At 45.4% G+C, this 240793-nt stretch overlaps 6 protein-coding genes across 19 annotated transcripts; 2 read left to right on the top strand and 4 right to left on the bottom strand.

Moving 5' to 3' along the window:
* Positions 1–39258: 39258 nt before the first annotated feature.
* Positions 39259–147374, bottom strand: HIRA (histone cell cycle regulator). 4 transcript variants are annotated; one of them, XM_004442348.3, is made up of 25 exons: positions 147221–147374; positions 123915–123977; positions 121947–122057; positions 120634–120724; positions 119137–119231; positions 111811–111906; positions 110368–110528; positions 107977–108144; positions 105716–105829; positions 103614–103684; positions 102962–103067; positions 100642–100857; positions 99637–99722; positions 94744–94941; positions 92363–92524; positions 63974–64178; positions 63529–63633; positions 61806–61954; positions 59570–59731; positions 58917–58975; positions 58397–58502; positions 56735–56857; positions 56082–56245; positions 53871–53959; positions 39259–40142 (listed from the first exon to the last, which is right to left on the bottom strand). In XM_004442348.3, the coding sequence occupies exons 1-25, from the start codon at positions 147255–147257 to the stop codon at positions 40026–40028; spliced, it is 3054 nt and encodes a 1017-aa protein (XP_004442405.1). In that variant the 5' UTR covers positions 147258–147374; the 3' UTR covers positions 39259–40025. The 4 variants fall into 4 exon arrangements, with proteins under 4 accessions (XP_004442405.1, XP_087279862.1, XP_014652204.1 ...); XM_087423736.1 differs by lacking the exon at positions 59570–59731; XM_014796718.2 differs by lacking the exons at positions 123915–123977; positions 147221–147374 and adding an exon at positions 121738–121871.
* Positions 147375–148310: 936 nt separating this feature from the next.
* Positions 148311–151286, top strand: MRPL40 (mitochondrial ribosomal protein L40). The gene is made up of 4 exons (XM_004442353.3): positions 148311–148461; positions 148808–148891; positions 149816–149974; positions 150846–151286. Exons 1-4 carry the CDS (start codon positions 148409–148411, stop codon positions 151168–151170), a joined length of 621 nt encoding a protein of 206 aa, XP_004442410.1. The 5' UTR covers positions 148311–148408; the 3' UTR covers positions 151171–151286.
* A 509-nt stretch (positions 151287–151795) lies between these two features.
* C35H22orf39 (chromosome 35 C22orf39 homolog) lies at positions 151796–158997 on the bottom strand. 6 transcript variants are annotated; one of them, XM_004442354.3, is made up of 4 exons: positions 158874–158929; positions 158562–158729; positions 152623–155982; positions 151796–152299 (listed from the first exon to the last, which is right to left on the bottom strand). In XM_004442354.3, exons 1-3 carry the CDS (start codon positions 158895–158897, stop codon positions 155857–155859), a joined length of 318 nt encoding a protein of 105 aa, XP_004442411.1. In that variant the 5' UTR covers positions 158898–158929; the 3' UTR covers positions 151796–152299; positions 152623–155856. The 6 variants fall into 6 exon arrangements, with proteins under 6 accessions (XP_004442411.1, XP_087279865.1, XP_087279868.1 ...); XM_087423739.1 differs by lacking the exon at positions 158874–158929 and having other exon boundaries at positions 151796–152102; positions 152228–152299; positions 152623–152710; positions 158562–158867; XM_087423742.1 differs by having other exon boundaries at positions 151796–152710; positions 158874–158997.
* Positions 158998–160693: 1696 nt separating this feature from the next.
* On the bottom strand, positions 160694–184853 carry UFD1 (ubiquitin recognition factor in ER associated degradation 1). The gene is made up of 12 exons (XM_004442351.3): positions 184730–184853; positions 181612–181744; positions 181211–181243; positions 178135–178256; positions 175086–175216; positions 172978–173050; positions 168109–168177; positions 167165–167230; positions 166836–166883; positions 165926–166014; positions 164903–164984; positions 160694–161675 (listed from the first exon to the last, which is right to left on the bottom strand). The coding sequence occupies exons 1-12, from the start codon at positions 184730–184732 to the stop codon at positions 161601–161603; spliced, it is 924 nt and encodes a 307-aa protein (XP_004442408.1). The 5' UTR covers positions 184733–184853; the 3' UTR covers positions 160694–161600.
* Positions 184854–185457: 604 nt separating this feature from the next.
* Positions 185458–221877, top strand: CDC45 (cell division cycle 45). Of its 6 annotated transcripts, XM_014796744.2 has the most exons (19): positions 185464–185659; positions 185784–185843; positions 186693–186785; positions 187881–188018; positions 188991–189137; positions 198844–198899; positions 200106–200154; positions 201498–201559; positions 203492–203542; positions 205005–205124; positions 206887–207018; positions 207284–207382; positions 207988–208149; positions 213132–213270; positions 213353–213436; positions 214829–214947; positions 217966–218042; positions 220086–220152; positions 221743–221877. In XM_014796744.2, exons 1-18 carry the CDS (start codon positions 185609–185611, stop codon positions 220148–220150), a joined length of 1704 nt encoding a protein of 567 aa, XP_014652230.1. In that variant the 5' UTR covers positions 185464–185608; the 3' UTR covers positions 220151–220152; positions 221743–221877. The 6 variants fall into 6 exon arrangements, with proteins under 6 accessions (XP_087279859.1, XP_087279857.1, XP_087279858.1 ...); XM_087423733.1 differs by lacking the exon at positions 187881–188018 and having other exon boundaries at positions 185458–185659; XM_087423731.1 differs by lacking the exon at positions 203492–203542 and having other exon boundaries at positions 185458–185659.
* A 1785-nt stretch (positions 221878–223662) lies between these two features.
* CLDN5 (claudin 5) lies at positions 223663–226182 on the bottom strand. The gene has a single exon (XM_004442345.3). It carries the CDS (start codon positions 225875–225877, stop codon positions 225221–225223), a length of 657 nt encoding a protein of 218 aa, XP_004442402.1. The 5' UTR covers positions 225878–226182; the 3' UTR covers positions 223663–225220.
* Positions 226183–240793: the final 14611 nt, after the last annotated feature.

Raw genomic sequence — 240793 nt, 5'->3', positions numbered from 1 at the left:
AACAAACAAAACCCACTCAGGGAAACAAGGCACCACCAGAAGAACCAGGAGGACCAAGAGGCAGATACAGACTCACAGAGATTGAGAAAATGAGATCATCACAAGTAGACTTTAAGTTAATTTATTAAATGTGTTTAAAGAGCTAAATGACAAACTTAAAAATACATTCGGGAAAAAAAGTACTTGCAGGAAACCTGAAACTATAAAGAATGACCAAGCAGATTTGAAAAAGAACCAAATAGAAATTCTAGAAATGCAAAATAGAGTACAGTTAAGCCTTGGCATAACATTCTGAGTGAGTTCAAAATATCTAAATGTGTTGTGAGGTAAATAAAATGAGAAGAGAGGAAGGACCAGGATGGGAACTGCATCAGTCAGAATCCACACCAGTTATTGAACAGAGGGAATTCAAAATAGACCATAGTTAACATGAAATAAGAATCACAAGTTATCATGGAGATCCAAGTGTAGGAAGAAGCTACCGCCCCTAGAGCTCAGGGATGGATAGGAAGAAACTGGAAATATTCCAATTTAGAGGAAGGGTTCTGCAGAGCTGGAACTCAGGCCTCTGGGGAGAGGAGTTGGCCACGTGGGACTAGGGTCTCAGCCTAGAGGAAGGGTCCTCTGGGGCCGGGACACAGACCTCTGAGAAGGGTCCCTAAGGGACTTGGATGCACACTGCTGATGAGGAGTTATGGAGCTGGGACCAGGACCTCTGAGGAGGAGGTACGTTGATGCTGGTTCTGCAAGTCTTGAAAAAACTTCAGACTGGATTCAGCCTCTTCTGTGGGAAGAATCTGCTCTGCTTTGTTGAAGAAATGTAGCTGGGGTGATGCTCACAGGAGCAGACCCTGCAGTTGCCCTCCAGTGTCCATATGGGCAGAGTCTAATAGGGAATATCTGCCAGCACAGAAATGTGGTTTTCAGAGTCTCAGCTCCAGCACCACAAAGCAATTTCTGGAAGGGGGAAGGGAAGATAGAGCTGAAAGACAAAACCTAATAACTGGCACAGGAAACAACATGTTATATCTAAATTCAGATTCTCGTGGGCTTTCTGATAAGTGAAATTAAACAGTCCATGGAGGACTTCTGTTTCCAGAAAGTATTAGAGAACTAACAAGGCAGTGGAATAATTATGGGGTCAATATCCAAGAGAGAGAAGAAATGAGAGAGGTTAGCCTGGCATTTGGGATGCTTTTTCCTGAGGGGCACCTGCCAATTCCAGAGGAGTGGCTGAGAAGCTAGGACTCTGAGCAGCACTTTTAACACCCTCACACCCCTAGGAAGACAAAGTTTCGAGTCTGGGAACCACCAAGGATGTACCTTAATGTATTGTTTGGGGACCACAGATTGTTTGGGACTCCAGTCAAATCATATCAGTCCTTGCCAGCAGCAAACATAAATTTTCTCTGGAGAGAGATGACCTCATAGACCTCAAATTATTTCTACATTTATTCATGGGCAGTGATAAGCACTCAATCAGAAATAAGCAGGCATCCAAGGAGATAAGACAACTGATTGTAAACCAAGAGAAATAACAGACACACAGACCTATAGCAGATCCAGATAGTGGCGTTTTCCCAAAGACTTTTAAAGGACTATGCTTAATATGGTCAAGAGGATGAAAGACAAGATTGAGAATTTTATCACTGACCCGCAAACTATAAAAAAAGAACCAAATGGAAATCCTAGAACTGAAAAATAAAATTCAATGGATAGTGTTTGTTAGCAGGTTAGATACAGCCAAAAAGAGGAAACTAATGAAGTTGGAGTTAGGTCAGAAGAATATATCTAAATTAAAGCACAGAGAGAAAAGGATAGAAAATACAGAATATAGACAAATATAAAGGATACAGTAAGAAGGTCTAGCATACATGCAGCTAGAGTCCTGGAAGTGGAGAGAAGGAGGCAGCACCAATGGCTAAAGAGATAATGGCGTGGAGTTGTTTTTGGAAACTAATGAAATAGGTCAATCCTCAGGTTCCAGAAGACTTCAGTCTGAATTCATAAAAAGCAAACCACACTTAGGCATATCATAGTAAAACTGCTGAAAGCTAAAAAAAAAAAAAACTTAAAAGCAGCCAGAGGGAAAAAACAGATTACTTTCTAAGGAACAGTAGTTAAGCTGAGAACTGACCTCTCAGACAACAGAAGCCAGAACACAGAAGAATCATGTCTTCAAAGTGTGAAAAGAAAATAACTGCTAACCTAGATTTTATATCCAGCAAAAAAAATTCCTTTACAAATGAAACAGAATGATGACATTTGCAGACAAACAAGATCTAAGGAAATTCATTACCAGTAGACTGGAACCGAAGGAAATACTAATGGATTTTCTTCAGGCAAAAATAAAATAATCTCAAATGGAAGATCAGAGATGGAGGAAAAATAAAATTCAACGAGAAGAATGTGTTGATAAATCTAAAAGAAAGTTGACTGTGTAACAAAAACAATAATAATGCCTTCTGAAATTAAAAATATATCAGAATTAAAATATATGAAAATTGGGCCGGCCCTGTGGCTTAGTGGTTGGGTGCACGCGCTCTGCTGCTGGCGGCCCAGGTTCGGATCCCGGGCGCACACCGGCGCACTGCTTGTCTGGCCATGCTGAGGCCACGTCCCACATACAGCAACTAGAAGGATATGCAGCTATGACATACAACTATCTACTGGAGCTTTGGGGGAAAAATAAATAAAATTATTTAAAATATATATATATGAAAATTTATTTATAGTATGTAAGTAAGGAGTGGAATAAATGGATTTAAAGATTTTGGATTCTAAAATCAAAATCCAAGCATCATCTGAGAATGGAGTACAACAAGGTTAGGTTTGTAGCAGATCGAATTACTGATCCTATGTCTTAATCCCCTGTAGTAGTTTTGTTCATCCATACTTTTGCTGTGGTTTTGTGATGTACTGAGGGTACCTCTTCACCCCTTGGTTTCAAGCTTGGTCCTGTGACTTTGGCTGATTGGATGTTAGCAGGCATGACACGAGCAAGGGTTTAAATGTCCTGCATTGTTTGGCTTGCACCCTTGTGCTTCTGCTGTGTCCGTGAGTACAACATGTCCCCAGTAGCCACTGCCTTTTCAGTTGGGAGCTCAGATTGGAGCATGTAGAGAAGATCTGAGCCCAGTGTGAAGCCTGAATGCAGGATTAGCCAAGTTCATCCAAACCTCAACTGACCCACAAACCTGTGAGTGAGAAAATAAAGTAAATGTGGTTATAAGCCACTGAGATGTTGAAGCTGTTTGTTATGTAGCATTATTGTGGTAGTACTGACTGACACAGCAATTGGTACCTACAAATGATATACTTTCATAACAAAAAACAGAAATATATGGCATTGCTTTGGGACCAGGTGGTGGGTAGTAAGAAACTATTATACAAAGCTGAGAAAATGGAAATCTATATTATTAGGTCACAAAATTGCCTGCAGTAAATATTATGGGTTGATTGTATCCCCCCCAAATTTATATGTTGAAGTCCTAACCTCCAATATCTCAGAATGCAACCATATTTGATTATAGGGTTAAGGAGGTGATTAAGTTAAAATAAGGTCATTAGGGTGGGCCCTAATCCAATATGACAAGTGTGCTTATTAGAAGAGGAGATTAGGACACAGACAGGGAGAGAAGACCATATGAGGACACAGGGAGAAGATGATCATCTACAAACAAAGGAGAGAGTCCTCGGGAAAGAGAACATTGCTTGGAATTCTACCCTCCAGAATTGTGAGAAAATAAATTTCTGCTGTTTAAGCCACCCAGTCTGTGGTACTTTGTTGTGGCAGCCCTAGTAAACTACCTAGGTTTACTACAGTAAACCTATAGTAACTTATAAGAGAGAAATTATCTAATGAACTTTTCATCATTGAGTGAGAAGAATGAGGCCAATGTTGAAAACATGAGCTGCTGGCTTCTAGCTTCACTCAATAAGCTTCCACCAAAAAAAAAGACATGCACTCAGAAAAGAACTGACCAATTTGCAAGCTGAATTTAGAAGCAATGGAAAGAGTGCAAAAGTTGCAGCATTGGAAAATGAAACGCTCAGTTAATCAAATGTGAGGTCATTACCCACACAACCTCAGGAAGAAGTCCGTATCAAAACCTGGCTAGTAAGACCTGGACTCAGCGTCAATATCAATTCAAGGTGTAGCTGTAACGTGCTTTGTTAGGGTGGCACCTGGTGGATCCTTTCAGCTGCGTAAGAGTGCTCCTGAAAGATTACGAAGATGGTTCTGTAGAAGCCTAATGGACTTAAAGTAAATTCAGAGACATGTCTTGAAAATAATTTGGGCTGTGGTTTTTGGCACAGGGAATGAAATACATGGAAAACCCACTGCTATGGTCTGAATGTTTGTGTCCCCTTCCAAATTCGTATGTTGAAATGACTTCAGTGTGCCTCTCATTCTTCCACCTTGACACTCTCCTTCTTTGCTCCTTCTTTGGAGTATTTATTGCAATTTTCCTGTCCCTTTTCCACCACTGTATGTTGGGTGGTTGGGACAGGGGGAGGGGGCAAATAACTTGTATTTTTAGTGTGTAGATTTCCAGGTCAAGAAAAGTTCCACCCCAGCTGATGTAGATCAAGAGATCCTGGACTTCAAGCCTAATGCTGTGGTTAATGGGAATTGTGAGGTCTCAGGATGGGATGAGCATATTTTTCATGTAGAAGTACAATGAATATTTGTGAACAAAAGTGTGGGTAGAGATAGTTTGGATTATTATTAAAGTAACTTTTATTTTCTACCCCATCCCACTATTGAGATGAAGTATACTTTCTCATGACATTTTTTAGGCTTATCCATATGACTTGTTTTGGCTAATGGCGTGTAGATGGAAATAATGTGGCATGAGTTTTGTAACTAGCCCTTCCAAGGCATCGCTTGCTCTTCTGGAAGCTTCCTGTTCCATCAGGAGCAAAACATGCCCCAGGTAGCCAATGTCCCTCCTGTCTGAGTCACAAAAAGAGGTGCATGGAGAGAAGACAAAGCACAGAGCCTGCCCAAGGTTAGGCATCGAACAGGAGATCTTCCTTGCATAAAGGTGGGACCCCAAACATCATTACCCTCAGGGTAGGGATGACTCAGCAGTAAGCCAGCCCCACCCCTGAGGGGACATCAAGGAAAGTTGCTTGGGTGGTTAACAGAGCAAGGTGGGGAGGGCAGACCTCTCTCTAAGAAGATGTAACCATAAGGCAGGCCCTGTATATACTGGCAAGCCAAATTTGTACCTTTTAGCTTGTCCATAACACCCAAGCCGTGAACAGTTTGCAGTGCTCCTAGACTGTTCTGCCACCTAGGGGCCTGGCTGAAGCAATCCTAATGATTTTTGGAGAGAGGCACTTTCATCCTACACCTCAAAAATGTTTCATCAGTAGTATTCCAAGGAAATTAGTAGCTCACAATCAAGTAATTGCACAAGGAAATAAGGCATAATAGGGTAGAACAAGAAGAAATAAAGACAGCAGAAACAGACCCACAAATAATTCAGGTATCAGAATGATCATTCAGGTCTCAAAGAAACAATTTACCATATCTCAAGAATGTCTTGACATGAGTACAGCCATGTTTGGCCGCTCCATTGACCTAAAGCCACCAGCACAAAAAGAAATAAAAAGCTGCTTTCTGCGTGGTGGGAACTGGCCCTTCTCCCATGGAGATAGCTGCAATGTGTACAAATTTCAAGGCTCTTTGGGCGCCGCAGCCTGGGACAGACTGGCCATCTGTGCCGGGCTGAGACGATAACCAGGGTAAAAAATGCGTGTACACAAGTACTGGGCTGGGACGATAGCCAGGGGGCTCAGTGCACGTACGCCACTGATAACCATTTGTGCATGGGAACACTGGATGCTTGCTCTGAAAAAGCTCTGTAACTGCTTACTCTGGGAATTACTGATGCTATAAAAAACTGCTGGAGACTGAGACCCGGTGAGAGTTCCACCTGTGGAAGGGACGCCTTGCCCAGGACGTGTGATTCCCGCCCAGCCGTGTTGATTGACAGGGCTCTCCCGGCAGTGGGGCATGGAGGTTGTGAGTAATTGATTTATTGTGAAGTAATCGATCTGACGTGTTCTCTTTTCAGTCAACCTGGTGTTTCTCTTTCCAGTTGATTTGTGTCATTTGCCTTCAGTCGATCTGGTGTTTCCCTTTCTGATCGATCTGATGTTTTTCCCTCTTATTATATGACCTATTCGAGTCTGCCGCTATCTCAGCCGATGTGGATGTTTTCCCTTTCCAGTTGAGCTGGTGTTTTTCCCCTCTTATTATTTGACCTATTCGGATCTGTTTGTGGACTATCGCCTTTACTATCCTCTATCTAATAAAATATACCTTCAGTCCACTTGTGTGGAGTGGAAAGTTTCTTTTACATCTCCGATAGAATCCCCGAACCTCTCATAACAAAGAATTAAAAAGATATAGAGGAATACTCTATGACAGTAATTCTACTTCCAGGTACATGCCCAACAAAAATACATAGATATGTTCACCAGAAGGTGTGTATTAAAACTAGCATTCAGGGGCTGGCCCCGTGGCTTAGCGGTTGAGTGCGTGCGCTCTGCTACTGGAGGCCCGGGTTCATATCCCGGGCGCGCACCGATGCACCGCTTGTCCGGCCATGCTGAGGCCATGTCCCACATACAGCAACTAGAAGGATGTGCAACTATGACATAAAACTATCTACTGGAGCTTTGGGGAGAAAAAGGGAAAAAAAGGAGGAGGATTGGCAATAGATGTTAGCTCAGGTCTGATCTTCCTCAAAAAAAAAAAAAAAACTAGCAGTCATAGTAGCACTATTTATAATACCCCCACAAATTGAAACTACCCAAATGCCCATTGACAGCAGAATGGATGAATAAATTGTAGTGTGATCACACAATGGAATACTTTATAGTATTGAGAATAAACTGAGAATAAATGATCAAAAACTATAATATTATAGAGGAATCTCACAGACATGACGTTGAATAAAAGGAATAAGACACAAAAGAATACATACTGTATGATGCCATTCATTTAAAGTACAAAAATAGGCAAAACTAATTTATGTGTAAAAAGATAGGTTGGTTCTTGTACTTGGTGGGTTTTATTGACTAGAAAGGAGCAGGGGTCGGGGGGTGCTTCAAGGATGTTGTTAATATTCTGTTTCTTGGTCTGTATTCGTTATGAGTGTGTTTGGTTTGTGAAAAGTCATTGAGTTATTCAATTGTGTTATTTATGGCTGTGTAACAAGTTTCCCCAAAACTTAGCACCTTAAAACAAAAAATATTTATTAACTCACACAGTTTTGAGAACAGCTTAGCTAGGTGAGTCTGCTTCAGGATCTCTCATGAGCCTGTAGTCAAACTGTCAGCAGGGGCTGCAGTCGTGTGAAGGCTCAACAGGAGCCAAAGGCTTCACTTCCAGGTTAATTCACGTGGTTGTTGGCAGGCCTCAGTTCCTCACTGCCTGTTCGCTGAAAGCCTCAGTTTCTCCACATGGGCCCTCCATAGAGTGACTGAGTGTCCCCATGACATGGCAGCTGTCTTCCCTCAGAGCGAGTGATGAGAGGGAGAGGAAGGAGAATATCGCAATGTCTTTTATAATCGGGTGTCAGAGTGACACATCATTTCTTCTGCCTTATTATATTCACAAAAAATGAGTTACTAAGTCTAGTAATTTGGATTTAAGTTACTAGTCTTGTGCTGGGAAATTAAGCTCCCATTCCTGAAGAGAGGAGTATTGTATCAGTCAGCTCCAGCTGCTATAACAAAATACCGTAGACTGGATAGGTGGCTTAAACAACAGAAATTTATTTCTCATTGTTCTGGAGGCTGGGAAGTCCAAGATCAAAGTACCGGCTGATTCAGTTCTTGATGCAGACACTTCCTGGCTTGCAGTTGGCTGTTTTCTTACGGTGTCCTCACATGGCAGAGAGATTGAGAGAGAACTTTGTGCTGCTCTCTGGTCTCTTCTTTTTTTTTTTTAAAGATTTTATTTATTTATTTTATTTTTTTTCCCCCCAAAGCCCCAGTAGATAGTTGTATGTCATAGCTGCACATCCTTCTAGTTGCTCTGGTCTCTTCTTATAAAGGCATCAATCCCATCATAAGAATCTGACCCTCATGACCTCGTCTAAACCTAATCACCTCCCAAGGGCTCCCACCACCAAGTACCATCACACTTTAGGTAGGTAGGTAGGTAGGTAGGTAGGTAGATAGATAGATAGATAGATAGATAGATCTGTAGTCTGAAGGCCTGAGAACCAGGAGAGCCAATGGTGTAAGTTCCAATCCGGGTCCAAAGGCAAGAGGAGGCTGATGTCCCAGTTCAAGACCATCAGGCAGAGGAAACAAATTCTCTCTTGCTCAGCCTTTTGTTCTATTCAATGGTTTGGATGAGGCCCACCCACATTGCGTAGGGCAGTCTGCTTTACTCAGTCTATTGATTCAAATGTTAATCTCAGCTAGAAACACCCTCACAGACACACAGAATAATATTTAATCAGATATCTGGGCACCTTGTGACCCAGTCAAGTTGACACACAAAATTAGCCATCACAAGTATCAAGGAATTTGTGGACATGTTTTTAAAACTACTACAATGTGTATATATGTACCTTTCCGTATATATTTTATATTTCACTAAAAAGTGTTTTAATGAAAGAGGCTGGAAAATATCTGCATGGAACATTTAGCCATAAGAAATAACCCAACAAATTTTTTTACAGCTTTATTGAAATTTCTCAAAATGAACATATTGAAAGTATAATTTGATAAGTTTAGACACATAAATATACCCATGAAGCCAGCACCAGAATCGAAATGATGAATCTCTCCATCACCCCTGGAAGTTTCCTTGTGACTGTTATGATCTTTGCCACTCCCTGTCTCATCCCCAGATGATCTGATTTCTCTTAGTGTAGTTTAGCCCGCATTTTCTAGGATTTTATATAACTGGAAGCATACGCCATATACTCTTTTTTGTCTGGCTTCTTTCACTCAGCGTAATTATTTTGAGATTCACCCAATTTGATTCATGTATCAATAGTGTGTTATTTTTATTGCTGAACTACATTCCATTGTATGGACAGACCACAATTTGTTTATCCATTCATCTGTTGAAGGACATTGTGGTTGTTTCCAGTTTTTGACTATTACAAATGAACCTGCTGTGAACATTTGTGTACAGATGTCTGTTTGGACATTTGCTTTCATCTCTCTTGTGTAAAAACTTAGAAGTGGAATAGATGGGTCATATGGTAGTTGTATCTTCAACATTTTAAGAAACTTCCAACCCAAGCTGGTTTCCAAAGGAGTTTCATCGTTAACACCCCGAGAGCAGTATATGAGATCCACTCTCCCTACATGCCCATAGACACTTGGTATATTCAGTCTTTTTAATTTTAACCATTCTAAGAGGTGTGTGAAGGTATCTCATTGTGGTTTAATTTTAATAATTTGCATTTCCATAATAATAAATGATGCTAAACATCTTTTCAGATACTTATTTACCATCTGTATATGTTCTTTGGTGAAGTATCTGCTCAACTCTTTTGCCTTTTTTAATTGGGTTGTCTTCTTATTGACTAGGAAAATATCTTTTTATATTCTAGATACAAGTCTTTGCTGAATATATGTTTTACAAATATTTTTTTCCAAACTGGAGCTTGCCTTTTCATTTTCTTTATGATGTCTTGAAGGACAAAATGTTTTAATTTTTTTTGCTGTGGTAAAATATACATAGCATAATATTTATCATTTAACCATATGGCATTAAATACATTCACAATGTTGTGTAACATGACTTTGTATCACAACTATGTATACCCAGAAATTTCCATCTTCCCCAACATAAACTCTGTACCTATTAAAATATAACTCTCCATTCTCTCTTCCTTCAGCGCTCAGTAACCACTATTCCACATTCTGTCTCTATGAATTTGCCAATTATGGTACCTCATACAAGTGGAATAATATAGTATTTGTCCTTCAGTGTCTGGCTTTTCTCACTTAGCACAATGTTTTGAAGGTCCATCCATGTTGTAGCATATTTCAAAGTCTTATTCCTTTTATGGCTGAATAATATTCCATTGTATCCAAAATGGAAAGGAAGAAATAAAATTAGCTCTGTTTGTAGATGACATGATATTATACGTAGAAAACCCTAAAGATTGGACAAAAACTATTATAATTAATAAATGAATTCAGCAAAGTAGCAGGATACAAAATCAACAAACAAAAATCAGTTGCATTTCTATACACTAACAATGAACAATCTGAAAACGAAATTAAGAAAACAATTCCATTTACAACAGCATCAAAAAGAAAAAAAAATACTGAGGAATTAACTTAACCAAGGAGGTAAAAAACTTATCATTTTGACTTTTGTGTAGACTGCATTGTGTCCACCATCAATAGTCTAATTTCCATCTGTCACTGTACACATGTACTCCTTTAGCCCTCTCCCCTCTTGCCTCCCCCACTGGTAACCACTGATATATTATTTGTGTCTATGTGTTTGTTTGTTGTTGTTGTTGTTGTTTTATCTTCCACATATGAGTGAACTCATACAGTATTTGGCTTTCTCCATCTGACTTATTTCACTTAGCATAATACCTTCCAGGTCCATCCATGTTGTCACAAATGGCAAGATTTCATCATTTTTATGGCTGAGTAGTATTCTGCTGTATATATATACCACATCTTCTTTATCCGTTTATCCGTTGATCGGCAGTTAGTTGTTTCCAAGTCTTGGCTATTGTGAATAATGCTGCAAAGAACGTAGGGGTACATACGTCTTGTCGAATTAGTGTTTTTATGTTCTTTGAATAAATACCCAGAAGTGGAATAGCTGGATCATATGGTAGTTCTATTTTTAATTTTTTGAGAAATCTCCATACTGTTTTCCATAGTGGCTGCACCAGTTTACATTCCTACCAGTAGTGTATGAGTGTTCCCTGTTCTCCACATCCTCTCCAACACCTGTTATTTCTTGTCTTTGTTTATTTATTTATTTAGTGAGGAAGATTGGCCCTGAGCTAACATTTGTGCCAATCTACCTCTATTTTGTATGTGGGTTGCCGCCACAGCATAGCTTGATGAGCAGTGTGTAGGTTTGCACCTGGGATTCAAACCTGTGAACCCTGGGCCCCCAAAGTGGAGCACGCGAATGTAACCACTACACCACTGGGCCGGACCCTCTTGTCTTTTTAATAATAGCCATTCTGATGGGCTATTGATATCTCATTGTGGTTTTGATTTGCATTTCTCTAATAATTAGTGATGTTGAACATCTTTTCATGTGCCTGTTGGCCATCTGTATATCTTCTTTGGAAAAATGTCTGTTTATGTCCTCCACCCATTTTTTAACCAGTTCTTTGTGTTTTTTTGTTCTTGAGTTGTATGTTATTTATATATTTTGGATATTAACCCCTTATCAGATATATGATTTGCAAATATCTTCTTTCAATTGGTAGGTTGACTTTTCATTTTGTTGATGGTTTCCTTTGTCATGCAGAAGCTTTTTAGTTTGATCTAGTCCAATTTGTTTATTTTTTCTTTCGTTTCCCATGCCTGAGGAGACATGATATTCAAAAAGACCAATGTCAAAGAGTGTACTGCCTAGGTTTTCTTCTAGGAGTTTTATGGTTTCAGGTCTTAAATTCAAGTCTTTAATCCATTTTGAGTTAATTTTTGTGTATGGTGTAAGATAATGGTCTACGTTCATTCTTATGTATGTGGCTGTCCAGTTTTGCTGACACCTTATTGAAGAGACTTTCCTTTCTCCATCGTATGTCTTTGGATCCTTTGTTGGAAATTAGCTGTCTATAGATGTGTAGGTTTTTTTCTGGGCTCTCAATTCTGTTCCATTGATCTGTGTGTCTGTCTTTTTTTACCAGTATCATGCTGTTTTGATTACTATAGTTTTGTAGTATATTTTGAAATCAGAGGCTGTGATACCTCCAGCTTTGTTCTTTTTTCTCAGAATTGCTTTGCTATTCAGGGTCTTTTGTTCAATATAAATTTTAGGATTCTTTCTTTTATTTTGACAAAAGATGTCATTGGGACTTTGACAGAGATTTCATTGAATCTGTAGGTTGTTTTAGAAAGTATGGACATTTTAACTATGTTAATTCTTCCAATCCAAGAGCACAGAATATCTTTCTATTTCTTTGTGTCTTCTTTGATTTCTTTCAACAATGTTTTATAGTTTTCAGTGTACAGACCTTTCACCTCTTTGGTTAAGTTTATTCCTAGGTATTTTATTCTTTTTGTTGTGATTGTATATAGGATTGTATTCTTGATTTCTCTTTCTGCTATTTTGTTGTTAGTGTATAGAAATGCAATTGATTTTTGTATGTTGATTTTGTCCCCTGCAACTTTACTGTATTGGTTTATTATTTCTAATAGTTTTTTAGATTCTTTGGGGTTTCTATATATAAAATCATTCAAATAGTGACAGTTTTATTTTGTCCTTTCCAATTTGTATCCCTTTTATTTCTTTTTCTTCCCTAATTGCTCTGGTTAGGACTTCCGATACTACGCTGAATAAGAGTGGCAGAAGTGGGCATCCTTGTCTGGTTCCTGTTCTTAGAGGGATAGTTTTCAGTTTTTCACCATTGAGTATGGTGTTAGCTGTGGGTTTTTCATATATGGCCTTTATTATGTTGAGGTACTTTCCTTCTATAGCCATTTTAATCAGAGGTTTTATCATAAATGAATGCTGTATCTTGTCGAATGCTTTCTCTGCATCTATTGAATGGATCATGTGATTTTATTCTTTTTTTTTTTTTTTGGTGAGGAAGATCAGCCCTGAGCTAGCATCCATGCCAATCCTCCTCTTTTTGCTGAGGAAGACCAGCTCTGGGCTAACATCTATTGCCAAGCCTCCTCCGTCTTTTTTTCCCCTTTTCTCCCCAAAGCCCCAGTAGATAGTTGTATGTCATGGTTGTGCCTCCCTCTGGTTGCTGTATCTGGGACGCCGCCTCAGCATGGCCGGACAAGGTGTCTCAGTGCACGCCCAGATCCAAACCCAGGCCACTAGTAGCGGAGCATGCACACCCAACCGCTAAGCCATGGGGCTGGCCACTATTCCTCATTTTTTTGATGTGGTGTATCATATTGATTGATTTGTGTACATTGAACCTTCCCTGCATCCCTGGAATAAATCCCACTTGATCATGGTGTATGATCCTTTTAATGTATTGTATTCAATTTGCTAATATTTTGTTGAGGATTTTTGCATCTATATTCATCAGTGATATTGACCTGTAATTTCCTTTTTTTGTCTTGTCCTTGTCTGGTTTTGGTATCAGGGTAATGTTGGCCTTGTAGAATGAGGATTGCCTATATACAGGCTAATGTCATTTGTAAATAGAGGTAGTTTTACCCCTTCCTTTCCAATTTGGATGCTTTTAATTTATTTTTCTTATCTAATTGCTCTGGCTAGAACTTCCAGTAAAATATTTGATAGCAGTGGTGAAAGCAGGCATCCTTGTCTTCTTCTTGGTCTTAGGGGGAAAGCTTTCAGTCTTTAACCATTGAGTGTGATGTGAGCCATGGATTTTTCATAAATACTCTTTATCATATTGAGTAATTTTCCTTGTGTTCTTAGTTTTCTGAGAGTTTTTATCATGAAACTGTGTTGGATTTTGTCAAATGCCTTTTCTGCATCAATTGGGATTTGGTTTTTTTCCTTCATTCTATTAAGATGATGTATTACATTGATTGATTTTCTTATCTTGACCCACACTTGCTTTCCTTGGATAAATTCCATTTGATCATGGTGAATAGTCCTTTTAACATGCTGTTGGATTTGATCTGGTAATTTTTTGTTGAGGATTTTTATTTACATCTATATTCATAAGGGATATTGGTCTATAATTTTCTTTTCTTGTGATGTCTTTATCTGGTTTTGGTATCAGGGTAATGCTGGTCTCATAGAATGAGTCAGTAAGTATTACCCCCTCTTCAGTTTTTTGGAAGAGTTTGAGAAAGATTTTTGTTAATTCTTCTTCAAACGTTTGGTAGAATTCACCAGTAAAGCCATCTGGTCCAAGACTTTTCTTTTTTGGGAGGTTTTTCATTATTAATTAAATCTCTTTACTTGTTATAGGTCTGTTGAGATTGTTTCTTCTTGAGTCAGTTTAGGTAATTGTGTGTTTCAAGGAATTTGTCCATTTTTTGTTATCTAATTTGTTGACATGCAATTGCATATAGTATACTTTTATAATTCTTTTTGTCTTTGTAAGGTTGGTAGTAATGTAGCCACTTTCATTTATGATTTTAGTTATTTGCATCTTTTCTCTTTTTTTCTTTCTCTATCTAAAATGTTGTCAATTTTGTTGATCTTTTAAAAATCCAATTTTTGGTTTCATTTATTTTCCCCATTATTTTTCAGTTCTCTATTTTGTTTAACTCCACTCTAGTCTTTATTATTTCTCTCCTTCTGCTAGCTTTGGGTTCAGTTTGTTCTTCTTTTTCTAGTTCCTTAAATTGAAAAGTTAGGTTATTCGGGCTGGGCCTGTGGCTTAGCGGTTGACTGTGCGTGCTCCACTACTGGCGGCCCGGGTTTGGATTCCTGGCACGCACTGACGCACCGCTTCTCCGGCCATGCTGAGGCCGCATCCCACATACAGCAACTAGAAGGATGTGCAACTATGACATACAACTATCTACTGGGGTTTTGGGGAAAAAATAAAAAAAAAGGAGGAGCTTTGGCAATAGATGTTAGCTCAGAGCTGGTCTTCCTCAGCAAAAAGAAGAGGATTAGCATGGATGTTAGCTCAGGGCTGATCTTCCTCAGCAAAATAAATAAAGAAAGAAATAAATAAAACTGTTTAAAAAAAAGAAAAGTTAAGTTATGGATCTGAGATCTTTCTTCCTTGTTAATGTAGGCATTTATAGCTATAAATTTTCCTTGAGCTCTGTTTTTGTGGCATCCCACAAGTTTTGGTATGTTGTGTTTTCTTTTTCATTTGACTCTAAGTATTTTTTTATTTCACTTGTGATTTCTTCTTTGGCCTATTTGTTGTTTGAGCATGTTGTTTAATTTCCCATATATGTGAATTTTCCACTTTTCCTTCTGTCATTGATTTTTAACTTCATCCTCTTGTTATAAGCGAAAATACATTGTATGAATCTTTTAAAATCTATTGAGACCTGTTTTGTAGCCTAACTTTTGGTCTATCCTAGAGAATTTCCCATGTGCTCTTGAGAAGAATGTGTATTCTGTTGTTTGGGTGGAGTGTTCTGTTTATATCTGTTAGGTCTAGTCAGTTTATTGTGCTGTTTGACTCCTCTATTTCCCTACTTATCATCTGTCTGGTTGTTCTATCCATTACTGAAAGTTATTGAAGTCTCCAACCATTATTGTAGAACTATCTATTTCCCCCTTCGATCTTGTCAATTTTTGCTACCTATGTTTTGAGGATCTGTTATTGAATACATAAATGGTATATCTTCTTGCTGTATTGAACTTTTTATTAACATATGATATCTTTCTTAGTCTCTTGTAACCTTTTTTGATTGAAAGTCTATTTTGTCTGATATTAGTATAGTCACTCCAGCTCTCTTTTATTCACTATTTGCATGGAATATCTTTTTCCATTCTTTCACTTTCAATGTATTCATGTCTTTGGATTGAAAGCGCGTCTCTTATAGGAAGCATGTAGTTGGATCATGTGTTTTAATCCATTCTGCTAATCTCTGTCATTTGACTGGAAAGTTTAATTCACTTACATAAAGTAGCAACTGTTGTGTCAGTGGAGGGAAGAAGGGGCACAACGTTCAGACTGACTTATGGAATGGACTCTTTTGGCCCAATAAGACACCAATACACTGGCTTTAGAGAGCAATAGTGTATATATTTATTAGGAAGACAATAAACTATATATATATACAGGTATGCTACAGCATAAGCATAAGAAGATAATAATTCAATAACAATGGAAAGAAATAGGGGGGAGAGAGAGAGACATCAGATTGGCACTCATGATATCCGCAACCCTATGCGGGGGGAGAGTCCCTTTGACTGACATGGCTAGGCGGGAATGTGGATCAAAAAAGGAAAAACATCAAATCGATTGAAAAAGAGAAACATCAGATCAACCGAGAGAGGAAAACATCAGATTGATTGAAAAAGAGAAACATTGGATTGATCAAGGGAGAGAATATCAGATCAGGTACTTACAACATCCACGCCCTTATGACAGGGAGAGTGCCTTTAATTGACATGGCTAGGCGGGAATGCAGATCGAAAGAGGTCCTGGGCAAGGCATGCCCCCCACAGGCAAGACTCTATCAGGTTTCAGTTTCCAGCAGTTTATATAGCATGAGCAAGTTTCAGAGTAAGCATTTGTAAAGTAAGCATTTGGTGTTCCCATGCACAAAAAATTATCAGTTGTGTACATGCATTGAGCCCCTTGGCTATCTTCCCAGCCTGGCACTGATGGCCAGTCCATTCCAGGCTGTGACTCCCACAGAGTCTTGCAGTCTTACAAACTGCAACTATCTCTGTGGGAGAAGGGCCAGTTCCCACCACACAGAAAACCACTTTATATTTCTATGTGTGCTGGTGGTTGTAGGTTCATGGACTGGCCAAACATAGCTGTACTCACATCAAGACAACAACTGATAAGGAAGGAATTCTGCTATTTGCTTTCTAAATGCTTTATAGTTTTTTTGTACATCATTTCCTCTATTACTGTCTTCTTTCGGGTTTAGTTGATTTTTTTTTTGTAGTGAAATGTTTTGATTTCTTTCTCATTTCATTTTGTGTATATTGTATAAGTACCTTTTTGTTGTTACCATGGGGATTAAATTTAATAGCCGAATGTTATAGCAACCTAATTTGAATTTATACTAACTTCAATATTGTACAAAAACTCTGCTCCTATACAGCTCATTACCCCTACTTTCTGTTATTGATGCCACAAATTACATATTTATATAGTTTGTGCTTAATAATGTAGATTAATAATTCTTTTTATGTACTTATCTTTTAAATCATGTAGGAAATAAAAAATGGAGTTACAAGGCAAAATTGCAATCACACTAGCTTTTATAATCACCACATTTACCAGAGATCTTTATTTCTTCATACAGCTTCAAGTTACTGTCTAACGTCTTTTCATTTCAACCTGAAGGATTCTCTTTAGCAGTTCTTGCAGGATGGCTGTAGTGTAACAAACTCCCTCAGCTTTTGTTTATCTGGGAATGTCCTAATTTCTCCCTCATTTTTGAAGGATAGTATTGCTGGACATAAAATTCATAGTGGACATTTTTCTTTTTCTTTCAGCACTTAGAAATATCACCCCACTGCACTGTGGCCTCCAAGATTTCTCATGAGAAATCAGCTAATAATCTTACTGAGGATCCCTTCTCATGATGAGCTGCTTCTCTCTTGCTGCTTTCAAGATTCTTTCATAGGTTGACTATAATGTGTCTTGATATGAGGTTTTTGTTTTTGTTTTAGTTTATCCTACTTGAAATTTGTTGAGTTTCTTGAATTTGTAGATTGACATCTAACATCAAATTTGAGAGGTTCTAAGCCATTATTTCCTCCTGTATTCTTTCTGCTCCTTTCTTGCTCTTTGCTCCTTATGTGATTCCCACAATGCATATGTTGGACTGTTTGATAGTATCTCACAGATCACTTAGGCTCTATTTGCTTTTCTGCATTCTTTTTTCTTTCTGTTCCTCAGACTCAATAATTTCAAGTTTGCTGATTTTAAATATTTTAAAGTTTGCTGATTCTTTCTTCTGCCTGGCCAAATCTGTTTTTGAATACTTCTAGTGAATTTTTCATTTCAGTTATTGTATTTTTCAGTTCCATAGCTTCTTATTGCTTCCTTTTTTATAATTTCTACTTCTTTATTGGTATTCTCATCTTGTTCATACATCATTTTCCTCTTTTTCCATGCCTTTCTTTAGCTCTTTGAGCACCTTTAAGAAAGTTGTTTTTAAAATTTTGTCTAGGAAGTCTGAAGTCTGGGGTTCTTCAGGGATAGCTCATGGCAATTTGTTTTGTACCTTTAATGAGCCAAACTTTCGTGTTTCTTTGTATGCTTGTGATTTTTGTTGTTGTTGTTGTGGAAATCTGGACATTTGCATTTCATAACGTGGTAACTCTGGACCTCAGATTATTCCCCTTCCCCAGAATCTGCTCTTTTTTTAATTGTTAAAGGGTGTCTCTGTGCTGAAGATCAGCCTGAGGTGAAAGCTTGAGATCTTCTCATGTAATTTCTGAGTCTTTATGATTCCCTGGGCTTGCCTGGTGGCTTTCTAAGTTCCCCTATATACACATTTGATTTTGAATGTCCTAATCCTTAAATGTCTGATTCTCAAAAGGGAGAAAAGGGTAAAAAGAAAAAAAATGCCTCAGGGACTATTCCTTTAAATCCTCTGGAAGTCAATTCAGCTGGTGGAGTTTAAAACAATAGTGGCCAGCCCCTATGCCTGCACCTCAGTGATCCAAAGCAGCAGTCAGCAATCAGAAAACCAAACACCATTATTTGGAGGACAAGGTCTTTATTGCCCAGCATGGTTTCAGAAAGCCACACCAGGAATGTGGACATGGCTGCTTGCCATAGGCTTGGTGGGTAGAAGATGAGTAGCCATTGCTGTGCTAAAACTGAAATTAAAATAGAAATTAACCAAAATTAACTGCAATTTACCAGCCAAGCTTTCCCCAGGAAGCTGAAACCATTCAAATAGACTCTAGAGTTCAAAAATACTTACATCAGATAGTTTCTGCCAGTACAATGTTTTGTCTAGGTGGAGAGACAGATCCCTGGTATTTTCTACTTTTCCATCTTCCTTGACATCACTCTAATGTTTTAATTTTGATGACATGTTTTAAATTTGTCTTCATATTTAATGCTTTTTATGTTATCATTAAGAAAACTTTGTAAAACTCCATGTCACTAAGATTTCCTCATATGTTTTCTTTTAGAAGGGTTATAGTTTTAGATCTTACACTATAGGTCTTTACTCCATCTTGAAATTTTTTAAAAATATGGTGTGGTAAGGACTGAAGTTTATTATTTAATCGTATGGATGGCAAATTGTTCTAGCATCATTTTTTGAAAATATTATACTTTCCCTCATTGAATTACCTTGACAGCTTTGTTGAAAATAAATTTACTATATATCTTTGGGTCTATTTCTGGATACTTTATTCTATTCCGTTCATCTCTTTACCTGTTTTTTTTTTTTTAAATAAATATCATACTGTCTTAATAACTGAGCTTTAAAATAACTCAAAATCAAGTAGTGTAGGTCTTCCAACTATGTTCTTTGTTTCAAAATTCTTTTGGTTATGCTAGTTCCTTTGTATTTTCATATAAATTACAGAATCACTTTGGCAGTTTCTCAAAAAGAGCTTATTGAAGTTTGGTTAGGAATGCATTTAATCCATAAATCAAATGCATGGAGTAAAGTTCAGGGGAAACTAGATGTAAATTTCTAGAGTCCTTTCCCAGTGGAGTCACACAGGACATGCTTAATTCCCCAACAACAAGTTGTGACAACCTCCGTGAAATGTTGTCTATGAAAGGAGGTCATTAGAGACTCAATGCCCAGGGTTTTTACTGGGGGATGATCACATAGGCACTGCTGCCTGGCACATAACCAAATCCCAGGCTTCCAGAAGGAACGCAAGTGTTCAGAATAAACCATATTGTTTATACAAAAAGTCGAGGCATAATAAGCAACTATTATCACTTAATTGTAGAAACTGTCCTGAAATCTAATTTTCCAGACACCAGCCAAGGGCCAACCTTGTAAGATGCTATCAAAGCATAGCAGTCAGGCATGCTATATTAATTCTTTTCTGTGCTGTTAGCGTGGTTTATTTTCCCATCTTTCATTTTTTAACTTTACTATTTGTTTTATTGTGTTAAAATACATATAAATTTTACCCATTTTTTAGTGCACAATTCAGTGGTGTTAATTACCTTCACAATATTGTGCACCATCCTTTCACTTTTGGCCTATTTGTTTTACATAGAGAGTAGGTTTCTTTATTTATTTTTTTATTTTTTTTAGCAGGAGAAAATAATACCACATTTAATAACATGTATACATGGGAGAGACCAGGGAAACTGAGTTTCTCAACAAAATGGCAGAGATTCTCGTCTTAAATACTGTCTTCCTCTAAAGACAAAAGAGAGTAGGTTTCTTTAGGCAGTATATAGTTGGTTGTTGCTTTTATATCCAATCTGAAAATCTATGCCTTTTAATTGGGGTGTTTAGACCATTTATATTTAATGTGATTATGAGTTACCTTGAATTTAAATCTACCACCTTGCTATTTATTTTCATTTGTCACATCTGCATTTCATACTTTTTCCTATTTCTTTCTGTCTTGCTTTTCTTTCTTTTTTTAAAGAGTTAAATGTTTTTTTTGAGGAAGATTAGCCCTGTGCTAAGATTTGTTGCCAATCTTCCTCTTTTTCTTTTTTCTCCTCAAAGCCCCAGTACACAGTTGTGTATCATAGTTGCAGAGTTATAGCTCTTCTATATGGGATGCCACCTCAGCATGGCTTGATGTGTGGTGAGTAGGTCCACGCCCAGGACGGGAACTGGCAGACCCTGGACTGCCAAAGTGGAACACATGAAATTAACCACTATGCCACTGGGCCAGCCTCTGCCCTGCTTTTCTATTTTGTTCTGCCTTGTTTTAGATTAATGGTATATTTTTTATAATACCATTTAAAGGGTAACTTTAACCCTTTGTTTTGTTTTCTTTTTAGTGGTTCATTAAGAGTTTACAGTATACATATTTAAATTAGCACTGTCTACCTTCAACTTGTATAATAGCATTTCACACATAGCATAAGAATCTTAAAACATACTTCAGTTTTCCCCCTTGCAGTCTTGGTGCTATTGTTGTCATATATTTTACTTCTACATATGTTGTTAGACCTCACAACATATTATTATTTTGCTGTTGCCCAGGAGCCAGCAAATTTTGACCCTTTATCCAGTTGTCCCAATACCATTTCTTGAAAACACTATTCTTTTCTCCATTCAGTTGTCTTGGCACTCTTGTTGAAATCTTGTGATATCTTTGTCTGGTTTTGACATCAGAATGATACTGGCCTCATATTCTATTGTATGCATACACCACATTTAAAAAAATCTATTGATCCCGAAACAACAACTTGGGTTGTTTCCACCTTTTGGCTACTGTGAACAGTATGTTGCTATGAACACTGCACACAGATATTTTGCTTGAGTCCCTGTTTTCAGTCATTTTGAGTATATACCTTGGATTAGAATTAGTGGGTTATATGGCAGTTCTAGGTTTAACTTTTTGATGAAAATCTTCAATGATTTTTAATTATATATATTGTTGCTAGTGCTGTTGAGTTGATTCTGACTCCTAGAGACCCCGTGTACAGCAGAGTGGAACCCTGCCTGGTCCTTTTGTGCCATCATCTCACCTTCTAGCACTCTATCAGACAATACTCTGCTGCTATTCATAGGGCTTTTATGGCCAGTGTTTTTGGAAGTGGGTGACCTGGTCCTTCTTCCTAATATATATATTTGAGTTATATCATTAGTGGTTGCTGTAGGGCTTACTATAATCATCTTAACTTATAAGAAGCAGGTTCAGATTTATACTAACTTAATTCCAGGGAGATACAGAGACAGTACTTCTATATAGCTCTACTCCTCCCCTCCCTTTTCCAGGTATTACTGTTATACATATTACACCTATAAATGCCACAAACTCAAAATGCATTGTTGTAATTATTACTTTATATAATTTAATGGATTTTAAAGAAGAGAGAACTAAGGAGAGGAGGTATATGTGTATAGCTTTTAAAAATATTAACCTCTTGCTTATCATTTCTGATTTGTTTTATTAGTTCCTGTGTATTTAAGTTGCTATCTGGAGTAATTTCCTTAGCCCAGTACAGCTTTGCTCTACTCCCCTCTTTTGTGTTGTTATTGGCGAGTATTTTACATTTCTATGAGTTATGTGCCCAAGAACACATTATATGCATATTGTTTTATACAACTGCTTTAAAAATCAGCTTAGTAGAAGAAAAGAGAAGCCAACAGGCTCTCATAGAATTGTATAGGATACTCCACTCAATAACAGCAAAATGCACATTCTTTTCAAGCACCTATTGAACACAAACCAAGATGGGCCATATCCTGGGTCATAAAACAACCTCAACAAATTTAAAATGTATTGAGAACTCTAGAAATTAATAATACAAAGATAACAGGGAAATCTCCAAACACTTGGAAACTAAACAACACACTCCTAAATAATCCATATGTGAAAGATGAAGTCTCAAGGGAAATTTTAAAAATATATTGAACTGAACAAAAATGAAAACAAAACATAAAATTTGTGGGATGCAGCCAAAGCAGTGTTGAAAGGGAAATTTATAGCAGTAAATTCTTATATTAGAAAAAAGGGAATGACATCACCAACATGGCTGAATAAAATATCCCTCATTTGTGTCCCCTCCCCTCAACAGCAACAATTTGATATCAATCCATGGACAAATGAGACTTTGTGGGAAGCTTGGGATCCAGCACCATATGCCAATGAACCCAGAAGGTCTCTTGCTTACGCGTGTGTCAGGTAATAGGAATACAGATCTTGGTCCTGGCTGTAGATCCTGCAGTGGTTCAAGAACTAGCTTCAGCCCATCTTGGCCATGGTGCAGGAGCCCCTGGAGAACATTGCCTTAGACGGTCACTCACAGACTAGAGAGCCTTTGTGGAAGTCCTGGTTTCCAGCAGAGAAGTTCTAGCACACCACAGGACCAAAAAAATATAAGTTCAGACACATTGGAGAGGATAAGAGAAACAGTTTGACTTATGCACATTATCTGTTCCACAAGGTGGCACAGCTCAGGACCAAGAGAGATCTTCTCAGTGATTTCTCCTGCAGGGGAAAGTGAGAGTGTTGAGTGAGCACCTGGCTTCTCCAGCTGTGCAGGATGATGCCAAAAAGTCTCTTTTTCCCTTGCACCATCCAGAGTACTGAGTTGTGAGCTGCATGACTGGGGAGCAGGAAGAGGCTGGGAGAGCTGTAGGTAGGACTCTTGGAAGGCATTAAAGGGATGTAAATCCTACTAATTGCATTGAAGACTACATCAAGAAGCCAGCCCACGAGCTTCCAGGTATGCCTCACCTGTAGATGCCCCCAACTGGTCAATGGGCACTCCCAGCACTCTGCATGTCTCACTCACACACACCCCCACCCTGTGGCTGGCTCCCTGTGTGCACTCCTGATTGCGTTGGTGAGGGTGAACTTTGGCAGATGGCTAGTGAACATGCACAGAAAACCAGCTTGAATCTGCAGGCCAGGGAGAGACAACAAATATGAGCTTTACCATCACCCTTGGGAAAGCAAAAGGGAGGCTGTCAGCACCCAGCCTGTTGCGCAAGATTGAGAGAAGGCATATATGCTTAAGAATTCTTCCACAAGAGGGAGCAAGAAGTGTGGAGCAGGTGTATCCACAGAAGGTCTGAGAAAGCCTCAAAATCCCTAGTAGGGCTGATGGAGGATACTTCACTCCTAAAGGCAGTTAGTAAAAATGGGAAGAGGTGACTGGTACCTCAAATGCAAAAACCTCAGTGCAAAACTTCAAGGAATATGAAAAATCAAGGAAATGTGACACCACCAAAGGATTACAATAATCTGCCAGTAACCAATCCCAAAGACATAGAGATCTGAGATTTACCCAATAAAGAATTCAAAATAGCTATTTTAAAGGAAGTTCAGGGCCGGCCCCGTGGCTTAGCGGTTAAGTGCGTGCGCTTCGCTGCCGGCGGCCCGGGTTCGGATCCCGGGTGCGCACTGAGGCACCACCCCTCCAGCCATGCTGAGGCCGCGTCCCACATACAGCAACTAGAAGGATGTGCAGCTATGACAGACAACTATGTACTGGGGCTTTGGGGGAAAAATAAATAAATAAAATCTTTAAAGGAAGTTCAATGATCTACAAGAAAACACAGAAAGACAGTTCAATGAAATCAGGAAGACTATACACAAACAAAATGAGAAGTTTAACAAACAGATAAAAAGCATAAAAAGTAATGAAATAGAAATTCTGGAGCTGAAGAATACAATGAATGAAATGAAAAATGAAATAGAGAACACCAACAGTAGAATGGATCAAGAAGAAGAAAGAATCTGTGAATCAGAAGATAGGAACTTTGAAATTGTCCAGTCAGAGGAGAACAAATGAAAAAGAGTAAAGAAAGCCTACGTGATATATGAGATACCATCAAAAGAAACAATGTGTGAATTATTGGAGTCCCAGAAGGAGAAAAAAAGAGGAGAACAGAAAGTTTATTTAAAGAAATAATGGCTGAGAACTTCCCAAATCTGGGGAGAGATTTAGATATGCAAGTTAATGAAGCTCATAGTTCACCAAACAAACTCAAAGAGATCTTCTCCAAGACACATTATTATAAAACTGTCAAAAATCAAAGACGAAGAGAGAATCTTAAAAGCAACAAGAGAAAAGAAGCTTGTAACTTATAAAGGAACCCCCAGAGGGCTATCAGAGGATTTCTCAGCAGAAACCTTACAGATCAGGAGAGAGTGGGATGATATATTCAAAGTGCTGAAAGGAAAAAAATGCCATCCAAGAATACTATATCTGGCAAAGTTGTCCTTCATATGGTGGAAAGATAAAGAAGTTCCTAGAAAAACAAAAGTTGAGGGAGCTCATCACCACCAGAGCTGCCTTACAAGAAATGCTGACAGGAGTTCTTCAAGCTGAAATGAAAGGAGACTAAGCAGTAACATGGAAACATTTGAAAATATGCCACACACTAGTAAAAGTAAGTATATAGTCAAATTCAGAATGCTTTAATACTGTAATATAGTGTTGTGTTAACCAGTTAACTCTAGTTTAAAGGTTAAAGCACAAGAGTATTTAAAATAACTATAGCTAAAATAATTTGTTAATGAACACACAATATAAAAAGAGGTAAATTGTGACATCAAAAATATAAAAGGAGGACAGTAAAAGGGTAGAGTTTTCATGTGTGATTGAAGTTAAGTTGTTTTCAGCATCAAAATAGACTGTTGTATCTATCAAATGTTTTATGTAAGTCTCATGGTGACCACAATGTAAAAACCTACAGTAGGTTCACGAAAGATATATCTATAAATGTTTTATGTAAGTCTTCAAAACAGAAAAGCCTACAGTAGATTCACAAAAGATAAAGAGAAGGAAATCAAAGGGAATTTGACTAGGGAAAATCATCAATTTACAAAGGAAGGCAGCAAGAGAGGGAGAAAGGAACAAAGGAACTACAAAACAGCCAGAAAATAATTAATAAGATGGCATTACCTATAATTACCTAAAAACTCTTATTACCTAATAAGTCCTTACCTATCAATAATTACTCTAAATGTAAATAGATTAAATTCTCCAATCAAAAAGATTAGAGTGGCTAGATGGATTGAAAAAAAAAAAAAAACAAGATCCAGATATATGTTGCCTACAAGAGACTCACTTCAGCTTTAAAGGCACACATAGGCTAAAAGTGAAGGGATGGGAAAAGATATTCCATGCAACTGGAAACCAAAAAGAGCAGGGGTAGCGATACTTATATCAGAAATATATTTTAAGCCAAAAACTGTAACAAAAGAAAAAGTAGGTCATTGTATAATAATAAAGGAGTCAATTCATCAAGAGGATATAATAATCAAAAATATATAGGCACCCAACATCAGAGCACCTAAATATATTCAGCAAATACTAACAGATATTCAGGGAAAAATAGACAACAATACAATAGTAGTAGGAGAGTTCAATACCCTACTTTCAACAATGGATAGATCATCCAGACAGAAATCAATAAGGAAACATAGGACTTGAAATATAGTTTAACCAAATGGACAGAATAGACATATACAGAACATTCCATCAAATAGCAGGAGAACACACATACGTCTCAAGTGCACACAGAACATTCTCCAGGATAGATCATATAATAGGTCACAAAACAAGTCTTAGCAAAGTTAGGATGATTGAAATCATACCAACTATCTTTTCTGATCACAATGGTATGAAACTAGAAATCAACAGTAGGAGGAAAGCTGGAAAATTCACGAATCTGTGGAAATTAAACAACACACACCTGAAAACCAATGGGTCAAAGAAGAAATCAAAAGGGAAATAAAAAATATGGTGATAAATGAAAATGGAAAGACAACATATCAAAACTAATGGGATGCAGCAAAAATAATTCTAAGAGGGAAGTGTATAGTGATAAACTCCTACATTAAGAAAAAAATCTCAAATAAACAATCTAACTTTACACCTCAAGGAACTAGATAAAGAAGTACAAACCAAGCCCAGAGTTAGCAGAAGGAAGGAAATAAAGATCAGAGCAGAAATAAATGAAATAGAGACCAGAAAAATAATAGAAAAGATCAATAAAACTAAGAGCTGGTTTTTTGAAAAGATAAACAAAAATGACAAACCTTTAGGTAGACTAGCTAAGAAAAAAAGAGAGAAGACTCAAATAAAATCAGAAATGAAAGAGGAGACATTACAACTGATACCACAGAAATACAAAGGATCATAAAAGACTACTATGAACAATTATATACCAACAAATTCAATAACCTATAAGAAATTGTTTATTCCTAGTAATATACAACTTACCAAGACTAAATCATGAAGAAAGAGAAAATATGAACAGAACAATATGAGTAAGGAGATTGAACAAGTAATGAGAAAATCTCCCAACAAAGAAAAGCCCAGGACCAGACAGTTTCCTGGTGAATTCTACCAAATATTTAAGGAAGAATTAATGCAATCCTTCTCAAACTCTTTCAAAAAATTGAAGAGGAAGGAACACTCCCAAACTCATTTTATGAGGCCAGCATTACCAAAGCCAGATAAGGACACTACAAGAAAAGAAAACTACAGGTTAATATCTCTGATGAATATAGATGGAAAAATTCTCAACAAAATATTAGAAAACTGAATTCAACAATACCTTAAAAAGATCGTCCATCATGATTAAGTAAGATTTATCTCTGGAATGCAAGGAGGGTTCAATACACACAAATCAATAAATGTAGTACACCACATTAATAGAATGAAAGATAAAAATCATATGATCATCTCAATAGATGCAGAAAAAGCATTTGACAAAATACATCACTTCATGATAAAAACTCTCAACAAACTGGGTATAAAAGGAATATACCTTAACATAATAAAGGCCGTATATGAAAGCCCACAGCTAACATGCTCAACAGTGAAAGATTGAAAGCTTTTTCTCTAAGATCAGGAACAAGACAAGGGTGCCCACTCTCATCACTCCTATTTAACATAGTACTGGAAGTCCTAGCCAGAGCAATCAGTCAAGAAAAAGAAAGAAAAGGCCTCCAAATCAGAAAGGAAGGGGGCTGGCCCAGTGGCATAGTGATTAAGTTCAAGCACTCCGCTTCGGTGGCCTGGGGTTCGCAGGTTCAGATCCTGGGGGCGGACCTACCCACTGCTTATCAAGCCATGCTGTGGCAGGCATCCTGCATATAAAGTAAAGGAAGATGGGCACAGATGTTAGCCCAGGGCCAATCTTCCTCAGCAAAAAGAAGACGGTTGGCAACAGATGTTAGCTCAGGGCTAATCTTCCTCACCAAAAAAAAAAAAAAAGGAAGAAGTAAAATTGTTTGCAGATGATATGATCTTATATAGGGAAAATCATAGACTCCACCAAAAATGTTAGAACTAATCAGCAAATTCAGTGAAGTTGCAGGATACAAAATCAGCATACATAAATTGGTTGTGTTTCTATACACTAACAACAAAATATCTGAAAAAGAAATAAAGAAAACCATCCCATTCATAATAGCATCAAATACAATAAAGTATTTAGGAATAAATTTAACCAAAAAGGTGAAAGATATGTACACTGAAAACTATAAGACTTTGATGAAACAAATTGAAGATACAAATAAATGGAAAGATATCCATGTTCATGAATTGGAAGAATGGATATCATTAAAATGTACATACTACCCAAAGCCAGTTACATACTTGAAAGTGTCTGAGAGAGTAGATCTTAAATATTTTTACCACAAAAAGAAATAGTAATTATGTGAAGTGATGGAGGTGTTAAGCAACCCTACTCTGATAATCATTTTGCAGTTTTTAAGTGTTTCAAATCATCATGTTGTACACCTTAAACTTACACATTGTTATATGTCAATTATATCTCAATAAATCTGGAAAAAAGGAAGAAATGTCTCAAATCAATAATCTAAGCTCTACTTCACAAACCTAGAAAAAGAAAAGCAAAATAAAACTAAAACATGCAGAAGTAAGGAAATAAATATAAGAGCATGAATCAATAAAATTGAAAGCAGAAAAATAGAGAAATCAATTAAACTAAAAATTCTGAAAGATCAATGAAATTGGCAAACCTCTAGCAATATGGACAAAAAAAAAAAAAGAGTGAAGCCACAAATTACCAATATTAGGAATAAAATAGGGGATAAAATACAGATTATCAGTACAAACCTGCAGACATCAAAAGGATAAGGGAATAGTAGGTACAGCTCCACAAACAAAATTTGACAACTTAGATGAAATAGACTAATTCCTCAAAAACCACAAACTCCCAACACTGACCTAATATGAAATAGATTACCTGAATAGTCATATAACTATTAAAGATATTGAATTTGTAGTTCAAGAATTCTCAAAATAGAAATCTCCATTGCCAGGTGGTTTCATGAAGAATTCTACTAATTTGTTTAGAGTATCAACACCAATTCTATACAATCTCTTCCATAAAATAGAAGAGGAGAGAACACGTCCAAAATTTGCTTTATGAAGTTAGTATTACCCTGATACAAAAGCAAAATAGTACAAAAAAGGAAACTACAGGTCAACTACAAATAGTACAAAAAGAAAATTACAGGCATGAATATACGTGCAAAAATTCTTAAGAAGATATTATCAAATGGAATTAAGCAATGTACAAAAAGAACTAAGTACTATGCCGAAGTGGGGTTTATTCCAGGCATGTAAGGCTGGTTCAATGTTCAAATATCAATCAATGTAATCCACCATACTAACAGTCTAAGTAAGAAAAATCACATCATCTTATCAATCGAATTGATGCAGAAAAAGCATTTGATAAAGTCCAACAGTTATTCATGATTAAAAACTCTCAGAAAACTAGGACTAGGGGGATTTCCTCAACCTGATAAAGAACATCTCCACAAAACCTACAGCTAACATTATACTTAAGAGTCAAAGATTGAATGTTTTGCCCCTAAGATTAAGAAAAGGGACCTATCCTCCTGTTATCAGATGGCTCTTTGTTCAGAGACGTTGTAGAATCCACAGGGCACAGGACTGTAAGACATGTTGATTTTAAAACAGTGGCTGCTGTGATTGCCTTAACAGTCTTTGTGGCAACTCTAGGCTTCATCAGTTACCTGTGCAAGACAAGAATCATGATGTTAAATCACTAACTGAATTTTCAAATAAAGTGGTTGAAGTAAAAAAAAAAAAAAAAAGAAAGAAAGAAAAGAGAAAAAAAAGAACACCCCAATCCAAAGCAAACAAAAATCACTCAAGAAAATACTGGAAGTTCCAGCCAGTGCAATAAGGAAGATGAAATAAAAGGCATACCAATCAGAAAAGAAGAAATAAAATTGTCCCTCTATTCAGATGACATGATTTTCTATGTGGATAATCCCAAGGAATCTACAGAAAAGTCTTGGAACTAATAAGTGAATTTAGCAAGATTGCAGGATATAAGATCAACATATAAAAGTCAATTGGATTTATATATACTAAAAATAAACATGTGGACACTGAAATTAAAATACAACACTATTTGTAATTGCTTCAAAAAATTCTTTGTGTAAATCTGACAATACAGTTACAGGACTTGTCTGATGAAAAGTTACATGATGTGGATGAAAGAAATCAAAGAAGATCTAAATAAATGGAGAGGCATACTATGTTCATAGATTGGAAGATGCAACATAGTAAGGACATCAATATCCCCCCAAATTGTATACAGTTTTAACATGATTACTATCAAAATCCAAGTCCATTTTTTTTGTAGATGCAGACAAGCTTATATTACAATATATATGGAAAGACACAGGCCCTAGAATAGCTAAAACAGTTTTGAAACAGAAGAACACAGTTGGAAAAATCACTCTACCCAATGTCAAGGCTTTCTATACAGCTACAATAATTAAGACAGTGTGATACTGACAGAGAGATAGACACACAAGGAACAGAGTAGAGAGCCCAGAAAAAGACCCATACAAATATGTCCAATAGATTTTCAAAAATTAATAGACTTAATTATTTCCAGGGCAGTTTTAGGTTTACAAAAAAGAAATTGAGTAGTTAGTACAGAGTTCCCATATACCCCATTTCCCCTGTTATTAACATCTTGCATTAGTGTGGTACTTTTTTTTTTTTTACAATTTATGAACCAATATTAATACATTGTTATTAACTAAAGACTATGAAGTCTATAGTTTACATTAGGGTTTATTCATTTTTTAAAAATAATTTTATTTATTTTTCCCCCAAAGCCCCAGCAGATAGTTGTATGTCACAGTTGCACATCCCTCCAGTTGCTGTATGCGGGACGCGGCCCCAGCATGGCAGGAGAAGCGGTGCGTTGGTGCGCGCCCGGGGTTCCGAACCCGTGCCGCCAGCAGCGGAGCGTGCGCACCTAACCGCTAAGCCACGGGGCCGGCCCAGGGTTTATTCTTTGTGTTGTACATTCTATAAATTTTGACAAATACATAATGTCATGTATCCACCACTACAGTATCATACAGAACAGTTTCGCCACTGTAAAAATCCCCTGTGCTTCACCTGTTCATCTATTCCCTTCTGTCCAAACCCCATCTCCCGAGCCACAGAATCTCTGGCAACCACGGGTCTTTTTACTGTATAGTTTTGCCTTTTACAGAATGTCATTTAGTCGGAATCATACTGTATGTAGCCTTTTCAGATTGGCTTCTTTCACTTAGCAATATTCAAGGTTTCTCTATATCTTTTCATGGCTTCATAGTTCATTCTTTTTATTGATGAGCAGTATTCCAATGCATAGATTGGAACAATCATTGATTGGAACTGTTGGTACAAGTTTGTTCATTCACCTATTGAAGGACATTTTGGTTGCTTCCGAAAGTCTTTGGCATCTGTGAATAAAGCTACCAAAACATTTGTGTGCAGGTTTTTGTATGAATATAAGTTTTCAACTCATTTCAGTAAATACCTAGGAGTGCAATTGTTGGATCATATGTAAGGCTATGTTTAGCTTAGAATCTGCCAGAACTGTATTCCAAAGTGGCTGTACTATTTTGCATTCCCACCAGCAATGAATGAGAGTTTCTGTTGCTCCACATCCTTGTCATCATTTGGTATTGTCAGTTTTGTGGATTTTAGCCAATCAAATAGGTGTGTAGTGGTGTTTCATTGTTTCTTGAATTTTTTTTGTGTGTGTGTGAAGAAGATTAGCCCTGAGCTAACATCCGTTGCCAATCCTCCTCTCTTTTTTGCTGAGGAAGATTGGCCCTGGGCTAACATCTGTGCCCATCTTCCCCTACTTTATATGGGATGCCACCACAGCATGGCTTCACACGCAGTGCATCAGTCCGCGCCCTGGATCCCAATCCGTAAACCCTGGGCCGCTGAAGCGGAGCGCATGTACTTAACCGCTATGCCACCGGGCCGGCCACCGTTTCTTGAATTTTTAAATTTCCTAATGACTTTTGATGTTGAGCATCTTTTCATATACTTATAGCCATCTGTACATCTTCTTTGGTGAAGTGTCTGTTCAGATCTTCTCTCCACTTTTTTTTATTGTACATCTTGTTTTCTTATTGTTGAATTTTAAGAGTTCTTTAAAGAGTTTGTATATATTGTATGAGTCCTCTATCAGATAAGATATTTGCAAATGTTTTCTCCAAATCTAAGGCTTGTATTTTCATTCTCTTAACATTGACTTTCTTAGAGCAGCACTTTTAAAGTCTAGATTCACTTTTTTTTTGCATGTGTATGTTAGTACTTCCAGTAGCATTTGTTGAAAAGACTATTCTTTCTCCACTGAATTGCCTTGGTCAGTTTATTGAAAAAACTACACGTGAATCTACCATAAGACCCAGCAATTGTCCAGAAAAACAAAGATTTAGGTTTATACAAAAACTTTAACAGCAGCTTTAACTGTAATAGCACAAAACTGGAATCAGCCCTAATGTCCTTCAACAGGTGAATGGTTAAATAAACTGTGTAGCAAAACCATGAAATAGTATTCAGCAATAGAAAGGAATGAAGTATTGATACGTACAACTTGAATTAATCTCCACTTATCCTGAGTGAAAAAAGCCAATCACAATAGGTTACATACTGTATGGTTCCATTTATTTAACATTCTTGAAATGACAAAATTGCAGAAGTAGACAACAGATTAGTGGTTGCTATGGGTTAAGGAGATGATGGGGTGAAAGGGAAGTGGTGTGGCTATACAAGAGCAACATGACTCCACTTAACAACAGTAGAATAACCAGTCTTCTCAAGTGCACATGGGACATTCTCTGGGATAAACCATTAAACACACCTCAATAAATTGAGAAGATAGAAATAATACAAAGTATGTTTTTTGACCACAATGGAAGCAAATTACAATAAGAGAAAAAAAATTGAGAAACTCACAATTATGTGGAAATTGAACAACATGCTCTAAATGATCAATGGGTTAAAGAAGAAATCAAAGGGAAATTAGAAGATAATTTGAGATGAATCAAAACAAGGACACAACATTCCAAAACTCATAGGATTCTCCTAAGGCAGTGCTTAGAGGGAAATTTTATAGCTTTAATCACATAACCTTCCCCCTTAAGACGCTGGAAAAAGAGGAATAAACTAAACCTAAAGTAAGCAGAAGGTAGGAAATAATACAGATTAGAGCACAAATTTATGAAATAGAGAATAGGAAAACAACAGAGAAAATAAAGGAAACCAAAAGCTAGTTCTTTGTAAAGACTAACAAAACTGATGAACTTTTAGCTAGATTGACCAAGAAAACAAGAGGGAAAACTCAGATTACTAGGATCAGAAATGAAAGAGGGGATGTTACCAATCTTACAGAAATAAAAAGAATTATAAAGGAATACTAATCATATGCCAATAAATTAGATAACTTAGATAAAATGAACACAATTCTGGAAAGACAAACTATTGTAACTGACTCAAGTAGAAATAGACAATCTGAGTAGACTTATATCAATTGAGTAAAAAGATTGAATTAGCAATCGAAAACTACCCATAAAGAAAGCACAGGCCCAGATGGCTTTAGTGCTGAATTCTACCAAACATTAAAAAAATTAATACCAATTCTTCACAAATTCTTCAAAGAAACAGAAATATTGGGAATACAACTCATTCACTCATTCTGTGACACCCTGACACCAAAACCAGAAAAGCCCTCATAAATAAACTGCAAACCAACATATCTTTGAATATGGACACAAAAATCCTCAAAAATACAGTGACACATAAGGAGAATTATATACCATGACCAAGTGGGATTTAATTTAGGAATGCAAGGATGGTTCAACATTCAAAAATCAATTAATTAGAATTAGAAGGGAACTTCCTCAACCTGATAAAGGGTATCTGTGGAAAACCCATAATTAGTATAATACTTAATGGTGAGAGACTGAATGCATTCCCCCTAAGACCAGTAACAAGACAAGGATATCCATTCTTGCTACTTCTATTCAACATTGTACTAGAGGTTCTGGCCACAGAAATTAGGCAATAAAAATAAATAAAAGTCATCTAGATAGAAGAAGAAGTAAAACTATCTCAAACTATCTCTGTTCACAGATGATATCATCCTGTATATAGAAAATCCTAAGGAGTCCAGTAAAAAGTATTAAAACTAATAAATGAGTTCAGCAAGGTTGCAGGATACAAGATTCATATACAAAAATCAATGTATTTCTATACACTTGCAATGAGCAGTCTGAAAGTGAAATTTTGAAAACACTTTCGTTTATAACAGCATCAAAAAGAATAACATCTTGGGAACAAATGTTATTAAAGAACTGTAAAATTTATATGCTGGAACCTACAAAACATTATTGAAAGAAATTAGAGAAGACCTAAATAAATGGAAAGATGTTTGTGTTCATTGATTGGAAGACTTGATATTGTTAAGATGGCAATATTCCCCAAATTGATCTACAGATTCATTGTAATCTCTATCAGAATTGCAGCTAACTTTGTAGAAACTGACAAGCTGACTCTAAAATTAATATGGAAACTCAAAGGCCCCAGAATAGCCAAAACAATCTTGAAAAAGAACAATTAAGTTGGAGGAGTCACACTTCCTGATTTCAAAACTTAACGTAAAGCAATATCAAGACACCGTGGTATTGGCATAAGGAAAGATATATAAATCAGTGGAATAGAAATGAGAGTCCAGAAACAACCCGTGTGTCTATGGTCAACTGATTTTTCAATAAGAGTTCTAAGACTATTCCTTGGGGGAAAGAACAGTTTTTTCAATAAATGGTGCTGGGATATTGGATAGCCACATGCAAAATATTGAAGTTGGATTCTTACCTCACATCATATACAAAAATTTACTCAAAATGGATCAAAGTCCTGAATGTAAAAACTAAAACTATAAAACTCTTAGTAGAAAACATAGGGGTAAATTTGCATGACCTCAGATTTGGCAATGGTTTCTTAGATATGAGACCAGAAGCACAAGCAATAAAACAAAGAATAGATAAATCACACTTCATCAAAACTGAAAACTTCTTGCTTCAATGACACTATCAAGAAAGTAAATACACAACCTACAGAATGGGAGTAAATATTTGTAAATCATATATCTGATAAGGAAATTGTATCTAAAATGTATAAAAAACTCTTACAACTCAGTAGTAGATACACTGATTTAAAAATTGGCAAAGGATCTGAATAGACATTTCTCGAAATAAGACATTCAAATGGCTAATAAGCAGGTTAAAAAATGCTCAACATAGTCACTAGAGAAATGCAAATCAAGACCACAATGAGATATCTTTTCACATCCCATGGCTAGAATTTATAAAAGTCAGATATGGGGCTGGCCCGGTGGCATAGCAGTTAAATTTGCGTGCTCCACTTTGGTGGCCTGGGGTTTGTGGGTTTGGATCCTGGGCGCTGACCTATGCACTGCTCATCAAGCCATGCTGAGGCGGCGTCCCACATAGAGCAACTAGAAGGATGTACAGCTATAACATACAACTATCTACTAGGGCTTTGGGGAGAAAAAAGGGAAAAAGGAGGAAGATTGGCAACAGATGTTAGCTCAGGGCCAATGTTCCTCAAAAAAAAAAAAAGTCAAACAATAAGAATTGTTGGTGAGGATGTGGAGAAATCAGAACCCTCATACACTGCTGCTGTGAATATAAAATGGTGCAGCCACTTGGAAGGCAGTCTGGCAGTTCTTCAGTTAATTATAGAGTCACCATAAGACCTAGTAATTCTACTCCTGCATATATATCCATAAGAAATAAAAATATGTCCACACAACAACTTGTACACAAATGTTTATAGCAGTACTATGCATAATCACCAAAAGGTGGAAACAACCCAAATGTCCATCAGTTGATGACTGGATAAGGAAAATGTGGTATATCTATACAATGGAATATTATTTGACCATAAAAAGGAGTGAAGTACTGATACATGGTACATGATTGAACCTTGAAAAAATTATGCTAAAGAAGGAAGCTAGTTACAAAATACCACATATTCTGTGATTCCATTTATATGAAATATCCAGAATAGGTAAATATATATAGAAAGTAGATGAGTGGTTACTTGGGGATGATGGGGATGGCGAGGGGGCATAAAAGGTATGGGGTTTCTTTTTAAGATGATGAAAATGTTCTAATAGTGACTATACTAAAAGACATTGAATTGTCCACTTGAAATAAGTGAATTGCATGTTATGTGAATTATATCTCAGTAAAGCTGTTTTTTTTAAAGGGCAACATGAGGCATCCTTGTGGTGATGAAAATGTTCTGTATCTTTAAAAACGAAACAAAACCAAAAACCTAGGAGTGGAATACCTGGGTCCTATGGTAAGTGTGTGTTTAAACTCTGCAAGGAACTGTCAAACTGTTTATCAAAGTGACTATACTATTTTGCCTTCCTGCTAGCAATGTATGAAAGTTCCATTTGCTCCACATTCTCATCCATAGTCAGTATTGTATGTTTTTTAAAATTTAAGCCATTCTAATAGGTATGTGTTGTTATGTCATTGTGGTTTTACTTTGCATTTTCTGAATGGCTTATGATGTTGAGCATCTTTTCATGTGCTTTTTTATTTGCCATCCATGTGTCTTTAGCTTAAAATAATTAAAGAAGTTACAAAAGGACAATTAAATTTCACAAAAATTAGAAACTTAACACAGAAATACAATTTAATGATGAAGAACAATCTGGAGAAAACATTTGCCATGTATGTGAGAGGACAGGGATAATAGATCTAACATGGGAGAGACGAAGCATTTACTCTTTCTCTTGAGTGGACCTGCTGCATGTATAAACAACCTCCCACTGCACTAACCTAATTTTTAAAGGGCTCTGACTCCTCACAGCTTTCATCTGAAAGCTGAAATTGGGAGGTAACCAAGGTAATCAGGTCAGAACTTTGAGAAGAGAGAGGCAGGGAGTCCCAGCCCAGGAAAATACAGGCCCCCAATGTTCTGCTTGCAAACAAGTTCAGCAGGCAGAGGTAGTGGGACGGTGTGGGGCATCAGAGGACAGGGGTAAGGACGTCAGCAGGCATGGGCATTAGGGGTAGGGGTGAGGGGGAAATGGACAGTGGCACGGGGGCACTTACAGGGGCACAAGGGACAGCAGGGAGGGGTGGAGCAAGTTTTTGACCATTATTTCTTCAAATACTTTTTCCTGTCACCTACTTCTCTCTCCTCTCCTTGGAAGACTTCAATCTTGTATATTACACTACTTGACATTATCCCCTGGCTTACTAATACTATTTTCTTTTCGTTCCTCTTTTGAATTTTTTCTGTTTTGGAGCATTTTTATTGCTATGCCTTCAAGTTCACTAATCTTTTCTTCTGCAACGTCTAATCTGCCATTAATCATACCCCACGTACTTTTTCATCTCCGTGTTATAGTTTTCATCACTAGAAGGTTGATTGTGACTTTCTTGTTCTGGTCTTCTATGTCTCCACTTAACTTTTTGAACATAAGGAATAGTGTTATAACCATTTTAATGTCTTTCTCTGCTAATTCTAGTATCTGTGTAAGTTCAGGTCAGTTTTAACTGATCAGATTGATTGTATTCCTCATTTTGGATCGTGTTGCTGCTTCTTTGTGTGCCTGGTCATCTTTGTTTGGGTGCCAGACATTGTGAACTTTACCTTGTTGGATGTTGTATACTTTTGTATTCTTATAAATCCTCTTGAACTTTGCTTTGCAATGTACTTACTTGGAAACAGTTTGATCCTTTTGGGTCTTGCTTTTATTTTTTTGTTAGATGGATCTGGAGCAGTGCTCTAATTATTCTCTAATACTGAGGCAAGACTTCCTGAGTACTCTATCCTAAGCCTGTGAGTTATGACTTTTTATAGTCTGGTTGGTAGGACCAGGCATTATTCCTAGCCCTGGGTGATAACTAGTAATTTTCACGCTAATCCTTTCAGATGGTTCTTTGCCTGGCCTTGGCTGTTTCCTCAAGTGTATGCACTGACGAGGCCTCAGCTGAATTTGCAAAGGGCTCCCTCTGCCGAGCTCTAGCATTCTCTCCATGGAGCTCTCTTCTTTCTGGTGTTGTCCTGTGAACTCCAGCTGCCTTGGTCTCCCTGGGTTCTCAGCTTCATTTCTTCAACTCAAGGAGTCTGCTGGGCTCTACCACAGCTTCCTCTCCCTTTGCTGTAGCCTGGAAACTCTCTCTAGGTAGTAAGCTGGGGCAACTGTGGGGCTCATCTTGTTTGTTTTCCGTCTCCCAGGGATCACTGTCCTTTGTTCTCTGATATCCAGCATCTTAAGACCATGGTTTCACGTATTTTGACTGGTTCCTTTGGTTGTTTCAGGCAGGAGGGTCAATTTGGTCCCTGATACTCCATCTTGGTTAGAAGCAGAAGTCCCCGACTAGTCCTGCTTCTTGTCTCTCCCCTCTCTAAACAGTAGTGTAAAAACACTGATTGTGCAAGTTTTCTTCAAGGGAACGTTTGCTAAGTACCAAGACTTTGCCTACATGATCCCAGTTAATCCTCACAACCATGCATGTTTTCTTAACCTCATCTCCATTTGACAGCTGAAAAGCAAGGCCCAGATTTTTTCTAGTTTGGACCCCAGAAAGACCCGTCAGTCCCGAGGCCATGTGCATCCTACAGCTCCAAAGCTCTCAATGCCTCACTGCAGAATTGCCAGGGGTGTTGCCTGGTTCTGCACAGCATCTTTGGCTCCTCGTTTTTTAAAGAAAAGCTCACACTTGCTGCCTGGCTTTTGAGGTGCCCATGCCTACATGCACTCCGTGTGCTGGCTTTGTCAGGCATGCATGTGGGCCTGGGTCTCATTCAGCCACTTGATGTCTGAGTGAGTCAGGCCGTGGGTTGGTCACTAGGCAGGGAAGCATCCAGAGAGGGGATGTCAGTGGCCAGAGTCACCCGGGCCATCTGATTCCAAGTCCAGGCTTCCTTCTGCAGACTCAGGATCACACACAGCTGGCAGGGAGGTGATGGGTCCCAGAACCCAGAGGTAAATGTACTCAGCCCTCACTATGCTTGAAGAATCTGTGATTCTGGCAATCTCCTCTCCTGTGGGTCAGCATCTGGACCACTTTCTAAGAAAATCCCAGCTTCAGGATAATTCTTCAGAAAACCTGAGTCTGTACTTAGTGATTTCCTTCCATGAAATTGGCAAGTCAGCTGCAGCCCTTGGTGTGTAGCATGACTGGGGACTTGGGGCACAGTGCAGCCAGAACCAAGGACCTCAGTGTCTGGCTTGGGAGAAGACACATGCAAGTTTGCTTACCTGTTAGCCCCCACTCGGCCTGAGATGCTGCATGACCAGGGGAGTGACCTCCATGCTGCAAAATGAATATCTGCATGGAGGGGCTGGGGGAGACTAGATGACATCAAAGATCCCTTCTGGCTCTGATGTTGTCAATGCACATTTCAGAAGAGGGATCCACAGACAGGGAGGAAGGTGAAAGTTAGAAGGAAAAGGCAAGGGAAGTCAGGATGATTTGGTATCCAATGTGTGTTCATTTATTTTACACTTACAAAAGAAATTGCCCACCCCTCTGCCCCATCCCCCGAAAAACAGTCTCTTTTTACAAACATTTAAAAATTAAAACCAAATGAAGATAGACAAGTTAATTTCAGTACAATTATTTTCAATGTAGCTGTCATAATTAGAGTTTAAATTTCCTACAAGTGACCAATGTCCAGGTGACTTATAGGGATATCCTGATTATTGGGCAAAAGGAAAATTCCGTATTACAAGTTAGCAAATTCTAGTACAAAAATAGTCCGTGTGTTGGAATAGCCTTTCCTTGTACATAGGTCTCGGGTCAGTCTACTGACTGCATAATATACTAACGTTTCAGGGTTCTCTTTCACAAATGGCTCATTCATCATAGCTGAAGCAGCACAGCGCCTGCAGTGGCAGAGGCTAGTGTCCACCTCGGGACCACGCTGGAGATGGCAGGCCTGGGAGTGCCTCACTGAGCCCAGGGCAGCAGGGCAGAGCCCCAGCCCCAGCTCTGCACAGGGGTCCTGGAGGGAGGGATGAGTTGCAGGCAGAGCTTCTCCCTTCCAAGGGAGCAACAGGCCCAGGACAGAGAGGAAGTCCACCCAGGGAGCTGGGCTGGTGCTGGTGCAGGACAGCCCACCTCCTGCCAGTGTCTCATCCTACGGTAGCCCGACAAGGTGTGAGGCGGCACTGCATGTCATCAGCGGCGAGAGTGTGGCCTTGTCCTTGCTGCAGCGAGGGCAGGCCTGGGCAGGCTACTTGTCCTTCAGGATGTCAAGCTGTTCCTGACACTCGGTGAAGAGGCGCTGGAAGCGGAGGTTCTGCCCAATGACTGGCAGCAACTCCTTCAGCAGTTCCCTCTTCCGCAGGCCCTGTGGACACAGGAGTAACAGCTGAGTGCAAGTGTCAGTGAGGAGACCTAGACTGTGGGGGAGCTTCCCTGGCCTGGAAGAGACACTTGTGTCTGCCCATCTGACCCAGGAGCCCCCTGGAGAAACCACAGATGGATGAGAGCAATTTCTCTGCACACTGGGAAGCCCAGGGGGAGCTGAAAGGCTGCGCTGGAACGTATAGGGAGGAGAGACAGGGCGCAGGGGAGGGACAAAGTGCAAAAACACAGCAGAGAGAACCGGGTAGGTCCTGCTCTTCCAGGTCCCCTAAGTCTGGTGGCACAGTCAGCGCTGGCCTTCAAGTGCACTGGTCAGTGGCCACAGTAGCTTGGCCTTCCAGAGTAGGATGGAAGTAGGATATCAGGGCAGAGGGACACGTGGATGGCCATCCAGGAGGGGCCACTCCCTTACAGAGATGCTCCTCAGGGGCCTGAGGTCAAGCTCAGGCACAGGGAGGCCCCCAGCGGGCAGTGACTAGCCTTGGTTTTACAGTCTTGGTGTCTCTGCCCTTGGCTCCAGCCCACACCTCCTTCACCCCTGGGTGCACTAGCTCCATGGTCTGCCTGGACCCTTCTGCAACATGCACTGCCAGGTGGGGTCTCTACTGCACAGACCCCTGAGAAGCACAGCTAATGCAAAGGGAAAACCACCAACCAACAACACTGACCATTGGAAGAGAAGGCCCAAGTTGTTAGAATAAGTGTGGTAACAAGACAAGGAATTATAGAAAAGAACCAAGTGTCGATATTAAGTTTGAGCAGCACAGTGGTTGAAGGAGATGGGATTAGCGGAGAATGGACACTGCTGAAGACCCAGTTGGAGCGAGTTAGATGGAGCAGCAGCCCAGGCTCAAGCAGGGAGGCACACAGAGGGGAAGCTGCAGAGAGGAAACTGCAGAGGAAAAGTAAAAGTCGATGGAGGACAGGAGATGGGCCCACCCTACATAATGGGTCCCAAAGAAGTGAGAGAAAGAAAAGAGGAAATATTTAAAGAAATAATATAGGTAGACTTTACATAATTAAAGAAAAAAAATGTCCTTAGGTTGAAAGGTTCCAATGAGTGCTGATCAAGTAAGATGTGGATATAGACACGTTAGAATGAAATATACAGAATTTGCAGATATCAAAGACAGAAAAAATCTGAAAATTTCTAAAGAAGAAGAGCATATCACCTACAAAGGAAGAGATACTAAGATTCACAATAAAATAGTATTTTTAGTATACTGGAAAAAACATTATAACCTGCTTTTTTATCCAGCCAAATAGTTATTCATATAAAGGGTGCAATAAAACATATTCTTAGGTTTGCAAGACCTCAGAAGGTTTGCTGCAGGAAAGATCCACCCTGAAAATGTTTTAGAGGAAAATGTTTTGGAGGAAATACTCTAAGAGATAAATCCAGGCGATGCTAAAAGAGGTGTGGAAAGCAATGTGATCAACTTTTGCTAAAGTTTATGTTGGTCTTAAAAAAAGCAAGGAAACAAAAAATGTAAATGGTTTAAACTTGGTGATGAAAAAACAGCTTGTCAGATTAGATAAAACAAAAGCCAGCCACATGATCTTGGCAAAAACACATAAACACGGATATACAAAGGTTGCAAGTTAAAGATGGAGAAAGATATGTTAGTAAATAATAAAATAAAGCTAATATTTTACAATTATCAGACAAAGTAGACTTTGAGACAAAAAACATCATTGGGGAAAGAGAGAATCAAAAGAGGGACAGGGGTCGGCCCTGTGGCTTAGTGGTTAGGTGCGCGCGCTCTGCTACTGGCGGCCCGGGTTCGGATCCCGGGCACGCACCGACGCACCGCTTCTCCGGCCATGCTGAGGCTGCGTCCCACATACAGCAACTAGAAGGATGTGCAGCTATGACATACACCTATCTACTGGGGCTTTGGGGAAGAAAAAAAGGAGGAGGATTGGCAACAGATGTTAGCTCAGGGCTGATCTTCCTCACAAAAAAAAAAAAAAAAAAAGAGGGACAAAACCACGCTCACAGGAAGATTTTAATACACATTCAATTAGGGATGGGTCAGAAAGCCAAAAATCTGCAGATTCAGGTAACTCAAACTGAACATTTAGTAAACACGACCCAATGGATAGATACAGAATGAGGCACTCACAACTAGAGAACACATATTCTTCTTTGGCACACATGGAAATATGAAAAATTGCTCTAAAAACAAACCTCAACAAAATAACAGGTATCATGTAGATTGTGGGTTTGGTATGGGCCAAATCCAGCCTACTGTCTATTTTTTGTAAGTAATTTCATTGAAATGCAGCTACACCGGCCTATTTGCTTATATACCATACTACAATGGCAGAGGTGAGCAGCTGCAACAGAAATCATCAAGGTTTGCAAAGCCTGAAATGCTTACTCTCTGGTCCTTACAGAAAAACCCTGCCAACCCCAGAGGTGGGGCAAGGCCTGCACCTGCCCCTGAGACAGATAATGTTCTCTGACTAGAGCACAAGTGAGTAAAACTCATGGATCAAATTAATCAGTAAATTTAATTAATTAATTAACCTAATGTTAGCTAATTGAAATTAAAAATGACTTACAAGTGAATGGTAATAAAAAAACCAAATACTGCAAAACTAGTGTGATGCAGCAAAAGTGGGGTTATACAGGGACAATTACAACCATAAAACAGGTTATATTAGAGAACATGAAAGTACGACAACCGGTGACCCGAGAGTCCAACCCAAGGCATCAGGAAAAAAAAAAAAGAAAGAAAAAGACATCAGAAAAAACATTTTTAAAAAGCAGAAGGAAGATAACAATAAGGAATTGAAATCGATGAAATTGAAAACAAACATTCAATAGAATAGATGAATAAAGACAAAAGTCATTTTTTTCGAAAAGACTACAAAGACAAACCTCTTGTAAGATTAATCAAAAAAGAGGGAGAAAGCTCAAAGAAATAATATTAGAAATAAAAAAGGGACGTTAACTACAGATATAGAAGACATAAGAAGGTATCAGTACTATCAACTTTATGCCAACAAATTTGAACATTTAGAGATAACGGACTAATTCCTAGAAAAATATAATTTATCTAAACTGACTCAAAAAGAAATAGAAAATAGGAGTTAAATCTTACCACAAAGAAAACATCAGGTATACTAGATTTTTAAACTGATGTCTAAGAAACTTCCAAGCAACAGATTTTTTCAATGTTATACAAACTGAGAGAATAAAAAAGGAGGAACTACTTCCAAACACATTCTATGAGGCAAATATAATCTTGATTCTAAACAAGGACAGCATGAGAGTAAAAAATCCGGGCCGGCCCCGTGGCTTAGCGGTTAAGTGCGCGCGCTCCGCTACTGGCGGCCTGGGTTTGGATCCTGGGCGCGCACCGACGCACCGCTTCTCCAGCCATGCTGAGGCTGTGTCCCACATACAGCAACTAGAAGGATGTGCAACTATGACATACAACTATCTACTGGGGCTTTGGGGAGAAAAAAGGAGGAGGACTGGCAATAGATGTTAGCTCAGAGCCGGTCTTCCTCAGCAAAAAGAGGAGGATTAGCATGGATGTTAGCTCACAAAAAAAAAAAAAAAAAAAAAAAAAAAAAGAGTAAAAAAATCCCAGGCCAGTTTCACCCACAAAATCCTCTATAAATTAGCAATCAATTCTAACAGTGAATAAAAAAAAAGAATAACTATGACCAAGTTGGGTTTATCCAGCGAAACAAGAATTTAATATTAGAAACTTATAATTTACTATATTAATAGATTTAAATATTATTTAAAAAAGCATAATTGGAAAATAGGAAATAAAATAGTTACTTGATATGACTTGATTGCTTAATCCACACAGAAAACAAAACTACTGACAGACCAATTAATAAAAAATAATAGAAATGCTGTGGAAAGATGGCTGGTGACTAATGTACCAAAGTCAAATGCATATATATACCACAGCAATGAATAATTAGAAAACACAAATAAAGCAACATATCATTTGGAATAGCCACAATTATAACGTCTAAGAATAAATCTAACAAAAGATGTGCATGGCTTATGTGCTGAAAATTACAAAACTTTATTCAAAGGCATTCAAGAAAACATAACTGAATGGAAAGTGCTGATGGGAGTAGTGGCATAGTTTGGATATCAGGATAGAGGCTACAATAGGCAGTGGTGGACACTGTGGCGTGTGAGAGCTGCAGAGGAATTGCGTACCCATGGGTGCCTGGGGGCAAGAGATTATAGGTAGAATATAATAGAAAATTTAAGCTTGTGGAAAGAAGCAGCAGTGAGACTTTTAGGGGAAATTAAAACATTTAAAAGTTTTAGCCATGTATATGAGGCAATGGAAAAAAAGCACGTGCGGACCCAGCCCTGATGGCTTACTGGTTAAAGTTTGGCGTGCTCTGCTTTGGCGGTCTGGGTTCTGTTCCTGGGTGTGGAACCACACCACCCATCTGTCAGTAGCCATGCTGTGGTGGCAGCTCACATAGAAGAACTAGAAGGACTTAGAACTAAAATATACAACTGTCTATTGGGCTTTGGGGAGGAAAAAAAAGAGGAAAACTGGCAACAGATGTTAGCTAAGAGCGAGTCTTTCCCAGCAAAAAAAAAAAAAAAAAAAAAGGCACATGCAAAGGCCTGTGAAAGATGGAAAGATGTATCCCCAGAAAAGGCTTGAGAGGACCATGAACCTTCATGATGGGCTGGGTGGCAGAGCCAGTTTGCAAAGACTGTGAAAGGTGGCTACTTTATTCAAATGTCTAATATTCAACAAAAGATCACATGGCATACAAAGAAACAGGGAAACATGGTCCATTCAAAAGAACAAAATAAATCCAGAAACTGACCCTAAAGAAACATAAGCTTGGAACTTAACACGACAAAGACTTTAAAACAACTATCTTAAATATGCTCAAAGAAAACACAGACAGACAACAACAGACAACTAAAGGAAATCAGAAAAACAATAGGTGAACAAAATGAGAATATCAACAAAGAGAAATTATAAAAAAGAACCAAACTGAAATTCTGGAGCTTAAAAACAATAACTGAATAGAAAAATTCTCTAGAGGGGATCAACAGCAGACTCGCACAGACAAAAGAAAGAATCAGTGAACTTGAACTCATGTTATTTGAAATTAGTGAGTCTGAAGAGCAAAAAGAAAATAGAGTGAAGAAAAGTGAAAATAGCCTAAGGGACTTATAGGATGCCGTTAAGCAGACCAATATATACATTATGCAAATCCCAGAAGGATAAGAGGGAGAGAAAGGGGAAGAGAGCTTATTTGGAGAAAAAATGGCTGAAAACTTCCCAAATTTGAGGAAAGACATGGACCTACAAATCCAACAAGTTCAACAAACACTCCATGTAGGAAAAACCCAAAGGAACCCATACTGTGACACATTATAATCAAACTGTGGAAAGTCAAAGACAAAGAGAGAATCTTGAAAGCAGACAAGTGACTCATTATGTAAAAGAGATCGTCAATAAGATAATGAATGGATTTCTAAGCAGAAACATTGAAGGCCAGAAGGCAGTGGGATGACATATTTAAAGTCCTGAAAGAAAAACTGATACCTGAGAATAGTATATCCAGTAAAACTGTCCTTCAAAAACAAGGGAGAATTTAAGACACTCCCAGATAAATAAAAATTGATAGAGTTCATTACTATTAGACTTACCCTACAAGAAATGCTAAAGGGAGTCCTTCAAGTTGAAATGAAAGGACACTACACAATAAAATATAAAGTTCTCTGGTAAAGGTAAATATATGGACAAATATAAAACCCCATATTGCGTAATTTTGTTTGGTAACTCCATTTTTTATTCCTTTACAGAATTTAAAAGACAAAAGCATAAGAAATTATAAATCCCTGTTAATGATTACATAATATATAAAGACATAATTTGTGATTTCGATAACATAAAGTAGGGGGAGAGGACTTGTGAAGGGGTATGCAATTTTTTTTGTATGTAGTTAAAATTAAATTGTTATTTGTTTAAAATAGATTGCTATAACTTTAGAATGGTTTTGTTATCCCCATGGTTACCAAAAAGAAAATATCTATAGAATACACACAGAAAGAAATGAGGAAGGAATCGAAACATGCCACTAAAAAAATCAATTAAACACAAAGGAAGATAGTAAGGGAGGAATCAAGGACAAAAAAGCAATAAAACATACAGAAAATAAATAACAAAATGGCAATATTAAGTCTTTACCTGTCAGTAATTACTTTAAATGTAAATGGATTAAACTCCCCAATCAAAAAATGGATTAAAAAACCCAGATCCAACTATATGCTGCCTACAGGGAACTCATTTTAGAGCTAAGGACACACATAGGTTGAAAGTGAAAGGACAGAAAAAGATATCCCTTGGAAATAGTAACCAAAATAGAGACGGGATGGCTAAACTAATATCAGACAAAATAGATTTTACGTCAAAAATTGTTACAACAAGGGGCTGGCCTGGTGGCATAGTGGTTGGGTTTGCGCGCTCCGCTTCGGTGGCCCAGGGTTCACAGGTTCAGATACCAGCTGCGGACCTACACACCGCTCATCAAGCCACGCTGTGGTGGCTTCCCATATGCAAAAGTGGAGGAGGATGGGCACAGATGTTGGCTCAGGGCTAATCTTCCTCAGCAGAAAAGAGGAAGACTGGCAATGGATATTAGCTCAGGGCGGATCTTCCTTACCAAAAAGAAAAAGAAATTGTTACAAGAGACAAAGAAGGACATTGTACAATGATAAAAAGATCAATTCACCAAGAAGACATAGCAGTTATAAACATATGTGCACCAAACATCAGAGCTCCTAAATATATGAAGCAAACACTGTCTGAATTGAAAGGAGAAATAAACAGTTCTGCAATAATTGTAGGAGACTTCAATATCCCATTTTCAATAATGGATAGAACAACCAGACAGAAGATCAATAAGGAAACAGAAGACCTAAAAAACAGTATAGACCTACCGAGCCTAATGGACACATAGAGAACATTCCACCCTACAACAGCAGAATACACATTTTTCTCAAGTGCACATGGAACATTCTCCAGGAGTGATCAAATGTTAGGCCACAAAACAAGTCTCAATAAGTTTAAAAAGACTGAAATCAAAAAAGTACCTTTTCCATTCGCAATGGAATGAAACTAGAAATCAACAGCAGAAGGAAAACTGAAAAATCCAAAAATATGTGAAAATTAAACAACACACTGCTAAATAACCAGTGATTTAAAGAAGAAATCACAAAGCAAATTAGAAAATATCTTGAGACAAATGAAAATGAAAACACAACATACCAAAAATTATGGGATGTAGCAAAAGCATTGGTTAGAAATTTACAGTTGTAAGAATCTACAAAGAAGAAAGATCTCAAATCAATAATACAACCTTCCATCTTACGAAACTTGAAAAATAAAAGCAAACTAAATCCAAAGCAAGAAGAAGCAAGAAAATCATACATAGTAGTGAAAATAAATAAAATGGAGAATAGAAATCAATAGAGAAAATAATGAAACCAAAAATGAATCCTTTGAAAAGATCATCAAAACTGACAAACTTTTAGCTAGACTGACTAAGAAAAAAGGAGAGAAGACTCAAATAATGACAATCAGCAGTGAAACAGGGACATTACAAATGATGCCACAAAAATAAAAAGGATTATAAATAAGAGAATACTATGAACAATTCTACACCAACAAATTGGATAACCTAGATAAAATGAACTAATTCTTAGAAACACACAGCCTATCAAAACTGAATCATGAAGAAATAGAAAATCTGAACAGACCTATAACTAGTAAGTAGACTGAATCAGTAGTCAAAAACCTCGCAACAAAGAAAGCCTAGGACCAACTAGATGGCTTCACTGGTGAATTCTGCCATACATTTAAAGAACTAACAATCCTCCACATACTTTTTCAAAAAAATTGAAGAAGAGTGAACACTTCCTAATTCATTCTATGAGGTCAGCATTACCCTGACATCAAAGCCAGACAAAGACACTACAAAAAAACTACAGACCAATATCCCTGTGAAAATTGATGCAAAAATCCTGAACAAAATACCAGGAAACAGAATTCAACAGCAAATTGAATGGATTACACAGTATGACCAAGTGAGATTTATTCATGGAATGCAAGGATGATTCAATAAACTAAAATCAATCAATGTAATATACCACATTAACAGAATGAAGGGAAAAAAATCCCAGATCATCTCAATTGATGCAGAAAAAACATTTGACAAAATTCAACACCCTTTCATTATAAAAACACTCAACAAAATAGTAATAGACTAAACTATCTCAATATAATAAAGGCCATCTATGAAAAGCCCGCAGCTAACATCATACTCAATCTTAAAAGACTGAAAGCTTTTGCTCTAAGGTTAGGAATAAGGCAAGGATGCCCACTTTCACTTCTTCTATTCAACACAGTACTGGAAGTGCTAGCCAGACCCCTGAGGCAAGAAAAAGAAATAAAAGGCATCCAAATTGAAAAGGAAGAAGTAAATTTACCTCTGTTTGCAGACAACATGATCTTACACGTAGAAAACCCTAAAGATTCCACAAAAAACCTGTTAGAACTAATAAATGAATTCAGCAAATTTGTACATAATGAAATCAGCACACAAAAATCAGCTGCATTTTTATACACTAACAAAAAACAATCTGAAAAGGAAATTAAGAAAATAATTCCATTTACACTAGCCTCCAAAAGAATAAAATACTTAAGAATAAACTTAACCAAGGAGGTGAAAGATTAGTACACCGAGAACTACAAAACATTGCTGAAAGAAATTAAGAAGACACAAATAAATGGAAAGACATCCCATATTTATGGATTGCAAGACTTAATATCATTCAGATGTCAATAACACCAAAAGTGATCTATAGATTTAATGCACTCTGTATCAAAATCCTAATGGCTTTTCACAGAAATAGAAAAATCCATCCTAAAATTCATATGGAATCTCAAGAGACCCTGAACAGCCACAAGAATCTTGAAAAAGAAGATGAAAGTTGGAGGTCTCACACTTCTTGACTTCAAAACTTATTTCAAAACTATTATACCTTTAAATTTTTGAATGTGACTATATTACCATTCAAAATAAATTTTAAAATTAAAAACCTAAAAAACTCGATTTACAAAAATGAAAGGGAATGAAGTAAATTGCTATAAAAAAAGCAAAATATTCTGTCTTCCTGTGGTGCCACAGGCAAGCTGCAAGAGGATCTTCCCACTGGCCTGAACGCTGGTGTCAATACCAACCGCCACCAAGTACTACCACCTCCCATCCTGGGTTCTCAGTAATGGATGATGCTCCCCACTGTTTCAGGCAGCAGCCTGGGACATAGCTCATCACCACCTTTCTGTCCAGTGTCAAGGTCCACAGTGAAGACCTTGGCAGAGGGAGCCTTCCCAAGAGCAGGGTCTGCGTGGGGAGACAGTGGCCAGCACAGGCACCTAAAGGATGGTTGCTTAGTGCCCCAACCCTCTGCTTCTTGTCTCCCTCCTTTGCACACTGAGCTGTGATCCTTGAGGGAAATAAGCCTGGATTTTTGGGGTCCCCTAAGGCACACTGGCAGCTCATATCACACAGAGCAATTTTCCCAATATACAAAGAATTCCTACAAACCAATAAGAAAAACAAATGACAGTAAAATATTTCAACAGACAGTTCAAAAAAGGGAAATACAAGTGGCTCTTAAATACATGAAATGATGTGTTCCTAATAAGCCTCTTGGGAGGGCTGCTGAGTCAGCAATGCTAGTCAAAGTCCACCCTCCACCCACAGGTCCATTTCCCAGCCATCTTGAGGACCAGTTCCACTTGAAGGGCCAATTCTCACTACAAAAGTGTTCATGAAGAAATTCAACAAGAGAGCAGAGGGCTCATACTCAACTCACCTCCTCTGCCCCCAATATCTAGATGAAGAGACAGTAAAATGGTTAAAAAAAAAAAAAAAAGGAATAAATTCAGAAAAGTGCTGAGATTAACAAGGGATGTGGCAGATAGCAGAAGATGGCTACGTCCACACCTGCACCAAGACTTCTCCTCTTACATACTCTTTGCTGCTTGCTTTCCCAGCCTCCCTTGCAATGGGGTGCCCAAGTGATTTGCTGGCTGCCTGTAAGGCATTGGCTGGTTTCTGGGAGAGCTTTTCTTTTTCTGGTAAGAGGGGTGGATGTTGCTGGTACTGGCTTGATCCTGTCCTCCTTCCTTGAACTTGAACATGAAAGCTACCTTGTGACCATGAGGGTAAGGCCAGGAGAATCAAAGAGATATAGGCTGCCACCTATCTCCAGAAGACTTATTTGGAGGAGAAGAAAAAAAACTATTTCAGCTACCATTAGATGGGGGTATCATTTACCAGTAGCTAAAAGCATTTGTCATGGATTTGAGCAGATCAGCAATTTTAGGCAGTTTACAGAAGATGGAAAGCAAGTGGGACCACACTGATGGTGCCCCTGGGAAGGGAGGCACAGACTCTCTTGGGCAAATCCCCAATGAACTGTCCTGCTTAGAGCTGGCAAAAACAACCAGCAGGAAGAAGGGGGAAAGGAGAGCACATGGCCATTAATTGGTGGCCTGCCTGTGCCCCTTTTCCCCTGCACCACATTAGCCTAGAGTGCTTACTTTCAGGCTGCGACAGAGAACTGCTATGTAGAGCTCTGGCTGACCTCTTAGGCTAAGGCTCCCAGAGTGACAACTGGGTCACAGAGTGAAACCCTACAACCTGGCCAGGGGAAGAGGTTGGTTGGGCACGTGCCAACCTGTCTCCCACCCAAGCTGATGGCCCATCAGGCTGCCCTGGAGGTGAGGTCTGCTGGGGGAAATAGCTCTACTTTGCAGGTAATTCAGAACCACCTTTCCCACTGAGGCAGTGGACAAAGCTGGACAAATAGAAACAGACCTCAGAGAGTTAATGTGCTAGTGATGAAGGACTGAGCCAGGGTGTGGGGAAGGTAGAAATCCAGAGAGAGATGCCTTTGCCTTGGGAACATTTATTGATGAGGAGGCTGAGCAGAGCCTCTGCCAGACTTGAGGGCCTATGGCCCATGAAAAGGGGGTCCCTGGTAAATCACCCCTCCTTTGTGCTGACACCCCAAAGGGATGCACCCTAGAATAAGGGTAAACTGGAAGTAAACCAGCCCCTGCACCAACTAGTGTCCAGCTTTCAGTCCCAAGGCAGGCCAGAAAACCTTGATCCTGGAACTGTGTTGAGGGGATCCTGCAGTGCTGGTGCCTCAAGAGCTGGCAGCAGCAAATAAAAGTGCTCTGTGGAAGAAGGTAACATTACCTAAGGCCTCAAACCATTTCTACAAATAATTTTTCAAATATTATGTCCAGCAGCCAGTCAAAAATAACCAGGTACGTAAGGAGATAAAACAACATGAATGAGAACCAGCAGAAACATTTACAGGAACTAGAAACAGATCCACAAGGGCACCCAATGCCAGAACTATCAGACATACAACTTGAAAATAAAATAACGAAGCTTAGTATGCTCAAGTAAGTAAAATACTAAATTGAAAATTTGGGGGAGAACTGAAACTATGAAAAACGATACAGCAGTTTCTAAAAAGAGAAGACATTACATTTCTCTGATGATGGGAAAAAATGGAAGGGAAGGTACAGTCAGAAAGAACCCAGGACCATCCACAGAATGAATGAAAGACAGACTTAGAGCTTTGAAAAACTTCAAAACACCAAGAGAGGATCCCAAAAGAACTTACAAAGCAATCGAAATCAGATTTGCTGCAGTTTTTAGCAATAACAGTAGATGTTAAAAGTCTGTGGCATAATACTTTCAAAGCTCTAAAGGGAACTGATTTTGAAACTAAGATTTTATTAGCCAACTAAATATTTATTGCAACAAAATAAAAATGGAATAAAAAATAGAGGGAGCCAAGTACACATCAAGGCCTTCAGAGCCTTGTAAGGACTGACCCTCCAATCTTTCCCCTCCCATCACCACACTGTTCAGCTGCTCCTTTTACGCTGCAAGCCCTCCCACCTCAGGGCCTTTGTACTTGCTGTTCCTGCTGCCAGGTGATCTTCCCTCAAATATCTGCAGGGCTCCATTCCTCACCGTTTCTGGTCTCTGCTCCATCAGTCAGTCAGGCCTTCCTTGCTCACCCAATATAATAGCATTCTGCCAGTACTCCATATCCCCCTGCCCTCCTTATTTTTGTTCACAGCACCCATCCCCACCCAACACATTATCTGTACTTGCTCATTTGTTTCCAGTCTGCCTCTCTCCACAAGAATGTAGATCCATGGGGTGGGGGCCTGTCAGCCTTGCTCATTGCTGCCTGCCATGTGCCTAAGACCACACCTGGCCAGAGCAGGTACTCTACCAGTATTTGCTCAGTATTTGGAGCTAACTCTTGGATCCACAACTTCTCCTATCCCTCACCAACCTGCTGCTTTCCCAACTCAGTCAATGTACTAGTATCCACCTGTGCAAGCCAAAAAATCTGGAGGTGACCACATGTTCATTCTTTTTTCCTCATCTACTCCACATCCCACTACCCACATACCAAGTCTTGTTGGTTCTGCCTCCAAAATACATCTTGAATCTGTCTCCTGTCCCCTCTCCATGGCCATCTCACTGATCCAAGCCACCTTTATCTTTTGCTGGAACCATTGCAAAAAACAGGCCCTGACTGGCTTTCCATCAGTTCATGTCACCTCTGCTGACTGGTCTTCTATGTCAGTTCATGTCACCTCTGTGCAAACTCTGTCAAGAGCTCCTGCTGCTGAGACTAAAACTCCAGCTCCTCACAAGGTTTCTGTGATCTACTTCCTGCTCATTTCTCTTGCCTCATCTCACACCACCCTCTCCTTTACCCACTATGTTCCAGCCACAGCAGCCTCAACATACCAAGCCCTCTTTGCATTTACTATCACCTCTACCAGGAAACTCTCCCCAGGTCTCTGCAGAGCTGGCTCATTCCTATCCTTGGGTTTCATCCAAAAAGTCCTCTTCTGGGGCCGGCCCGGTGGCGCAAGCGGTTAAATGAGCATGCTCCACTGCAGCGGCCCGGGGTTCGCCGGTTTGGATCCTGGGCACGCACCGACGCACTGCTTGTCAACCCATGCTGTGGCGGTGTCCCATATAAAGTAGAGGAAGATGGGCATGGATGTTAGCCCAGGGCCAGTCTTCCTCGGAAAAAAAAAAAAAAAAAAAAAAAAAAAAAAAAGGAGGATTGGCAGATGTTATCTCAGGGCCGATTTTCCTCACAAAGAAAAAAAAAGTTCTCTTCTGAGGTCTTCCCTGGACACTCTCTCCCAGGCATGCTTGTCTTACTGCTCTGCTTATTTCCTTCTTAGCATAACCCACAGTCTAAAACTATCTTGTTGACTGAATTGCTTACTTGGTTACGTCTGCCTCCCTACCAGACTGTGAGCTCCACAAAGGCAGGGAAGGATCTTGCGTCCTCACTGCTGAACGAACCCAGAGGCCCAGGCAGGCAGGCTTCCTCAGCACGGGGAGTGGCTGAGTGCTCCCTAAGCCTGATACGAAGGGCCCACCTCCTGCCAGGTCGTGCAGTGCTGGCATCTCACCAGCTCACTGATGCTGGGACCCAAGGCAGTGTGCTGCAGGAGTCTAATGAGGATGAATTTCAAAGCACTTGGTCTTATTTTTTAAAAATCTCCACCTTCACTTTTCACGAGAGAACTCTTGCGGCGAGAATGAAAGAAGCACCTACCACTACCGTTGACTCCCACTGGCTTCCAGTGGAGTAGTGAACCGGACCCAGTAAGTCCTTGCATATTTCTCGAAGTCGGTATTCAAACCCTAATTACAGAAAAAAACAACAAAACAAAACAAAACAAAACAAATAGGAACACATTACAAAAAGAAATAAAAAATCAAGAATATGCTAAGTTGTTGTATATCAAAACAGAATGAACAAATGCTTATGTTATTGCCTACTAAGGGCAAAACACGTATTGCCTGTCTCTTGGTTTGGGGCACTGAGACCCATAATGACAGATTCTCACTCATTCACTTGCTCCCTTGACAACATATGTAGCAGCCCCTCTGGGTGCTGGGCCCCCAGGAAAAATGAGATGTGGTCAGCTCTGGGATAAACTCCTCAAGGGGTTAGGAAAACATGGGAAATTGTGGGAGGAGGGGAGCAGGCTAGTCAGATTTGTTTGAGAAGACGCCTTAGCAGCTGAGATCAGCAGGGTCAGGAGGTAGTCTTCAGAGGGTAAGAGATGGCAAGGGTATGAACTTAGACTGAGGAGGTGGTGATTGAGCACAGGAGACGGGAGAAGCAGGCGCAGGCCTGTCAACTCAAGGGTTATGGGCGCAGCCAGGTGGAGTGCCAGAAATGCTGGAGGCAGAATCTGGGGGGCCAGTCAGCACTGGGAGCAGCTGAGGCCATAGGGAATGGATGAAATCACCCAAACATGAGGGTGCAATAAGAGGATGAAGCTGGAATCTGAGGAATTTTAGAAATGAGTGTGGTCTCCCTTGAAAACTTGAGTCCTCCTTTTATGGTCGAGCAAGCAAGAGCTAGAGAGAGAAGATGACTTGTGTATGGACACTGGAACAGATGTGTGAAAGATGGAGAAAGAGAAGCCAGGGGTAGAAGTGATCCCACGAATGGCTGCAGGCCCCAGAGGAGGCAGCAACTTTATGCAGGGCCATCAGGATGAGTCCTAATGAACACCCAGGATGAAGCAAACCAAAGAGAAGCCAGAGGAGGGGTTTCCTCAGGGGAGTGCGATATGAGGCCCAGAGGTGACTGGAGCACCCCGGCAAAAGTGTGAGGGCTTGGGAAGATGAAGTATTTAGAAAAGTCAGTGACCACACGTGCTGGGCGACCACACATGCTGGGCGACCACACAGACTGGGTGGGAAGAGTAAACATCAAACTCATTATTGGAGTCAGCCGGGGAGGGGGAAGGGCTTCGAGTCTGTCAGCCATGTTTGTTGTCCTCAGAGGTGTATGTATACACACAGTTACATCACCAGAAGCAACACGACATGCGAGTTCTGGGAGTTACATTTGTAGGCGTTTGGCATGTTTTTTGCTGTCTTTTCTATAGTTAAGTTTTTTCTCTAAATCATAAACAAAATGGGGAGAGTGATGTGAAAATCAAAGCAAGAAGGTTAGCAGAGGTTGTGGGGGAGGCTGCTCCATAACCAGGCCTGGGGCTGTGTGGTGACACAGGGAGAGCTTTGGGAGGGCCAACCCCCAGGTCACAGCCCTGGAGGCCAAGCTCAAGCGGGAGGAAGGCTGGTAAGGCATGACCTCACACTCGCCTAGCAGAAGGATGAGAGGTCCCTCTGTTGGAGGTCACCCCAAGAACACGATGGCCACCTCTTCAAACACACTTTGCTTTCTGACCAACGAGGGAAGCGGGGTTGGGGGCACATCCTGCGGAGGTGCTGGACAGCAGGCCAGCCCTTCTAGGGCAGGAGGGGCTCAGAGGAGGAAGAGAAATGAAGGCCCACTGGACGCTGCCAGAAGACACCCTTCCACGAGGTGACCGGCTCACTGACCACTGATGCTCCAAGGATGTCAGGGAGTCTGAGCATTGCATCGGCTTCTTTGGAGCATGTATTTCCACACGTCCTCTGCCCCCACGCCCTCCTGCTGCCAATCCTCCTGGCCCTCAGGGTCTACTGCATTCAAGGCCTTGAGCCTTTAATGGAGCTGGACATGTGCTGGGCTGCCCTGATCACAGCTCAGGCTGGGAGATAGGAGGCTGAGGGCCCACCTTGCTGACGGGGAGCTGGAGGCCAGGGCCTCTGGGGATGACCATGGGAGACTAGGAGGAAGGACAGTGCAGAGAGCCTTAGGCCACTGCATCTCTGCCCTGATTCATGGGCTTTCAGCAGGGTCATGTTGGGACAGGGATTGAGCTGGGCCCAGGAGAACAGACAGGCCCCCCAGGAACCTCACCTTCATTCACGAGGTACCGTGTGTAAAGGAGGAGCCAATGGCGGTACTCGTGGCTGGACTGCAGGGTGAGCGCCGCCGCAACCTGACTCTCCAGGTAGGCCAGGGTGGTCTCCTGCTGCACCACGTGAGGCACGGAGAAGAGCCGGGCCGCCTGCCTTCCTGAACTGCAAAGACCAGCACAGCACACATCGTGAGGCAGCGGGCACTGTGTGGGGCAGGAGGCTGCCACCGTGTGCCCCAGGGCACCAGCAGGGAGCCAGCAGCGGGGCACGTGTCAGACTCCATGCTGGCCCACCCATCCCTAGGTCCCAGCCACCGGCCTCCTGGCCCTCTGGCACCCCAAGTGTATCTGACCACTCTGCACCTGCCATCTAGGCCCCTGAGGTGGCAGGCCAGTGGCCCATTCTCCCGACTCAAAATACTGCCCAACATGGGTGTCCATGATCTATAGCACTTTAGACTGCCATCTGGGCCCTGGAGTGACAGGGCTTGCATCCCAGTACCCTGAGATATTACCCGACATGGGCCCACAAACCGTGGCACCCCAAGCCTGCCCGTGCTGAGCAGCAGCTGGCACAGTGGATGGGCAATCAGAGACTGTGGGACTGTGCCTAGACAACCTGGCCACCTCCCCCAGCACTTGGGTCACCTACGTGGAGGCACGGCCCTGGACTATGGCTAATGGTCCTGAGCACAGCATGGCTTCCTGGGGAGGCAGGCTGCTCCTGAAGTCCGCACACTGGGCCAAGGAGTCCTGCTTGTCAGAAACCAGGTTCCTGGGGAGGCAAAGGCAAGAACAGAGCTCAGGAGAACCAGGAGGTCCACTAGAGAAGGCTGGTGGCAAGGTTACCAAGGAGCAAGTGCCACATGACCTGCTGCCAGAACACCAGCAGAGGCGGAGTATCACTGCATTCTCAGAACATGATACATCCCAGACAAGTTTCATAACAAGGGAAAATTGATGACAGTGAAGGTTACTGACAAAGCTCTTGCCGTGAAGATTTCAGCCCTGTGGTCTGGGTTCCTGGGGACGAGGGGCCTGTGTGAAGCATGCCCCAGATGCCCACCTGCCCAGAGGCCCACATGGCCTAGCTCTCAGAAGCTGTGAAGAATGCCAGGGCTCTAGCCTTCCTGTGCTTCCACAGCATCTCAGGCAGTCAGCTCTTAACCTTCTCTGGACCCTTCACATCCCTGTGAAGAAAATATCCTTCACACATTTTTAAAATAGCCAAGTGCCTTTGTAAATGTGTCCAAAATACAAACGGTCAACGTTTCCCTTTTTTTTTTTTTTTTTTTTGCTGAGGAAGATTCACCCTGAGCTAACATCCACGCCAGTCTTCCTCTATTTTGTATGTGGGTCGCTGCCACAGCATTTCTGGTGAGTGGTGTAGGTCCACACCCAGGATCGGAACCTGCGAACCCAGGCCACCGAAGTAGAGCACGCAGAACTTTAACTAATCGGCCACAGGGCTGGCCCCAACATTTCTCTTCTTAAATAACCAGCTTGTTTCCATTATTACAGTAATCACATATAAACACAACATTTTGTAATTTGGAAGAGCAGGGGATGAGGAATTTTGGGCTTGTTTTGTTTTCTTAACTCAAGAAAGAGATCTCAGTGTGAGGATAAACTGCTGCCTGGCAACTCTTAACAGAAAAGGGCTGGAAGGTGGCTAGCTTGGATCTGCAGAACCAAAGGTACAGGCAGAAGAAAAGAATTTCTTGGAGTGGTTGGTACAAAATGTATATGCTTCGTATGTCTAGGTTAAGATCTCTGACATAAAGAGACTTTATAAATACAGAAAAGGGCTCCAAATTTCAAAACGGATAGAGGAAAGGTGCAGACCATCACACGTGGTGAGTGACGGTGCAACGTTACTAATTCACAAAGTCAGTCAAATGCTATTTGGTTCCTCCTAAGCTACAAAAATTGACAAGTGCTGGTGAGGCTGTGAAGCCAACTCACCTATGCTGATGACAGCTTAGGAGGCCAGGCTGGAAATATATATCAACAACTGTAAAAATTTTCAAATGCCTATTCCAAACAAAGTGACCCCAGAGAACAGTGTGGAAGAAGGAAAGCACCCCTGTGCACAGGCTCTGAGCACAGAGAGGCTATGGGCCAGAAGATGCTTATGGGGACAGCCTGCACTGGTGGGTTTGAGCTCCGTCTCCTCCAGCAGAGGCCAGCCTCCACTCCAGGACCCAACACCCAGGAGAAGCAGGCCAGGACTGGGAGCCTTTGCTCACTGCTCTGGGCTCCAGCTCAGACAGACACTCTCACATGGGGCAGGGCTAGGGGGTGGCTTGCTTACCATGTAGAAAGTGACGGATTAAAGCAGTATGCCTTCCCATCGGACAGGTTCATCACTGGGATTCCATGCTGTGTCAGCAAGATCTGTGACACTGTCATATCACTGCCTAGGGAGACACCACAAAAACTGGTTCTGGGTGTGTCCTGATCAGCAAGTGCATGCACGTGCACCGAAGGAGAAATCTGACCCACGGCTCCCACGGTCTCAGGAACAGGCGTCTTAACGCTGCCTCAGCAACCAGGGAGTCACTGCTGTGCTCTGCGCATGCTGTTCTCATTGCCATCTACCAGGTTCTTTGTCACCTTTCAAGGACCCATTTAAATGTGCCCCAGGAGAGGGTGTATCTTCCTGCAATGTAAATGCACCCCCTGCCACAATGAATACCTTGGCCTGACCCAGAGCCTGACTCTCTGTCTAGGCCTAGTGGGGCCCTTCTTCGTGTCAGAGCTGGGACTTGAGTTGCCCTGTCCCACCCAGGGTCCCCACCCAGGGACCAGGGGTGGCCCACTGCTGGGGTTACCTGCCAAGATGGAGTGTAGAGACTCTTCTTTCACCACAACCACCTGTCTGTGAACGTCCCTAGGAGGAAGACAGGGAACAGCTTACTCTCCAGCCCGGGTAAATGCAACAGGGTGTGTCTCGGTGCTCACAGCCCTGCTCCATGGTCCCTGGTACAATCCCAGCCCTGGCCTCCTCTGAGAGGGGCTCTGGGCGCAAGTGGCTTCCACGCCCCACGTACCGCTCCATTCCCTCCACACAAGTCCACAGCAGAGGGCCTAGGTAACAGAGCCATGGGGCTCACCACTAATGCCACACTGACTCTGGGAGAAGTGTGGCCATGCTCAGAGATCCCGTTTCTGATGAACCCACATTAGGACCCTGGCACATGCAACTGTCACGTGGTTTGCTCCCGTAAGGATGACAGCAGGTGTAGGGAGCTTGCTCCACTTCCACTTGCACATCCTCTCTCCCCCTACAACGGGGTGGCTATCACAAGCAATGTGCGACTGCTCAAGGTCTCCTCGGGTGTTAAGACCCCACGCAAGCAGGGCCTGGGGACATGTCTGCTGGGGGGTCTCCTCCACTGCCTTCCCTGTCCCGGCAGTGAGAGGGACCAACACAGCCCCAACCTGCCCTGCCTGGAGCCCGCCCCACCCCGGGCCTGCCTCTCACCAGACGGACAGTGTGGCCGCAGCAGTGAGCGCCATGACGTAGAAGCCTGTGCAGTGCAAAGTGGAGATCGGGGACGGCAGGAGGATGGGAGGGAGGAGGCGGCGACCACAGCTGGAGAACACTGACAGCATCCTCTTTTCACAGGCGACACACACCACATCACTGAGAAGGCAGAGGGGGAAAAGGCATCACGGGGGCCGGGAGCTGTGGCAGAGGCAGCAAGCCCAAGGTGCAGAGCCTTCCCTGTGCCTGATGTGGCCTTCCCTTGAGCAGGTGCAGCAGAGGGAGAGGTGAGGACCAGGTCAGGGCAGGGAAACAGGGCTGAGGGAACCTGAGACCTCTGATTAAAGACTATGCTCTCCTCCCCGACAGAGGCTGCTCAAGCTTTTCTGAGCTCATACTAACGCTGTCCCAGGGGGGCAGGTGCTTCGGAGGATCACCACATCTGACGGTGACCCAGGAAGCACGCTTCACTTGTCAGATAAGGGAATACAGCACCCACTTGACAGTCTCTGGGCTACGACTAGCCAAGCTAGTCCTGAGAAGGTCTCTGCTGAGACAGGCCAGCGGAAGTGTGGGAATGATGGAGTGTGCCTCCACAGGGGACACCAGCTGTGCCCTTGAAGGCCTTTACAGCTGGGGTGAGAGAGGCCTGTCACTCCCTGAGTAAGGAATGCTTCACAGGCAAGTGTTTGGGTGCTGTCAAGCATCTCCCCTCTGAGTGGCCACTAGACCCCTTGGGCCAGCCCAGCACAAGCAGGCTGCCACCTTCCTTGCGAGGGCCCTGGTGAGGCCCGAGCCACGGGCCTAGGATGAGACTGGAGCCTCAGATCCCAGGTGGAGGGAGCAGGTGTGCAGCCAGCATAGTGAGATCCTGGCCCCAGAAGACCACCTGGAGCCCCCCTCCATGTCACTTCTCTTCTGCTCAGCTGGTGCCTGAGGCCCACATGAGCAGCAGGCTCACAGCAAGAAGGTCAGCTAAGGAAGCAGCTCTGCCAACTGCCTTTCCAAACCAACCACTTTTGTTACTGGCCGCTGGAAAGGGAGAGGCAGTGAGATGTTTTTGTTTATAAAGGTCTATTGGAGTAGGGCCTGCAGCAGGGGTTCTCTGTAACGGAAGTGTCTGCTCATCTCTCATGGTCAGTCTTCCCAAAGCCAGCCCACTGTGGCGCTGGTGACCAAGTCTGCACGCTGGGCCTGGGTGGTCCTCAGCAGGCCTCTCCAGCAGCTGCCTTGTCACCATGGGAGAGGCTGTGCTGACATCCCTCGGCCCCCAGCTGGGGTGTGTCACCTGCCTCGGGACCAGGGACAGAGAGGGCATGGTGGCACCCAGTGCTCAGACCTCTTTGCACTTCACAGACGCCTGGGATTGGGAGCTCCGTCCTCTTATTTTGAGGGGGAAAAGGAGGGAGGAACAGAATAGAGGTTCCTTCTAGGCCTGACACCATGAACTCTCTCAGGGCCCATGGAAACCCTGACCTAAGACAGAACGCCAAGTGTCTGCAGACACTTGGGAAAGCATTTTACATACAACCTCATGCCAAATGATTAAGGGTCTAATTAAAATGACATATGAAAGCTGATCATCTTTGTAAAACCTCTTAAGAGTATCAAACACATGGTCCTGACTGGGGGCTCTATGCCTCAGCAGGCACCTGAGGAAAACACTGGTCGTCTTTCCAGATCAAGTGCATGCAGGGACAGCTCCAGGGGATCGTGGTCCCGAAGCCCATGGAAGACACTGGGTGACTAACCAATGATTTAAGATCTCCCCTCAAAGTACAGAATCTCAAAAGGGCTGGGGACTCAGGGGACAGTCAGAAATCCATGATTTCTCCTTGGATGAAAATCTGGGGGCCAGAGAAAGAACCAGCCCAAGTCAGAGAGAGCCAGGCAGAACTCAGCCTGGAACCTGAGACTTCAGGAATCTGGCCAGAATCGGAACACCTGAGTGGAAATCCTGGCTTGGGTGACCCCTAGGACTCAGTTTCTCTACCTGTAACAGAGAAATAATGATGCTGACTTCACTGGGCATTGCAGGGACTGAGATGACAGATGCACACGCTCAGCCCAGAGCAAGGCCCAGCATAGGCCCCTGTGGGCGCTGGCATGTGAAGAGCGGTGCATTCTCCCCTCAGAAAGGCCATGTTCTGGGACAGTAACAGTGCTACAGAGCACAGCACAGGGTGCTCGTTTCACGTTAAAAGCCAGGCTGGACGAAGACACTCATCCTTACCAGCTGCCGGCGGCAGTGAGGATCCGGCTGGTGAGCACCGTCTCCCACTCCTTCCCTTCCCGGTTACACTTCAAGCGGCTCAGCTTCACGCCCCCCACGGCTGTCACTTCATTCTCTACCTCAATGTACATGGAGGGGTCAGAGCTCACCTGGATGCAGAAAAGCAAACATACTGTCTTTTCAGGTGACGGCAGGTCCAGTCAGACTTGGCCCATGGGACAGGTGAGATGCTCAGAGGCCTCATGGCCCTGGGCTCTGAGGCAGGGGAAGACCACAGAGGCACACAGAGCTAGCTGGCTGGCTAACTGGAGGGTGGTGGTGGGGGCGATAACAAGGCAAGACAGGAGGGCCTAAGGGCCAGAAGTCCAGGTCCCCTAGTGCAGGGGGAGTGCTGGGAGTTGGTTTCTGCCTTTTCATCCATGTGGCAGAGCAGAGAATCGGTGTCAGAGCTGAAGACCCTAAAGCCTCCTAATTCCACTACTTCCTCTCATAAGGGAGAACACAGAGAAGGCAAGTGACTTGCCCAAGAGCACACTGCAAATGAGGACCACAGCCAGCTGAGGACAGAGCTGGGAGTGAGATGTGGGTCTCCTGCCTCCTAGTTGAAGACTCTTCAAAGATCGCAGTGTTTGGCAATAATAGAGCCTGTGCCAGTGCCTGGAGGAAAAGTCTAGAAAACCCCAAGTCCCACCCCCCAAGTTCCTCTAGTAGTGAGCCTCGGTCTGCTCGTCTGAGACTAACCTCAGAGAGTGTCCCCAGAAGAGCACACAGCCTCAGCTTTCAGGGAGCTGATTACTAGATATTCCATATGGAAAACCAGGCAGAATGGCTGAACAGTTTGCACCTGTGTGGTCTCACAAGTGGGTGAGCTGGGGCAGAGGGTCAGCTGTGGCTGAGAGCCAGGCCCCCTTCATAGGGCCCCAGAAACCAAGAACAGCCCCAAGCAGCACTCAGCGGTAAAGCCCCAGGGGGTGCTGGAGGAGTTTGAGAGGAGGGTTTGTGTGCTCTGCCTCTGCTCACATCAGCAACAAGAACAAACCATGTGGGTCCCTACCCTTAGGCTCAGAAGGACCTGTGGCGGGAAGGGCCACGTGAGGACCCTCTCTGGCACCACACGAGGACCAGCCTGGGCCAGGGCAGTGTGTAGCCAGTGGGAAGTGACCTGCATGTGGGGTCCGAGAAGGTTTCCTGAGGATGTGCGCCTGAGCTAAGGTACAAAGAGTGTGAGGTGACAGCGTATGCAAAGGCCTGGACTACATGACTAGAGAGCCTCTGGGTATAAAGGATTATTCGCTCTAGAACTGTGATTTGAACAAGCACATGGTTACAAATTTTCACTCCACGAGCTCAAACAGAGCCTGGATAACAACTCCATGCCTGGCCCTGGATAGGGCTAGTGGGCTGGCTGAGAGGCCAACAACTAGCCCACAGTCCAGTGAGCACTGAGCACAAGGCTGCCCAGGGCTGTGTGGAGCTCAAGGAGGCTTCCAGGAGAAGGAGCTGGGCATCCAGAAGATGGCAGCAGGGAATCTGAGGTAGGGGGTAGCGGGGAGTGAGGGGGCCCCTGGAGAAGAGGTTAGCAGTCTTGCAAATAAAACTGGGTGGTTGCCCTGATCAATTACAACTTCCCCCAAAAGGTGATGAAGAGTCACTGGAAAACAGCTCTAAGTCTATGACAATTTAGGGTATACAGTGGGGAGGGAGAGGTAGGAGGCCTGCTCACCTGGAGGGTGAATGCTCTCTGGGGGCCCGGCATGGGCAGCTTCAGTGCAGGTGTTGGTACAGACAAACACATGGCGTCCTTCTCTGCAGTCAGGGCAGCTGGGGACTGCAAGAGCAGAAATGTCCCTGAGCCTCGCCCCAACACTGTAGGGCAGTGTCAGGTGAAGTTGAGTCACCTAGAGGTGAAGCAGTTTCCCAGAGAGAATGCTACAGTGACTCCCCACCTGACAGAGGAGGTAGCTGATGCCAGGGAGTTGCTCAAGGAATCTGAGTGGGTTGAGGGCAGGTCAGAGGGGGGAGTGCATGTCTAAGCCAGCTGTTCCCACACTGATGAGGCCCTCCATAGCATGCAGGGCCTCCGTTCTCTCACTTGAGCACATGCAGGCTCCAGCACTGAGCTCAGGAGGTGGGCTAGGGGAGGGGCAGCACGGGTCTGCTGGCCTCACCTGGACAGAGAGAGACACAGGCATGAGCCGGGAATCCTTCCGAGGCCGGCCTTTCTTCTTCTTCTCCACTGTTTCCACCTCGAGCTCCAGTTTTCGCTTGGAGAGTGAGGAGGGCTTGGCCACAGGGACTTTCTCATCACTGTCACTGCTGCTCTCCAGGAGGTCCCGGGGCCTCAGCTCTTTTACAAGGTTCTGCTCTTTCAACCTGCACAAACACAGACACCCATGGCTTTTTCCATATGACTATTAATTTTATAATAATCAATAAAATGCACATACATCCCCAAAAGTTGATAAATAAAAAAAGTAGGAGTGGACTCATAGTTTCTGTTCTAACATGCAAGAGTATGGAAGTCATCGTTCTCATCCTCAAGATAAGAGGAAAGCTGAAAACCTGAAATCCACAACACTTCTTAGATCCCTCAGAGAAGTGAAGTCTGAGAACGGGAGAGACAGGTGAGGACAAAACCACAGCTCAGCTGGAGCAGAAGTCCCTGGAGCCCTAACAGGTAGGAAGACTTAAAGGTAAGATGACTGATCCAATGCTGGAGGCTGAGTGTGGGCTGGCCTGTGAGTTAAAACTCCTGGGACCCCAGTGGTGGAAGAGTACCCACACTTTTGTTAGTATCACCTCCAGGAGCTCCACCAGGTTCTCATGGGCGAAGAGTACTTCCCCTGTGTGCTTTGGGCTGGAGGAGGGGAAAACGAACTATTTTGAAACACAACCGGAAGTTCTGTTCTCCTTAACAAAAGCCTGTCCTCAAGAGAAACTACTTTACTAGAAACTACTTTACTGGGGGAGGGGCAATTAACTAACGCCGGCCTAGCCTTACATACACATCCACTTCTCCCCAATACCTCACCACTCAATCAACAGGGCTCCAGTATAATCACAGTAGATTACAACTAAGAGAGCTGCAAGACAGACTGTATTTAACAAGGAGTTTCTAGGGAAACTCAAAGACAACAAGGAGACAAAAACAAGGGTACCGGAGGAAATTGAAACCTGTGACACCTACAGCTACAGGAAACAGTAAACACAGCCTAACTACTACCCAGATATACAAAATCTCATACTAAAGCTCTTTTTACCTCAGTTCCTAATACTCAGTACATTATGTTCAGTTTTCAAAAAAAAATTACAAGGCATGATAGAAAGCAAAGTAAAATCAAACAAGAAAACAAAATGAAACACAGTCTTGAGGGACAAAGCAAGCATCAGAACCAGAGTCAGATACAGCAGATATTTTGGAATTATTAGGCCAGGATTTCAAATAACTATGATTAATAGTCTAAGGGGTCTAATGGGAAAAGTTGGACAACATACAAGAACAGATGGGTAACATAAGCAGAGAGAATTTAATAATGGTAATAGCTGAGAACTTTTCAAAAATTAATGAAAAATACCAAATCACAGATCTGAGTTGCTCAGAGAACACCAAGGAGGATAAACACCACAAACTCTATACCTACACATAACATACTCCAACTGCAGAAAACAAAAGACAAAGAGAAAATCTTGAAAGAAGCCAGAGGCAAAAAAACACCTTCCCCATAAGGGACAAGAATAAGAATTATATCAGACTTCTCTTCAGAAACCATTCAAGCAAGAAGCCAGTGAAGTGAAATATTTAAAGTGTTTTAAAAAACCCCAAACTGAACAACCCAGATTTCTCTATCCACTGAAATGACACCTCAAGAGTGAAAGAGAAAGACTTTCGCAGACAAAAACAAACTCCAGAGGGAATGTGTCGCCAGCAGACCCGCCCTGCAAGAAATGTTAAAAGAAATTCCTCAGAGAGAAGGAAAATGATATAGTTCATAAACTCAGATCTCCATAAAGAAAGGAAGAGTATCAGAGAAGGAATAAATGAAGATAAAACTTTTAATTTTTCTTATTCTTAATCAAAATTCTTAATTAAAAAAGATAACTTTTTGTTCAAACTAGTAACAGCAACAATGTATTGAATGACTATAGCTTATAATAAGTGAAATAAACAGTAGTGATGTTGTAAGGCATGGAAAGGAAGAATCGGGAATACTTGATTTTAAGGTACCTGTGCTACCTTTAAGTGGTAAATGTTATTTGAAAGGGTATTTAGATTAGTTATAAATGTTTATTGCAAACTGCAGGCAACCACTAAAATAAATTTAAAAGCCAGTATAAGTGATATGCTAAGATAGATAATGTAAGAGATACATTATCTAAGTATCTAAGATACTCTTCGGTAATGCTAAGAGATACTCTTCGGTAATGCTAAGAGATAAAGTAAGAAAGGAGAGAAAATGGAATCATATAAAAACATTCAATTAAAACCAGAGAAAGCAGAAAAAGGAGGGAGATTAAAAAAAAGAAACAAAGAACAAGTGCAATGACTAGAAACAGAAAAACATGGTAGAGATTAATCCAACTATATCAATAATCACTTTAAATGTGAATCTTCTAAATCTACCAATTAAAAGAAAGAGACTGACAAAAAAGATGAAAAAGAAAGCCCAACTATAGATTGTCTACAAGAAACTCAGTTTAAATATAAAGACACACGATTTTTGAAGGAGTGACATCTGCATCATGGAGGAGTGAGTTGGTCCCTCAGTCTCTCCCCTTAAGATACAACTAAATGGACATTCATTAACCAGCAGAAGACTCCCTGCAGAGCACACCAGGACGTCTGAGAGATCCACACAGCTAGATTTATGAAGATAGGTGGACTGGATCCCTGGGAGGCAGTGGAACTAGGTGAGCACTATCCTCCCCCTACTCGGCAGCAGCGAGCCAGGTCAAAGATCCTAACACAGCAGCCAGTGCAACTGTAAGGAGGCAGGGACAGTCCTGCCTGCAAAAATGCTTTCAAAGTTGCAGTCTGGCCCACAGGAGAACCCACCAAGCCATGGTGACCCCACTAGTGGGAATGCTCTACACCAAGTGGTGATGGCTCAGCCCCTGTGAAGGCAGTAGCCTGCAGAGCCTAGCGCAGGTGAGAAGGCACCCACCTGCTCAGAAGACACCCCTGCCTGCGGAGCACAGCAGCCCGTGGAACCCACAGAGTAGCAGCTCAGCACCCACACGGGGGCCCCTCACCTCTAGCAAAGGACAAGGAAGAAGGTGCCCTGCCTGTGGAGCACAGCACCCCAAGGGACCCACCGAGTAGTGCTTTAGGCCCCGCACAGGCAGTCCTCTGAACTAGCATACAGCAGCTCAGCTGGTCCCCTGCTGAGCACAGAGGCCCTGCCTATGGTGCCTGACCTGCCCGCCCAGTACAGAGGCCCTGCCCATGTGAGTGCAACCTGCAGAGTGGCTGAGGCCAGCCCAGGCAAATGCAGACTAGCCCTACAAAGACATCATCCAGCATATGGGGAAGGATCAGAAAACACAGCTATTGCTCCCCACCAGCGGTGGCAGGTGGAATCTAAGACCTCATACTACCAGAGATGCACTGGCAAAGGATCAATTCATCAAACACCATGAAGAACTACAATAACACTTCAGAGCAGAAGGACAATGACAAGTCTCCAGAAAACAATCCTGAACTCACAGAAATTTACAATCTAAATGACAGAGAATTCAAAATAGTTGTCATAAAGAAACTCAGTGAGTTACAAGAAAACTCAGACAAACAGTGCAATGAGCACAGGAATAAAATTAATGAGCAGAAGGAATACTTCACTAAGGAGATTGAAACTCTAAAGAAAAATAACCAAATTCTGGATATGAAGAACACAATGAGATAAAAAATAATCAGGAACCATAAAAAAATAGAGCTGATGTTATGGAGAACAGAATTAATGACTTAGAGGAAAGAAATATAGTAGAGGGGAGAGAGAACTAAGTTTTTAAAAAATTGAAGAAATTCTTTGAGAAATATCTGAATCAATTAGGAAAAGCAACATAAAGATAGGTAGTCCAGAGAGAGAAGAGAGGGAGAAAGGAGCAGAGAGCTTGTTCAAAGAAATAATAGCTGAGAACTTCCCAAACCTGGGGAAGCAGCTGGACTTACAAGTACATGAAGCTAATAGAACTCCTAATTACATCAATGCAAAAAGACCTTCTTCAAGGCATATAATATTGAAACTGGCAAAAAACGACAAAGAAAAAATATTAAGGGCAGCAAGGCAAAAGAAAATAACATACAAAGGAACTCCTATCAGGCTTTCAGCAGATTTCTCAGGAGAAACCTTACCGGCTAGGAGAGAATGGAATGATATATTTGAAATACTAAAGATAAAAACTTCTAGGCAAGAATACTCTATCCAGCAAAACTATCCTTCAGATACGATAGAGAAATAAAAGCTTTCCCAGATAAACAAAAGCTGAGGGAGTTCATTGCCACTAGACCTTCCTTACAAGAAATGATGAAGGAAGCCATCCTCCCTGAAACAAAAAGGTAAAGGTTTACAAAGCGTTCAGCATGGAGATAAAGAGACAAAATAAAAAAATTGGAGCTCTCTATCAGAACAGGTGAGCAAACAATTAATTATAAAAGATGAAGGGAAGCAAAGCATCAAAAATAACTATAAACACTTCAATTTACTCAGAAATTCACAACACACACAAAAAAGAATTTGTCACAATAATAAATCAGAAGGAGAAGAGGAGAGGGATGGAATCTCCTTAGGCTAATGTAGATCTAAGGGGATACCAGAAAATGGACTATCTCATCTATGAGATCTTTTATACAAACCTGTGGTAACCACTAAACAAAGAATTAGAAGAGAGGCACAAAACATAAATAAGGAGAAAACTGAGAAAACCATCACAGAAAACCACCAAAATGAAATGGCAGTCAGAAATACAAGGGAAATAAAGAAAAACCAGAAAACAAGTGATAAAATGGCAGCGTTAAGCCCTCATATATCAATAATCACTCTAAATGTAAATAGATTGAATTCTCCAATCAAAAGATACAGAGCGGTGAGATGGATTAAAAAACAAGATTCCAAAATATGCTGCTTCCAGGAAAACACATCATCAACTATAAAGATAAACATAGGATCAGAATGAAAGGATGGAAGATGACACTCTAAGCAAATGGCAAGCAAAAGAAAGTGGGTGTCGCCATATCTTACATCGACAAAGCAGACTTCAAGATAAAACAGACAATGAGAGACAAAGAAGGGCAGTATATAATGATACAAGGGACATTCCACCAAGAGAAAATAACATTTATGAATATATATGCACCTAACACAGGAGCACAAAAGTACATAAAACAACTGCTAACAGACCTAAAGGGAGAAATTGAGAGCAACACAATAATAGTAGGAGACCTCAACACCTCATTTAAATCAATGGATAGATCATCCAGACAGGGAGTCAACAGGGAACGGTAGCCTTAATTGAAACACCAAACCAGATGGACTTAATAGATACATATATATATATAAAACATTCCATCCCAAAACAGCAGAACACACATTCTTCTCAAGTGCACATGGCATATTCTCAAGGACAGACCATATGTTGGGAAACAAGGCAAGCTTCAACAAATTTAAGAAGACTGAAATCATATCAAGCATCTTTTCTGACCACAATGCTATGAAACTAGAAATCAACTATGAGAAAAAAGTGGGGAAAGTGACAAAGATGTGGAGACTAAACAACATGCTACTGAATAGCCAATGGATCATTGAAGAAATTAAAAAATATCTAGAGACAAATGAAAATGAAAAAACACCATACCAACTCATATGGGATGCAGCAAAAGCGGTCCAGAGAGGGAAATTCATAGCAATACAGGCCCACCTTAACAAACAAGAACAATCTCAAATAAGCAATCTTAAACTACACCTAACAGAATTAGAAAAACAACAAACAAAGCCCAAAGTTAGCAGAAGGAGGGAAAAAATAAAAATTAGAGCAGAAATAAATGAAATTAAAGCCAAAAAAAAAAACACCAGTAGAAAGGATCAATGAAACAAAGAGCTGGTTCTTTGAGAAGATAAACAAAACTGAAAAACCCTTAGGTAGACTCACTAAGAGAAAAACAGAAGGCTTGGAGTGATGTCAGTATCTTGGTGGAGTGAGCGCTTACTTAGACTCTCCCCACTAAAATACAGTGAAAAGGACATTCATATACCAACAGAGGATATTCACAGAACACAAAAGATGCCTGAGAGACCCATGCAGTCATATGTCTGGAGGTGGAGGTGCTGGACCTCCCAGAGGAAGTGGAAGGAGGTAAGGTGATCTCCTGTCCCTCCCAAACGGCAGCGACCCAGGGTGCAGGGCTGTGCACAGCTCTGGGAGGAGGGGGGGAGGGGCGACCTTCTGCAGGAACACCTTCACTCTACAACTTCCCTCACAGCCTGTGGGAAAGCCCCACACAGAGGTGGCTAAGCTGTTGCAGGGGTGTCTTCATCAAGCCAGCATCCCAGGAGAGCAGGGAGCAAAGAAAGAATGAGAACGCCTTTGGGATCGTGAATGAAAGAAAGTGCCCCTCCACCACCCAGCGCTCTGGCTCAGCCAGCTGGCCAAAGCACCCACATATACGGCAGAAAAGCAGCAGCTGTGAGTGAGCCGGGGATCACGGAGGGCTCAGAATACACAGCTCTTGACCCCCACTCAGTGGCAGCAGGTGGAAGTTGCGACCAGATACTATCACTATGCTGAGGCACAAATCCACGCCATCAAACAGTAGGAAAAAATATATAAATACTGCAGACTAGAAGGAAAATGACAAGCACCCAGAAATCAATCCTGAAGGCACATAAGTTTATAATCAAAATGACAGAGAACTCAAAATAGCAAATAAAGATAGACAGTTCAATGTAATCAGGAACAAAATTAATGAACAGAGGGATTCTTCACAAAAGAGATTGAAACTATAAAGAAAAACCAATCAGAAACGTTGGAGATGAAAAACACAATGGATGAGACAAAGAAAAATCTGGATTCCCTGAATAACAGAGCTGATATTACAGAGGAGAGAATCAGCAGTCTAGAGGACAGAAATATAGAAATGCTTTAGATGGAGGTAGGAGAGAGAACTAAGACTAAAAAGAAATGAAGAAATTCTCTGAGAAATATCTGACTAAATTAGGAAATGCAACATATGGATTATAAGTATTCCAGTGGGAGAAGAGAAGGAGCAGAAAACTTGTTCAAAGAAATAATAGCTAAGGACTTCCCAAACCAGGGGAAGGAGCTGGGAATACAAGTGAAAGAAGGTAATAGAACTCCAAATTATATCAATGTAAAAACACCTTCTCCAAGGCATAGTAGTAAAGGTGGCAAAGTCAATAACAAAGAAAAAATATTAAGGACAGCAAGGCAGAAGAACAAAACATACAAGGGAACCCCTATCAGGCTTTTGGTGGATTTCTCAGCAGAAAACTTACAGGTTAGGAGATAGTGGAATGATATATTCAAAATACTGAAAGACAAAAACTTTCAGCCAAGAATACTGTATCCAGCGAAAATATGCTTCAGATATTAGGGAGAAATAAAAACTTTCCCAGATAAACAAAAGCTGAGGGAGTTCATTGCCACAACACACCCCCTACAAGAAATGCTCAAGAAGGCCCTCATACCTTAAAAAAAGGGGGGTGGTTACACAGCCTTGAGCAAGGAAATAAACAGGTAGACAGAATCAGAAAATTGTAGCTCTCTATTAGAACAGGTTAGCAAAAACTTAATTATAACATTAAAGATAAAGGGAAGGAAAACATCAAAAATAAATACAACCTTGTCATTTTAACCACAGAATCACAACACAAGATGGAATAAATTGTGACAATAATAACTTAGGAGGGAAAGAGGAAAGGGATGCAATTGGCTTAATCTAAGGAAACAAGAGGCTATCAGAAAATTGATTATCTACAAGATTTTTTATACAAACCTCATGGTAACCACCAAACAAATAATCAGAACAGACACAGAAATGATAAATAAAGAGAATACTAAGAAAACCATCATAGAGAACTACCAAACTAAATTGGTAGTCCGAAATACATGGGACGAGAATCAAAGGAGATGAAGAAGAACTGGCAAACGAGTGATAAAATGGCAGCATTAAGCACTCATCTATCAATAATCACTCTACATGTAAATGGATTGAATTCTCTAATCAAGAGACATAGAGTGGCAGGATGAATTAAAAAACAAGATGTAACAATATGCTGCCTCCAGGAAACACATTTCAGCTCTAAAGACAGAGGCTCAGAGTAAAGGGATAGAATACGATACTCCAAGCTAATGGCAAACGAAAGCAGGTATTGCAATACTTATATCAGACAAAGTAGACTTCAAGATAAAACAGTTAATGAGTGACAAAGAGGGGCAGTATATAAGGATAAAAGGAACATTCCACCAAGAAGACATATCACTTTTAAATATATATGCACCCAACACAAGAGCACCAAAGTACATAAAGCAACTATTAACAAACCTAAAAGGAGATAGTAACAACAATACACTAACAGTAGGGGACCTTAACACTCCACTTACATCAATGGATAGATCAGCCAGACAGAAAGTCAACAAGGAAATGGTGGATTTAAACGAAAAACTAAGGGGGCTGGCCCAGTGGCACAGTGGTTAAGTGTGTGTGCTCCACTTCGGCAGTCCGAAGGTTCGGATCCTGGGCGTGCACTGACGCACCATTTGTCAAGCCATGCTGTGGCAGTGTCCCATATAAAGTAGAGGAAGATGGGCACGGATGTTAGCCCAGGGCTAATCTTCGTCGGCAAAAAGAGGAGGATTTGCATTGGATGTTAACTCAGGGCTGATCTTGCTCACAAAAACAAAAAAATAAATGAAAAACTAGGGGCCAGCCCAGTGGCATAGTGGTTAAGTTCGTGCCTCTGCTTCGGTGGCCTGGGGTTCACCAGTTCGCCGGTTTGGATCCTGGGCATGCACCTACTCACTGCTCATTGAGCCATGCTGAGGCAGCATCCCATATAGAAGAGCCACAACTCTACAACTATGATACACAACTATGTACTGGGGCTTTGGGGAGAAAAAAAGAAAAAGAGGAAGATTGGCAACAGATGTTAGTGCAGGGCCAATCTTCCTCAAGAAAAAAAAAATGAAAAAAAAAAAGAAAAAATAGACCAGATGAACTAAACAGACATATGTGTGTGTGTATATATACATATATATATAACACTTGATCCCCAAACAGCAAAATACACATTATTCTCAAGTGCACATGGAGTATTCTCAAAGATAGACCATATGTTGGGAAACAAGGCAAGCCTCAATGAATTTAAGAAGACTGAAATCTTATCAAGCATCTTTTCTGACCATAATGCTATGAAACTAGAAATCAAGTAAAAGAAAACAGCTAGGAAAGTGACAAATATATGGAGACTAAACAACATGCTACTGAACAACCCAAAGATCATTGAGGAAATTAAAGGAGAAATCAAAAAATATCAGGAGACAGATGAAAATGAAAATAGACCACACCAACTCATACGAGATGCAGCAAAAGTGGTCCTAAGAGGGAAATTCATAGTAATACAGGCCCACCTAAAGAAGCAAGAAAAATCTCAATTAAGCAATCTTAAACTATACCCAACAGAATTAGAAAAAGAAGAACAAAGTCCAAAGTCAGCAGAAGGAGAGAAATAATAAAAATTAGAGCAGAAATGAAATTGAAACAAACAAACAAAAAAGTAGAAAGGGTCAATGAAACAAAGAGCTGGTTCTTTGAGAAGATAAACACAACTGACAAACCCTTAGCCAGACTCACTCAGAAAAAAACAGAAGGCTCGAATAAATAAAATTAGAAATGAAAGAGGAGAAATTAAACAGATACCACAAAAATACAAAGGATTATAAGAGAATACTATAAAAAACTATATGCCAATAAATTGGACAATCTAGAAGAAATAGATAAATTCTTAGATTCACAAAACCTCCAGAAACAGAATCAAGAAGAAATAGGGAATCTGAATAGACCAATCACAAGTAAAGAGATTGAAACAGTAATCCAAAACCTCCCAAAAACCAGAAGTCCAGGACAAGATGGCTTCTCTGGAAAATTCTACCAAACACTCAAAGAAGATTTAATACCTATCTTTCTCAAACTGTTCCAAAAAAATTGAGGAAGATGGAACAATTCTTAAACACATTCTACGAGGCCAACATCACCCTGATACCAAAGCCAGACAAGGACAACACAAAGAAGGAAAATTACAGGCTAATATCGCTGATGAACATAGATGCAAAAATCCTCGACAAAATATTGGCAAACCGAATAAAGCAATACATTAAAAAGATCATAGACCATGATCAAGTGGGATTTATACCAGGGACACAGCGATGGTTCAACATCCACAAACCAATCAATGTGATACACCACATTAACAAAATCAAGAACAAAAACCACATGACCATCTCAATAGATGCAGAGTAAGCATGTGACAAGATCCAACATCCATTTATGATAAAAACTCTCAATAAAATGGGTACAGAAGGAAAGTACCTCAACACAATAAAGGCCATATATGATAAACCCATAGCCAACATCATACTTAATGTGGAAAAACTGAAAGCCATTCCACTGAGAACAGGAACAAGATAAGAGTAGTATTCCATTGTATATATACACATCTTCTTTATTCATTCATTGTTGACGGGCACTCTACTCTGGTTGCTTCCACTTCTTGGCTACTGTGAATAATGCTGCAATGAACACAGGGGTGCATAAATCTTTTTGAACTGTTGATTTCATATTCTTTGGAAAAATACCCAGTAGTAGGATAGCTGGGTTGTATGGTATTTCTATTTTTAATTTTTTCAGAAAGCTCCATACTGTTTTATAGAGGCTGCACCAGTTTGCATTCCCACCAGCAGTGTATAAGGGTTCCCTTTTTTCCACATCCTCTCCAAAATTTGTTATTTCTCAGCTTGTGAATCATAGCCATTCTGACGGGTCTGAGGTGATATCTCATTGTAGTTTTGATTTGCACTTCCCTACTAATTAGTGATGCTGACTGTCTTTTCAGGTACCTGTTGGCCATCTGTATATCTTCTTTGGAAAAATGTCTGTTCATATCCTCTGCACATTTTTTGATCGGGGTGTTCATTTTTTGTTGTTGAGATGTATGATTTCTTTATATATTTTGGAGATTAAGCCCCTTGTCAGATATATGATTTGCAAATATTTTCTCTGAGTTGGTGGGGTGTATTTTCATTTCATTCATGGTTTCCTTTGCCATGCAGAAGCTTTTTAGTTGGATCTAGTCCCATTTCTGTATTGTTTCTTCCATTTCGCTTGCCTGAGACATGGTATTCAAAAAGATACCATTGAGACCAATATCAAAGAGTATACTGCCTCTATTTTCTTCTAGAAGTTTTACAGTTTCAGGTCTGACATGCAAGTCTTTAATCCATTTTAAGTTAATTTTTGTGTGTAGTGTAAATTAATGGTCTACTTTCATCATTTTGCATGTGGCTGTCCAGTTTTCCCAGCACCATTTATTGAAAAGACATTCCTTTCTCCATTGTATGTTCTTGGCTCCTTTGTCCGAGACTAGCTGTCCATAGACAAGTAGTTTTATTTACGGGCTCTCAATTCTGTTCCATTGATCTGTGTGTCTGTTTTTCTGCCAGTCCCATGCTGTTTTGATTACTATTGATTTGTAGTAAGTTTTGAAGTGTATTTTGCAGTCAGGGATTGTGACACCTCCAGTTTTGTTCTTTCTTCTCAGGATCACTTTGGCTATTTGTTGTTCCATATAAATTTTAGGGTCCTTTGTTCTATTTCCATGAAGAATGTTATTGGGATTCTGATTGAGATTGCATTGACTCTGTAGATTGCTTTAGGTAATATGGACATTTCAACTATGTTAATTCTTTCAATCCATGAGCACAGAATATCTTTCCACTTCTTTGTGTCTCCTTTGATTTCTTTCAACAATGTTTTATAGTTTTCAGTGTGCAGGACTTTCACCTTCTTGGCTAAATTCATTCCTTGGTATTTTATTCTTTTTGTTGCAATTGTAAATGGGGTTGTATTCTTGACTTCTCCTTCTGCTAGTTCGTTATTAGAGTATAGAAATGCAACTGATTTTTCTAAGTTGATTTTGTATCCTGAAACTTTGCTGTAGTTGCTGATTATTTCTAATAGTTTTCTGGTGGATTCCTTAGGGTTTTTCTATATAGAGAATCATGTCATCCACAAAGAGTGAGAGTTTCACTTCTTCCTTTCCAATTTGGATACATTTTATTTCTTTTTCTTGCCTAATTGCTCTGGCTAAAACTTCCAGTACTATGTTGAATAAGAGTTGCAAGACTGGGCACCCTTGTCTTGTTCCTGTTCTCAGAGGGATGACTTTCAGTCTTTCCCTGTTAATTAGGACGTTCACTGTGGATTTGTCATATATGGCCTTTATTATGTTGAAAATATTCTCAATAAAAATTCTCAATAAAATGGGTATAGAAGGAAAGTTGAGGTACTTTCCTTCTATATCTATACCCATTTTATTGAGAATTTTTATCACATATGAATGTTGGATATTGTCACATGCTTTCTCTGTATCTATTGAGATGATCATGTGACTTTTATTCCTCATTTTGCTAATGTGGTGTATTACACTCATTGATTTGCGGATGCTGAACGATCCCTGTGTCCCTGGTATAAATCCCACTTGATCATGGTGTATGATCCTTTTAATGCACTGCTGTATTTGATTTGCCAATATTTTGTCGAGGATTTTTGCATCTATGTTTGTCAGTGATACTGGCCTATAATTTTCCTTTTTTGTGGTGTCCTTGTCTGTTTTTTGTATTAGGGTTATGCTGGCCTTGTAAAATGAGTCAGGAAGCAACTCCTCATCTTCAGTTTTTTGGAATAATTTGAGAAGGAGAGGAATTAAAGCTTCTTGGAGTGTTTGATAGAATTCACCACAGAAGCTATCTGGTCCTGGACTTTTGTTTTTGGGGGAGGTTTTTGATTACTGTTTCAATCTCTTTGTTTGTGACTGTTCTATTCAGATTCTCTATTTCTTCTGGATTCAGTTTTGGGAGGTTGTATCATTCTATGAATTTATCCATTTTTTCTAGGCTATCAAGTTTGTTGGCATATAGCTTTTCATAGTATTCAATTGTAATCCTTTGTATTTCTTTACTATCCATTGTAATTTTTCCTCTTTCATTTCTGATTTTATTAATTTGAGCCATCTCTCTTTTTTTCTTAGTGAGTCTGGCTAAGGGTCTGTCAATTTTATCTTCTCAAAGAACCAGCTCTTAGTTTTGATCCTTTCTATTGTTTTCTTAGTCTCTATTTCATTTCTTCTCTGATTTTTATTATTTCCTTCCTTCTACTGACTTTGGGGTTTGTTCTTCTTTTTCTAGTTCTTTTAGGTATAGGGTAGGCTTGTTTGAGATTTTTCTTGCTTGTTGAGGTAGGCCTGTATTGCTATCAATTTCCCCCTTAGTACCACTTTTGTAGCATCTCATAGGTTTTTGTATGTTGTTTTCATTTTCATTTGTCTCTAGGTATTTTTTTATTTTTCTTTTTATTTCCTCATTGATCCAATATTTGTTCAGTAGCATGTTGTTTAGTCTCCACATATTTGTGATTTTCTCAGCTTTTTTCTTGTAGTTGATTTTCAGTTTCACATCATTGTGGTTGGAAAAGATGCTTGATATGATTTCAATCTTTTAAAATTTATTGAGGCTTGCTTTCTTTCCCAACATATAGTCTATCTTTTAGTATGTTCCATGTGCACTTGAGAAGAATGTGTATTCTACTGTTTTTGGAGAGAATGTTCTATGTATATCTATTAAGTCCCTCTGGTCTAGTGTTTCATTTAAGGTCACTGTTTCCTTGTTGACTTTCTGTCTGGGTGATCTATCCAATGATGTAAGTAGGGTGTTAAGGTCCCCTACTATTATTGTGTTGCTGTCAATTTCTCCATTTGGTTCTGTTATATTTGCTTTACATACTTTAGTGCTCCTGTGTTAGGTGCAGATATATTCATAAGCGTTATGCCTTCTTGGTGCAATGTCCCTTTCATCATTATACAATGCCCGTCTTTGTCTCTTGTTATCTTTTTTATCTTTAAGCCTGCTTTGTCTGATATAAGTATGGCTATACCCACTTTCCTTTGGTTGCCATTTGGTCGGAGTGTCGTTTTCCATCCCTTCACTCTGAGTGTATGTTTGTCTTTAGAGCTGAGATGTGTTTCCTGGAGACAGCATATTGTTGGGTCTTGTTTTTTAATCCGTCCAGCCACTCTGTGTCTTTTGATTGATGAATTCAATCCATTTACATTTAGAGTGATTATTGATATGTGAGGGCTTAATATTGCCATTTTATCTTATTTTCTGGTTGTTTTATATTTCCATTGTTTCTTTTTCTTTGTATTTCTGTCTGCCATTTCAGTTTGATAGTTTTCTTTGATGGTTTCCAGTTTTCTCTTTATTTATAATTTGTGATCTGCTCTGATTTCTTGTTTTGTGGTTACCGTGAGGTTTATATAAAAGATCTCACAGATGAGACAGTCCCTTTTCTGATAGCCTCTTATCTCCATTAGCCTATGCGGGTTCCATCCCTTTCCTCTTCTATGTTTTCGTTTACACAAATTATTCTTTTGTTTGGAATTTATAACCAAATTGAAGTGTTTATAGTTATTTTTCATGCTTTCTTTGCTTTTATCCTTTATAATTGCTCACCTGTTCTGATAGAAAACTGCAATTTTCTGGTTTTTGTCTGTCTATTTATCTCTTTGCTGAAAGCTTTATAAACCTTTGCCTTTTTGTTTCAGGTAGGAGAGCTCTCTTCAACATACCCTGTAAGGCAAGTCTAATGGCAATGAACTCCCTCAACTTTTGTTTGTCTGGGAAAGCTGTTAGTTTTCCATCATATCTGAAGGATAATTTCACTGGATAGAGTATTCTTGGCTGGTAGTTTTTGCCTTTCAGTATTTTGAATATATAATTCCATTCTCTCCTAGCCTGTAAGGTTTTTGCTGAGAAATCTGCTGAAAACCTGACGGGGGTTCCTTCGTAGGTTATTTTCTTCTCTCTTGCTGCCCTTAATATTTTTTCTTTGTCATTGACTTCTGACAATTTTAATATTATATGCCCTGGAGGTCTTTTCGCACTCATCTAATTAGGAGTTCTATTAGCTTCATGTACTTTCACGTCCAGTTCCTTTCCCAGGCTTGGACAGTTCTCAGTTATTGTTTCTTTCAACAAGCTCTGCACTCCTTTCACTCTTCTCTCTCTGGGATATCTATCATTCTTATGTTACTTTTCCTAATTGAGTTGGATATTTCTCAAAGAATTTCTTCATTTTTAAGAAATCTTAGTTCTCTCTCCTCCTCTATCTATTTTTATGTTTCCACCTTTGAGCTCATTAATTCTCTCCTCCATAAAGTCTACTCTATTTTTAATACTTTCTACATCATTTTTTAAATCTCATTAATTGTGGCCTTCTTATCTAGAATTTGCTTGGTTTTTTTTTTTTTAGAGCTTCAATCTCTTTGGGGAAGTGTTCCTTCTGTTCATTAATTTTATTCCTGAGCTCAGTGAAGTGTCTTTCTGAGTTTTCTTGTATCTCACTTAGTTTCTTTATGACAGCTATTTTGAATTCTCTGTCAGTTACATTGTAATCTGTGACTTCAGGTTTGTTTTCTGGAGAGTAGTCATTTCTTTCTGTTCTGCTGTGTTACTCTAGTTCTTCATGGTGGCTGATGAATTGATTCTCTGCTAGAGCACTTGTGGTAGTAATAACCTTTTCTTATTTGGGTATGGCTTTGGTTACTTTGGTTCTGGTCTCCTGGGTCTTCCTCCACTGGCTCTCTGTGGGCTCGGATACTGTTGTCCTGTGCACCACCTGTGCTGCTGCTCCCCAGGTGTCTAGGGGTGCTGGGTTCATGGGTGTCGCTGTCGCTGGTGGGGGTGTGGGGTCCCAGGGACTTGTATGTAGCCCCTGCTGCTGGTGGAGCTGGTGACAGGGGTGCCGCCACTGGGGACTGGGTGCTCCTGCCCCATCTGCTCACAGTTGAGTGAGTCGGGCTGCTGTCGCTGCTGCTCCTCCACCAACTGTTGCATGGTGGGACTGCTGCCACTGCTCTGTGATAGTTCATGTGTACAGGGGTGTGCTGCCGCTGCCCTGGGGGCATTTGCATGTGTGGGTCCAGGTCATCCTCACCTCCACTCACTCAATCACAGGCTGCTGCTTGAGGATTTGTGTCCTGGACTGCTGCTACTGGGGGAGGGGGAGGGGACTGCTCTCCTAGTTCCATTGCTTCCTGGGGGTCCAGTCCCCCTACCTTTGGATGTATAGCTGTCTGATCTCTTAGGCATCCTGTTGTGCTGTGTAGGGAATCCTCTGTTGGTCAAAGGATGTCTGTTGGGTTGTAATTTAGAGGGGAGAGACAAAGAGAACCACTCACTCTGCCATGATGCTGATGTCACTCTCGACCCCACTTTCTTTGTAGAAAATCCCAAAGAATCAACAACAAAAAAACCTGGAACTAACAAGCAATTATAGCAAGGTTGCAGGAGACAAAGTTACCATAGAAAAGTGAATTGTTTTCTATATACCAGCAATGAACAAGTGATATTCGACATTCTAAACACAATACCATTTACAATAGCACCAAAAAATGAAATAACTTAGTAACAAAATATGTACAAATTCTATATGAGGAAACCTATGAAACTGATGAAAGAAATCAAAGAAGATTTAAATAAATCGAGATATTCTATGGTCATGCATAGGAAGACTCAATATTGTTAAGATGTCAGATTTTCCTAACTTGATCTAGAGATTCAGTGGAATCCCAATAAAAATCCAAGGAAGTTATATTGTAGATATTGACAAACTGATTCTAAAGTTTATATGGAAAAGATCCAGAAATACATCCATACAAATATAGTCAACTGATCTTCGATAAAAGCAAAGGCATAGAAATGACAGTCTTTTCAACAAATAGTGCTGGTACAACTGGACATTCACATGCAAAAACTGAATCTAGACACAGACCTTACATCTTTCACAAAAATTAACTCAAAATGGATCATAGATCTAAGTGTAAAATGCAAAACTATAAAATGAGAACTTAGAAGAAAACATAGTAGGAAGTCTAGGTGAGTTTGGATATGGCAATGAGTTTTTGATGTAACACCAAAAGCATGATTCATGACAGAAAAAATGGTTAAGATGGACTTAATTAACATTAAAAATTTCTTCTCTGAGAAAGACATTGTTAAGAGAATGAAAAGACAAGCCAAAGACTGGCAGAAAATATTTGCAAATCACATTATCTGAGTAAGGACTTATATCCAAAATATACAAATAATTCTTAAAACTCAAGAGTAAGAGAGCCGGCCTGGTGGCATAGCAGTTAAGTGTGCTCGCTCTGCTGCAGCGGCCCGGGGTTCACTGGTTTGGATCCTGGGCACGCACCAACACACCACTTGTCAAGCCACGCTGTGGCGGTGTCCCATATAAAGCGGAGGAAGATGGGCACGGATGTTAGCCCAGGGCCAATCTTCCTCAGCAAAAAGAGGATTGACGACGGATGGTAGCTCAGGGCTGATCTTCCTCACAAAAAGAAAACAAAACAAAACAAAACCCCAAAAAACAAAACAAAACAAACCTCAAGAGTAAGAAACAAACAACCCAATTAAAAAAATGAACAAAGGATCTGAACAGGCACCTCATCAAAGAAGATGTAGATGGCTAATAAGCATATGAAAAGATGTTTAACACTATATGTCATTGGAGAATTAAAAATTAAAACGAGATAGCAATAAACACTTATCAGAATGGCTAAAATCCAAAAACCCAACGTTACCAAATGCTGACAAGGACGTGGATCAAAGGAAATCATTCATTGTTGGTGAGAATGCAGTCATTTTGGAAGACAGTCTGACAGTTTCTTACAAAGCTAAAACTGGTCTTACCATACAACTCAGGAATTGCATTCCTAGGTATTTGTCCACGCGAGTTGAAAACATATATTCATTCAGACAAAAACCTATCATGAATGTTTATAGCTGCTTTATACATCATTTATACATAACTGCCAAAGAACGGAAGCAACCAAGATGTTCCTCAATGGGGAAATGGATAAACAAACTGTGGTACAAACAAACTGTATACATCCATACAATGAAATATTTTAAAAGAAATGAGCTAGCAAACCATGAATATGCATGGAAGAACCTTAAATGGATATTGCTAAGTGAAAGACACCCATTTGGAAAGGCTACATACAGTATGATTCCAATTATATGACAGTCTAGAAAAGGCAAAACTTGTACAGACAGTAAAAAGATCAGTGGTTGTCAGGTGTTCAGGGAGAAGGAAGGGAGGGATGAGTACAAGGAATATTTAGGGAGGTAAAATTACTGTGCATGATACTATAATGCTGGATATATGACATTATGCACTTGTCAAAACCCACAGAACTGTACAACACCAAAAGTGAACTCTAATTTAAACTATGGACTTAATAATTTTTTTTTTTAATTTTAAAAGTATGGGACTAAATACCTCCTGAAGTGTGATAATGGAACCATGGCTGTGTAGGACAGCATCCTTGCTTAGGAAGTGCCTATCACAGCAGAAAGGAGCAGTGTCATGTCTTCACCATTTGTGTTGTAGAGTAAAAGCAAAATCAAAACTGGCAAAATGACAAAAACTGGTGAATCTAGGTGAAAGGTACAAAGATGTTCAATGAACTATTCTTTCACATTGCTGAAGGTTTGAAAGTTTCCAAAACAAATGGCTGTGCAAAACTCCACTTACTGTCCTAGGTACTGGTGAAGTAGAAACACTGTCAGTACTGCATGCACTTCTCCATTGCAACTTGTATGTATGTATATATGTATGTACGTGTGTATGTATGTGTTTATTTTTGTTAACAGTTTTACTGAGATGTAATCCACCACCATACAATTCATGCATTTAAAGTGAACAATTCAATGGTTCTTGGTATATTCACAAAGTTGTGCAACAATCACAATTAATTTCGGAACATTTTCATCACCTCTAAAAGAAACCCCACACCCCTTAGCTATCATCCCCCAATTCTCCCATCCACCCCAGCCCTGGGTAACCCCTAATCTACTTTCTGTCTCTAAAGATTTGCCCATTCTGGGCATTTCATATAAATAGAATCACAGAATATGTGATATCTGGGATTGGTTTCTTTCACTTAGCATGTTTTCAAGGTTCATCCATGCTGTAGCATGTTATCAGCACTTCAGTCCTTTTTATGACTGAATAATATTTCAGGGGCTGGCCTGGTGGTGTAGTGGTGAAGTTTGTGTGCTCTGCTTTGGTGGCCTGGGGTTTGCAGGTATAGATCCCAGGCGTGGACCTATGCACCGCTTATCAAGCCACGCTGTGGTAGGTGCCCCACATGTAAAGTAGAGGAAAATGGGCATGGATGTTAGCCCAGGGCCAACCTTCCTCAGCAAACAAAACAAAACAAAACAAAAAAAAACCAGAAAACAAAACAAACAAAAAAACCTAAGACATTCTCATTGTTGGGAAACTTGGGAAAACTTGGGAAATGCCAAAGATAACAAATCTTTATTAAAAAAAAAAAAATTTCATTGTATGGATATACCACACACTGCTTATCCATACTTCAGTTAATGGACATTTGGTTGGTTTCAAGCTTTTGGCTATTGTGAATAATGCTGATATTAACATTCATGTAAAAGTATTTGTGTGGCATGTGTTTTCATTTCTCTTGGGTGTATACTCAGGACTGGAATTTTGAGGTCAAATGGTAAGTCAATGCTGAACTTTTTAAGGAACTGCCAGACTGTTTTCCAAAGTGTCTGTACCATTTTACATATCTGCCAGTAGTGTATGAAAGTCCTGATTTCTCCACATTGTTGCCAATACTTATTATCTGCCTTCTGACTTCCTAGCAGTGTGAAATAGTATCTCATGGATTTGACTTGCACTTCCCTAATGGCTAATAAATGTTGAGTATCTTTTCATTTGCTTATTGGCCATTTGTACATCTTATTTGAGAAATGTCTATTCAAATTCTTTGCCCATTTAAAAATTACTTTATTAGTCTTTCTATTATTGAGTTGTACAAGTTGTTAAGAATACTTGAGGGGCCGGCCCTGTGGCTTGGTGGTTAAGTGCGCGCGCTGCGATGCTGGTGGCCCGGGTTCGGATCCCGGGTGCGCATCGAGGCACCACTTCTCCGTTCATCCTGAGGCCGAGTCCCGCATACAGCAACTAGAAGGATGTGCAGCTACGACACACAACTATCCACTGGGGCTTTGGGGGGAAAAAATAAAATAAATAAAATCTTTAAAAAAAAAAAGAATACTTGTATTCTAGACACAAGTCCTTTATCAGATATATGATTAGCAGATATTTTCTCCAATTCTATAGGTTGTCTTTTCACTTTTTTGATGCTGTCCTTTGAAGCACAAAAGTTTTAAATTTCGATGAAATTCAATTTATCTATTTCTTCTTTGGTTGCTTGTGATTTTGCTGTAATATCTAACAATCCATTGCCAAATCCAAACTCACGAAGATTTATCCTAAATTTCCTTCTAAGAGTTTTGTAGTTTGGCTCTTAACATTTAGTTCTTTGATGTATTTTGAGTTAATTTTTGTATACAGTGTGAAGTAAGGATCCAACTTTATTCTTTTGCATGTGGCTATTCTATTGCCTCAGGAACATTTTTTGAAAAGACTATTCTTTCTCTATCCATTGAATGAATGGTCTTGGCACCCTTGTTGAAACAACTGACCATAGACACATGGGTTTATTTCTGGACTCTCAGTTCCATTCTTTTGAGCTATATGCTTATCCTTATGCCAGTGCCACACTATCTTGATTATTATTGCTTTGTAGTTAGGTTTGAAATTGGAAAGTGTGAGTCCTCCAACTTTGCTCTTTTTTTCCAAGACTATTTTGGGGCTCTTGAGTTTCCACATGAATTTTGGGATCAGCCTGTCAATTCCAAAAAGCCAGTTGGACTTCTGAAAACGATTGTGTTAAATCTGTACATCAATTTGGGGAGTAATACCACCTTAATAATGTTAAGTCTTCCAGTCTATGAACATGGAATGTCTTTCCATTTATTTAAATAAGATCTTCTTTTATTTTTTTGTGAGGAAGATCAGCCCTGAGCTAACATCCATGCCAAACCTCCTCTTTTTGCTGAGCAAGACCGGCCCTGAGCTAACATCTGTTGCCAATCCTCCTCCTTTTTTTCCCCTCTTTCTCCCCAAAGCCCCAGTAGATACCTGTATGTCATAGTTGCACATCTTTCTAGTTGCTGTATGTGGGATGCCATCTCAGCATGGCCGGACAAGTGGTGCGTCAGTGTGTGCCCGGGATCCGAACCCTGGGCTGCCAGTAGCGGAGTGCGTGCAGTTAACCGCTAAGTCACGGGGCCAGCCCCTAAGGTCTTCTTTAATTTCTTTCAATAATGTGTTATAGTTTCCAGAGTATAAGTTTTATACTTACACTTTATTTTTTTTGTTAAATTTACTAAGTATTTTATTCTTTTTTACCCTATTATAAATAGAATTGCCTTAATTTCATTTTTGGATTGTTCTTTGCAAGTGTATAGAAATACAACTGATTTTTGTATATTGACCTTCTATCCTACAACCTTGTTGAAATCATTTAGTCTAGAAATTCTAGTACAACGTTGACTAGAAGTGGCAAGAGCTGACATCCTTGTCTTGCTCCTGATCGTAGGGGAAAAGTATTCAGTCTTTTACCATTAAGTATAATGATAGTTGTGGGTTTTTCAAAGATGTCCTTTACCCAGATTGAGGAAGTTCCTTTCTATTCCTAGTTTGTTGAGTTTTTTCTTTTTAAATCATGAATGGGTGTTGGATTCTGATCAGGTGGTATTTGTTTTTTATTCTAACGATATAGTGTGTTACATGAATTGCTTTTCAAATGTTCAACCAACCCTGAATTCCTGGGATCAATCCTACTCGGTCATTGTGTATGATTCTTTAAATGTGTTGCTATACTTTCGAGGATTTTGTGTCCGTATTTATAAGACATTGGTTTGTCGTTTTCTTGTGATATCTTTGTCTGCTTTTGGTATCCTGATAATACTGGCCTCATAGAATGAGTTGGGAAATGTTCTCTCCTCTTCTATTTTTTGGAAGAGTTTGTGAAGAATTGGTATTAATTCTTTAAATCATTGGTAGAATAAACAAGCAAAGCCACCTGGGCCTGGGCTTTTCTTTGTGGGTAGTGTGATTACTAATTCAAAGTTTTTACTTGTTAATAGGTCTATTCAGATTGTCAAGTCTTCTTGAGTCAGTTTTGGTAGTTTATGTCTTTTTAGGAATTTGTCCATTTCATCTAAGTTATATAATTTATTGGTATACAATTAAATATAATACCTTCATCCTTTTTACTTTTGTAAAGTTGGTAGTAACACCCCCTTTCATTTCTGGTTGTATTTATTTATTTTGTAATTTAATTGAATATAACTTCATGCCCTGCTTTTTTCAAATAATACTCCATCTGAACTACTTTTTCCATAGTACTTCAATCTTCATAAATATTAATGAGAGTCTACATAATCAATAGCTTATTTCCTCAACCTTTCTCTTTTGAGGCAGTCGGGTAAATGTTCTCTATTATAATGCTGCAATAAACATCTCTGGATATGACAGAATCCCTCGGTCAAAGACACCATCACTGAACTCCTTTCCTCAAGGAGTTCACTGTGAATTACACTCCAGCCTGGAGCCCAAGAGCCCTCATCCCTGCCTGCTTTTTCCCTGCTAACCAGCAAGTGTGAGCATAGGCTCTAGGCCTGTTAGCTGCTCCTCTAGGTACTGTCTTCTGCTGTTCTCCCTACTGGTAGCCCAAGACATCGAAATGTGGGCATGTGTGCTAGTGTGTACAATCCTGAACTCTATCCATCTGTATCCATGTAAAAAACTGGGGAAAACCAGAAACCCGACTCTGCTCCATGAAACCAGAGCCTGCTCCCCATTTCTGATGTCCTACAACAGGGCAAAGCATCCACCTCTGCATGTAGCTTGATATTCTGGAAACCCTAAGTGAGTGCTTCCCAAAATCCTTTTAAAAATCCTTTCTAAAATTTTCAGATTTTTGTGTAACTAGTTTTGTAAAATACAATAAGAATGTCACAACAATGTCAAACTGTCATATAAGTTTCTAAATTATTTGATCACTTTCTGAGCTCATCACTGGCCCATCAACCTCACTTGGCTTGGCACTGCCCCAGCTCAGGCTGCCCCACTTTCTATGGCTGGGACCTCTATGAGAGCCCTCGGTAGTCTCCCCACCTCCTGCCTCTGCCTGATACCCTATGAGAACTGCACCTCCCAGCCTATGTGGACCTGTACCAGTAGTCACCCACTACCCCTGGGAGCACCGGACTGTGGATCCACAGCAGTTGTCACCTGAAGCCAGATATCTGCTGAGGAAAAAAAATCACAGCTGGCCAGGGCTGCCTCTCTTGCAACCAGGCTCCATCCTAAGTTCCATCTGATCAGGCCAACTTGGACCCTTCTGTGCCTTTCAATGACACACAGCCTTAAGGCATAGTGGAGTGGAGGACCCACAGGATAACCCAGGACTGCCATCCTGCACCTGGGAGGCTAGCCTTCAGCCTCTAGACTCATCTAAGGCTCTGGGCTAAGAAGTGCCAGTCAGGTCGCAGGGACCTCACTGCCCAGCCATCACGAGGTACAACAAAGGAGCAACAACAGGAGCTGACATGTGCTGCTCACTGTGAAGACCAGGACACAGTGTCCCCTCTTCACTCCTCAAGATACGCCTCCTATGAGATAGGTGCTCCTGGGAGAACCATTTTGCTTGGGAGGAGATGGGCTCAGAAACACTGTGTCTTGCTCATCACTCTACCATGAAGTGGGGAGATGGGACTCAAATCACAGGGTGTATGGCTCTGAGTGCTGTTCCTAACCACCACATGACACTGTGCCCCAAAGGAAAACCTCCACTGATGGGTGTTTTAAAAGGGTTCTTCCTGGCTTTTATTTAGAATCATTGCAAGAAACAGCTGTATCAAAACGTTGCATTTTCTGTAAAGCCTTTCTTTATTAAAGATGTTGTGCTTTGTTCTATTCTATTTTCTTCACAGGAATATCCAACCATAACTTCCTCTTAGAATTTAGCACCAGGCTCTTGGAATCTCACCTGACACTACTGCTGCCTTGGAAGCAGGAAGCTCAGCCCCAAGTGAATGCTCACTCACTGCCACTTACAAGTAAGAAGCTGAGAATGGCAAACTTGATAGCCCCTTATTCCACAGGTATTGCTGGAGCTGTATGTATGGCTGAAAGGTTTCATGAAACCTTGGGGACATAGCTGCTGAGGGACCAACCCTGGTGGCATCAGGGCCCAGGTCATGCAGTCAAGACTGCCTTCTAGCAGCCCAGTTTAAGGGTATCCTCTGTGCTTTTCAAATCAGGGTTTGCTCTCCCCAAGAGACAGGAAATGATGTGACAACAGCCATGGAAACCCACAAGGCAAGCTTGGAGCGGCTTCCTCAAAGAACAGAAGGAATTTCTGTCTATGGTGCTCTGTGGTTTCTCTAAGGTGGAGACTTAGTTTTATTTATTCTGTTCATAACTCACTCCATTTCCAAAACTAAGGTTTCAACACTGGCGTTAAGCCTATAAAACATCAGCCACTCTCTCTTGACAACTGCCCCGCAACATGCCCTCTTTGGGGAACTCTTGCCAGGTGCACATGGACTTCTCTCTGCCTCTCCTTCTTAGGCTCCACCCTTCACGTCTGCAGTACTTGGGCCAGTTCCTCAGATCAAATGCTCTCTTCAGCGGGGTCTCATCTGCTGTCGGATATGCCCGCCGACTTGTTAATTGCAATGACTATTATTTTTCTTTTCTAAAAGTATTTTTTGGTTCTTTCCAAATCTATCTGGTCTTTTTTGATGGTGTATTATTCCTTTTTTTTCATTGAGCTATAATTCACATACCATAAAAGTGACCATTTTAAAGTATAGAATTCAGTAGTTTTTAGCACATTCATAAGGTTATGCAATCATCACCACTATCTAATGCCAGAGCATTTTCGCAGCCCCAAAAAGAAACTCTGTACCCATCAGCAATCGTCCCATCCTCCCCTCCCCTCAGCCCCCAGCAATGACTAATTTACTTTCTGTCTTTATGGATTTGCCTATTCTGGACATTTAATAGAAATGGAATCACACAATATGTGGTCCTTTGTGACTGGCTTCTTTCACTAGCATAACATTTTCAAGATTTGTCCCTGTTGTAGCACAGCTAAGCTCTTCCTTTTTATTGCCAAATAATATATTACATGGATACACCACATTTTAAAAATCCATTCATCAGTTGATGGACATTTGGGTTGTTTCCCCTTTTTGGCTATTATGAGTAATACTGATATGAACATTCATGTACAAATCTTTGCAGGAACATGTTTTCAGTTCTCTTAGGTATAGACCAACGTGCGGAATTGCTGTGTCATATGGTAACTCTATGTTTAACCATTTGAGGAACTGCCAGATTACCTTCTAAAGCAGCTGAACCATTTTACAATTCCACCAGCAATCTATGAAGGTTCCACCATCTCCCCATCCTCACCAACATTTCTTATTATCTGACATTTTTTATCACAGTCATCCTAGTGGGTATGAAGTAGTATCTCATTGTGGTTTTGACTTGCATTTCCCTAATGGCTAATGATGTTCAGTGTCTTTTTATGTGCTTATTGGTCATTTGTATATCTTTTTTGGAGAAATTTCTATTCATATCCTTTGCCCAATTTTAATTAGGTTATTAGTCTTTTTTATTGTTGAGTTGTAAGAGTTCTTTATATATTTTGGATCCTAGATCTTTATCAGATACGATTTGCAAATATTTTCTTCCATTTAGTAGGTTGTCTTTTCACTCTTTTGATAGTACTCTTTGAAGCACAAAAGTTTTAAAGTTTGATAAAGTCCAATTTATCTATTTTCTTATTTTTAGTTGTTTGTGCTTTAGGTGTCATATCTAAGAAACAGTTGCCCAATCCAGATGGCATAGATTTACATCTATGTTTTTTCTAATATTTTTATAGTTTTAGCTTTTACACGTAGTTCCTTAAGCTACTTTGAGTTAGTTTTTATATATGGGATAGCATATTAATCTTTCCTCATGTTTACTTTTTTATTTTTCATGTCTGATTATTTTATGAATATTTATTTTACAGTCTCCATCTAACAATCCTATGATCAGAGGTTTACGGAAGTCTAAACCTCCTGTTCATTACGTCTCCTGACATTTGTGCATCATACAGTTTCTTCATGTGTTTGTTACTTTAGATTCTGAGTCCATCTTAGGCAGTGCTTCATCGTGGGAACACTGTACACTCTGGGGTCAGGGAAATGTCCCTGCAGGGTGGATTTGCCTTTGCTTTGCCAAATGTCTCTGGTTGTTAATTAGACCAGAATCTCCTTTTGTGTCTATTTCTCAGCTTGGTGATTTCTAGATAACACAGGTTGTGTTAAACTGATCCCCAATCCAAGTGAGGGCAGGCCTGTGGCTAAAGTCTCCATGGAAGACTGTTTTTCTAACCCAGAGGACAACAGGTCTTATGCTGCCAGTCAGGTTTTCTGTAGTCCTCTCTCACTGGAGGTGTACTTTTCCAAGCAACTTGACTTTATGATGGTGTCTCAGTTCTTTTTTTTCTTTTTTTGGTAAGGAAGATCAGCCCTGAGCTAACATCCACGCTAATCCTCCTCTTTTTGCTGAGGAAGACCGGCTCTGAGCTAACATCTATTGCCAATCCTCCTCCTTTTTTTCTTCCCCAAAGCCCTGGTAGACAGTTGTATGTCATAGTTGCACATCCTTCTAGTTGCCGTATGTGGGACGCGGCCTCAGCATGGCCGGAGAAGTGGTGCGTCGGTGCGCGCCCGGAATCCGAACCGGGGCCGCCAGCAGCGGAGCGCGCACACTTAACCGCTAAGCCACGGGGCCGGACCTGCTGTCTCAGTTCTAACCTCCTACATGGCTCAGGCCCAAGGCTCTGTCTTGAATCTGTGTAGCGATTAAAACTGAAAGTCCTTGGTCACCAGGTCAGTAACCTCCCAGCCCAACACCCACGGTACGGTCCAGCCCACTGCTCTGGTTGTTTTGTTAACTCTTAGATTTTGGTTCCTGAGGACTTCTCTTACTTTCTTGTGACCTAGTCATGTATTTTAGGGATATGTGTTACATTTTATCCAGTATTTCAAGGTGTTTAGCAGTAGAAAGGTTTTCAGATCCTCCTTACTGCTAGACAGAGAAACTGCTAGATAATAAGATCCCATGGAATATCTGTACACTAACACAAGCATTATCACACTACAGAGTAGCATACAAGCTCTCACACCATGGTCATAGATGCAGCAACAGACTTGAAGGGAGAGTCCTCCCAAGCTGGCTTCCAGGGGCTGTTCTCCAAGGAGAACAAATCCTGCTCAGACAATCAAGGGTGAAACCACAGAGACAGCACACTGGCTTTAGCTCCAAGACACCATCTACTGCAAGGACAGGTCTCATAACAAGTGCTCCCTTCGCTGGGCACCTGCTGGTTGTGTGGCTACTGCAAGAGTCTTTGACCAATGTCCCTGCATGTGGCTGATGGTAGCACAAGCTAGGGTGTGGCTGCCCAAGGCTGCTAAGACTAGTCACCTTGCAGTGGGATGCAGCACTGAGAGAACGGCACTTAAGCCCCTGACGCCTGTGGAGAAAGGTGGCCCAGCCCACCTCTAACTCTCCCAGTCCACACCTCACTGGGCCATGCAGTGAGCTCCGTGCTGAGGCAGGCTCAGAGGGAGGGGCCTTCCCAGGAAGCAGAGAAATTCTGTGCCAATGGCAGAGGCTGATTCACTCTGGCCACCTCAGGAAGACTCCTGCAACCCCAAGAAATAAAGAACTGCATCCCACATGACTTGGCTGCTGTATGCTAAGGGAGGTACAGAGAATGGACAAGCAGCATAGAGCCTGCAAGAGCTCAGAAGCCCATCAGAGTTCACAAAGACCACCCCTCCAACACTTTTATCTCAGCTCTCAACCTCCTGGTTAGTGTCTGAGCAGAAGGCCATTACTTCCACAGTGCCACGGTACCAGAGCCTTCCATTTCTCTGACTAATCTCCTGCTCCTCTTCTTGGCAAACTCCGGGCTCCATTCAAACAATGACATTATTCTCAGCACAGACTGTGCACTGACCAGCCCTCATGTACTTGTGCCTGCTGTGACTTCCCCCATGGCTCCTTCCAGCCATCTTCTCACTTGAAGCAGCAGCTCCTTTCTCCTTGGAGCTGGGGGCTCCTGAGTATAGAGGGACTGAAGTCTGCTCCCCCATGAGAGGGCAGGCTGCCTGGTGGGAAAGTGGACACTGCACTGCTGGCCTGAGGCCGCACCTTCCCTGGTCTCTCAGGGACCCATGTATCCACCACCTACCTTTCCACAGCCGTGGGAGCCACACTGGCCAAGGCAGGAGCAGCCGGTGTGGCTTTGGAACGCTCTGTGAATCGGGAGTCAAACGCTTTCATCGGTTCGATCTTGGACGGGGTTGTTAACACGGAGGGTGATGATGCAGCAGGAGTAGAGGTAGCATTCACACTAGGGGTGGAGTGAAGAAGATGGGAGAGCATATCAAGGATTTGGGGGTCTGTCTGGGATCTGCATTACTTGAGGCCAACTGAAAGGGGCACAAATATCAAACTTCTATAAACAATATCAAGATGTGATCTACTATTCCCAACTATTTCTTTAATATTGCCATGTGTTAAAATCCTGGAAATTTGGCTATCTGAGAAGGTCAAGAGCAAATGCACTCACATATGCCCTACTGCATTGTTCTCAGAGCTTCTAGGGGTAGCATGAGACCAAAAGAGTGCTTTTTACAACCCTTTTTTCTCTCTATATAGCCCCATCTCCACAACCTGAATACAGCAACTCCACCCCAAACCACTCCAATCACCAGCTTTTCCTGCTTCGATAGTGGGGCTGATGAGAAAGCCCCACCTGGGTTCCTGAAGCCACTGTCTATTCCTGGACGTCATCCTCAGCCACGCATCCTCTGGTCTTGGTGGCCCCTCCCACCTCAGCGTGACAACCACACGTTCTTCACACTCTCCTCCAAGTGCTCACCCCACAGCCCTTGCCTTCTACTCTACAGAGAAAGAAGAGGCACAGGCATGAGCTTGCCAGCTTCCTCCCATGCCCAGGTGCATCCCATTTGCTGGGTCCCAAAGCCACCGGGCCTCCTACTGACCACATCCAGGCTAACAGCCCTACCCTCAACCTGGGCCCCATACCCGATACCTGGCAGGCATTCTGGATAGCCCTCTCCTCCTCTCCCACGACCTGCAGGACCAACTGTTGAAACATTTCTCAGATGTGGCTCTCTGTCCTTCCCCAGACACACTTCCTCCCAGAAGGGTTTGCTTCTTAACTGGTCTAGCTGCTCCATCTCGTTCTCATCCACCCTCACACTTCCCTGAAACGTGCCACTTGGCACTTGATGCATGCCTCCACAGCCACGACACCAGAGCCCAGAAGTAGGAGGCTGTGATAACACAAGATCCCTTCCCCGCCAATGGAGAATCACTCTAATAGTATCAGCTGTGTGTACAAGGGTCATGGCTAAATTTGGGCACGACTGCCTGCTGGAGTGATCTTCCTAAGATGCATATCTCAGAGCTTTCTGTATCTCCACTCTAGGGAGAAGCTCAGAAGCGCAGCTTTCTCCCCCTTTTCCACCTTTCCTCAGGGGCTCTGCTTTTGCTGCTGTCTTTATTCCCCATCCCCTTCCACTGGTTGGCTTGTATGGGCCCTGAGCAGGGGACCCTCTGAAAAGCCTTCTTGAGACCTGCCCACCAATCCCCTCGGATGGCTGGCCATTTTTGCCCAGGGGACCCCAGGAGCCATCCCCGCACCCTTGTGGCTGCCTCTTCCCCCACAGCTTACACACTCCCTGAGGACGAGGACCCACCAATAAACCCCCTGAAGATGCTGGGTGTAACCCAGAGCAGTTGCTGGGCAAATACTCACTGAGTGCATGGCTCCTGGCTCTTATTAATGCTCACCTGGTTTCCAGGTAATGGTCAGTGAAAACATGGGCTCCCTGAGTGAATGTAATTCTGAGAGTGTGAGGGGGGTCTGTGGCCCAGCACATGAGCACCCTGCCTGTGGCAATGCTACCAAGAGTTCAGTGAGGGCCTAAGCCACCTCCAGTGTAGACGTGCCGGAAGGTGGTGCTGACCATGCAGCAGGCGATGTGTCACTGGCCAGTTCCCACCCTTAGTAGACTGTTCCTGGGACTGCATCTTCCCCTAGCAGGTGAAGTCCTCATGACCCTGTGAATCAGACTTACCTGAACAAGGCCTCCCTTCTGAGTAGGCCCTCATCTGAAATCAAGCATCTCATTCTTTCTTTTTTCTTTTTTTTTGTGAGGAAGATCAGCCCTGAGCTAACATCCGTGCTAATCCTCCTCTTTTTGCTGAGGAAGACCAGCTCTGAGCTAACATCTATTGCCAATCCTCTACCTTTCCCCTGCCCCCAAAGCCCCAGTAGATAGTGGTATGTCATAGCTGCACATCCTTCTAGTTGCTGTATATGGGACGTGGCCTCAGCATGGCCGGAGAAGCGGTGCGTCGGTGTGCGCCTGGGATCCGAACCCGGGCCGCCAGTAGTGGAGCGCGTGCACTTAACCACTAAGCCACGGGGCCAGCCCATCTTTCTTTCTTTTTTATTGACGGGACCACAAAGCGTCTCTGGAACCGTGCCCAAACCTGAATTTTCTCCAGGGACAGGAGCAAGTCTTGGGGCTCACTCACCTGTCCTTACTGACAGAATCGCCTGCAGGCCTGGCGCCGGCTGCTGCCATAGGTTCTATGGAAGGTTTCGAGGCGCCGAAGGAGTTGGGGGTACTGGAGTCCAGGGGCAGTAGCTGTGGACTGCTATGAGAGGAGAGCATGGTGCCTGCCAGGGAGCCCGAGAGTGGGATGCTGTTAAAGAATGCTGTGGAGAAGTCCCTGCCATCAAGAAGAACAAAAGTCAGCCTCAGAAATCAGATGCCACAACAAGGACTTTATACATTCTAAGTAACTTTTTTCGGGGTCCAAAGGTAAGTTATTTTCATGGAAGAAAATCTGCAAGGTTACAGAAAAGTAAAAAGAAAACTAAAATCACTTCATACATTATGCTTAATTGAATCTGAGACGAACTGGTACTTTATGTACTGCTAAGAAAAAACTGTGAGAAATATAATTGCCAGATGCCACTGATTGTAAGATACACCCCGACCTCAGAGGCGTTAAGATGTCCAAACTTGTGTCTCAGAACGAATGAAACGCAGCATAAAGAGCAGGCCTCCCTTTCATTATGGGCTGTATGGATGTACCATAATTTACCTAACCAGCCTCTACTGAGGAACGACCAGGCTGTCTCCCAGCTTTTTCTGTAACAGACACTGCTGCAACAGGAGGCAAGATACTGCAGTGTTAAGGTTGAGGGCCCTGGGCCAACTCAACCAGGTCTCACTCCTCTGCCATGCACAGGTTCTAGGACCTTAGGCACTTCAACCACTCTGTGCTTCAGGTTCCTATCTGCAAAACAGAAAGTGACAGGACTTTCCCCAGGAGGCTGCTGTCAGGACTAAAGTCGTTAGCATAGCACACACACAGAACACATAGTAGCTGCTCAAAGATGCTTGCTATTATAACTGTCATACCTGTTGCTTCACATATTACATGGGATAAATTCCTAGAAGTGGAATTGCAGCAGCAAACGGAATGTTCACTGATGAGTTATGATAAACAGTTCTAAAGTGCCCTCCTTAGAGGTTTAAATTATAAGCTGAGTATGAGAGTGCCTATTTCCCCAAACCCACACCAACAGCTTTATCAAATTTCTTGATACTTGACAAAATGATAAAAAATGGTATCTTACTATAGTTTTAATTTGCAACTATTTTGATGTGAGGTTCAAATTCTTTCACATAGAAGCATCTGATTTCAATCATTTTTTTTGTGAACTGTCCATATGCTTTGTTTACTATTCTATTTGTTTATTGGTCATTTTTATTGATTGTGAGACCTGCTTACATATTTAAAAATTTCTTATATGAGCAGGAATTATTTTCCCCAGGATGTTGTTGACTTTTTTTTTTAATTTTTTGTTTATTGCAGTAACATTGGTTTATAACATTGTATAAATTTCAGGTGTAATGTTGTTGACTCTTTATGGTGCAATTTTCCTTGCCAAAAAATGTTATTTTTGTGTGGTCTAAATTCTGTGCCATTTGTAGAAGACTTTCTTTACCTCTGAGATCATAAAAATATTCTTCTATGGAATCTTCTAAAATTTTAAACAATGAAAAAGTCAAACATTAAAAAAAAAATCTCTGAGCTGTTCAGAATGTTATCTAATTTTAAGTTGTAAGGTAGGGATCCAACTGTTTCTAGAGGGTACCAGTAGTCCTGACTTCCATTTATTGGATTAGCTAATGTTTCATCACTGATCCAAAATGCTACCTTTAAAATTCCCATAAATGTTTGGGCTTATTTCTGGGTTTTCTATTGTATTCCATTGTTCTGTCTATTCATGTGTCAGTACCTCACTGTTTTAACTATTACAGCTTGTAAGTTTTAATTCTGGTGGGGCTAGTCTTCCCTGATTAATTTTCTTTTTCAGAAATATTTCAGCTATTTCTATTTTTCCACATAAGTTTAGAATCAGCTTGTCTGATTCTGAAAACTCCTGTGGTTATTTGTATTGGCTCATGTTTCATTTATAGGTTGAGAGAGATCTGTCATCTTTGTGATGTTGAGTCATCCTAGCTAAGAAACAGGTGCACTTCTAGTTGTTTCTTTGAATTTTCTTTTAGGTCTCTCAGTAGGGTTTTAAAATTTCTCCAAAGAAAGATTTACATTTCTTGTTACATTCCAGGTATTGCATTCGTGAAAGTGATTTCTTCCTTTATATCTTCTAAAGGTAGTTGGTGCTACTTGATCTCATTATGTCAGTTGTATCCAGTTACCTTATTATCTTCTTTTATTGTCTATGGCAGTTTTTCCAGTTGATTCTCCTGTAGATCATATCATCTTTAAATAATGATACAGCTTACTACCTCTTTTCTAATTTATTCTTCCTTTTAACTATCTGTAGGAGCGAGGACCTCTAGAACAATGTTAGGTTATACTCATGAGAGTAGATATTTGTTTAGTTTTTGAATTTAATTTGAAATAAGATAGTTTGTCAAGTTAAGGAAGCATCTATCTATTCCTTTTTAATTGAGTTTTAAATTAGAACAATGTTGAATTGAATAAAAATGCATCTTAGGCATCTATAGAGATGATCATATATTTCTTTTGATCTATTAACATGCAGAAGTAAATTAAGTTTCCCAAAATTTGAACCACCATGCTTTCCTGAAATAAGCCTTACTCTGTCATAGTGTACTGACATTTTAACACACTGCAAGATTCTGTTACTATTTTATTAGGATTTTGCATTGACATTTGGAATGAGATTGATCAGGAATTTATCACGTTTTATCTTTGTAACATTTTCATGTAAATGTTGTGTTCATTTCAAAAAAGGATTTTGCGGGGCCAGCCCGGTGGCGCAAGTGGTTAAGTGCATGCGTTCTGCTGCGGCGGCCCGGGATTTGCCGGTTCGGATCCTGGGCGCGCACCGATGCACTGCTTGGCAAGCCATGCTGTGGCGGCATCCCATATAAAGTGGAGGAAGATGGGCATGGATGTTAGCCCAGGGCCAGTCTTCCTCAGCAAAAAAAGAGGAGGATTATTGGCAGATGTTAGCACAGGGCTGATCTCCTCACAAAAAAAAAAAAAAAAAAAAGATTTTGCAAGCTTTCCTTCTTTTTCTACAAACTTGAGTATTTCCACTAGTATTAGAATGATCTGTTCCTTAAAAGTTTGTTAGAATTTCTCTGCGACACCTTCTTAGGCTGGTGGCTTTTAGCTCTTTGATAGTGTCCTCTGTTTCCTCTATAGTAATTCATCTGTTCAGATTTTCTTCAGTTTTGGTAATTTTATTTTCCTCAAAATCATCTATTTTCAAGTTTATTTGCATAGAGTTCAGCAAAGAAGTCTTTCCTCCTTTTGATTTATTCTTTATCTGTGATTATTTCCCATTTATTTGTACTTTAAATATTTGTGATTTCTTTTCTTTCTTGATTAGTTAAGCTAATAATTGCCTATTCTGCTGCTACTTGTTTTAATATGGGAATCAGGAGGGCAAAAAAGCCTTTAAGACCAAAAGAATCAAGTTCTGGTGCCAGAAATATGCACCCTGTGGCAGAAATCTGGCTCAAGTCCAGGAAGGAAGCCACCTACCTCTGCCTTCTCACCAGGTGAGGCCTGGAAGGATCCAAAGAACAAAAGTGCCACCATCACTACCACCACCTCCATGACCCTCACTCCTCCCACAAGCCCTGCAGTGTTCAAAGCACAGTCACATACTTCTCTCATTTGGTCCTACTAAAAGGTAGGCAGGTGGCATTATCCTGTAGGTTCACAATGGGAAAAAGGCTTGATCAAAGGAAAACCACTCTCTGGGAGGAGTCAGGAGACCTGGTTCTGGCTCCACCTGGTCAGGTCTCTGCCCTCAAGGGCCTTAGAGCCTGCACACCTAACACAAGGTCAGATCAGCGCATCCTACGACTGAAGGTGACAGACTTCAAGGAAGATTTGGAATAGCTCACGGATGAACAACTGCAAAGTGCAGAGGACTACCGTGTGTGGTGCCCTGAGCAGACTGGCTGAATGAGTATAAAACCCAGAGTGAATCACCTTGACAATGGGGGTCTATTTCTTTCATGCAGGGCCTTATCATCCTTTGAATCAACATATATCCCTTTGGGGAGAATGACCAATACAAAAGCAAGCCTGACTACAGACGTTGAGACAACAGCAAATGGTGACTAAGCCCACTCCTCCCTTTTCCCCTCTCAGGAAAATGTGCCTCAAAGCCCCACCCTCCACCCAGCAATTCTACTTCTGGGAAGTATCCTGAGGGAACAGTCACAGGTGTGCTCAAAAATTCATTTACAATCACAAAACTGGACACAAACTACAAGTCCACAGTTAAAGGGCTAGTTAAGTAAATCATGGTGCACTCATAGGCTGGGAACCTGGACAATCAGCAAGCCATTGCTTCAGAGGACTATTTATTAAAATGGATGCAAGGTCAAGATACAGGAACAAGTAGGGAAAAAAGACTGGAGATACAGATACCAAAATGTTAATAGTTGATTATGTCTGAGAGACTGAAGTATTAGTAACATTTATGTTCTTCTTCAGGCTTTTACTATTTTCAACAACGTGTATATATTCCTTTCAGAATCAGAAAAAGGCTATAAAAAGGAAAAGAAATAGAAAAAAAATCAGTCCGACTTCTCTCTCTGGCGTGTCTTCCAACGCCCTAACAATGAAGCAGGGCAGGCTGTGAGGACACACTAGCCCTGCACAGGCTCCTCCCAGCCTGCCTTCAGCATGAGTGAAGTACGCATAAGGGCTCTGTGGGAAGTGGGGCCTTTGAGGCTGGTGGGAAGCTGGGTGCAACTCCCTCACTTCCAGATTCTGTGGGTCAGACTGGCCCAAAAGCCTGTGAAGGTCCTGATCACAACAGTGCTAACTGGCGAAAGGAGAGAGGAAGACCTCCCCCAGATAAGGCCACAAAAAGGTCGGTGAGTGAACGAGTACCCGGTGTCCAGCTGTGCTATGCAGAGAGGCGTGATTCTCCTCCGACCATCTGCCGTCCGAGTCTCAACTTGTTTCTTTAAAAGATTCTGGCAAAGTAGAGGGATATAAATGAATGGAAGAATTCTGCCAACTATCTCCAAATATCAAGAAATAAAGCTTCTAAGGAAATGTATTCTAACTTCCCTTTCTATAGCCTTTCCGGTCCAACTAAACTAAGCTGCCTAATCAAAGAAAAAGCATTTTTACCACAGTGCATGCTCAACTTCCTACACAGTAAAGTAGCAAGGACAGAAAGCTCCTAGTTCAACCAGCTCCAGCACCTTCCTCTCCATCACCAGTACTGCAGGCCTGGCCAGGTGCCCAAGGCAGTGAGCATGTGCCAGGCTGGCTACCCCTGCCCGGCAGCCATGGGGCTCAACAGGGAAACTAAAAAATGAGACCTGTACCCTACACTTGTCCCTAAGCCATGATTTGCAAACTTTTACTGCAGGCTTATAACCAACCATTCCCAGTCACACATTGTGTCTGAGTCACGTGGGGAGGTTTGTCACCTTGTGCAAGCTCCTGGAGATGGTTTAAGCTCTCCAGGTCTCCAGATCCCAACATTTCCTGCCCCATCTTCACCACCCCCTTCCCAGTGAAACATGAGCTTCCAGAGGAAGAAGCAGGAGCCCACATATGTCTCCTAAGGGCAGAGCCTGAAACCCAATATTCTCAGTTACCTAGAATTTCCTAGAAAGGCTAGAAGTGAGGTTTGGAAGTGCCTATAAGAGATGACCTCCTCCAGAGCTCCCTGGGACAAGGAGGCCTTTGATAAAGGTGCCTTAGGCCTCATTACTACCTCATGCAGCTGATGACAACGGAGCCAAATGGCCCCAAGCTGGCTTACCCCTGGGTCCTCTCCAGACAGAGCACATATGTGCTTCCCCACTACTCATGTCTGTCCCCTTGCCCTGTCCCTGGACACATGCCCAGGTGGCATGAGTGCCACAGCTGAGCCCTCACCTTCCTGATGTCTTCCAGACTCTCTCCATTAACGACACTGGTGACTGAGGCAGCTGAGCCTGTCTCCCTGGCTGTGGCACTCTTCTGGTCCAGCTGCTGCTGTTGCTGCCTCCGCTGGTACTTGAGCATCTCAGGGTTCTCGATGACGGCTGTGGAGAGTTGGGCCTCGGTCATGATGGCCAAGCTCTTGCCATAGGTAGACTGGTGAATGCGGCTCTAGGGAAAGCAGAGAGAAGTGCAACAAACCGGAGATGAGCAGCAACGTAGTGGATATTGCCCACCAGTTGGCAAGCTGTATGTTGACTTTCTTGGCTCTGAAAGCAGAAAGGGCTCTGGGCAGAGGTTCCAGAGCCTGGAAGCTCTGCCTAGAGCCCGGGATGCCAGCTTTCTACCACCTCCCACCCTGTTCTGCCTGCTGCTGATTAGATGACTCTTGAGGTCTTTTACCCTCCCTAGATGTTTACAGCCTCCTGTGTATCTATAGCTGGGGAAGAAAGCAAATGAATAACCAATAAGAAAACACCTACCACAAGGTCTGGTGCAGAACAAATGGCAATAAACATCTGCTGAACTAAAATTAAGACACTCAAATTGCTAACTTGAGGCTCTTAAATCACTCCAAGGATCACAAACACTTTTTTGGAATCAGACACTGAATCCCCCAGTCTACTTGCACTGCTCCTGTCTGCAGCCGTCAGCCCCACGAGGTTGGAGGTTGCCACGGGGCTGCTAACAGTGTCTCTAAGAGTAAGGAAGGCCTGGCACAGAAGACATGGGGGAATCCTTCTCTGCCACTCTTGTCCCCTAACATGTCCTCACCCTTCTGAGCAGGGCCCCTCCCTCTCTATTCCCAGGTCTCATTAGTCCTGTGCCACAACAAGCTGGACAAGACCTTATGTGGGCAGGGACAGTGACCCCAGCAGACCGGAGTGATGGTGTGATGATGAGCAGACTCATACAAGGATGTGCTAACAATCAGCGTGGAGGACATCTGCCTCACAGCAGAGGATGCTAGGCAGGGGAGGCAGGGCCCTGGGACCTGCTCCTGCAGGAGCTCGTGTGCTTGCAGCTGGCCAGGAACTCCCCCACTTGCCACCTTGGCTCCTACTCCCTCTCCCCTGAATCTTTCCCCTGGAATCTCGAGGCAGAATTCAGTTTGGCCCTAGCGTTCCTCAAACACAGGGTCCCTGTCTGTCATCTGGGGAATGGTAAGCTAGACAGGGTTATTATGTAGGCTCCCAGTGCGACTCTCCGGGGAAAGGGGAGTGGACAGTGATCCAAGGTTACATGATGACAGGGACGAGGTGGAAAGAAGACCTGAGGCCACTGAGACACTCATCCTTTCATTGACAACTGACTGCTGGGGTGCCAGGCCCTGTTCTAGGTGCTGCCAATAAGGCAGACCCCAATCCCTGAGGGGTTTACATCATGGTGGGGTGTCACACAGTAGCTTAAGAGGGAGCTTCTACCAGCAATTGCATCACTAAAGGGAGAGCTGCCCACCTGCTCTGGCTTTCATAGTGCTCCTTTCAGATGAATGAATACCTTTCACTAAGTGTTGGCAAAGGCCCATTTGTAGAAATGGCAGATTTCTAAGTCTACGGTAGGTAAAGCAGAGCCTTTCCCAAAGCCCTGAAGAAGGGCACATGGGCCACACTGTCCCGGGCAGAGCACAGAGGAGAGGAGGCCTGGCCCAAGCGCAGTGGGCCTGGCTCATGCTTCCATTCTCATACCTAAGGGTCCTGTGTGGTCTCAGCAAAGGGCTGCACTATTTTCAGAGGCTTAGTCACCGCACTGATGAATTGGAGAAGCCCTACCTTGAAGGGTTTTATATAATTTAAATGAAATAATATATGCAAAACACATGGCCCAAAATCTGGCATACAATAAGCACTAAGAAAGGATCAATATCACTGTTATAGTTGCTGCTCCATGGCAACTATGTCAGTACCAGACAAGGGGAAAATGACATGAGCAGGGACCCTTGGGAGCCACTCCCGCTTTCTCCTAGGGGGGAAGCCTCCCAGGGTGTAGCTAATCATCAGGTCAAGAAGAGATGCCTAAAGTCGTTTTTTTCTTAATTCCAGAACTTATTTCTGACATGAATAGACTCATTTTTAAATTAATCTATTTTGTAAAGAAGATAAGGATTACAATCTATAAAAGGTGAATACCCAATAACACTTTAAGAAACAATGTGTCTATGTCATAAGAAGAGGGTCCGATTGAAGTGGTCTCTTAGAGCTATGGTGGCTATTTCTGTAGTCCCAGAGCATTCGCAGTGTATGGGCCACCAGCCGGCGGTGTGTTGGTCTCCTACCTTCTCCTCCTCGCTCAGGGGGTCTCCAAGCTCATCTTGGGAGAAATCTAGGAATGCCACAGAGCCATCCATGGAGCACACCAGAATGCCCAGCCCATTCAGAGTCCTGAAAGAGATGGCTGTCAGCAGCTTGGAAGCAAGCGCCTGCGGTGGTCACCCATGCTTCAGTGGCAGGGCAGGGCTCTAGGCAGATGCTGGAAACCCCTGGTAGGGGTGGGGATGGGGGGAGACAATCACGTCCCAGAGGGCTCTGGTGCCCTTTAGTTCTAAGCACGTGTACAAAATATCATGTGTTTTGTAAGAATTTCATTTTTATTTATCTTATTTTTGAAACTATTTAAAAAAAATGTGAGGGAGTATACATCTAAATGAGGTCACCGAGAAGCAGAAAATGTGTCTCCACATCTATGCTCATCTGGTTCCTGCAATGCCAGAGAGTGAAGTGGAGCTAGGATCATAGCGCACTCTTTTTCCCAAACACTAGTTTGTCTGCCTTTCCTGAGTCATGTGCAAACAGCACCCTGGGGGTCTGCTCTGGCTGCAACACAGGGGTCTCTGGTCAGCTGACCCTAATCACATCCAGGAGGCCTCGTGTTCCAATACGTGGCTTCTCCTTTCCTAGCCTGTGCGTCGTAACAAGAATCCATCTTACCAGGAGATATCCATGATGGATTTGTCAAACAGCTCATGGATGACAACCAGAGGCCGTTTCAGACAGGTGAGCTGGAAGGAAAAAAGCAGCAAAAGTTAATGAAATAACTGAAAACCACTTTTGGTCCACTCAGCTCAGTTAATACTATCAGTCCTCAGTTAATACTATCAGTCCTAGAAGACTTGGTTGGAGTTTTTGCTGACATACAGGATATATTCACCTCTCTTCACAGAGCAACCACCAAAATCCCAAACTGTGGAAACCAAAGCCTGCCAAAAAATGCAGATGAGAGTGCTCCTGCCTGAAGGCGTCTGGCCGGGGAGATGGCTTTGTACACACAACCAGCAACAAAGAAGGTGTTGCTGGGAGGGCCATGACCTGAGCAGAGAAGGTTTACCAAGCAGGGGATGGGATGCCAAGGCCTGGACAGGGGATGAGGCAGCAAAGGCAGCTCCCAGGACAGGAAAACAGCCTCCAAGAGAACCCAGCACCTCTTCTCTGGGCCCAAGGATTTCTGGTACACATGTATATCCAAGACTCGGTGTAACTAGCTATTATTATGTCACACAGGCTCATTCTATAAGTGTGTGTAGATAATACAGAAACACACAAAAACAGTTTAAGTTGCCCTTAATCCAGACCCAAAGTTAACCACTATTAATGCTTTGATGAGTTATTTTCTTCTGATCTCTCTTGTGCAAATATTTTATTCTTTAAAATAAGGCACACGGTTGTGCCTGCTTTTTCATTTAATACATAATGAGCATGTCATTAAATATCCTGTAAAAACCTGTTTTTGATAACTGCATAACATTCACCACATGCATACTCGTTATCTAGTCATTCTAACATTGGGCCGTGCACTGTCTCCACATTCCCACAGCTAGAGCGAAATTCATCTCTCATATACTAGTGTCTGACCACCTTGCTGACAGGTTCTGGAGCACAGGTGGCCAGCTGGATAGGAACACACTCACTCCTGCAGAGCGACCAGCAGGTGCTGAGGAAGCTTCTGGGAGGCTGGGACTGCATGTGGAGGGGAGGAGGAGCTGTAGCCACTCTAGTGCCGAGGAGAGGGCTGGAGTCTGAATTACCTGGAAACCACAAGAAGAATCTTGCCCTACCCTAATTCCACTTTCAGAAAAAAAATACCCCTGCCCTTCTCCCAGAAATGTGCCTACAGACCCCTCAGAAATCTAGAATGTGTGAATACCTGGATCTTGATGAGTGACGTTTCAGTCAAGGCACCATGAACAGAGCCCCAGGCCAGGAGAAGCCCAGGAAGAATACACCTGGAACTGCCTATGATGGAACTAGGGTTCAGGTTCTGGAATGGGTGCATGAGTATTGGGCCTAAAAAAATTGTAATGTACACAGCAATCGACTTCTCTGCAACAAACAATTCTAATAAATGCAGCCAGAAGATAACCTTCAAATCTACAACTTCAAATCCACTCTGCTTATGGGGAAATCAATAATAAGGAAGAAACTATTGTTAAACACAACATATACGAATCTCATCAACAATATGCCAAGTGAAAACAACATAAGACACAAAAAAGTAAACAGTGCACAACTCCATTTATATGAAGTTCTAAAACAGGCAAAATTCATCAATGTGACAGACATCATTAAGAGTGACTGCCTTGGTCAAGGGTGGGGTCTTGGCTAGGCAGGGACAGGGAGTGTTCTAGGGTGGTGGTTACACTGATATAAACAGGTATGACAATGCACTGAGCTGTATACTTCAGGTGAATACACTTTATGTAGGTTCTATGTTGATACCAAGGTTTTTTTTTTAAAAAGAAGTAAACACAACATGCCAACTATGGCCCTGACCACTGAGAGTGTTCCCTGAGTCTGGACACCAGAGCTGCTCTGGCTGGGGGTCAGGGCGGCCTCTCTTGGCTGGGCCCAGACTCAGTCTTCAGTATTTCCTTCCAGAGTATCAGGAAGGCCTGACCTCAGGTATACGGCAGAAGAACACACTGAGCACCACCGAAAGTGGGAGTCTCTCCTCTTCCAGGCCTCCAGGCTCCACCTCCTTCACCAGCACACCTCTCCCCTCCCCACTGCAGCAAAAGCTCATGGTGGGGGCTCACCCAGACAGACAGAGAACGGTCCTTGCTGCCAACAGCACAGCAGCAGTATGGGCAGCTGGGTTTTGCAGAACTCCCATTCTTCTGCTTCTTTTTGAAGATTTTTGGGTTGAATTTCTAAGCCAAATGACAAATGTTAAAATAATTAATCAAGCATCAAGCATGTACCCCATGGCAAGTATTAGAAACATACCATAATCCCAGCCCACAGGTGGGAGCCCACCCCTGGGCACTCAACACACATTACTTCATTGTCACAACTACCTAAGAGGCAATTTTTTTGGGGGTGAGGAAGAGTGGCTCCGAGCCAACATCTGTTGCCAATCTTCCTCCTTTTGCTTGAGAAAGACCATCCTCGAGCCAACACCTGCACCAAACTTCCTCCACCTTGTACATGGGACACCACCACAGCACTGGCTGATGAGTGGTGTGCAGGTCTGCGCCTGGGACCCAAACCCATGAACCCTGGGCCACCAAAGCGGAGCACGTGAACCCAACCACTACGCCACCAGCCCGGCCCCAGCAGGCATTTTGCTGAGGATGAAACAGAGGTTCAGAAAGGCCAGAAAACATGCGCCAAGTCACCAAATGAGTAAAGGTGAGATGCGGATTTGAAGTTGGCTCTACCAACTGCCCAGTTCTGGGTGTGCAGCCACCTCAATAGCATGGGAGCTACTGAAACTGGCCCTCTGAATCCCTACTGGTCTGGGCAGGGCCAGCTCCAGGACCCGGACTTTAGGGACAAGGTCCTGAGGGAGGACAAAGGGATTGTTAGGAGAGGTCCACTCCATTAATCCCTTCCCCCTCACTGGATTTGTTGCTCAGTCAAAACTGTCTAGCAGAGATTGACCAACCATGCATGATCTCACTGGGCCAGGGATGATGGCTATGTCATGCTAAGCTCAGTCCAGGGGGCTGCCCTCAGCGTAACCTGGGCATCACTGTTGGAAGCACATACTGAGCTCCCTGCTGCCTTCCTAAATTGAAAGGGGTGGGAGCTCTAGACTCAGTGAGAATCCCCAAGCCAGGACAACTGAGCAAGAAGGGTGGTTCCTTAGAGCCTGGCACCAGGTGGCCCAGAGGGGTTCTAATTCTAGAGGGCAGGCAGAAATGGCTAGGAGTGCACAGAGACTGGAGAACATGGAACCCAGAGGCGTGTACCCTGGGCTTGAATCTCCACTACCACCGAGTTGGCTAAGGCCTCAGCACCGTGACCTCACAGAGCCGTGAGCTCAGAGCCGCTCTTAGGGTTGCTGTGAGGATCACATGAAAGAGTCATGTGGAAGCACTGTGCTAACCATGAAGCAGTGCTTTTCAAACATTTTAGCAACAAGGTCTTGGTTTCAAAAAAAATCCTACATGGAATTCAATACAAAAAAAATTAAATAAGCAATATTTTATCTGTATAAAGTTCATATTTTAAGTCACAATATATGATATTTATTATCAATTTACACACGGGAAGGATGAGCCCATTTGGTGGATACAAAAAACTGAGATCAGGGTCCTGGACAATCCTTTACTTTCATCCACCTTAGCCTGCCAATCTATTTACTTTGTTTTGGTTGCCCAGGATTGAGAAAATCCTGGTCTCACAGGTTGTTCACAACTACTCAACAGCTTGCCTTGGGCACTCTCAGGATACTCTTCAATTAAAGTAATCCAGAGCATAAAAGGAATAGCTGGATACTCTTTAGAGCCTGAAAGATTAACAGTAGCCCACATCTTCTGGCACCTCTCACCTTCCACATCAAGATCAGGCGAGCAGCTCCAGACTCAGGGTAAGCACTCCAGTGATCCATAGCATGGCCTTGCAGCTACGACTGGCCGCTGCTGGGGTGCAGGGACAAGCACACGTGCTCGGCACATGCACCAGAACCGAACCTGTGTTTCCTGGAGGCTGACAAGTGGGCCACTTGTCAGGACCACCATGCTTGAGTACCCATGAGCAGACCCAAATGTGTAAAAAGGCTAGTGCAGACCTACAGTATTCCTAATCAAAGTCTGGTTTTGGTGATATTCATCACATTAAAGTCTGTCAATAAAACACATGAGCGTGTATTCTATTTTGTAAAATTAGTTTTTAAATATTGAAACATAAGTATTTAAAATGAAATAAGAATGTGACATGTGCTGAACCTCAGAGCCCACCACCTCAGTCCCAAACGGGACCCAGCCTTGAGGAGCACGGCACCGCCCAGGCTCTGAGGGTACCACTCAGGGTGGTGCTAACAGCTGGCCAACCTGAGACTGAACACACTCACCACAACGGTCACAGCTTTCCGGTGCCCGACAAAGTCCATGTTGGTTTTCCAGCCCTCCCGTTCGATGATCTGGGCAGTGGGGCCGGAGTTGTTCATGGCGTGAGCAGACACTAGGTAGTGCCCATCAGGTGACCAGCTGAGCCGCAACACATGGGTCGTTCCTCCACACTGAAAGAAACATCCGTGCTTGAAAGGAGCTTAAGGTCAACTTTGTGACCAAAACTCTGGCCCCGAGAATATAGTCAAACTCTGACTGACAAATGTAAGATGGAATGTGCACCCAAGAGTCTGGCTACACCGACAGCTGTAACTCCAGTCTCTCCAGATGATTCAACAAGAATGGCTGTCAGATGAGACTGGAAGGTGTGGTATCCTACACTCCCCCACATCACAGTGTGTAGGCCCTGAGGGGATGTGCAGGAGGCCACCTCTTTTAACTATCAACTCTGCATGGGCCAAATCTATCTGGCCACTGACCCCTTTTTTCTGCTAAGCACCTGCTAACTGCACATATGAGGTCTGCAGAGCATTCACTGCAGCAGAGAAAGAGCCCTGCTGACCCTCAGGAGCCTGGGCAGAAGCCTGTCTCTGTGCTGCAGCCGTGACCATGCGTCATCACCTGCTCTCTTGAGCCCATCTCCTCGCCCAAAGCCTGGTGATGCTACCAGATGAGGAGAGGTGTGTAAAGTCTGTATAAACTGTAAAATGCACAGCAAAAAGGCAATGTTCCCCTGACCTAGACAGAGGACTCAGGCAGGGCATCCCTTCACATCATTCCTCCTGCAAAGTGAGATGTATCAACCAAAAGCCAGCCCTCTGAAGCTCAAGGTCGATCCAGGACAGCCCTAAAGACTTAGGGGTTAAGACCTTGGCCTCATGGCCCTAGAGGAGAGCAGGACAAGGCAGGGCCTGAGTGCAGTGACACACGCCTGCCTCAACTTCCAGCTGGGCCCTAGACCCAGGCAGGACAAGCCCACTCCAGAGGCTGAAGAGTGCTGCCAGTTCCCGCCGGAATTCCAAACACTTCTATCCCGTTTCCCACAGCCACTGCCAGGAGCCCAGCCTGCAGGGTCCCCCGCTGGCCGGCAGCCAGGGCCCTAAGGAGCTCCAGAAGCGTGAGGGCCCATGCCCCCTGTACTAGGTAGCTGCAGCCAAGGAGAACAGAACTAAGGAAGGTGAATGCCAGTGCTAACGTGCCCAGTCCAGGAGCTGCTTGCTGTTGGTTTGGGGAGAACTTAACACACAATGTGCACTTTCCTCCTGCAGCTAGCCCTGACCAGTGGGCGAATGTCTAATTCTTCCTGCAAAACTTCGCTCATGTCCCTTCCTCTGAGAAGCCTTCCCTGATGTGATCACACCTCGTGGGCCATTTCTGCATACTTTGGATAACTCCATCACCATGCTCACAAGTGATATGACATGTCTATCTTTCCTACTGGGCTCTAAGCTTCAAGGGAGACTCCCTCATTTTCATTTTCTGTACCCAGAACTGCCTTACACATAGTAGGCACTTAAGAAATGTCTAATGAATAATGGCAACCTTGAGCTCGATCTCATATGAAATGAGAATTCAAATAAAGGGAGAGACGGGGGCCGGCACCGTGGCTCAGCGGTTAAGTGCATGCGCTCCGCTACTGGCAGCCTGGCTTCGGCTCCTGGGCGTGCACCGATGCACCGCTTGTCCGGCCATGCTGAGGCGGCATCCCACATACAGCAACTAGAAGGATGTGCAGCTATGACATACAACTATCTACTGGGGCTTTGGGGAGAAAAAAGGGAAAAAAAGGAGGAGGCTTGGCAATAGATGTTAGCTCAGGGCCGGGCTTCCTCAGCAAAAAGAGGATTGGCATGGATGTTAGCTCAGGGCTGATCTTCCTCATAAAACAAACAAAAAACAAATAAAGGGAGAGACAGTAAAATACTACACAAGCCATGGCAGTCCAACCTTCAGTCATTTTGCAAACCGTACTGCTAACTCTACCCAAGAAAGCAGCAGGCTGGCCTACAGAGTGAAGTCAGCGAGCACAGCCACAGCAAAGTCAGGAAAAATTACAACAGAGAGCCTTTTCCACGGCCCCACGCCCTCGCCCCCACACACCCCGTGGGACAGCACAATGTAAACTCCACATGGTAAAAAACAGTTTCATCCACGTCTGCAGAGGTACAAGGGCATCTCTAAGGTTCTCTTCAGCTTTAAAACCTATACATCTTTTTCACTTCAAACTTGGGCGTTTAATAGCTTCTGAGAAATGAAAGACTTCCACCGTCTGACTCTCTGGGCCCCAGAGAACCCTGACCAGCCTGCTCAAGCCCCCACACTCTGCATTCACCCACGAGGGAGGTCAGGGCCAGCAAGGCTGCTGGGCCGAGCTCTCTGGGCTGTCTCATTACCTCGTCGAAAGGCTTGGTGATGCTAGTCTCCAACTGCCAGTCCAGTGTCCTCCACACCTTTAGGCTGCGGTCGTCAGCTTGAGAAGCAATGTATTTACCTACAGGGTCCCAAGTCAACCCCTTCACCAAACCAGAATGACCTCTCAAGGTAGCTAGAATTTCTATGAAGAAAAATAAGAGAGGTTGGAAGGGCGTTACCCAGGGAAAAATGACTATATAGAAACATGAGCTACAATCTGTGGGTCATGGAATGGCTAGCCAAGAGAAGAGACTTCAGGAGGCTGCCCTGGCCAGCCCCTACCCTGGGCATAAGCAGATGAGCCCCCTAATTTGATCTCCACCAAGGCAAAAGCAACCTGAAGAAACATTTACGCCCTGGGGGTGGGCCTCGTGGATTTCCCTTCAGCCACAGCTGACACTTGAGGATTGAGACTGTCCCTGCCCCCGGAAGGGCAGGCAACCAGGGCCAGAGCCGAACTCTGCTCCCTTGTCCTGTCTGCAGCCGGCGGCCCTGCCTACAGTTTCCCTTTCTGGACAGAAGCCCGTGCCCATATGAGCACTCCTGATGTGAACCTCCCCGACAGCTCCTCGCTAAGGAGCAGGCCTGACAGCTCCAGGACCGGGTCCTGTGCTGAGTGAGTCCTCTGTAAGTCACCACTGACTACAAAGGTGTGGGAGACAGCACCTCATAGAGACCCGTAACCTAAATGCTACCCTGGTCTCTAAATCTACCCCTTCGTGGCCAGGCTGAGCATCCTCACACATGCTGGTGGCTTACAAAGAGAGAAAATGACTTGGATCAACTCCATGGATGATACTTTTTAGCCCATGAGGAAAACATATTCCAGATACTGAGCAGGAATATGAGCAGTATCTTACTAGTTATAAATTGCAGTGCTATGTCAGGTTATGCCATCCGTTGTGACTTGAAATACATGAATAAGAAAAATTCGCCTTGTGTAAAACTGGGCTTGTTAGCCTGCCTCTGCTCATGGGCTTCACAGAGGAAATGGCAACTGAGCTGAGGCCAGAGCCCAGCAGAGGGAGGGCATGCCCTCAAAGGCACATGTGAAGGGAGTGCAGGGTGCCTGGGTGCATGTGGAGGCACAGCACATATGGGGGCGCTGGGGCAAGCTGAACACCAGCTGGGCAAGGTCCCCAATATCAGTTGTCAACCTACCACCCTCATGATCTGTGGCACATCCACACTAGCACTCAGTTACTGTTTTTCTTTAACATAAAGCTCTTTTAAAATCTTAAACAAATACAACTGAAGAAAAAAGAACTGAGTTACTGACAAGACACGCAAATCCCCATCCACTGAGAGACACTTGCTGCCACCAGCCATAGGAGACAGATAGCCCACCCCGCTCCAGACATGGACAGGCAGCACTGCTGACAAGTGGCCCATTTCTGCTGCTACCAGTCAGAGAAGGCCCAGACCTGGGAACTTCACAGCGTTCCAGATGACGACAGTGTTATCCACGCTGCACGAGGCCAGCCAGGCGTCATGGGGTGACCACGCTACATCCATCACATCTGGAAGACAGAGGGCTGGCAGTGAGTCTCTTACCTAGCATGTAGACTTGAGAAAAGGGGCCTTTAGCACCACCCACATCTGCCAGCTGGGCCAACAGTCCCTGGCGTTCTCATATCTGAGGAGATTTGCCCTGGGACCATCATAGATAGACTTTTTCCTCAAACCAATCTGGAAAAATTCCCCACTAAGAGGTTTCTCAATTGGTCATAAAATTTAAAGCATCTAACTGACCCTGCCCTACTCCTTTTACAAAGTAACTGAGGGCACTGCTGAGGGCTTGGCACCATGTGGCATCACACCCACATAACAGAACCCCACCTCTGACACCTACAGGGTCTGTGGCCTCAGGTTTGCTCCTCAACCCTGCTAAGCTTGTCTCTCCCACCCTAACTGGGCTTCCTCAGAGAGCCGCTGGAGCACTGCAGGTCCAGCACTCAGCAGAATGCCTGGCACACAATCAGAGCCCAATAGCTGCTAACTAACTGAATGAGTGGAAAGACATTTTGAGGCCCTTCTCCTCATGAACTGGATCTCATCTCTAAGAACCTGTCAGAGCACTCCTTCCTTACAGAGCCCCCAAACAGAATTAATCACGCTCATTTCTTTGTGACTCAGTTTTCTCATCTGGAAAATGTGGATAAAAAAGAACCTATCCTCAGGGGGTTATTGTGAGGATTAAATGTGAGAAATTGCTGTAGCCAGGTGCCAGCACACACCAAGGCATTGATAAAGGTCAGCTGTGACGGTGACAGTGCCCATCTTGCCATACAGGTCTAATGGGTGCAGTCTTACTGCCTTTTCTAACCTCAGTGCCTGGTGCAGTGCTGGGTGTACAGAAGAATGGCTAGAGAGGTGAAGAAAAAGAAACACAGCAACAAGGTCATAATTATCCAGTCCTTTCCTCACAGGATTTTAAAAAAGAGGTGTAAGGAAAAATTCCTATTGCATTTTTTTCTAGGTTTTTTTTTTTTTACTCTTCAGTGAGAGCTTGATGAACTATGTCCACATTGTGTTTGCGTTTGTATTGCACACTGCATGTGCACTAGCATGCTGATTTAGTATTCTAATAGCCTGTGTGATCTTCAGGGCTTCTCTTGTTTTGCTCTGCGTTCTATATGATTGAAAGCATTCACCGGCATAAAAAGACCTAATCTGGGGCCGGCCCCGTGGCTTAGAGGTTAACTGCGCGCGCTCCGCTACGGGCGGCCTGGGTTCGGATCCCGGGTGCACACCGACGCGCCGCTTGTCCGGCCATGCTGAGGCCGCGTCCCACACACAGCAACTAGAAGGATGTGCAACTATGACATACAACTATCTACTGGGGCTTTGGGGAGAAAAAGGAAAAAAAAGGAGGTGGCTTGGCAATAGATGTTAGCTCAAGGCCAGTCTTCCTCAGCAAAAACAGGAAGATTGGCAGGGATGTTAGCTCAGGGCTGATCTTCCTCACCAAAAAAAAAAAAAAAAAAACAAACCTAATCTAACAATGAACTTTCACTGGGTTCCAGTTTTTCATGCTAATGAGCACATATGTATATGTCACTCTTCACATTCTGGATTATTTCTTTGAGACTGATATCCCAAGTGGGAATCTGGGCAGAATATCTGAATACTTTCATAAGTCTGGATTCTCTTAACACTGTAGACCGCTTTTCAAAGAACTCTATGACTTCACACTTGTACAAGCAGAGTGTCCGTTTCAAAACTCACTTAGCTTGAAGGATTATGATTTTTTCCCTTTTGACTAACTTATTAAGTACATTTTTAAATTTGTCATTTTACTTGATTGGTAGTGAAAGTGAAGATTTTTCATTTCTGCTTGTCTAAAATTGCCTTCTTGGGCTACTTTGCTCCTATCTTGTCTGGTGGGAAGTCTTTTGTGCCATTGGTCTAACAAACACAAATGCAGTACCTAAAAAAATGAAAAACAAGAACCTAGGAGCTTACAGTCTGGGAGGGGCAGATGGGCAAACATCAGAACTTCACTGCGGTACCTAAGTCCTAGAGCAGAGAAGTGCTTAGAAAGGAGATGTGATTTTCTTAGCAATTTTCATGGACTATTAATAACCTAGGCATTACCTGCAAATTCCATCAGTTTTCCTTCCTATATTGTAGATTCATGTAGGAAAGTCTCTTATTCTCCTTTGTGACATCTTTCATTGCCCATTAACCTTGAAAAATACTCCTTCTGCTAGAGGTTTGACAAATATTCGATTCTATTTTCTCCTGATTTAATTATTTAGAATACTCCTCTCTTTAATATCTGGAATGTATTTTTGTGTACACTGTATTCAGTGAGGCTCTAAATTACTTTCCCCTCATCCACAAACTGCTTCATGGTCACTCTTTCAGAAGTGGGGAATAATTCTTTCTTCCCATTATTGATAAGTGATGCTGCCTTCACAATTCACCAAGTTCTCAGGTACACTGTAGCCTACTTGAATGCTGTTAGTTTTGCCCAGAAACCCAGGATGTTCTGATCACTGCAGATTTGAATGATTTCATCTGCAACCTTACTTATCCTTCCAGATGCCCTTTGGAGTCACTGCTGAGTTCTGCAGTAAATCCACATACGTGACATAATTTTTCTCCCTGAACCCAAGTTTTGGAGCTTCCGTCTTCAGGCTATACCACCACCCTTTCCTTCTTACTGCAGATCTACACATACCTGAGACCCTCCCTGCCAAATTTAAGTTTCTGGTCACTGTCATTCCTGCCAACAATCCCATCATCATTCTTGGTGATTCCAAGAGGATAATTTCACATCCAAGACTCTTGGATCCTTAAACGCCTCCTCCTTTTCCAAGGACCTCTGCTTCCACTACCTCAGCCATTCATTCCCATGGTCAGGCCGAGACTCTCCGTGACAGAGCACTGCAATCCCTCCCTGGTCTCAATTCCAACCCTCCACACTCCTACCATCACCTTGGTGCTTCTAGCTCACGTTCAACTCCAACAGTTCTTTCAGGAATATGAGTCACTGATGCTACAGGCCTTCCACTGTTTGTCTCCTTATCCAGTTTAGAGTCCACTATCCACTAGCTCCACCACTCCCCTTTGCTCTTCTCCCATGTCTTCACAGGCTCCTGACAAAACCCAGCCCGGTTCAATTCAGCTCTATCCTCCCCTTGGTCTTTCTTGAGCACCCTCCACTTAGGCTTTCGCCCAACTACACTAACAGGAATTACACTTGCCAAGGCTACTAGTGGCCTCCATGCTATCAAGCACAATGCTGTGAATCTTCAGTCCTCACTTGACCTCAAGGCAACATGTGACAGGCTGCTCACTCCCTTCTCCTTCAAATGCTGTCTCCACTATCTTAACTGGCTTCTCTGTCTCAGCCTCTTTTGCTGGTTCACATTTCCCCCAGCAAACATTTCTGTCCCACCCACAAACCTCCCATCTCAGGTGATAGCAACTGCATCCTTTCTACTGTTCAGGCCCAGTCCAAGAAGCCGTCCTGATTCCTCTGCTTACCTCATACCCCATATCTGATCCACCAGAAAATCTGCATCTGAACACTTCTGACTTCCATGGTTACAACCCAGGTCCGAACTGCTATCGTCTCTTACCTAGATTATGTCAGCACTCTTTTCACTGGTCTCCCCAGTGCTGCCCTTAGCCCCCTACAATATCGACTCTATGCAGCTGCCACAGGCCTCCTCACTCCTCTGCTCAAAATCCTACTGAGCCTTCCCATCTTACTGAGAAAAGAGCCCCTCACCATGGTCTAGAAGCTCCCACCCCTGCTCCTCTCTCCTCTTCACTCTCTCTGCCCTAGCCCCCGGTGATGCCCGGAACACACTAAGCACATGTCCCTACTCTATGGCCATTGCCCTGGCTATTTCCTCTGCTTGGAAAGCTCTCTGGATGTCCACACAGTTGTCTTCTCACCTCCATCTGGTCTCTTCTTAGATGTCACCTTCTCACCCTCTTTGAGAACCATGGGTAAAATGGTGCCCCACCTCACTTTGCTCCCTAGCACTTATCTTCTGGTTTCTTACATGACTAGTTTATTGTCTCTCTTTCACAAGAGAGACTCCCTGAGGGTGAACAGCACCTGGAACACACCAGGAGCTCAAAAAATAGTTGTAAAATGAATAATAAATATTTATTTGGGGGCCGGCCCCGTGGCTTAGCAGTTAAGTGTGAGCGCTCTGCTGCTGGCAGCCCCGGTTCGGATCCCGGGCGCGCACCGACGCACCGCTTCTCCGGCCATGCTGAGGCCGCGTCCCACATATAGCAACTAGAAGGATGTGCAGCTATGACATACAACAATCTACTGGGGCTTTGGGGGGAAAATAAATAAATAAAATCTTAAAAAAAAAAAAATTTATTTGGGAAAAAATAATGTATTTTTAATTAGTCTTTCCATTTATGAAGTGATCATTTTACTTCTCTCAAAAAAGGTTTGTGGTTTAAGTCTTAGAGATATTGTACATTTCTTGGTAAGATTATTCCTGGGTATTTACAATTTTTGATCCTACCCTATGAGAGTTCTCTTTTTGTTATTAGATATTCTAATTGGTTATTACTAGTGAAAGAAATAATTAAAATTTTTCTTATATGAGGCCAATTGAATGAGTCATTTTTATTAGTCCAAAATGCTTTTCAGTGCTTTATAAGTTCAAGGGGCTTTATTGCTTTGGGTTTTCTTGATATGCAATAATGCCATCCCCATATCATTTTTGTCTTATTTTTCAGTATGTCTTTCTCTGATTTCCGTTTAGCTGTACTGCAGAAATTCCAAATTAACAAATTAAGTGATAGCATTCATCCTTATCTTTTCTTAATATAAATGGGAACAAGGCTTAACTGTGAACTGTAATATTTGCCATTGGTTTAAAAAAGACATAGGACTTTATCATGTTAAGGAAATAGCTTTCCATGGCCATTTTTTAAAAACATTTTTATTAGGAATTGATGCCGAATTATCTAACATTCCTTTCAGAACACCTCCTAAGATGACTCTGTGGCTTTTCTTATTTAACCTCCTAGTATGTTAAGTTATATTAGTAGATCCCCTTTACATGAAATTCTTCTATTATAAATCATATTTAGTAAAAATAAGTTAATATTTTCAAATGTTATCAAATTTACAAGTATTCTGGTTTCTGATTTTTCTATCTTTATTCATATTTTTCCATGCTTTTGTTTCATTGTTATTTTTATTAGGTTTTAGAAACCCAGGGTTATAGCTTCCTTCGAAGAATAAATATTTCTATGTTCTGGAATAATTTTTCTGAGTTTCAAACAATACATCAACAAATAATTTAGGATCAGGAATCATTTCTGAAGTAGCTTCCAACTTCTTTATTGGTTACTACTTTGTTCAGGCTTTTCTAACCCTGTAGTATCAATTTTGAAAACTCATATTTTCTAGAAAATTATATTTCTTTTAATATTTTCTTTTTTTTTTTTAGTTTAATAGTATAAACAGTACATTGCACTCTTTGATGATTTTTTTTCCTCTAGGTTAAATGTTTTTTAGGTTTTTTCTTCCTACTCCCTGATTAAATATACAAAGTATATGTTTTTCACATTTTGCTTTCAAAGACCCAGTGCTTTCTATTCCTTTACTTCTGCTTTTTCACTGATTTTTTCTTCTAGAATGGTTCCACCCACAGCTGCACCAGGACCATTGAATAAGGAGTGGCAGACACCTCCGCCAAAGGTTGGCAATCCTACCTGCTTCGTAAAAGAGAGCCCTGGGGTGGTGGGCCAGGACAGAAGTCGAGGTTACAGCTCAGCCTCAGTCTTAGGTTAGGGGCCCCATAAAGGCCTCACTGAGGCCCCACCCCACACTTGATCACCCTCATAGATGCGTGCCAAGTTCCAGGAGCCCAACTAGACTCTACTGTGAGCAGCTGTGAATGAGTAAGGTTAAGTTACACGTTTTTATTGTTAGCAACAATAATACAACGCTATTCTGTCAGCTTTCACAAATGTGGAATCAATCTGTGGTCACCAAGAAGTGGGTTTGTTCAACTTGCAAGTATCTGCAGGGTATTTGCTGAGCGTATACTGCCAACGGATTATAGTCAATGCATTCCAAACCTCTCACTCCTGCCCCACCTTCCCCCAGAGCTCCAGGCTCAATTCCAAAGGCCTCCTGACATTCTCTTCCCCACCCCCTCAAACAAGCACATCCCACACTGAATTGGTATCCATCCCCAGAAGCCTGTTGTCCCTAGCCTGTTGTCCTCATGGCCTCATTAGAGGACACTACTGGCTCTCCAGGTACCCAGGTAGGAATCTCCCTCATCCCTCCTTTTGCTCTGTCCTAAGAATTTCCCAAATTAGTCTCCACCTCTCTATCCCAATTATCACAGGCCTTTTAGGCCCTGAAGTTTTCATCTGAACCATTGAAACACCCTCCTTTTTCCCATAGCTGTCAGAATGATCCCCCCTCTTGCGCTTCAAAGCTTCTAATGGCTCTCTGTGTCTTCCTTGATAAAGGACACTTTCATTAACAAGGAGCATGAGCCTTCCATCACCTGGCCCCTGCACACTCAGCCAGCCCCACTCTGCCTGGCTCCCTGCCTTTTATGTAAAGATCCAGCAGTGGTGAAATGCTGCCAACTCACCATTCACACCAACCCTTTCTCATTTCTGATGTCTCCCTGCCTGGGAAACCCTTCAGGCCATTCCTGGACTAGACCACAGGCTTTCTGAGGTAAGTCTAAATTGTATTCACTCTGGTACCCCTGGCACCTAACCAGGTGTATAGCACATGGCTTTAAACTGCTATTGAGTGGACTTCCTCCTCTTCAGTCCAAATCTGTAAAACGTGTCTCTTTCCATACCAAGTCTATTTAAAACACTTTGCAAACATACTCAAGGTCAAGTAAAAAACTTTTCATTGGGCCCCTGTGTGTGGTTTCTGTGGAATAAATAAAGTGCGCTTACGGACTTAGTGATCCAGTGATGAAGGTAGTGATTCAGTTCACCAGGATAAACAGCAGAACGTGGGGAGTTCTACATTAAAGATATAAACATATACCCCATGAAGGCAGGAGTGGGGGCACTGAATGCAGCTGGAGGCAGGCAGTGGGGACGGTGACTGCACAGACCTTGAGGGACAGGCAGGGTGTGACCAATGGTGATGGGGAGGGATGGCCCAGACACAGGGCTCTTTAAGGACCAAAACAGCCCACAGGTGACATGGAGGTGCTGCTGCTGATCTCAGACACCTGCCGGGGTGGCCCACCCCAACAGGCAGTCCCACTCACCGCCTGAGTGACTCCGGAGGATGGAGACACATCGCCACTGCTCCACGTTGGCAAGCTTACCACTGGAGCCGAACACGGTGCTGGGGCCGATGTACCTGTGTGAAAGAGGAGTCAGCAAGGTACTCCAGGGGTGCTCCAGGCACTGCAAGAAGATGCGTACTGCAGCATGGTTCACGGCAGACGGAACAAAGCAAACACAGACAATGGCTGGGAAGCACCGAATTGCTAAATGACAGGGCTGATAGGTATATTATGATCCATGCACTTGATGAAATACTACACAGCCATCACAAATCTTGCAGTAAAAGACTATCCACTGCATGGGAAAATGTTCACAATATGTGATTAAGTAAAAGCAGCAGGCCACAGGACATCATGTACAATATTATACCACTATGTAAGGAAAAAAATACAGGTAACATGGATAATAACATCTATGCATGGAAAATGGTACAGAAGGATACACACGAAAAATACCAAAATATTAACTGTGGCTTTCTTTAGGTAGCAGGATTGTGATTTTTTTCCTTTTATATTTTTTTCAGTTTTCCAAATTGTATACTAAATACATTACTTATGTTTGTCAAACCAGCAAAATCAACAGTATTTTTTAAGCCCTTCTGTACTGAATTCAACGTCTCTGCCTTAACACCTGAGGTAGAGAAAGTACTCAAACCATGGGTACGAGCTCCCGCCACTTAAGCAATCACATGGTCCCCTGCAGAGATGGCGTTGACACCACCAATGCAGAGCCTCTGTTAACACCGTCTGCTCCCGTAGAACTCGTCACAAATCCACAGAAAGAGCTTGCTAAGGCAGCTGTGTGGGCCGAAGGAGACAGTGCGCCTCTGCTCTCAAAGCCACAGCCATAGGTCCACTCTGGCTGAGCAGTGGGGTAAGGTCTAGTTCCCCAGCTTGACTGTCCTTAGAGTCACTTGGCGGGCTGGTTATGGAACACAGTCCCAGGACCCACCCTGGGAGACTCTGCCTAGGTTTAAAGAAAAATAGTTTTCCAGGTGATAATTAGTTCATTGTGGGTGCAGAACAAGGACTTTCAAGGAGGGGTGGGGGCTCCTTAGAGCCCCGGGTGAGGCTGATAGAGAATGAGGTAAATGGCAAAGAGGGCGGGCTCTGGATCCCCTGCCCTGCATTCCCTCAGAGCACCCTGACTTTTAACCATTTTGTATGTTGGAAATTTCATTTGAAGAACAAAACAAACAAAGCCACCAATGTCAGCACTGGAAGGGATCAGCCCTTCCTTTTCAGGTGGAAATGTTGCAGTTCTGTGAGGGGGCAGCTGAGCAGGTCACTAGGCAGGTGGGTAGCCTCCCAACTGCCTGGTCAGGCCCCAGCTGCTCCTGGCCTATGTGTGCTTTCTGATACTTAAGAAGCCAGAGCTCAGGGGACTTCAGTGCCAGGGCAGGGAAAGGGACTGTGATAAAGACCAGCAAAGAAGCTTCTAAAAATAAAATGTGAAGAAAGGAAAATGATGCTTACGTAGCCCGTTTCCACACCATAATCAGTTTGTCATCTCCCCCAGAAGCTAAATACATCCCACTGTTTGACCACCGCACACAGTTCACACATGCTGGGAAGAAAAAAAAATAGGGTGATGAAAATCCAATAGTCATGCCCATTTGCTTTATGCAGAGTTTGGCAAGATGCAAAGGGTTCATAAAATCTAATCTATCTAATTTATTCAAGGCATCTACTGTGTGAGAGCCCCAGAAGAACAATTCAGTTCAAGCACTAACCTACTTGTACTGTAATGACAAATTACCAGAATAGAGTCTGGAGGGGGAAAGGCTACATAATCTGAGAAGTGTTAGTGCTGGATGAAACAGTCAGTAGGAGGATGCTTATTTCCATGAAAACTGACAAATAACTAAATCTCATTATTTCAAAAGGGCTGTTTAATGATGAGATATATTTCTGAGTAGGGATAATTCTCTAAATGAGAGCATGTGCTAAAAGGCCAAGATGCCTTTTCCAGAACTTTCAAAGGAGCAGCTTGGTAGAGCATGAAACTCTGACTTCATCCCACCTGTCAGCCCTTTTAAATTAAGATTTTTCAGCACTGCAGGTTGATTGATTCTGCACTCATAAACTAAGACCAGCAGAAATCCCCACTGGCCCCTGGTGGACTGGAGCCTCTGAGAGCACTCACAGCTTGGCCTTTGGGAGCCCTGCAATATGAGGGACACTATCCAAGTTGTAGCCCACACACGGCCTGTGAGTGACTTGGGCTCCAGGTCAGAGGACGCTGACAGGCACGTTGGGAGAGCAAAGGAAGGGGACGTAACTGTTGATGGAGCATCTCAGGGGAGGCAGCTAGGCTGGAAACCAGAGCCAGGTACAGTCACCTTGATGCTCAGGGGTGGGAAACTAAGGCACTAACACAGAAAAGGAAACCACAATACTGCCCAATGGCCAAAAGGGTCCTGGCAGAGGGCCTCAGAGTGACACAGTGGCAATCTGGACATTTGGTGAGTTATCTGTTACGCATCCTTCCCCAGAACCCTACTGCTTCCAGGTCGCTGGCCCCAAAGCCCCATGGAATCAGGCAGTAACGACTCATGAGCAGGAAATCACCAGAGGTACCTGCAGACTGTCCAAAGATGGTTCTGTGGGCGGGCCGAGTCTTCTGCCGAATAACTCACCCAGGTGTGAAGCCAACATCTGTGCCTTCAGACAGCAGGCCGAGGGGAGTTATCGCCGCACGGGGCCTTATCTTTCTAATTACAAACACATGTGCTAACCTTGGGCACTCTGCCAACACGCAAAGCCTGCAAAGGGCCACTCTGTAATACCTAAGTGATTGTCCATCTGGCAAAGCATCTTGGGAATATTTTCATCCTTCTCGTCATCCTCCTGGAGGACTGGAGACATATTCCAGATCACAACCTTCCCAGAATCCTGTCCTGGAATGAAGGAGCAGAAATAACTCAGTGTGAAAGGAGTAGAAATGTGATATAAATACGTAACATTAACTATGAGATATAGTCCTCACTTAGCTTTCATAAATCATAAATGACTAGATTGGAGGAGACTGAATTTGAATTACTAATGTAAGTTACAGAAAAGATGATGAAAAACAAGCACTGACGGGGATCACATAGTGTGTGGTTTTAGCAGTATGCTGAGGCCAACCTGACTTTAAGGAACTCTGGACTAGCTACCAGGAGAGGACTGAGCTCTGATCTGGCCTCTAACACAGATCCTCAGGGGCCCCTAGAAAGTCCTCATCCCTGCCCAGGACCCAGACCTCGCATCTGTAAAATGAAGAGGCTGGAAAAGCTGATGTCCCAGGACCCTTTCAGGTCTGTGCATGGGCACCCTAGCAACCAAGGAGAACAGCACAGTCCCTGCCGGGGCTTCCCTCCCCTTTCAGGTACTGCCAGGAGTCCATGGCTGCTCCCATAGCTGATTGGATGCTGTGAGACCCAAGCCTGAAACGTGCCCTGAACACAGGAAAAAGGGCTCATTACCTTCTTACATGCCCTTTGCCGTCACCTACAGATGGGAGATCAACCGAGAGAGGGCATTTAGGGTTCCTGTGGTCATAAGGTGATGCAGTACTCTGCTAAAAAATACATCTATGCATTTTAGTAATGAGTTCTCTTTCTAAGTTTTCCACTACTGATAACTAACACAAGTCCAGCCCCTCATTTAACTTTCTATTATACAGGGGAAAAAACCAATAAATGCCTGGAAATGGACAGGTCAAAATTACCATAAGGCATGCTTGAAATTGCCTCTTGGCCAGTATGTGAAAGTATTCCCTAAATGGCTATCCTAGACCTTACTATGCCAAGTAGGTCAGGAAGGTGTGCCTCTTCTTGTGGATGAGGAAAAAATTCTGTCCTTTCAGCTAAGTCCAACGGTCCTAGGTGACACCTGTGGGCACCTCAGGTACAACCTGCAGCAGGCAGGAAGGAGATCAAGGCTTTTCTGCACGTCCCTGCAGCAGGAAGTCCACAGACAACCCGCCCTGCAGCACCTGGCTGAGGACCTGGAACTTATAGAGGCACTCTCCAGGTGCTGTCCAGGGAGGCCTCGGCCAGAGGGAGACCCTGCTCTGTGGTGAAGCTGCAGGGGACTGGGCTCTGTGGGAATGCTACTTTGTGTGACCATTTATATATCTTAGTGTCCTGGCCTGAAAAATGACTTTATCTTTCCAAACAGAGCTGTGTTATTGCAATATTCCGACAAACACTGGATGAAGTACACTGCCAATACTATGGACTATATTTTTGAATAGTGCAGACATTTTTACTTGCTCACAGTGTATTTGCTTTCTAACCCAGTTGAAGTCCTTTGATTCAAGCCCAGAAAATGGGCCTAGTAACTACAGGACTGACTCTGTAAGTTAACCGCCGAGGCCTCCCCTTTTTCAGATGAGAAAATGCTGCCAGAGCCAAGAAGAGAACCCAGAGCCCTCACCTCTGGGGCTGGGGCTTTGTCCACAGGACCACCTTCCACTCTCCATGCTCAGTAAGCATGGGCTCGGGCATGCAAACTGATTTCAATATTAACCTAATAAATAGGAATTAGAAAGATAAACCTACTACTAAAATATTTATCGAGAGCACACTAGAGCCAAAAAAGGATTTTGATGTGACCTGTTCAGATAACAGATTATAATTGTACATTTTAAACTGAATCACATCCATACTGGAAAACAGCAAGTATTCTCTCCTCAGTTCAGGGTGCGAACAGGTGAAGCAGAGCAAGGCAGCAGGGCTGTGAGCCCTCCCTCTGTTACTCCATTAACGTACCTTGCCCTCCAGTTGCAAACTTGGTCCCGTCAGGGTGAATATCAACTGAAAAAATCGGCTTGCCTGGAAATAAAGAAAAAAACACACACACACAACATCTACCTTGGCTTTTATTCATCGGAGAATAGTAACAGACTCAAAATTTTAAGATATTGGTTATTCAACTAATATTCCTAATCACTGCTCCTAGGAAAAAATAATAGGCTACCAATAATTTACCTCTGAGTAAAGGTGGAGTGATCTTTTAGTTAAAGTATAAACTGATGGAAGACTCGCCAAGTGACCATAAATAGCTGAAAGTGAGACAAAGCATTCTGTCACTGGAATGACTGAGCCCACAGGCCACCTGGGCAGTCACACAGAGGTCCCTTTGACAGGAGCCTGCTGCCTTCTGGGGATGCATGTTTGTAAAGGCTATAAGCTATTCATGACAACAGTTCTGAGTCACAGGGGCTCTACCTCTCGCCATCTCCCCATCCCACAGATCTGCACTTGGTTGGCAGCCTGGACACAGGGAACATGCCCCAGCTTTTCCCCCTGGCTGTCTGACAGCTGGGTAGGACCAGTGGCTAGCTGTAACACACAGCCATTGCTTCCCCCGTCATGCTTCTGCTTCCAAAAAGCCCTCCCGGGCGTTTGTGCTGCATCCAAGTCCACAGAGAGTTGCCCTTCTTGGCATTTCCTCCAGCTGAACACCCTCCACAGTATGTGCCCTATGTTCAACTAGACATTCAGTCCCTCCAAGGGGAAGGACTGTGGTTACTAGCTCTTGGAGTCCCCACAGGGCCCAGTAAGGGCGCAGGCCCACAGCAGGAGCCCATGACGCTAGATGGCTAGCTGGGTGGACCAGACTGGCGAAGGTGCCATAAGAGCTCAAAACTCAGTAGACTGTGGAAGTAATCCTGGGGCCTTTGCTCAGTGGGCATTTGTCTGACTCCCTGGTCTGCTTCCCGGCTAAGAGAGGTACGTCAAGTGCTGCTGAGTTTGTCACCACATCCTCAGCTTCTAGCACCTGCTGAGTAGTGGCTCAGTAATATATATTCAGTGACAAATTAGATGCATGACAACTAACTAAACAGGAGCAATCACTGATAAGACAAAGGGCTGTTGCCAAGGAGTCTCTTAGTTGAGGATGCTCTGCCTCTGTCACCCAAGAGGAGGTGGCATGGACACTAGGACGAGGGTTACCAGCTCTAGTTTCACATGGTGGCAAGTGTGGGCAGGGCAGGGCAGGGGCAGGGGCAGGCAGTGGCTGCCTAAGAGCTGAAAGTCCTGCCAGGGCTCCCATCCAAGTGTGGAAAATCAAATGCTGGTAGTACCCAAAAGGCAATGGCCAGCATGGGCCCCAGGCAGCACCCAGCTCAGCTCACCTTGTTCTGGAGAGCCACACCTCTACAGTCAATCAAGCATGAGCTTCCAAAGACAAGTGGAAATGCGCTCTCCTTCTTATTGGTCATTACATGGTAGTGGGGGAAACAGCTGTGCAAGGCCACTAGCGAGCAGGCGTGCCAAATGCAAATGCCCTATTTTGTCTCAGGGAGCAAGAAGAAACCCTAGGAAAGTTCGGAAATCACACCACGTATTATTTCATCTCTAGTATTTACTGAATTCCAAAAGAACAAAGGCTACCACAACAGGACCCTGTCATGCTGGCAGCTCCAGCCTGGTCCCTGAGCCCCTCGGTCACCTCCAGGCCCATACCCAAGAGCCAGAGCTCTGTAGTGACAGGTCAAGTTCAGCCGAGCAGCTGCTGACCACCTTCCTGGAGCACATGCAGTGTACTTAAAGCTGTCCCAAACACACAGGAAATTCAGCCCTGGTCCACTCTGAGCTTTCATTCCAAGGGTTCACAAGATAAGCCCCAACACAGCTTGGCACTCTATACAGATCTGAAGGAGCCAGACCCAGCAGTGGAGTGCACTCACAGAGCCCTGAGGAGAGAGGGCCTGCAAATAATTCTTCTTCCATAGACTGGACACGACAGACCCTAATTAGTCCCACCTTAATCTTCAAGAGAAGAATCCAGACAACTATACACAGTGGGCTAAAAGACAGGTGCTGAGAACACAGGTGAGAAGGACTGGAAGACCTCAAACTGGTGCTTCCTTGCCTGTGCACTCAGGCCCATGCTGACATGCCCATGCCCCACCTGGGCCAGGTGGCTGCCATGTGTGATAAGTCATAGTGTCCAACACACTACCACTGAGAATGTGCCACACTTTCCCATAGGCCGAGGCGCTGAGAGGAAGCAGTTACGAGAAGGTGGGTTTCTTGCCCATCTGGGCCGCAAGAAGTGGCTCATAGGAAAGCCTCGAGAAATAAGAAAGGACAATTGGGGCTGTGGGTCCAGCCTCAAGCCATATGCAGACAGTGCTGCTCCGATGGCTGTGAGGAATGGTGAGACCAGGACATCTAGTACTAAGACCGAGACTTGGGGTCCTGCCAGACATGAGAGGACAGTGACCAATTAGCACCACTAAAAGCCTTGTGAAATTCAGAAGAGCAGATGTCTCCAAGTATGGTGAGGACAGCAGCGAGGGAGCCTTGACCCCATCAGCACTGCCATCTCCACCTGGAGCCTCCCAGGGAAGCTGCAGCAGGCCAGCCCTTGGAGGTCTCAGCCAGATGCTCCTAGGAGAGCCAGAGCTATGCTGGGATACATCTTATGGAGCTCTGCCTTTCCAAAGCCAGACCCTCTCCTCCCCAGCCTACGACATGCTCTTGAGCATCTGACGTGCCTCTCAAACCCTGCAGGCAGCACAGCCCAGGTCATTCTCTAAATCTCATACCACCCTCTGACATAAATACTTCTGACACCCTCATTTTACCATGGGGGAAACTGAGGCACATAGAGAGGTTAAGAAAGTTGCTCAAGGCCACACAGCTGCCTGGTAGAGTCCAGATACCTGGCTCCAGAGCCCAAGGTGTTAAATACTGTGGGGTGTGCTACCCCTCAGGGTGAAGCTGGCAGGGGGTGTGTCTGGAGCTGCTGTGAGGGTCAGAATGACACTGTCTGGAGGGAAATGAGGCAAAGCCCACAGGTAGAAAGCAAATTAGCGAGAGTGCTCATGCTCGTGCACCGGGTCCTGATAACCTGCTTTGGGCTCTTGGACTTGCTATGGTGACCATCGCCCTGGACACCTCAGTCCCATGGGCCCACGTGATTCCCTCCCCTTGAATGTGGGCTGGCTCTGTGACCCGTTTTAACTAACTGAATGTGACAGAAGTGACGCTGCTCCAGTCCAGGCTTAAGCATAAAGAAGGTCCAGTAGTTCAACATTTACCCTCTGGAGAAAGCCAGCTGCCAAGTAACAAGTCCAACCACTCTCAGACCACTGTGCTGAGAGGAGGCCCAAGCTGGCCAGGTGGAGAGGATCAAAGAACCCAGACAACAGTCAGAATCAAGGCCCCAGACACAGGAGCCAGGTGAGCTGTTCTAGCCACAAGCTGCTTGAGCCATCCAGCAGATTCCATGTGGAGCCGAGATGAGCTGTCCACACGGAGCCCTGCCAAGTTGCAGAATCACAAACAAATAATAAAACAGTTGTCAGCAAATTTTGGAGTAGTTTGTTAAACAAGAGATAACCCAAAATTCCAATTCATTCACTTTTCTGCTTAAGCCAACCTGAGCTGAGTGTTTGTCATTTTAACCAAAAAAGTTCTAGCTGATTCAGCATCAGTCTTGAGTAGGCCACCAGGTGGGAGGTGCATCCACCTGGCCCTCGGAGTGCTTTTCAGTTCCTTAAGTCTGTGAGGCATTGTATTATATGTCCCCTCAAGCACCTCAAAATCACTTACCTGCAAGTCACAGGCCAGCCTGGCTACTCAAGAGCACACATAGCCAAGCCAGGCCGAGTAGAGGGGCCCACCTGCACAGGTACCAAGCACTGCCCAAGTCCTTCCCACCACACCCACTCGCAGCATCAGCGGGATGTTTTCTCATTCATCCACCTTTGTCATTGTCTACTATGAGCCTGATGTTGGGCGAAGTGGTGAGAAAGTAAAGATATAGAAGGCTCAGTCCTGCCCTCAGGAAGTTCCCAGAATGCAGATAATCACATGAACCTCACTGATAAGTCCAGTGATGGACGTCTGTTCAGGTGGAAAGAAACCTAACTCAGCCCGGGGTTTCCTGCAGAAATCACAACTGAGTTGAGTCCCAAAGGTTGACGACGGGTCAGCCAGAAGAGTGTGGGAGGGGAATTTCATGCAGAGGGGACAAGGCGTGGAATCAAGAATGAGCCCAACATGCTGCTGTAGAGTAGAGCGAGGGCAGGGATTGGAGAGAGAGGAGGCTCCAGAGACAGGCAGGGCCCAGCAAAGCAGCACTAAGGAGTGCTACAGCTTCCTCTGGAGCAGGGGAATGCCAAGGTCAGATTTCACACTGGCTCCACACAGCTGTGTGGAGCATGGGCTTTAGTTGTTAAGACTGGAAGGGAATTGTTAAGCTGGAGGAGGCCTCAAGGCTCCAGGGGAAGGCAGAAATGAGGGTTGAGAACAGGCCTCGGTTTTAGCATCAAATGCCCATGGGTTGAATTCTCAGCCCTGCCGCTTACCACTATATACAGCCTTGAGTGGGTTATTTAATCTCTCCAAACACCAGTTTCCTAATCTGCAAAATGTGGAGCACATATTCACCCTCACAAGCACCTTCTAAAACAAACTAAGATCCGTGTCACGTTGCTTCTAAAATTTTTTTTTTTTAATTTATTTTTTTCCTCCAAAGCCCCAGTAGATAGTTGTATGTCATAGCTGCACATCCTTCTAGTTGCTGTATGTGGGACGCGGCCTCAGCATGGCCGGAGAAGCAGTGCATTGGTGTGCGCCCGGGGTCCGAACCCGGGCCGCCAGCAGCGGAGCGCATGCACTTAACCGCTAAGCCACGGGGCCGGCCCTCACGTTGCTTCTAGATGCATACATTTCACATATGAACATTTCTGAGATCAGGATGTGCCTTGGTGCAAGGCATGACTGGTGTAACTGGCAGCATGTTTCCTTTCATATTGATGCACCAAACATTAGATGAAATATGGTGGTGGACCTACGCAAAGCCACCAGCGTGGTCCTGGCTCCCTATCTCCTTACAGCACTACATTTTTCAGTCCCAAGGAAAACAGTAGCTCATATTCCCTCAGTGGGAACGGACCTCCTTTTCCTAAAGGGCTCTTTGAGGTGGAGCTGAGGAAAAGGATCTTCTGGCTTGACTAGCTAGAGAACTTTTCCCGTGGCACAGCATAATCATAAAGATGCATTCCCAACTACTTCCAGTGTTGGGCCTTTCTTTGTACAGAGACAGAGACAAAAGATAAATGAACACACTCCCTGTACCCTAGAGCCACCAGGCAACCTCATCTCCTCTGAACGACCGTGGTCAGCATGCTCTCTGCACACACCCACCACAGCCCATTCTCCTTGGGGCTCTGCCTCCAAGACACCCCTCTCAGACATCTTCCTAGACTCCTCCTCAGTCCACACATAGTACTCTGCTGTCACACTCTCCACAGAGCCACAACAGTTGGCCACTGTCTCCTGTCTGGGGGTTGCTGATCTGATGATTACAGCATGAACGCTCTTCATCTGACAGGAATAAAAAGTAAGTTATGGAAGCTGGGTTTTGACAGGGCACAGTCAGGTAGAATCCTCCTCCTGGAGGAGGCCCAAACGTGGAACTTAAATTCCGAGCAGAGAATGCTGGCAAAAGAGAAGCAGGGAGGAAGCAAATAGGAGTAGCCAGCCCTGGATGTGCAGCTATGACACACAACTATCTACTGGCGCTTTGGGGGAAAAAATAAATAAATAAAATTAAAAAAAAAAAACAACAACAGTAGCCAGCCCTCTCAGTGGCTTGAAGACCTTTGGTTTGGGCTCCTGTCTCTTTTATACTCTGACAGCTCACTGGGCAGATCCGACTGGAACATCCATGAACATGTCCTGCTGGAATGGAAGCCTGGCAAAGTTGAGGCCTTCGCCCACTGCATGTTATTCCTGGGAACATGTCTCCTGTACAGTCCAATAATACTTGGTTTTAACAAATTTTGGTAAATTTGTAATTAAAAATGAAACATGGGAAAATGTTTAAAATATCTATTAAGTGAAAAAAGAAGTTACAAAACAATATTAAAAAATAAGCTGTGCACAAAAGATGATGCAGAAAACTCTTAAGATTCCACAGAATCAAGTAAATTTAGTTAAGTTGAATTTAGTAGTTGAAGGATACAAAATCAACAAATGTCAGTCGTATTTCCATACATTAACAGTGAAAAATCCAAAAACGAAATGAACAATTCAATTTAAAGTAGAATTAAAAAAATACTTAGAAATAGACTTAACCAAGGAGGCCAAAGACTGAAAACTAGAAAACAGTACTGAAAGAAATAAGACACAAATAAATGGAACGACTCCCGTGTTCATGAATTGAAAGACTTAATATCATTAAGATGTCAATAGTACCCAATACAGATTTAATGCAATCCCTATCAAAACTGCAATGACATTTTTTACTAAAATAGAAAAACCCATCTTAAAGTTTATATGGAATCTCAAGAGACCTGGAATAGCCAAAAGAATCTTGAAAAAGAACAAAGTTGAAGGTCTCACACTTCTGATTTCAAAACTTACTACAAAGCTACAATAATCAAAACAGTGTGTTACTGGCATGAAGACAGACATATAGACCAATGGAATAGAATAGAGGGCCCAGAAACAAACCCTTGCATATATGGTCAAATGACTTTTGACAAGGGTGTCAAGACCATTCAATGGGAAAAGGACAGTTTTTTCAACAAACAGGCTAAGAAAACTGAATATCCATATGCAAAAGAATGAAGCTGGACCCTTACCTAACACTACATAAAAAAATTAACTCAAAATGGATCAAAAATCCAAATGTAAAATATAACGCTATAAAACTGTTAGAAGAAAACAGAAAAAAGCTTCACGACATTGGATTTGGCAGTGATTCCTTGGATATGATACCAAAGGTACAGGTGTTAAGAGAAAAAATAGAGCCAGCCCTGATTGCCAAGTGGTTCAAGTTCGGCGTGCTCTGCTTCAGCGGCCCGGGGATCGGTTCCCAGGGGCAGAACCACATCACTTGTCTGTCAGTAGCCATGCTGTGGTGGTGGCTCATATAGAAGAACTAGAAAGACTTACAACTAAAATATATAACTATGTACTGGGGCTTTGGGGAGGGAAAAAAAAAGAGGAAGAATGGCAACAGGTGTTAGTTCAGAGACTCTTTCCCAGCAAAAAAAAAAAAAAAAGAGAGAGAGAAAAAATAGACAAATTGGACTTCCTGAAAATTAAAAACTTTTGCCCATCAAAAGATGCTATCAGGGGCTGGCCCCATGGCTTAGCGGTTAGGTGCACGTGCTCTGCTGCAGGTGGCCTGGGTTCGGATCCCGGGCACGCACCGACGCACTGCTTGTCCGGCCATGCTGAGGCGGCGTCCCACAAACAGCGACTGGAAGGATGTGCAACTATGACATACAACTATCTACTGGGGCTTTGGGGAGAAAAAGGGCAAAAAAAAAAAAAAACCCCAAAAAACAAAAGATACTATCAACAGAATAAAAAGGCAACCCACAGAATGGGAAAAAATATTTGCAAGTCATATATCTGATAAGAGATTAATGCCCAGAATATATAGAGAACTCTTAAAACTCAATGACTAAAAACAAACAACCTGATTCAAAAACGGGCAAAGGACTTGAACAGACATTTCTCAAAAGAAGATATACAAATGACCAAGAAGCACATGAAAAGATGTTCAACATCATTAGCTATCAAGGACATGCAAGTCAAAACAAGAATAAGATATCACCTCACACCCATTAGGATGGCTACTATTGAGAGGAAGGGAAGGGGGAGGGGGGCGAAGGGGCACGGGGGAGGGGGGCGAGAGAAAGAAAGAGAGGGAAAGATGGAAAGAGAGCAAGAAAATAGCTGCTGGTGGGAATATAAAATGGTACAGCCGCTATGGGAAACAGTATGGTGGTTCCTCAAAAAATTAAAAATAGAATTGCCATTTGATCCAGCAATTCCACTTCTGGGTTTATGCACAAAAGAATGGAAAGCAGGGTCTCAGAGAGGTATTTGCACATCCATGTTCATAGCAGCATCACACATGGTAGCTAAGAGGTGGAAGAAACCCAAGTGTCCACCAATGGATGAATAGATAAGAAAACTGTAGTATATCCATAAAATGGAATATCATTCAGCCTTAAAAAGGAAGGAAATTCTGACACATGCTACAACATGCCTCAAAAACATGCTAGTTGACATAAGCTAGTCACAAAAGCATAAATACTGCCTGATTCCACTTATATGAAGTCTCTAGAGTATTCAAATTCATGGAGACAGAAAGTAGACTGGTGGTTGCCAGGGACTGGGGGGAGGGGAATATGGGGAGTTGTTGCTTAATGGATATATAGTTTCAGTTTTGCAAAGATGAAAAAGTTTTGGAGATTGGTTACCCAACAACGTGAATATACTTAACACTACTGAATTAGACACTTAAAAGATGGTTAAGATGGTAAATGTTATTCTACGTGTATTTTACCATAACTTAAAAAAAAATGCTAACCAAAACACAACCCAAAAAACACATATATATTTTTTGGCGGAGGGGGCGTGGGAGGGAGGTGGGTGTAGGAATAAAAGATGTGAGAACTGCTCAGTGTCTTGACTGTGGTGGTGGATATATGAACCTACACAGGTGAAAAACTGTAGAGAACTAAACACAAATGAGTACCAATAAAATCTGGATAACAGAGGTATATTGTATCAATGTCAATATGATATTATACTGTCGTTTTGCAAAATGTTACCACCGGAAGAAATCGAGCAAAGTGTACAAAGGATTTCTCAGTACTATTTCACACAACTGTGTGTGATTCTACAATTATCTCAATAAGAAGTAAACACACATATACACAAGATAGGTTTTCAAACAACTATATGTATATGTCTGTAATAATATAAAGGTAATAAAGATAAATATCAAAACACCAGTGGCTGTCATAATAAAACTGATTCTTTTCTTGTGCAGGTGATAATGTGCATGCTCCACAACCAGCAAACTCTCTGGAGAAACTCTTGCACCTAAGCACTCTACTGTGTAGGCAACTCCTCTATCCAGCTGTCTACCAGACATCTCATCATTAACTTCTCCACAACAGAGAACTCCTGATCTTTCTAGCCAAACCTGCTCCACCTGCTGTTTGCTCATCAGTTAAGGCCATGCCTCAGACAGAACAGGCCTGGCAGAATAGCCACATCCCCCACGACTTTTTCTGGCCTCATCTCCCGGTCCCCCTGACACACTCCACTCACCAGCCCAGGGCCCTGGCCTCCTCTCTGTTCCTAGATGTCCCTAGGTGCACTCCCACCCAGCACCCTGCTCTGGCTCTTTCTTCGGCCGAAGCTCTTCTCCCAGATACACACCATGGCTCCTTCCTTGCCTCCTTCTAGTCTTCACTCAATGTCACCCTCTCATTGAGGCCTACCTTAATCACCCTACTTGGAAGTACTGAAAGCATTACTTCCCCAGCTCAGCACAACCAATCTCCCTAATACTGATCTATTTTTTTCTTAGAAATTTCTAACATATAATTTCTTTTATTGTATGTCTGTCCATCCCACCCAGCAGAATGTAAACACCAAGAGCTCAGCAGTTTTGTCTGTTTTAGTGACAGCGTCACCCCCAGTACCTAGAGCTGTGGCCCGGCACATAGTAGCACTTAATAAATACTTGTTGGGCCAGCCCCGTGGCGTAGCGGTTATTAAGTGCGCATGCTCCGCTGCTGGCGGCTTGGGTTCAGATCCTAGGCGCGCACCAAGGTACCGCTTGTCAGGTCATGCTGTGGCAGTGTCCCATATAAAGTGGAGGAAGACGGGCACAGATGCTGGCCCAGGGCCAGCCTTCCTCAGCAAAAAGAGGAGGATTGGCATGGATGTTAGCTCAGGGCTGATCTTCCTCACAAAATAAATAAATAAATATAAAAATAAATAAATACTTGTTGCTGTTAATGGCTGGAGAAGGCCCACAGCAGAGGTCCCAAATTCAAACATACCTTCAGGGTCACTACCTTCACAATCTTTGAGAGGCAGGATCCTTATCTCCTGAGGTGGGGACTCAGATGTCACCAACTACCTGCAGGGGGAAGTACAGCCTTGGCTGGCTCATAGAACCATCTGCTGCTGTTATCTCTACCACTTTGAACCACAAAAGTGTCTCCAGTCTTTAGTAAGCACTACCACGATGACATCTCATAGGTGTCAGGTAGCTGAGAGACTCAGAACACAGCACAGGAAGGAAGCTGTAGCAATCATACAACTGTGTTTTTTTTTTCTTGGCCACGGACTAAAGTAGAAGAAAGTGACATGTATATCATTTATAGACCGTAATCACTCCTCCTGCAGCATTTGCCAACACATAATCAAGAAAGTTTTGTTAACAGTCACTATCTGTTTCTTCACACTCTTTTCTCCTCTAATTTTGCAGAACAGAGATATTCCTTAAAAGTTATCAGCAAAATGGATTTCTATAAATATAATCATCTCTTCCCTCAGTTCCATTAGAAAATTAAGAGTAATTAAGAACAACATTGCCATAGAGGGTAAAATCTGTTAGCTTAATGACAACCACAATTAAGAAAATAACACCATACAGGCATACCTCTGACATATTGCAGGTTTGGTTCCAGACCACCACAATAAAGGGAAAATTGCAATAAAGCAAGTCACACAAATTGTTTAGTTTCCCAGTGCATATAAAAGTTATTTTGAGGCTATACTGTAGTCTATTAAATGTGCAATAGCATTATGTCTAAAAAAAACATAATTAAAAAATACTTTATTGCTAAAAAATGCTAACAATCATCTGAGCCTTCAGAGAGTTGTAACCTTTTTGCTGGTGGAGGGTCTTGCCTCAGTGTTGACGACTGCTGACCGATCAGGGTGGTGGTTGCTGAAGGTCGGGTGGCTGTGGCAATTTCTTGACATAAGCCAATAATGAAGTTTGCCACACTGATTGACTCTTCCTTTCACCAACGATTTCTCTGTAGCATGCAATGCTGTTTGATAACATTTTACCCACAGAACTTCTTTCAAAATTGGAGTCAATCCTCTCAAACCCTGCCACTACTTCATCAACAAAGTTTATTTAATATTCTAAGTCCTTGTCATTTCAATAGTCTTCACAGCATCTTCACCAGGAGTGGATTCCATCTCAAGAAACCACTTTCTTTGTTCATCCATAAGAAGCAACTCCTCATCAGTTAGTTTTATGATGAGATTGCAGCAATTCAGTCACCTCTTCAGGCTGCACTTCTAATTTTAGTTCTCTTGCTAGTTCTGCCACATCTGCAGTTACTTCCTCCACTGAAGTCTTGAACCCCTCAAAGTTGTCCATAAGGGATGGAATCAACTTCTTCTAAAATCCTCTTAATGTTGATATTTCAACCTCTTCCCATGAATCACAAATGTTCTTAGTGGCATCTAGAATGGTGAATCCTTTCCAGAAGGTTTTCAATTTACTTTGCCCATATCCGTCAGAGGAATCACTATATTTGGCAGCTATACCTTATGAAATGTAATTCTTATATAAGAAGACTTGAAAGTTGAAATTACTCCTTGATTCATGGGCTGCAGAATGGATGTTGTGTTAGCAGACATGAAAACAACATTAATCTCATTAAACATCTCCATCAGGGCTCTTGGGTGACCAAGCGCATTGTCAACGACCAGTAATATTTTGAAAGGAATCTTTTTTTCTGAGCAGAAGGCCTCAACAGTGAGCTTAAAATATTCAGTAAACCACGTTGTAAACAGATGTGCTGTCATCCAGGCTTTGTCATTCCATTTATGGAGCACAGGCAGAGCAGATTTAGCACAATTGTTAAGGGCCCTAGGATTTTCAGAATGGTAAACGAGCACTGGCTTCAACTTCAAGTCACCACCTGCATTACCCCTAACAAGTGAGTCAGCCTGTCCTTTGAAGCTTTGAAGCCAGGCATTGACTTCTCCTCTCTAGCTATGAAAGTCCTAGATGGCATCTTCCAATATAAGGCTGTTTCATCTACATTGAAAATCTGTCGCTTAGTGTAGCCACTTGCATTATGATCTTAGCTAGATCTTCTGGATAACTTGCTGCAGCTTCTACACCAGCACTTGCTGCTTCACCTTGCACTTTTATGTTATGGAGATGGCTTCTTTCCTTAAACCTCATGAACCAACTTCTCCTAGCTTCAACCTCTTCTTCTGCAGCTTCCTCACCTCTCCCAGCCTTCATAGAATTGAAGAGAGTTAGGGCCTTGCTCTGGATTAGGCTTTGGCTTAAGTGAATCTTGTGGCTGGTCTGATCTTCTCCCCAGATCACTAAAACTTTCTCCATATCAGCAATAAGGCTGTTTCACTTTCTTATCATTCATGTGTTCACTGGAGTAGCACTTTTAACTTCCTTTAAGAACTTTTCCTCTGCGTTCACAACTTGGCTAAGTGTTTGATGCAAGAGGCCTAGCTTTTGACCTATCTTGGCTTTTCACATGCCTTCCTCACTGAGCCTAATCATCTCTAGATTTTGATTCAAGTGAGAGACATGTGACTCTTCTTTCACTTGAACAGTTAGAGGCCATTGTAGGTTATTAATTGGCCTAAGTTCAATATTGTTATGTTTCAGGGAGTAGGGAGGCCGGAGGAGAGGGAGAGAGACAGGGGAACGGCGGGTCGGTGGAGCAATCAAAATACATACAATATTTATCCATTAAGTTCGCTGTCTTATATGGGTGCAGTTTGTGGCACCCCAAAACAATTACCATAGTAACATCAAAGATTACTAATCACCATAACAAATAAAATAACAACGAAAAAGTTTGAAATATTGTGAGAAATACCAAAATGTGACAGAAACACAAAGTGAGGAAATGCTGTTGGAAAAATGTCATCGATAGACTTGCTGGACACAGGGTTGCCACAAACCTTCAATTTGTAAAACAACACAGTACCTGTGAAGTGCTTAATAAAGCGAGCATAATAAAATGAGGTGTGCCTGTAGTTAATAAAACTGTATTGTGGGGCCAGCCCAGTGGCGTAGCGGTTAAGTCTGCGCACTTCGCTTCAGTGGCCCAGGGTTAGCGGGTTCGGATCCTGGGCACAGACCAACACATCACTCATCAAACTATGCTGTGGCAGAGTCCCACATACAAAATAGAGGAAGACTGGCACAGATGTTTGCCCAGGGACAATCTTCCTCAAGCAAAAAGAGGAAGATTGGCAATAGATGTTAGCTCAGGGCTGGTCTTCCTCACCAAAAAATAAAAAAATAAAATAAAAATTAAATAAAAACTGTGTATTTGAAAGTCACTAAGAGAGTAAATCTTAAAAGTGCTCATCACCAGAAAAAACAACTCTGTAATTATATATAGTAATGGATGTTAACTACTTACTGTGGTGATCATTTTGCAATATATACAAATATAGAATCATTACGTCGTACACTTGAAATTATATAGTGTTATATGTCAATTATACCTCAATTAAAAAAATGAAAATAACAAATCTATGATTATTATTTAAGTGGAAAATGCACAGCAACATTTTAGCTATTCTAGCTATACGTGCAATGCAAGGTCTGAAGGAGGCTACACAATAAAAACACTGGATTTGGTATGGTATCAGGGATTTGGCTAGGGTCTTAAAAAACTCAGATACTTTTATAATGTGGTATGGACACTAAATAAAATGTGGTGTTTTGTTTTGTTTTGTGAGGAAGATCAGCCCTGAGCTAACATCTGATGCCAATCCTCCTCTTTTTGCTGAGGAAGATTGGCCCTGGGCTAACATCCGTGCCCATCTTCCTCCACTTTATATGGGACGCCGCCACAGCATGGCTTGACAGGTGGAGCGTGGGTGCGAGCCCCTGATCCGAACCTGAGAACCCTTGGGCTGCCGAAGCAGAGTGCGTGCACTTAACCGCCACACCACTGGGCTGGCCCCTAATGTGTGTTTTTTAAAAAAGTATCCAGTCACCCACTTATTTTTTTCCGCAAATGATCTGAAAACCACATTAAAAAAGTTTTAACAATGTGTTTTCCTCACTGCACTTTCTAATTTTTCCTAAATTGAACGGTATTACTTTGATAATAAGAAAAATAATTGTACACTTTACAAATTAAAAGTATCAAATCACAAAATGCTTCATTATCCAGATCTACATACACACCGTAAGTATCCTAGTATAATTATATATGGCAATTGTTACTAGCCAAAAACAAAGGCATTTGTCTTGTTCCTTAACAATAGCTCTAGAATGGAGCTCTAGTATTTTCCAAAGGGAGAAGGCAGAGAGGCCACCCATCCAACAGGTGCTTGGGGAAGGCCTTGTGTGGTGGCTTCACTTTGCCCACCCGGTCTAACTGAATCCTGGCTCTTCCTCTCTATCAGCTCCTTTCACAGTCTCACTGATCTCAGTGGGCACCAACTCTGCTCTTGGCATGGGAGTCACTTCAGCCCTCCCGTATCTCACACCCCACATTCTACCCCCATACTACACACACACAAACACACACTCTCTCTCTCTCAGAATCCAACCATATGTCACCAGCATCATTACCTCCACCGCCACCCTGGTCCAAACCATGGTCTTCTCTTGCCTGGATCATTGTGACAGCCTCTTAACAGGTCTCCCAGGTCCCTCCCTTGCCCCCACACCCAGCCTAGTCCCAATGCAGCCTCCTGGACCACCTCTAAGAACCCAGTCAGATGCTTTGCTCCCATCGCACTGAGAATCAAGGGTTTCCAGCAGCCTACCAGGTCCTCCCAGTCAGTCCATTGTTTTCTCTCTGGCCTTACCTCTCAGTACTCTTGCCCTTGCATTGCTTCAGTCTTGCTCCAATCACAAGGCATTCTTGCTATTTCTCAAACCACCAGGCAAGTTTTGGCTGTTCTCTCTGCCTGGAATGCTTCTCCCTCAGATGGCTGCCTTCTTCACCTTCATCAGGCCTGTCGTGGATGCTGTGGTACCCCGTCCATGTCCCCTCCCTCCAGGAAGGAAGCACACTGCCCCATTTGCGGGAGTGCTGGCCGCCTATAAAGCTCTCAGCTGAGTCCTTCTCCAGGTAGGACTGGCTCTCAGTAAAGAACTGCTTTGACCAAGGTCAGGCCCCCTTCCCAGGACAGCCTGTGCCCAACGACTGTGGACGTGGGAGTATGAAGGCCTGGGCTCCTCACCCCAATTCAGGACAACTCTGATGGGCTATCCCAGCTCCAGAGCCCCCAAGAGGGTTGGCTGTGGTTTTTGAACTTGCAGTGCAGCTCAACTTCTCCCTGTCCAGTCCTGCTTCCCTCACTCCCCTGCAGGTGGGATTTTGAGAGCACTCCCAGATAATTCTCCTGCACACAAAACTCTCCAGCTCAGAGTCTGCTTCCTGCGATGAGGTTTTTGTCACACGTTGCCTTCTCTCTCAAGCTTTCCCAAAGCGCCCTATTCAAAACTCTCCCACCCTCCACCCATACCCCAGTGCTCCTCATCTCTGTCTGCTGTTTCTCCCCACACTCACCCACTTGGCGCTCCCTGTAACTGCTGTTGTTTATGATTTCTGCTGTCTGTCTCCCCAGTAAGCTCCCCTCCTACATCTCCCTTTTAGCATACACAGGAGGTCCCCCAGCAGATACCCCTCCCAGTCTCAGTGGCTAGAACGCATTACAAGCTGCTCCTCAACAGATTCCGGCATGCTGTTTGGTTCACAGCACGTAGCCCTGGCACACAATCAGCACTTGTTATTTGGGGAATGAATGAATTTACTGAGTGCCTCTCTGTGCAGGACCTTCCGTTGGAGGATGCAGCAGACCTGGAGTCTGTTCCTATGAAGGTCTATTCCTGGCCCTCAAATGAGGCTTGCTGCCTCTTCTGTCTGTCTCTCTGGCCAGGGTAGCTTCCTTGTGACTTGGCCTGTCCTAGGTTGGTTAATGCATCAAGGCAGGTATTGCTTTTAAAAGCAACAAGTTTTGACCTAAAAAAAAGTTGTGTTTTTTTGCCAAGAGTGTTCTAAACCATTTGCTATCTATTCTGTTTCATCCATTCCCCTTCCTAAAATGGAAAACTCCAAGACACAATTATGTAATTGGTCTCCTTGAGTAAGGACTTGGGCAGAACGCTTCCTCTGGTCATTGGAATTCCTAGCAGATTCCACCAGAAAGTCTGATCTATTAGAAGAGCCAGCTAGGATGAACAGGAAGTTTTATGAAGCAAGTCAACTCTACCAGCCAAGGGTAGCAGACACTGTGGGCTGCCCGTCCACAGACCACCCCCTGTCAACATTCCTCTAGTATTTAATACTCGTTTGACATTTACTGAGGGCCTACTGTAGTGTGTGCCAGGCACTGTCCTAGGCCCTGGGACTCGAGCATGAGCAAAGACAGAGCCTCTGCCCTCCAAGAGCTTACTTTCAGTGGGGAGGTCTCCAGCGGAACCCCAATTTTATTCTGGTATTTCCCCCTCCCCTATCTAAGCCAGCAGGCAACAGTGATTGGTGTTAAGAGAGGGGACGTAACCTAGCTGGTTCAAGCAGGTCAAAGGGGAAGACTAAAGTCCATGACTGGGGCACAGGCCCCACCCTGCTCCTCCTGAAAGCATTCTGTTGATACTTCACGACCAGAGAACTCTCGAAAACCAAATGCCAGAGAAGGCTCGTCAAGCACACCTCAAGAGAAACGTGCCAGGTTAGAAGCCCCAAGGTCCTCTGAGTGGCTACAGAAGCAGCCATAGGACAACATCCAAGCATGAGTGGACTCCTAATACCAAGCTGTACCACGTGGTTTCTGAAAGCTCTTTCCGAGGAGGAAAAGAGCACTCAAGCTCTCTAGGACAAAGCTGGCCAGCCTCAGCACAGAGACCACCACTTGGTAATTAGAAAGAGTAAGCCTGAGCTCTAACTGGAGTCTGGGTGTGACGCCCAACTCACTCCCTTTACATGTAGTGTAATCCTGGAGAGGTCACCTCATTTCACTCAGCCTCAGTTTCCATCTGCAAACTGTACTGCCAGGGATATTTTCTTTCTGCTGCAAGTCATAGAAAATTTCAAGGGTAAGCTACTAACTCACATAACAAGTCCTGAGATGGGTCAGCTTCAGGGTTCATTAATTTAGCAGCTTAAGGAGCCACATCCTTCCATCTTCCCTTCCTGTCAGTGTGGGCCCCATCCTCATGGTCACAGGCTGGCTGCCACGTGCAGACCTAGTGAAGTCCAGCAGAAGAGACATGGGCCTCTCAAGCATCTCTTCTTACCCGATTCCCTGAGAGCCCCGAGCAGACATCTCCTCCCAGTCTTACTGGCTGGAATAGCATCGCATGGCAGTTCCCCAACAAACCCCAGGCACTCACCCATATACCAGCTTAGGGCTATCAAGACTTTCCCCCTGCAGCTTGGCCTGCAGAAGAGGACAGATACCTGAAAAAAACTGAGGTTCTGCTGGAAATGAATAAGGGAGCAGGCCACCCACAGTATCTGTGACATTCCCCTTCTGCTACTTAACAATGTAGACACTGCTGATGGCTCCATTCACCTCTCTAGGTGTGATTGCTCATCTTGGCAGGATGATAAAATGTGCCTGCATCAATTTTTGGTCCCCAGGGCTCATTCCAGACCTATATTTCACATGCTAGACACCTCTGCAGTCTATAGGCAAACACTCTGGATGAACGGGACAGCCTAGCAGCCTCTAGGGAAAATGAGGGATCAAGGCAGACAGAGCCTCCTCAACCTGGTCACTGACAGGACCCAAGATCAATGCAATGGTAGCAGATCCCCTCAGTAGCCAAGGCCAGACGCTCTCAGAGGTCCCACCCAGCTATATAACTACAATTCTGCTCATACAGTGAAAAAATCTTTTCAACCACTACATAGATTTAAACAAATGTTTAAGAAAACTCCATTTCCTAGCCCTCATCCCTACTCTTTCTCCAACATACTAAAGAAACTCAGAAAGTGACCCAAATCTACACAGTCACTTGCCTCTGCCCTGTCTTCAGTGCCTACCCACTCCTTCTCACCTCCACCACCACTGACCTCCCTGTTTCCCTCATCATCTCTCACCAAGACCTAGGGAACTGCCTCCTAACTCCTCCAGGGCCTTCCAGAGACACAGGTTGGATGTTACATCCAGCTTCCTCAGAAACCGCAATGCTTCCCTCTCCCAACCCCCAGAAAGAAGTCCAAGCTTCTAGCAAGGTGCTCAAGGCTCTGTCTCCCAGCCCCATTCTCCCCTTCACCCATTTAGTCTCACTCCCTAACATCCTCTACCTTCTCCCAAATGCTCTCAACCCTCCCCAGGCCTTTGGTCCTGATGTTCCCAGAGGCAGTGCCTTCTCTGCCATCACAATCCTCCTCCGGTCAAGGCTCAGCCCGAGGGCACACCCACTAACCAGGCCCTCCTCCGTGGGGCTATCTTGGATCACTCATGTAGCTCTCTCTGGTTTCCATGTGCCCTGCACTCTAGAACACGGTCTGCATGTCCTTCTCTCCCACCTACCGCAAAGCTTTCCATACATAGGGATAGCCTTATTTACCTCTAATCCCCACAGAACTTTTCTCCAGAAGGGTTCAATGTTTGGTGCATAAATCAGTAAAAAATTCACATGTGTGTCATCCAAGGCAAAATCCTACCCAGTGTTCTTCCAAATCCCCTTCAGATGTATTCTGGTTATTTTCTTAAATTGGCCTCCTGCCTTCAGGCCAGTGAGACAGCGAGGACAGCGAGGAGAGAGCTTGCATTTCCTGAGCTTTCACAGGTAGCAGGTGAGACAGGTGTTACTGGCTTCATTCAACAGATCAGGAAAAGAGATGAAAAGAATCTTCCATGGCACATATTTGGTAAGCAGCAAAGCACAGAGACTCAAGAACAGGACTATCAGACTCCAAAATAAAAGGCAAAATTCTTGTCCTCAAGATTACAATCTAGTTGGAATGATGAGACAAATACATAAAAAGGCAAATAACAATAAAGATGTCCTCACCTAGAGGAGGGTTTCTCAACCTTGGCACTATTGACAGTTTGGGCCCAATGATTCTCTGTTGTGGGGAAATGTCTTATATGCTGTAGGATATTCAGCAGCAGTCCTGTCCTCTACCCATCAGATACCAGTAGCATTCCCCCATCAGTTGTGAAAACCAAAAATGTCTCCAGACATTGGCCTGTTTGAGAAGCCCTGATCTAGAGCAATGGTGAAGTTTATCTTAATGACCACTGTCATCATAACATAACACCATTAGGATCCCTCCCAGCCTATTCCCAGAGACAGGTCTGTAGTGCCCCTCCAGCAGCTGTGCAGGCCCTGTCCACACCCATCCTGCCCACATTTTCCCTTCAAGCTGACTTATTTATTTTCACCCAGATGCAGTCTATGTCTCAGCAGTATGTCTTAATATCCTTTCTGGAATGAGACAGGATAGGTAAAAAAATAATCTAATCACTGGACAGGAGGAAAAAATACCATAAAGCAATTTGATTAACTGACAAATTATCCCATTACTGAAAATTTGTCAAACACCTTTTTACTACACTGCAATCAAAGTGTGAGCCAGAGGCCAAAGGAGGATGAGACTTCTTTCAGTCCTGGCCCTTCTGGTGAGAATGGGCTTCACCGAAGAGCTGAGCATGAACACTCTCTGCCCAGGAATGAGAATTACAGAAAAAATTCTCAGGAACAAAGGCCCAGGGACGGGAAGAACCATGAACCTCAATGAAATTTTCTAAACCAACTACATTTTCTACAACCAAAACCCCAATCACTTTCACTTTCTGACTAATATATGGTCATAACCTATCTTAGAAATGAGCCTTATTTTGGCCAAGCCTAAAATGAAATTAAATATATAAGAAATACTATATCCAAGAACACAGAGTAAAACGTGTGTGTGTGTGTATGTGTGTGTGAACAGTGCCCTGCACATAACTTCTATGTAAGTGATAAAGATTATTAGTTCTTATTATATGTCTTAATTTAAGATAGTCTTTTATACTTGGGTACAGAGTGAAAGGATAGGAATGAGTCTTTATATTTATTTAACTTGACCAAGGCCACAAGTAGAGACACAAGCCAACTTGTGTCTCTACAGCTAACACACAATGGCATCTTGAACCCAGTCTGATGCCATGTTCAAGGCTCATTTCACTGTGATACGACAAGTTCAAGATTTACGAACTTACTGATCATCTTACAGCAGTGATTCTCAACCAAGTGTGATTTTGGTCAACAGGGCACACTGGCAATGTCTGGAGACATTTTTGCCTGTCACAATTGAGCATGTGTGAGGGTCCTACTGGCATCTGGTGGGTAGAGGCCAGGGATGCTGCTAACATCCTACAACATACAGGACGGTGCCCACCAAAATTACATGACCCAAAATGTCAACCGTGCTGAGGGTGAGAAACCCTACCTTACAGGAAAGGTCTTACTACCATTATCGGCTAGGAAAATGAAGATCAAAAGCATGCCTACACCCCAAGCAATACTTCTCCCTTTGCCTTCAACCTGCCCTATTCTAGCTGCCCTCTCTACCCTGTCTGGATGGATCCCACTACCCTGGGGAAAATGCTGGGCTCTCTGCTCCTTTCCTCTTTGAACTCTCAGACACCAGAAAAAGTATGTTCAAGCTGCATAACCAGTTAGGAGACACGGATGCAGGATCAGGAAGCCAGAAAGTGCAATGATGCACTCTCCAAAGCACCATGGTCTTTTCGGTTTGTTAATCCAAAGTAAGCTCGATTTTACTGGCCACTACCTATCACTCTGGCTCTGGCTAAGTAGCCCCTGCCCCGCACAGCTCCCACCATTCACCCATCTTTAAAGGACTGCTCAGTAGTGATCCAGACCATCATCATGCCCTTCAGGGTAGTGGTAATTTCCCTTGACAGTCCTTCTGAACACTCAATGAGACAGAGGTTGATTTCAGGAGATTTTAAAACAGAGGAAATTTGAAAAGAACAAGTTTAAAAGAAATTAAATCCCATTTGGCCACAGTCTCAATTTCTTTTATTATTATCTCTTAGATTTCTAAAGCACTTTACAGTCTGGGGAGCACTTTTGTGTCTACCTTCCCTACCGAATATCACAATTGTACTGTGAAGAAGGCAGAGCAGATATCATCACTTTCCATTCTAGGATGGTGGAGAGACTGCAGCAACAAGAGGCCCGGGCCCACTGCTCTGCCCACTGTGCCAGGCTGGGATGTTTGGCTGCTGGCCTGGTTACGGATTCTCACTCATTTGTACCTAGATAATTACTTAAGCATCTTGACTGCCTTACACTTATACAGCATAAAACTTGTGTCCTACAAAGGAGCCTATCACAAAGTTAGAAATTATATGGCAGAAAGCAGAAAAAAGGCTGGAGAAGGGTAAACTATACACACAAAATGATCTAGGCAAAGCATTTTAAAATAAAAATTCTTTCGGGGGCCGGCCCCAGGACTTAGCGGTTCAGTGCGCGCGCCCGGTTCGCATGCCGGGCACACACACACGCACCGCTTCTCCGGCCATGCTGAGGCCGTGTCCCACATACCGCAACTAGAAGGATGTGCAATTATGACATACAACTATCTACTGGGGCTTTGGGGGAAAAAAAAAAGGGGGACGAGGACTGGCAATAGATGTTAGCTTAGAGCCGGTCTTCCTCAGCAAAAAGAGGAGGATTAGCATGGATGTTAGCTCATGGCTGATCTTCCTCACAAAAAAAAATTTTTTTCGGACCTTCACTTACACAGCAAACTAGTTCATAATAAAACTTTTCCTACCCTATTTTCCAAGCACCACAATCTATAATTACTGAACGTTTGCTGAGCTCTCCAGGGAAAGATCTGCACACTACACATCATGAAACGCTCTTGGAGATCAACACAGGAGAAACGAAAGTGAAGTTCACCACTTTTGCTTTCATGCACAATAAACTTAGTTGTGTCTTCGTCAATTATGAAAACCTCAGCCTTCTTACCTGTGTTAGCCAACATTTATCATATACCTTTTATGTGGAAGGCATTGCTGAGTGTGGCAGGGAATACAGAGGGGAGTGAGGCAGGCCCTGCCCCTGGGCAGGGGCCATATGGAAAGTACACCCACAGGGACGGAGCACACCTAGTGGAATAACTCAGGAGGGATGGTAACCAAAGGAAACAGTGACCTCACCTGGGCCCTGAAAAATAAGATGTCACACAGGAGGATGGAAGGAGAGACCACTTCTGAGTGAAAGAACACTAACAGATGTTCGGTTTAGTTGCAGTAGTAGAAAGCATCCTGGGATCAAGGTCCAAACTAAAAAGCTACACACACAAAAAAGGCAAAAACATCCACTCTACTTGCTCTTAAGAAAACTGTAGCTCCCTCTAGCTGCAATGCAAAGTAGAAATGAGGAACAACACAGAATCAGGGTGACCCTTTACCTATTAGCTGTCGGAGACAGGCTGGAACCAGGGCTTCAGGCCCTAGGCTGGAGGAGTGCTCCCTGGGCTTCTGTGCTCTCAGCAGGGGGATGGGGGCTCATCTGCCCTCACCTCCTTGGGGAGCAAAGACCAGCCCCTGCAGCAGCTGTGCCAACAGGTCAGAACTATGATAAAACCGCTAGTTACCGCAGGGTTCTCTGAACCCGAGTCTGTTCTCGACCGGAGGACTGGAAGAGTCGACTCCCCCAGGGTGCGCTTTGGGGCCACCCTCACAGAGCTAAGCAAGGCCCACTCCCTGAACACACGTATGCTCTAGAGGCCCCAACCCAAGTCGCCCTGATACCCCAGCTCAGCATCAACGTGGTTCCTTCGGCGGGGGCGCCTCAGCCCTGAGCCACAGCCCCCAAATGGGGGCCCCGTCACCAGATCCAGGCCTCGGCAAGGGCAGTCACAGCCCCTCCGGCACGGCAGAGACGTGCAGGTTTCAGGTCCTCACGCCGCCACCGAAGGGCCACAGGGAGGTTTCCGCCCCGCGTTCACACACTGCACCATCCGAGCACATCCCGGCCGAGGCAGACGAGTGGCAGGAGTTGGCCGGCGCCCAGGGCCGCTCCCCGGAGTCAGGCCGCGGCCCCTCCACGGAGCACGGGGGGCGGCCGGGGGCGAAGGCGGACTTGGCCTCGGCCGGGCGGAGCACGTGCCCGGGCTCGCGGGTCTCCCCGCGCCGAGGGCGAAGTCCGCTCCCGCCGGCCCCGCAGCTCGGGGACCGGGCGTCGGGAGCGAGGCGGGCAGGCCCCGCACGCGGCTCCGACCCGACTGCAGACCCCGACCCGACTCCGGGCTCGGCCTCCCGCGACTCCTGCGCGCACTCACCATTGTGGTTGACCCAGGTCGGCTTCAGGAGCTTCATTGTTCGGCCGCCGCCGCCGCCGCCGCCGCCGCCAGGCTGAGGCGAGAGCCGCGTTCCTCAGCGCGCCCGGGCCATGGAGCCGCCGCCGCCGCTTCCTCCCGCGCCGCCCGCCCTCCGGCCGCCGCCCGCCCCGCGCCCTCAGCGCTGCCGCGCCATAGCAGGCCCTCGCCCCCCACCGCCGCCACAGCCGCCCCCCGCGCTCGGCCGCCGCCGCCACCGCCACAGCCGCATCCCCTGCGCCGCTCCTCCTCTGGCGGCTCCCGGGCAACGCCGGAAGTCACGGCGCGCACCTGCCAAAGCGCCCCGGCGGGAAACCGCTCCCCGCGCGGACGGGGCCGCCCAGCTCCTCCGCGGGCAGGGCAAGGCAGGGCGGCTCCGCTCCGGGTCTGGCCTGGGCGCGGCGCCCGAGGGTGGGCAGGGGAGGCGGCTGGGACCGCAGCGGGCGAGCGGGGCCTTGAGTTGCAGCCCGGGCCGGAGGAGCCAGGCGCAGTCGGGATGGCGTGCACGGCCTCTCGCCAGCTCCACCTCGCGGGGCCCGAGTCCAGCTAATTAACTAGCTTCCGTCATTCATCAACACGCGTTTATTGGGCATCTCGCGACCGCCCGGCCACGTGCCGGCGCCGGGAGGCACCACGGGGGACCGGCCGCGCCCGGGGCTCGCACGAAAGCGGGGGACCGAGCCAGCCCCCAGGAGGGTCACGGGGAGGCCCAGGCGGGCTCGTTTATGGGAATGTCGGGGCCGTTTTCACAGACGTGGACTCTTGGCCCCGGAAGAGAAGAGAGACGCCCCCTCGGCCACTCCGGCCGCATTGCGGGGTCTTGGCCCTCGCAGGCACGCAGGCAAACTAGCGGGAGGAACGGCCGGGCCGGTGGGGCTGGGACCGCTGCAGGGCAGGACTCGCGGCGCCCGGCACCGGCAGAAGGCGGGCCGCAGAGCGGCGCGAGGTGCGACGCGCTCCGAGTGTGCCCGCGCGCCGCCGGGACGCATGGGCGGGGCTACGTCGGGGCGGGGCCAGGCGCGGTTCAGCCTCCTCGAGGCCGGAACGCGGGAGTGCGGAGCGGGGGGCGGCCGGAAGTTTGCGCAGGGCACCGCGGGCCGGACCGCCGAGGGGCGCGCGCCCGGAAGCCGCCGTTCGGCTGCCAGAGGTGCCATGGCCGCCGCGGCGCTGGGAACCTCGGCGCGCGCACTGCGCTCGCCGAGCCGGTGAGTGCGGACCCCAGCCGGGCCGCGGGGTGCCCAGGGCGCGCGGGGGCTCCGCGCTGGCAGGCTGGGCCTCACCTGCTCCCCTCCCCAGCCGCCCGTGTCCACGGATAGTTAGCTGATCGCACCTCCTCCTGCGGATGAACGTCCGAGGGCCTTGGCGAGCAGGGACCCTGCCCAAGTGCCCTCGGGCGTGAATGGGGGATTTTGAAAACTCTCCCACGTTGACCTTGCTGTTACATCCAGCAGTTACACGTGGCTCAGGTTTTGAGGGCATCGTAAATTTTTTTTTCTTTTCCTGTTTATTGGGGGAGAATCAGATGTTTATACATATTCTTGTCTCTTTCAGGCTTCTGGGAACTTGGCAGACACAGATTAGAGACACCCACCAGCGAGCGTCATTGTTATCCTTCTGGGAACTCATTCCCATGAGGTAAACCCAACCGTGGGCCTGGCCTCTGGAGGTGTCAGTGAGACCACTTGACATTTGGTTTGCAAAATTATCGCCTACAAAGTTTCTCAAATTTGGGCAGATGCTTTTCTGTCATTTCAACATTCTCTGTGTGGAGTACTGCTATGTCTGTAATCAGAAAACAAATGTTAAATGTAAAAGGAGTTTAAATAAAAATTAATTAGCTTTGAAGGGATTCTTCTGTGTTTTTAAGGGCACAGCATAAACTTCTCTTTCTCCATGGGCCTTCCATTTCTAACTCCCTAGAAGGATGGGGGTGATGTGAGGATTCGTTTTTCCATCTGGGACTTGGGATGCTTTCTAGGGACTTGATTCCTGAAATTTGGTCTTGATGCTAGAAGATTTGATTCTTCTTAACAGTAAATTATCACGATAGGAGATGTGTTCCTGAGAGTAAATCAGACTTTTGTCAATGCTCTAGGATGGGGAAATTTATTAAGAAATCCCAAAAAGTAAATAGGGACATGCCAGTAACTTTTATCATACTCTTTTAGTCTTACTCAAATCATCTTTATAAATCACAAATCCATTTAAAATGTGAGTAATGAGCTTCTCATTTATCAGTTTGGCATTTTCATTTTTCAGTGCAATCCCAAGGCACACCTCAACCCCAGCACTAAAGATGAGCACTTCCCCTTAATTTATACCCTGACACCCCATGAAACTTTTCCACCCCTCCTGGGTTGACAGTGCCCACACACTTCTCACAAGGACCCAGGGGTGGAGGCTGTCTCACTGCTACATTCAGCTCATGAGGTCAGGCCCATGTAGTTCCTTCCCCAGTGGAGAGGTCAGTACAAGTTTGGGGCACTTCACCTAGCCCCATGTCTCAGCATGTTTGTGAGACTGAAGAGAAAAATGTTTAATATTTGCTTTATCCATTAGAGCAGAACCTCTGCGAAAGAAGAAGAAGGTAGATCCTAAAAAAGATCAAGCAGTAAAGGACCGTTTGAAAAAGAGGATCCGACGACTGGAAAAGGCTAGCCAGGAGCTAATTCCCATTGAAGATTTTATTACGCCTGTGAAGTTCTTGGATGAAGCGCGGTAAGGGTCCTCTAGGGTTGAGGTCCTCAGGGCAGAGGAGGTCTATCATCTTCAGGCAGTTCTGTCTGCAGTTCATGCCTATGATGGGAAGGGGTCGGTAGGCTTGGGCTGACTTGGCCCTGGTCTGAGTCCTTTTCTCCTTGATTGTGTCTTAAGGGAGTTGGAGAAGGCATTCCTGGGTGGTGCTCTTGAATGGCTGAATGTGGGAAAGAAACTCAATAATAGTTTAATAAGCCAGGCCAGATGCTTGAGTTTGTATTGTTGCTCTTTTGCAAGAGGAGTTTTAGCTGTGACTGAGAACTTGGGCCTTGGGTCTGCAGCCCTTGCTCCATCTTGATGGTAGAAAACCCTTAGCCCCTTGCTCTATGATGCAAATGCTCATAGTTGGGATGTGTTGTGTGCAGGGTTGGCAGGGTTGCTGCCTTCTTGTAAAAAATGTGTACCATTTATAAAGTAGCACCTTGCCTTGCAAGTTGGACACGGTGGGTGCTTTTGTGCTACACCAGGGCTGATATGGACTCTTGATTCCTTGAGATTTTGGTGTCCATTTTCATAACACTATTTCACTTTTCTCCAAAGTCCCCTCTCACCAAAGGTAGTCTCTGCCTGGGGCAGAGGAAGTACTACTAGTTTTCTCAGAGCATCACTGTTTCTCATCTCATGTAAAGCAAATGGCACTGGTTCCCAGTATCAGTTGCAGCAGCCGCAACATTCAACTTTCCATTCCTTAATTTGTCCCAAACTTCCTCTTTCTTTCCTAAGTTCCATCTGTGTCTGGCACTGGGGACGCTTGGGTCATATGTAACTACCCAGACTCACTGGTCTGCAAGGTTAGTGTTCCCCAGCTTCCCACCTTTGGATTTGTTCCCAGACATCGGCCTCACATGGAGCTCCTCTTTGAGGAGGGTGAGCGGAGAGCTCTGCTTCTGAAGAAGTGGTCCCTCTATAAGCAGCGAGAGCATGAGATGGAGAGGGACGCCACCAGATCCATGCTTGAGGCCCAGCAGGAAGCTCTGCAGGAGCTACGACTCACGTCCCCAGAGCTCCATGAGGCGGCCACCAAGCGGGACCCCAGTCTGTTCCCCTTTGAGAGAAAAGGGCCAGATTACACACCACCAGTCTCCAACTACCAGCCCCCTGAAGGCAGGTACCACGACATCACCAAGGTGTACACACAGGTGGAGTTCAAGAGATAGAGCTGCAGGCAGCTGTCCGCAGAACACACTGCCTGAGAACCAGGATGACCAGGGCTCAAGCCTGCTTGCCACAGAATCAGGCATGCTGTGAATAAATATAAATTTAATCAAGTGTCTCTTTGTCTTATGTTAGAGTCAAAATTAATTCACCTGAGGATGGATGGGGGTGAGAGATGCTGCCCTTCTTTGCCAGGTACTGGGGAGAGGATGACCAAGATGTCGCCTGCTGCCCCCCAGTAAAAAGAAGATTCCAATTGTATGGGGCAGACACCAACAGCAAGAGGCACAAAGTGACCCAGAGGAGCAGAGGTGAAGGCTGTGTGCTGTGTTGTCTACACAGGTGTGCAGAGGAGAGACAGGGCCTTTCCAGTGGGGCAGACGGAGCACACGAGTTTCCTTGTGTCATTGGCAGGGGCAGCTTTGGGTTTTGAGCTGGGGAGGGAGGCTGAAGAGAGTGGAGCAAGCCAGGGACACAGTAGTTAACAAAGTTGCTGTGTCCCCCAGGAGGGCGTGATGCCTGACTAGGGCAGAGGGCTCTCTGGCTTTTATTCAAGTGCTGCTGGTTTGAAACAGTGAATATGTTAGTGTGTGCTGGGGTTGCCAGAACAAAATACCACAGAATCTGTCACTTAAACAACAGAATTTATTTCTCACAGTTCTGGAGGCTAGAACTCCAAGATCAAGGTGTCAGCTGGGTTGGTTTCTCCTGAGGCCTCTCTCCTTGGCCTGCAGAGGGCCACCTTCTCCCTGTGTCCTCAGGTGGTCATCTTTCTGGGCCTATCTGTGTCCTCACCTCTCTTTTTTTTTTTGCTGAGGAAGATTCGCCCTGAGCTAACATCTGTGCCAGTCTTCCTCTGTTTTGTATGTGGGTTGCCACCACAGCATGGCTTATGAGTGGTGTAGGTCCACGCCTGGGATCCGAACCCACGAACCTGGGTGCCAAAGCAGAGTGCACTGAACTTAACCACTACACCACAGGGCTGGCCCCTCTTTTAATAAAGACACCAGTCATACTGGATTAGGACCCACCCTAATGACCTCATTCTAACTTAATTACCTCTTTAAGCATCCCATCTCCAAATACAGTGACATTCAGAGGTACAGGGGGTTAGAGCTTCAACACAGGAATCTGGGGGGACACAAATCAGCCCAGTGTAAAAACAGAGCCATTTCTACGAGTGACTTGATTACCACTCAGAAGCCTTTGGGTTCTTCACTACCTTAGTGCAGAGAAACCAGGGCGACATTTTATTTCAATAAGAATTCAGATTATCTGTTTTCCTAGTGTGTGGTTCACTTTTGGTTTAAAAACTCTTACCAGATAAATGTCTTTACTGGATAAAATCGTTGCCTAAGGATTCTCAGTCCTTTGGCTCTACTCATGAGACAAATGCTGAACCTGGCCACTCTTGCCAACCTCACTGCCATCTCTGAGGTCCAAGCCAGTGTTACCTTTTGCCTCTTCCACTGCAGCAGCCAACTGATCTGTCCAGGCTGGGAACTCCCACCCCAGCTCCTTCTCTGCAGCAGCCACAGGGCTCTGTAAAACGCAAATTGGGTCAGGCCTTTGGCTACCTCCACCCCGAAAATCCTGTCCATACTTGACTGCAGATCCCCCACTCCATCAGCACATGGCACTTGTTCCTCATGGCCTGCACGGCCCCTTTCTCTGCTTTGCAAGGCTCAAGCCTCCTCATCCAGGTCCGGGCTCAGACACTGAGGCCTCCCCCACCTCCCTACCCAGCGCAGGTGCTTGGTGATAGTGCTTTTGAACCAGTAGATTTTATGCATTAGGTTGTATAACCAATTCAGTGGGCCATGGTCAGCAGTTTTAACTTTTTACTTTGAAGTAATTACAGATTCACAGGAGGTTGGAAATAAACATGCAGGGAGGTAATGTGTGCAGTTCCCCCAGCCTCCCCCAGTGTTAACATCTTACACACCAAGTAGTATGAGTACTGAGACTGACACCGTTACAGCCCAGAGCGTATTCAGATTCCCCATTATGTCTGCACTCACCTGTGTGTCTAGCTCTACATGATTTTATCTAACACAGCAGCCCTGTGTCACCACCACCAGAGTCAAGGTACCATCACCAGAAAATGGCTGTGTACCCCTTTATACCACACCCACACCTTCCTTCCATCCCCAATCCCTGGCAACATTAACTCTCTATGATTACATGATTACACCAATGTTACATCCATTTACAATGTTAAATGGAACCATGCCATATGTATCCTTTTAAGATTTTTTTTTACAACTCAGCAAAATTTTGTTGAGTCTCATCCAAGTTGCACCTACAGCAGTTTATTTTCAATGGTACAGAACTGAAAATGTCAATGTATCAGACACAGGACGGTAAGTATTGTTTTGTGAAGCTTGTTTCAATGAAATATGCTGTATGTAACAGTAGGTACCAGACTTGTTCCTATGAGTTTTGTCTCCAAAGTTTGAAAGACACTGCTCTATCTTATCACTCTGACCATTTTCTTCATAGCACTTACCATCATTTTAGACACTTATTTAATGGTGTTTAGATGTTTATGTCTGTCCCCTAAACTACAACAAGAACCCTTTGAAGCCAACTTGTCCATTTCAGTGCTGTGATCCCAGAACCTCAAACCCCACCTGGCGTGTAGTGGGCGCTCAGGTGTTGTGAACGGGTGAACACAGGTGGGGATTCAGGAATATTCTGTCCAGAGTGATGATTGTCTGTCAATGTGGGAATCGCTGAGCAGCTGAGAAGGTATAAGACTTCCTAACAGAGCACTCAGCTGCAGGCAGCCCACAGCCCTACACAAGCAGATGAAGAGGACTGGCTCCTAGGAGCTGACCCCCTCAGAACTGCTCTGTTGGCTGCTGCTCCCAGGCTTTTCCTGCCTCCTCTAGCCCTGCCCCAGGAACTCCAAGGGAGCTGCTGCAATTCCAGGCATCATATACAGATCAAAATTCAAATGTCCCTGCTCCGTGTTTCAGAGGGAGGAGAATGCCTGTAGATCTCTAGCAGCCTTCCCTCTCTCCTAGCCACAGCCATGATGGAGATACCCTGGTTGGCTTAGACATATCAAGTCTACCCCCTCACCCCTCCCGGGTGAGACCCTGCCTCTTCTTTATACTCACCTCTGCTCCTGGAGTCTTATGTGCACACACCCCTCAGGTACACACAGACACAGGGAGGGACTATTGGAGATCTATGTGCACACTGCCCACCACTCACACACACACATACTGAGGGACTATTAGGGTCCTATGTGCACACCTGCCACCACTCATGGACACACTCATACACACACATACAGGGAATATTAGGGTCCTATGTGCACACCCCCCCCACCACTCATGGACATGCACACACACACAGAAGGACTATAAGGGTCCTATGTGCACACCTCCCACCACTCATGGACACACACACACACACACACACAGAGACTATAAGGGTCCCATGTGCACACCTCCCACCACTCACAGATACACACAGTCACAGGGATTCTGGGGGCACACAGGAGAACATGTACAAGAGGGGAAATTTCATTCTTTAAAGTATGCCCTTCTGAAGTGATGAATTATTTTGCCCCAAAGAATGAGTTAAAAGATGTCTGACACACTGCCTGTGGCCAGGTTGGGGCCCAGTAGTGAGGGAGGTACTAAGAAGCAGTGGGCCCTGCTGGCCAGGAAGAGAGTGGGGAGGGCACCGGGCACGTGGCTGGCCTGGCCCTCAGCAACACACAATGGGGCCTGCTCTGCAGCCACAAGATGCTAAATCATGTTATCAGTAATGGAGACCTCTTCAAGAACTAGAGTTCTTGTTGGTTCATATACATCTATTTTAAAAACATCTACAAGAGTATAAGCATACAAAAGTCTAACACCGTCCGAGCACAACAATGTCAGATGCAAAATCTAACAATTTCAACAATTAAATTGTGGATTTACTTTTCAGCTTCTACTTGGAATCAAACGTGGGAAATGGCTTTTGATATGTTCCACATTTTCTAAAAATGAGCAGGGGAAATTCTGAGGGAAGATCAAAATTCCATGTGTCTTGGGCTTGGGTTTCTTAAGCCAAGAGTCCATGAACCCTTTTTATGCAAGGCTGTGTGTTCTGTAGCTGTGTGCATTTCTTAAACACCACAGTCACCAAGGGGCCTACGTGTGAGCCTGGTCCAGAGGCACGCCCTGCCTGTGTCTGCAGAGGAACTGAACAAGTGGGCCGTAGCTGAGTGTGAGCACCAGTGGCTGGCAATGCATGGTCATCAACAAGCCAGGGCCAGGGAAGGTGTTCACGGCAGCACAACCCTTTAGCTACCTCATTCTGACCCCTCTGTGTCCAGACGGGTCAGGGCTACCACTCAAGATTTACCTGAGGATTCCAAACCCTGGGATGGCCAGCTCCCATGCTGCTGTCCCCAGGGGCGAGCATGAGCCAGACTGACCTGGCTGCTCACAGGGATCTGCGACGGTGCTCGGCTTCCTGGAAGCTCTTTCAGAGGATGGCAGCAGCAGAGCACCCTGGACGCAGGGGAGGGCCGGCCAGGCAGGACTGGAGCTGTCGGGCATCGTGTTCCAAGCCAGGTCGAAGCTCCCAGGAAGCCACTCAACTGTTTGGGCTGGTCACAGTCCTTAGGGTTGTGTGACAGCCCCACTTGAAAGAGACGGGAGGAAGCCATGCAGGGGTGCTCGTCATTCGTCTTTCTCCTGCGGCAGAGGGAGGTGCCAGTCTGCAGGGGGGCTCTGCCTTGGGGCCCACACGAGGGCATGCTTCCGTGCAGCCTGGACTCTCGCACGCTCGCTCTCACAGAGGGACCGCTGTGCAAAGGAGACCCTGGTCACTTCCTGCCTCACATGTGCCCTCACATGGCCCCTGCACCTTTCTCCTCCTCAGCACCCTCCCAAACACAGATGGACAAAGTGTACGGTAGGCACTACTCCGAAACTCGGACGCTTCCACCTGATGAACCTCAGCAATTGTTCCATATTAGCACACAGAGATCTAGCTCGTTCTTTCTCCCACGCTACTGTGAAAAACTGTTGTATAGATCACTATAATTTGAGGAAATTTTAATATGTCTTCTCCTAGGCCTCAGTTGACCTAATCAGATTCACTTGCTAAGACCAGGCTGAGGGCTGAGCTGGGAGGAGAGACAAGAGTCAGAAAGAGTGGCCCGAAGGAGGAAGATGAGGCAAGAGACACAAGCCCAGGGAGCCCTGGACAGGCGAGGAGTCCAGACAGACAACAGGTGCCACTCAGCCTACCAGCTTCTCTCTGTCACTCTCCCCCAAAATAAACACAGGGCACTACAGCACGACCATGACAGGGGCTCCTGGGAGGCGCTATACTGGCCCCTTGATGCATATAATTTCATCTTTTCCAGCTGTCTACTTGTCTGTCTTTGCTCAAGCTCTATTGTTTCAAATAGAATCTTTTTGTTCTTGCTTAAAAAGCAATCAGATGGGGCTGGCCCAGTGGCGAAGTGGTTGGGTTCGCACACTCTGCTTCGGCGGCCTGGAGTTCGCCGGTTCAGATCCCAGGCACAGACCTACGCACTGCTCATCAAGCCATGCTGAGGCCGCGTCCCACATAGAGCAACTAGAAGGATGTACAACTATGACATACAACTATGTACTGGGGCTTTGGGGAGAAAAAAGGAAAAAAGGAGGAAGACTGGCAACAGATGTTAGCTCAGGGCCAATCTTCCTCAAACAAACAAGTTACTGTGACTTAAAAAAAAAAAAAAAAAGCAATCAGAAATGCAATGTAGAATATGAAAGACTCCCAGACCTCCAGCCCTGAGGTGAAGGTAATATCTTCCCAACACAATTCTAGAGCTATCACATGTTTCCCTAAAAATGGAATAATCTTCTACTGGTGTACTTGCTGCTTTTTTTCACTAAGCAATATACTGTAGGCACCCCTCCATGCCTGGATAGATTACTATCTATGCTTTTTAATGGCTATGTAGTACTCCAGTGTGTGGAAGAAGCTATTTGGTCAAATGTCTATTAGTGGAATTTAGGACACTTTCAGTTTTTGCACTATCACAAACAGTGGCACAATGGACATTTTGAACTTTTAACTGTGCACTGTTACCCAATTACTACCCTAGGATAAAATTCCAGAAATAAAACTGTGGGGTCAAAAGTTACACATTTGACTTTCAGATAATCAGAACACCTGACACTCCACCAACACTGCACAAGTACCCCTGACTCTCCAAACTCCATCGACACTTGTGACATTCCACTGGATTGTCGGAAACCACTCATTGTATTTTGAACTTGTATACCAGACCATTTGTTTTTCTTTTTGAATGAATTCCTTCTTCGTGCCCTTTGCCCACTTTTCTATTCTCAAATCATCTCCATTTTTCTCACTGATATATAAGAGCTCTCTTAAAAATACACACACACACACACACACACATATATATAAAGGTTATTAATCTTTTGCCATATAGGCTAGAAACTATTGTTCCCATTTTTTGGACTTCCACTTATTATGGACTTGTCACCATTTTCTTTTATTCAGCAGCCTGGTTTCCATATCAGTTTCTCTGTTTCAATAATCACATACCTATAACTTTGAAGCAGTGGCCAGGCTGCTGGCTCCCCATCCCTTGGCACTCCCTATGAGCTTTGTGCCCTCACAGCTTTTCTCCATCTCCCACCTACCACAGCTCCAATGCACCACTGTAGACTAGACTAGAATGTAGGTGCCAGGAGGGCAAGGGCTCTGTTCTCTTCACTCCTGCATGCCGGAGAGCGCCCAACATGATAAATATCTGCTGGATGAGTGGACTAGAACCACCTCCTTACTGGTTTCCCTGCCCCTCTCCCACCCTGGCAGCCAGACTGATTTTTTAAAGATATAAATCAAATCATGCTTCCCAGCACACGTTCAGGCTAGAATCTAAACCCTTTTTAAAGGCCCACCAGGTCCCTGGTACCTCTCCAACCTCATCCCCTACCCCTCTACAGCGCGCACTCCTCCTGCTCCAAGCACCTGGACCTCCTCTTCGTTCCTCAGTCGTGCCCACTCTCCCCCCGGGGGCGGGTGAAGGCTGCTAGGGCAGGCTCCCAGGCATTCAGGACTCAGTCATATCTCCGCCTCTGCAGGCCAGCTGACGACCCTAACACTGTTAGGGGCCCCTCCTCTCTCTCCAAAACGCTCCACACCCCCTCCTTGCTTTGTCCTTCGCTGTCCTTAATGCCGTCTGAAAGCCCCGCTGAGACACTAATTTTTGATATTTCTCAAAAGAAGGGAAGCACAAGTTGGGGAGGGACCCCGCAGCGTGAATGCCCGGGGCGGGAACGTGGGGAGGCTGTGGCCCGTGCGCTCGGACGCCCCGGCGATGCGCCCCAGCGCCACTCCTGGCCTCCCAGCGCACCTGGGCTTCGGCGCTCCGGCGTTCCTCCCACTCTCGGCAGCTGGCCAGGTCGCGCCGCCATTGCTCGCAGGCCGGCCGCTCGCCGTGGACATAGTAGTGGTGCAGGAAGTGCCCGGCGCTGCGGCAGAGCTCCCACTCCGCGCGGTAGGCCTCGCAGGGGCGCGGCGGCTGCGAGAGAGGCGCGTCTGAGTCGGAGCCTCTGCGCCGCCCGTCCCCGGGCCCCATCCGGCCCCTCCCCAGGAGAGGGCTCCGTTAATCCGGTCACACGGTCCAACCCGGCACCCGCAGGTCCTGGGGGCCCACCACACTTACCCGCCAGCACCCGCCGTCAGCCATGTCCAGGCGACTGCCGAACCCGCCTCCTGAGCCGACTAGCCAATGAAGATTAAAGAAGGCCACTGCGTGACTGACGGATAGAAGAACCAATGAACTCTGAGATATTTGATCTGGCGCTCAAATCCTCGCCCCGCCCCCTTGAGGCGCTCCAAGAAACAGGGCGTCCCAATTGGGCAACCAATAAAGTCAGGGCGGTAGGGCGCTGGGGGCGGGCAGGGCAGTGCGGGTGGGGGCGTGTTCCGAGGGTCTGAAGGCCGCGCGCGCAGCCCGCGTGGCCGCGGCGGCGACAGCTGCCCTCCGCCGGATGCTCGGCGGGCGTCCTGGGTTTGCACGGCCGCGTTCAGTTGGCTGTTTCTGAAACAACGTGGTTCTGGCCAGTTCTTTTCAGCAGCTTTATTTTCATAAATCTCAAAGATCGGGTTCATTTCGCAAGCACATATTGACCATCAACGCCATGCGGCGAAGCTGCCTGAGTATCCCCTCGAGGGCGGTGAACTCACAAAATAACCGGGGTTGGCTGGCGTGACGTGTGTTTTGGGGGTGGGGTCCAGGGGGCGGGATGACCCCCCGAGCGAACTGAGGGTGGAAGTGGAGGCAAGAAGGGCATGCGAGCACAGCGGCAGGCTGGTAAAAGGCATGGAGGCTGTGTGTGGCACGGGGTAGAGAAGGGGGCCTTGCAAGCCCAGGGGCGGCTTGTATGTCTGATTTAGGAATGAAAGCTTTACTCTGAGGCTTGGGCAGCCAGACATGGAACGTTGTAAACAGGAGAGATGCACAAGAGGCAATACAAGCAAAGTAAAAAGGACTCTGGGGGGCCTGCAGAAACGCCCTGCAGTACCAATGCACTGATTTTCCAACTTCTGCGAACCTAATCATCTGCTGGGGAGGCCGTTACAAGGCGGTTGCTGGGCCCACTCTAGGAATGAGACCGGGTCACACTCCCTGGAGGTGGGCTAGAAAGCTGCAATTTTACTGGGGTCCTGCCAAGCTGGCTCACAGACCCGGCTTGGAGAAGGCACTGTCTGAGGAAGGCTGCATCCAGGGTACATCAGTAATGACCAGAAATTTTGCTCCAGGTGGCCCCACTGTGTCACCAGAAGACCCACCAACAGGGTCCACCCCTGGCCCTGGCAGGGGAGTGTGTCTCCAGCAAAGGACCAGGAGTGGTTTCATGGCATACACACTAGGTGTTGCTTAGGGAAGACAAAAACCCAGGGCCAGCATCTTACTGTAACATTTTTCATCATGCATAAATGGCAATGTCTTAGCCAATGTGATCCTGCAAATAGATGTTGCCTACACACCGAGGAGGGCTTCTATGTCTGCTAGTGAAACCAAGACCCCTTAAGTGGAGGGTCCGGTAGGTCACAGCAGTGCTTCATGCCTTCTGAAACCACATCCCTCACCAGCAGTGTTGGCTTGGGCCACAGGGCCCAGCCTGGTCATCATGAAGGTCTTCAACGCTCATTCTTTGAGGACACGTGGGTGGACTCTGGGGCCCCCGTGGTGGGGCATCCTCTCATCTTCTGAGTGTTGGGAGGAGCCTTGGCCAGAAATGGACCCCTCTGCCTGCAGGTGGGAGACCTCGTACAAGGGGAGACCCTGCTGGGCCGGACCATTCCCACCCCACAAGTCAGAGAGCCTTGTTTCTCCCTACATTCTCCAGGAGAAGCCCCCGAGGAGCTCTTCTAATGGTAGGATGGAACACAGGGCACGTGCAAGCAGGCTTTCCTCCAACTCTCGGTCAGTGGACCAACTATCAATCCACGTCCCTAATCAAACATTCAGAGGCAATCCAGGTTTTAGTCACTGCCTGTTTTTATTTGAAATTCTTGATTTAGAATTATTTTCAAGGAATAAAAGAGGTTAAAGTAATTAGATTTACATGTCAAAAGATCTCACATTATAAAAAGTAAAGATCTGAGACCAAATTAATATTAATAAAAAGTAAAGACAGGCCAGCAGAAACTTGGATAACTTAATACATTAAAACTGGGAGTAGGGGGTAGGAAAGGAGAAAGAGGAACGTACCTTTAGCTTTTATTTATTCTAATATTCATCTTTGAGCTTCCCCATGAAGTTGTTTTACTGTAGAACAAGCTAAGGGGCCAGTTATTTCCAAATGAAATCAAAATATAAGTAGAAATGCTTCAGGTTTTCCTTCTGAATGGTTCTTTTGAAAAAAATCAATACATAAAATAAAAATAGAAACACCTTTCCTCAAATACTTAAATTGCAGCCAGGGTAATGGGATAACCACTCTTTATAGAGCACATATCTATTTAAACCCCTTTTTTTCTAAGCCAAAGGCAACATCTAAGCTATAGACCTGGAAAAAGAAAGGATAAATGAAAAAAGAGAGAACACCACAGGTTAGAGCAATTTAATCCCCTCTACCAGTTTTTATCAGGAATTAGGGAACTCTGCGTCCGTTGAGGCAGTGGGAGCGCACCCAGGGCTGAAAGTGAGAGATGGCAAAGAAGAAACCTCAGAGACAGCTTTCTCTTTTCCCAATTCAAGCACACAACTGTGAAGTCCTGCTGTTCCACATCCAGGTCAAACTCAGTAATTCTCAGGAACTCTAAATAAACCTAAAGTGACACAGCATCCTCTGTGATAGTCTCATCTCCGTCACAGCCAGTAACTAAAAGCCATTATGTTGCAATTGATTATTTTATTTTCCAATCAGCCAACAGTCCCAACTTATGGCTTTCTTCCCTTTTTACGCAACGACTGTCCTTCTCCAGAGAAAGCGATGAATCTGCCTCCAGCTTCATCCTAGGTGTGAAGATAAAATACTATTTTCAGAAACCCCTTGGAGGTTTATAAAAAATGCTTTATTCTGGTGACTCATGACCATCCACCCACTTTCCTTACTTCCACATTATTCATAATGTCTTTGAAATATGAATACAAATCATTATCTATTGAATTGAAAACAAAACCACAGAATCACAACTTTGTGTCTACCACAGCTTTTATTCTCAGATTGAATGTATATCCTTTTGCAGAAGCATCACATTTGCAAAGTAAAAAATATAAAATACACCCCAAAAAGAAAAATCACCTATAACTCTACCACCCCAAAAATACATTTCCAGTCACTTTTCTGTATATGCTTCTACAAACTATTTTTGTACTTAATTCCCAAGTCTCAGGTCAATGAATTTCTTACCTAGTACACTCTAAAGGCTACAGAGAATTCCATCACGTGGGAGAGGCAATTTTTCTACCATTGGAGGTTACTTCCAAGTTTGTAGTATTTTAAATTGCTGTGGTGAGCAGATTAATACCTTTGCACACAGCTCTGATTTTTCCTAGAAGTTGAATTCCTTGGTAAAAGGATGCACATATTTTTAAGGCTTTTAATATATAGTGACTAACCAGCCCTCAGACACATTCTACCAAGCTATTGTCCCACCAGCAGAAAGTAGGCTTGTTTTTTCTGAGCCCTCAAAAACAGCAGGTATCTTTTCACATGCTTGTATTGCTAGTCAGTCAGAGGTGTTCTCTACAGAAAGGAAGATTCTGGGCTCCCCAGCAGCTGGTGTACCTCCAGCGGGGCCTGCACATGGTTTCATGAAGGCGACCATCCGGTCTTCCTTTCCTGCAGAGTCTTCCACTTGTCCTGCTGTCAGTAACTGTGCCTGGCTCCTCTCTTCTGCATACCTTCAATCACAGCAGGTCTCCTGCTGATCTCATCTGTTTGAGGAAGTGGCATCTTCTGGGGCCTTCAGGCTGCCCTGCCTTGACTGGCCAGCCTCCTGGGGCTGCACATTGCTGTGGGGACTCCCTGTTTCCTGGATCTAAGGCCTTCTTACTTTTACCTTATTCCATCATCTCAGTGGGGTACATCCTCCAGGAGCTTCCTGAGAAAGGGTGCATGAGGAGTATCTTTTTGTGAGCTCCTAGGTGACTGAAAATACCTTTTTTCTACTCTCACCTGTTTCATTGATAGGTCAGTTGTTGTTAGTTTGCTAGGGCTGCCATAACAAAATACCACAGCCTGGGCGGCTTAAACAACAGAGATTTACTTTCTCACAGTTCTGGAGGCTAGAACTCCCAGATCAAGGTGTCGGCAGGTTTGGTTGCTCTGAGGCCTCTCTCCATGGCTTACAGATGTTTTCATTCACTGTGCTCGATGCTCAGTGGGCCCTTCTGATCTGCAAACTCGTGCCCTTCACTTTGGAGCAATTATTTCCCTGATGGTTTCTGCCCCTTTGGTTTCTCTAAACTCTTTTCAGAACTCTTAGGATTTGGACGTTGGCAGTGGAAACTTTCTGACTGTGGTCTTCACCCTGGGGGAAGCTGGCTAGGATCTTCCCTGGGGCTCGCCAGACTGTCCAGAGAAAGCTCCTCCAACTGCAACGAGCCAGCCTGGCTGCCGGTGCCTGGGAGCCAAGCAGGAAAGAACACCAAGGGTGGTGATATTCAGGATGCAAATTGTCACTCTTTCCTTTTCTTAATTCAGTCCTGCTATCCACTGTGCCGATGGCCCCCAGCTAGGAACCTTCTGTGATGCCCTTTCCAGAAGAAGAGCCTCCAGCCTTCCCCTGGGGTAGGCGAGGAGCAACCCAGTGGGGCAAGGGGAGGGGGTGCTGTGGTTCTCACTGCTTTGTGACAGACATTCCGTCTTTAGCCCCCATTTCCAGAGGGGCCCTTAGAGAGCTCAACCATCTAAACCAAGCTGCCTCTTGACTTTCCCTATAGCAGGCTCAGGATGTAGCTTTCCATGGTCTATTATGTCAGTTACCAATTGTCCTTCTGCTCTGGGGCTTCCAAAGTTCTGTTGCAGTTGCCTCGTCTCCTCCTCACTGTCTTTATGACCTTATTACCTTGTACCACAGCTTTAGTGTGGTTTCAGGATGGAGCAGAGCTAAATAAGCATGTGCCTTTAATCTCACCTTCATACATTTCTTATTAAATATTTATTTATAGATAAAACAGCTCCAGATGTGCCTGCCAGCGTCGCCCTCCCTTTCATACAGTCAGGTCGCAAGTCAGCTTGGAGGATGCCCCCTACTGAGCACTTTAGGCCCAAGTCAGCAAGCCCTGGCCTGTGAATGGCAAAGGCCTGGATGGGACCTCAAGGAGGACTTGGAAGGTGAGGTCTGATCAGGTACCACATTTGCTCCTCTGAGCCTGTAAAGTTCCCAACACTGTGTCAACTTGAGGAACATTAAGACCAGGAGGGGCTGTGATTGGGGGTGGGGTGTGCAGACAGTGCAGTGGTCTCTGTCCCTAACTACCCCAAAGGTAGAGGGGGTTCAGTGGTCAGGAGGGGCCGATGACAGCCCCACAGCTAGGAACCGGCCAGTGACTGGACCCATTTAGCAGCCCATCCTGAACAGGCTCATAGCACATCTGCCCTCTGCCCTCCCCCTACATCCCCAAGAGACCAAGCCTTTGAGAAAAGGAACCAGGAAAGTGGTGGGTCTGAAGTGCTGGTGTTCTAGAAATACAGGCACACACAGCACAGCTGCTGAGTGGGGTGGGCGATCTGCAGCAGGGTGTGCTGGGTTTCTGAGTCAGCTTCCAGCACCTGGACGAAGTGCCTACTAGGCAGAACCTCCCCTCTGCCAACACCTCCTGCCCCCAGCTGCAGCCTTCCCTTCTTGTCACAGAGCAACTCCCAGGCTGAGAGAGGCCGCTCTCCTCAGGTCTCAGTGGAGGCCACTTCTGGAGTGTGCTGGCACGGAGGCAGCCAAGCCGTGGTCAGGAGCTCTGCCCCTGGGCCCTGGGTGCCTTGACCTCCATGCACCTTCACGCTCACATCTGTAAAAATGCAATCACAGCAGCCACCTCACAGCACTGTCCCAGGGGCTAAACAGTTACGTAGAAAGCACTCAGCATGGGGCCTGGCACCTGGCAAGGGCTCTGCGAGCCAGTATCATGCTGATCACTATTGCCAGGTGATGCCAGAAACACCCTTACTCAGAATGGAAAGAATTCCCCCAGTCATCACTAGCAGATGATACTTCTCATTACCCACGAAATATACTCACCTCCTCAACCTTTTTGACCAGTGGACGTGAATTTCTGATGAAAGTGATCTTACCAAGTTTAAATTCATAATTGGGAATGCCTCTGTAAAGAAGAGAGAGGAGGAAAAATGTTAGTTCCAGGAAAAAGGGACTAAAATTCATTTTTGACACTCAAGAGGAAGGCAAGTAGAAGACAAGTGTCCTCTTGGCGACTCTCACTCTGAGGTGCGTGGCTGTGCCCAACCCTGTCCTTGGGCCAGCCATCTGGTGCTTCCCAGCCTCCCTGCAGGAGGGATCCAGAAGGCAACTAGGGCGGGGTCTGCAGACTTGAGGCCTCATCTGTGGTGAGGGGTCACCTGTGGTAAGGCTTGGGGGGCCCTCACCATCTCTGTCCTCCAGCCTCACGGATCACCCTGGAAGAGCTCCACTCACACTAAACTCATTTCACTCCTGAAGAGTCTGGGTAAAAACCCCCTTTCCACCATTCTCCTTCTGCTCTAACACACAGCAGACAGGTGATATATCTCATCCTGCCACCACTGTGATGGCCACCAGAGCAGGGAATCTGCTCCAAGTGTCCCTGGACCAAACAACAGAAACACATCTAAGTGAGGCAGCTCCTGTCTCTTCTTTGAGGAAAGTTGAGATAATGTGACTTATCAATTATTTGAAGCCACAAAACAGGAAAATAGGCAGATTACTAAACAGGAATCAGAAAGGTTTTAAGGAAGTGAGAGATCTGATCAGGTGCCACTTGGGGGCAGTGGAGGCTGAACTGGAGGCACAGAAGGAGGCTGGACAGCCATGTCCTGGGGAGAGGCTTTGTGGATGAGGGGAAAGGCATCGAGATACTTCCCCTGGGAAACACGAACCCACGACATGCTCCAGCCCAAGGAGAGCAGGCGGGGGACGTTCATCCACCTGCCAGCCTCTCTGATCTAGGCTTTGTCTCCAGAGCTGAAGTAACGCTGCCCCACCCCAGGTACAGACCCTCCTTGGATGATGACAAAGCATTGGGTGGGAGCAAAGCCAGGGCAGACCCACCTTTTAATGTCTCCGGGCTTGATTGGGGAGGGACTGGGCTCTACACCTTTCTTCTTCCCATCCAGTCTATTCCCGGAGCCGGAGAAGGCCTAGACAGGCAAGCAAGAGAGTGTGTGTGCGCAGAGCTCCGAGAAGAAGAGCGAACACAGAGGTGCCCTTTGGTCAGAGACTGCTGCAGAGATGTGTGCGGCGGCACCGCCCAGACCTCCTCAGGACTGAAGCCCTTACTCCTAGCCCGAGTGTGGACAGCTGACAGCTCTTTGCCCAACCCCTCAGGGGACTGCTGTGAACTGAAAGGAGACTCCTGACCCAAGAACAGTCGTCCCCCCAGGGGCAGCCAGCAGCCAAGGATGGGTTGAAAGGTCTGGCCCAGGCCTCTGCAGGGCCATCCAGCTCAGGCCCGTGGGTGGGCTGAGACCTCCACTGAGACTGCCTCGCAGCTCAGCTTTGCCTCCTCTGCTGCCTCCCAGTGCCCAGTGCCAGCACACTAGCCACCTCTACCTGTTTCCCAGGGAGGGCAGCAGTGCTGGAGGGGCATGTTGCAACTTACTTTCAAACAGTGCAGGCAAAGAAAAAGAGGACATGTTCTTAGAGATAAAGCAAGTGTGGTCACATTTGGTGAATCTAAGCGAAGAGTGTATGTTCTGTCTGTTGTACTATTTTAACTTTTTGGTGGGCTAGAAATTCTTTAAAAGAAGAAGAAAAAATTGGGGCTGCCTTACAGAGTTGTTGGGAGGATTCAAGTGGATGCAAAAGGGTTTGGTCACTGAGAAAGTGCCAGATACACGTGTGCACGGACACCCAGAGGCCCAATGCCTGCCGAGGTCCCCGGAGTGTTACAGAGCACGGCTGGAAGGAGCAGATGGTATGCCGGGAGCAGAGAAAATCAAACGTGTGGCCTGGTACTTACACGGAAGCCCAGCTCTCCAGCATAGCCGCTGTGGTCAGCTTCGCCTTCCTGACGGGGACAGAAAAACAGGAGATGAGCTACAGAAAAACAGGGACACCTTAGCTTTTCCCTTGGGCCTCTCATTGCTACTGCTGTCCCTGCACCCCAACAGCTGGGTGTCCCCTGGGAGCAGGGCTGGAAGAGAAGCAGGGAACATGGCCACGTCGACACCAGCAGAGGCCAAACACGGGCCGGCTGTCAAACACTCCTAGGACACACTCCCAAAGAACCACTGTTCCAGAGGGCAGAGCATGCTGGGGCTGGGGCGGGACGCTGGGGAAATGACTTACAGTTGACTCCTCGTGCTGGACTTGTCTTTCAGGCTCTTTGTAGCCCAAGGGAGCATCAAAGTCCACCTGTGTTCCCAAGATGAAAATAAAATTTCAGACATGGCCACATTAGGCTTCCTTAGCTTTTCTGCTTTTAATTGAGACAAAGTAGGTTCACATGCAGTATAAGACATGATACAGAAAGATGCCTTGTGCACTTTGCCCATTTCCCCAATGGCCACATTTTACAAAATTACAGTACAGTGTGTTATGTCACCTCCAGAATATCGACATCCACACGATCTAGCCCTTATTCAGATCTCCCCAGTTTTACACATACTTGCTTCTGTGTGTCCATGTTAAGCTCTCACAATTTTATCACCAATGTAGGCCATCATATCCACTCCCACAGTGCAGATACTGCATAGCTCCCACATCACAGGAGCCCCTTGTGTTGTCCTTTTATAACCACACGCACCTCCCTCCCAGCCCTCTCCATCCCTCACTCCTGGCAACCACTACTCGTCCTCCATTTCTCATGTTTTATCATTTCAAGAATATTATAGAAATGGAACCAGACAGCGTGTACCTTTTGGGATTGGCCGTTTTTGCTCAGCACCCTTCCCTGGAGATCCCCCAGGCTGTTGTGTGTACCCAAAGTTCCTTCCTACTCAGGAGTTGACTAGGCTTCCTTAGCTTCCAAGAATATTCACTCCTCCGTAGGTCTGAGATGCTGGTGGGTTTAGCCATTTCAGAACTGGCGGCTACTCTGCCACCCCCACTGGCCCCAAGATGAATCACAAGGTCAGCAGCCCCCTCACAATGTTCTGGCAGCATCTTCCTCCTCTTACAGCCAAATAGTCCCAGGGGCTGAGTGCCACCCTCCTGGGGCATTGGCCTGCAGGGGCCACTGACTACCCATCTTGCCCCGGCCCAAGGGCACTGTAAGCAGCAAAGCCACTCACATTCATGTCACACTCGATGATGGACACGGCCTTGTCAGGCTTGGTCTCCATTACCCGAAGTTCATAGATCTGTGGGAAGAACATAGAACAGTCGGATGGTTTTGTGGCAGCACTGGGGGCTGTCACCATTCATGTTACTGCAGCTCCCTACCTGGCTCCTGCAGACACATCATTCACCTCCACAACACCTTCCCCCAGCCGCACCTCTTGCTGCAACAGTGGGTGTGGGCTGCTGTGGGTGTGGGCTGCTTTGACGCCCATCACTCAACAGAGGCTGTTCCCCACAAGTGGTTGAAATCAGACAAGGTGGTTACACATCAAATTGCCAAAGATACTCACAACCTTTAACCCAGAAAGTTCACTTCTAGGAATTTATTCTAAGTAAATAATTAGCTAAATACCCAAAGAGAAAATTCTAAGAATGCCCACTCCAACATTGCTAATAACAGTGTATACCGAAAATGCCTATCAATAGAGTGAGTAAATGAATGATATTTATTCATATATACATAAAGTATAGTCACCAGTGGAATACTATGCAGCCAACAGGAAAAGAAGTTAAAAAACCAGTCCTGGGGCCGGCCCCATGGCCTACTGGTTAAGTTTGGCGCGCACTGCTTCGGCAGCCTGGGTTCGGTTCCCAGGCGCAGACCACTCGTCAGTGGACATACTGTGGCAGCGACCCACATACAAAATAGAGAAAGATTTGCACAGATGTTAGCTCAGGGCGAATCTTCCTTAGCACAAAAGAAAAACAACCACTCTGTTGCTATGTCTAGGATCGCATGTATGTAAAAAACGTATATAAAAACATCCAAAAGGATAAGAATTAAAAGTGGCAGAATCTACTTTTTCCTGTGTCGTTTAGGTTCTTTCTTTTTACTTAGAGTATGTCTCGCTTTTATAATGAACAGTCTGGATAGTCTCACCATTAAAAAAAACCCTAAACATGAGAGGGAGGGTCACCAAAGTAAAGTGAGAAGGCTCAATGTGCTCAGTCTATTTTTTAAGTTTCCTCATTATTTAATAGAAGATAAATAGAAATGAATGTGTATGTCACTGTGTGGCGGTACCACAAGTTCTCCACTCAACATCTGGATTGTCTCCTTTGGTTTTGCTATCACTAACAATGCCGCTGTGAACATTCAGATATATACATGTCTCTGGGGGCACATGTTCATGTTTCTCTACAGAGTGTTTTCAAACTGTGGATCTCAGTAATTAGTGAGTCATAAAACCAACTGCATTGCAACCAGAACTAGAAGAGAAAAATATTGGAAGACAGTATGTTGTATGTAGTAAGGATAAATACTTTTGTGACATTTTTGTTTTAGGTTTAAGTATTGTCATGCTGTATCTAAAAATGTAATTTTAAACTATTTTTAAACATTCCACATGTATGTAGAGTTTTTAGTTATTTTTATTAACTTTATTGAATTGTAAATAGAGAGCACTTTACTTCTGAACAACTCTCTAGACTTAACTCTTTTCTAGTATTTTTGATGTCATCTTTTAAGCCTCATATATTAAATATTATTACTGCTTTATGTGGTAATGTTTACCATGACTTACTTCATATTTGCCAGTTTATCTGTTTACCATTCCTTTTGGAACCCTAGTCTTCCCTTCTAGGATAATGCTTTTTCCTCAAGTACATGCTTTTGAAGTTCCACTGGTAAATAAACTCTCTCAGATTTCGTTTATCTGAAAACATTTTGATTTTGCCCTCATTCTTTTTTTTGGTAAGGAAGATCAGCCCTGAGCTAACTAACATTCATGCCAATCCTCCTCTTTTTGCTGAGGAAGACCAGCCCTGAGCTAACATCTATTGCCAATCCGCCTCCTTTTTTTTCCCTTTTTCTCCCCAAAGCCCCAGTAGATAGTTGTATGTCAGTCATAGTTGCACATCCTTCTAGTTGCTGTAAGGATGTGGGACGCCACCTCAGCATGGCCAGACAAGCAGTGAGTCGGTGCGTGCCCGGGATCTGAACCGGGGCCACCAGCAGAGGAGTGCGCATACTTAATCGCTAAGCCACGGGGCCCGCCCTGCCCTCCTTCTTTAAAGAAGGTTTAGTGACAGTTACTTTCTCTCAACCTCTGAAGATATTCTGCTATATGGGCCGTAACGGTTGCTACTCAAAGGCCTCCTATGTGCTGTTCTTCCACAAGTAGCATGTTTTCCCTCTGCTTCCCTCTCCATATCTGGTATTTGGTGTCTGTAACTTATCCTGTTTGATGTACATTACACTTCCTGTAACTACGGGCTGACGGCCAGTTCTAAAGCAACCTCACTTGTTCTCTCTCCACCATTCCGCCACTCTTCCATTCTCTCCTGCTTGGATGTCGCTGAGTATGTTTGACTTTCTCAGGATCTCCGGGACCTCACTCTCTCATATGCTCCCTTGCCTTGCTTCTCTGTGCAGAACTCGAAGTCACTTCTCCAGATTTAACTTTCATTTCATTAATTCTTTGTCAGCTGTTGTTTAACACTTTGGTTTTCAAATCCTCCCTTTTTTTTGATAGTCTTTTGTTGCTTGCTAAATTTCATGATTCCGTTTTTTAATTTCTCTGAACACGTTATACATAATCATTTTATATTTGCGCCTGAAAATTCCAACACTGATTTCCTGAAGGGTCTGAATATGCTTTTGTTGCCCCTGCTTTAGGTGTCTGGTGGTTTTATTACGAGTTCCTGTTTGCTTGTGCAATCTATAGCAATCTCGAGGGCTTAACTAAACTGGGGGTGCTTTTCCCAGAGAGAATTTGAGTTCCCTCTCCTGGGATGAGGACAACATCCACCTCTGGGTCTATTTTGGCCCCTTGAAGAGTTCCACTTTAATGTGGAAGTCTGCGATTCAGACCTCCCACCATAGCACTGATAAAGCCATTTGCCCTCAGGTCAACCCTACTGCGTGATTCTTGAAAACTTCCTATATTTCTTGTGAGTCCAACAATGCATTAGTAATCTGGGTTTTATACTGACTTAATGGAGTTTTATCAGAAGGGCCCTTTGGTGTATCTAGTCTTCCACACTTCCAAAACTGGACATCCAAACATGCGTTTCAATCCTGTCTACTCTATGTAACTTACCCTCCCTTCTAGTGTAAAATATCAATGTTATCTTTATCATCAATTTGAGTTATATTTAGCATTACTATCTTAACATTAAGAACAATAACATTAAGTCTTCCTGTAATTAATTATAAAAGCTTAAAGTATTCAGTTTAAGTAGACAATACCTGGGCCGGCCCCGTGGCTTAGCGGTTAGGTGCGCGTGCTCTGCTACTGGCGGCCCGGGTTCAGATCCCGGGCACGCACCGACACACCGCTTCTCTAGCCATGCTGAGGCGGCGTCCCACATACAGCAACTAGAAGGATGTGCAACTATGACATACAACTATCTACTGGGGCTTTGGGGGGCGGGGGGGGAAAAGGAGGAGGATTGGCAATGGATGTTAGCTCAGAGCCAGTCTTCCTCAGCAAAAAGAGGAGGAATGGCATGGATGTTAGCTCAGGGCTGATCTTCCTCACAAAAAAAAAAAAAAAATTAAAAAAAAAAATAAGTAGACAATACCTAAAATGTTCCCCACAAAGCTAAAGGCAAAAAGATTATTTCTTAGTTTATGAAAACATAGAAAGTGTGATTCAAAACCCACAAAACTGAAAAATAAGTGTTCTCAGTATCAGATGCCTCGAATAGAAGGAAACAGAAAACACACTGGATCCCTGCATTGACACTGAGGGAGCAACTGGCTTCCTGATCCTGGAGGGAGGGACAGGCTGAACCTCAGGCTCGTGCTCACGGCTGTGAGGGCCCCAGACCTGGAGGGGACAAGAGAGTGTCTGAAGGAGTCAAGAGCTGGCCTCAGGGAAAGCCAAGCTGGGGATATGGTCACTCCTGAGCACCAGGAGGTCTGCCCTGGCAGCAGCTCTGTAAGGGTCAATCGTCCATGGTCACAATGGACGAGGGTCACCCACATCGCTGCACTCCACGCCTGTGGAGGGATGGGCTATCAGCAGGTTCACCAGCTATTACATCTTCCCTCAGACATGTTGCCACAGATAATAGGGAAGTGGATGCCATCTTGAATTTTGTGGGAACTCATCTGTCAACTATGCATGAAATGAATGAGAAAGGGAGGACCAGACATGGTATTCCACTTTACAGCTCAATTGTCTAGACCCAGACACCACGGAATCAGGGATGAACGTAAGAGGTGTTCAGACCTGAAAGCCTTGTGTCAAGAAAAGGTCAAAAGCAGAGTTGCTAAGGGAAAACCAAAACTCAAGACAACAGAGGGAAGGGGACGTGCACTCTCATGAGAAGGAGAGGTGACCTCAGGTGGCACTGTCCCCAGGTGGACCCAGGCTTTGCTTCCCGGGTGTCCCACAGCACTTGGAGTGCACTGCAGGGCCAGCTCCGAGAGGGCCTATCTGCTTCCAAGGGAGGGAATCACATGACAAGGACCCACGCTGCCTCATTTCTGTGTTCCCACAGCCCAACAAAGGGCTCAGCTCAGATCATAGGTGCAATGAAGACCTTTCTAACTGAGGAGACTGGTAGCCGCGACCATGGTCCACAGAGGTACGATGAATAAGTACAACAACGTTAAGCTTATTCACTCGTAAATGCGATCAATTAGTTCTTGAAACAGAGTTGCTGAATGATTAGTACAGGGCTCTAAATATGAATCCATAAAGATTTAAAAAAGCGAACAGTAGGCAGCAATTAATTGACAAAAGCCAGGCATACCCTGCTTAAAAAGAACCCCATTCAAACACCAGAATGGCATTGCAGGTGGTTCATTAGGCGTGACCTACGTCAAGCTGGGCTCCAGGCCCTACTGGCCCTGTGGCCGAGACACCCACCTTCTCATTGTAGTTAATGGCAATCACATCCCCGGTGGTCAGACAGGCAAAGTTTCTCAATGCATTTTCTAATCTGCAGACACATGCTGTCAAGGCAATATGGCAAGATGGATACCTTGGATCTGAACCAAGTTTCCGAGAGGGGTTTAGATGGTCACTGTCACAGACAAAGTGTACTGGACAGAAGCATACCAGACTGGTACTAAAACCCACAGCTTTGATACCGTGGGACACTACTCAGCAATAAGGAACCAGCTCCTCATAGATAATAACGTGGATGAAGCTCACACTCTGCTAAGGGAAAGAATCAGCCATAGAGTGATAAGATCCCATTCATATGGAACCCTGAGAAAGACAGCTCTCTCAGGGTAGGAAGCCGCCAGGAGGTTGCTGGGACCAAAGGCTGGGCAAGGACAGGCAGGGAAGGCCACAGAGGACCTTTCTTGGGAGATGGAAACGTCTAGTTACACGGGTGTACACATTTGTCAAACTCACCAGAGTGTGCATTTTGTATGTTAATTATACCTCAACGAGTTGATTTAAAAAATCCTATGGGAGCACAGAAGAAAAAAAGATTGAATGAATCAGATAGGTCCCCTCAAAAATTCCTCTAACTCAAAGATGTCTTCATTTACACTTTCATTGTTTCTGTCTTTTGGGCAGTACCCCAACTTTAGGGATATGATCCAAAATAAAAATTAAAAAGGAAAAAATAAACTGTAAGCCCTTTATCTATAATAGCAAATAATAATAAATTCTTAAAAACTGAATAACCCAAATGCCCAAACAAGGGAATAATGCCTAATCACACAGAATATTTTTAATCACATCATCCTGATCGATTTACAGAATTGTTTTCAATGTAAAAGTGGAACATAAAATATGGCTCCAGAATCCGCCACTATGACATGGCACATCTGGGTGAGGATCTCTGAGTCTGACCGAGGGATCTGTCTGTCTTCCCCTCTGTTGGTGAAAGAGCCTTCCAGCTTTGTGCAAAGGGTCTTCTGTGGCACACTGTCTTCGCCCCCTGGCAAGAAATGCCATGCTGCAGGGGCGCCCTTCCCTTGACTCCTCCCAGTGACCCCTGAGACGTCAGACCCAGCCCACTCAGCCTCGGAGGGCAGAGTTGCTCCTGCATCACTGCCCTGCATGCCCCTGACTTCCTCTGCTCTCCGCTAAGACTGCCTTTACCCAGACTGTCAGCCAGACCAGGGAACACCGGGTTGCCTCTCAGTTGATGAAAGTGACACCCCTTCTGCAGGCACTAACAAGTTAACTACACCAACTTGACACGCTCGTCCACAGACATGGTCAGAGGAGGACTCAACACAGCTCACCTGCGTCCAGGACACAGCCAGCAGGTGGCGAGGGTGGAGGCAGTTTTTTTAAAACTGTTTACCTATCTGTTATTCCATCGTTTCTTTCAAGCATGCATTTTTTAAAAATAAATAAGTAGTGGAGTGACCACTCTATAACATGATCTCAATAAGCCAAACTGGGGTTTCCACGCTAGAGATCTCGATCATAGTCCATATACAGCATGCCCCTCGCCCGTACCAGTCAGTCCTTAAATTATAAACACACATGTCTGGCTTAAGCTCAGAGGAGGACACACCAAAAAAAAAAATCACTAGAACCTCAAACCTTTGCTTTCCTCTTGCTGAGAGACAGAAAATATACTAAGTCAATGCTCCCTACTGGTTTGGAGTGAAAAGCCCTAAGCCCAGGTAAAAGGTGAGGTTGAGTGGTGAATTCATGGCTGAGCTGGAGCACCAGGGGCCCACGAGGGGCTGGGAGCTGAGGCAGACTAGCCGGCCCCTCTCCCACCAGAATACACTGGGCTTTGTCCCAGGTGTCACAGTCTACCTGAAGAAAGGGTTCTACTTTGCCCTCCAGAGCACACAGCACGCTTGTCCAGACCCAGGTCCAGGAGCCATGGCAGATGTGCTGGCTGAATGCCATTATTCTCAAAATCACAACTTTAATCACAAACAAATATGTGTGGTCGCCAAAGCAGCCATGTGCTCAACAAAGCACTCACTGTTCACCGACCGCCAGCACCCTCTCCTTTGTCCAGGAGAACACTTCTTATTTCAAAAGGATACACTGCTTTGGGGTTGGTGATGTCCAGGAAGTCAGGGCTCTGAGGCTGGAATTTGGAGTACGTGGCCACTTGAAGGTTGACACTCTCCACCTGAACCAGGCCCCCTTCTTCCAACAGCAAATTCTGCATCATCTAAAGGAAGAAGGCTACATGAAACTCCTGGAAATGAAGTGGCCAGCATGAGCACCACTGACCGGTACACCAAGCAGGCCAAAGTCGGATATCCAGATGGGCTCTTGCTTGTGTCCCCAAAAGAGCAGCCTGAGATGAGGACTTGGCGACAGGTTGTCTAATTATAGTTTGATGTCAGGAAGGAGGAAAAAGCAAGTGAGCAAATGAGACAAGCACGTGGAAGGAAGAAGGCCAATAAGGGGTGCTACCGAGGCTGTCGCAGCTGACATGTGGCATCTCTGCTGGCCTCTGAGAAAGGATCTACTGGGAGAGTGGGGGGTGCAGCATTGCCCACTGGCTCCAGGCCTCCTAGGGGCTGAGTGTTTCCCCAGGGAAGCTCACCCAACAGGCTTTCGAGCTGTCCTGCACCCAACTTACAAGGCCCTGGGGCAATCAGGGCCGCACTTGAGGGAGGATGACAACAGTACAAGGTGGACTGACCGCACATGGAACGGCCGAGGTCGCAGGGTGGTAGCAAGGCCCCAGAGATGTCTGCTACAGGGGTTATATAAAACCCACACAGACACCCCTACGCCTCTATTAAACCACCTGCAAGGTGGACACCCACTGAGGAACGAGATGGAGAGATAAGAACAAAGGGCCAGGAGTACCTGCTGTGCAGGGAGCCGGGACCCTGCAGCAAGGCCGAGACTCGGGGGTCCGAGGCAAGGAGGTTGCGGCAGAAATGAGAAACTCTGCGTGTCCTAGAATGGTTTTTTGCTTTTCTTATTTTAAACCTTCTTAATGGGAAGTTCAAACATACAAAAGTAGAGAGAACCACATGGGTGAGCCTCCACACACCCACCCCCAGCTTCAACAGTAATCAGGTCACGGCTGACCTCGTCTAATCTATCACTGCCCCACTCCCTGGTCCCATCCCACATTGGGCTGCCCTGGAGTGGATCCCAGGCATCACATCCTTTCAAGAAGGCTGCACCCAAGAAGGTGAAGGGAATGCTTCATCTAGGGTGGCACCATTGGACAGGGCTGCTGCTCACAGAGGCTTGACAGCAGTGGTTAGGAGGTGCCTCGAACAGCTGAGGGACGAGGTGCAGGTGCAGGGATGAGGGAGGGAGTCCAGAGCCAAGGCGAGCAGAGGCCATGAGTGAGGCTGGAGGGTGAGCAGGGTCCTGTGGATGAGCCTGCAGAGGCCCCAACACACTCGTGTTGAAGGGTGCTTGCCAGGCTGGGAATGACAGAAATGGAGGAGTGGACGTTCCACCAAATGTCACAGGCAGGCCCAATAGGATGAAGAAGCAATGAACTTGGTAACTAAGAGGTTTGGTGACCTTGGAGAGTGATGCTTTCATAGGAAGTGCTCTAAGGGTTGGAAGTCAGCCTGCTGCAGGCCAAGTTCACAGTCCCTTAGGGTCTTCTTGGGAAATCTGTCAGTGAAGGGAAGGAGCATAACCGATGGCTGGAGGAAGGACACAGCCACAGGCAGCTCGAGGAGGAAAAGGTAAGAGCTCAGGTCACCTGCCTGTGGTTGAACAGCAGATTCAGACAGGACTTGGGGAGAGAAATGGGTAAGAGCCCAAGGGTAGTGAGGAGGCTTGCTCCAGACCTGGCCCACCCCATGTATGCACAGGCCCCTGGAGGGCAGTGGGCACGATGGAGCACACAAAGCATGAGAAGCACATGGCACCATGCAGCCACGTGCTCACAGTGGCCCTGGGCAGGGATCTTGGTCTACGTCAGCAGACGAGGCCCCAGGAGCTCCAGGTGGGATGGAGTCTGCCAATCAGCCAACAGAATGCACCTGCTTGCATCCCCACTGGGGGTCAGGAGACCTTCACACCAGCTCTGTGGCAGCTGCTGGGAAACCCCAGGCAACCACCTACGCTTGCCAAGAGCTGGAAGACCAGCCCAAGAAGAGGTGGGCAGGCAGCTCCGTGCTACCAAAAGAGGCTTCCCAGGGGATGTGTGATGCTTCTCGGCAAAACGGATTCAATGAGTTTTCTGGTCCAAAGTGGTCTGAGAGCCTGGACAAGGGGCCACCCAAACTCCAAGTCTGTGTGTTGGACAGAGAATCTTTGAGGTCAAGTGTATCCCAGTATCACTACCTCCTCTTTCACCTTTACAGATGGGCCATGGAGGGGCCTCTGTGGATCCAGAGTGGCCCTGGGAATTCATCACTGCTCTACACTTCAGCCACCCACAGCGCTCTACTGGATGAGCAGAACAGGCCTTGCACCCGTGAGGGGCACCGTCAGACATACAGGACAATGAGGCATTGAGCAGCAAGCGCTGGGGAGGGCAAGTGAGCAGAGAAGTGAGTTGGGTCTGGGCTTTGAGGTGTGAGTAAGAGCTCCCCGCAGGACGAGACTGGGAAATAGCACAGGAGAGGCCGGGCCATAGGTGTGAGGGAGTCAGGGCTCCTGTGGGGAGACGTGGCCCGTCCTTGCACCCGGGAAGGACCAGGCTCCAAAGAAAGCCTGAGTGCAAAAGAGGGGCTTCGCTTCCAAGGCAATGAAGTGGAATGCTTTGGGAAGACTCAGTTACAGGCAAGTATCTAAACACACACAGGTTGTGATAGAACTGGAGGAGAAACTACTAAAAATGGGGAGAAAATGTATAAAAATCTAAAATTCTGAACTCAGACCATTTCAAAAATACTCCTGTTTCATTATTTGTAAAAAAGCCTGACTCGTGAGATCACAGTTAAACAGCATGGCTGTGGTTTCTAGGCTACCAATCGAGCAACAGTGGAAGTAAAGGCCACCCCCAGCACCTGGCACACTGCTCTGAATCCCTTCCCTCTAGCCCCGTCACTGTCCCGGGGGCAGGACTCGTGCACATGCTGAGGGTGTCCCTGCCTATGAGGCCCCAACCCCAAGACAGGCCCACAGACTCTCCAGAGACGGAGCGGCCCCACTCACCCAGTGTGGGAGGTAGCAGATGCCCTCGTCAGCCACAAACTCCAACACACCGCAGTGCGTCATGCGGTCCGAGTTCTTGTTGGTCAGTTTGAACAGCATGGGGTAGGTAATGTTGAGTCGGCCTAAAAAGGAGAGGCTATGAGGCACGGCTTCTGCCAGGGAGAGAAACCATTCCCCCAACGTCCTCCCCTGGAAAGCAGTCTCCTGGGGTGCCTACCGTGGCCCCATGCAGCCTCGCCCCCCAGAGCAGGCTCTTGGATTCGTGTGGTACTTAGTCCCTGGGTGTCTGCCCACCCACCACACCCCATGCTCCTTGCGAGAGCACAGCACTTGGCCTGGAGGAGCTCAGGAATGTTCAGTGAGTCAGGAACACAGCATCAGCTCATTCTTCTGATTTTCTGAAATCCCAATTTTAAAAAATGCATGTTCACTCATTTATTTGCAAATAATTTAAGTGCCAACCATGTGCTGGACAAAACCCGTCTTCAAAAGTTTCTAGTTAGAAAGGCAAGAAAGAAAACAGGTGCACTCCAATATTGTGGTGCTGAGGGAAGGGCAGGGGGGCATCCTGTAGGATGTCCTCCAGGCAAGTCATAAGCCACAGGCAGCAGGCCAGGGAAGGAATTCCAGGGAGAGAAAGCTGCCTGAGCAAAGGCATGGAGGGAAGAGAAGCCCAGCCAGTTTGGGGCTGGCTGGCAATTAGGTGAGACAGGGGCATGGGGATAGGGTGTGGGAGTGGTCAGGAGGGGAGGGAGGCTGGGCGGGACACAGCAGTGTGGGCTCTCAGCGAGTCATGACACGGTACATCCCCTCACTCTAGTGGTCCCTGAGGTGAGACCAGATGGAGGGCCAGAGGCAGGCAAACAGGACTGCTGATATACTGACTCAGAAGTGCAGGGGCACAGAAAGGAGGGGCTGACGACATGAAGCAGAACCCAGGAGAGTCTGGGACCTGGGAGAAGAGTCTGGGATGGACTGACATAGTGATGGTGTTTGCCACGTGCCAGGCCCTTGCTTAGTCTTCCTGAAACTGTGAGGTATGTACATTATCCCTTTTATCTACAGGGAAGTAAGACATGCAGGTTTCACAACATGCCCAGGATCACACAGCCCAGGAGTGGCGACACCAGGATTCAACCCAGACTGCCAGCCCGGATCTGGGGCTTAACTGCTGAGGCCCACTTTAGCCTGTTGTTTGGGCAAACATGGCAATAGAAGTTCCATTCAGCAGCAGGAGGTATGGCAGACTCCATTTGGGATCTCCCTAAAAATTCTGGTGAAGGAGATGGAGTAACGAGCTTGGGCAGGAAGTCACTGACGGGGAAGAAGAGCTACCGGAAGTGGTGCCTCACCATGGCAGCAGCAGTGGGCAAGGGTGTTGCCCCCATCACCCAAGGTGACTTGGATGCTGGCAGTACAGTGGCCAAGGGCCCAGAGGCCAGGCCCTTTGTCACCAGGGCACCTCCCAGCTGTAGAGCCGTGGAGCTAAACAGCAGTCGCTCAGGGTAAACTGGATCAGACTCCAGCCAAGGGTCCGAGAGTCTTCCCATTGGAAGAGACCCCTGTCTTCCACAGTCTGGTGGTTTTCCAACTGTATTTTGTGATTTAGAAAAGTGCCTTGGGGCTCCTGAGCCCTCTGCACTCCCTCACCTCCTCCAACCCGAGCAGAAACCCTTGTTATAAATTAGAACTCCCTATTTCATTCGGATGAAGTTTCTTCCACAACTTCAAAGGTTTGAACAACACTGATCTAAGCCCCACTCTCCCAATCCCTGAGTCCCTTCTCAGACACCTGTGCCAAGGGTCATAACTGGTGCTTAGCTCCTATGTCAGCTCAATCAGAAAAGCAGGCTCTCTGGGGCCTTGTTCCCTCCCCTGTGCTGACAGGAGCCTGCCTGAGGGCTGTGAACCCCACAGCTCTAACCACCCTCTGGCTGGGCTGAGGCCAGAATTAAAGGCCTACTCTTCCACTGCTGGCATCAGTTAAGCCCTGGGGGCTAAAGGCCACCTCCTGCCTTCTAACTGGTGTCACATGGGCTTGGGCTGTTTATGCACACACCATAGGTCACCAACTAGGAGGAAGTACACCTGCCACACAGGTGCTGTGTGCATCCCCATTTATTGAGGACACTGCAGTTTAGAGAGGCCAAGTCAGTAGTCTAAAGTCAGGCTGGGCAAGGTACAAAGCCTGAGCTGGAGTGACATCAGAACTGGGGCCTTTCCCCACTGTGCTGCCCCACATGCCCCTGACACCAAGTGTGGACCCGCCAGGGGCCTCCACGTCTCCTGCCTCAGACGGGAGGAATTCACACCAGAAATATCACTGAATCTCAAAAGGCAATGACTGCGCCTGTGGTGGCGGTTTTCCGAGTCCAGGTGGAGTGGGGCTGGGGGCGTGAGGTCTTCATGTTGCTCTCAGGGGATGAGGGGTGGGGAAAGAGAGGAAAAGCATGGCCACCCTCATAACCCATGGGCCTTTCTCACTCCTGGTAAGAAGCAGAACCCAGCAAGAGGAGCAGCTTCTGGGGCAGAAGGGAATAGCTCAGTTTTTGACATGCTGTGGATGCAAGGGGAAAGAGGGGGTTAGAAATTTAGGCCAGAGCTGAGGAAAGATATCTGGGGAGGAGATGAGAACCCTGACTTGAAGCACCCTCTTTGGAGCTGACCACTATCTTTTAGGAGAAAACCTAGTGAGCCCAGCCCACTGCATCAGCTGCCCCAGCACTGTGGAAAGCAAGCACTGGGGCTCATACCTTCCTTTAGTCCCGTGGGGATCCAAGACCAGGTGTATGTATGTGTGTGTGTGTCAGGGGAGTGGAACCCCCTTCATAGAGGAGACATCTGAAGGTGAGTACTCACTGGCCCCCGGCCTGGACAGCTGGCTACCACCAGCCACCACCTCACTGGGCCATCTGTGGCCCCAGCTCTCCCAGCCCAGAATGCACCCACCAGGGATGATTCCCAACCAGATGTGACGAAGGTTGCCTGTGTCTGGACATACTGAGGAGCCTGTGCCAAATTCCTGGCATCCGTATTTACATTATCTCAGTTCTCAAGTCACGTGGAAAATACTTACTGAGTTGATCTAAGGCTGAAGGCGGCATAATTACTGTGGAAAGAACACATAAGAAATATAAAGAAAATGAAAATAAAATGGACAGAATAAAAGCCAAAATGCAGTTTCTGTTATATCTAAAGAAAGTATTAAGCGATCCTTGTAGGGTAGCCAGAATTTCCTAATGATCTTTCATAAAGAATTTACTTGCTAGAATTTACTTTGAGGAACCTAATGGCTACTAGCCATAAATCTAATCATAATTAGGATTCCCCCCACCCCCACCAGCAGGCCTGAGGCAAGCAACATTTTCACTGTAACTAGCTCTGGTTATACATGCAAAATAAGGACTGTTGAGGACTATAAGCACTGCAGGCTGAGGGCAGGAAAGGTTACTATTCAAAATAAAAACAAGCACATACTCTTCCCTCCTTTCTCCACATCTGACCTGTCATTAGGCCCCGCAAGCATGGACACGGAGAAGCAGCGGTACTGTGTGGAGAAGCGGTTCTGGAAGACCCGGGGAATCGGGTGGTCAAACATGTTGAAAGAAAACTAGGAGGAGCAAAGAAATGCCGGAGTTAGAACAGAACAAAGGTACATTTCTTCTCGTCAAAGCCCAAACAGGTCAGGGTAGTTAATGCCGCTAAACATCATCAAAGAACAAGATGCCCCCAAATCCTGATCGACCAGAGCAGTTTGCCTGAACACCTCCCAGCAGCACAGTGAATCTCAAATCTCTCTGTTCTACACATTCTTCCATGCCAAGTCTCATCTCTCCGATTTAGTCTCCACTGTTTTCAGATGGTGTGAACATACTAAAATATAAAACTAGCCACATCAAGCCTGTCCTTAATCTCTTTCAGCCCCCAAACACCACAGGATCCAAGCCAGACCTTGCACCCACCTCAGGGACCGGTTACTGATGGCCCCAAAATCTCCTACACCTGCCACGTCCCCACCAGGCTGGTTCCTCCACCTGGAACACTTTTCCTCTTCTCATTAATTTAAAAAACCTCTATTTATTGAGTGCCCACTATCTGCCAGGCTCTGACTTAAGCACTCGGGAAACATCACTCTAGTGATGTCTGCTCACCAACAAAACAGGTACAATCTCTGCCCTGGTGGAGCCAACATTCAAGATGAGAGAAACAAGCAAAAGAAAATGCCTGCATGTCTGGCAGTGATGAAAGCTCTGAGGACAAGAGAGGTAAGGGACAGAGACCTCCTGGGAATGCTATTTTATATGGGTGGTCAGGAAGGGACTCTGCAGAGACCTGAATGCCAGGAAAGGGAGCCAGGCAGAAAGCAGGGAATGGCATTCCAGGCAGCAGCAAGAGCAGGCGCCCAGTGTTTGCACCCCTTCCCGTTCTCCTGGCTTCATGACCACCCTTTCCTTGCTCCAGGAACCTTCCCTGCTCTGCCCAAGGTCTGGGCTGGTGCCCCTCCATTGTGCTCTCATGTGCTACACTGTGGTACTCCCTCCTGTTAATAAGTAAAGCCAAGATGTGGTGTCATCAAAAAGGTAAGATCCCAGCTCTTAAATTGTGGATTACAATGAGGCTTAGAAAACACGTTACACAGCAATCTGGGGTCTTCTCAAAGTACTGCAATTACCTTGATGTTTAAAAAAAAGAATACAAAATTGCACAATAGGGTATATATCCAAAAGAACTGAAAGCAGGCTCTTGAAGAGATATTTGTAGACTCATGTTCACAGCAGCACCATTTACAATAGCCAAGAGGTGGAACAACCTAAGTGTCCATTGAAGCATGAATGGATAAACAAATTGTGGTATATCCATACAATGGAATATTGTTCAGCTTGAAAAATGAAGGAAATCCTGTCACATGCTACATGGAGGATGAACCTTGAGGACATTATGCTAAGTGAAATAAGCCAGCTACAAAAAGACAAATACTATATGATTCCACTTATATGAGGTCCCTAGAGTCATCAAATTCATAGAGACAGAAAGTAGAATGTTGTTGCCAGGGGCTGGGGGAGGGGAAGTGGGAAATTGTTGTTAGATGAGAAAGTTCTGGAGATCCATTACACAGCAATATGAATAAAATTAATACTACTGAACTGTATATTTAAAAATGTTTCAGATGATAAATTTATGCCATGTGTTTTTTACCATAAGTTAAAAAAAACCCTCACAATAGACAAATATTTCTTGACTTGATTCCAAATATAAATGAAGTAGAGAGCAAGCCATCTACTGACAAGGTAGTTTCCTGGCAATTCCAAAATTAGTAAGCTGAATCAGCTATCTTTCTAATATGCAAATACAGCATGCTCCTGATTAAAATCTCAAATGGCTCTTCACTCCCTGGAGCTCCAGCATAGCAGTTTTCAAACCTTTCCCTCTCTTTTTTTAAACAGCATAACTCTGTTCAACAAAATCTTGGCCAGAAGCAGGACAAATGAAACAGGATTTCCAGATGAAAGAAGGGAGAGAAGCAGGCACCTGCCTGAGCCCTGTCACTACACTAACTCATGTAAGCCATTTCTTCTCTTTACAACAGGACAGAGTAAAATACACACAAAGTACTTAATATCCCTAACAATCTGCCTTCAATCTACCCATGAACCTGACCTTCTGCCCCTCTCTGCTGCTCCCAACCCCAAGTTCTACTTCCCTTTACACCCCCAATGCCTAGCATATTACCCAGACCTATCAGGTATTCAATGTCCATTAAGTGCATGGACTTGAGAATAGAAACGTGATTCAACACTGACATACCTGGGATAAAATCTAATAATCATTCCTTGTTTTTATGAAAATAAACAGCTGACACTGAGGCAATGCTGTACAATGGTAATGAGCCTGAGCTTTGCAGCCAAACAGACTTGGCTTCAAATTTCCACTCCTCACTTTTGTGACCTCAAGTAAACTATCTACCTCTTTAAACCTTAGTTTTCTCATGGTTAAAATAATGATCACCCATGCCTCCAAGCGCTTCATAAGGATTAAACGGGATGAGTTGTAATGAGCAACTGTAGGTGTTAAAAAAAAAAGCTGCGTAATGGAAAAAGGGCCAGTAAATATTAGCTACTACTGTTATCTTTACTGAATCGCTTAAATAGCCGAAAGCATCATCACACTCGAGGCATGACCAAGAAGTACTGGGCTCGAGGAACTGGGGTAAGGGGATGACCCCGCGCATTCTCACTGGGAGCCCCTGATTCTGCTCCTCGCCCCCACAACCTTCCAATTAATTTGGTGTTTACGGAAACATGCTACGTGTCTAGCACTTGCAACTAGAAGCTTCCTTTTTCCCCTCAAGAAGTTCAAGTCCAACTGAGGAAATGCGAACCATGCTCCGCACAAGCGGAGAGAGCCGAGGCCGTTAGCAGTGAAGGGTTCGGCTCCTGCCCGAGGCGCCCCGGACGGGCAGACGGGCCGGGCTCCGGCCAGGGTGACTCGACATCTCCGTAGCCGTCACGTCCGCCCCGCCGGGCCCCGGCCTCGGCCCTCAACCCCAGCTCCCGGCCGCAGCCCCAGCTCCGGGCCCCTGCCTGGCCGCGCTTACCATGATGGACACCTCTGCCTCGCTGCCGCCGCTTCGCCCAGGGAACGTAACGATGGCAGCCCGCCGACCGCTCTCCTCACAGCCGCCGCCGCCTCCTCGGCTCCGACCGCGGGGAGGCTCACCGGAAGTACCGGACCTGAGACCCGGGGGGAGGCGCCGAGGGCAGGGGTCGGCTGCAAAAGAGAAAAAGCCAGGCAGAGGCGCTAGGGTCTAAAATTTCCCCGGAAAAAGCACTAAAATACCCTTTCCTAAAGTGTGCTCCACTCTCGAGTAATTTTTATAATTACTTTAAATTACATTTTGATAGTACTCCCCTCTAGAGGAGTTTAGTGGGGCCCATTCTCCTTACTGACTACACTACCCAGAATGCATGTAGACCTTCCGGCCTTTGCCGCAGCCATCCAGGACTCGGGCGGAAATAAGCTACACATCCTCCTTCAAACTAGACCGAGAGCCTAGTGACATCGTAAACTGACGCCCCCGTTCGATGTATAAATTAATTTAATTCATGACGAAAATGTTTCTTTTTCTTGGAGCTCCCAGTGGGAGGCTATAGGCTTCTCTTCCCAAAGTAAAGATGTCCACCGAGCGTCGGGTTTCTGGGTAAACGGGAGTCAGAGGTGAAGTGGACAGGCCTGTTTGCGTCCCGCCTGTTGATGACGCTTTTTTCGGTCAGGGCCGGACTGTTCCAGCGGAATGGCGGAGCGCTACTGCCCGCCTCAAATATGCTCCAATCAAAAAGGAGGAAAAGCTGGGCACTAAGTAGCTATTGGTTGGCCCCTAGGCCAATCGGAAGAGCTCTGATTTGGCGGGAGTCTTGACCGCGGCCGGAGCTCTCCGTGTCTCAGTGAGAGCTCTGGGCGTCCGGCCGCTGTGGCCATGTTCGTGTCCGATTTCCGTAAGGAGTTCTACGAGGTGGTCCAGAGCCAGGTGACCCCCTTTCTTGGACCCTGAAGCCTTGTCGGGGGGAAGGGATAAAGGGGAGCGGCGTGGGAGGGCGGGAGGGGCCCGGGTTCGTGTCGCTGCGCTCAGCTCGCCGCTCTTCCCCCGACAGAGGGTTCTTCTCTTCGTGGCTTGGGACGTGGACGCACTGTGCGCTTGCAAGATCCTTCAAGTGAGCCCTGCGGACCCTGGGAGGGTGGGGCCGGGGCGAGAGGAGAGGGTGCAGGGTGGGCACGGGCGGGTGGTGGGGGCGCAGGGTGGGCAGGGAGTGGGGCGGGAAGTGAAGGCTTAGATTCCGGGAAGTGAAAGCTTAGCGTCCGGGGGGAACAGGGTGGGGTAGGCAGCCGGGCGGGAGGTGAGGAGCGGGGTAAAGAACCCCCTCTGGGGTGAGAACTCAGGCTCCCAGTGAGGCCTCCGGTGAGGGCCGGAGCAACGACAACTGAAAGCCGGGAAGGGGGACTCTGAGAGATCACCTCCCTGGCAGGAGAGTATTGGGCAGGTTTGAGAAGGATTAGGCAAAAGGCAGAGACTAGTTAGTTTTTTTGCAATAACCTAGGCAAAAAATGGCTGCATTCGAGAGACCTATAGACCCATAGTGGCTTCTCAAATGTGGGATTTGAGACAGAGGAATCTGTGACAACTGAGTGCACAGTGGTGTCATAAGCAATACTGGAAATACAGGATGCAAGATCATTGGTTCAGTTTTGAGTGTGGTGCGATGTTTACAAGAGCTTTGGTTAGGCACTTGGGTCAGGAACTACTTTAGGTCTCAGAAGACATAAAAATAAGACCAGCTTTTCTCCCAATATTTTCCTTTGGTAGTTTTTAAAAAAATTCAGCAACGTTGAAAGAATGGTACAGTGAACACTCATATCCCCATTACCTAGTTTCTCCTATTAACATTTCATTAACCTTACTTTATCCATGTCATTTGTCTCTCAGCCACTTGTTTTTAACTGCATTTCAAGGGAAATTGCAGACACCCTAATTAAGATAGGTTTTGAAAATCATCTCTCTCCAGGCCCTGTTCCAGTGTGACCACGTGCAGTATACGCTGATTCCAGTTTCTGGGTGGCAAGAACTTGAAACTGCATTTCTTGAGCATAAAGAACAGGTATGAGAGATATATTTTAGAATGATTAGGCTTTTTTTACTCAATTGCAATTTCTCAACACTTAGCATTCTTTCTATTTCCACAGTAGGTTGCATGTATATGTAAGTATCAACTATATTAGGCAGTACGGAAGAGAAAACTGAGCTGTATGCCCGTGTGACTTACCCTCAAGTTGTGGAGACAAAATGGACAGCGAAAGAAAGAGAGTGAATACGTATAGCCTTTAACTTTGAACTTGTGTTGCTGACATTTCTTTCTAAGCTGCTTGGAATTTAGCAGTTAGTTTTTGATATGGCCTAGTTAAAATTATTTTAGATTAGACCATTATTTTACATTGTCTCTCCAAGAAAATGTATTCCAGTTTCCAACTAGAAATCTGGGAACATATCTTCTCCCTTTGTAATTTAAACAGTAGAGGCCAGTACTCCTACCACCTCTGTATGGGGCTGTAATGAGATGTGGGACATCTTAGAGCCCACTGCCCCACAGCTGCCTGGAGTCTCTGGCCACATCTAGGATTGTCTGGCAGAGATAAATCCTTGCCTGGAGCTCGTGTCATCACAGAAGGGACCTGTGCCAATTCGGTGTTTATAAGGAAAGGATTCTCTATAGTGATAGGATATAATAAAAGACTTAATTTAATATTTAGGTGCCCATTAAGTATAGGCTGCCCAAGATTTGCTGAAAGTGTAAACCTGTACAATGCTATTAGTATGGAGAGGCAGCACAGCAGACTGAGGTCTGGAGAGGCCCAGTTATGCATTTGAAGTTTTGATCTGCTCCACATCAGCTTCTTGCCCCTGTGCATGAGACTTGGCCATGCTGACCCTCTGCATGCTCCTCAGCGAAGTGGAGACAGCCATGGTGCCAGCGTGGAGCCTATCTCACGGTGTCATCATGAACATGAAATAGCATATGGTGTATGTTAAAGCTCTTAACACAGGCCGGCCATGGCCATTTTTGGAGCCTCTTGCTGTCAGGGCCTTGCCAAGTGTCGGAGGCTTGATGTTTCTCAGCAGAAGGATTCAGGCCTAGTATGCTGAGGTAGAGGGCCTCCGCAATGCACTTAGTGCACAATGTCTCTTCTTTTTTCAGTTTCGTTATTTTATCCTCATAAACTGTGGAGCTAACGTAGACCTATTGGATATCCTTCAGCCCGATGAAGACGCCATATTTTTTGTATGTGACACTCACAGGCCAGTCAATGTCGTGAATGTGTACAATGATACCCAGGTAACTAGGGCTTTGGGGCCCACGCCTCCCCCAAGTTCTCCCATTGATCTGACTGTACCTTTTAATGCCACAGACAACATTGCACCTGGTGTTCTTGGCAAGGCACGTATCCACCTCCCATATAGGAGTTGGAGCAGCCTGAGGACAAGAACTTGTCTGTCTTTGATGAGAAGCATGACACTTTACCCTTGGAGGTGCTCAGAATGCATTCGTGGAATTTGCTTGACCTGGGAGGTGTAGATACCGGAAGCCTGCATTGAGTCTGCCCTTGGAGCTCAGGCCAGCCCAGTCTCATTGAATATCGGAATCTCAGAGGAATTTGCTCTATAAATGGGGCTTGGACCTGCCCTGATCATCCAAGGGGTGGTGTAGGGACCAGCAAGATAGCAGTGTGAGAGGCCACCGTGAGCCTAAAATGGCCCTGCTGTGCTTACTCTTTGAACCCCCAGCAGCGAGCATGGAGCCCAGTACAGAGCAGCGACCTAACCATTCTCTGAGTTGACCTTCTCCTACCCATGCTAACAAAGTGTTGGCCCCAGAATTCTCACATGAAGGACCTCTCCAAGAGCAGGCAGCCTGGAATTGCTTTAGAGACAGAAGTTTTACCGACTCAGGGGTTGCACATCTTCATGTCTTCTGTCAGAGGCCAAGTTGTGGTGTGTTCATTTGTTGGCTTAGTGTGTGGCATAAGAGGGAGCTTTTTTCCCGGACTTAAGTGACTGTAGATATTTTCAGATTTTCGTAATTTCTGTATACCATGTGGTGCAACTCCAGCACCTCACTGAGTGGAAATGAAAACAAGAAAATGCCTCAGAAGTCTGAAATTCTTATCAAATGGTGGCTGTTTGTATGTACAGAAAACTTATGAGTCAGCTAATTAGGAAATAAGATTCTACAAGAGAAAAATGTATGATGACTAGTTTTGTGTCAAGGAGAGAAGAGAAACTTGATTGCTTTTTGTTTTAATTTTAGATCAAACTACTCATTAAACAAGATGATGACCTTGAAGTTCCTGCCTATGATGACATCTTTAGGGATGAACAGGAGGATGAAGCGCATTCGGGGAATGAAAGTGACAATGGATCAGAGCCTTCCGAGAAGCGCACACGGTTAGAAGAGGTGGGTTTGCGCCTCTCTCCACAGTCTTAAGGAACTTGTCACTCCCAGAGGTCAGAGGTAAGCCCAGAGCCTGCTGGGCCCAGGCAGAACTAGGAGGCAGCAGGTGTGTGTGCTGCCTCTGGGCTCTGCTATCCCCTGGCTGTGTGGCCTCAGGCAGGTTACTGGACTTCTCTGAGCTGCGGTGTACTTGTCTATACAGTAGAATCTTGTCAGATGAAATGAAACAGGATAGCTCAGCTCTTTGCTTAACTAGCAAACCTTTTTAAAAAGCAGTATGGAGAAACGATAAATAGCACAAGTGTCCCATCCCTTCCCCACTCCCCACCAGAATCGCTCTCGGTGCAGTCACTGTGGAGGAGTGACGTGAGTCTGCTGCCCTTGGCCAGGCTTGGTCCTGATGGTCACTCCAGGGGAAGCATCTTTTGTGCAAAGATATGAGTGGTTTGTGCCTCATGATCCTTGGGTCTAAGCCCTCATGATCTGGGGCCTGGCCAACGCTTGTGGCTTCCGCTAGATGTAGAATTACAGGTGGGAGCCGGCGGTTCCTCAGCATGAGAGCTTTGTTTTATTCTAGTGCTCAGTGTTGTTGAAGAAGCTGATGGCACTGGCTCCTGATCCTTGGTGTGCAAGCTGAAATTTGCCTTTTGAATGTTTTAGGGTCTTCCCTTCATCCTTGGCTTGACAGGGGCCTTTAGTAGAGCCCTTTAGAGCCATGTTTGGAACATTCAGGACACTGTCCATGTGGGGGCTGTGTCCTTCAAAGCTAGGAATGTCCTTACCTTCCTCACCTTCGCCCACTCCTTCCCTAGAGTTTCGGGTAGTCTGATCAGGGACCTCTCAGACTCACTCTGAGATTTTCTTTCCTCTTACTCAGCTCTATCTGTTCTACTTTCCGGCAGACTTTTGGTCTTTATCTTCTGACCTTTGATTTCTAAGAGCTCTCTTTTGTTCTCTGAATGCTCCTTTTTTTATAGCAGTCTTTTAACTATTGATGAACTGCTTTTCATCAGGCCCCAAATATCGATATCTGCTGGGATTTTCCCTGGAAACATTCATGTTCTGCAGATATGAGTCTTGGAATTCTCCACTCTGACTAATAAACAAATATTTTTTCAGCACCTACTGTGTGCCAGGTACCGGTCAGGCTCTGGCGGTACCAGGGGTAGAACAAAGTCCTGCCTTCACGAAGCCTCCTTTCCAGTGGGTGAGACAAATAAGGAACATGTAAATGAGCACAATTAGAGGACTGTTTCAGGTGGAGATACGTATTATGAGTAAAAATAAAACAAGGTGGGGACTAGACAGGCAATGGGTTGCTGATTTATGAAGGTGGCCATGGACACTTGACCAGAGACCTGAATGAGGAAGGAAGGAGCCAGGAGGATTCCCAAGAGGCGTGTCCACTGCAGAGCGTCCACAGACACAGGGCTTTGAGGGGGAAGGACAGTTTCAAAGGCGTGTGGCCAGCAGGCTAGAACTGACCAGCAGTTACGGCAATAAAGAGAAGGTAGGTGGCCTTGATGCAATGTGAGAACATGTTAGACATGCTTAGCACATCTATTTAGAATCTGAGTTTGTAAATGCTTCATATAATATGATCTAGAGTATGCACAATTTCTTACCGACTTTTTATTTTGAATTTTTTTCATACAGATAACAATGGTTAAAAGGATAGTATGATGAATAGCCATAAACCTTCCATCTAGATTCAACAATCATTCACACTTTGCCACGTTTGCCTTCTCTCTATATATGCTTTTTTTTTTTGCTAGATCACTTGAGAATAAGTTGCAGATACCATGACATTGTCCCCTAAATTCTTCCATTATGTTTCTCCTAAGAATAAGGACATTCTCCCCCATAAACAAGATACTTTTATCATACATAAGAAATTAATAATGTCCTATATCATCTAATATTCAAACCATATTCAAATTTCTTTAGTGGTCCCCAAAATAGATTTTGTAGCTGTTTTTGTTTCTGAACCATCATCCAATCAAGTTTGGCACATTTGTATTTAGCTATTTCTCTTTATTGTCTTTTAACCTAAAACAGTACCCCATCTTTTTTTTTTCTTCTTTTGTTTTGTTTTGAATGATGTTGGAGGCCAGTCCAGTTGTCTAGTATTTATCACTTGTTTTTTCATGGAGTAATTTTATTGCTCCTTTATCCCTGCATTTTCTATAATCTGTAAGTTAGGGCTAGAGGCTTGATTTTAATAAGATTTAGCATTTTTGAGAAGAATACTTCATATATCATTAAAATCTGTGCATGATTTATAAATAAATGTACATACATTAAAGGTATATTCTCAGAAATTTATTAATAGGAATGCACACTCGAGGTTTTAGAGACAACAGGCCATAAATAACTGTTTCAAAGAGTTTTGCTATAAAGAGAACAGAGGAGGAGACATAGGGTCAAGAAAAATGTCTTTCTTTAGAGGTGGGACTGTAAAGCTGGGTTCCACAAAGATGAGACTCCTCTAGAAAGGGAACATAGGTACACTTAACTCCACAGGTGCTAGCATGTGCCGGCTCAGCTCACCTGGGTTCAAATTGTGGATCTGCCATTATTAGCTGAGTGACCTTAGGCAAGTAACTTCACCTCTGTACCTCTGTAAAATGAGGATATCGTACTTGACTGTTGCATTACTACTGGTGTTTAACAAATGACTCCAAAACTTACAGCTTAAAACAACCATTTTCTTATGCTCATGTGTTTTGTGGGTCAAGATTTTGAGCCGAGTCTAGCAGGGACGGTCTCTCTTGGGGCTGCAATCTTCGGAAAGCTCATGGGCTCTCACGTCAGGCACCTGGGCTGCGGGGATGGCGCCAAACCAGGACTGCTGCTGCAAGCGCCTGCAGGAGGCCTTCATTGCATGTGGCTTCCTCACAGCATGGCACCTCAGACGCCCATCATGAATATTCCAGCCAACAGGACAGCTGCCAGATGGCCCTCCTGACCAGCCTCAGAGTCCCACAGCGTCCCACAGCCACAAGGGGAGGGGACAGGACTCCAGTGTACACTTTGGGGAGAGTCAAAGAATTCTCGGGTGGTGGAGGTTTTGTTAATCATCGTTTTTGAGTTAGTTTCTGCATAATCAAATTTACCAGATGTAAAATTCATTGAGATTTGACAAATGTATAAAGTCATGTGAGCACCACCACTTCATAATTGAGAACAGTTCCATCACTCCCAAAAAGTTCCCTCATCATGACCATTTTTTTTGGTTTTATAATGAAACTTTTTATTTTGAGATCATTGTAGATTCACATGCAGATGTAAGAAATAAGATGAAGATATATACTTTGCCCACTTTCCCTCAATGGTGACATATTGCAAAATTCTGGTACAACATTACCACCAGGATGTTACCATTGATATAGTCAAGATATAGGACATTTCCATCACCACACGGATCCCTGCTGTGGCCCTTGTATAGCCACACCTACTTCCCTCTGGCCCCACACCCTCCTTAGCCCCTGGCAACCACTAATCTCTTCTCCATTTCTATAATTTTGTCATTTCCAGAATATTACATAAATGAAATCATGCAGTATGTAAGCTTTGGGAATTGGCTTTTTTTCACTTAGCATAATTCTCTGGAGATTCATCGAGGTTTTTGGGTGTATTGATAATTGATTCCCTTTTATTACTGAGTAGGGTTCCACATTATGGATGGACCGTATTTTGTTTAGCCATTCACCCACTGAAGGACATCTGGGTTGTTTCCAGTTTCTGGCTATTATGAATAGAGCTGCTGTAAACATTTGTGTATAGGTTTTTGTGTGTATGTGAACACAAGTCTTCATTTCTCTGGGATAGAGGACCCAGAGTTCACTTGCTGCGTTGTATGATAGTTACATGTTCAGTTTTTTAAGAACTGCCAAACTCTTCCAGAATATCTTACCATCTTACATTCTGACCAACAATCTATGAGTATTCCAGGTTCTCCACATCCTTGCCAGCATTTTGTGATGTCACATTTATTTTAGCCATTCTGATAGGTTGTGGTGATATCTCGTTCTGGTTTTAATTTGCATTTCTCTAATGCAAATGATGTTGAATATCTGTTCATGTGTTTATTTGCCATCTGTCTCTTCATGTCTTTTGCCCAATTTCTAATTAGATTGTTTGTTTTTTTACTGTTAAGTTTCACGTATTCGAGATACTAGTATTTTGTCAGATATGTGGTTTGCAGATATTTTCTCCTGCTCTGTAGCTTGTCTTTTCATCCTCTTAACATGGTCTTATGCAGAACAAATGTTTTTAATCTTGATGACTTCCAATTTATTAATTTTTCCTTTTAAAGATTGTGCTTTTGGTGTCAAGTCTAAAAAGTCTTCCTAGCCCTAGATCCCAAAGATTTTCTCCTGTTTTATACTAAAAGTTTTATAATTTTATGTTTTCCATTTATGTCTGTGGTCCATTTTCAGTTAATTTTTATATAAGGTGTGAGATTTAGGTCAATGTTCATTTATTTGTCTATGGATGTCCAGTTGTTCCAGCACCATTTGTTGAAAAGGCTGTCCTTCTTCCATTGAATTGCTTTTGCACCTTTGTCAAAAATCAGTATGGCACATTTGTACAGATCTATTTATTGATTCTCTGCCCTATTCCATTGATCTATGTGTTTACCTCTCCTCCAATACTACAGTCTTGACTACTGTAGCTATCTAGTAAGCCTTGAAATCAGATAGACTGAGTCCTCCCACTTTATGCTTTTTCAAAATTGTGTTAGCTATTCTACATCCTTTGCCTTTCTATATACTTTTTAGCATAATCTTCTTTATATCTATAAAAAATCTTGATGAGATTTTTGACAGGAATTGTATAAACCTGTATGTGAATTTGGGGCGAATTGATGTCTTTATTATGTTGAGTCTTGTAATCCACCAGCATGGTATGTCTCTCCATTTATTTGGATCCTCTTAGATTTCTTTCATCAGCATTGTGTGCTTCTCAGAATACAAGTCCTATACTTATTTTGTCAGATTCACACCTAAGTATTTCGTTTTTTGGAGTGATTGTAAATGATGTCGTATTTTAATTTTAGTGTCTTTGTGTTCATTGCTAATATATGGAAATACAGTTGATTTCTTTTTGTCTTGTATCCTGTGGCCTTGCTGAACTCACTTATTAGTGCTAGGAGTTTTTCTGTGGATTCTTTGGGATTTGCTATGTAGATAGTTGTGTCATCTACAAATAGAGACAGTTTTATTTCTTCTTTTCTGATTTGTATGCATTTTGTTTCCTTTTCTTGACTTATTACTCTGGCTAGAATTTCCAGCACAATGTTGAATAAGAGTGATGCGAGTGGACACCTTTGCCTTTTTCCTGTTCTTGGTGGAAAGCATCCAGTCTTTGACCATTAAGTATGATGTTAGCTGCGGGGTTTTGTAGATGCTCTTCACCAAATTGAGGAAGTGTCCCTCCATACTCCTTTTTTTTTCCTGAGTTTTATCAAGAATGAGCATTAAATTTTGTTTAATGCTTTTTCTGTATTAATTGATAAGACTGTGATTTGTCTTCTTTAGCCTGTTAATATGGTAGATTATATTAATTGATTTTTTTTTTTTTTTTTTTAGTATTGAACCAACTTTGCATCTCAGGAATAAAACTTACTTGGTCATGGTATATCATTCTTTTTATAAATTGCTAAATTCTATTTGCCTAATATTTTGTTAAGGATTTTGTATTTATATTCATAAGGGATATTGGTCTGCAGTTTTCTTTTTTGTACTGTCTTTGTCTGGTTTTGGTTTCAGGGTAATACTATCTTCATAAAATGAATTGGGAAGTGTTCCCTCTTTATTATTTCCTTTCTTCTGCTTGCTTTGGTTTATTTTGCTCTTCTTCTAGTTCTGGAAGTGGCTTAGATTATTGATTTGAGACTTTTCCTCTTTCTTAATGAGTGTGTTTAGTGCCATAAATTTCCCTATAAGCATTTCTTTTGCTGTGTCCCACACATTTTGATATATTTATTTTCACTTTCATTTCCTTTGATGTATTTTTTTATTTCCCTTGAGACTTCCTCTTTGACCCATGGATTATTTTGAAGTATGTCAGTTTTCAAGTGTTTGGAGATTTTCCTGATTATCTTTTGATTATTAATTTCTAGTTTGATTCTGTTGTGATTGGAGAATACACTCTGTGTGATTTCAGTTCTTTTAAATTTGTTGAGTTTTCTTTATGGCCCAGGATATGATCTATCCTGATATATGTTCTGTGACCATTTGAAAAGAATATGTATTCTGTTATCATAGGCTAGAATGTTCAGTAAATGTTAATTAGATACTGTTGGATGATGGTGGTGTTGAGTTCTCTTTCCTTGCTGCTTTTCCGTCTAGCTGTTCTATCAATTCTGAAGAGAGGGATGGTGAAGTCTCCAACTAGAATTGTAGATTTGTCTTTTTCTCCTTTCAGTTCTATCAATTTTTGCTTCACATATTTTACAGCTCTGTTGTTCAGTGCACAATACATATTTAGAATTGCTGTCTCCTTCTGGTGAACACACCTTTTTATCATTATTTAGTGTTTCTGGTCATTCTCTTAGCTCTGAAGTCTGCTTTATCTGCTAATAATATTAATAATATTGCCACTCCTGTTTCCCTTTGATTAATACTTGCATGCTTTATCTTTTCCCATCTTTTTACTTTCAACCTATCTATATTGTTACATTTGTACTGAGTTTATTTATTTATTTATTTATTTATTTATTTTGAGGAAGATCAGCCCTGAGCTAACATCCATACCAATCCTCCTCTTTTTGCTGAGGAAGACTGGCCTTGGGCTAACATCTGTGCCCATCTTCCTCCACTTTATATGGGATGCCACCACAGCATGGCACAAGCGGTGCATCGCTGTGCACCTGGGATCTGAACCTGGGCCACCAGCAGCAGAGTGCACGCACTTAACCGCAACGCCACCGGGCCGGCCCCATGTACTGAGTTTCTTTAAACAGCATAGAGTTGGGTCATGTTTTTAATCATGTTTTTTAAGCCAATCTCTGTATTTTAATTGATGTTTTTAGACCATTTACATTTATTTTAATTATTGATAGGTTAGGGCTTAAGTCTGACCTTTTTATTTTCATTTTCTATTTTCTGTTTGTTCTCTATTTTTCATTTCTATTGTCTTTTTCTTTTTTTTTTAGAATTCTGTTTCAATTTACCTGCAGTATTTGTGTATCTGCGTGTATAATATTTTTAGTGGTTGCTGCAAATATTATGTTATATATCCATGATTTACCACAGTCTACTGGTATCATCGTTGTACCAGTTTGAGTTAAATGTAGAAACCTTGTCTTCCTTTATGTCCTTTATTCTCACCTGTTTATAATATAGTTCTCTTAAATATTTCCTCCACATACATTTAGAACCGCATCATACAGTGGTATAATTTTTGCTTCAACAATCAAACATAATTATAAAACTCAAGAGGGTAAGGAAAGCCTATTGTATTTATCCAATTTTTGCTTGTCATGTTCTTTCTTCCATCCTGATGTTCCAAAGTGTCTTCTTTTGTCATTTCCTTTCTGTTTACAGAACCTCTGATAACCATTTTTTTTTTAGGGGGGATCTGCTGGCAATAAATTCTCTTAGTTTTCCTTCTGAGAATTTCTTGATTTTCCCTTTATTCCTGAAAGAGATTTTCATTGATTGTAGGATTTGAGATTAACAGTTCTTTTCTTTCATCACTTGAAAAATGTTATTTAACCTCAATTTAAAAAAATTAAATAAAAAAGAAAAATGATGTGCTGCTTCCTCTTGCCACCATGGTTTCTGATGAGAAATCTGTCCTTCAAACTATTTTTCCCCTATAGGTAAGGCATCATTTTTCTTTTGCTGTTTTGAGATTTTTAATTTTTTGACTTCAGTGTTCAGAAGTTTAATTGTAATGTGCCTTAGTGTGAATTTCTTTGTGTTTAGCCTTTTTAGGATTCAGTCAGCTTCTTAAATCTGTAGGTTTATGTCTCTTGCCAAATTTTCAGCCATTATTTCTTCAAGTTCATTTTCAGCCCACCCTCTTTCTCCTCTCTTTCGACGACACTGATGACATGAATGTCAGTTGTTTTGTTGTAGTCCTACATGTCCCTGAGGCTCTGTTTTGTTGGGTTTTTTTTCAGTCTGTTTTTTCTCTGTTGCTCCAACTGGGAAATTTTTATCATTGTATCTGCTGGTTCACTACTGGTTCTTTCCTCTGTCTCTCCATTCTGCTCATGAGCCCGTCCACTGAGTTTATATTTCAGTTGTTGTATTTTTCAGTTCTGAATATTGATTTGGTTCTTCTTTTATCTTCTGTTTCTTTGCTGAGTTTTCCTATTTTTTCATTTGTTTCAAATGTGTTTGTAATTGCTTGTTGAAGCATTTTTATAATGGCTGCTTTAAAATTTTTGTCAGATAATTCTAACTTGTCTGTCATCTTGGTGTTGGCATCTGTGGATCATCATTTTTTATTCATTTTGAGATCTTCCTGGTTCTTGGTATGATGAGTGATTTTCAAATGAAACCTGGACATTTTTGTGTTATAAGACTCTGTATCTTATTTAAACCTTCTGTTTTATCTGCTTTCTCTGACACCACTCTGGCAAAGGAGGGAGTGGGCAGTGTGGCCTCTTTACAGCCAGGTGAAGGTAGAAGTTCAGGTTCTCCACTTGGCCTCCATTAACCCCCAAGAGGAGTGGCTCCTTGTTAGTTGCTGGGCAAGGATGGTCCAGGCTCGCTACTTCATCTCCTCTCACCCTACCCTAGTGGGGGTGTTGGGAGGTATTACAGGTAGAAGGTGGAGATGTTACAGGTGAGAGGTGTTCACAAGGGTGGGAGTCGAGGCTCCCATTCGGCCTTTGCTGGGTGGGTGGGGGTGAGGCCACAGTGTTATTGATGGTGGTGGCTGGAGTAGAGCAGTTATTGTCTAAAAGTTTTCTGTCTTTTGAGTTTGCTCCTTCCTGGTCCTTTGACTTTTGGGGGGATTTTTTTCTCTGTACCTGTTGGTGTTTCCAGGTTGCCAGCTTCTTCATCTCTATGTCTGGGATATATGAGCCAAAAAAGAAAACCCACAAAACTCATTACCATGTAATTTCTCAAGTCCCGGGGTCCCTGGCTGGTCAGCTTTCCTCTCTACCTTTTAGAGTCTTGTTTTGTTTGTTTTATGTATAATGTCAGGGTTCTTAGGTATAGTTAGTGGATGTATAGGGAAAAGTACATCTACCCCATCTTTCTGGAAGAAGTCGTCTTAGGACTATGGATTTTTAAAACTGCCATACTACCTCTTGCCTTTGTTGTAAGAACGAAATGAGATTGTGCCTATAAAATTGGAATAGTTGCTGATAAGTGGTAGGATGTAAGAATCATGAGCTCTCATTAATCTAGTGTAGCTGTGGGCTTATCCTGGATCACACGGTGGTGAGGGCAATGGAGAGCTGGGGTGGATGACATGGAGTGTAGCCCGAGCAGGCGCTGAGGAGCATCTGTTCCTGTCCACGGTGTCTGCAGTTCTGACCAGCCAGAGGGGTCCTGGCCCTCCCCCGCCTCGGCTCCTCCCTTCTCCAGGAGCAGGCCATGCTCAGAGCACAGGAATGACCCACGTTTTCCCTCAGGGATCTGAGCCCAGTGGCTTCTGCCCTATCAGAACCTTCTCAGGCTGTGAGGGTGAATTCCTGGCTCGTTTGCTCAACCTTTTGTTCTCTGTTTCACTATATCAGGAAATAGTGGAGCAAACCATGAAGAGGAGGCAGCGGAGAGAGTGGGAGGCCCGGAGGTGAGTGTGTGCTTCAAGCAGCACCCCATATCACAAAGCCCACTCTCCCTGTGGGACTCTGGGGTCACCGGCACCTGTTTTTTTCCCTGGGGGCTGCATGCATTTTTTTTCCATTTTAGGATAATTCGTTTAGTTTAGAACCTCTGGGCCAGTGGCTGCAGGAGAGATCGTGTAGCTCCTGCATTGGAGAAGAGCTCCAGGTCCCCTCCATATTGCTCTCTGGTCCCATGAGAGACAAGACCAGGTCCAAAGGTCTCCCAAATACGTGCTGTCTGTTAGGCCCCTAGTTCTTTATTTTTATAGTTTTCTAGATCTAGATACTTTTATTTACGAATGCTTACAAATGAGATCAATGCCGGTTGTGTAAAACCTTTCATAGAAAAAAAGTATGAAAATGAAACTAACTTATTTTCCTCTTCATATTGCAAAGTAAAAAATTGAAGTACTTTAAAATGAAAATATTGGCAACATTATTCTAGCTTGAGGTGAACACGCAGCAGAGCGCTTGAACTAGGGATTCCTTGCTGGTTCCAGTCCTTGGAGATCTCCTGGGTGTCCCAGTATCACCCTGTCTCCCCTGCTCCAGCTGAGGGCGTGTGCTCGCTGCCCCCTCTTTGAAGGACAATGTAAAACCATTTCAGGAAGTCTAGGAAAGAAAAGTGAATATAATCCATTTTCACTAATGGGAAGAGATTCTGGCTTTGGGCTGATCTTCCTGGGTTATCCATACTTGTGCATATTTTAAATAATCATGTCTAATTTTGCATTTTTCCACTTAATATAACCATAGTTTTGAGCAACCTTTATAAAGGGCATAGTACTTAATTGGCCATTCCCCTTCTTTTTGAACTGGAGGTTACTTCCAGCATTTTGCCATGACAAATAAGGCTGTGGTGAACAACCTTATGCACATTGCAAGTTTTGTCTCGCTTGTTCCTTTGAATTGTTGTCTTGGGATAATTTCTCAGAAGCAGGATTCAAGGACTATGCCATTGTATGTCTCCTGTTGTCACAAGTGGTTTGTGTCAGTTTCACTCCCTTCCCAGCATTGTGCATACTCTCTCTGTGAAAGAGCCAGTAATTGAAAACAAAGAGTACTATGACTTAATCGAGTTTCTTTGAGTACTGTTGAGTTTTGGCATTTTTCCAAATGTTTGGCTTCCTGTACTGCTTGCTGTTGAAGACCTGTGTTTTGTGTCATTCCAGAAGAGACATCCTCTTTGACTACGAGCAGTATGAATATCATGGGACATCAGTAAGTATGGATAGGTAGAATTCACCACCAAGTTCTAACTCTAGGGGTCAGTGTCCTGAAACATGAGGAGGAATGAGCATAGGTTTTAGTGTCACAAAAGCCTGGTTTGAATCTGAACCCCACCACTTACCCCTGTGTGACCTCGGGCAGGTGGTGCCACCTCTTTGAGCCTTAACCTCCTCTTCCTCTGTAAAAGGAAGAGAACAATCCTCATTTCAGAGGCAGTTGTTAGGATGTTCCCTCGCATCCAATATGTGCTCAAAGAACAGCAGCTATTATTTTTTTTAATCATCAAATATACAGAACAAGTCTATGTTAGTCTCTGTGCAAGAAGCTAAAACTCTAGACTTCTAAAGGCCCGTCAGTGTGTGTGTGTTACAGAACAAGAATGTCATATAGAAAACCTACTATGTTGACTCCGGTAGTGTTGAGCAGAGCCCAGGGCCCTAAGGAAAAAGATAGGTTTCCAGGAAGACACCTCGTATTCAGTCTTAGAATTTGGCCCCGGGGCATTGAACTCTAAGCAGCGTCCCTTTTATGTCAAGGTCCCATTGTCCTTTGAAGGATCATCCTTTTGCCCTCTCTCCTTTGCCCTGGCAAATAGAAAATTCTAAGCAGTGGGTGGGACGGGTAACGCTCACTCTGAGAGGGTGCTGGTGGGACAGCAGATGCCTGACTCCCTCCAGACCATGGATGGTTCCCTTGGAAATCCTCTCTGGTGGGCAGCCCAGCATCTCACAGCTAAGGGGACTTTAGAGTCTTCTGGTCAGACACCGATCCTCCTTCCTCATCTCCTACCAAAACCCAGACTGTCTGCTCACAGGGAGCTAGATCCCCCATCTGTGGACCGTCCTGTTAGGGGGTCCTGAGGCCCCCTCCTTCTTTAACATCCAAGTAACTGGAACCAAGGCCTTGCCTCACCTGGCCTTTCCGGGAATGTGTAAGCAAGGTCATGCAGACGACGGGGTCCCCGACCTCCCAGCTTCAGTGCCTCCCTCAGGCGTCACCCGGGCACCCAGTGAGATGTGTAGAGGCCCCAGCACAGCACCGCACTCGGCTGCCCTCCCTTGCTGCGTGATGAAGTGTGCACATCATAATGACTTGAGTTAGCAGAGGAGACAGTGCGGGTCACTTGGGTTACCCTGTCTTCCTCCCTTGGTTTAGCCTGGAATCCACCCATGGGCCCTTGCCGGGCAGACCCTCAATCTGCAGGGGCTCGGCCAGAGCCCCAAGCAGGTCTGGCCCCGCTGTGTGGCCTGACCCCGCTGTGTGGCCTGGCCCCAGCGTGCACCCTTCCTGTGAGCACAGCTGCCTTTGGGCTCAGGCTTCTCTCTTTCTTGCAGTCGGCCATGGTGATGTTCGACCTGGCGTGGATGATGTCCAAGGACCTGAATGACATGCTGTGGTATGTAGGCCCCAGTCAAGGTTAGGGCCACGTGTGGCTACCTTCTCAGCAGCTCTGTCCTCCCACAGTGAGGGCAGGGTCTGGAGGATAGAAGTCACACGTGCTCCGCACCAGGAACATCAGACACAGCCCCTCTCTGGGAATGTGCACGGCCCTGCTTTTCTTCCTAACTGAGGCTCTTGGCTGCACACAAACTCCCGGGGTGCAGAGGGGGCATTGCAGAGTGCAGAGAGTCAGATGGGGGCTGGTGCACTCCACCCTTCCCACCCTGCCACTCAGCCTTGCTGCCCGGGAAATTTGGGAAACAGAAGGAACGTGAGATTTAAACAAAGCTGCCCTCGCCAGACATCTTTGCAGACCTGGCATGTGGTGAAATCTGATGCAGGAAAAGCCATTCGCCTGCAGGATTTGCTGCATGGGCTGCATTCAGGTGCTGTAAACTCCCAGTGTGCTGTAAGTCGGGTTGGTTTAGGAACTAAACCTGCAGAGTCTTTCTGAGTGAGGAGAGTGTAGATCTGGCCTGCTCCACCCCTTTAGCCCTCTGCTTCAGTTCCTGGTTTTCTCCTCTATAAGATGATGATCTGGCAAGGCCCCTTCTGGCCCTGACAACCCATGGTGGGGATTATAATGGTCTGCACTGATTCAGGGCCTCAGGACAGGCTGGGGCCAGGACAGGGCCAAGGCACTAACCATGCCAAGGCCTGGGGGTGGTTTGTTATTGCCTAAGCCAACGCCTGACTGTGTGTCCACCTGCCGTCCTTGGTCAGCTGGTTCAGCCTTCAGTTTGGGGCCCTCCACCGTGTGGACTGACAGCCCACACCCTGGCACAGAGCCGGCTCCTGCACTGGGGGCTCCCGCAGTAAGGCTGGGGGGAGCCTGCCGTGGGCCCTGTCGTCGTGGGCATGTGACAGCCATGTCAGCATATAGGAGCCTTTAGTGGGTGCCTGCTGTGTGCCCAGTGGTGCCCTCAAAAGCCCACCCACTGCGAGCTCCTCCAGTGTAGAGGTGCTGTCAGAATACACCCCCGTGAAATGCCTCCAGCAACCTCCAGAAATGGCACAAGAACAAATGAAAAATAACCTAGTACAAATCCACATGTGGAATGTGGGGAGGAGGTGGAGTTGGTCAGGGAAGACACCCAGGTGCCTTTTCTGAGGAGGTCCCTCTGAGGCAGGAGGCACACTGCTGGGGGATGTGGTGGGGTGCTCAAGTGCCCTGTCCCCACAGGTGAACCTTCCAGGGCTTCTCCCACCTCACTCTGCACACAGCATCCCTGGCTGTTCCTGGCTGTGGGCCTACAGGAGTGTCTTGAAGGACAGAGATTGATGGAGAGCACAGCTGGGGTGACTGACAACCCCTGGGGTCCTGGTCACTCCTGCCTGGGGAGGTCAGGCCCAGCCTTGGTCTCTGATTTCTCAACCACCAAAGATGAGCTTGGAGGCAGGAGCTTGGAAGGTTCTTAAGTGGCCTAAACGCTGTTACTCTGTGTCCTGCTGTTTTATACTGGAAGGACAGGGAGATGTGGACTTGACTGGGGTCTGCTGTGCTGTGGGCGTATCACAGAGGGGTGGGTGACACGAGGGGCTAAGAGAGGTGGAGGGACATACCAGGGTCTGCCAGCACCTGAGTGTGGGTGTCCACCTCAGTCCCGTGGTGGCAGGATGTGGGCGGAGAGCCAGGACACAGAGTGGAGCCCTGCCCTTGTCGGGCCTGCCATGTCCTAGGAGGTCTCCCTCCTTGTGTACCAAAAGCTCCCACAGTGGTGACACTGCTCTAGGAGCCCTGAGTCACCCCCTGTAACCTATCCACCCTGCAGAAGGAGAGCCCCTGTCTAAGGGCAGGCCTGCGTCTGGCCATGCTGACAGGACACTCCTGTGAGTGTCGCCCATCCTGCCCTGTTCACTGCTCCACTGCCCTTTCCTCTCCTTCCAGGTGGGCCATCGTTGGACTAACGGACCAGTGGGTGCAAGACAAGATCACCCAGTAAGGATGTACTCCTCAGGTGGTCTGAGGTCGGCCTGTGCTCTGATGATGTGCATGGCCCAGCCACAACCCAAGTTTCCAGTGGGGAGATGGGTGGCAGCGTCACTGTAGAGCCCTATGGAGGAAGGGGCTAGCCTTGGGTCTCTGTCTTTGTCACCGAGGAAGGGCTTAGTACTGGCCCTCTGGCAGAGTGGTGTGTGGCCTTGTGTGGATGCTTTGTCCACCCTCGGGGAGCCCAGCAGGTGGAGCTAGAGGTGAGAGGAGGGAACGCAGTCTCCCCAACTCTCTGTACCCTGTGCTGTGGGCAGGGTCGGGCGCAGAGGGTGCGGCCCGTGCACAGCAGACACGGGCCGGTAGGAGGAGGTGAGGGCCCTGAGTGTCCTGCCAGGGAGGGTGAGTGTGATCTCAAGGGCAAGGAGCAGGCTGGAGAGGGCTGCAAGGAGGGCGAGCATGGAGCTGGATCCTGTTTTGCCCCTCCATGGGCAGACGTCGGTGCTCCCTATCTGTCTGACTCCAACGGCAGGCTAAAGGGCTGCCCCAGAACACAGACGCCTGGGAGAGGGTGGAGGGGAAGAGTGCCAGTGCCCTCTCTCATCCCTACTCCTGTGGTGGCTATCCGGTGGGGACTCTAAGGGAATTGACAGGGACCTTGACCCTGAGACACTAACCCTGTCCCAGGGGACCTGAGCCTGGCACCTGGCATGGCCCCAGGCAGAGCCTCCACTTGCACTGGACTCTGTGTCCCCATTTCCTGGCTCCCCCACCCCACCTTGTCTGCCGAAGTTCTGCAATGTGGCCTAGGAACCAGGAAGGTCCTGAGTCTCACAGGCCTGGGGTGCTTTCTGGATGTGTTACCTTGGCCCAGCCTGCTGCCTTCCTGGGCCTTGCTCCCCTTCTCTGTTAAGGATAGCATGGGTTGTGTACAGCGCCAGGCACTGTCCCTGGCCTGTGGCCGCCCGTCAAGTGAGGCCCCACTGTCACCATCCTGAGCAGTGGCCACCTGCAGGTGGACCTGCACTGGGGTCTGCCTTCTCCCACTGTGCTCAGGAACACTTCCTGTGCAGGGTCCAGACCTTCTGCTGTGCATGCCTGTCACTGTGTGGTCCGTCCACTTGGCCATGGCTAGTGGGTGAGGCCATGGCTTCCCACAGTGCCCACCCTTAGGAGGCCTCACATAAGTAATAACTGGGCAGCTGCTGCCCAGAGGAGACTGCAGGCAGGAGGCGGGCGAGGCCAGATGCCACCCCTCCCACCTCCGTCCGCTCACGTTCTCCCAGCCGCCCCGAGCTGCTGCCAGGGCCCTGCTTGGTTTCCATGCAGAGGTGGCAGAGTTTCCTCAGGCCTGGACAAGAGCAGCCGCATGGTGGGCTGGCCCTGGAGCCTGAGGGAGGGCGGGAAGCGCATGGCTGGGCTGCATGTGAGGGCAGGAGGGAGCCGCTGGGGCTGTGTGCTCTCCTTCCAGGATGAAGTACGTGACAGACATCGGCGTCCTGCAGCGCCATGCGTCCCGGCACAACCACCGGAACGAGGACGAGGAGAACGCCCTCTCCGTCGACTGCACGCGGATCTCCTTTGAGTACGAGTATCCTTGCAGCTCGGGCCCGCGGGATGCAGGCAGCACTCCTGCTCTCAGAAGCTTTGCTCAGCAGTGCATCATTTGCTTTGTTACCTCTACAGGCCCCAGCCCATGTCCCTCTGTAGGTGGCATGCTCTCGGCCGGAGAGCTGTGGGTCTGGGCTATGCGGCTGTGGCTGCTGTGCCTCCAGGATGGGCAGCAGATGGGACAAGAGGCTTTGGGGCCCTAGAGGAGCCCTGGCATGCTGCACAGGCTGGGCAAGGTGGTGGGGAGCAGGCTCTGTCCCGGCTTGTCTGCGTGGCTTTGGCTCCTGAATGCCAGCATGCATTTAGAGGCGTCATGTATCTGTTTAGAGTGCATTGTGGGCCCGCTTGTGTGGCACAGGCAGTTTAGCAACATTCGCAGACTTGCCAAGCCATTCAGGAAAGAAGTGAGCCAGCATGTGATTACAGAGTGCGACGTTTCATGAGGAGAATGTGGGTGTCGATGGAGTCATGGGGGCCATCTGACTGCAATGCTCAGGGAAACCTTGGGGAGGCTACATCTCAGGCCAAGACTCAGCCATGCTTGGTGGGAGGGAGAGCAGCTTGGGCAGAGGCTGTGGCTGTGCAAAGGCCCTGAGGTGAGCTCAAGGAAGGGGCTAAAGAGATGGGTGGGGTCTGAAGGTCAGAGAGGCCAGAGCAAGTGACCCTGTAAGCCCAGAGCAGTGACTCAAGTTCCGTTCTTGGTGTTTAAAAGGTCCCTGGACTGGCAACTGGGGACAAGGAGACAGGATGGTGGCTCAGGCCAGACTGGCAGCAGGCATGAGGTGTGGCCAGGGTCGCTGCTTTGGTGGTGGGTAGAGCGAAGGCAGGGACGGTGCTGCCCTGTGCCTGTGCTGAGATGGCTGGGGACGAGTAAACGTGAGTTTGGGCAGGTCAGGTGGGAGGTGCCTGTGACAAGTGGAGGAAGAGGTGCCGGATGTGGACCAGCCAAGCTCTCAGGGATGGGGACTGCGTGCAGTGCACAGGAGCCCACCGGGAGCCAGGTCCTGACACGTGACATCCAGGGACCAGCCTGTGCCCAGGGAGGGGGCAGGGAGGATGGTGGCCGCCCTGTTGGGAGGGGCAGCACTGAGGACAGAACCCACTGTGTGCCCAGAGTCTGGGCCTGGGGCCGGGTGTGTTGGCAGGCGCAGTGGCAGGGCACCAGTGTGACTGCAGGGTGCAGACAGGGCCAGCCAGGTGTCCTGCTGAGACCCTTGGGTGTGTGAGAGGAGAGGCCTGCAGGGGGATAGGACTGTCCTCGTACACAGCCATGCTCATGGCCCCAGTGGTTAAGCGCGTGTTCAAGAAGAGGGGTGAGGATGGGGGCTTCTCTGAGGGGGTCTCAGCAAAGGCATGAGTGGGAGGGAGGGCAGGGCTAGGTGGAGCACACAGGAGCAGATGGGATGACAGCCTGGGCTGGTGACGCCCTGTGGCCACGAAGGCTCTCTGTGACCGCAGTACCTGGGATCTCAGAACCCTTGCACCTCAATTTCCCTGTCTGTCCAATGGGAATAATGGTGTGTGCCCACCACCTCACACGCTCTCTATATGGGTCAAATTAAGCTAAGAAGGTCAGAGAGCTCCAGGTTACTGACGTGACAGCTACTTGTGCAGACAGGCTTCTGCAAGCAGATCAGGCCGTCTGCTTGAGAATCCGCAGGCAGGCGTCACAGGGTGGGGAGCTGTGCACTGCCGAGGCCCTGGTCACCGTGTAGCTGCAGCCTCCTTGACTGCGGGCCCAGCCTCCGCCTGGCGCTCTACCAGCACTGGTCCCTCCACGACAGCCTGTGCAACACGTGCTACACTGCAGCCAGGTTCAAGCTCTGGTCCGTGCACGGGCAGAAGCGGCTCCAGGAGTTCCTCGCCGACATGGGGTAAGCGGCCACCTTGCCCAAGTCCCCAGGGGAAAAGCCCCTCCCCTCATTATGACCCCCTTGGTGGTAACATCCAGTTGCTGCCTGCTTCTGCCGTAAGTTCCTCACTTCGAGATGGCAGAACATCGTCTGAAGGCGCCCACCAGGGTGTCCCTTGTTTGCCCGCAGTGGGACCCTTGCGGGGTTCTCAGAGACCCCCGTCGGTGTCTCTGATCTCAATTTGAAGCCAGGTCGCTTGTGTGACCAGTGCTTGCTGTCCTTCCAGTCTCCCCCTGAAACAGGTGAAGCAGAAGTTTCAGTCCATGGACATCTCCTTGAAGGAGAATTTGCGGGAGATGATTGAAGAGTCTGCGAATAAATTTGGGTAAACACACATTTTTCTGGATTAAGCTTCCTTAAGGCTTCAGCTTTAACCACGTTCCTAAAATAATGCAAAAAAACAAGAATACACAAATGAGCATGACCTGTCTAGCCTCTCCTGAAGTTCTGAGTTCTCTTTGGGTTAAAAATCAGACTTCTTAAAGTGCCTGAAAGGGCTAGAATCCTTAAATCCTGAGGCTGAGGTGTGGACTTTTGAAGTCCACCTAACCTGTCCCTCACTGGACATAGGAAATGGGCCTGAGAAGGGCCTGCTGGGGCCAGGTTCAGGCAAGCTCTGCCCACTCGTGTCCTCCGGCACTGCTGAAGGGACCCATGCCTGGCTGCTCCTGGCATCCCAGGGTGCTGGAGAGGACTGCACACGTCCCAGCCTGACAACTCGTTATACCTCCGTGCCTCTGACCAGCTGAGCAGCTTTGGATGAGGCGCTCGGTGCTCTGGGCTGCAGGGCTGTTGTGTCTGAGCCTTCTGATCCCTCAGTTCTCTGACCAGAGCAGCTGTGCTGTGAGCCTTAGCGGGAGCCTGGCCTGGAGGGGAGAGCTCACTGCCATGCATGCAGGGTGACAGCCACATCGCTTCCTCCCATTGCAGGATGAAGGACATGCGTGTGCAGACTTTCAGCATTCACTTTGGCTTCAAGCATAAGTTCCTGGCCAGTGACGTGGTCTTTGCCACCATGTCGCTGATGGAGAGCCCCGAGAAGGATGGCTCAGGAACAGATAACTTCATCCAGGCTCTGGACAGTCTTTCTAGGTAGTGGGCGTGGCCGTGGACCTCCATCCCCTCTAGCCACCTCTGGCCCTCAGCCTCACACCACCCAGGGAGGCAGGTTGTGGGGACTCCCTGAGCCGTGGGAGTGACTGCGTCCTGTGGAAACTGCTCCAGTGCCAGTTGGAATCTCAGTCCACCAGAGCCAGGGGTGCACATGACACATTTCCTACCCGTCTTCAGTATGTGTCACTTTCTCTTGAGTCCTTTTCATTTCTTTTTCTTTTTGATTTGCAAAATTTTCTTCTTTTCATCTCTTAAGACATTATTTGTGGTATTTGTTCATTCTTTTGTTTCTTTTTTTTTTGTTTTTTGTGAGGAAGATCAGCCCTGAGCTAACATCCATGCTAATCCTCCTCTTTTTGCTGAGAAAGACCGGCTCTGAGCTAACATCTATTGCCAGTCCTCTTCCTTTTTTTCCCCAAAGCCCCAGTAGATAGCTGTATGTCATAGTTGCACATCCTTCTAGTTGCTGTACGTGGGATGCGGCCTCAGCATGGCCGGAGAAGCGGTGCGTCAGTGCACGCCCGGGATCTGAACCTGGGCTGCCAGTAGCAGAGCGCGTGCACTTAACCGCTAAGCCACGGGGCCGGCCCTCTTTTGTTTCTTCTACTTTAGTTTTTGTATCAATTATTTTTCTTTTATTTCTAATTTTTTCTTATCTCTCTTCCTGAGATATATAATGTTTCTAATGTCTTTTAGCTTGTTTTGACATAGAACATGATAGTTTTGGTCTTTGGGGCGTGTCTCTCTAGTGTGCTTTCCTGTCGATGGGGAGCTCTTCTGCTCCTTCCTCTCTTCTTTCTTAGTAGCTTTGAGAAGACTTGATCTTGGTGCTTGTCTGTTGCTCATGTTTTTGTGAATTTAGTTTCCCTGACTTTTTAGGAGGAGGCATGATTCAGACAGCTTTTCTAACTCCAGAGAGCTGCCACTTCTGTCGTTTTTGTGCAGAGTTAAACAATGTAGGGGCCTGCACTCTGAGGTTTCCTGGTCCTGTTCCCTAGCTCGTATTGTTAAACAGCTTTACTGAACTATAACTCACACACGATATAATTCACCTATTTAAAGTGTACCATTCAATGGCTTTTAGTATATTCTGAAAGTTGTGCAAACATCACCACTATCTAATTTTAGAACATTTTCATTGCCCCAAAAAGAAACCCTGCTCCCCTCAGCCATCACCTCCCAAATCTCCCATCTTTCCCAGCCCCAGGCAACCATTAATCTACTTTCTGTCTCCACAGACTTGCTGCTATTCTAGACATTTCATATCAATATGAATCAGACAACATGTAGTCCTTAAGGGACTGAGTTCTTTCACTTAGAATCATGTTTTCAAGGTTCATCCATGTTATGTTAGAATGTATTAGAATTCTAATGATGTTGAGCAGCTTTGCATGTGCTTATTGACAGTTTGTATATCTTGTCTGGAGAATTGTCTATTCAAATCCTTTGTCCATTTTTAAATTGGATGGTGTGTCTTTTTATTATTGAGTTGTAAGAATTATTTTATATATTCTAAATACAAGTCCCTTATCAGATACATAATTTGCAAATATTTTCTTCCATCTTGTGGGTTTTCTTTTTACTCTCTTGATGTTGTTCTTTGAAGTACAGAAGCTTTTAGTTTTGATGATGTCCAGGTTATCTATTTTTTCTTTTGTTTCTTGTGCTTTTGGTGTCATATCTAAGAAACTATTGGCTAATCCAAGGTCATGAAGGTTTACACCTAGGTTTTCTATAATAAGAGTTTTATAGTTTTAATCTTTACGTTAAGTGCATGATTCATTTGGGGTTAATTTTATGTCTGGTGTAAGGTAGGGATCCAGCTTAATCCTTTTGCACGTGGACATCCAATTGTTCTAGCACCATTTGTTACAAAGACTTCTTTCCCTCACTGAATTAATTTGGCATCCATGGTGAAAATCAGTTGACCATAAGTGTGGAAATTTATTTCTGGACTCTCAATTCTGTCCCATCAATCAATGTCTAACCTTATGCCAATACCACATTGTTTTGATTACTGTAGCTTTGTAGCAAGTCTTGGCTATTCTGAGTTCCTTGAATTTCCGTATAAATTTTAGGATCAGCTTGACAATTTCTGCAAAGAAGTCAGATTGTATTGAATCTATAGATAAATTTGGGGAGTATTGCTATCTTAGCAGTATTAAGTCTTCTAATCCATGAACATGGGATGTTTTTCCATTTACTTAGATCCTCTTTAATTTCTTTCAACAACGTTTTATAGTTTTCAGAGAATAAACTTTGCACTTCTTTTGTTAGATTTATTCCTAAATATTTCTGGCCGGTCAGGTGGGACTTCCAGGGGCTAGACTGCCCCGGCTACCTGGTCTTTACCATGCCCTTTGCACTTTACCATGGCCCCTTGCCCTCACCTGCTCTTGAATAGGGCAAAACTCCTCTCAGTTTTGGCCACTGTTCCCCAGTTGCCTGGGGTTTTTCGTCATTCTGGGGTCTCGCTGCTTCTCTGCTCCCTCCCACACTGACACCAACAATATGCCAGTCTGGTGGCCAGTTCGTCTCTTCCCACTTGCTTATATTTTGGAGTCCGTGGTGTTTCCTCATTCCCGTATGGTGTTGTAAATGTGGGTCCTAGGTTTCTGGTTTTGTCATGTCATTACTCTGTCGATTTTTGTCTAAAAATATGGGGAAGTCCAAAAACTATACTACCACTGCTGCCGCCTGTATCCTAGAGTTGATGGGTCAGTTTTAGCCATTGTCTCTGACTTCCTGCTATGACAAAGGAGCATTTATCCCACTTTTGTGCTCTTGCCCCTCCTGTCAGTACAGTTATGCACTATTTTTAGCTCCTTTGTAACTTTAGCATACTTATGCCTTGCTCTATCACCAGTGTCTCTTGTCTCCCTACTATGTAAGAAAAAGATGTTAGCATCCCTACTTTTCTCCTTCCCCACTGAGAACACTTAATCTTGAATTAGAGAATAGAATGCAAGTCGTCTCATCTTTGGCTATAGGTTGATTCTAAAAGATGAAAATCGATAAGTAGTGTTACTTCATTGTCCTAATAAAATGTTCCAGAGTCAGTGATGTGCAGTGATTACATAGTTTCTGGTACAGCTCTTTGTTTTTCCTGGAGCTCTTAACTGCCTTGTTTATCACATCCAGTTTTCTCCCAGCTCTCCTTCCAGCAGGTATTCCCTGAGCCCCTTTTGTCCTGGAGAGCCTAGGCTCTGTCTTCCGACTCCAGCCTGGACCTGCAGCTCTCTAGGCCTGCTGCCCACTGCCACCACTGATGGCCCTGGACTGTGCCCTGGGGTTAGATCCAGCATTTCTTGGGATCCTTGTCTTTGTCTGTTTTTTCACTCTCTTGTTTTGCTAGAGCACAATTTTTGAGTCCCCCCTCCTTTTTTTTTTTTTTTTTGTGAGGAAGATTGGCCCTGAGCTAACATCTGTTGCCAATCTTCCTCTTTTTGCTGGGGAAGATTGTCCCTGAGCTAACATCCCTATGCCTATCCTCCTCTATTTTGTATGCGGGACACTGCCACAGCATGTCTTGATGAGTGGTGCATATATCTGTGCCCAGGACCCGAACCTGTGAACCATGGGCCACTGATGAAGAACACACAAACTTAACCACTATGCCACTGGGCAGACCCTTGAGTCACTTTTAAAGAAAGGGCACATGTGAGATAAATGTTCTGAGTTCTTGCACATCTGACAATGTCTTTATTCTACACTCATCTGAGTGCTGGTTTAGCTCAAATAGAATTCAATGTTGAAGGTAATTTCCTGTTGAATGTGGACTGCATTGCTGCCCTGTCTTCCAGCAGCCAGTGGTGCTAATGAGAAGTTTGAGCCATTTTTGTTCTCGTTTCTTTGTAAATACTCCCCACCCCACCTGAAGAAGCTTTCAGGATCTTGTATTCTCAGTGCCCTCGAATTCCAGACTAATGTGTCTAGGGTGGATCTTGTGTCATGTGTTATACTGAGTTTTCAGGTGACCCCTCTCAGTCCGAGGCCCTGTGTCTTTCAGCTTGGGAGTGCTTTTGTACTACTTCTTTATCGCTTTCGCCCTCAAACATCAGTGTTTTTTGTTCTTTCTAGACTTCCTGGAATGATGCTCTGTCTCTGATTTTTGCCTTATATTTTCTGTGTCTTTGTCTTGTTATTGATGTCAATAACAAGCTTTTCTTGACTTTATCCTCTAGCCTTTGAGGGAACTTTTTATCTTTGCAATCATTTTATCTTCCACAGACACTTCGCAGTTTCTGACTGTTCCTATTCCTGGTTTACGAATATATTAGTTGCCCAAATCTCTCTGAAGTTACTAATCAGAGTTCAATTTAAGTTTTCTTTTGTTCTCCAAATTATCCCTGTTTCCTCTAGGGTCATTTTGTCAGGCCACAGGCATTTCTCAAATGTCTGGTGGTCCTTCACATTCAAGAGGGGGGCTGTGGAAGCCTGGCACGCCCTGGGTCTCTGGGCACAGCCTACTGGCCAGAAGGCATCACTCCATCTTGGCGGGTGGGGACCCAATGTTACACTTTGGGACCCTTAACTGCTAGGTGCAGAGGCTTTGCTTGGGGACCTCTCTTCACCACGGGGTTCATTTTAATGTACTCAGAGGGTAACCCTCCTTTTCATGGGGGTAGGGTAAAATCCACCTGTCAGGCGAGGGGGTTCCTGGTCCTCCCTGCAGCCCTCGTCTAAGCCCCTCCTATGTCAGAGCCCTCCAGGCACCTGCCAGGGCCTGCTGGGCAGGACCTTCCCTCTCTTGGCTTTCAGTCTCCTATCTTCTGGTGCCAGCACCCCTTCCCGCCTCTCATGTCCATTCAGTGTGGGTTTATACATTTTTTATTCCCTTTCATGTGAAAGGGGACTAGGGAGGGAGAGATGAACTTTCATCCCCGCACCCCCTCCTGACCCAGGAACCAAGCATTCTATGTGTGACTCTATGCTGAAGCTCTGTGTCTGCTGTGTTACAGGAGTAACCTGGACAAGTTGTACCACGGCCTGGAACTCGCCAAGAAACAGCTGCGAGCCACACAGCAGACCATCGCCAGCTGCCTCTGCACCAACCTCGTCATCTCCCAAGGGCCCTTCCTCTACTGTTCCCTCATGGAGGTCAGGCTTCTCGCAGACACAAGGGCGCCGGACCATGCCTGCTGGCGGCCCCCTCTAACCATCTCTGTCTCCTCCCCACCAGGGCACTCCGGACGTGGTGTTGTTTTCCAAGCCAGCATCCCTGAGCTTGCTCAGCAGACACCTGCTCAAGTCCTTTGTGTGTTCGGTGAGGAGCTGGATGGGTGGGTGCTGGAAGGCAGATGCTCGGAGCAGAGCTCAGACTGGGCTCTAGAAGCTGGCCTTAGGGTACCAGTGGCCGTTCACATGCTGCAGGCTCTGGCCAAATCCCTCACATTTTCTAAGCTGTGGTTTCCTCAGCTAACCTCTAGGAACCTTCCGGTTCCCATAAGCTCTGATTTTGTCACTCACCACCCAGGTCACTCAGACGAGTAGGGAGGGGCCTCACGGAGTGCATGGGGCTGGGGCTTGCGTTCAGCTGGGGCAGATCAGGGAAAGATGAGGTTGGTTGTGGCACCGACTTGCTTCCGAGCAGAAGTTTGTTTTCTGGGCTGACTTTCTCTTTTCTGTACGTGGTTCTGTCTTCTGTATGGTCTAGCACCCTTCTGCCTTCACCCGTGACACCCCCTAACTCAGCTGGCATTTGGGCAGGGGTCCTACCCAGCTGCATTGGGCTCCTCCCTAGGCGTGATTGCAGAAAGGATGACCCCACACATTTCAACAATCAAATGAGGGTGTACCCTGGGGGCAACTTTAAACAAAATGTTTAATGGGAGGTTGAGATTATCTCATACTGCTGAACTGACCAATAAAATGCTTATCTGAGTGTTACTTGAAGACAGTCAAGTGATGACAAAAGATGAACTAGGGACAAAACATGAGCTCCAAGTCCTCCAGGCTGGGTTTAAACCTCAGCCTCCTCGTTTACTAGTTGTGTGATGTGAGGTCAGGTATTTGACCTCTGAGCCTCAGTTTCCTCATCTGTAAAATGGATGAATGAACACCCACCTCAAAGGATCCGTCATGTATCAGATTATTCAGCAACCACTACCTGCCAGGCTCTGACATCATAGGGTGACCAGCCATCCCAGTTCGTGTCCTGGGACGCCCCTCAGTCCTGGACAAACTGGGACAGCTGGTCACCTTCGTTGTAGGATGTGAGTGTGGTGGGTACAGCAGTGAAGGAGACGCTCAAGTATCCATATTGAGGGAGCATACATGCTGGCGAGGGGGACAGACGAGGAATGAGTATGTGCAGTGTCAGGGGGTGGCACACGCCATGGAGAAGAGGAAGCAGGATGAAGGAGAGGGGGTTGTTGGGGAGGGCCTCCTGGAAGAGGTGACAACTGCATCAGGACCTGAGGGAGGTGAGGGAGGGAACAGCCAAGGGGCAGTGGGGCTGGGCTCGTGGCACAGAAGGAGGCTGGGGACACAGTGTCATGGCCTGGGGGCAGCTGCATGAGGACTTGAGCGTCTCTGGTGAGAAGAAGCCCCTGGAGTCTTTTGGGGAGCAAGTGGCTGGCACAGTCAGGGCTCCTTGATGCCAAGTGCTGCGTTCCCCCCATGGGGCCGTGACTGAGGGTGTGCTTTGCCTCCGCAGACAAAGAACCGGCGCTGCAAACTGCTGCCCTTGGTGATGGCCGCCCCCCTGAGCATGGAGCAGGGCACAGTGACCATGGTGGGCATTCCCCCAGAGACCGACGGCTCAGACAGAAAGAAGTGAGCTGGGTTCCACTTGTCCTGGCAGTTCAGGGGCCGCAGGGGTGTCATTGGCTTGTGGGCCCTTCTGAGTCGGGTGATGTTTGCCCTCAGTGCCACACCAAGGTCAGCCTTTTCCCCCACGAGGCAGGGCTGTGGGGGCTTAAGTACGTGGGCGGTGGGTCAGCCACTGAGCCTCTGCCTTACCTCTTCACTGGACTTTTGAATGCTTTTAGTTTGCATTCCTAAATGAGTAGTGGAGTCAACAAAGGCAGTCTTGAGTCAGCATCGAGCACTTGCACCAAGCAGGAGACGAGGGTGAGCGGCACCCAGGTCCAGTGTGTGGAGGTGCAGGAGGCAAGTGAGCCCTGGGGACAGGAGGCTGGGCTGGTGTGCGGTAGGGCTGGCCATGAACTGCGCCCACCTGGTCCCCTGAGGGGCGTGTCTCAGATCCTGGTAGCAGGTGGTCAGGGCCTCATTCTGAAAGTGGACCATAGAAGCCAGAGCACGGGGCTTACTAATGAGGGCACTGTGTGTTGGGCTCCAGGTAAATAAGGTTTTGCTGTAAGTGAACTTGAGGCCTCTTAGTAGCCCCAATCCCAGCACGGCGCAGGGGAGCGTAGAGTGGTGGTGGATGTACTATGCTCCATCCCCGACCTTGAGCTGGACTGTCCAAGGCCTCCCAGGCAAGGGTGTCTGGCTCCCCCAGGAACCCTGAGCTCAGACGCGCCGAGGATGGGCTGGGCCTGCAGTGAGGTGTAGTGAGGGGCCCTGGCTCTGTGCAGCCTTGGGCGGGAACCCTAGCCTGCCCGGGCCTGAACCCTCTTCTGAGGAGCAGACAGTTTGCACTGAAAATCTGAGGGGTCTCAGGTCAGCCACCCCAGAAATTAGGCCTCACCTGTAAGGTTCCTTGAGAGCAGCTGTGTGCATTGTCTTCAAAACCCTCGTGAATGATCACTCACCATCTTGTCTGCGCCTCATGTTAACCTTTGAGGGGAGCAGGACAATGTCTCTATCCCTGCCCCCGTCCCTGTGAGTCAGGTTCACTGCTCACTGAATCCTGAATTTAGGCATGTGCCAAACACATTTAAAAGTTCAGTTACAGAGCTGAAATACAAGACAGTTCACTGTGGTCTGTGGGGATGTGCCTGCCCCAGCTGCCTATCGGCCGGAGCATACTGCCTGCGGTACTGAAGCTGGGTTCACTGGCACCCCCAGGGTTTGGGCAGCCTGTGGAGCGTACCCACCTCTCATGGCGCAGCCCCACCCACCCCGGTAGAAACTAGCAGTACTGCTGAGGCCCTCAGGCTGCAGGGCTGTGGCTCCCTGTCCTCCCTCAGCCTTTTCTCTATTGAGAGTCTGGGAAACACATCTGGACTTCCATTGGTGGAGTGATTACTGTGTTTGTTTCTTTTTTTTTTTTTACGGGGCATCAGCCCTTGTGGTGTACGTCTTTATGAAGGTGACTTCTAATGCTCGGTAGCCTGCTAAGTGGAGGTGACTGTTCACCTGTCATCTCCTGTTGGACATTTGAGCTGTTTCAAGCTTTTTGTTATTACAGTGTGCCACACCTCTGGGCGCTTGGGTGCACAGCTCATCTTGACTTTTGAGAAGCTTCTCTTCTCAATGTCTCTCCGGCCCGTGCCTGCATCTGCCCTCCTCCTGCAGCACGGCTGGCTTTCCTCCTGCCCTCTCCGTCCACACCTGGCCTCGGCCGGTGGGCAGGGCCTGAGGGACTCCCCCGTTCTTCCTGCTGCCCCTCCATGCTCTGCACAGCCAGAGAACCTGGTGACTAATCCCAGGGGCTGCCTGTCGCTGTCCTTAGATGTCTTTGCCTCCCAGGCAAAGTCAGTGCCCCGGGTCCAGTGCTCCCCAGCACATCCCAAGAGGTGAGCTTGGTCAGATGCCAAGCAACAGCGGGCAGCAGGACACCGCTGCCCAGCTCCCCAGTGGGGCAGCATGTGGGCCACAGAGGTGGCACAGCGTCCTGTGCCCCTCGTTATTCCCAGTTAGCTCTCGCCGGCCTTTGCCGCGGAGGACACTGGTCCTGGATCTGGACTAATCCCAACTCTGCTGTCGTGAGCTTTGACCTTCTGTGTCTGAAAAGGTCATTTAGTAGCCAGTTGGGAGAGACAATGGACTTTTTTAAGACGAGCTCTTCCATGTTGCCGGGCTGTTTTCCAAAGCTCCACCGTGAGTCTCAGATTTATAGTCACGTGGGTTGGAGCTGGCCAGGGGCTCCGCGACTGGGTTCCCAAGACAGCCAGTGAGTGCTTCCCCTTGGGCCACTACGGCCTGCTGCGTCCTCTCTCTGGCCGTCGGTTCATCATTGTACATGGCCGTGCTGGTTAGTGGTTAGCTCTCATGGGCACAGTCTCACGTGGGCGTTGCTGTGGAGGCTCAATGTATACGCCGCTCCTCTGTCTGTCCTCCGAGACAGGCCCAGGAGCCCCTCCCCCGACACTCGCCCTCTGCTGCCAGCCCTTACCCGTTCCAGCCCTGAGCCCCCATGGGGTGTGTCTGTACTCCTAGCTGTCTCCCCACCAATCTGCGTCCTCTTGGCAGCTCTGGCTGGGCCACACCCAGGGGTGCTCCTGCCCCCCTGCCCTCACTGGGCCGAGTTCCAGCTGCACGCTGCAGCCCAACCCTGCAGGCTCCTCCCAGTCCCCCTGCTGTGGGGAACCTGGTCTTGTCTAAGACCCCCATCCCAGCATGGCTCCCTCTGAGCTGCTGCCTCTTACCTGCCCCAGCTGCCAGCACGGTGCTGGGCACACAGAGGCGTGCAAGGGGATATTTACACCCTGAGGGCTGAGAAGGGCTCAGCTGGATGCAGGTGGGGAGCAGCAGTGAGAGACGGTGACTGTCCAGTGAGTGGGGGTGAGGCCTCAGAGGGCAGTGGCCCGGGAAGGGGCACAAGTGCCGATGGGCAGAACCGGCAGCTGGAGAGGAGTGTGGGCTGCCTCTGGTGTCTGTCCTGGGGGCGTGGGAAAGGTCCATTGCAGTGGACAGGCCCCCATTGTGCCTCTTGTATGTCCACAGCTTTTTTGGGCGGGCATTTGAGAAGGCGGCAGAGGGCACTAACTCCCGGACGCTGCACAACCATTTCGACCTCTCAGGTAAGAGTCTGCTGCACTGGGCCCCTTTGGTGTCAATGCTGGCTTCAGAACCAGGGAAGCTGGCATCGCCAGAGGAGCCTGGCCAGCAGCCCTCTCGTCCTCCTGGAACCAGCCCCCAGCCCCGCTGCTCCAGGCAGCTCAGGGAACTCTGGCACGCCTAGGGTCCTGCCCTCCTATCTGGGCCCTGACGGGATCCTAGGGCAGGCCCTTGGAGAGGGAACAGGTGGTGCCCAGGGAGCTGAAGACCTGGCTCCAGCCTTGCAGTCCAGCCCTTGAGACCACTTCACCAACGGGCCTGGAGGACTGGCCGCCAGAGCCTCCTGGCCCTTTCCTCACGCATCAGGGTCACCTGTGCCTTCTGCCGGTGCACAAACGGCAGCTCCTGTGGCAACCCAAGGGCACCGTCTCCGTGGCTATGAAGGATCCCACCTGATGCTGCCGTGTGGTCCTGTGATGGCTCAGGCACTGGCCCCACCTGTGTGCTGCATGAGCCCAGAGAATGGAAGAGCCTGGCCCAGGAGGTGGCTTTGGGGGGGCCACACCTGCAGGCTAGCCAGCGGCCCCCACACCACCTTGTGGCTTCTCTAGACGCCAGTGTGGAACATAGTTCACATTTGGCCATATTTGCTTTTTATTCTTGCTGACAGATTTTAAAGTAAAACAAATGGACTCTTCACCCCTTGTATTGGTCAGCTTGGGCTTCCGTAGCAAAGGTCCACAGACTAGGGGTTTAAACAACAGAAATTTATTTGTCACTAAAGAAGTAAATTTAATTCTTTAGTTCTGGGGGCTGGAAGTCTGAGATCAAGGTGTCTACAGGGTTAGTTTCACCTGAGGCCTCTCTCCTTGGCTTGTAGATGGCTGCCTTGTCCCTGTGTCCTCACATGGTCGTCTCTCTGTATGTGTGTCCTAATCTCCTCTTCTTGTAAGGATACCATTCAGACTGGATTAGGGCCCACCCTAACGGCTTCATTTAACCTAATCACCTCTGCAAAGCCCCATCGCCAAATACAGTCACATGCTGAGGTGCTGGGTTAGGCTTCAACGTAGAGACTTTGGGAGGATGCCCTTCAGCACAAAACACCTAAGTCTCAGAAAGAACATTTCCTTACATCATGACCATCTGAGTCCTTAACAATGACACTCACTACAGTCAGAGACCAGTCCGCGTCCCAGTGGCCTTGGTTGTCCAAATTTGGCTTCTTCTCACTGGGCCCGCTCAGGCTACGGCTCTGTGTGGGGTGGATTCACCACCAGCAGCAGCCCCCTGAGTCCTGTTTCACGCCCACAATGCGGGAGAGGTGGGCACTGGCTGGCCTGCAGGATGTCCCGGCTTCTTCACATAGGGAGGATTTGTGGGCTGGGAGCTGCTTGGCCTCCCCTGTGGGTGGAGAGCTTCAGAGGGTCGGAGGGAGCCATGGCCAGCACTGCCTGGGCAGGCTGGACCTGGGGCTTCTAGAGCCATGGCCTGTGGCACAGATGGCTTGCAGGACCAAGTGGGCCCAGTTCTGCCCTTTCTGATGAGGGCCCACATGCTTGTCTGAGCCTGATGGCCCCCCAGAGACAGGGGAAGTTTGCATCATGTGCCCCTTCTACAGAAGAGGATACTGAAGCTGAGAGATTGGCCAGGGCAAGACTGAAGGCTGGCCTCCTGCCCTACCTCAGGGCCTCCCACAACCCACCATGGGACAGGGCTGTATCCAACAGGGTGGGAAGGCCCGTCTTTGCCCAGGTCTGTGGTGTTCTGAGTTGTCACATGCCCCAAGTCCCCTCCGGAGGGTCTTCCCCACAGACCACAGCCCCAGCGTCACCGACAGGGCAGCCAGCAGTTTCTGAGGATCGAATACAGAGGAACGGAGAATTACTCCAACATTCCAGGCCATTGAGGAGCTGAGTCCATTTTGGAATGTGCTGGAGGGTTGTTCCAGTCTTGGATGGTCAAGAAGAGGGAGTTAATATGCCTTGACTTGTTTTTCTCACTTCTCCCTCACTCCCGTCCCTAGTCCTCCCATCTCACAAGATGTTTTTCTTTCATTACTTCAGTAATTGAGCTGAAAGCAGAGGATCGGAGCAAGTTTCTGGATGCGCTTGTTTCCCTCCTGTCCTGAGGGTGAGTTGGGGGGCGGGTGCTGGCCTTCACTGGGGACCTCAGAGGAGGCCCGCAGCGGCCCTGTTAGTGTACAGAGGGCCCCTCCCTCATCCCTGTTTTGATTTCCCTGCTTTTTTCCTCTTCGAGCTAGGTTTCTACTTGGGTTTCAGAGCTCCTCAGAGCGGGGGTCGTGAGGAGATTTGGGGCCAACACATTTTTCCCAAGGATGTCTGTCCCTGGCCTGGCGGCCATGCCACAATGGGGCGTTTTTGAGGGAGCTAATTTCATTAAGCTCTTGGGATCCCTTCAGAAAAAGCCAGCGTTTACCCTCTTCTGACCACACCACAGCCTGGGTGTTGGCGAATGACATGCAGGCCTCCTGGCACTGCTGGGAACAAGGGCCACCCCTGGGGGGACCACCTGAAGCCTTGCCACCGCTCACAGCCTCACATCAGGCCCTGGGCTGGGGCCCACGGAGGCGTCTGTCTTGGCTCTCGTGTGCTTGACTTTTGAGAAAGCAAAGCTGTTGGCAGCCCCTCAGCTGAGAATTATAAAATGTCAGCGCTGCGCGGGCCTGCACCAGCATGTAGTGTTCGCTGCCAGTCCACTGTGAGTGCAGCAGCCAGGGTGCTCCCCAGTACCCACAGCCACCTCCTTCTTGAAGGCCCCTGGGAAATGGGCCAGAGGGCCTGATCTGTGTCTAGTGACCCCTTCTCAGCCCAGGGCGCCTCACACAGTGGATGCCCATGCCCAGCCCTGCATCTCCCTGAGCCCGGGGCTGGAGCCACTGCTGCGGCAGACGGGCCCTGTCAAGACTCTGACATAGGGGGTCCCCTCGTGCCGGCCCAGGGTCCTCCTGCTCCCCACCTCCACAGTGAACTGGAAGCTGTGGGAGGCAGGCACCCATTCCCCTGTCGATGCCCGAGTGGGCTCTTATGAGAACGGCATGGGGGCCTCAGGGACCCCATGGCCCCTCTCAGGGTGGGCTGGGGCACACAGGGCCCATGTGAGGAGGGGCTCTGGGGTCAGCCCTTTGGGTCTTCAGCAAGGTCTGTTGGGTACCTCACCAGGCTGTACCTGCTTCCTCATCTGAAGTGGGGCTGACACCCCTTGGACACAAGTGCCGAGTACAGGGCCTTCGGGTGCAGGCTGAGGTGTACCCCTTCCCTGCAGCCTGCTCGGTGGTGATGCCAGTGCTGCTGTGTGTCCTGCCACCAAGACAGAGTGCGGGGGGCCAGCTGGGAAGGGCAAGGAGCTGTGTGCTGGGGGCTGCGGGGAGATACCCTGTGAGGGCACCATGGGGTCCAGGCTGGACAAGTCGCTGGGCGGGGTCTGCAAGGTGAGAAGGTGCTGGGGGCTGTGAGGCCTTCGGGGATTCTCAAGCAGAAAACAGCCTGGCCCTGGCCGGGGGGTGCAGTGAAGACAGCAGGCGCCTCAGCGGTTCTGGGGTGGCCCTCCGCCTGTGGACACCTGCTGCTTGCCCCATGAGTGGTGGAGGCTGCTCAGAAGCAGCAGCCAGCATGTCAGAGGGAAGGCCTGGGCAGTCTGCTTAATTTGGGGAGACATCAGAATGATTTGAAATTTACATATTTTTCTTTTTTTCTTTTCCAGTTTGATTTCTTCAGAAATGATCTCCTTCTCCTTATTTATATTAACTGGCTTTTATTTCTATTGTAAGTTATGGACATAGTTTTAGATGCAGCGATGGTTGGTTTTTAACGGAATAAAATGCTTACTTTAGGCTCAGTGCCCCCATCTCGGCTCTGGTCACAGGGCCAGCGCTTGCTTGTACCCTGAGCCTTCTGTAGGTCCAGAGGAGCCTTGAGCCTGTGCCTTGGGCTCCCTCGAGGCCCAGCAGGAAATCAGCACAGGGGGTGGCCTCCACATCCCTGGACAGCAGTGGGCGAGGGCTGGGCCCCTCAACACCTGGGCCTTCACACAGCACCTGTGCTGACCACTGCCCAGCAATGCCCACCGGGACCTGGCTTTGTCTGCCCTCCCACCACTTCCCCCTGTCCCCCTGTCCTCAGCAGCATCTCAAGTCCATCCTCTTGACCGTGCTTCCTTCTTGGGCCTGCCCTGCCACGGCCATCATCTTACCCTCCAGCACCCACCTGTCCACGCGTCTTCCACCCTTGCAGGCACCACCAGGCTGCTGGGCAAGTCAGGCATGGATAGCAAGGGTGAAGCCCTAAGCCAGGAGGAGCGGGGCTGGCTGAGGGGCCCCAGGTGGAGACACCGTGCCCCTGAGGCTCCGAGGTTGGCTTCACCTGAGCCCTGGTGGCAGAAGGTCTGAGCAGGGCAGGGCCTCAGCGACCTCCGAGGTCTTCAGAGCAGCAGGAGTTCTCAGTCAGGGGAGCCATGATATCAGCTGGTTGCACTCTCCATATGTCCCCAGAGGACCTCTGAGGGTTGAGGGGATCTGGAGGCGAGGAGGATGCCACTCCTGCCCTTAGGAGAGGAAAGAGCTGTTCACACAAGTAGCTGAGGCCGTCTATGGCCACTGCCTGGAGCGGAGGTGCTGGGGAAGCAGGCAGGGTGGAGGGACATGGGCCTGGGTATGGCGCCTGGGGCTGCAAGCTGGAAGAGGCAGAGTGGGCTGGGCAGTCTTCAAATTGGTGGGGAAAAGCCTGGAAAGAGGCCTGGAACTGAGGACGTGGGTGGGTGGAGCCAGGTCTCCAGGTGGCCCTTGGGAAGGGGTATTGGGCACAGTGGGGTTGGCTGCATTGGAGGTCAGTTCTTCTTGCCTGACCTCTGGGGGTGGAGTTTGCCCCTGCCCTTCCTGGCGTGGATCAGGCGGCAGCAGCCTGGCTCCCCAGGACCCTCAAGCTGCCCGCCCTGGCCATTTGTGGAAGCTGGGGTGCAGCTGCCCTTGGGACTCCCAGCTGATGCCTGGGGCCTGAAGGAATTGGAGAGCTCTGGGCTTGTGTAGCATGCAGCCTCGGGCCTGTGCTTCTGTCCAAACCGCTTGTACCTGGCACTGGCTGGCCCTAGCGGCCAGGAGCAGCAGTGTAAAGACCCTTGTTCCAGCCCCGCCAAGAGCCAAGATCTCACACTCCCCTGCTCGGGGCTGTTTCTGGTCCCTGCTGCGCAGGCCCAGGCAGGGCTGCTGTGGGGGCGCTGCTGAGGACCTCTGTGCCGTTAGGCCCATCCCTCTGCAGCTCATCCCATTGTTGGGGGCTCAGCCTCCCTGGAAGCCCCACTCGCTGGTTCCACTGCAGCTCCCAGGTCTCAGGGCAGTGTTCACAGCAGCTACCCTGAGCCCTCTGAGCCCATGTCCTCAGGTTCTCCCCCTTCCCCACAACGTGGAGCCCAGCCAGGCCCAGGAGACTCCTTGCCGCTGGATGCGGCCCAGGCATTTCTGGACAGGGCCCCCAAGGCCAGGGTTGGGGGCAGATGCCAAGCCTTCCCACTGGCTGGGCTTGGAGCCCCTCCCTGCAGCCCTGCTCCTGTCCACTGCTCTCTCTGCCCTGGCTTTTGGCAGAAGGTAAAAATGCATTAATTCAAAGTGTCTAGAATTCGAGTTGGAAGCATCGCGCTCTCGGCTATAACATATAGCTCTCGTGTGCTCTGCCCTCCTGGGACCCCCATCTCCAGGTGCCTGGCCAGGGCCAGCCCTGGCTCTCATGGGTCCCACCCACAGGAGGAAGGTCACACAGGGTGCTCCCGGCAGGGGCTGCCACAGAGTTGCTGATGGTCGGCACAAGTCTGGGCTGGCTGCCAGGCCAGCTGGGTGGGCACAAGCCCAGCATAGAACTGCACCGAGGCTGGCAGAAGAGCCAGGACAGAGGGGCTGGAGCCCAGCCCGGGCACTCGCTGGGCAACTGGCCACAGGTGCCTCCTCCCCATGGGAATGTGCTTGTCGACCTGCAGCTAGCTCTGCTGGAGCCCAGCACACACCCTGGATTCGCCCCTGTTCAAATGCACTGTTGGCAGAAAGGGCCCAGTTGGTGTTGTACAGATGTCTGCGGCCATCTGATGTGACCCAGCGATAGGCGAGCCCTGAGAAGGCAGGCGGAAAACATCCCCCTGGGGTGCGTGGAGCCCAGCTTCTTCTAGGCAAAGCCAGCAGCCTAGCACCCACCCCCAGTACTTCCTGCACCCCAAGATCACCATGCACAGGGGGGTAAGGAGGAGTCCAACCTGCATCCTTTGCCGGGAGTCTGCATCACCTCCCCTCCCCAACCTCCCTCAGCTCCATGACTCAGCAGTGGGTCTTCTGATTACAGATCTCACCTTCCTGGGTGGGTGAGCTGTGGCTGTGTTTCTTACTCAGAGGGAAGGTGACCAGGTGGCAGAGAAGACTCGAGGAAAGGCCATGGGATCTTCTGGGCCCCAGGGGCCAGTTCTGGGAAGTCCCCACAGGAGCCTATCAGGGAGGAGTCGGTGGGTGGATGGATGGATGCATGGAGGGTACTGGGCACAGGCAGTGACTGGACAGAGGACAGGACACAGGTGGGAGGGTATTCAAACTATTTACTAAGCAAATTCTTACCCTCCCCCCAAGCTGCAGAGGAGGGCAGGGCCCCAGCCCCACACTCAGGCTCTGGTGCCCATAAGACTCCCCTGGGGAGCTGCTGGGGTGAGGCAGGGAGGTCCAGGCCAAATCTCATGGCCCCCCTGGGCTCAGGCCCCGCTGATGGGGTAAAAGCCATCTGTACACATCCCTCGGGCAGCCCAGGCTGGGCGCCCTGGGCTCTCCGTCTGCCCCTCTGGACTCAGCAGGAGCCGCTGGGGTATACGGCGGCATCCAAGACCCCAAGGGTCGGGGAGAGAAGCGGCATCTTCAGTCCAGTGCCCACACAGCCGAAGGAACCCGAGCCCCGCCCACGTCGGATCCAGGACTGCGCACAGAAAAAGAAACCGAGCAAGTCCTCCCAAGGGCGCATCTCCTGTTCAGGCCAGGGTGCGGCCCAAGGCCCAACTAGTGGCAGTTGGAGAGGACGGGCTGCGAGCGCGGGCAGGGTCCCGTCGGCGGGCGTAGAGCCGGGCGTTCCGCGGAGCCTGTGCGCGGCGCGGCCGGGCGGAGGCCGCTGTCCATGCGGGGCTCCCCTGGCGTTCCTCCCGCTCGCGGGCGTGCCCGGCGCCCTCAGACATAGTTCTTCTTGTCGTAGTCACCGCTGGCCGTGGGCCGCCGTGGCGCCGAATACTTGACGGGGAAGCTGAGGTCGGGGCGGCCAGCGCAGACCCAGGCGCCGCAGCACACGAGCCCGCCGCCGCACATGAGTAGCGCCGAGGCGGCCCAGCCGACGTACAGCGCCGCGCCCAGTTCGTACTTCTGCGACCTGGGCACGGTCGGGTCGTAGAACTCGCGGACCACGATGTTGGCGAACCAGCAGAGCGGCACGAGCGCCAGCAGCCCGCAGAGCGCGTAGAGCGCGCCGCCCGTGAGGGCTACGCGGGCCTTGCCGGGGCCGGGGGCCACGCAGGTGGTGCACTGCGCGCCTGCCAGGGTCACGAAGAGCGCGACGAGCGCCAGCAGCACTGCGCCCACGGTGAGCGCCCGCGCCGCCTGCACCTCGGTGCTCAGTGCCAGCACCGAGTCGTACACCTTGCACTGCATGTGCCCGGTGCTCTGCACCACACACGACATCCACAGCCCCTTCCAAGTGGTCTGCGCCGTCACGATGTTGTGATCCAGGAAAGCAGTCACCTGCCACATAGGCAGCCCACACGCCAGGATCAGGCCCACCCAGCCCACCAGGCACAGCACCAGGCCGAGGATCTCCAGCGCCGCCGACCCCATGGCTGGAGGCGAGACGCACGCCCCACGGCCCCGGGGCCTCTGGGCGGGCGCAGCGGTGTCTCGGCCGAGCGGCTCGGCGCCCCGCGCGGGCCCTAGTGCCTCCGCGCCCGCGTGCTCGGCTCACAGCCCTCTGTGCTCCCTGCCTGCGGGTTTGCAGCACGCCCTCAAGTCTGTGGGCGCCTCCGGGGGGCTTTCCATTTGAAGGTTCGGGGCGGACTCTGCCCCTCGGTCCCGGCCCCCCGACCCCGAGCAGCCAATCCGCGCGCGGGCCATCTGTCCGCAGCCAATCACAGGCGCTCCGGCAGACAGGGAAACAACTGCGCGTGGGGGGAGCGCAGGGCGGCAGCACGGCCCCTTGTCCGGCCACCGCCCGGAGCCCCCCGCCCGCCGTTGTCGCAGTCACGGCGGAGCGCGTTCCGGGCTGGCCTGGGGCAGCTGCGCGCGCGCTCCGGGGCCGCTTCTCTGAGTGTCCGAGCCTCCCCGTTTCAGGAGTTGTATGACCTGGGCCTGCAGCAACTTCCCCCGCCGCATCCCCGAACGAGCCTGATGGTCCCTACTACTCCGGCCAGCTCCACTCTTCCCTGGCCAAGGGCTACGGGAGCCTCCCACCGTCACCACCGCGCAGAGGCCTGCGCGAGGGACTATAGCGGCGCCTTCCCGAGGGTTAGGCAAGCACAGTTCGGCCTCTTCCTCCAGGAAGCTCGCCCTGGAGTCCAAGCCCAGCCCAGGCCGCTTCTCGGCACCCTTACTGCATGGCTCCCTTCTGAGTCCTGAGACTGTCTCTCCCACAGGCTGAGAGGCCAGGCAGACCTGTGCGGGTCAGTCCTGGTGCTCCAGCCTCGTTGAGGGTCCTGCCCAGCGCCACCGCCCACCCGATCACCGCCTCCCTGGGGCCTGAGGCCCCAGCGCGAAGCAGGCAGAACAAAGGCCTTTCCAAGGACTCTGGAGACCCCCACTCTACTCTGCCCCTGCCGCTGGCCTTCCCAGACCTCCCAACTTTCGCACTGGCTGTTCCTCTCCCTACGATGCTGCCCATCCCCCATCCTTTGAGGCCCAGCTCAGGTGACACCACTTCAGGAAGTTCCCTGACTACCCAGCACACAGGCTGTCCTCCCAGGAGCAGCCTATGGCCCCAGGCTCCGAGGGCTACTCTGGCCCTCAGGAGAGACACGAAGGGACACGAAGGGGCTGTGCTCTGCCCTCCTACCAGTGGGAATGGTACTCCTGGCACCCCAGCCCCCAGGCCACCCTCCGGAAGCCAACTTGGAGTTTCCTGACCAGGAGGAAGAACCCCCATTCTCGCTGGAGGCAGGAGGCTCGGGATTTCCGGGCATTCTTTTGCACAATGGCCCAGCCGTTTCTTGAAAGGCCGGCTGGGATGGACACTGGGCCCCCCTGAAGCTCAGGTGGAGGCACCAGGCCCTGCAGCCCAAAACCCCGTAGGGACACTAGCCCCTTTCTGGCAGTCCCCTCCCCACTCCCTGTCAGCCCCTTTGTTTCCAGCAAAGTCTGTACTCAGTCTTGGGCTGAGGCCGCTGGGACACCCCATTCTTTCCTCTGGTCCGAGGTGCGTGGCTCTGCTAGACAGGGCCCTCCACAAAGTAGGGCTGCCGTTGAGGCCAGCCACAGCCTGGGAGCTGTGACAAATCTGTCCCTCCTGGGCCCCAGTTCCTTCTCCCGCCTCAGATAGCTCTGAGATAAGGCCAATACCCTGTTTGTTCATCCAGCATGGGGAGGTGCCCAAGGCAAGTCTGCTGGACCCTGTGGGTGGGGGGGAGTTTACTGCCTTCCTCAGCCCCCAACCCCTCACTCCCTGCACAGGGTGGGGATCTGAGGACCACTGTCTCCTCCCAGCCACCACCTTACTCGCTGCTTCCTTCTTGCCCGTGGACCACTTCCCTCCACTCTGTAGACCTTCCTCTCTCCTCCCTCTGTCCACTCCAGGGGGCCCACCCACCCTAGCCACCCCACCCTTTCAATCCCACTCCCCGTGGGCCAAGTCCAGGGACCTTGCCTGGGGTCCTCCCACTACACCGCATTGCCGTCTTCCAAGGAGACTGCTGTGGCGTCCTCAGGCCATCCGGGCCCGCCCTTGCCCACTTGGGCTGTTCTCCTCAGGGCAGCTGGGCCATCCTGGCCCCTCTCCTGGGTCACACTCTGCCTGAAACCCTTGTGGCTCATACTTCCCGTGAACAAAGCTTTGACTCCTAGGCATGGCCCCCGGGGGGTGTTGGGTCTGGCTAGTCCAGCAGCACACACTCCATGCTCCATCCAGACTTGCCTCCCTCTGGGCCCTCAGACTGGTCTGTCTTTCACCCATGGTCTCTTCTGTTTGCAGTGCAGGTCCCTTGGGCGGGGGCCTGCTCATCTTCTAAGTTGTGTTGCTGAGGTCACGTCCTCTGGGACACCTCTCTGCCCTTGTCTGCCAGCCTTGCTCCCTGAGGCCCAAACTGGAACTGTCCATCTGCTCGTTGGTTTTCCTTGCAAGTGTCCAGGAATGAGCCTCAACACAGTGGCCATCTTCATGCATCTGTCCAGGGGGCGACTGCCTGTGATCCACGGCTGACCTCTGGCTGCCTGCCGCCCTCTCCAGCCAGCTTGAGGCTGTAGCCAGCACGGGGCTCTCTCCCTTCGCCTGCCCAGCTGCCCTCCCTTTCTCCCACCACTTTGGGTCCATCCTAGAAACGCCCCCAGCCTGGCACCCCCAGGTTGGCCCACATCTCTTTGGGGACAGCCTCACAGTATCTTGGGGACCTGGTGAAGGAGCCTCAGGCTCCACTAATCACAATCTGATTTCTACCCTGATACCCTGTGTTGGTGTGGCCCTGGCCCACAGTGGAATCCGAGCCGCCAGAGAGGCCCAGAGAGGGCTGACACTGCCCCCTACAAACCCTGATCAGTAGTGGCCTCAGAGTGGCCCAGCACAGACCCAGGAGGGGCATAAGGATGCATCCGCCCTTAGGATCTCCTGACCACCTACTGGATGCCAAGCACTGTCTCTGAGCAGAGCACACAGCCCCGGGAGACCCTGCCTCAAGGAACTGACAGTAAACCTTTCAACGAGCAACTAGGTAGGGCTGTTTCAGGTGTGCTCATGGCTTCAGGGAAAAGAGACAGCGGTGTGACGCAGAGTGATGAAGGCCTCTCTGAGGAGCTGACAGTTCAGCCAAGATCCAGGGAAGAATTACCATGTAAGAGCCCCGAGATGGGAAGGGGCTCAGTGTCCCAGGGGCAGACAGAAGCTGGCAAGGCTGGGTGACTCGGTGGGCTAGGGCCTGCTGGCCCGCGTCAGTAGGGTCCAGGCCTGGGCAGGGACGTGAATCCCTGATCTCTGGCGAGGGGCTCGCGGGCCGCGTGCTGGCCAGGGCCACCTGCTCGTCTACAGCTATTGTTCTCTTTCCCAGGGGAAGTGCGGCAGGATCTCGTTAACTGTATGAGGGAAAGGCCTGAGTCAGCAGAAAAGCAAAGCTTATCTTGAGCAGCTGCTGGCTGACCCTGCACCAGGGTGATCCAGTGACCTTCCAAGGACAATCTAAATTTAGACTCCAGATTCCTGGGGATTGGGGTTTGGGAAGCTCCTAGTTAACAAATTTCATTTCAGAGGAAGTGGAAAACAATGTTCCTTCTATCTTTCGGCTTTGAAACAGTTAAGGATGTTTTCCTTCCATGCAGCAGATGTTTGTGGAGCCTCTGAGCACAGATCACTGCCTGGTGCCCTTTCTTGGCGAAAGTCAGTGGTCAGAGAGGCAGGGCGGGTCTCCGGCGTCACTGGGCCCTGCTCTGGAGGCCTGAGGTGCTCCGCGTGGGAGGGGCGTGGGCGCCTGTGCTGATGTGCAGAGCACCTTTGACAAACAGCCTGTGAAATCACAGTTCAGGCTAGTGAATTGGCCTTTTTTGCCTTACTTTCACCCTCTACTGTGGAGGCTGCAAGATTGGAGGTGAGGCCATTGCCAATCCCAGGTCTTCTGCTGCCATTCCTGAGTGCCCTCCAGATCCCTGAGACACCTTCTCTGGCTCCCTTGACCTTCACAGCTCATCTGACTTCAGTCCTGTTCAACAGAGTGGGTGCCGCTGGCTGTTTGTCAAAACTGGAGGGCACTGTTGCTTTACCTTCCCCAGCGAGTGGGAGAGTGGGAGCCAGGGAGCCCTGGTTGACAGGGTCCCAGGGTCCTGCAGACCCCTCATCCCTTCACAGACCACGCTGAATGGTGGTCTCTGTGTGGTCCAGGGTCCCCCAGGAGCCCAGGGAAGGCCAGTCAAGGCCCTGTGTAATGGCAGCAATGTCCCCAGGAGCCAGAAGCAGTCCCCTACTCCCCACCCCTCACCCCTTGTGCCTGCACTGCCTCCGTGGCCTCTCTGTTCACCTTCTCTCCTCCAACCCCTTCCTTCTCAGATTCCTTCTTTCTCTGCATGCTGCATTTTGCAGCAATTTTATACTCTTTCCACTTAAAGTCATGGAGTGATTCTGGAGCCTCCTTTTTCATTTAACATCATATAGTAAACATGTCCCTACTTTGTTAAAAACACTCTCATGATTGTTGTTGTTTCTAACTGCTCAGAAGATGTCCTGAAGTGGACAGAGCAAGGATGGAATCGTCCATCTCCACCGCTCCCTGGGACGGGTGTGACCAAGGCAATCTGTTCTGTAGAACGGGGATGATAGCAGGCTCGACATCGAAGCTTGTCAAGGGGCTGAGTGGACAGCATTTCCTGGCTCAAGGTGGATGCTGGGTTAACATTGATGGTGATGGTTATTCTGGTAAGGATGCAACCACCCCTCAAGATTTTTTATTGTCAATAATGCTGCTATGAATGTCATTATTCATAAGCCTTCATGTTTTGGATAATTTCCTCAGGAAAAATTCCTCAAAGTAAAATTTCTGGCTCATACCCAGGAGGTTGTATCATTGTAGACCCCTTATTTGAGTACACGTTTTCACTACCTGTCACCAGAGCTAGGTATTCACAGTTTTAAAAGTTTACTAATTGGATAGTTAGAACACGGTACTCTACTTTAATTTGCATTTCTTTAAACAGTTATGAGGTTAAACTTTTTTTCTAATCTATATTGCTCATTTTTATTTCCTCTTTGGTGAATTATGTACTCACATAGAGCATTGGTTTTTTTCTCACTTTATATGTTAGAAACATTACTTGCTATCATACATGTGGCACACATCTTTTGCTGTTTGCTACTTAATCTATCAACGATTTTTTTCAGGATGCTATAGAAATTTAAAATTTTGAGTATTTCAATCTATTAAGGTTTTCCCTATATGATTTCTATCTTTATTTTTAACCATCAAAAAGTCCTTCTATATCCAGAAGATACAAATTAAGTTATATTTTCTTATAGTTTTCTTCTGCTTCTCTTCATGACAGTAAAATGGGGGTGATAGAGGAAAGAATCAGTAAATTTGAATATAGAATAATAGGATTATTCCATCTGAACAAGAGAGAGAATGCGGACTGAAACAAGAAGAAAGAAAGAAAAGAACAGAGCCTCAGGAAATGTGGGATCATAACAAAAGATCTAACATTCATGTCATTGGAGTTCCAAATTGAGAGGAGAAAGATGGTGGGGATAAAAAGTACTCAAATAATAGCTGGAAATTTTGTAAATTTAGCAAAAAGAAAAGAAAAAACCCTACAGATTCAAGATGTTGCCTGAAACCCCAAACAGGATAAACTCAAAGAAATCCACACCAAGTCACATCATAATTAAACTTCTGAAAATTAAAACCAAGAAAAATATTGAAAGGAGCCAGAGAAAAATGACACCTCACCTTAGGGGGAAAATAAATCAAACAACCAAGGATTTCTCATCAGAAACCACGGAGACCAGAGAAAGTAACACATTTGTTTAAGCACTGGAAGGAAAAACGTATCAACCCAGAATTCTATATCTAGTGAATATTTTCTTCAATAATGAAGGGGAAATAAATATTTTCTCAGATGAAGGAAAACTAAGAGGATTTGTCACTAGCAGATGTACTCTCAAAGAATGGCTAAAGGATGTTCTTTAAACAGAAAGGAAACGATAAAAGGAAGAATCTTGGAACATCAGGAAGGAAGAAAGAACAAGATAAGCAAAATCTTGGCAAATACAATAGACTTTCCTTCTCCTCCTGAGTTTTCTAAATTATGATTGATGATTGAAGCAAAAATTATTACACTGCCTAAAGTGGTTCTCAGTGTATGTAGCGGAAATATCTGAGGTAATTATACTATAAATAGGGGAGGGTAATGGGACATAAAGGGAGGTAAGGTTTCTATACTTCATTCCAACTGGTAAAATGTTGACACCAGTAGACTTTGATGTGTAGGTGTTATGTTACGTGTGTATAGAGTAATCCAAGAGCAACCACTAAAAAGCTATACAAAGAGATACACTCAAAAACGCTATAGATAATTCAAAAAGAAATTCTAAAAGATGTTCAAGTAAACCACAGGAAGGCAGGAAACGGTAAACAGAGAAACAAGAAGAGAGAGAATAAACAGAAAACAAAGATAAAGTGGCAAACTTAAGCCTTTCCATATTAATAATTACATTAAATGTAAATGGTCTAAATACAATAAATAAACAACAGAGTCTGGTAGAGCAGACAAATAAAATGACCCAGATAGATGCTATTTAAAAGAAACTCACTTCAAATAGAGTGACACATGTAGGTTGAAAGAAAAAGGATAGAAAAAAATATACCATGCAAACATTAATCAAATAAATTCAGGAGTGGCTATATTAATATCAGATAAAGTAGACTTCATTAAGAAAATTACCAGGGACAGAGAAAGACATTACATAATGATAAAAAGGTTGATCAGCAATCCTAAATGTGTGTGCATCAAACAGAGTTGGAAAATATGTGAAGCAAAAACTGAATGAAGAAATAGACAAATTGACAATTACAGTTGAAGCTTCAACACTCCTCTCTCAATAGTTGACAGAACAACTAGACAAAAAGTCAGCAAGAAGAACTCAACAACAACATCAAACAACAGGATCTAGTCAACATTTATGTAACACTACCCAACAACAGCAGAATACACATTCTTTTCAAGTGCCCAGAGAACCTATGCCAAGACAGATCACATATATGGGCCGTAAAAGAAACCTCAAAATAATGAAAGCAAAATTGGTTCTTTGAAAAGTCAACAAAATTAACAAACTTTTGGCTAAACTGACACAAAAAAAGAGAGAAGAGTCAAATTACTGAAATCAGGAAGGAAAGATATCACTAATGATATCTCACTAATAATAAAAGTGATTATACTGTGAGAATACTATGAGAATAAAAGAGAATACTATGAATAATTGTATGCCAACAAAGTAAATAACCTAGATAAAATGGACAAATTCCTAGAAACACAAACTACCAAACCTGACTCAAGAAGAAATAGGAAATCTGAATAGGTCTATAACAAGTAAAAAGATTGAGTTAGTAATTTAAAAAGCTTCCAACAAAGAAAAGTCTAGGACCCAATGGCTTCACTGGTAAATTCTACCAAATGTTTAAAGAAGACTATTAATCAATCTTAAACTCTTACAAAAAAAAAAAAAAATAGGAGAGAGGGGAACACTTCCTAACTCACTCTATGAGGCCAAAATTGCCCTGATCCAAAGTTGGACACAGACATCACAAGAAAACTACAACCAATAACTTATGAACAGAGACGAAAAAATACTCAACAATATTCAGTTTGAACAATATTCAGTTTGCTAGTACAGCAAACTGAATCCAGCAACAGATAAAAAAGACTACACAACATGACCAAATGGAATTTATTTGGAATGCAAAATTGGTTTAACATCCAAAAATCAATTAATGTAGTACACCATATTGACAGAATCAAGAACAAAAACAATCAGATGCTTTTTCTGCATCTGAAAAATCCAACATCCTTTCTTGATAAAAACACGCAGCCAACTAGGCATAGAAGGGCTCTCCTCCATCTGATAAAGGGCATCTATGAAAAACTCACAGCTAACATCATATTAATGATGAAAGACTGGACACTTTTCCCCTGAGATCAAGAGCAAGACAAGGATGCTGCTCTCACCACTTCTATTTAATATTTTACTGGGGGTTTTAAACAGGACAATTGGGCAGGAAAAGAATTAGAAGGCCAAGGTTGGAAAGGAAGAAGTAAAACTATCATTATTTGTTGATGAAATGATATCATATATACAAAATCCCAAAATCCACTAAAACATTATTAGAATTAACAAACAAGTTTATTAAGGATGTAGGGTACAAGATTAATATACAAAAACAATTGTATTTCTATGCACAATGAACAATATGAAGATAAAATTAAGAAAACAATTACATGTACAATAGTATTGAAAAGAATAAAATACATAAAAGAATAAAATACTTAGGAATTTGACAAAATAAGTGAAAACCTTGTACTCTGAAAACCACAAACCTTATTGAAAGAAGTTAAAAAAGACCTAAATAAATGGAAAGATCTCATGTTCATAGATCAGAATACTTACTATTGTTAAGATGGCAATACTCCCCAAATTGATCTACAGATTCAACAAAATCCCTATTAAAATCCCAGATGGCGCTTTGGCAGAAATTGACAAGCTGACTCTAAAATTCATATGAAAATGCAAGGGATCAGGAATAGCCAAAACAATCTTGGAAAAGAAGCACACAGTTGGAGGACTCAAAATTGATTTCAAAACTTACTACAAAGTCACAGTAATCAAAACAGTGTGGTACCAATATAGGGATAGACATATGACTGAGGGAATAGAACTGAAAGTCCAGGAAAAGACCCTCACATTGGTGGTCGATTGATTTTTGACAAGGGTGCCAAGAAATTCAACAAGTAAAGAAATCTTTCCAACAAAAAAGTGCTGGGAGAATTGAATGTCCACATGCAAATAAATGAAGTTGGGCCTCTTCTGACACCATACACAAAATGTAATTGCACATGGATCATGGACCCAACTCTTAGAAGAAAACATAGGAGTGAATCTTTGTGTCCTTGGGCTAGGGAAAGCCTTCTTAGATACAACACCAAAAGCACAAGTGACAAAAGAAAAAATAAATAAATGAATCGGATTTAATCAAATTTAAAAACTTTTGTGCTTAACAGGACAGCATCAAGAAAGTGTAAAGACAACCCACAGAATAGGACAAATATGTACAATCATATATCTGATAAAGAATTTGTATCTAGAATATATGAAAAACTCTTATATTTCAATTAAAAAAAACAGTTCAATGATGTAATCTATGCAGAAATAGAAGTACAATGATGTACACCTGAAATTTTTACAATGTTATAAACCAATGTTACTGCAATAAACAAAAAATTAAAAAAAAAAAAAAAAAACTATAGGGACAGAAGGGGAGAAAATATTTGTAAATCATATATCTGATAAGAGTTTAATATCTGGAATCTATAAAGAACTCCTAAAACTCAACAACAAAAATGACAAATCACCCAATTAAAAAATGAGCAAAGGACTTAATTAGACATTTCTCCAAAGAAGATATACAAATGGCCAATAAGCACATGAAAAGATGCTCAATATCATTAGTCATCAGGGAAATGCAAATTAAAACCACAATGAGATACCAGTTGATAACTACTGGGATGGCTATAATTTTTTAAAAAGGAAAATAAGTGTTGGTGAGAATGTGGAAAAATTGGAACCCCATACATTGCTGGTGGGAATGTAAAATGGTGTGGCCACTATGGAAAACAGTTTGGTAGTTCCTCAAAAAGTTAAACAGAATTACCATGACTCAGCAATTCCACTCCTAGGCATATACCCAAAAGAATTGAAAGCAGGGACTCAAACACTTGTACACCAGTGTTCATTGCAGCATTATTCATAATAGCCAAAAGGTGGAAACAACTCAAATGCCCATCAGTAGATGAATGGACAAAATGTGGTCTATACATACAATGGAATATTATTCAGCTATAAAAAGGAATGAAGTACTAACACATGCTATAACATGGATGAACCTTGAAAACATTATGCAAAGTGAAATAAGCCAGATACAAAAGGACAAATGTATAATTCAATTTATATGAAATATCTAAAATAGGCAAATTCATAGAGACACAAAGTAGATTCAAAATTACCAGGGGCTGGGGCAAGGGGGAGAATAAAGAGTTATTGCTTAAGGGTTGTAGAGTTTCTATTCAGGGTCATGAAAAAGTTTTGGTGATAATGGTGGTGGTTACCCAACATTCTGAATGTAATTAATGCCACTGAACTGTATACTTAAAAATGGTTAGAATGGCAAATTTCATGTTATGTATATTTTACCACAATAAAAATAAAACCCATAAAAAAAAACAAAAAAAAAAAAACAAAAAAAAACAGTTCAAAATAGTCAAAGATCTGAATAGACAGTCCTCTAAACAAGATATACAAATGGCCAATAAGTACATGGAAAGATGCTCAACATCATTAGTCATTAGGGAAATGCAAATCAAAACCACAATGAGATACTACATCACAACCATTAGGATGGCTATTATAAAAACAGAAAATAACAAGTGTTGGTGAAGATGTGGAGAAATTGGAACCCTCATACATTTCTGATGGGAATGTAAAATGATGAAGCCACTTTGGAAAACAGTCTGGCAGTTCCTCAAAAGGTTAAACAACATAGAGTTACCATATAACCCAGCAGTTCCACTCTAGGTATATAGTCAAGAGGAATGAAAACATATGTCCACATGAAAACTTGTACACGAAGGTTCATAGCAGCCTTCTTCATAATAGGTGAAAAGTGGAAACAGTGGGTTGTTTCCACTTTTCCACATCAACCAATTAACAGACAAACGTGGTATATCCACATGAAGGAATAATATTCAGCCATGAAAAGGAATGGAGCACTGATACAGATACAACATGGATGAACTGAGAAAATGTTATGTTAAATGAAAAGCTAGGCACAAAGACATACTTATTATTTGATTTTATTTATATGAAATGTGCAGAATAGCTCATCTGTATAGAGGGTAAGTAGTTTCATGGCCACCCTAGGACTTGGAGGGAATGGAGGGGAATGGGGAAGTGACTGGAAAGTGACTGCTAATAAGTACATAGATTCTTTTGGGAGTGAAGAAAATGTTCTAAAATTGCAGCACAACTCTGTGAATAGGCTAAAACCCACTTAATTGTTTGCTTTATTTTTTTTGTTGAGGAAGATTCTCCCTGAGCTAACATCTGTTGCCAATCTTCCTCTTTTTTTGCTTGAAGGTGATTCGCCCTGAGCTAACATCTGTGCCAGTCTTCATCTATTTTGTATGTGGGTTGCCACCACAGCATGGCCACTGATGTGTGATGTAGGTCCATGCCCAGGAATCAAACCTGGGCTGATGAAGCAGAGTGCACGGAACTTAACCACTAGGCCACAGGGCCAGCCCAATTGTGTGCTTTAAATGGGTGAATTGTATGACATGTAAATTATATCTCAAGAAAACTGTTTAAAAAAAAAGACTAAGGGTAACATAGAATAAGTCTATCTCAATCATGCCAAAAAAAAAAAAAAATCCCTCAACATATTTAAAAGAAATTTAATGATATATTAACTTTAAAGAAATTTAATGGTTCTTTGAAAGGATCAATAAAGTTGGCAAACCTCTAGCAATACTGACAAAAATAAAAAGAGAGAAAACACAAATTATCAACGTTAAGAATGACATGGGCTATCACTATAGACTCTGTAGACATCAAAAGAATAAAAAGGGGAGCAGGCCCCGTGGCGTAGCGGTTAAGTGCGTGCGCTTCGCTGCTGGTGACCTGGGTTCGGATCCCGGGCGCACACCAATGCACCACTTGTCAGGCCATGCTGTGGCGACATCCCATATACAGTAGAGGAAGATGGGCACGGATGTTAGCCCAGGGCCAGTCTTCCTCAGCAAAAAGAGGAGGATTGGCAGATGTTAGCTCAAGATCAGCAGAGCTGATCTTCCTCACACACACACACACAAAAGAATAAAAAGGAATACGATGAACAACACTGCACAAATAAATCGGACAACTTTGACAACATGGAACACCTAAAAAACATAAATTACTGCCTTACGAAATAGATGAGTTGAATATCCCTACAAAAAGTAAGGAAATTGAATTCATAAGTCAAAAAAACTTCCAGCTCAACAACAAAAAATCAAATAACCTGATTTAAAAATTGACAAAGGACTTGAATAGTCATCTCTGCAAAGGTTATATACAAATGGCCAACAAGCATATGAAAAGATGTTCAACATCACTAATCATTAGGGAAATGCAAATCGAAACCACAATGAGATATTACCTCACACCCATTCAGATGGCTTACCATCAAAAAAAAGAAAAAAATAACAGAAAATAACAAGTGCTGGCGAAGATGTGGATAATTGGAACACTTGTGCACTGTTGGTGGAAATATAAAATGGTGCAGCTGCTATAGGAAACAGTATGGCAGTTCCTCAGAAAATTAAAAATAGAATTACCATATAATCCAGCAATTCCATTTCTGGGCATATATGCAAAAGAATTGAAAGCAGGGCCGGCCCCGTGGCTTAGCGGTTAAGTGCACGCGCTCCGCTACTGGTGGCCTGGGTTCAGATCCCAGGCGCGCACCGACACACCGCTTCTCCAGCCATGCTGAGGCCACGTCACACATACAGCAACTAGAAGGATGTGCAACTATGACATACAACTATCTACTGGGGCTTTGGGGAAAAAAAGGAGGAGGATTGGCAATAGATGTTAGCTCAGAGCCGGTCTTCCTCAGCAAAAAGAGGAGGATTAGCATGGATGTTAGCTCAGGGCTGATCTTCCTCACAAAAAAATAAAATAAATAAATAAAACTGTTAAAAAAAAAAAAAAGAATTGAAAGCAGGGTCTCCAAGAGATATTTTTACAACCATGTTCATAGCAGCATTATTCACAGTAGCCAAGAGGTGGAAACAACCCAATAGATGAAGGGATAAGCAAAATCTGGTATATCCATAGAGTGGACTTGGTCCTAAAAAGGAAGGAAATTCTGACATGTGCTATATGAATGAACCTTGAAGACATTATACTAAGTGAAATAAGCCAGTCACAAAAGGACAAGTATTGTATGAGTCCATTAACATGAGGTACCTAGAGTAGTCAAATTCATAGAGACAGAAAGTAGAATGATGGTTGCCAGGAGCTGGGGAGGAGGGGATGGAGAGTTATTGCTTAATGGGTACAGAGTTTCAATTTGGGATGATGAAAATGTTCTGAAGGTGGATGGTGGCGATGGTTGCACAGCAATGTGAATATAAAAATCGTTAAAATGATAAATTTTATATGATGTATATGTTACCACAATAAAAAAACACAACTTAATGGAGGAAGGATAATCTTTTCAACAAATATGCTAAAGCAATTGGATATCAATAGGAAAAAAAATCAACCCCAATCTAAACCTCACACCATAAAAAAATCTCAAAATGAATCCTAGATATAAATATAAAATGTAAAACTATAGAAATTTTAGAAAATACCTCTGGAGAATATCTTTGGGACATACACATGATACCAAAAGCATAATCATAAAAGGAGAAAATGATTAATTTAACTCCATCAAAATTAACTTTTGATTTGTGAAAGAAGCTTTTAAAAGGACGAAAAGACTGGCATAGCAGTTAAGTGCTCCCGCTCCGCTTCGGCGGCCCAGGGTTCACAGCTTCAGATCCCGGGTGTGGACCTACGCACCGCTTGTCAAGCAATGCTGTGCAAAAAGAGGAGGATGGGCATGGACGTTAGCCCAGGGCCAGTCTTCCTCAGCAAAAAGAGGAGGATTGGCATGGTTGTTAGCTCAGAGATGATCTTCCTCAAAAAGGAAAAGACAAGCTACACACTGGAAGAAATCCAGTGTCCAAATATCCAACAAAGGACCAGTATCCAGAATATATCAAGAACTCCCAAAATTCAGCATTAAAAAAACAAGCAATCTAATTAGAAATTGGGCAAAAGACATGCAGAGACATTTCACCAAAGAAGATGGCAAGTAAGCAAATGAAAACATGTTCGACATCATTATCCATTAGGGAAAAGAAAATTAAGATTTTAAGGATGACACAATCATTACATATTTAAGGATGAGGTATCATTACATCCATTAGAAAAACTAAAAGAAAAAATGACAACACCAAATGCCAGTGAATGTAGAGAAACTGAATCTCTCACACATTGCTGGTGGGAATGTAAAATGGTACAGCCACCCTGGCAAACAGTTTGGCAATTTCCTAATGTCTAAACATACACTACCATATAATCCAACAATTGCACTTCTGGGCATTTATCCCAGAGAAGTGAAAACTTATGACCACACAAAAACCTGTACGTGATTGTTCATAGCAGCTTTATTTGTAATAGCCCCAAACTGGAAACAACCAAAACGTCCCTTAATAGACTAGTGGTTAAACAAAATACAGTGCATACATAGCATGGAATACAACTGAGCAGTAAAAGAGAACAAACCATTGATACACACAACAACTTGGATGGATCTCAAGGGCATTAAGTGAAAAAAGCCAATCTCAAATGGTTACATGCTGTATGGTTCCATTTCTATAAAATGACAAAATTATGAAGATGGAAACAGTGTTTCCTAGGGGTTAGGGATTGTGGGGGAGGGAGAGGGTGGGTATGGCTATAAAAGGATAGTAGGAGGTAGATCTTTGTGGTGATGCAGTAGTCTGCATCTTGATTTCAGCGGTGGTCACATGAATCTACACATGTGATAAATTATACATGCATATATAGAATTACGCGTTGTGTATGTGTAATGATATAGAATTATACACACACATTGTAGCAATGTCAAATTATTTGTTTTGATACTGCACTATAATTATGTAATATGTAATCATTAAGGATAACTGGGTGAGAAGTACACAGGACTTTTGTAT

The sequence above is a fragment of the Ceratotherium simum genome, chromosome 35, assembly GCF_057802395.1.
Source record: "Ceratotherium simum simum isolate JZ-2026a chromosome 35, ASM5780239v1, whole genome shotgun sequence".
Lineage (NCBI taxonomy): Eukaryota > Metazoa > Chordata > Mammalia > Perissodactyla > Rhinocerotidae > Ceratotherium > Ceratotherium simum.
The sequence above is the reverse complement of the archived record's forward strand: the minus strand, read 5'-3'. Positions and strand labels throughout refer to the sequence as shown.

Coding starts and splice junctions, on each gene's coding strand:
- HIRA (XM_004442348.3), bottom strand. CDS start 147,257: ATGAAGCTCCTGAAGCCGACCTGGGTCAACCACAATG. Junction 123,978..147,220: donor GACCTGGGTCAACCACAATG/GTGAGTGCGCGC, acceptor CTTTATTTCCAG/GCAAGCCGATTTTTTCAGTT. Junction 103,685..105,715: donor ACCGTTCTCTGTCTGTCTGG/GTGAGCCCCCAC, acceptor TTTTCCTTCCAG/CTCACCTGTCTGAAACGGCC.
- MRPL40 (XM_004442353.3), top strand. CDS start 148,409: ATGGCCGCCGCGGCGCTGGGAACCTCGGCGCGCGCACTGCGCTCGCCG. Junction 148,892..149,815: donor TGGGAACTCATTCCCATGAG/GTAAACCCAACC, acceptor TTTATCCATTAG/AGCAGAACCTCTGCGAAAGA. Junction 149,975..150,845: donor AAGTTCTTGGATGAAGCGCG/GTAAGGGTCCTC, acceptor ATTTGTTCCCAG/ACATCGGCCTCACATGGAGC.
- C35H22orf39 (XM_087423737.1), bottom strand. CDS start 158,786: ATGGGGCCCGGGGACGGGCGGCGCAGAGGCTCCGACTCAGACGCGCCT. Junction 152,711..158,561: donor GCCGGAGCGCCGAAGCCCAG/GTGCGCTGGGAG, acceptor TGCGTTTTACAG/AGCCCTGTGGCTGCTGCAGA.
- UFD1 (XM_004442351.3), bottom strand. Junction 164,985..165,925: donor AAGCCCGGAGACATTAAAAG/GTGGGTCTGCCC, acceptor TCTTCTTTACAG/AGGCATTCCCAATTATGAAT. Junction 161,676..164,902: donor TGGTCAAAAAGGTTGAGGAG/GTGAGTATATTT, acceptor CTTCACACCTAG/GATGAAGCTGGAGGCAGATT.
- CDC45 (XM_014796744.2), top strand. CDS start 185,609: ATGTTCGTGTCCGATTTCCGTAAGGAGTTCTACGAGGTGGTCCAGAGC. Junction 188,019..188,990: donor ATGTGTACAATGATACCCAG/GTAACTAGGGCT, acceptor TTTTAATTTTAG/ATCAAACTACTCATTAAACA. Junction 214,948..217,965: donor GACGGCTCAGACAGAAAGAA/GTGAGCTGGGTT, acceptor GTATGTCCACAG/CTTTTTTGGGCGGGCATTTG.
- CLDN5 (XM_004442345.3), bottom strand. CDS start 225,877: ATGGGGTCGGCGGCGCTGGAGATCCTCGGCCTGGTGCTGTGCCTGGTG.